This window comes from Nomascus leucogenys, chromosome 3 (genome assembly GCF_006542625.1).
Source record: "Nomascus leucogenys isolate Asia chromosome 3, Asia_NLE_v1, whole genome shotgun sequence".
Lineage (NCBI taxonomy): Eukaryota > Metazoa > Chordata > Mammalia > Primates > Hylobatidae > Nomascus > Nomascus leucogenys.
The window spans coordinates 102,460,986-102,749,343 of NC_044383.1; the positions used below are offsets into that span (position 1 = coordinate 102,460,986).

General features: G+C 37.9%; 5 protein-coding genes and 1 pseudogene across 7 annotated transcripts; 1 reads left to right on the plus strand and 5 right to left on the minus strand.

The window, feature by feature from the left end:
* Positions 1-32,270: 32,270 nt before the first annotated feature.
* On the plus strand, positions 32,271-176,591 carry NT5DC1 (5'-nucleotidase domain containing 1). The gene is made up of 12 exons (XM_030809593.1): positions 32,271-32,647; positions 37,850-37,941; positions 40,010-40,081; positions 42,497-42,603; positions 47,340-47,419; positions 49,517-49,601; positions 147,735-147,909; positions 149,712-149,809; positions 163,795-163,913; positions 165,008-165,169; positions 165,768-165,936; positions 170,991-176,591. The coding sequence occupies exons 1-12, from the start codon at positions 32,555-32,557 to the stop codon at positions 171,104-171,106; spliced, it is 1,368 nt and encodes a 455-aa protein (XP_030665453.1). The 5' UTR covers positions 32,271-32,554; the 3' UTR covers positions 171,107-176,591.
* COL10A1 (collagen type X alpha 1 chain) lies at positions 50,571-57,925 on the minus strand. The gene is made up of 3 exons (XM_003255601.2): positions 57,852-57,925; positions 57,002-57,170; positions 50,571-53,627 (listed from the first exon to the last, which is right to left on the minus strand). The coding sequence occupies exons 2-3, from the start codon at positions 57,153-57,155 to the stop codon at positions 51,739-51,741; spliced, it is 2,043 nt and encodes a 680-aa protein (XP_003255649.1). The 5' UTR covers positions 57,156-57,170; positions 57,852-57,925; the 3' UTR covers positions 50,571-51,738.
* LOC100595777 (60S ribosome subunit biogenesis protein NIP7 homolog) lies at positions 69,030-69,542 on the minus strand. Of its 2 annotated transcripts, XM_012506076.1 has the most exons (2): positions 69,277-69,542; positions 69,030-69,144 (listed from the first exon to the last, which is right to left on the minus strand). In XM_012506076.1, the coding sequence occupies exons 1-2, from the start codon at positions 69,540-69,542 to the stop codon at positions 69,030-69,032; spliced, it is 381 nt and encodes a 126-aa protein (XP_012361530.1). The 2 variants fall into 2 exon arrangements, with proteins under 2 accessions (XP_012361530.1, XP_012361529.1); XM_012506075.1 differs by having other exon boundaries at positions 69,030-69,542.
* Positions 176,592-177,063: 472 nt separating the features above from the next.
* Positions 177,064-181,250, minus strand: TSPYL4 (TSPY like 4). The gene has a single exon (XM_003255602.3). The coding sequence runs from the start codon at positions 181,115-181,117 to the stop codon at positions 179,873-179,875; it is 1,245 nt and encodes a 414-aa protein (XP_003255650.2). The 5' UTR covers positions 181,118-181,250; the 3' UTR covers positions 177,064-179,872.
* Positions 181,251-185,668: 4,418 nt separating this feature from the next.
* Positions 185,669-199,499, minus strand: LOC101178422 (annotated as a pseudogene). Its single transcript, XR_004029337.1, has 3 exons — positions 198,537-199,499; positions 186,495-186,609; positions 185,669-186,344 (listed from the first exon to the last, which is right to left on the minus strand). The product of XR_004029337.1 is annotated as a 40S ribosomal protein S5 pseudogene (transcript).
* A 5,655-nt stretch (positions 199,500-205,154) lies between these two features.
* Positions 205,155-207,452, minus strand: TSPYL1 (TSPY like 1). The gene has a single exon (XM_003255603.4). The coding sequence runs from the start codon at positions 207,173-207,175 to the stop codon at positions 205,859-205,861; it is 1,317 nt and encodes a 438-aa protein (XP_003255651.1). The 5' UTR covers positions 207,176-207,452; the 3' UTR covers positions 205,155-205,858.
* Between the last annotated feature and the right edge of the window lie 80,906 nt (positions 207,453-288,358).

Here is a 288,358-nt window from a genome sequence, read left to right on the forward strand (position 1 = left end):
TCTTGATACATAAGAAGTATACTTGGCATTTTTTATTTTGATATTGGACATTTTTAAGTACCTGGTATTTTAATAACTAAGTTCATAATAATGATGTTTTAACAATGTTTTTATTGAAAATCTGTTAAACTTATAATGCATATTGTCATCTATGGCACACAAGTAATTGGTGTCCTGGGCCTTGGAAGATAAGAGTAGCTCATTTTGGAAAAGTAACTGAGTCTTAGGGGCTTATTATTTCTTGGTGAATCATCAAAGTAAACATGGTCAGTATAGTAAAAGCCTATTACAAGGCAGTTTGCTTTTCCTCAAAGTTAAACCACAAGTCATACCTTGTCGACTATGTACATAATGATATGTATGCATTTGGTTCACTTTAGCACAGCAAGTCTGTAATATGTGCTCTACTCATCTTCACAAAGGAAGGTATTCGCTACTGGTTGACTGTACACATTTTCACACCTTCACAGTCAATAGAAATTTCAGAATATCAACTTAAAAAGAAAATACATGAATTGAGTTACAAATCCACTCAACAAACCTAGCCCTACATTTATAGAATGTGAAAAACCTCATCATTCTCCACTTTTGCCTCCAGCAAATGTACCATCTTCAGCCACTGGAGGTCATCTGCTGAAACTTCATTGCCCAGTTCGTATCAGATGCAATCAGAATTTGTTTGATGACAAAAACACTTATCGGCTAGTCTGTCAGTGCTTTAAAAAAAGATTAAACCACATGTCATTAATAGACCAATTAAAGGAAGCACATTCTGGTGTGCCTGCCTATTAAAAATTATTTATTTCAGTAGTCCTTGAGGCTTACCTCCTTTGCTTCACTGATTCAACAAATATTTATTGAGCTCCTACTATGTGTCAGGCACTAGGCTAGTGCTTGGGGATATAAAATTAAATAAAATAAGCATAGTCTCTCCTACACAAGGAGAGTCTCTCACATTGCAAACAAAAATGTGACCAGATAAATATTGTCAGTGCAAAAGGAGGTACAAATCTAAAGAAGCATACAATTGTTTGGAAATATTGTCTCCCTCTCTGACTACCATAGTAGTTTTCTTCTTTTATAATTTATTCAACACATAATTGTTGAACATCTCCTGCTAGGTATCAGGCAGGGTATTTGCTGTTGAGGATGTAGTCATGAAAAGAGGTACAGCCTGTAACCTAAATAGAATTTGTAAAACTAGTAGAGCATTAGATAGCATTAGACAAACAGTTGTAGAAATAATTATAACCATCCTAAGAGCTATGTAGCAGAAGTATCAGGTACTATAAGAGGACTATTGCACTCTATTATACACAACAGTCTTTAAATCTATACTTGTTTCATCTTTGTATTACCCACAGAGCTTGGAAAAGAACACTGAAAAAATCTATGCTTAAATAAATATATGTTGAGTGATTGAGTCCTGAATCTGAGGATATGGTAAAAAATGTCACTCTTTATAAATAAAAATATTAATCAAAATGACTTGATATGGTATTCATTATTGCTGTTCAAAGATATTTCCAGTTCTCATCTTCTAAAATATGGCAGAATTGTACTTTCCTATCCCTTTGAAGATAAGCAAAGACATATGATTTTCTTTGACTGATGAAATGTTAGAACTGATTACATCACTTCCAGGTTAAACACACACACACACACAAAAGATACCTTTCAGAGGAAATGTGCAGTTATACGTGTTTCCTTCCCCTACCATGATGACAGTGTTCCAGATGAGGGGTGATCTATTAGCCTGCATTGCTGGCTAAGCAAAACATGGAAGAGCTTCCACTGACCTGATAGGTACATATAACCTAATTGAAAAATAACCTTTGTTGTTTTAGGCCTCAGAGAGTTAAGGGTTGTTATCTTGTAGGAATTTAACCTAACTCATTCTAACTGATAACCTAGATAAGGTGAGATATCTGTGGAAAGTATAACGGAAGAAAAACATCCAAAGAAATAGTAAGTAAACTGCTGGTAAGATTAGCAAAAGGCTTGGGGTGCTCCCTGGAAAATAAAATACCCCTCTGAAATGGATGCTAGAAAATGTAATGTGTTTGCCATGAGGAAGTTTGTTATGTAATTTAAAAAATTTTTATGTGTATGTGTGACATTTAAAATATTGAAAGAGAAGACTGGCACCAGAAGAATGTATCAATATGTCTCCACTGTACCCTGATTTAATTATGAGTTAGTATTGCAGAATTTTGATAAGAAGAAGAAAGGGTCACACTGGTATATCAAGGTAAGGAGATCATCTGCTTGGTACACCCAATTTCTTTATTCAGATTCTATATGCTCTAAGTAACTTTATTTTCTCTGTCTTGGACTTCGAAATGTGTCTTATCAGCTCTGCCAAGTATTCTTCCAATTTTATACTTAGAAATTCAAGAATGGAGCACTAATTCATGTAACAGAAATTTGATGTGCAATGACCTTGACTGGAAAAATATTTATTTTCTTAAGTGATGAGTTTCAGCAATTATTAAGTAATGAAACATCTCCCCAGTACACCAGAAAAATTTCAGTGGAGGAAAATCATAGTCAGTGATTTACAAATTCTGACTGGAAACAAAGAAATGTATTGAACTTAACAGCAAACAAAATGCATCAATATGTAACAACAATAATAAAATTAATTTAGCAGAAATTATTGTTGAGAACATTAAATAACAAAAGCACTAAACGTATTAAAAATGAATAGGGAAGCAGTAGATAAGTGATCACCACTTAAAACTCTCCCAAGAAGCCACTACAGCCCATGACTTATTTTTCTTGTACATATTATGTAGGAAACTATTTTTCAGTTCATGCAATAATACTTATACTCCATTTTTCCATTAACATGTGCTCATAAGTATTAATCAATTCCCATAACAGTACGGAGATAGCTAAGAATTATCCAGAGTTGACAGACTGAGAGCTTGAAATGATGTTTGACTATAATGCCAAAGACTGCTGGGGCAATTAATAAGAGCTGACACGACAGTTCCAAATTCTGGCTCCTGGCTACTGCCAGGGTGAAGGAAGCTGTCAGCAAGTTAACTTATCCTGTCCTCTGCCCACCACATTGACACAAAGGAGCCAAGAGCACCTGCTTCTAGATTACTCCTGCATGATCAGCAAAGCTATTGCAGATGCTCTTTCTATCTTAGCTCTTGGGGTCTCAAAGAGTTAGGTATTTCACTTAGAAAAGATTAAGAAAATCTTCAAATCCACAATTCAATGACCTGGGTCAAGAAGTCCTCCACAGGTCTGACTTAGAGCTTAAGAAATAATACTGTTATATCCTAAAGCTAAAACCAGGAGACTGGGGGTGACTCATCTGTCTTCATAATGACTAACACGTTTGTTTACATGCTTTTAATGTTAGGAAGCTTGAGATTTGTACATGGCATACTGGTTACCAGGAACTGAGAGTCTCCAGCTCTGCTGGACTTTCAGTTTCAAAACTGAGGAAGTCCCAGGCAAACCCAAATGGTTGGTCACCCTTCTTCTGGGTAATGAAATATGCCATGCTTCTTCATTTTATGTAACTGATGAAACTAATGTAATCAGTTGTCTTATTTCTTTGAGTAATCAGATATACATGGGGCAAAATTAAATTTGAGCAAACACTTTTAAATTATTTATTTAAAATATATTTTAGTGAGTTATGGCTACATTTTCATAGATAGCAAGATTTCACTAACAATATTGAAACTGCCATGAGGTAGGACCATCCATATATATTAAAGCCTATACCAAAAACTTGTTTTGAGATTATTTCCTTGCATAGAAGTCAGACGGGAGGAGTCTAATTCCCTTTGTACCATTCCAGGTCCACTTCTCATCTGTGGCCCTCAGCCAACCTACATCACAGCCCTATGAAGGGATGTGAAAAACTTCCTAATGCTCTCCAGTGCCATACCAGGGCACAAGAGAATCTGAGGGGCTGCCCTTTGTTTTCTATGTCACGCCTGTCCCTCTGTTGTGCCATGCTGTGTTCCCTTTGACTTTATGCCTTGACATTGTGGCCTCCTAAGGTACAATCTGGGAAGCCAGGCAGCAATATATACTGCTCTGGGACCTACCCGATTCCCCCTACCTTGTGAGTGCTCAGAGAGAAGGAGAAGGGCAGAGATTAGGGTCATTTCGATCATCCAAGGGGGTTTTCAGCTCTCACAAAGGCCCCTCTGATTCTCTTTTTCCCACTTGCTTGTTGAACTCTTCTCTCCTTTTGGAAGAGAAACCAGTTCTTACATGTCACCATCCACTCTTTCTCCATGGTGAATCATGAACAGATTCTATGCTAGGTCCCAGGCTTTGGCTTCTCTATAATTACTTTCTATTTATGTGACTGTGAGTAAGTATTTCTTTTTAATCTTCTTATGCCCAAGTCCTCATCTGCAAAAATAGGGATAATTATAGTATCCACACCATATGGATCATTGTGAAGATTATATGACTTAATAGGTATAAAAGGCTTACAAAAATTTTGACACAAAGTAAGCCCCCAAAAAAGCTAATAGTATTTTTGATTTTGGTGTGATTATTCAAATGTAAGCTTTAGAGCTGGAAAAAAAAAAAAAACCTGGAACTTTTTTCCTCCCAGAAGTTGGTATAAAGACTTTTCTTTTTAAGATGATTGTTTCAGTCAAAGCCTCAAAGGCCCACTTTGAAAATCAGGTGAGAAATTAACGCTCTTCATTGGGGTTCTTTTGTGTCCTCCTTTCCCCAGAGACCTAGACCTCAGTCTTTGGCTCTGTTTTTAACAATAAAAAAGTGCCCCCCCACCACCCACAATTAAGGAGTAAAGGGATGAAATAATACCAGGATGATATTACTGTTCTTTGCTAGCTCTGTGACCTTGGCAAGTGGCATAAATTCTGAGCCCTACACTTTACAGGTGCTCAAAGAAGGCTGTTAAGGCTGGACTGAACAAAGTGAGGAGAGTGACAAGAGGTGACAATGAAAGATAGAGGAATGAGATCTGCAGGGCCTGTAGACTGTAGAATGCAAAAATTTAATGAGATAATAAATGTAAAATTTTGGCACATATCAACTCTTCCTTAACATTGATTCCTTGACATTCCTTGACATTGACTTCTTCCTGGAAGTTCCTTCTGCAACACAGAATTTCTCATTATTGTTTTCTTAGTGCTCTTCTTGTTCTAAGTATTTTAAATTGAGTCACTTCATTTATAAATGTCCATTTTCTAAGTGTCTTGCATATCTGTTTCTGTTACAAAAACTCTCACCAAAAGTTTATATGATGATTGCCAGATGATAAAAGATTTTTCTGAAATTATTTAAAGGAAATTATTCACTTTTTTCTTCAGTATGTTATGATGGATGTCACATATATGCAACGTTGTATGTCAAATTTATTTATGCAAATATAAAATACTAAACAGCAAAGTTCAAAATGATTTATTTTCTTTAAATTATTTGAAAGTATCCTGTTCTATTGGACCACACTTCCTTTTGTATTTCACATATTTTAATTTCAACTATTGTGTCATTTTCTTGATTTTAAAAATGATTTCACCATTAGATTTTTGCTATCTTTTTATAACAAATGAGAAATTATTTTTTTTTCATCCATTTCAGCCCTTGTAAAAGTATAGCAATGATAAGGAAGCAAAGTGTATGAAATAGCTTGTAAACACCATGCTGAATCGTTCCTGATTGGTCAATGACAGACATGTCTAATATCTTTGTTGCACTTATTTTGAGGATGAAAGCTGATGAGCTTAACTGCTCAAAGGTCACACATTTCCAACCAATTCTCCTGTGTTTTTCTTTGACTAAGGTGGTGCAGTGAGCTGGCTGCACAAATGGCCATGCAGACCCAGGTGGTATTTATACTTCTGTTGTTCCATAAGTGCCCTATGCACTGATTCTCTAAGTTAAAATAATAACAGTAACAATGCCTTTCACTTTGCTATCAGTTTGAATCCCAACTTGTCTAAGAAAGGTGTTTACCAGATCAAGGAAAGAAGGGTGATAATGTTACAGATTATTTTTATTGTACTCTATCTGTATTATCTTGAAAAATCCATCTCCCAATTCATAAACATTTTCATTTACCCAGATAATTCCGAAGTATTCATATATCAGATTGACTATCCAAAAGATGAAAGAAATGAAAATCAAAAAGTTGTAAATTCCTACCACATTTAGATTAATGAAGTAATTCATATAGAAATAGAGGTATATTACAAACTCCATTTTACATATTTTTACCTGTAATGTAGTTACTGTCAGTCAGCTTTATGACAAAATAGAAAAACAGAGGCTTTAGGTTATTACTGAAGTCACACATCAAGAAACAAGCAGGAATTAGTTCCCAATGCATCCAATGCCGAAGGCTTCATTCCTTTATGATGTTGTGGAAGGAATATTTCACACAGGGCTTAGCTGTGCCTGTGAAAATGCACCCTAGGACACCAGCCCTTCCCCACCTTGAGGGCCCAGGGTTGTTTTCCTTTCACAAAGATTACAGTTGACTACAGCTCCTCCTCAGGTAAAGTGGACTTTAAATCCTATAGCTCCCCACCCAACTCATTCAAATTTGTAATTTGATCCTTGTAGATACATGCACGGTGCTAATTCAGTATGATCTTTCTCTAAAATATGACCTCTCTCCTCTGATTTATTTAAACTGTAATTACCCTTAATTTCTTTCTTGATCACATATTCATGTGTACATTACCTCACTCATTGAACAGTATTTTGAATATTTCCTAAATTCCAGGGACTATCTAGGTACTGGAGAAAGCTTGTGCTTCTTTCTTTCAGAGAAAATGGAGACTCTCCTTTGCTTTATTATAGATCTCGATGTCATCATGCCTATGACTGGACTCCTTTATTTGTTCCAACCCTGCCAGATCAACTTATACAGCAGTTATGCAACTGGATGTTGACATGTCTTACAAGACAGTCTAAACATCTGAAAATTGGCCGGGTGCAGTGGCTCAGGCCTGTAATCCCTGCACTTTGGGAGGCCAAGGCAGGCAGATCACGTGAGGTCAGAAGTTCAAGACCAGCCTGGCCAACATGGTGAAACCCCGTCTCTACTAAAAACACAAAAATTAGCCGGGCGTGGTAGCAGGTGGCTGTAATCCCAGCTACTCTGGAGGCTGAGGCAGGAGAATTGCTTGAACCTGGGAGGCGGATGTTGCAGTGAGCTGAGATCGCACCATTGCACTCCAGCCTCGGCAACAAGAGCAAAACTCCATTTCATAAATAAATAAATAAACATTTGAAAATGAAAATGAGCAAAATGACTTCTTTACTCAGGAGTAGTGTCCCAACTTCTCGACAGCAGTTATGAACATGGGAGGATTTGTTAGAGGTGTTTAACTTGTTAGATAATATTGTTTTTTATTACTAAGACTAAAGACAATACAATAGTCTCCTGGGAACAGTCCTGTTTTTCTTCTAATGTCCCTTGACCAATCTGGGAAAATAAGTCTAACTAGCCTAGTGTCCAGTTATTAGATATCTGAGGTCCCAAAAGAGCTTGGGATGGACACATAGACTCCTAATAGCTAATGTACGTTAAGGGGTTTGTTTGTTTGTTTCAATGGTGTCAGGGTTAGTGTTAGTTGTTCTAATTCCCAAAACACCCCATGTGAAGTAAATACCTTGTTTTCTTAAATTTTCAAAATTGTGAGATAGAGCCAACATACAGAAGAGTGCATAAACTTAAACGTACAGTTTAACAAGTTGTCAGATGTGTGCTCGTGTATTATAACACAGATAAAGAAACAGAATATTATTGACACACTAAAAGCCCCCTGCAGGACCATCTGGATCATAGCCCTATCTACCCTCTCCCAGTGCCAAACACTTTCCTGACTTTTACAGAATTCAACTTCCTTTCATTTCTTTATTGTTTCACAACAGAATTAACCATCCCTAAAAGCATAGTTTAATTTTGCCTACATTTTTGTTCATACAGTTACTGTTATGTTGTCTCTGGCCCCTTTTGCTTAGCATCATGACATTAAGATTCATCTAGTTTGTAACATATCAAAAGTCCATTCCTTTTCATTGCTGTATATTGTAACTTTGTGTGGATATTCTATAACTGTGTATTCTGTTGGGATGCACTTTTGGGTTACTTGCAGTTTGGGGCCATTTTGAACAATGCTATAAATCTACATGCACACATCTTCTGCTGTGCAATGTGCACATTTCTCTCTCTAGAGGTGCAATTGCTGAGTAGGAGATTATAGACATCTGTACTAGATATTACAAAAGAGATTATTCATAAGAGTTCCTGTTGCTCTACATCTTTGCCTGACTTGAATTATCAGACTTTTAATTTTTGCCAATCTGATGGATTATAGTAATAGTTCCCTGAAGATCTTAATCTTCATTTTTCTGGTTTCCAGTGATATTTGGCATCTTAATTTGTATTCTATTTATATGTCCTCTTCTTTGATTCAGGTCTTTTGCCTATTTCTGCATTGGATTTTTTTTTTTTTTGGAGTTCTTTCTGGATAAGAGCTCTTTATCAGTTATGTATGTTGAAAATACACATTTCTTCTTTGAGGCTTACTTCTTCACTATCTTAGTTGGGTCTTTTAATAAAAAGAAAACTTAATTTCATTGTAGGTACATTTAAAATTTTTTTATGGATAATATTTATTATATTGTTTAATAAATCTCTTCTTTTTTTGAGACAGGATCTTGCTCTGTCACCCAAGCTGGAGTGCAGTGGCACAGTCATGGCTCACTGCAGCCTTGACCTTCTGGGCTAAAATGATCCTCCCACTGCAGTGCCCTGAGCAGCTGGGACTACAGACACATGCCACCACAAGTGGCTAATTTTTTAATTTTTTGTGGAGACAGGGTCTCACCATGTTGCCCAGGCTGGTCTCAAACTCCTGAGTTCAAATAATTCCCCTGCCTCAGCCTTCCAAACTGCTGGGATTACAAGTGTGAGCCACCATCCTTGGCCATAATAACTCTCTTCTTATTCTAAGATTATGAAAATAGTATCCTATGTTACCTTTACCCTACCTCAGCTCAAAATGAATAATTAAAATGTAATCAATGAGAAAAAGAAGACCTATTAAATAAAGGGTATTGACCCAATTGACTATCCGTTAAAAAAAGTAATAAATGTGAATATGTACTTTTTTATAATAAAAGTATTTGAGTTAGATTAAAAGTATAATGCAACGATAGCATAAAACATTAGAAGAAAAAAAGAAAAATGTTTTTAAAATCTAGGTAGAGAAAAAGCCTTTTTTTTTTATTTGTTTGTTTTTGAGATGGTCACCAGGCTGGAGTACAGTGGCATGATCATGGCTCACTGCAACCTCCACCTCCCAGGTTCAAGCAATTATCCTGCCTCAACCTCCTGAGTAGCTGGGACTACAGGCACCTGCCACCACACCTGGCTAATTTTTGTGTTTTTAGTAGAGATGGGGTTTCACCATGTTAGCCAGGATGGTCTCGATCTCCTGACCTCATGATCCACCCACCTCAGACTCCCAAAGTGCTAGGATTACAGGCGTGAACCATTGCACCGGGCCGAAAAAGCCTTTTTAAGTGTGAAACCCAGAAGCCTTGAACTCAACATCTGGCATATTTGCCCATGCAAAAATGTTAAACTTCTATAACATACCGCATTTATATAATACCACAAGGAAAGCTACAACACAAAGTTGAAAATAACTGCAGTCTAGAAAATAGACAATAGATTAATATTTGTACCATATGAAAACTTTCCACACGTTAGAGAAAAAAGAAATAACCTATAAGAAAATGAGCAAGACATATGAACAGACAATTCATAGGCAAAGAAACATAGGACTTCCAAGCATATAGCATATGCTCAAAGTCGTTAATAATGAGAGAAATGCAAATTAACACTATAATGAGCTCTATTGTTTGCCCTTGACAAAAAATATAAATATTGATAATATCCATTTTGATATGGATGTGAACAAATAGATGCTGTATTAGTCTGTTCTCATGCTGCTAATAAAGACATACCCAAGACTTGGTAATTTATAAAGGAAAGAGGTTTAATTGACTCACTGTTCAGCATGGCTGGGGAGGCCTCACAATCAAGGTGGAAGGCAAAGGAGGAGCAAAGGCATGTCCTACATGGTGGCAGACAAGACAGCATTGCAGGGAAACTGCCCTTTTATAAAACCATTAGATCTCAAGAGACTTATTCACTATCTCGAGAACAGCATAGGAAAAACCCACCCCCATGATTCAATTACCTCCCACTGGGTGCCTACCACAACATGCAGGGATTATGGGAGCAACAATTCAAGATGAGATTTCAGTGGAGACACAGCCAAACCATATCAGATATCTTCGAACACTTTTCGTGGAGGTGCAAATCAGTACCATCGTTTTGGAGAGCAATTTGTCACTATTTATGATATATATTCTGTTTGATCCCATAATTCTACTTGTAAAAAACGATTCTATAGGCCAGGTGCAGTGGTTCACGCCTGTAATCCCAGCACTTTGGGAGGCCAAGGTGGGCAGATCACCTGAGGTCAGGAGTTTCAGACCAGCCTGGCCAACATGGTGAAAACCCTGTCTCTAATAAAAATACAAAAATTAGCCAGGTGTGGTGGTGGGTGCCTGTAATCCTAGCTACTCAGGAGGCTGAGGCAGGAGAATTGCTTGAGCCTGGGAGGTGGAAGTTGCCGTGACCCAAGACCATGCCACTGCACTCCAGCCTGGGCAGCAGAGTGCAACTCCATATAAAAAAAAAAATTATTCTATAGACATATAAGATAACAATAATAATAATAATGGTTACACTTACTGAGCACTTGTTATGGGTCAACTGATACTATTAAGAGAAAACAGCAAATATCTACACATTTATCAAGTGTTTTTTTTTTTTTTTTTTTTTTTTTTTTTATTATACTTTAGGGTTTTAGGGTACATGTGCACAATGTGCAGGTTTGTTACATATGTATCCATGTGCCATGTTGATTTCCTGCACCCATTAACTCGTCATTTAGCATTAGGTGTATCTCCTAATGCTGTCCCTCCCCCCTCCCCCCACCCCACAACAGTCCCCGGAGTGTGATGTTCCCCTTCCTGTGTCCATGAGTTCTCATTGTTCAATTCCCACCTATGAGTGAGAACATGCGGTGTTTGGTTTTTTGTCCTTGCGATAGTTTACTGAGAATGATGTTTTCCAGTTTCATCCATGTCCCTACAAAGGACATGAACTCATCATTTTTTATGGCTGCATAGTATTCCATGGTGTATATGTGCCACATTTTCTTAATCCAGTCTATCGTTGTTGGACATTTGGGTTGGTTCCAACTCTTTGCTATTGTGAATAGTGCCGCAATAAACATACGTGTGCATGTGTCTTTATAGCAGCATGATTTATAGTCCTTTGGGTATATACCCAGTAATGGGATGGCTGGGTCAAATGGTATTTCTAGTTCGAGATCCCTGAGGAATCGCCACACTGACTTCCACAATGGTTGAACTAGTTTACAGTCCCACCAACAGTGTAAAAGTGTTCCTATTTCTCCACATCCTCTCCAGCACCTGTTGTTTCCTGATTTTTTAATGATGGCCATTCTAACTGGTGTGAGATGGTATCTCACTGTGGTTTTGATTTGCATTTCTCTGATGGCCAGTGATGATGAGCATTTCTTCATGTGTTTTCTGGCTGCATAAATGTCTTCTAATCAATAAATGTAATCCAACATATAAACAGAACCAAAGACAAAAACCACATGATTATCTCAATAGATGCAGAAAAGGCCTTTGACAAAATTCAACAACCCTTCATGCTAAAAACTCTCAATAAAGTAGGTATTGATGGGACGTATCTCAAAATAATAAGAGCTATCTACGACAAACCCACAGCCAATATCATACTGAATGGGCAAAAACTGGAAGCATTCCCTCTGAAAACTGGCACAAGACAGGGATGCCCTCTCTCACCGCTCCTGTTCAACATAGTGCTGGAAGTTCTGGCCAGAGCAATCAGGCAGGAGAAGGAAATAAAAGGTATTCAATTAGGAAAAGAGGAAGTCAAATTGTCCCTGTTTGCAGATGACATGATTGTATATCTAGAAAACCCCATTGTCTCAGCCCAAAATCTCCTTAAGCTGATTAGCAACTTCAGCGAAGTCTCAGGATACAAAATTAATGTACAAAAATCACAAGCATTCTTGTACACCAATAACAGACAAACAGAGAGCCAAATCATGAGTGAACTCCCATTCACAATTGCTTCAAAGAGAATAAAATACCTAGGAATCCAACTTACAAGGGATGTGAAGGACCTCTTCAAGGAGAACTACAAACCACTGCTCAATGAAATAAAAGAGGATACAAACAAATGGAAGAACATTCCATGCTCATGGGTTGGAAGAATCAATATCGTGAAAATGGCCATACTGCCCAAGGTAATTTATAGATTCAATGCCATCCCCATCAAGCTACCAATGACTTTCTTCACAGAATTGGAAAAAACTACTTTAAAGTTCATATGGAACCAAAAAAGAGCCCGCATCGCCAAGTCAATCCTAAGCCAAAAGAACAAAGCTGGAGGCATCACGCTACCTGACTTTAAACTATACTACAAGGCTACAGTAACCAAAACAGCATGGTACTGGTACCACAACAGAGACATAGATCAATGGAACAGACAGAGCCCCCAGAAATGATGCCGCATAGCTACAACTATCTGATCTTTGACAAACCTGACAAAAACAAGAAATGGGGAAAGGATTCCCTATTTAATAAATGGTGCTGGGAAAACTGGCTAGCCATATGTAGAAAGCTGCAACTGGATCCCTTCCTTACACCTTATACAAAAATTAATTCAAGATGGATTAAAGACTTATATGTTAGACCTAAAACCATTAAAATCCTACAAGAAAACCTAGGCAATACCATTCAGGACATAGGCGTGGGCAAGGACTTCATGGCTAAAACACCAAAAGCAATGGCAACAAAAGCCAAAATCGACAAATGGGATCTCATTAAACTAAAGAGCTTCTGCACAGCAAAAGAAACTATCATCAGAATGAACAGGCAACCTACAGAATGGGAAAAAATTTTTGCAACCTACTCATCTGACAAAGGGCTAATATCCAGAATCTATAATGAACTCAAACAAATTTACAAGAAAAAAACAACCCCATCAAAAAGTGGGCAGAGGACATGAACAGACACTTCTCAAAAGAAGACATTTATCAAGTGTTTTAATTGTATCCCTATTATGCATCATATGCTGTTCTAGATGCTGGAACTTCAGCATAGGCACAAACCAAAAAGAAAAATTTCTGTCCTCATGGGGATTTACATTATAGTGGGAGGGGAGAGAATAATAACAAGCAATAATCATAATAAATCAATAAAATGCTCTATTAAAAGATGGTTAAGTACTAAGGGAGAGCACAGGAAAGATAAATGGTGTGCAGGAAATTTGAAATCTAATCACCCAAGAAGGTATAATTTAAGCAAAAATATAAAGAAGTTACACAGATATCTAGGAAAAGAGCATTCTAGGCAGAGTGATAAACCGATGAAAGATCTCTGAAGGGGGAATTTATACCGCATATTTGAGGAATAGAAAGAAGGCTGGTTTGATTGTAGCAGAGTGAGAGCAAAGATATAGCAAGAGATGAGAAAGGGTAACAGAGACCTGACAGTGTACACCTTGCTGCACCATGACGACCTTAGACTCGATTCTGAGTGAGGCTAAAAGCCATTGGAAGGATATAAACAGAAGGCAAAATCTATTTTATGCTTAAAGAAGCTCTCTGCCTTGGGTTGAAGACAGAATTGGGATGGAGAGGGATGAGGGTAGAAGTAGGAGGACCAATTAGGGGCTATTGCAATATTCCAGGCTGGAAATGGTGATGACTTGGATCCAGGTGGTGGCAGTGAAGGTGGTTAGAAATGGCTAGATTGTGGATATATGTTTAAAGTGGAGGTGCAGCATTTGATCATGAATTAGATGTGAGATGTAAGAGCAAGAAAGGAATAAAGAATGGCTCCAAGCATTTTTGCCTGACAAACTGGAAAACATAGAGTTTCCATTAACTAGTTTGGGAAGGACTATGGATACAGCAGGTTTTGGAGGAAAAATTAGGAGGTCACTTTTAGACAGTTGAGCTTAAGAGGTCTATTAGATCTCCAAATGGAGATGTCAAGTGGACAACTAGATCTATAACCCTAATTTCAGAAGAGAGGTCAAGGCAAGGAATAAAAATGTAGGAGTTTTCAAAGTATAGATATATCTTTTAAGTCATCAGATCAGATTTAAAGGAGAGAAAATAGGAGGCAGAAGGAAGCAGAGGGAAAGGAACAGAGACGTTTAGACACCAAGAAGATGAGGAACCATCAAGACATCAACAAGATGAGGAAGTTCAAGGATCGCAGAAGTTTAGACATCAAGAAGATGAAGAAGAACCAGCAAAGGAGACTGAGAAGGATCAGCCAATGAAGAAGGAGTAGGATTCCTATAAGCCCAAAGGTGTTTACCAAGGAGGGAGAGATCAACTCTGTCAAATGACAGTCATGGATAAAATAAAATAAAATAATACTGAGGATTGACCACTGGATTTAGCAAATAAATAACATCAGTGACTACAGTTTTCGTGGAATATTGAAGGGCAAAGTTCACCTTCATGTGCTTAAGAGAGAATAGGAGCGAAAACAGATTGCAAACAGTGAGACAAACAACTATTTCAATCAGTTTTCATCAAAGGGGAGCAGAGAAGCAAGTTTGCATGGAAAAAAAAAGCTTTGTTTTGTTTTAAGATGAGAAAATTAACAGCATGTTTGTATGATGAAGAGAATGATTTAGTGGAAATAAAAAATATCATTAGAGGAGGGGGGGAAGCAGTATTTTTGAGAGGATGCATACATCTAGTGCCTAAGTGAAGGGTTGGTGTTACCTAAAAATGCAGATAACTTATAGCAGTGATTCTCAAACTCTAACGTACATCTGAATCACCTAGAGGTTTTATTAAAGAACAGATGGCTGGGCCCAACCTCCAGAGTTTCTGGTTCAGTATTTCTCAAGTGGGACCCAAAAATTTGTTTCTAACAAGTTCCCAAGTACTACTGCTAGGAACCACAAGATAAGAACCACTGCCTATAGTAACAATCATAGTTTACTGCAAGCTCAAACTACTGGGCTGGAGTGATCCTCCCACGTAAGCCTCCTGAGTATGTGGGAGCCACCATGCCCAGCTAATTTTTTTTTTTTTTGGATAGATGAGGCCTTATTATGTTGCCCAGGCTGGTCTCAAATTCCTAGACTCAAGTGATTGTCCCACCTTGGCCTCCCAAAGCACTGGGATTACAGGCATGAGCCATAGGGCTTAGCCCTAAGGAAACTTTTTTGACTGCTTATATATTCCCAGAAAAATAAAAGTTCGGTCAATATCTGACAGTGAAGATGATGGTGAAGGTGGTAGCAGTTTGATGAAAGGAAAAACATGAAATAATTGCTAGGATACCAGCAAAGCAAATGCACCAAGGCAATCAAATATGATTACCCAGTAGCATTAAGTACTCATTGAATGGTTATATATATTTTCTTTAGGCAGGATCAGTTGCTCAAGTGTGAATGCAGAGAATAAAAAGAGTCAAACTTACGCATCTGTTAACCAAAAGAAGATAACCAATGTGTATAAGTATTGCTACATAAGTAACCCCAAAACTCGGTGGTTTAAAATAGTATTTATTATTACTCAGGAGTCTATGGTCAGTTGGGTAGTCATGCTAATCTGGACCAGGCTTGGATGATCATGGCTGGACTCATTCATGGTCTGTAGTTGGTTCACAGTTCAGCTGGGGACTGACTGTTTTCAGATGGCTTTGCTCACATGTCTGGCAGATCAGTGATTACACGCTGTGATGACTGGGGTGACTGTAATAATCATCTCCTAGCAGTCTAGTTCAGCCTTATTCAAATAGCTGTAGCAGAATTCCCAAAATACTGTGGAATTCCTCATGGCCTCTTGTGACTCAGACTCAGAACTGGCAAGATGTCACTTTCCACTTGATGTTATTGGCCAAAACAGGTCACAAAGGTAGATCATATTTAAGATGGAAAGAAACAGATTCTTTGCCTTGATGAGAAGGGTTGCAAAGTTGTATTGTAAGGGGCATGGATACAGGGAAAGGAATAATTATGCCTATTTTTGATTGTAGTTTTTTCTAGGAATACAAAGAGGTGAGAGAGGAATATCAAAGTAGGATATATCAATGAAGTGATTATAATGATTCTCTCTGAATATTCATAGCTTTGCAAAAAGAAGTGATAAGATAATGGCAGCAAAGGACAGTGAAAAGGAAGTGGGGATCATTAGATTTTAGATACCAGTGGCCTCTAAGGATTGTTGGAGTAGGATACTTGAGAACATGAGTGGGAAAGATAGAAGGGGGCAATTAAGAGAGTGGTATGCATGCTTTTGAGATTATGAAGGATGTGTGAAAGCGTGGCTGAGGTTGTGTGGGTGACAAGAACATCACAGAAGTTAAAGGAATTGAGAGGCTAGAGTATTAGAATCATTAAAAATTAAGAAATAAGTAGGATGGAAAAAAATACAATGAGGTAGGAGATAAAATTTTAAAGAAATGGGAAGTGTGGGGAGTTGAGGGATGACTAGGATAGGTTGGTACATACCACATATATATCTGCATTTTGTGTGTTGGAATAGATCTTTAAGGACATTCACTCAACTGCTATCAGCAGTTACTTCTGGGAATAATAATGATGATAAATGTGTGAAGTAGTGAAAAGGGATTTTCACTTTAAATCTATTTGCTTCTCTTTTTTGTTGTTTCATAACACATATGTATTATGCATAAATGACTTAGTCTAAAGAAAAGGTTCAAGTAAGAAAGCAAAAGTGTTGAACTTCTTGTCACAAAGATTGGAATTGGAATTATATTTGTAAAATGAGTGTGCATTTACCTATTTCCATGCTGTTGTGATGAGTGAGGTAATTATCTACTGTTCTTAATACAATGTGTGGCATATTAGAAGGAGCTCAAGAATGTTTTCTATTTCTCCACCCACTGACAAATCCCCCAATCACCACCACCACATGCACCACATGCACAGGCTGTGTGTGTGTGTGTGTGTGTGTGTGTGTGTGTGTGTGTGCATGCCACAGAGAGAGAGGGAGAGATGGTATAGAGAAGGTTACATATGAACACGGAGATTCTGTAGCGCTTTTGTATTTTCCTTGGAGTACTCTCAGATTTTGAGATGAAAAGGAAGAAAGAAAATGGACATGTTTTTGTTTATATAACAATCACCTGGCTAATTTCCAGAAGAGAATAGTAGTAACAATAAATTACGCATATATTAACACTTCCATTGTAAGCTGTAAGCAGCATTTATTCAACCATTCTCATTACTGTTTGAATGTCCAAATGACATTTTTTTTTTTTGAGACGGAGTCTCACACTGTAGACCAGGCTGGAGTGCAGTGGCATGATCTCTGCTCACTGCAAGCTCTGCCTCCCGAGTTCACGCCATTCTCCTGCCTCAGCCTCCCGAGTAGCTGGGACTACAGGCACCCACCACCACACCCGGCTAATTTTTTGTATTTCCAAATGACATTTTAAAAATACAGCTTTAAAAACAAGTTGCAGGGGACAAAAAGTACTATTTTCCAACAGTCAAAAGTCACAATGAAGAGAATTTAGTAGGTAGTATTATCTCAATATAGATAAAAATCTATTAATAGGAACTAAGGGAACACTGTGAATCTCATGATAAAATCCATAAACCTAAGTTCCTAAAATAAGTATTTTTCTATGTGATATACTATTTAAAAAGTAAGTGCTGCTGGGTAAGCTCATTCTCAGTTTCCTAAAATGTTAGCTTAGGCTGTCTTTATGCTGTAATTATTTATATAGTCTGCCCATCAGTTCTTGGTGTGGGCAATGGTCTACCAAAGGTCAAATTAAAAGTAGTAGCTCACGCACTGATACTAGTATTTGACAGAACTAAAAATTAATGGTTGTCAGAACACTTCCTGAAATTGGCTCCAAGCAACTGAAATCTTTATTCTAAATCTGTGATTAATTGATTACTAAGGACATGGGATTCAGAGTTTCAGTGAAATATGGGTGCCTCCGGCCTCTGAATAAAAGCTTCTTTGCAGCCATTGATAACTTCACAACTAAGAAGATGAAAATGAATAAATGGGAATTCATTCATTCATTCAATGGACATTATGTGCCAAGTTGTGCGCTAGGCACTGAGACACAAAAATGAAGAAGACTAAGTCCCCATCTGAAATAAGTTAGAGCTGGAGGAGAAGACTGACATGAAAACAGGTTATAATACAACAAAAAAAATGTAAAGATAACTTCAGGTTCCTGCAGCTAGACAAAATTCTTGATGTCATTTCTAAAGGTAATGTGAGAGATATCCTGCATGGGAATGGAAATCAGGAAATCAAGAGGGAAAAAATATTTTGAGCAGAGTGCGCACCATGAATGAAAGAGGCATTGCCAAAATAACCTCTCCTCTTTATTTTATACATAGTGTTTTATTGTAGTTATCAGATTATGTGCCATCTCTTTCTCTAAACCGCAGGCCCCTCTAGGCAAGGTACTTACTTTGTCTATATTTTTATGGTAGCTACCATAGTACCTGGCACGCAGTACATTCTCAATAAACATTTGCTAAACTGAACTGAGAAGTAAGAAGCCAAGAGTTTACTAGCATTTAAAAAGAAAAAAATAGAAGTTTATTCAATAAAATATTTCAACCAATATACCCAACACATACCAGGTTATATTTATGCTACAATATTGATCAGCCCTGCCCTCTGCACCCTAGAGTAAGCCCAAAGCCTAAGCTGCCCCACCTACCTGGAGCAGCTTTTTCTGTGTGTTCCAGCATGCTAAATAAACTTCACTGTTTTCTATGTGAGCCATGACATGAACACGTTTGGAAAGCACTAAACTATTTATGGTAATTTCCACTGAGTTGTATTACTTTGCCGTGGGGCAGAGAATACAGAGTAGCCCACAGATGGAACAGAAAGAGAAGATACAGAAGGAACAGGGGGTTAGAGACAGACTGGCCAACAGATGGAGACACCATTCCCAGCCTAATTCTTATAGATTGGAATAAATTTTGTGGACTATACTGAAGTGAATGAGCTTTTACAAGAATGGCCACTGTAGCAGATGGCACTGGTACCCTGTTTCACATCCCCTTAGCCCACTTTTGATTTCAACCACAGCTCATACATGCTCATTTTCATGTAAGTACAGACTTATGGCACACTAGCAATGACCCACCTCAACAGAGCTCTGCAAGGTCTTTCTCCTTTGTGCCCAAGGGCCTTCTCTGAGGCCATAGGAGCCCAAGCACAAGCACGGCCTGAAAGTTGGTGAGTAGATAACCATCAATCACGACAACAGGAGCCAGCGGGTAAACACTCAGCCTCTCCTCCTTCTAGTGGACAATTCCGGGAAGGATCCTCTGTGTTTCATGGGACATGCCAGCGGAATTGAACCACTGTTGCCTACAACAGCGATCTTGATGTTGCTTTTTGGTATTGTTACTGGCTCACTCTCTTCTCCATTACTTTACTGTTTATTCCTGGGATCATCTCCTAATATACCACCTGCAGCCAAGTCCTTGTCACAGGCTCTGCTTTTAGGGCAACCGACCCATGAGAAAGATGCAGTAAAGTAACTTTTCAGAAGTTATAAATTTTCTGCAAATAGTAATAAAAAAACAGACATGAGAACTCAATACCTCAGTGCACAATGGTGTAGGACAAGAACTATAAAACAAGCTAACCCTGGAAGAAGAGAAAGCCTGACCTAAGAGCATTCTCTTACCACAAAAACATTTCCTCTGATTTCTTAAGGGCAAGGAAGTTGAAAACAAATGTCATAATCTCACCAAATAACATTTCTATTTTGTTGCATATGTACACGCATATAATTGTACACTACAGAATATGTGATATGTACTATGTCATTTTCAGCTAAAATATTTAGTAGCTTCCTAACATCCCTGGTTCAAGGTTTCTTCTTATGTATTGTCATAGTTCAATTTCTCAAGTCTAGCTAATATTGCAGATGCAATTCTGGTGCTCAAAGCAAGCAAAGCCAGGGACAATGTCTGACAAATTCAATAATGATTTATGAATGAATGGTTGATTGGTCTTTTAATATGATTAGTTCTCCTTGGATGCTTTCAGTCAGTTAAGTCATGAAAGTAAACACTTTCTGAGTTAACTGACTGAAAGGTGCCCAAGAGGTCTGAAGACCAAGAAGTTATGCACTTAAGACTGAGCCATGGGCCAGGCGCGGTGGCTCACGCTTGTAATCCCAGCACTTTGGGAGGCCGAGGCGGGCGGATCACAAGGTCAGGAGATCGAGACCACGGTGAAACCCCGTCTCTACCAAAAATACAAAAAATCAGCCGGGCGTGGTGGCGGGCGCCTGTAGTCCCAGCTACTCGGAGAGGCTGAGGCAGGAGAATGGCGTGAACCCGGGAGGCGGAGCTTGCAGTGAGCCGAGATCGCGCCACTGCACTCCAGCCTGGGAGACGAGCGAGACTCCATCTCAAAAAAAAAAAAAAAAAGACTGAGCCATGGGGAGCCCCACATTGACTGGATCACAGTTTATAAGGGGTTCTTGAAATATGTTCATATTTTGAATACCCTTAAAGAATCAAATATTTAACTCACCTAGATATTTGAAAAATTGGAATCAATACATGAGGCAAAAGAGGAAAGGACAGACATGAGTGTAAGAGTGTAAGAACCATTTCAGTCTTCTTACATATTATTTATACTGCTATTACCATCAAAATGCTGACCACACTCCAAAACTATCTCACAAATTTCCCATAATCCCTCAGAGACACCTATCCCCAGATAAAAAGGCTTGGCTTAAATGCTTCCATTATATCTTTGTTTATAGATTTTGCCCATGCTGCATAACATTAAGATATTGACTGAGATATCTTTGCTTCAAATTTCCCCCCACTCAGAAAGCAGCAATAGTTTTCTCAGCCCAGCCCTAAAAGGAAGATCTTCTAGAGCAGAAAAGAGAGACAATTCTTGGTTTTGTTTCCCAAAATGAACTCTAGACTCTAATAGTAAATAAATAGTCTTGAATGCTGTATTAGTTTGCTAGGGCTGCCATAACAATATGCCACAGATTGGGTGGCTTGAATAACGGACATGTATTTCTTACAGTTCTGGAGGCTGGAAGTCCAAGATCAAGGCGTCAGCAGGCTTGGTTTCTCCTGAGGCCTGTTTTGTCTTGTAGATGGCTGCCTTCTCACTGTGGCTTCACATGACTTTTCTTTCTCACTGTGTCCTCACACACTCTGTTTGTGCATCCCTGCTGTATCTTTATGTGTCTAATTTTCTCTTCTTATAAAGACAACAGACAGATTGGATCTGGGCCCACCTTAAAGCCTCATGTTAACTTAATCACCTCTTCAAAGGCCCTATCACCAAGTATAATCACATTCTGAAATACTGAGGGTTAGAGCTTTAAAATATGACTTTTGGACAGACACATTTCCACCTATAACAAACCCCAAGGCACATTTGACTTTCCTTCTGAAGGAATTAAAAAAATACTAATTACAAAAATGTTTCCAAAAAGTTCATTTCAAAAGGATATAGAGTCCCTGTCTCACAATGCCAGATTTAGCAAATAAAAATATAGAATATCAATTTAAATTCAAAATTCAGATAAATCTGAATTTCAGACAAACAAATAATTTTTTAGTATTAAGAAGTTCCACAAAATTTGGGGCATTCAAATTTAATTGGGCATTTTGTGTTTTATCTGTGAATGTTAGTCTCAGATAAACAGGATGAAGAGCATGATAATGAGCCGTGTCATGGGTCCTACACTCTGTCCCACTGCAAGGTTAAATCCCTGGCACAGGAAACAACAGCACCCCCAACATGAGCTTGGGGGTCCCAAAGCAGAGAAAACTAGGTCCTGATTCGCATTTGGAATTCTGAGAGAAAACAGCTTTGCAGGGTGTCCTGTGATGATACGGGACAGTGATTAGAATAGGAACAGTGGGTCACATCTAGAGACAGGGTCTGAGGTAGTGACCTCACCTTCCCCCATCATAGTACATACATCTTCTTTTTCTGTGGCTCCAAAACCAAAGGTTTCCTGTGATTGCAAGATAAGTACAGAGGTTGGCTGAGTGTGGAGAGGCAGGCCTGAAATGTCCTCATGGTTTGAGTCAAAACTAAACATGTTTTGGACAACACTGTAACTGAAGTGTTTTAAAGTTTATGCAGCAGTGGTGGTTACAGACAATGTGTCCAGAGGCAACCCAAAATCACCAGGGATGGTCTAGTCCAGGAAAAGCCATGTATATGGATGCCATTAACCAAGGATCGAAATTCTCTCCCCAGACCTCTCAATAGTATGTTAGCCCTTCTGCAATTTAGAAGCCCCATAGCCCCAAAAGAACAGCCAAAGTCAAAGAGAGGTATTATAAAGTGACAGTCAAAGAGACATTAAGTTTAACCTGGAACTAGCTGAGCTTACCTTGAGTTTATGCATATTGTATTTCCATCTCAGCTGCTGGCAGATCAACATTCCCTATCATATATCATTAAAGTTGATTATTTGAACCTTAAAGCAAAACTTAACATTTAATTAAATTTCAATTCATTGCTCTACCATTTGAGATTTTTTTTAAATTGTAATCCTGCCACTTAATATCTATCCAAGAGGAATTCATTTCATATTTTAAACATTTTTTTAAATCTAGACACAATCTTTATAAGAAGTTTCCTACAAAAGTGAGAGGTAAAGCCAGTTGGACTTCCTGGGTTGTGTGGGGACTTGGAGATTTTTTGTGTCTAGCTAAAGGATTGTAAATGTACCAATCAGCACTCTGTGTCTAGCTAAAAGATTGTAAATGCACCAATCAGCACTCTGTAAAAACACACCAATCAGAGCTCTGTGTCTAGCTAAACGATTGTAAATGCACTAATCAGCACTCTGTAAAATGGACCAATCAGCAGGACATGGATGGGGACAAATAAGGGAATAAATGGTGGCCATCCCAGCCAGCAGCGGCAGCCCGCTTGGGTCCCCTTCCATGCTGTGGAAGCTTTGTTCTTTCGCTCTTCACAATAAATCTTGCTTCTGCTCACTCTTTGGGTCTGTGCCACCTTTAAGAGCTCTAACACTCACCGCAAAGGTCTGAGGCTTCATTCTTGAAGTCAGTGAGACCAAGAACCCACCAGAAGGAACCAACTCCAGACATATTTTGGCAACCATGAAGGGACTATTGCCTATCACCAAGCAGTGAGTACCATCGGACTCCTTTCACTTGCTATTCTGTCCCATTTTTCCTTAGAATTCGGGGGCTAAACACCAGGCAACTGTCGGCCAGTTAAAAGAGACTAGCGTGGCCGTCAGACTGAAGACATGGGTGTCAGGCTTTCTGGGAAAGGGCTCTCTAACAACCCCCGGCTCTTTGGAGTTGGGAGCATTGGTTTGCCTGGAACCAGCTTCCACTTTTCCTGTATTTCTGGGCTGAGCCAAGGGTCAACAGAGAGGAAAGCCATTCAGCTCCAGGGTCCAGACAAAAAGTTGGTTGACCCTGTAGCCACGTGTGGAACTCTCAAAGTCATGTCACCCAAGCGAGACTCGCCCATTCATCCTATCTAGCCTGACCCTCGCCTCTTGGGTCCTAATGCCTGTCAGACAAACTTCCTCTCACCTCTCTTCTCCGAGGCTAGTCCCGCTTCTAAAAACCACTCCCTGTCTCTGGTGCTTTTCTAGTTTCTCCTATAAGAATGATTTCTAGTATAAACTTCAGGACTCTGTTACCTTCTTTAGGCACCTGGGCTTATCAATCAGAGACATAATTTTTGCCCAAAGCCCTGTCGGGGTGGGGGGGACTCTCTGGAATTTTAGGATCCCTCCTCAGACTGGAAGGCCTAACGAAAGCTATTCCTGAAGCTAGGATATGGGGAGTCTCAGAAATGATATCCTTCCTATCTATACGATGAGAAGTAGGACAAAAGGTGTCACTCTTCCAACACTGGAGATCTCTTCCCTCCCTCAGGGTATGGCCCTCCACTTCATTTTGGGGGCATAACATCTTTATAGGACAGTGGTAAGTTCCCAATACTAACAGGAGAATGCTTAGGACTCTAACAGGTTTTTGAGAATGCGTTGGTAAGAGCCACTAAATCCAATTTTTCTCACTCCTCTTTGTGGTCTAGGAGGACAGGCAAAGGTGCAGGTTTTCAAGAATGCGTCAGTAAGGGCCATTAAATCCGACCTTCCACGGTTCTTCCTGTGGTGTAGGAGGAAAACTAGTGTTTCTGCTGCTGCACCAGTGAGTGCAACTATTCCAAACAACAGGGTTCAGGGACTGTTGCGGGTTCTTTAGCAAGAGGGGTTTCTGCTGCGTGTCAGTGAGTGCAACTATTCTGATCAGCAGGATCTGGGGACCGTTGTGGGTTCTTGGGTAGCGGGGGGGAACAAACAAACCAAAATCGCCGGCAGTTTTTTCTTTCAGATGGGAAACACTCAGGCATCAACAGGCTCATCCTTGAAATGCATCCTAAGCCATTGGGACCAATTTGACCCGTAAACCCTGAAAAAGAGGCAGCTCATTTTTTTCTGCACTACTGCCTGCTCCCAATATTCTCTCTCTGATGGGGAAAAATGGCCACCTGAGGGAGGTATAAATAACAATACTATCCTGCAGCTTGACCTTTTCTGTAAGAGGGAAGGCAAATGGAGTGAAATACCTTATGTCCAAGCTTTCTTTTCATTGAAGGTGAATCCACAACTATGCAAAGCTTGCAATTTACATCCCACAGGATGACCTCTCAGCTTACCCCCATATCCTAGCCTCCCTATAGCTCCCCTTCCTATTAATGATAAGCCTCCTCTAATCTCCCCTGCCCAGAAGGAAATAAGCAAAGAAATCTCCAAGAGACCACAAAAACCCCCAGGCTATCGGTTATGTCCCCTTCAAGCTGTAGGGGCAGGGGAATTTGGCCCAACCCAGGTACATGTCCCCTTCTCCCTCTCTGATTTAAAGCAGATCAAGGTAGACCTGGGGAAGTTTTCAGATGATCCTGATAGGTACATAGATGTCCTACAGGGTCTAGGGCAAACCTCTGATCTCACTTGGAGAGATGTCATGCTATTGTTAGATCAAACCCTGGCCTTTAATGAAAAGAATGCTTTAGCTGCAGCCTGAGAGTTTGGAGATACCTGGTATCTTAGTCAAGTAAATGACAGAATGACAGCTGAAGAAAGGGACAAATTCCCTACAGGTCAGCAAGCCGTCCCCAGTATGGATCCCCACTGGGACCTCAACTCAGATCATGGGGACTGGAGTTGCAAACATCTGTTGACCTGTGTTCTAGAAGGACTAAGGAGAATTAGGAAAAATGAATTATTCAATGATGTCCACCATACCTCAGGGAAAGGAAGAAAATCCTGCCTTCCTCAAGCGGCTATGGGAGGCCTTAAGAAAATATACTCCCCTATCACCTGACTCACTTGAGGTTCAATTGATCCTAAAAAATAAGTTTATTGCCCAATCAGCCGCAGATCAGGAGAAAGCTCCAAAAGTGAGCCCTGGGCCCTGAACAAAATCTGGAGGCATTATTAAACCTGGCAACCTCAGTGTTCTATAATAGGGACCAAAAGGAACAGGCCGAAAAGGAAAAGCAAGACAAGAGAAAGGCTGCAGCCCTAGTCATGGCCCTCAGACAAATAAACCTTGGTGGTTCAGAAAGGACAGAAAATGGAGCAGGCCAATCATCCAGTAGGGCTTGTTACCAGTGTGGTTTTCAAGGACACCTTAAAAATATTGTCCAACAAGAAACAAGCTGCCCCCTCGCTCATGTCCACTATGCCGAGGCAATCACTGGAAGGCGCACTGCCCCAGCAGACAAAGGTTCTCTGGGCCAGAATCCCCCAACAAGATGATCCAACAATAGGACTGAGGGTCCTTGGGGCAAGCGCCAGCTCATGTCATCACCCTCACTGAGCCCCGGGTACATTTAACCATTAAGGTCCAGGAAATTGACTTCCTCCTGGACACTGGCATGGCTTTCTCAGTGTTAATCTCCTGTCCTGGACAGCTGTCCTCAAGGTCCATTACCATCCGAGGAATCCTGGGACAGCCTGTAACCAGGTATTTCTCCCACCTCCTCAGTTGTAATTGGGAGACTTTGCTACAGATAGTAAGTATGCTTATCTAATCCTACATGCTCATGCTGCAATATGGAAAAAAAGGGAGTTCCTAACCTTTGGGGGAACTTCCATTAAATATCACAAGGAAACCATGGAGTTATTGCACGCAGTGCAAAAACCCAAAGAGATGGCAGTCTTACACTGCCGAAGCCATCAAAAGGGGAAGGAGAGGGGAGAACAGCAGCATAAGCATCTGGCAGAGGCAGGGAAAGACCAGCAGAAAGGAAAGAGAGAAAGAGACAGAAAGTCAGAGAAAGAGAGGGAGAGAGGGGAAGAGACAGAGACAAAGAAGGAGTCAGAAAGAAAGAGAGAGACAGAAAGTCAAAGAGAGAGGAAGAGACAGACAGGGAGTAAGAAAGACAGAAAGAAAGAGACAAAGAAATCAAAGAGAAAGAAAGAGAGATGGAAGTAGTAAAGAAAAAACAGTGTACCGTATTCCTTTAAAAGCCAGGGTAAATTTAAAACCTATAATTGATAATTGAAGGTCTTCTCTGTAACCCTATAACACTCCAATACCACCTTGTTGTCAGTGTAAACAAGGGCATAGGCCAAAAATACTGAGGCCACTGACAACCCGTAGCCTTCCTATCAAAAATCCTTAACCCAGCAGGTTTCCTAACAGGGGATCTAAATCTTAATTAATTACCATCCAAAGATCCAACCAGACCTAGGAGGAACTCCCTTCAGGACAGGACGATAGATGGTTCCTCCCAGGCGATTAAGGGAAAAAGACCCAATGGGTATTCAGTAAGTGATAAGGGAACTCTTTGTAGAAGCTGAGTTAGGAAAATTGCCTAATAATTGGTCTGCTCAAACGTGGGAGTTGCTTGCACTCAGCCAAACCTTAAAGTACTTACAGAATCAGGAAGGAGCCATCTATATCAATTCTAAGTTAATATGGACTGAAAGAGGTTTTATTAATAGCAAAGAAAAATTAAAATCCCAAATTTACAAGGTTTTCAACAAAAGTAAAGTTTGCTAAAAGTTAACAGTGTAACATGTATTATCCTAACTTCTAATCTTATGGAAATCAGACCGTTAGTGCCCCTCAAAGCTCAAGTCCATCTGCACAGGGTCATGCAACTAATACCCCTACTTATAGGGTTAGAAATGGCCACTGCTACAGGAAGCAGAATAGCAGGTTTATCTACTTCATGATCCTACTACCACAAACTCTCAAAGGATTTCTCAGACAGTTTGCAAGAAATAACAAAATCTATCCAGCAAGGATAGTAACTACAATCCCAAATAGACTCTTTGGCAGCAGTGACTCTCCAAAACCACCAAGGCCTAGACCTCTTCACTGCTGAGAAAGGAGGACTTTGCAGCTTCTTAGGGGAAAAGTGTTGCTTTTACACTAACCAGTCAGGGATAGTACAAGATACCACCCGGCGTATACAGGAAAAGGCTTCTGAAATCAGACAACGCCTTTCAAACTCTTATACCAACCTCTGGAATTGGGTGACATGACTTCCCCCCTTTCTAGGTCCCGTGACAGCCATCTTGCTATTACTCACCTTCGGGCCCTTTATTTTTAACCTTCTTGTCAAATTTGTTTCCTCTAGGATCGAGGCCATCAAGCTACAGATGGTCTTACAAATGGAACCACAAATGAGCTCAACTAACAACTTCTACCGAGGACCAACCCACTGGCCCTTTGACTGGCCTAAAGAGTTCCCCTCTAGAGGACACTACAACTGTAGGGCCCCTTCTTTGCCCCTATCCCACAGGAAGTAGCTAGAACGGTCACTGTCCAATTCCCAACAGCAGTTGGGGTGTCCTGTTTAGAGGGGAGATTGAGAGGTGAAGCCAGCTGGACTTCGTGGGTCGAGTGGGGACTTAGAGATTTTTTGTGTCTAGCTAAAGGATTGTAAATGTACCAATCAGCACTCTGTGTCTAACTAAAGGATTGTAAATGCACCAATCAGCACTCTGTAAAAACACACCAATCAGTGCTCTGTGTCTAGCTAAAGGATTGTAAATGCACCAATCAGCACTCTGTAAAAACGCACCAATCAGCACTGTGTCTAGCTAAAGGATTGTAAATGCACCAATCAGCACTCTGTAAAATGGACCAATCAGCGCTCTGTAAAATGGACCAATCGGCACGACGTGTGCAGGGACAAATAAGGTAATAAAAGCTGTCCACCCCAGCCAGCAGCGGCAACCCACTGGGGTCCCCTTCCATGCTGTGGAAGCTTTGTTCTTTGGCTCTTCACAATAAATCTTGCTTCTGCTCACTCTTTGGGTCCATGCCACCTTTAAGAGCTGTAACACTCACCACGAAGGTCCGCAGCTTCATTCTTAAAGTCAGCGAGACCAAGAACCCACCAGAAGGAACCAACTCCGGACACAAAAGGACTTTGTCCCATTACGTCCTCCCTCTCCTTCATCAAAAATAAATTCACACACAAAAAAAAACACAGTGAAATTTCTAAGTAGGCTTCTTCTTCTTGTGGTAAGAGCACAGTAGAAAATCAAGAGAGTAGAAAATGAAGTATTTTTTATTAAAAAATGTAAAGATTTTAAGATTACTAAAAAAAATAAAAAATATTCCTCATGCAGAACTACTGCCATCTAAAGGCCTCAGCATAATATTACAAATAAGTATTTGGTTCTATGTAGCTAAAGGTCTAATATTTAAGTGCCATAGAGTTTTATTTTTAGAAATTTATATTTTTCCTATTTTTTTCCAATTTAGTAAATGAACTTTTTTCTTACCCCTTAAAGAAATTATATGTGCCACAGAAGATATGTAGATTGGCTTAGGTTATACAAAAAGTTGAACATACAATGTTTAATTAGGAATATTTAGAAAAGCATATTTTAAACGAATGAAAAAAGAAACAGGCCATTTCCCTCCTTCCCCAAAATGTATGGCAAATCATATTTACAATATAGATGTTAAAATACAGTATTATAAATTCAAAAAAGATCAGTTATTGAGATATTATAGAGTCTAAAGCTTAAGCTAGCTAATCACAAGTCACACCTAAGGTTAAAATCGCTAAATTATAGTACCACCTAAATTAAAAGCAGATCAATTGTAATAATGAAATTTAATTCTAGAAAATCAGCTGTAACATAACTTCCTATTTCTGAATATTTCTAAATTATTACATAACTCACAGGTATAAGGAAAACCAGTACATGAAATACTAAAAACAAAAAACTCTAAAACTTCACAGCATGGTATTAATGTTACACATAAGCAAAAGTACCCAACTTCAAGAAGTCAACAAATAACATAAACCCAAGTTCATGTCCTTTACAGATCTTTCAAAAGGCAAATATTTCCTACATTTAACACAACACCGATTCGAGTCAATTATCCTTATTAACTGCCTTAGTCGGCTCAGCCTGCCTTAACAGAATACCACACAATCGGTGGTTTAGACAACAAAAAATTATTTTCTCCCAGTTCTGAAGGCTGAAAGTCTAAGATCAAGGCGCTGTCAGGGTTGATTTCTGGTGAAGCCACTCTCCTTGGCTTACAGACAGCTTTTTTTAAATTTTTTTTTAAGACAGGGTCTCACTCTGTCACCCAGGCTGGAGTGCGATGGCCTGATTCCAGCCCACTGCAACCTCTGTCTCCCAGGTTCAAGCGATCCTCCCACCCCAGCCCCTAGAATAACTAGGACTACAGGTGCCTGCCACCACACCCTGCTAATTTTTGTATTTTTTGTAGAGACGGGTCTTGCTATGTTGCCCAAGCTGGTCTTGAACTCCTTACCTCAAGCGATCTGCCTACCTTGGCCTCCCAAAGTGGTGGGATTATAGGTGTGTGCCACGACGCCAGGCAGACAGCTGTGGTTTTGTGGCTCCTCACATGGCCTTTCTTCTGTGCTTGAAAACTCCGATGTCCCTTCCTCTTCTTATAAGAATGCTAATCCTGTTGCATTAGGGCTCCACCCTTATGGTCTTATTTAACATTAATTATTTCCTTAAAGGCCCTATGTCAAATATAGACACATTGTGGGTTAGGTCTTCAACACATGAATGAGTGGGGGACAAAATTCAGTCCATGATACTCAAAGAAACAGAAATTAATTGGTATCTGAGTAGAAGACTGAACTTGTAGTTGATAATACAAGAGCTGTGGCATTTTATCAGTAAGTGTGATACAAGTTTAATGTGCAGGGAAAATGAAATATCTTTATCTGAAAATAAGCCTTATGAAACAATTAAACTAAGTGTTTGTATTTAAACTCAGGGTTATGTCGGGAATGGGAGAAGAGAAGGGAACCATCCCCTATATTTCTGGAAGAGTCAGACTAAGGTTTGAGGTACAAGGAAAGGTGAGTGGGGCTCAAGAAAGAGTACAAGCCTCTAGGATTGGATCATTTGCAAAATTCTCCCACAAAGTTTAAATGATGTGGACCCTCTAGCACAAGAGCTGTTTGTGTAAACATGCAGAATATATATAATTTGTTAATCAGCAAGTACATAAGATTGTTGATGTGTATGTAATAGCCAGATCCAGTCCCAGGACCACTTGGTTATCGACCCAGGGGTCTTTTTCTGCCTGGTTCCCTCTCTCCCCTCACCCCCAGTCAATTTCCTGTTCACAATTCAGCACACTCAAGAGGTTTTATAAGGAGAAGTTTTTGCTAAGTCAACAAAAAACAATCCTTTTATACTCTTCCCTCTTACAATGAATGTACTAGTACATTTGTATTACTAAGGGAAGTCCCTAAAGTACCTAAAGCACCTACTCCCACATGAAACAAGATATTCCCCGAGGAAACGTGTGCCCTTCAATGTGGCATGTACCTGGAAGTTTGACTTTGGTAACATTCTATTGCAAGGGGCAGAGAAGAATGCCAAGGTCGATGCTCCAGGGCCAACAAGCTTTTTCCAGCCTCTCCAACAATCTAGCCTTTTCTCTCTTGGTTCGCAGACATTGAAGCCATGGTTGTTGGACTCATCAGCGAACAGCTCAATCTTCTTGAAGATTCTTTACTTTTCCTGTTCCAGAGAGATGTGTTTGGGGCTTTTAAGTGTTATAATGGAACAAGTTATCAATTTTATTCAAATGAGTCTACTAGGTATAAGTGTCCTCCTACTCAATCGCACTATCTATTGCACTAAATTAATCCTCTGATTGGTCTATTAGCCTCAGAAGGATTAGTATTTGAAAGGGTTAAATGCAGTTCTCAATCAATTATATTTTCATTATGTCACGACTACTGATTTGTCCCATTAGACACACTGTTCCTTTAAATTGAAAACTGAAGCACTCAAACATAATAGATTTATATTTTCTTTTTAAAATGAGGCACTATGTAATAAAGATCTCAAAGTGCTAATTCTTCACATCCGGAAATCAGGAAGAGAATTAAATGCCCTAAGGCATACATTGTATATAATGGATTAACTTTCTCTGCATCTAAAATGGTAGTAGTTATACAGTTCTTGAGAGAATTAAGCAAATGTCACTCAAAACATTTTGTGCTCTATAAACCTTAAACCTGGTTTGCAAAAGTTTTCTTTTTCTGTAGTATGCTCTATATATTTCTATGAAGTTTCTGATGTCCTTTCATAGAAAATTCTTCATTACAATAACAGAATAGGATTATCAAGTAATAACCAATATTGGTTTCCATAACCAGTATCATCTTGCAAAATGGTTTTTCACGATGTCTGATACATTTATTTTCTAACGCACTCCAGAGTATGAAATGGTGAAAGGTCTCTCTTCCATTTTACCACTTAGGAAACCAAGGAATACAAAGTTTTTGGTTTAAACCACTATCAAAGATCACGTGGGCGAAAAGACCTTCCAAATTGTAGGCTAACTGGGTCAGAGGGATATTAGCGGATGAATTTTTTCCATGATCTTACTATTCCGCACACAGGTGTAAAAGGTCAGGTCTAACCTCATGATCTCCTGGTTTCCGAGGCGCCCTGAGGCGATGGACAGTCCCGGTTAATTTTGTGGTAGCCCTCGGGAAGGGCTACGTGCCTACAGGTCTCAGTTGTGCAGCAGCGGCACCGCTCCTGGACCCCCTACTGCCTTCTGGGCTCCTAGGCTTGCGGGACAGATCAGGAGACGCCGGCACTGGGGTACCAGGAGGACGCGAGCTGACTACCTGACTCTGGGCGGCGCAGAACGCCGGCCGCGCGAGGGGCGGGGGCTAAGCGTATCGAGGGGCGGTGCTCGAGGGCGCGGGAGGCGGGAGAGGTTGCCGCGCCGGGTGCCCTGGCAGCCGCAGCCCCGCCCCGCTGCGTCCGGCCCGGTCCTGTCCCGCAGCGTCCCGCCAGCCAGCTCCTTGCACCCTTCCCGGCCGAGGCGCTCCCCGGTGCTCCCCGCGCAGCCATGGCTCAGCACTTCTCCCTGGCCGCCTGCGACGTGGTCGGATTCGACCTGGACCACACTCTGTGTCGCTACAACCTGCCCGAGAGCGCCCGGGTGAGTGGCGCGGGCTCCCCGGGGCGCACTGAGCGCAACCTCCATGGCGGCTGGGGCTTGAGTTTCCTCCAGGCTTGGGCAGCGGCGAACGCTGCCGGGGGCCTGCGGCGGCCGAGTCTTTCCGCAGAGCGCGGCCTCCAGCGGCGAGAAGGGGCGGAAGTGTGCAGCCTCCGCTCCGCGCCGGTGCGGTGGGGACCGGCACATTTAGCTCAGCTGTTAGCTAATGTTGAGAGGGGGTAGGAAAGAACGAAGGAGGGGCAAACTGCGCAAGATCGGGCTGGGGAATCGGTGGTTTCTAGGGCAGAGGAGGGGCGGGGTCAGGGGCACTGGGGCTGTCCTTGAAGATCCCACGTCGTGGAACTTCTCTGCATGTCTTTCTGGACACCAGCTGATTGTGGACACAGCCACTTGATTTGGGACTTGCATTTTTTTTTGGCTGCATTTTTCTATTTGCACGATCAACCACCCATCAGTGTTTAAACTGCAATCTGGGAGAGATGGGTAGTATATAGTGTAGTGTATTGGAAGGAACACTAGTTGAAAAGTCATTAAGATCTTAGCCCTAATTTTACCTTCTATCAAGAAAAGAAAATAAATATTTATTGCGCATCGACTACGTGCTCCGTGCACTTTGAATACATTCCAGTCCTACCAACAGTCTGCAAAGTTTGGGTCCTCACTGTGCCCTGAGGGAGGGGGACATGGAGTATGCATACTTCCAGACCTGTACGCTCAAATTAATTGCCCTCCCTCCACTATTCCTTTGGTTTCCCAATTCCCAAGGAAACTAATTTTGAAAAGTTACCAGATTTTTTTAGTCCAAGCTCTAAGCATCCAGACAGAAAAAAAGCTGGTTATGAGTACAGTGGTGAAAGCGAGGACTCCTCAGCCAGACTGCCTAGCTTAGGACACCAGCTCCACTGTTACTAGCTCTGTGACTTCGAGCAAGTTACTTAACCTGTGCTGCTTCTCAGTTTCCCCATCTGTAAAATGGAGCTAATAATTGGATTTACCTCACAAGATTGTTGCAAGGATTAAATGAGTAAGAGATGTATAATGCTTAGAATAGTACCTTGGCAAAGACAAGTGTTTGCTTTTATGGTTACCACCCAAACCATTTAGAAACCTCACAGTTTATGGGTAGAACTCTAGATCACTGGTGCAGACATCAGCCAGGGCTGTGCCGCATTATGGTAATGTCCCTGCACCCGCCAGTTCTGGTACACGTTAAACGTCAAAAAAGAGTGGCTGCCTGAATTTCTCGTGTGTTTTCTGTGCCCAGATGCTAAATTTTTTTTAAGTGTCCTTTTTCTGCTGTTATACTTTCCTGCTTTCTTACCTTACAGGTCTGGTTTCCTTAGTCATATTGAGAATTAAGAAGGCTTTTTTACTACTTGATTCTTTGGCCACTGCTTCCCCTAGGTCTTTGATACATGTTTTCCTTCCCTCTGTGTCTTTCGAATCCTTCCTGGTTCACAGTTTTGTGTGTTTCCTCTTTAGTTACCTTCTTTTGGAGGGAATATTGTTAAAGCACTGTCATGTTAGGGCTAGTGTTGTCCATAGGTGATCATAAAATTTCAGAATATAAGATTCTCAAAGACAAGAGGTTTTTTTACTGCAAACCTGAAGAATAAGTGATGTTTAAAGCTTGAAAACAGTAACCTATTGAGTTTTGGATCATGTTTGGTGTGGAAATCTTTTTTTTTTTAAGTCCCACAGTGTGCTGAGCACCATGCTAGAGCTGAGGATACAGAGATCAACACGCAGGCCTCCAGGCAGCCTTACACAGTAGGCAAAAATGCTGAAGAGTTAGTCTTGGTCCCCTGCGGTGGATAGTATGACCTGGGTCTTGCTGCACGCTGCCAACAGTGCCTGGAGGGCCTCTTTGCTCTGCACAGAAGCTCTTCATCCCATCAGCCTCATCTTAAACATCGTTCCCCTTAGGAAGTCTTTTTGGCCCTTAAAGTTTGCCCTTCCACTCTAAGCCCACCTTCAGTTTTCCACAAAACCCTTCATTCCTCATAGCACATGCCGCATGATATTAACACTTCCTGTTTACTTGTTGGACTTCCCCTAGAGCCCAGCGTGATGGCTCCATCAGTATCTGTGACAGTTTCTTGTGTGTTCTGTGTGCCGAGCTTAGTGCTGGGCACATACTGGACTCAATAAATAGACTGAAGTAATAATAGGTATTTTAATAACAGAATATGATACAGCCATGATTCTAATAAGCATGCTGCTTATGTGAATGGATTTAATCCTTACAACGTCCCTGTGAGGTAGATATTATCACCACAGTCACTGTTAAGAGAGCATCAAGCAACGGGGCACAGAAGGAAAGTGTATCCAGGGCAACTGAGCAAGGTAGTCCGGCTGTGGATTTCTGCTTCTTCCCACCTTGCTGTCTGTATGGTGCCCTAAAACACAGAGGAAAGGCCTGGAGCTGGCAGATGAGGAGGTGGAGAAGAGTGCTTCACCCAGAGGAGTTACAGTAAAGGCCAGAACCTCGAGGTGAGCAACAGCACCAGGAACTGCTGGGTGCAAGCAAAAGGTGGCAAGTTGCAGGAGAAGATGGTGGAGAAGTCAGTGGGGACTGCATCATGGAGAGCTGTGAGTGCCTCTCCTTTTAGTTTTGTAGGCATTTAACAACTGCACAGAGTTGTGCAAACACAGAACTGAGTGTGTCCCCCTCACATGAGGCCTCAGGAAAGGCATTCTAGAAGAGAGGATGACACATGGTTTCTCCCAAGGTTGCAGGCTCAGAAGTCTGATACCAGTCAGTTAACGTAGATGTGTGAGTGGGAGAGTGGGGTCCCAAATATTGCATAGGACATGCTTATACTAAAAAAAATTATTTGTTTTTTATTTGAAAGTCACATTTACCTAGGCATTTTTAAATTTTATCTGGTAACCTTAAGTGGGAACCAAACATAATTTGTAGGCTGCTTATGGACCACAGGGTACCAATTGGCAACTGCTATAGAATATGTATTATTATTAGTCCTGAGAGACTGTGAGGTGATGACAGCTAAGGCTGGGAGAGGAATGTCATGGAGAGCCCTGTGCCATGAAGGCTTCTAGAGAGACTCAGCGTACTCTTAAGGACAAACTGCAAGAAGGCTTCTGCCTAGACCAGGGGTTTCAGAGTACAGATGCCCCTGCTTTTCTTCACACTGCTTTTCTCTGCTTCTCTTCCTTGTCCATTGGCCCTCTTCTCTCCTGTTACAGAAAAATCTCCTCCACAAGGTAAGGAACACAGCTGTGGCTGTGCCTGTTGGCATCTCTGATGGAAAGGGCTCCTTTCTTCCAGGAGAATTCGAGTGTTACATGCCTGTATCTTAAGACTAATCACTTGAATAACTGGAGAAACTCAAAAGTGCCTCAACCAGAGGCAAGTCTAAGGTGTACAATAGCTGGCTCTTAGGGGCTTGTGAAAGCCAATTGTTAACTATTCAGGAATTGTGCAAGCAGGTAAACTGCTGTTGGTGGCTTGAAACAGGCCATGTTGGGAATATTTACACCGTGGAGATGGGCAAGCGCTACCCATCAGGGCAGTGTTTTTGTTTTCTGTTTTTTTGTTTTGTTTTGTTTTGTTTTTAGCAGCATACAACATAATAATAGCAAATACTTAAATTGGATTTGCTGGTGTGCCAGGCTCTGCTCTAAGCATTTTACATCTGTTAGCCCTGCAGCACTGGTTTCTTATAAGCAGGATCATGATGTGGACTTTTTGTTGTCCATAGTACTTTGTACCACAGAGTGACTCAGTGTATTTTTTATTGCTTTTTTCCTTTTAATGATTGAATAAAAATCTGTAAAACATGCAGGTCAGTGGTTTTCAGTGTTCTCTGTGCATCAGAGAGGGCCCTCTCTACCCTGTATGCTTGGAAGCTCTGGGTAGTTTTAAGAAGTGTCACCTATGGTTCTGAATCACCACCAGGGTTGAGAACTGTTGATATATAGTGTTAGCATAATGTGGTTCAATTAACAGTTGACCTGGATAAGGTCACATTGCACTGGATGGAAGTACATGTGTAGTGATTTTAATTAGCTTTATGACAGGGAGCAACTTGATTTGACATTTGACAAGGAGCCTTTGCTTTCTCCACGCTCATATCCTGACACTCAGACCCCGCCACCCCTACTCCAGCTGTGTGCAGGCCCCTCAGTTTCTGAACCTGAGTTGCCCCCCCATTCCCTCTGCATTCACCCAGCGAACTGCTGCATCTAAGTATCAGTGTAAACCTCACTACCCAGGAGAGATTTCCCCTGCTCCTCTGCCTCCCTCTTCTCCCTGAAAGTATGACATGTTATCGAAACCTGTTGTGGGTTAATATCTGTAGAAGAAGGGTCAGGTTGTTCAGTGTGTCCTTTTGGACACTGTGCAGTTTGACTCAGACCACTGTTCTGCTCAGGCTCAAGTGTACCCGACACTGGCCAAAGAAGACTTCGAGGTAGAATAAGGTTGGGCCCTCTACCGTGTGTGCACTTTTTGTTTGGTATGTACAGTTCTTTTAAAGTTAGCCAGCACTTAAAAACCAGATATTTTACTCAAAAACCTAGCATTTTTTGTTGTTGAGAAATAAGATCTGTCAGCAATCAACAGAGTATTTATTATTGTAATTATTGTACTTGCTTCCAGAGGCTTTCTTTGTCCTTTGTCTTTAGTTTTTTTTTTTTTTTTTAATGGTTTTTGTGTATGTGTGTGTGGAGAAACAAGAGTGATTACCTGTATCTGATATAGGCATCATGACTCGTTTAGATCACCTTCCTGGTCCCCATATGTATTTTCCTGACATGGGGCCTTTCTGGCCAGAATGGACCAAGGATGGATGGATAGAGTGGTCATCATCTTTATCATCTTAGTGATATATTAAATAAGTTTAAAAAGCTTTGTCAAGTCTTAAATTATGATCTCCAACCCATTAGAATTCAGGAGTAGGGTTAATAATTGTCTTTGGTTGTATAATTGTATGCTGACGGTATAATTTTGAATGAGACAGCTACCTGGGGCATGCAGGGGATGATAAATTGTTTGTGAAGGGGAATTAAACTGCAGAACTTCACAATTACAGATATTTACAGATATTTCCTTCCTCCTACCTGCCCCCATCAGCAATTCCATTAGGGTTTTAGGTCTGTGACATTAGGAATGAATAGTAGGTGTTATATTTAATCTGTTTTTCTTCCCCTTATTTGCAGCTCATTTATAATAGCTTTGCCCAGTTCCTAGTTAAGGAGAAAGGGTACGATAAGGAATTGCTCAATGTGACCCCAGAGGATTGGGATTTCTGGTAAGTTCTTTTTTTTTTTTTTTTAAGTCTGCACATTTCCTATGGGTCTAATTGTTCCTGATAAAACTGTAATGCTTTCTCTTCTAAGAAGATAGAATGTGAAATGTGAGATTGAGTCAAAGGACAAATGCCTTCTATATTAAAAGTTTTGTATTTAATGAATTAAAGTGTTTTCTACTTTAAACAAGTTTAGACTTGCCTAATTAAATGTGAAAATAAGCTAAGAGTTTATGTGACTAATTTGGATATTTTCTTATAGTTTAAGTTTGTCATAATAGTTTTAGAGGTTAGTAAGAACTGTTTCTAAAATTTACATCTTTAAAGAAAAAGGTTTGGTTTACTATCCTTTAAGAACTATAAGAGAAAAGGAGGAATCATCACGTTTTGAGTAAGTCTGAATTAGGACGATTGGTTTTCTGTCATTTAGTTCCTAAATGTCTTAGGAATGAAAAGACATTCTTAAGAGTCTTACTGGGAATTCTCTTTCTGGGTTAGGACTCTCAACTTCCCAAAGCTTCCTTTGTCTTCCTCATTTAGATAACAAAACAAACAAATATCCTAAACCACTTTAAATTGTTCAGTTTAAAATCAGGCCAGGCAGGTGTGGTGGCACATCTGTAATTCCAGCACTTTGGGAGGCTGAGGTGGGTGGATTGCTTGAGTCTAGGAGTTGTAGACCAGCCAGGGCAATATGACAAAACCCCAACTCTGCAAAAAATAAAAAATAATTAGCCAGGTGAGGTGGCACGTGCCTGTATTTCCAGCTACTGGAGAGACTGAGGTGGGAGGATTGCCTGAACGCAGGAGGTCCAGGCTGCCGTGAGCCGTTGATCATGCCACTGCATTCCAGCTTGGGCTACAGAGTGAGATCCTGTCTCCAAAAAAATAAATAAATAAAATCAATAACAATACTAAACCACATGAAAAATACCTACATTATGTTGATCTAGTATGCATTCTTTTGATATTTGGTTAGTCTTTTTTGATGTATCATTTTTGTAAAAGGAAGAAACAGTAACATGTTACTATATGAAATTACTGACTCTGGAAATTTTACCCTGAACAAAAGTAAATAATCCTTCTAAAGTACCCTGTCATTTTTTGTTTAATTCCCTTGGTATTTGGTAGCCATTATACCATTTTGCTTTTATTATTCATAATAATGAATCTGTACTCACCTTTCTCCCCAAATCCTACAAGTCTTTTACAGTAAAGGAGCTAAAACTTAGTATTTGACTTTGTTTTAGTGGTTTTCTTTCTTTCTTTTTTTTTTTTTTTTTTGAGACAGAGTCTGGCTCTGTCGCCCAGGCTGGAGTGCAGTGGCGCAATCTCGGCTCACTGCAAGCTCTGCCTCCCGGGTTCATGCCATTCTCCTGCCTCAGCCTCCTGAGTAGCTGGGACTACAGGCGCCTGCCACTACACCTGACTAATTTTTTCTATTTTTAATAGAGACGGGGTTTCACCATGTTAGCCAGAATGGTCTCGATCTCCTGACCTCGTGATCCACCCGTCTCAGCCTCCCAAAGTGCTGGGATTACAGGCATGAGCCACCGCGCCCGGCCATAGTGGTTTTCAATAATATGCCTTGTCCAGAGGGCAAGTTCTTGTAACCTGACCTAAATTGAGATGAATTCTAGAGTGAAGGAAAGACTGGCTAAGTGCTTGACTTGTAGAATGTAAATGTGTGTGTGTGTGTGTGTGTGTGTGTGTGTGTGTATGTGTGTTTTATTTAATGGAAAACATTTGTACATTTTAACAGTCATGGGATGATGTTCAGGTTCTTTTTTTCTCTTTTGAGTTTTAGATTTATCTTTTGAAAAGCCTAAAGATTTTACAAACTAAATATGCTGTCCTTGTTTACCTATATAACAATTTTCCTTTTATACCTGCTCAGTGATAGATATTTAATTTTACAGTTCTTAGATATTCTTAATTGTGTGATTAACATACCATTCTCCTGGGTGGCAGAATCCCTTTTTAGCATTATGATGTTTGGAAAATATAGGTTGTTATTTCTTAGGTTAGCTAAATATATGAATTGATTGATAATCAAACTTTCCTATTTCAGTTGCAAAGGTTTGGCATTGGATCTAGAAGATGGGAACTTCCTTAAACTTGCAAATAATGGCACTGTTCTTAGGTAATAAAACTTATTTGTGAAGTCAAAACTTTACCTTCTCTGAGACACTTTATTACTGAGTGGCATATGACCCTTACAGTGTGGGTTAAATATGATTGTTTTAATTAATCAGATGACAGATTGTCTGCCTACATGTCTTTGTATGAATTGTTTAAGTCATTTAAATATGAATTTGTGAGCATTAGATTTAAAGGTCTAGTTCCTTTATGTTTACCTCATTAGAAATATTTGTAGGACATACAATAGAAAGTTTATAACCTGCTACATCTCATTGACTACCTGTTCTGGCAAAAGAGCCCAGGAATTATACTGTTTTAGCTGACTGTGTAGCTGCCTAAAATGAAATTGGGATTCTTTTTTGTTAAGGAAGAAAGAATGGGTATTGGGTAGGGGTTGGTGATCTATACCCACCACCCTCTCTTTCTCCATTTATCCAAATTTGGCCCTATCATGCAGGGATCATGTTGTGTCCTAGCTCCTTTTGGAAGTTTTTCTGGACTGTTCCAAGTCTCATCAACCTCTTCCTCCTCCCACACTCCAGGCTGACTTTCTTTACTTCTCTCCTCTCTGAGTGGGCCCAGTCTCTCAACTGTTGCTGAGGGTATGTCAAGCAGTCCAGAAGCAGCTGCTATCACTGCTCTGTCTCTCACAGGGCACCAGGGAGGGAGCATCTGTTTTTCCTCTGGTACTAACAGTACAGGCAAGTCAACATGGCCATGAAGCTATACCATTTATTACATACACAAACAGGATCAGAATCAAAGGAGAGAACTCCCAGACCCCTAATATGTACTCTCTTTTGATGCATCATTCTTTTTGCATGATGTAAACTCCCTTCACACTTTCCCCCAACCTTCCCCTAAGGTGCATCTAACTAGAGCAGGTGTAGCCCCACCTTTGGTATTTTGTAGTTTGTTTCCATGTTTATTTCTCAGGCATTGAGAGAGAGGGTATGTATAAATGCAGCTTTGTCCATGACCTTTAACTCTACTGTCAGATTCTCACAGTGTTCTTGGCTATCTTCAACCACAGTTAAAAGAATGAAAAGCTTTCTACAATTTTGTTTCTTTCTGTCTTTGTTCTATCTGTCTGTCCCTGTCCCAGTACCCCTCCTACAAGGTCTGTCTCTCTCCATCCAAGTCCTGGCTAACCTTTAGTTTCTCCTGAATTTATTAGCATACCTCCTTGATGCTTTCTTTCAACCAATATAGTAGATTCCTTCTCTGATCATATTTCCCATTCGGGATTCTTTGATCTTTACATATAGCTTTCTAAAATGTTAACCCCTTTATAAAAAGGAGCCCATTTGTGATTTTCCCCCATTTGCTTTTCTTATTTTATTTCTTTTTTCCTTCATATTATTTTGTTGGTACATTATAATACCAAGAGAATAATACTCTCAATCATTATAATTTCTCATAATAAACTACATTAACATTTCAACTAGTTCCTATAATGAACTACATTAACATTTCAACTACAGTAGTCCCTCCTTATTCTCGGAGATTGTCTTCCAAAACCCCCAGTGGTTCCTTGAAATCACGGATAGTACGTATCCCTATATGTACTATGTCTTTTCCAGTGATAAAGTTTAATAGATACAGTAAGAAAATATAAAATATAACAATAGAACTCAGAATGATATGCAGTTTAAAACTTAAGAATTGTTTGTTTCTGGAATTAGTCCCTTAGTATTTTTCAACCTAGGTTGACCACAGGTAACTGAAACTGTGGGAGAGCAAAACTGGATAAGGGGGAACTACCATATTTCTCTACAGCATAGGATTCTCTTAACTGGACAAAGGCAGTATTTTGAGCACAGAAAATACCTACTTTCTTGTCATGTTGCTCTGTTTTTCCGCTTCCTCTTCGATTTCCCTATGTGGTTTTAGCCATGCTGTGTCCTTGAGTGGGCAGGTTGCTCCTCATCTTGTCTTCACAGTCCTGCATGCTCACAATCATCCACCTGTGAGTGCCAGGTGCTTCCTGTGCCTCCTGTGGGCCCAGTGGACTTATGCTCTGATTCTGGTACCTACTGCTCTTTCTCTAGTGCTGCCAGAAGCAGCTTCCCACTAATCCACACAGTTGTTTTCTAATTGTTCCAGGTACGTTCATCTTATTTGCGTAGTTAAACGACAACTTCTCTAAAAAAGGGTGGTATCTTATCCAGTGTTGACCTCAGAGTGAGTATCTCCTAATCACCTGCTACTTGATGGATTAAAGCAGGGAAGTGCTACAGCTGCCCATAGAAATGCTTTACAGAATCCTAAACAGGGAGGCACCCAGTTGAAAACAGAAAAAATACATATGTATTTGTTAGCTCCAGTGGCAACAGGGATCAACAGTCACAATGATAGAGGAAGGGGCATTCAAGGGAACCATTAATGAGCAATGTGCATCCTCTCTCAAAATCAGGGCAAGCCATGGCACCAAGATGATGACTCCAGAGGTGCTGGCAGAGGCATATGGCAAGAAAGAGTGGAAGCACTTCTTGTCGGACACTGGAATGGCTTGCCGCTCAGGTATGACTCAAATGAGGCAGCTCCACCATCCGCTCCCTGTTTGTTTTGTTTCCCCCTTTGATGTCAGGACAAAGAAGACCCCCGTTTCCCTTGCTGGACAAGATGCCAAAGGGAGCAGCTTCAGCTTTATAGCAATAGGATATATTTTTTCCAAGGGTATTTGACTTCTATTTGGCAGATGGTTCAAAATACTGTTCACAGAAGATTTTATTGGCAGTCCTTTTACCTGTACTTGTTCTGGTTTAAAGATTAGCACTTAGAAATAATACAATCCTTAGTTGTCCTGTATTTATCAGTTTTGTTTTGTCCTCAATCCTTACTTTTCTTTCTCCATCTCTGATTTCTCCATGCATTCACATTACCTACCACTCCTATTTTCTATGATTATCTTCGTTACTGCCAGTTTAGTATCATCTGCCTTTGTCTCTTATTTTCCTGTTTTCCAGATGATTTTAATTATTTTTATTTTCTACCGCCTTTAAAGAGTTTCACCATGGGTAAACATGAAATGATTTTTCAGAAATGATTTATAGACATAGATGTGCATAATTAATAGGGAATAGTTAAATGTTTTTATAAACAGATCTTATTAAAAATCCTAATTATTAGTTTTTTCATTTGTTCTAATTTTTTTTACCATTTTGCAGTTTTCTCCCACACTACAATATTGAATTGCACCTTTTCTCCTTCAGAGAATAATACAGTAACCTGAAAATAGTTGCAGTTACTCCTTGTTCCTATTGTGTTTGCTTTGTTACATTTGCTATCTTTTGAGAGTTCTGTTTTGTTTGCTTGTTTGTTTTTATAGTGAGCTGAAAATGTCAGGAAATATGAGTGCTCTTGATAAAATTAGTTGATAGGAGAAACTAAGATTTCACGTTGGGGTTAGATATAGAATGCCTTTGTATACCTATCAAGTCAGATGGGAGGAAAGCCTTTTACTCAAATGATGGTTGAGAACTGCTGTTGTCTCTCCAGATGCTGGCAGGTGTAAACAGGCTCTTCCCCTCTCCTGGAAAAGCCAGGCACATAGCTAAGTGTTTCACTCTGAAATTCATTAAGAATCCAGAGTATTTTAAAGAATAAAATACCCAGCTGTTAAAAGAGCATTCACTCAGTGAAACACATCTGTTTACTCACTGTTTCGCCCACTAGAGAGCGCTACCTCTTGGAATCAGTAGCTTCGTCTGGCACTTACTTGGTCAGGAGCCTTCTGAGGATGGTCCCGGGAGTTTATCTGTTCCTACTTGGGTTAGTTAGGGAAGTGTTTCCCATCCAGGTGCCCAGTGGTCAGGTTGTGACACATAATAGAGGCCTATTGTTTTTGCAAAATGAGGGAGAGCTAATGCCTTTAAAAAATAATATGAGTTTTTTTAAATGTAGAGAAGTATGAAAGAAGGAAAAAAATGGCCTGTGATTCCACAGCCCAGTAAAAGTTTGTTTACATTAAATATTAATCTCAGCACATGGTTAGAAAATTTAAATATTATAGAAATGAATAGAAGGAATAGTAATTGTCTTCAACTCCTGTACTATTTTTTAAAGGTATACAAAAGGAATTATGCATTTACCTTGCTCTTTTCAATTTACATCTTGGAGATTCTGGCATCAGCACACACACACTAGGTACACTTAGTTCTTCTAAATGCTGGGATGCTCTGCAATTCAGTGCCTGTATCATGATATATTTAATCAGGCTCCTAGCAATGGACATTTATGTTGTATCTGGTGTTTCACCATTACAAACAAGCCTGTGGTGATGTTTTCATGAATGTATATTTTGCACTTTCATACATATATCTAGGATAAACTCCTAGAAGTATACTTGCTCTAAAGATATACAGGTTTAAAATTTTGGTAAATATTGCCAAATAAGTCCTTTATTTTCAGGAACTCCAGTTGATTCTATATTTGTAGCTTTCTTCTACCTTTAAGTATATTAATCCTCAGAGTTAAGAACAGAGTTGTAAAGTACATTCCCTCTCAGTACATTTAGGAAATTTAAAGCACTGAGGGATGTAGAGATGTTTAATGACAACTTGTTTGATAATCTCTTTTCAGGTTGTTGACCTAACATAAGAACAGTGTTCCTTGCCAGCTAATCTCCAGAGGGCAAATCCCTTTGAACTTATCTTCCCCAAATGGTAGATTATGCAGAAACGGCTTGGTCTAGTGGAAATCACAAGGGGCTTAGTGCCAAGCAGTCCTGGATCATATTGGCTCTGTTATTTACTGGATAAAGTGACTCTGGTACTAAGTCACTCTTAGCATCAGTTTTCTCATCTTTGAGTGGAGATAATACCACCTTTGCAGAAGTGAGAACCTTTGTTAACATAAATTGTTCCCTTCCCCTCAGTCCTTCCTTTGCCATTCTACCATGGCCACTAAAACAAAGGGAGTAGGGTTGGTAGTAGTTTCTTGGGGAGCAGTTTTTCTCTGTGTGAAACTTAATGATTATAGGACTTGATCTTGCTTCAGAGGCTTGTTTTGTTGAACTGGGCTCACTAATCACTTCATTAGCAATGAGCTGTCTCTTCTATACAGAGGTGGATGTTGAAGCTTTCATGTGGTATAGTATCAGAGTTTGGGTGTTGGGTGAGGCATTCCAAGCAGCCTGGCCCAGTTAACAACTCAAGGCTGAACAAGCCCTTGTGTCCACACAGCAGACATTCAGCCCAAGTTCAACAGTCAAATGACCTTAGCCTCTTGCATGGTGGGTGAAAACCAATGAGCTCTTCTCATTAGGTTCCCCCTGAATTATTTAATTAGAACACAACCCTTACTCAAAATCAGTAGTTCAACTCTTAGACTGAATTTCATCTATTAGTACCCACAAAGGAAGAAGAATGGGAAGAGAAAAGCAAGGGTATGTAACTGGCAATGCTGGGATGCTTCCTGCTCCAACAGTGCCTGAGACAGCCGGCCATGAAGTTGGGTCAGTCTGGTGTCAGGCCAAGCGATATGACAAAGTGCAGATTAATGAACCTCGGGAAGCTTTGCCCGCTGTCCTAAGTCTTGGGAGTCCCGGAGTGTCATGCAGTCTTACAGCATAGCAAAGCAGAGGCAGAAAAGCACATGGCATATCGTCTTCCTTTTCTTCCAAATCACTGGTTCTTCACACTGGCAAAGCCATCCTAACCTTTCTTAGGAATTAAAAACAGCCTGGGAGATTCCCCTAACAATTCAAGCTGTGAAACAATGAAAAACAGAAAGACTGTATCAACCAAAATATTTTTAACTGAGGGAATGGACACAAACTGGCACAGCCATTTTGTGAACTAACAGAAAGAAAACTTTGATTTTTTTAATACATTTTAAAATAAATTTACAGGAAGAAGTAAGAGGCAGAAAACAATATTCAGAGGAACAGAACCCTGGCTTCTGCATGTGGTTTTCTTCTAATTTCCTTATAATACTTCTGCATTCCAAAGTAATCTATTTGATTATTGGATTACTCATTCTTTCATTCAGCAAACATCTATTGAGTGCTTAGAATATGCTGAACACTGTGCCCAGTCAACGCTAAAGAACAAGACAAGTGTGTTCCATAACCTCATATACATAGCTTACAAATGAGAGGATGGGGGGAATCAAAATCAGGCGATTATAATGATGTATTCAAGCACCTTATTAATGTAAAATCTGGCTTTACGTATTGGTTCTTTTTGATTCTTCTTTGTATCAAGCGTTCTCTAGGGAACTGTATGAGGTTGGGTTCCCTCAAAAGCAGAGTGGTTACTCCTGATCCCAGTAGTCAGGAGTGAGGGAATGAGAGGATAAGACATGGAAGGAACAATGATTGCTGGACTCCACTGGGACTTCCAAGGAGAAGCTCAGACAATACCTCCCAGAGTTGTCTGTCCATGGAACAGGAAGCAGGGCATTCTTTTACTGGTTCCTGAACCTGTTCTAAGTGTGAAGTTTGCCACACGGGCTCCAGAGCCTTTGGGAGAAAGAGAATCGACACAGTTATGCCAAGGTGGGATGGTGCTATTAGCATAGCAGTGGCTGGAATCAGACACAGGCCAAGGGGATGTGACATGGGTCATCAAAAGTGTCTGTTCAGGGACAGCAGATCCAAAAGTCACATGTGCCAAAGAAGGGCTCAAATGTAATTCTACCTTAAGGTCATAGAGAATAAACCAAATCCCTCTCTTCCACGAAATTTTGGAATGTACCTGTCCTATACTCTACAGTTTTTAAGCACACTGTGTCTTCACATGGCGTGATTATATTCTACTTATCACTCCAGTTTTTTTCACATTATACTGAAATTTGTCTTAAATGGCATAAAAATAGAATGCAGTACTCTAGGAGGGGTCAGCCAACTAATCTGAAAAAGCACTATTGTGTGGAGCACTTCATGGTACTCCAGGGTTAGGTAAATTGATTGTTTTGAAATTCAGTGACACAGATAACATCATATGGCTTTTTCATATTCTATTTTATTTTTTGCATATACTCTTTTTAGTTTTTACATTCTTTAAGATGACTAAAATGTCTTCGAATACAATGCTTAACTTCTAGATACCATATTTTAACTTTCTTGTGGTGCCCTCAGAGCTTAAATCTTTCTTAAAAGACAATGACAGCCAATAATGGTGCCACTTTGAATTGAAATGGAGGCTTCTTCAGATAATTAAACAAAATCTAGTGTCTCTTCAGCCATATTCCTGTGTATTTCACATACATGCAGCATTATGTTGTTCCCAGTTTAAAATTTTGTTCTTTTTTAGGAAAGTATTACTTTTATGACAACTACTTTGACCTGCCAGGAGCTCTTCTGTGTGCCAGGGTGGTGGACTATTTAACAAAAGTAAGTGGGGACTCATTTTTTAAAACTATGATATGTAGTCAGTCATAAATTGGAGGACCTAATTATATATTGCTTCTGAGTTGTGATTTTGCTTAGTTTCTTCTTTGTGGTTTCAGAGCTGACTGGGAAAGAAAAACATGGTGAATTTGGTTCAAATATTTTTGGAAAATTAAGTAGCAGTGACCTTTTTTTTTCTCTCAGGAAAAATAAACCTATTCTCCAGCAGAGGGGGCAAAAGTTTAGAAAAAGAAAAGAAATACAGAACTTGCATCTGGAAAAAACATTTTCTTTAGCAGAATAAATAGTTTCATTAGCAAAATAAAAAAGTTAAAGGTGATTAAGAAAATTCAGTGTGTCTTTAAGCATTCTAAATAATATAAAAGCAAAAAAATTGGATGAAATTTAAAAATTCACCATTTTGAGCATCATTTAATGAATATAAATTTTTTCTTTTATACTGTATATCAAGATTAAATAGATCTCTGGTTATACTAGTTTATTCTTAGGACTTAAGACCTATGAACATAAAACAGATTTATATGTCAGAATCACTTTCCTTTATGCATATGTCTTTTGAAAATAACTACTTTCCAGGCCAGGTGCAGTGGCTTACGCCTGTAATCCCAGCACTTTGGGAGGCCAAGACAGGCAGATCACAAGGTCAGGAGTTCGAGACCAGCCTGGCCAATATGGTGAAACCTCATCTCTAATAAAAATACAAAAATTAGCTGGATGTGGTGGCGTGCACCTATAGTCCCAGCTACTAGGGAGGCTGAGGCAGGAGAATTGCTTAAACCCAGGAGGCGGAGGTTGCAGTGAGCCAAGATCACGCCAGTGCACTCTAGCCTGGGCGACACAGCGAGACTGCATCTCAAAATAATAATAATAATAATAATAATTACTATCATTTTGACAATAGAGCACAGGTAATGCTTTATTTGTGAATCAGAATTACATTTATGTGTTGTGAAAGTTTCCATTGAGCAATAGTTTGGGTATGTTTGTAGAAATCTTACTAATACAAGATGGAGTTAGTTTCTCATTTGGTAGTTACTACAAGCAAAGTGTATCAGTCTTTAAATATTTTGGAGTTTGTATAATTAGATATAAATATCTGATAGTCTGTCTTTGTTTAGATAGGTTACTGGTTAACGTTTCCAAGGAAGCGAAAGATCATAGGGTTGTGTATTTTAATGTAATGTTTATTTGCTTTCTGATTAAAAAAAATCTTAATGAAAAAAATTTACATTTTGGATTTGGAACCTCATTCATCTCTTCTGTTGAGACTTGCAGCTCTTTCATATTGAAATTCAGGTTAAGTGTGCACTGAATTCTAAAGTAACTAGCTTTTGGGGTTTTAGGGCATCAGTGTTCTTAGTCCCATTGATGCCATAGTATGTTATGTAACACATTCTGATATCCCAGAAATTATATAACACTGTGAATTTGCTGTGTTTAAAAATATTCTATAATTTTTAGACTTTATAATGAGTGGAAATTTTTATTTGGGCTATATGAGCTATATTAATATTTAGTAATATGTATGTGTATATGTAGCAGTGATTTTCATGGAAGATTTCTTTTTAAAATCACATTTAGAAGAATGATAATGTTATTATGTTTTGTAAAATATAAACTTCTATCAGAATATAGTAATACAGATGCTCCCTAACTTATGATGGAGTTTTTTCCTGATATACCCATCGTTAAGTCAAAAATACTATAAATCCATTTAATACACCTAGCTTACTGAACATCATAGCTTAACCTAGCTTATCTTAAACATACTCAGAACACTTCCCTTAGCCTACTGTTGGGCAAAGTCATCAAAAGAAAGCCTATTTTGTAATAAAGTATTGAATAGCTCATGTAATTTATTGAATGCTGTACTGAAAGTGAAAAACAATAGTTGTATGGGTACTTGAAGTTAAGTTTCTAGTGAATCTTCATCACTTTTGCACCATTATAAAATAAAAAAATTATAAGTCTAACCATCTTAAGTCAAGGACTATCTGCATTGTAATTGTTTGCCAGCATTTTTCACTATGCTTAAAAACTGAATTCTTGCATTTGTTACATTTGGAATTACTTTTTCAGCAGAACAATGGTCAAAAAACATTTGATTTTTGGAAGGATATAGTTGCTGCTATACAACACAATTATAAAATGTCAGCTTTTAAGGGTGAGTATCTTGAAGAGGGGCCTTCTAATACATGTTTGTTAAGCTATGTTTGTCTAGTGAATTAGTTGGAAAGTAGGTACTTTGCTATGTATCTTACTTAGGATTTAATTTGAGCTTAAATATTATTATAAAGTTGGTTCTGCCTACATTTTCAGAGGTCCTTTTATTTGTGCTTCTTTCATGGCTATAATTGCCCATATTCCAAGCTGTGCTGTTACACTCGCCTTTACCATGCCTGCCACGAGGGTCATTCTGTGAGTTCCCTAGAATTGAAGTCCAGTTTTGCTTTTTCATGGCTTGGGCATGAGGGTTGGTGACTTGTAACCATTAGTGTAGTAGTTATAGACAGGTGGGCAAAATGTCTGCCGGCAGAAATTTTGTTCTTGTTGCTTAAGGAACAAAACTGGCTGACCCAGAGTGAGGGCAGAGATATTACCAATCTTGAGCCCAGAGTTTTACCTTTCCAATCACAGCTTTGCTTGGATTAGACAAGATTGCTTCTAAGGAGTAAATAGATACCTTTATAGTATGTTACCTCAGTGACTTGAGCCACATTGTCCTGATTCAACTAATAGGATGATGGATGCTCAAGAGTAGTATTTTTCAGCTTGGAAAAAATGTTGCCTTTTGATTGACATAAAAAAAAATTGCTTGCCTTTTTAAAATGTAATTCAAGCCATCAAAACAATTTTAAATGTTATAACTAAAAACATGTCAAGACAATAAATAGTAACTGCAGAATATTTGTTCAAACTGCATATTTCTCTGTCACCTGCTTCTTTCCCTTCCAGGAGAAAATTACAATTTTGGGGTGATTTTGTCATTTTTTTATCCCTAGTCATCAGCCCTTGACCGTGACTCAGATTGCATGTGGTTTTGTGGGTACCTCTTCACAGTCAACACTGAGTGGTTGAGTCTGTGGTTGAATAAAGATGTATCCTCAATATAGGGACATATCCATGACAATTGTAAAAGCCACCCATCACTTTATTGTCCTGCTTTTTTATTAACTTTGAACAATGAAAAGCCTTGAAAGAATGGTTGAGAACAGCAAATTGCTGCTTTCAAATTAATTCAGCGTAAAAATCTATTGATGTTATTTTATTGCATCGTAAATAAGTAGTAGGTAAAACATTTTGTGCTTTAATAAGTGAGGCACAGCTTAAATGTTTTAAACAGCAATATAAAAATACAGTACAGAGCATAAATAAATAATATATCTCCACTTCTAGTCAAATTTTGAAACCCTCAGTGTTAATTATAACTTCACTTGAATGGGAGACACAAGGTACATGTGCTAATGTTCTGTAAATCCAGAAAATCATATCACATAAGATTCGATAAGGAATTAAAGAAATCAAATTAATCACACTTGTGTTAAATAAATAAGAATAGGTCAGATACCTGCTTCCAAGTTATGCTGGGTATATAAAAAGCTTCTCTGCAATCATAGAAAAGTTTGAAAAGGTTCATTGACAAAAGCACCTTGCATTTCAGATGAACTTCAATATTTTGGGGCTTTTTTATATAAGAGCTTTAAAAAGTATATATGCACCTGTATATTTGAATAGATATTGATGAAAGGGGCCATACAGGCCTCAGAGTAATGCACCATCAGAAATATTTTAGGGGATACAGTGTCTTTTAAATTTGAATATTCAAGTATTTAAGTTCTACAAAGTTATATGATACCTCCTGGATGTTTCCTAGAAGTTCTCGTATTCATAGTTAGAAACAGGCTTTTTTAGAAAGGAAATGCCGAGTTTCTCAAATCAAATTTCACATAACTTAGAGCTCTGTGTCTGTTTTTTTTTAATGATGGTTTTTTGTTTGTTTGCTTTTTGGTTTTTGTTTTTAACGTAGCAGGACTTCTTTGGTGATATTTTTTAATATTGGAGAAAACCTTAAAGAGCCTTAAGATTGCTAACTAGAAATTCAAGAGAGGCTTCACATACGTTTTTACATTGCTGCTCACTTTTCAGGGGGAAGGTTTGTTGGTCTGACAGCTCAAATCTGTATTTCAGAAAATAAAAATTACATTCTTTTCAGCCTACCTCCATGTGCATTTTGTAGGGTGGGGTGGAGTTAGAGAATGCTTTTTCTAGCACAAGATTTAGATTAGCTCTGTGGGTTGTACTCACATTGGAGCCACTAGGAATCCTGAGAAAGAGGAGTGGACATACTCAGAGGAGTACAGGCCATTTGACTCGGCATTGGGCAGCTGGAGCCACACCTGGTCATTTTCTGTGAGATCGATGATGGCACTCCCTGAAGCCTGATCCAGGTAGCCTTTGGTGTATTCATCATAGGTGTACATTACAGGGGTGCCATTCTTATACAGGCCTACCCAAACATGAGTCCCTTTCACATGCACGTGGTATGAAAAATAGTATATTCCTGGTATCCTACAAGTAAAGATTCCAGTCCTTGGGTCATAATGCTGTTGCCTGTTATACAAAATCTTATCAAATGGTATAGGAGTTCCTATTGCTGGGTAAGCTTTGGAGAGAATAACAGTAAAAGCAGACACAGGCATTCCTGTTACCCCCTGGTTGGCACTAACAAGAGGCGTCCCAGAAAGACTGGGCCTTTGGCCTGCCTTTATAAAACCCTCAGGCATGACTGCTTGACCTGGTGGGCCTGGAGGCCCAGGGGGCCCCGGAAGGCCAGGCTCTCCAGAGTGGCCTCTTGGACCTGGAGGCCCTGGTGGCCCAGTGGGTCCATTGAGGCCCTTAGTCGCTATGCCAGCTGGGCCAGGAGGACCGGGATTTCCTGGATCCCCTTTAGACCCAGGGAATCCTGGAATGCCTGGTGGCCCAATAGGGCCTCTAGTACCTGGTATTCCAGGGGCACCTCTTGGGCCAGCCTCTCCATTGTGTCCGGGCATTCCCTTTGCTCCTGCTGGGCCCACAGGGCCTGGGAGACCAGGAGGTCCTCCAACTCCAGGATCACCTTTTGGGCCTGGTAACCCTGGGTTACCCTTAGGACCATCGAGACCTGGTTCTCCTGGGTACCCTGGTTTTCCATCTGACCCAGGGGAACCCCTTTCACCCTTAGCCCCAGGGTATCCTGCAGGCCCAGCTGGCCCTGTCTCACCTTTAGGGCCTGGGAGACCATGGTTGCCTGGGATGCCTTTTGGTCCTTCGGGTCCCATATTCCCAGGGGGTCCAGTCAGACCTGGCTTCCCAGGAAGACCTGCTGGCCCTTGTTCCCCTTTGGCACCTGGACCCCCAGGAAGGCCAGCAGGTCCTCTTTCTCCCTTCAGACCTGGCAAGCCTGGTTTCCCAAAGCCAGGAGGCCCTGGGGGCCCAGCTATTCCTGGAGCCCCAGGGAGACCTTTTGTTCCTGGAATCCCTGGCTGGCCTGGGGCTCCAGCAGCTCCTGGCTTTCCAATGCCTTCTGGCCCTCGTTCCCCAGGAGGGCCTTGGGGACCTGGTGGGCCAATTGGTCCCATTTCTCCTGGAAAACCTCTATCACCTTTGACGCCTGGCTGTCCTGGAACCCCATTTTCACCTCTTTTTCCCACTCCAGGAGGGCCAGGTGGTCCCGTGGGACCCTGAGGGCCTGGAAGACCCCTCTCACCTGGACGACCAGGAGCACCATATCCCATTTCCCCTTTCTGTCCATTCATACCAGGGACTCCTGGTGCACCCTTTTCTCCAGGAAAGCCCCTGGGTCCCGGGGCTCCTGTGGGTCCCTGTTGTCCAGGTTTTCCTGACACAGAAATTCCAGCCGGTCCAGGGATTCCAGGTGGTCCCGGTGGGCCCCGGGGTCCTGGTAGGCCAGCTGGTCCAATATCTCCTTTTGGTCCATATGGTCCTCTCTCTCCGGGTTTTCCTGGGAGTCCTGGCACACCTGGCTTCCCTACAGCTGATGGTCCTGGTGGTCCTGGCAACCCTGGCTCTCCTTGGAGTCCAGGACTTCCGTAGCCTGGTTTTCCTGGTGGTCCGGAAGGACCTGGGTGCCCTCGAGGTCCAGCAGGGCCTGGTGGACCAGGAATACCTTGCTCTCCTCTTACTGCTATACCTAAAAGACACACCCAACACACCCACCCATAGAAGGGGATGGTTAGTGACATTAAAGAGAATCATTGCCTTTCAAAATATGAATTGGGACACAATATTTCAGCGTCATTTATTCCATGTAGACAGAACAGTCTGAAATGGTTTTAGATTATATGTTTTGTATTGTTTTAAAAACCTCTGTTGGAAAAGATGGTTTCACAAAACCATGGCTACCATAATACTTTTATCCCATGACAGTGATTCATGAAAATGAGCTAGGATTGAAGAATTCCTCTAGAATAAGTGCAGTGGAGGTAAATTTAGTACATTTATTTTGGGAAAATCATGTACAGAAAAGGCAGAAAAAGACTAGTGCAGAATAAGTGAGAAAATGTTTTAAGAACTATAAAAATTTTCCCTCCCAAAGCTACCCTGTCAGACATAAAAGAGAAACAGAATTAATGCTGATTTACATCTGCCATGCCTCTGCTGAACACAGGTTAGATTTTGGTTGATTTACTTTTACCTCAGAATATACTCTGAGCTCTTATACTTTCCATTATTGACTTAAAATTGAAACAAAGAACTAGAGAATTAGACGTAATAGGTGAGGTACATAAAATAGTATTAAAGTACTTACCTAAATACAAATATATATTGTTTGATTTCATAGAGCTGTGAGTTCACTTGACCTGATAAACTAAACTTAAACTAAAAATCATAGTGCCTGTGATGTGAAAAATGCTGCTGGGCCACAAGTATGGGGAAAGCACAGGGTAGAGATATTTCTGAGATTTGGAAAACGTTTGGTATATATAAATGCAGAGCAAATCATTAAAATAGATATGCCGAAATAGGGAAATAGTTGTTTTAGATTTAGGTATTTTTTGTACTAGAGTTATATTTCAATTTGAAAACATTTATTAATAAATACATAGAGGTTTCCCCGTGGATTTTCAGAAAATAACATCAGGAAAAAGACTGTGAGGAAAATTAATTTATGTAAAAGATTTCCTTATATTAAATATTTCATTGATTGTAGTGTACATACATGATTATATTATGTACAAGTGGATATTGATATATTGCAAATAAAGGAATAAATAAGGAATTTTTTAATGGGTTGGAGGAATAAAATAGTGTATTTTTTAAAATGCCAACTATGTTAGATTGAGGTTTGCTTCAGAATCTGATTATAAGGGTCATGTTCACACTAAAAATAATTGTCTTAGTCTGATTGGAAATCTGTTTTACTGTTAAAGAATAGAAACAAGTCAATGGAAATGAATGCATTGGGCATCATCCGAGGCTGGAACTCCAGTGACAGGGCGAACTTTGTCACTTGGAATGTTGTCCTAATGGGTCCTCAACTTCTCAGTGCAAGAAAGAATTTGACTTCGATTGAATGCTTGGGGGACAGCCCCTGTTTGTAGGTTGTCATCTGAAAAAATTTTCTTCATTCAAGATTAGGGTGGCACAATCCTCAAGGTAAAACGACTACTTACTATTATTAAGTTTTTTAAATGCCACAAACTGAAATTGTGATTGGTTGTGTCAGAATGTGGCACGTGCATCTGCCCACCAGCTGTGGAATCCTCTGCAGCATAATTTAGTATGTTTTGACAGAACTCTTTTTTAACCTGTGTTGGATAGATGTGCCTAGGAATTATATAATAACTGTTTGAATTTCTGTTATCAACTTAATGTTTTACTTGTATAGACTGTGGGCTTTTATGTTTGTTATGGTGCATTAATGCCTGCCAATGGATGATAGTGTAGTTGAGTGTCTATCAAAAAAGAGACTAAGGTGGATTTAGTAGTTTAAATACAGCTTCTGAACTTTTCATTTGTTAAGATATTTTCATTTGTTCTGCAATAGTAGCCAAGATAATGGTGTATATTAAGAGAAGATCAAAGTATTTTTAACCTTCTAAAATAGTGCATTTTCTTTTTAATTCAAGACTTTGTTATGCTCTTATTAAGGTATTAAAAAGCCTGATTTTGTGATCATGGAAACTATTGAATCCAGTGCTGTTTGTCATAGCATTTCAAATTGTGTTTGTTGCTTCAAGTAAAGCAGAAGGTCCCTTTGTCTTTTATTTTTTTCTTTACTAGCTTTTAACTTTTAAATTTTTTATTTATATTTTGAGACATTCAAAAGTATCGGTTGTATACCTGTGCATTTATTTTCAAATATTAAGTTTCCTTTTGTGAAATATTTTAAATTCCATCTTTCTTCTTAAAAAGACAATTCTATAAGTTTCATTGCTCAAAATGGTTGTTCTCAAAAGCATAATATTTAAAGTTTATAACAAATATCCTTAGCTTTATTTACAGTATAAAATATATAATTAAAAAAATTATGGAAAGGGAGTTTGAAGCCTACAGTCAGTTTATATTATTCTGTAGATATTTTATAGGCAGTCGTGTCAGTTGCTATTAAATAAAATTAGTGAATATGAGGCCTAGAAGTTGCCCTTCTTTGAGAACCTTAGTGGTTTACATATATTATCTCAGTAATCTTCAAAGAGTAACCAAGAAAACTGGACAGATAAGCAACAGATTCAAGAAGAAAATTAACTTATTGAAGGCTGTATTAGTAGCTAAAAGTAGTAGAAGTAAAACTAGGAGTAACAGAAGTAGTAGTAGAAGTAATACCAACACTTAAAGCACTTTACAGGTATTAATTCATTTAAACTTCGCAGCAGCCCTTGAGATAGCTGCTCCTTATTTTACAAATGAGGAAACTAAGGCATGGGAGGACAAGTAACTTACCTCAGGTCACACAGCTTATGCATTATAGTTAAGTCTCTGCATTTTACCGCTAAACTATATTCAAAATGTATAAGTAACTATGAGAATTGCAGTTTCATTTGCCTGCTTGACAATTCTCATAATTATATTTGTTCATTTTGGGGGGGGGGCATCAGATTTTTTTGATAAGACTCGGTTTTATATCTCTTTGTGGGCTAGTTGAATTAGTTTTAAAAGTAAATGTTTAAGTATTCAGCTAAATAAACCAGCTACCTTCTTTGTACAATTGGCAGTTATTTTTAGCTTAAAATTTTTAAACTTGATTAGTTTTGATTAGATCAAGATTTCTGGATTACATGCAGTTATTTGTGCAAAAACGGCATCTGAGAAAAAAATTTCTACACACAAAAGTTCTAATTTTCTGCAGGTATATCTTTCTACTATATTTTCAAGTATATCTTTTCTACTAATTGGATATTCTTATTCTACTTTTTTCACGGATCACTTTGTTGTAATAATTTGGGCTAATTCAGAAGTTTGACAATAACACCGAAGTTAAATGCATTTTGTTAAAGAGATTATTAAGATTATAGAAAGCAACAACCAACTTGTTAATAGAGCAAAATATACAGTTCAGGTTACCTTTACTCTTTATGGTGTAGGGAATGAAGAACTGTGTCTTGGTGTTGGGTAGTGGGCCTTTTATGCCTGTGGGCGTTTGGTATCGTTCAGCGTAAAACACTCCATGGACCAAGTTCAAGGATACTAGCAGCAAAATGGGTGTTTGTGGCAGCATATTCTCAGATGGATTCTGAAAAACAGGAAAGAATAACTTTATACAGCATTGTTATTAACTTATTTTTCTCATGTTTCACAGATGAGTTCTTTATACAGTTATCTACTTTTTTAACCTATCCTGTATATTTTTAATATGTGCCATAAATGAGAGATCATTTTTTAGTTATGTGAATATATATATTCCAAAAATAACTAAGACTTAGTCCTAATAAAACCATATTGTAAAAATTTGCCCTAATCCGAATTTCAGTGTATTTTGAAACTATTAGATATTTCAGGCTATGTCAAAGATCCTGGATTATTTAATACAGACATCCAATCCTAATTTGTTTCTTTTTCTTTAGGTAAATCATTTTATTTTCACTTGATTACCTGATTTACCTAAAGAAAAAGAAACAAATTAGGATTGGATGTCTGTATTAAATAATCCAGGATCTTTGACATAGCCTGAAATATCTAATAGTTTCAAAATACACTGAAATTCGGATTAGGGCAAATTTTTACAATATGGTTTTATTAGGACTATCATCTATAGACTGATGCAAAAAGAACTTTCTGAGTGCATTTTAGTAGAAACCCATTTTTTTAAATCACTTTAATACTTCTAATACTTGAGAAAACTCAAGTATTTAAATTATTAAAGTTTCTTTCCAAGCAAGTTAACATGGAAGTCCACCAGTGAGCGTACGCTTACCTGCGTGCTGGGAGTTCCTGGAGATGGTGCCTTGGCAGCTTTCTGAAGCCTCCTCTGCCCAGGTGAGCAGTGCAGAAGGTGCCTCTCCAGAGCTGCTCAGTGGTATTTATACTGTTTTTCCCTTACTACATGAGGTTACCCTGAGCTTAAGCTCCTCCCCTCAAAGGTGGTAAGCACTAATTATGGTGGAAAGTTCTATTGGGCAGGCACACAAGATCAGGCTGGGCTCTCCTTTTCCTTGTTTTCTTACTGAAAAATAAACCCTTTGTCTTAAATATGTATTAATAGTTTTAACCAGGGACTATCTTTTTCTGTGATTTTATTTTATTAGTTAATACTCTAGTGTTTAGGCTGGTTCATGATGGAATGATGATACCCCCTTTTTATTTTTGAAAAGTACATTCTTATGTTAATTGGTTGATGTTATATAATATGTGGTAGTACATAAAAGCAGATAAAGAATTCCTTGAAGGGGGTACTGGATTTAAACCATCATCTAAATTATTGAGTTATTACATAAAGTTACCAATGTGTCTATTAATGTTCATAAATTTTTGTGAAAATAGCTGACCCCAATTCTTAATTACTTTTAGGCTTAAGCAAAAGAAACAAAATGGTGAAATCGTAGGTATGCTGTTTTGCATATCAGAATTTTAGTGTAAGCCTTCAGAAGTTATGAGAAATTTAAAATATGATAGCATATTAAATATTTTAATTTTTTCAGACAGGGAAAATTTGAATAGTAGAGTGAATTTGATAGTAGAGTTAGCAATATAATTATCCTGAAGGATTTAGACCCCTTATTCACAACACTATGCTGTATTCAGTAAATGACTTCAGATTGTCTTGATTAAATTTGGGTTTACTTTAGAGTTGCAGTAGAATTTGCAAAAACCCCTTAATTTGACAATCTCATATTATGTTGATTTACGTAAGATTGCTGTGTTTATTTCAGGAGAAAAAAATTTTCAAACTTTGCTTTCAGCTTAAAAAAAATATTATTGGCTTAACTTGCAGTTAGGAATCATCCCAATTAGGAATACTTTTCCTCAAAGGTGGAAGTAAACACTATTGTCAATTTCGGTAGTTACAGTCTTTAACAATATTAGGAAACCTTTAAAATCAGTTTTTAGGATCCTAAAAAATCTAATAAAGATGGGAAGTTGAGAGTCCAAATTTTTTATCTTATTTAATTTCATCATTTTGAATCAAAATCGAATTGACTATGCAGGTGAACTGGTTGAGGAGGACAATTCCATGCACAGGCATAGACACATCATTTTTCTACCTCCACAGAATTAAAGTAGTATGGATTCAGGACTAATCAATAATTGAAATAGTTGAAAGTTTGACCAGTGAATGAACTAAAGCTTTGTCCTTTTTCTTGTCCCTTTCCCTCCCCTGCAAGCAATTTTCTGTATTTTAAACAAAGCCTTGTATAGCCCTTTATGGAAATATAAATGGATAAGGCATCTCATTGTCTCTCTCTTCTTGCTTTTAAGCATTTTGTTGATTGCCATATTAAAAAAATTTACATTGTTATACATGTCTCTGTATAATACTCACAGATACATATAAAATATGTTTCTTATAGCAGTTCAGAATAACAAAATAGGAAAGTTTATATTATAATTATTATTTCATCATTTAGAAATTATATATGGAATAGCTTTTGTAATTATAATATGTACTCTGCTACATCTGTAGGAGACTACAAAAGATAAGTGTGAGAAAACACCTGCCTTCTGCCTTATGGCTCATTTGGACACAATTTTGAAAAAGTAGGTGAGGTAACTTTATGGATGCTTTTGAATGCTGAGTTGAATTTGTTTTGAAAGGAATTATTAAAAATATATATTTTAATATTTTGTGTGTATATATGGTGATGCACATGCACACACATACTGCTATTTGCTTATAATTGAGACTGATACCCTGTTAGCTGTCATTCATGTGAACGTTCAGAAGACTAATTCTCAGCTCTTAATACATAGTGCTATGCCCCTGTGTATACCATTTGTTCATCCGTGGCTATTGCAACAATTTTCAGAGCCTTTCGCTTTAACCCCTCTGGGTGTCTGTTTTTTTATCAACACAATGAAAAGTTTGGACTAGGTGGTTTCTAAGCTCCTCCCAGTTTTAAAATTAGATTATTCCTGTGCTTGAGGTATTCTGCTGTTCTCCATGGTCAGATGGTAGACTTGGCTCCAGTTAGTACTTATTAGAGACACAAAAAAATCCATACCAGGAGGTTGTGTGTCTTCTTTTAGGGATATGTAAATATATGTGGGTATTTGTCATTCTATACTCCCCTTTAGTTTTGGAAAATGTGGTGTCCTTATTGAATAAGCCTTGGACATTCAACCCTTTTTGCAAATAGTGTACTTATTTCAGCACAAGGAATCTGACTGCTGTTTGCTTTGTTAGTCACATAAGAAGCACTGTCTTGTCCAAAACAGATTGTAGAATCAGAATATTTTCTAGCCACACCCTGCCCAATTGTGTATTTAAAACTATTTTTACTCTGCGTGTTTACTTGCAGCTGTTTGAAGTGACTAGTCTGTGGCTTTATGAAGGAAACCCATTCCACTCAAAACAGAGAGCCATACTCTTTAAACTCTATAACCTGAGTAATTTTTTTCAATATCAAATATGAATAATGATTTTTTTCACATCTAGCAATTAGCTACTATTAAGCTTGCCTATTCATTTGCACATCTGTGGATCGTTAATTAATTCACGTTATGTTTCTTAAGTGCTTCTTAAGTGTTAGACATTAAGATAAATACTGGGTGAATAATATATATTCTATACCCTTAAAGTGTTTACACAGTGGTTCTCAGCCTCTTTTCTCCACTCCTGCTGTCCTGAGGGAAATGGCACAATTCCTTCAGCCTTTGAGGTTCATTAAGATAGTGGTGGTTCAAAGACTATATTTTCATAAAGCTCCTCAGGTGATCATGATGGCCTCCTAAGTTAGAATGTATAGTCTGATATCAGTGTTCTATTACCAGCTTGTTAATATTAGCTACATTGTTTTTTGTTATTTGTGTTCATATGCTTTTTAAACTTTTTTACAGAAAACTTGTCTTTTATAGAAGTAGTGAGAATAGTTACAATAAATGCCTATATGCCTGTCATTCAAACTGATCTCAACTCACTGTCACTCAATTCTCCTTTCATTCACCACTCCTCCAAATTTTGGAGTAAATCCCATATATTGTACCAATTTACCTGTGAATATTTTGGTATATTTTTCCAGAAGATAAGGAGTCTTTTTTCTTTAAAACAATGTCATCATCATATTAAAAAATCAGCCATTTCTTAATATCATCAAATCCTGTAGTTCACATACATATATAGACATGTATACACACAAGCATATATATATACATGTCTATATTATATAGAAACACATACATATATATCCACATGTATTTTTTATTGATTGATAAATTGTTTGTTGAAATTAGGTTGATTCATATATCCCTGCTGTCATGGTTTGAATGTATCCCCCAAAGTTCATGTGTTGGAAACTTAATTCTTAATGTAACAGTTTTGGCAAGTGGGATCTTTAAGAAGTGATGAGGTTGTGAGGACTATGCCCTCATGAATGGATTAATGTTACTATTGTGGGAATGGGTTAGTTGTTGTGAGAGTGGGCTTTATATAGAAGCAAGCTTGGCCCCCTTTTGCTCTCTTGCACACTTTTGCCCTCTTTTGCCCCACTGCCTTCTGCCATGCGATACTACAGCATGAAGGCTCTCTGCAGATACTGGTGCCATCCTCTTGGACTTCCTAGCCTTCAGAACTGTGTGCCAAATAAAGCTCTGTTCATCATAAATTACCCTGTCTGTGGCATTCTGTTATAGTAGTGTAAAATGGACTAAAGTACCTGTTACTCTAGGTGTCTTGTGTCACTTTTTACTCCCTTGCGGTTTATTTGTTGAAAAACCATGTCATCTGTCTCTCACAATTTCCTATGATCTAGAATTTGTTGTCACTTAACTTGCTGCTGTAGAGATTGATAGTTAAATCTAGAGTTTTCATCTGATTTCAGGTTTGAGATACATTCATTCGCACACAGATACAACACACACAAATACATTTTTTGGCAAGAACACTTTACAGAGAGTGGTATGATGTACTTCTGTCAGGAAGCCCTTAATTGCTGGTGTCTCTTTGGTGTTACTGGACATTGGTAATTGCCTACAGTCAATATTTTATTATAGGTTATAAAATGATATTCTGATCTTATCAGTTTTATTTTATTTATTAGCTAGGATATTTTCTATAAAGAAAAACACCCCTTCATCAACTATTTGGTTACCCTGAAGTACAGTGTGTATAGAAAAACCAGGAGAAATGCCTTTACCAGCATTTAGAACAATAAGCTGCTCCTAGCATCCTCCACAGGTATAGTGAGGGAAGTGTGTGTGTTTGAGTATCATTATAAACATTGAGTTTATAATGTATGTGTTTCAGTCCATGGCACTTATTAATCTTACTGTTGTTCAGAATTTTTTCCCCATTTTTGGCCAATGAGATCCTCTCCTCCTCCAGTTGGCTCCTGAGTTCTTTTGACCATGATCCCTGTAGTTTTTTTTATAGCTTCTTTCCTTCTAATATTTTATACCTTTCGTGGCCCAGATCTACAATAAGACATTTCTCCACAGACTCTTGGTTTCTTTTGTGGGAAATAGAAACCACAGTCTGAGTGCCTGGATGTCTGGGTCCTAGGCACATTGTCCTGGGCACATTGCTTCTGGGTTGGTCATTCTCTCTAGTGAACAGAGCTAAGAAATGTGTGCACAGGATGTTCATTAAATATAAGATGTATGATAACTTTTTACTGATGTAGCCAATGCACATTCAGGGCCACAGGTGTTTACTTAATGACCTCAATCTTGTATCTGTAGCTCCTTGGTCCCATGCAAAAAACCCCAGTACTCATGCCAGTAATATAGTTATTCATTTGTTTATTCTATGATACTCACAATTTCTCAAAATAAAAATACCAATATTCATACCAGAATATTGAAAAAAAACAATAAGCCGTTTGATTATGTTTGCAATTCTTTTGGTATTTTCACTAGAGCCACATTACTGTGCTGTAAAGTCACGTGACACAGTTGATTCAATGTGGTAATACTACCCACTCAATACACTGTTAGGTTTGTTTCATTTTGCTGTCAATTTTTAGGAATGTTCTTTTTAAATTTAATTTGTTTTATACTTTCCTAAAGTACATATGTTTTCTCTGGTGTTCGGATATATGTTTAACAACCAACTTGAGGGTGAAGGAGATGTGTTTGCTGATCTCCATGGTATGGTCAGTTTCCAGACAACCCAATCACAAAATACCTGAACATTCACCAAAAGCCAATATAAGCCAGCTCCAGCAAACATCGTATATTTCTGAAGTCAAATTTATAAAACAAGGAATATTCAGAGAAGGGTAGCCTCTGTTACTGACCTATCCACTCTGTGTTTCACCTTCCTTCTATATATGTCACCATTTTTAAAACATTGTTTTGATTTATCCTTTTTATTAAAAAATGTGTTATTCATTTATATCCCTCCCAACTTCTTAAGTAAATGGCATCACAGTGTACATACTTTATTTTTTAAATGACTCAGTTTTTCTTGACCTGACCTGAAGCTTTATTATAGGTAACAGTTTATATTGGAGATCATTGCATAACATTGTGTAAAGATGGTCTGCATTCCTTTTTACAGCTTCATAGTACTCCATTGTATAGATGCACCACAGTTTTTTCAACCATTGCCCTATAGATGGACATCTTTGTTATTTCCTGTCTTTTGCCAATACAAATACTTTTTTTTAACATTTAAATTCAGGGGTACAAGTGCAGATTTGTTACATAGGTAAACTTGTGTCATGGGGCTTTATTGTACAGTTTATTTCATCACCCAAGTATTAACCTAGTACCCATTAGTTATTTTTCCTGATCTTCTTCCTCCTTCTACCCTCCAACCTCTGAAAGACCCCAGTGTATGTTGTTCCCCTCTATGTGTCCATGGTTTCTTATCGTTTAGCTCCTACTTATAAGTGAGAACATGCAGTATTTGGTTTTCTGTTCCTGTATTAGTTTGCTAGGGATAATGGCCTGCAGCACCATCTGTGTCCCTGCAAAGGACATTATCTTACTGTTTTTTATGGCTGCATAGTATTCCATGGGTACCACATTTTCTTTATCTAGTCTATCGTTGATGTGTATTTAGGTTGATTCCATGTCTTTAACACAAATACTTTATAGTGAGTAACTTTGTGTGTGGGTGTGTGGGTGTATATGTAGCCTGAATATCTTTGGGAGAGAGTCATAGAATGGGGATTCATGGCCCTGTTTCCCCTCAGCATCACCAACAGGGTATGTTGTTTAGATTTTGTTGGACTTTTTAATTTTTGTCCACCTTAGAGGTGAAAATTGGAATCTCAGTCTAGTTGTAATTTTCATTCTTCTTACTAAAAGCATGGTTGAGTATCTTTTCATATAGCTTAGACCATTTCTCTAGCCTACTTTTCCTGTACATGTTCTATAACTTAAACCTCTGTTCTGTGATATAGTTTTCACATATTTTTCCCAGTTTATTTCTCTTTTTAATTTGCTTATGAGTTTTTTTCATGCAAAACTTTCTTTTAAGGTACATATGTCTTTATTCAGAATATTATTGTTCTTTCATAGACTCAGCTGTAAGGGGCAGGAAAGTTCATCCACATCAATCATTTTATTCTTCAGACAAGGAAACTAGTTTATTATGCACATCCCCTGGCCTGATGTTTAACTGAGTTACATTTCTGATGTGACAAGCTGTTGGCGAGAGTCCACTGAGGGAAAACACCAGTGACTGAGCTAATGTGTTCACCCCCTGGTCTGGCAGGATACTGACTTTCCTGTTCTCCTAATCCTTCAACCTTTTAGGACAGAAATGGGAAAAGTGCCGAGAAGTTTAGTCAGGGCACCTTCCACCACCACCTTGCTGTACCTCATTCCTCTTGAAAAAATTTTAAAAGAACATTCTTAGGTGCCATTATAGAACCCAGAAGCTAAAAATGAACTATTTGTATGAATAGTCTAATGTGGTTTAGTGGTTAGATACCTGCTGAGGGTTTGAAAAGAGAAATTCATGCATAAAAACAGGTGTTTATGAAAAACCCCTGAAACGTCAGGTCAGGTCAAGAAAAACTGAGAGTCATTTACAAAGCTTTAACAAGGGCTTTATATTCTGTTTTCCGTTATACACAAATTGCTGCATCACTTGAAGAGCTCATAGTTTTCTGCGCCAAGCACTTAATGACATCACCTGCTTTCCATAGTAACCCAGCTGAGTTACAAATATAGAATGTCTTGGCCCCTTGACCTAAGATCTTCAAGGATCTTGGCCACCCAATGGGTTCTCAACCATTCACACATGTTCCTACGCTATTTGCAACTTCACCTTTCACATGCAGTTTCTGCTAAGTTGGAAGGAGCAATTACAGAGAATTAAAGTGTTAGAGAAGTCACAGGGTAACACTTTTTATTTAGATCTCTTTGTTCCTCTGTTTACTATCATACTTGAGAACAACTCCACAGTCACCATCTATAGTGTACAAAGTAAAGTACTTGTAGGGTACATGAGTACCTGTAGAATATTAAGTACCTATAGGGCACCTGAGTACCTGTAGGGTCTGTGTGGCAACATAGACCACGAAGAAACCCATCGTCAAAACAGATACTTACGCAACTATTTAACTTATTCATATTAACAATGAAAATACATCCCAGTAATGCTGGGCCCTTGTATGTTTAGCCATTGATCAAATAATTGTGTTACCTCACCCACAGACCTTTTCCCTAACAGTGCAAAGATGCCAAGTGGGTCTTCCTGCCGTCCCTGGTTCCTGCCTCTTGCCCACCAGTAATACTGACCAGATCACCTGGCCTTTTTGCACCCTGGTTTCCTCTTTGCCTACTTTCTTTCATATTTTAAAGGTAATTGCTATTTAGGAAAAACATAACAAATAGAAAATAAAATGTATATACTATAGAGATATAATAACCGTTAATAGTGTTTTTTCCCGCAGTGATCTTATTAGTGCTGAAATTCTTACTATTTTTAAGAACTTATAAGTCAAAAATAACTCTTGCCACTTATGATGCTAATCGGGCAGAAGTTTAGACATGCTGTCATCTTCCCCTACTTTCTCTTAATTTTATATGTTAGGAACTTTGGAAAGTGAAATGACACATAAGTGGCAAAACAGTGCTTGGGAATGCTCCACAATTGTGATTGGTGATTATGACCATACTGGTGTCAAAGAGGTAAATATCTCTGATATTAGACAGTCTTCTCAAATGATTGTCAGACTTTTTCTGACCCTCTGTGTGTACCAGTTGCCAGGTTGGATTCTAGGAATCTGGAGCAGGAGCTACTTCCTGCTGTAGACTCATGGAGATAAACACCAGACACCAAAGCCTCTTATGGCCTCTGGCTTCTTTAGTGTCTGTGTGAATCTATCTTCCAAATCATGAAATGGTGTTTTCTCATACTTTATACTCTTTCCTGAATGTAACTCAAGGACTGTGGGTTATTTATTATTGAAATTCCACTCTATACAAGTAGTGCCTGTTATAAGGCATAGACCTTATAAATGTTCCTGAATGAAGGAACTAAGAGTGTCAGGACACCAGATTTCCATGTTTATTGAGGTGGATGGTTTGCCTCATGCTTGTGGATGCCCAGGGATAGGGCCATTTGCATGGTGCTGGTTTGGGTCTGAGTCTTTCCAAACCTTTCCTTACCTTAAAATAATAACTTGGAATTCTTGTAGAGGTCCTAGTATTAACAACTTCTTCCCAAAGTAGTTTTCACAAAAGAAAATAACCATGGTTGCTGTTCTAGTAAGTTTGTACCTTAAATTGTTCTACTGGCTAATAAGTTAGAATTTCAGAGATTTTTCAAAGACAGTTTTTGTGAAAGTAGGCATGGTAGGAGGATATAGATGTAAGAGGGTAGGTTCAGGTTAGGCCTGAGATGGAAAGAAAAAGGAGAAGAGCCTAGAATCTTGGGAATTTAGAGAGATTTCTTTAAATATCTCAGAAACCTGAACTGTGCAGTTTCAGAGCAACAAATAACTTATTAGACATAGCCATGCTTCACTTTCCCATTATCTTTTACTCATCTATACCCCATTTACTTATTGATACATTGATTTATTCAACTCCTCAATGTATTAAAAATATACTATATGCCAGGAAATAAAAATGGGCTCACAGACTACTGATATCATTTATTAATTCTTTCCCTGTTCAACCTACCCATTAGCATCTTCTCTCTTGAACGGAAATACATATATGACCCTTAAAGGGGGAAGATGTTATTATTCAGGTTGTGAGTATCAGATAAATATTTTAGAATATTCAAGTTTATAAAATGAAAATTTTAGAATTGCATCAGTATCATTAAAATACAAATATTAGAGCTGAAAGAGATACTAATCCAAGTAAGTACTAGAAAATGATATTTCAGTTTTTTTCTGTAGCATCCATAACCCCCCCCTTTTTTATTTAACAGCTCCATGTGAGTTCTCTAGATGATATTGGTAGAGCCCTCAGTTCTGCTTGTTATTCAGCAAAGTTATGCTTGGACAAAATTAACTTTTTTCTCATTAAAATCTTAGGTAGTATTCCATTTCATTACTTGATGAACAATATAACTTCCATTACCAAAAGCATTTTGCAAGAGCTATATTTAATATTTACTTGACTCATTGGACTTTAATTCAATTAAAAAACATTGTTTTTCCTGATATATATGCTACTGGCGGTACTCTAAACTGTGGATCAACATACCCATCCCTGGTCATAGTTTCACAAATATTCACGTTAAAAAAATTTTTTTTCCAGCTTTATTGAGTTATAAATGATAAAATAAAAGTATATATATTTATGCTATACAATATATTTTCAGATATATATATATATACACACACACATACATTGCTAAATGGTTATCACAATCAAGCTAATTAACATATCCATCACATTGGCGAGAACACTTAAGACCTACTCTTTTAACATGTTTTAAGTATATGATACAGTATCTCTAACTATAGTCACCATGCTGTACATTAGATTTCATGAACTTATTTATCCTACGTAACTGAAACTTTGTGCCCCTTGACCAACATCTCTCTGTGACCCTCCACTCTGCAGCCCTTGGCAGCCATCATTCTACTCCCTGCTTCTATGAATTTTGACTTTTTTAGATTGCACATATGAGTGAGATCATGCAGTATTTGTCCTTCTGTGTCTGGTTTATTTCACTTAGCATATTATCTTCTAGGTTCATCCATGTTGTCAAAAATAGCAGGATTTTCTTCTTTTTTAAGGCTGAATAATATTATGTGTTTGTGTGTATGTATGTAATATGCACACATTTTTTTTTTAAAGGACAAGGGGGCTGACACCTGTCATTTCCCAGGCACTGTGTTACATGCTTTATAATCGTGATTCTTCTAATTCTAAAAACCATTCTTAGGTAGATGGTTATAGCTAATTTTTAAGTTTTGTGGGGTTTTTTTTAAAAGAAGAAAATGAACCTTATTAAAGTTGAATGACTCATCCAAGGTCATTTAGCTGGTAGGCGGCAGAACTGGGGTTTGAACCCAAGTTTTTCTTCCACACCACATAACACTTACTATAAATTGCTGTTATTATTTCAGTCAGATTTCATCTGTGAAATCTCAGATGTGACTTACTGTTCTGATTTGACAGTATCTATCTTTCATATTAATAAACAACAGAGAAAATCCATGTGCTGTTATCATGAGTTTGGAAAACAAAGTGTTATCACAGATAACAATAAGCTGTTCTTGTCCTTAGTTCCAACTGTTTGGAATCTGTTACTCAAAACAAGAAGCCCTCAGATTCAGATACGAAACAGAATATTTAGTCACAGACACAAAGATCTGAAACCCCAATTTTGAGCCATTTCTGTACAAGATGAATCCAGCCTGTGTTTGTCAGTGATGGATAATATATAAACTAAGAAGACCTGAAGAGGTCATAGTTTTGACAAAATTCAACCCAATGGTGGAATACATGCAAACACAGGAAACAAAGCTGGGCCTTTCCACACCACTGTAAGTCCCTGCAGTGACTTCATTTTAAGTCACCATCTCTTCGTGCCGCACATATTCACCAGCGTTTGCTTGATGAAATACCACAAATCGGTGGGGTCTCCTTTTCTGCAGTCTTGCATAGATGTGGCTGCCACCCCAAAACCCAAAGGGATGTCTGCCACCACGACTTCCTGGCCAGGAGAAGTATTTTTCGTGATTTGACTCAGACCAGATTTCGACATATCGTCCCCATATAGGAAGGACTGCTCTGCTCCAGGTTTTATCCACACTTTATACTTGGCATAGGGTGCAGGGTAATCCAGAGCTGTGATGTGCACCTGAAACACATAGGTCTTGGTGAATTTTCTGAAGCAGGTCCCAGGGAAATCAGATATCGGTGCCAGCTTCAGAATCTTCTCACTCATGTAGTACACCTGGTCTTTGTGCAGCCGAGAACAGTAGGTGCCATTGAGCCTCTCAGCTGGCAGCTGGAGATTCTCCCTAATGTATTTCACAGTCTTCTCAAACATTACGTGGGTCTCCTCTTCAGTCAAAGGCTGCATTTTCCCACTGGGTTGGAACACTGGATCCTCGTGCCTCAGTAGTGGGAAACAAAAGTCCCACATTTTCTTTATCCCTTCAGCCATCAACAGACACTTAGACAAATGCTATTATTTACTGAACCAAGACATCTTTTATAAAATGCACGTGTGCAGTACGTACCTGTTTATATGGAAAACCAGTTATCTTTTAGAGTTGTGAGAATCTATTAGAAAATGCCCAGCTTGGCCGGACGCACTGGCTCATCCAGCATTTTGGGAGGCTGAGGCAGGCGAATCACAAGGTCAAGAGTTCAAGACCAGCCTGACCAACATGGTGAAACCCCATCTCTACCAAAAATACAAAATTAGACGGGCGTGGTGGTGTGTGCTTGTAATCCAAGCTACTCAGGAGGTTTGGCAGGAGAATCGCTTGAACCTGGGAGGCAGAGGTTGCAGTGAGCCGAGATCACACCACTGCCCTCCAGCCTGGGTGACAGAGTGAGACTCTGCTCAAAAAAAAGAAAAGAAAGAAAATATCCAGCTCAATAGCTGACATTTTAAGATCTTATGTGCTAGATCTAATTCTAACAACTTTGCATATATTATTTCATTTACTTCTCATAGCAGCCCCATGAAGTAGGTACTGTTATTATTCTCATCTTTAGAGATAAAGAATTTGAGGCCTAGAGGTTAAGCATCCTAGCCAAGATCACCATGGTAAAGTGACTGTCTTCTATGGATATATTTCTATAGGATTTATGAGAAACAGTATAATTCCGAGAATAGCACTACTTAACTAGGAACTACTGTGTTGGCTATTCCTTGTTAAGATTTGTGTGAAAGTGTAATCCCACTAGGTCTGCTTTCCAAATCATCTCAAATTGGTAAACACTGTTTTTAGTTCTTTACAATTGAAAGAGCTATGTTGTTTCAGTTCTAAAATGGGCTAATTCAGAATTTGCTAATTAAAAATGAAGCTAATTGAAAAGCAAATAGTGCGAATGTCAATATATTTGTTTTTATTTTGAAGAAGTTTCAAACATGCTTATTTTTTAGGACATCATGGCCTGTTATAATGATTAAAAGGCAGAATGGTGTGACTAAAAACTTCTCAATGTTTTGGGAGACTTTTGAATTATTACTAATATATGAATCCTTACTAATGGGGTACATGTAGAACTTCATTTTGTAGTATTTATATTTGTATAGAATTGTATATTTAGCATGAGTTAAATATGGCAGGGGAATGCTCTTGATTACAACTATGATATTGAGAGAGTAAGAATAGATAGTGAATATTTTTTCAGTCTTGCTTTTGGTTTGATCTTCCCATAAATCTTGATTTCTCACATTGGTAAGTGTTAGTTTATAATTGCATTATTAGTTTTGTGACCAGTAGGATTTGTATAATTGCAGCAGAGTAAAACTTTTTAAGATTAATTTAGTAAATGATATTTTGATCATACATGACTTAGAAAATGACTGATAAAATAGTGCAACAAAAAAGGTGTATTCTTATGATTTATAGCACAACTATTAAAAATACAGAAAAAAGGATAAAGAGTTATTTGGCAAAAATTCTAGTAGAAGAATATTGGGGGAAAATGTTAAGAGTTTTGGAGCCCATGGGAAGTAACTGACCTTATCAAAGTGTGGATTTTTTTGGGGGAAAGAAGTCTCTCAGTCTACTAGTAACAATTTGTGGGTAATTAACTTTAAGAATAAATTCTTTGTTATTTGGTACAAATGATAATTAAACTCTTGTGTAGAATTTGGATGATACAATTATTGTATTTTGAATAATACAGTCTAAAGCTGACTCCAAAGCAATATTGAGAACAATTGTATTTGAAATCCACTTATTTGTATACTTTTTTTAACTTTCAGTGTTGATACCACAAAATCCTTGTACATTTTAATACACAGTGTATACTACTGTGTAATGATATTGAACTGCATTTAAAATGTATTTTACTTGCAGTGTTAATAAGTTTATTGGAATTTTAAAAAACATTTTATAAGACAATAAAGAGCCCTTCCAGTTTTTAAAATTTGTTTCTTTTACTTTATGGCACTTTACGATCTAGTTTTTTGATTTGCAAATTACACATGTGGGTCATGTTATGAGCTATGGTTCTTTAGATCTTTCTTGTCATGGGAGTAAGGAGAGAAATAGGAATTTGACAGTTTTTTGCTTAAAAGGCATTATAAATATTAATATTAAGACATCTTCTTCAAGGTGAGGGCCATTTGTATAAAAGTTGTGTCTTTGAGACCTAGTACAGCACCTGAGTCTTCTATCCCTCATTTTAAAAATAACATTCCATGATTCTCATGATGGTTAGGTCTGATTCAACTTTGTCTTCAGATTGGACTTGTGTTTATTGAGAGTCTTCCCTGTGTCAGGTGTTTTGTTTTTCTTATTTGATCCAGAAGAGACTTACGTGATAGATATTACCACTGTTATTTTGTAAGGAAACTGAAGCCCAAGAGGTTAAGGAATTCCACAGTTTCATAAAGCCGGTAGGTGGCAGAGCGGAGAGTTGAATGCCGCCCTCCTAGGGACACCAATTTCAAAGGCTACTTTGGCATTTTTCCACCAGTGCATGCTCTCAGGTATTTACAAGTATTCCTCTTTTGTTTAATTTCCTTTCATTGTTACCTAAAGCCATCAACTTATGCTTATGTTCCATCCCTTATAAACTAGCTGAAATGCTGTGGTAGCAATTACACATCACTTAGCTAATATACTTTCTCAGAGTGGGAGCACCTCCTTTGCTCTTCTGGGCACATCACACCTCTCTTTTCTGCCTTACATTGCTGGTTTCCACAATTTTCAAGAACAGGTACCCATTTTTTTCAATATTTAAAATTGGGAAAACTTTGATATGTGTATAGTATATATCATTCTTTTATGCTAAAGGTGAGGGATATTAATTCAATGAACACATGTACGTGTATCTGCTACCCAGCAAAAGAAACTTAACATTAGCATTCTTTTGAAACCCCTATGCCATCTCCCTGATGGCATTCCCTGTGTTTCCTCATGTAGTTAATTATGCTGAGTCTCTTATTCCCTCTGTCCTTCTAGAAAGTATACCACTCCACATCCCATCCACAATAATGTTTCTCTTGCATGTTTTTAAATTATATATTTAAAAGGAATTATACTGTATGTATCTGCTTCTGCAGCTTACTTTTTTGATGTAACATTGTGTTTTTGAGATTTGTCCATACTGATGTGTGGGGCTGTTTATTCATTTTTCACTGCTCTGTAGTTTACAATGGTATGAGTTTATCAGAATTTTTTTATCTGTGATGGATATTTAGCCATCCAAAATAATACTGCTCTGAACCTTCTTGTACATGTTTCCTGGCTACATGCAAAGGAATCTTTCTAGGAAGTTTACCTAGGAGTGGTATATTAACTGTGTATATTTTTTCTGCTTCACTGGCTAATTGCAAATTATTTTCTAAATTGTTTCATGTTTTTACCAGCAGGGTATAAGGGTACACCCACTTGGTGTCATTTAAACTTCAAGGTTTGCCAACCAGTAGTTGTAAAATGCTGTCTCATTTTATTGTATTTGTATGATACTGATTTCAATGATGGTGATCATTATTTTTATATGTTGATTGGCCATTTCTATTTACTCCTCTCTCAAATACCTGTTTGTACCTTTGCCTACTTTTTGTCAGATTTTTTTTTTTTTTTTTGGTGGTGGTGGTTTTTTTAGTATGCTTACATATTTTGGATATTTATTTTCATTAGTTATATGTGTTGCAGATATTTTCTTTCAGTTTGTGACATGTTCACTCTCTCTAGGGCATCTTATGTGTTATCTGCAGCTATCATCTATCTAAGATAGACTCCATTGTTTAAAATAACTCATTGAGATTCAATAAATTACTTACATTGTTCTTTTCCCAACTTTCCAGTGGGACTCCCAAGTCATTGTATATTCAAGAAAAAACTTGGCACCCTTGTGAATGATGGTAGAGAATGTTTCATTAATTTTTTTTTGATGACCTTCCTTTCTCTAGTGGAATTAGGTGACCATTCTTTTTATAGAATTTCTGATTCTAGGTTTACTTGCAAAGGTTCTGTGTAAATCATTAACAGAAGTTTATATTCGACATTTGAATTCAAGAAAAAGTTACTTTGCTTCTTATGTGATAATAACTAGTACCACATTTTCTTTTTTTTTTTTTTTTTTTTTTTTTTTGGTTTCCAACAGGAGAATGTTTCCAGTTGAGGATTATGATAAGCATTTAATTACTGAAAATCCTTACATAGAGTCTTATTTCAGTAAAAGATTTTCTGCCAAAAAAAAAACACAAACACACTGTAAATGTGAGATGTTCCTAGTCTAGAAAATACATAGGAATTCCTGTTTTAGGAAAATTTTGACAAGGTTACTTAGATGAAAACTCAAAAAAGAGATTTGTTACTTCTCAGTTTCATTTAATAGCTGATTTGTACGTGATAACAAATGGAATTGATATTAGGATCTTATTCCTTTGATATTTACAAAACTACTTTTTTGTAGGAACTAAATGGATACTCTTTCTAAAATATGAAACTAATATTAGTATAGTTCACAGTTGTTCCATTTTATTTTTCAGAATTTGTGGGACCAAATTTAGTAATTTAATTGTAAAAGACAAAACACCATAAACTATTTGATTAAATTCTATTTTTGTGTTTTTTTTTTAACTTAAAAAAGTTATTTGGCATATACTTAGGAAAAGGTAGTAGAGATTTCAAGTTGGAAAAAAAATTAATAACATAAAAACCACATATACTCAAACTTGAAAGCACCTCTTTCAGGTGTCATTTTTTACATTTAATTATTTTATATATCATCAATGCTAGTTCTACTCTTAAACCTATGTTTCACTCCTAAAACAGGTTAAATGAATTTATAAACTTACTTCTGATTATTTGGTTGAAATTTGTTAGCATCTGAAAATAAACATTTACAGGAAAATAAGATACTTAATTTATAGTGTGTGGTAAAAACTGTTTTTTCCTTAGAGTCAGGAATGTCTTCAGCGAGCTGGGCATCTTGACAGAATGATAGCTTAAAGCGGTCAATGGCAGTGGCTGAGATAAGCAGGAAGCAGTGAAATACATTAATAATGTTCTTCCAACCTTGAAAAATAGAATTTGGCACTGCTTTTCTTGTTTCTTTTTGTTTCTTGCGAACTGTCTGGCTCAGACTGAAGATGTAAGGTTCTGTATTTATCAGTTCTAAAAGTTATTTTTGTGTTCTAATGCCTTCGTTACATCTGTCCCAGTTTCTTCACATATATGTCAGTCTGAATACATGGAAATCAAGCAGATTCCAAAGCAAAATCCAAAAATCTGGATTAACTATTCTCTGTGTTTCATGGTGGGAAAATTTGATGGATAAAGTTATAGACATTATGGTTTGTGTCTTATTTGGAAGAAGACTATGGTTCTGTCCTTTTGCTCTTACTAGGAAATTCCTGGAGACAGGATTTTGTTATTTTTAATAATATTTAGAAATAATATTAAAATGCCTGATAAATTTGCCTCTGGCATAAACACTAAAGGAATTTTAAGAAACATAGGTAATATTAAAAGAGATAGTACTACATTTTCCCACCTCTTTTGTTTTTGTTTTTATTTTTGAGACCGAGTCTTGCTCTGTCGCCAGACTGGAGTGCAGTGGCACGATTTCGGCTCACTGCAACCTCCGACTCCCAGGTTCAAGCAATTCTCCTGCCTCAACCTCTCAAGTAGCTGGGATTATAGGCACGCACCACCACACCCAGCTGATTTTTTTTGTATCTTTAGTAGAGACGGCATTTCACCATGTTGGCCAGGATGGTCTTGATCTCTTAACCTTGTGATCCACCCTCCTGGGCCTCCCAAATTGCTGGGATTACAGTCTTGAGCCACTGTGTCCGGCCTTTCCCACCTCTTTAATTGTTTTTGTTCAGGTTGAATTCATTCTACTACTTAACATTTTTTTTAATCCTATGAAAATTTCCAAGTCACACTGTCCTTGTTAGCTATAGTTAAGGAATGAGAGTGTGCCATTTTTTATTGCTGTTAATTTAATATTTTGTTGCATTACTTTTTTTTTGCATTTTGGGTGTTTGATATATAATTTTAAAGATAAGTGATTGTTTTATGGCTGAGCCTAGGAAGTAAGTTATTCAGTCAACAAAATTAGCTATAGTAATTCATTTTATTATAATGCAATCAAGAAAAATTAGGACTGTCATTTATTGCAACATTGTCAAGTTTGTAGTAGCATTTGGTTGTATTGTGTTTTCTCTGTTAGATTTTAATCTGTAACAATTAGCAAAATATTTGTAATGCTTTATAATAAAAAATTGATGTGAGTAGAATGTCTTAAACCTTTTTATAACTTGAGAAAAAACTTAGAAAAATTAGGAGCTTTATCGTTATGATTTTTCACACACATTGCCAAATAAATACAATCATTTATATTTTTATAATGAGGATATTAAGAGTTCATGTATTGGTGGTGTCGGGTATTCTGCAGTCAGATATTTGGATATCCTGGGGATCTATGTAATTGGAATCCTTTTTATAACAGACAGTATGGAAACAAACATATTCTTCTTACAACATTAAAGTGTAAAAGGAGGCCGGGTGCGGTGGCTCACGCCTGTATCCCAGAACTTTGGGAGGCCAAGGCGGGCGGATCATGAGGTCAGGAGATCAAGACCATCCTGGCCAACATGGTGAAACCCTGTCTCTACTAAAATACAAAAAATTAGCTGGGCGTGGTAGTGTGCGCCTGTAGTCCCAGCTACTTGGGAGACTGAGGCAGGGGAATCTCTTGAACCCAGGAGGCAGAGGTTGCAGTGAGCTGATATTGTGCCACTGCACTCCAACCTGATGACAGAGCGAGACTCCGTCTCAAAAAATTAAAGTGTAAAAGGAGAACACCAACTTTCATTCACATATACTGAGTTGCTAACTCTATTAAATTTGTTTCTCCTGGTTTTCTATATTACTTTAAATATATGACTCTAAGTTTAGAATTCAAATATTTGGGTGTATTTAAATTAACCTTGATTTTTAATGAGTTAGTAAACGGACTCTTAGAGTTTATTTGTAATCCACACCAGACTTTGGGACAACTGTTTGTTAGACTTCACACCAGTAACATGTTCCCTAAAGGGACTGGGTGTGATAGCAGGAAGTAACCCAGGAGTGGTGAGCCAATGGTATTTGTCCCTGACAACTTTGAGCTAGTTCACCACATCCCAGCCACAAATATGCATGATAGGAGAATGAGAGCTCTGTTTGGCACATAGTTCAAAAACAGACATTTTCAAACAAGGGATCTTAGGCTGATGGCGTTGAAAGTTACTGGATTTGTTCTAAAATATGCTAGTTGCCAGCAGTGAAGAAGTGATCTGAGGGAAAAGAGCTCAATTAGAGAATGTATTATGTACCAATTATAGATTTGATTCGTACATCAGATTGATACATGAGAAATGGAATGCCTCTTAAATCTAATATATGAGCAAAGTTATAGAACATAAGAACTTCTAGTTTCTGTCTTGAAGCATTATAATAGATTGAAAGCTTCTTGAAACTCTCCTCCTCACTCTGCAGTGAGAAGTTGGACAGTTGTCTTCAACAGAGGACAACTGATAACTGCTTACTATTAAATGTCCCCAAAAGAATTTGTTCAGAAAGGTGAGATATGATAAAAAGAATGAGCAACAAAGTGTTTCCCTTATCATACGTTTCGTCAGATCATAAAATCTGAACTATGAAATGCTAAAAAAAAATTAACATTAAATTGATGGTAAGAAGAAATGCTGATTTTCAAAATGCAAAACTTTTTCTCTTCTTCATTATCTCTTAGTAAGAAGATTGGCCACATCCTTGCTTCAGGATATATCTACAAGTTTCATACTTATTTAAGAGATTAAAATGGGTCCTATGTTATTTCATTAGAAGTCCTGTCCTGTTATTGTCATCTTATTGATTATTCTTGAGATTGTTTTCTCTCCACCTCTTACCTAATATTTGTTTATTTACCAATGTTAAATAATCTACTCTTAACATTTTAGAGTTTTCTTTAAAGTATCCCCAGTGATCTGAAAATCAAATTTGTATCTTCCATCCTATAAAATAAGAAATTGTTTCATTTTTTGAATTTATTGTTCATTTCCAGATACTTACCAATTCTTTTTTTATTTAGTTTTTACTTACTATTTTATTTTTAGCAGTAATTTAGTTCAAAATTGTAAACTAATAAAACCAAATTTTTGATACTTTCTGAACTTGTTTTAGCATTTATGTGATGGTATTTGAGAGCAGCAAACACCCGTTTTGTCTTTGGTAACTATTTCAATTTGGTATGCAGTCTAGTGTTTGTACAGAGCACTGTGCCAGGCAGAAATCTTCCCTTATTTCTGGAGAGCACCACAGAAGTAAAAGGATGTCCTTGTTTTCCTATCACAGTTAACATATGTACAGTTACCAGCCATATGTCCCACAGCCTGACTTGTTGATTATGGTTACAATTAATACTGATGAAAAAAAACTTTCATGCTTTGTGTTGTGGGTGTGGTGGGCAGTTTGAGGCAGGGAGAGTCCCTGGGGATATGATAAAGGAATATAGATAACCTGAGATTTAAGTCCAGTGTGTGGTTAAAAGGGAATCAAGCAAATAAAAAGTTATCTAGGCTTCAGAACAAAGGTGGCTATGTACTTTTTGAGTAGGTGGCATCAACCTGTGATTTTTAGACAGCTTGCTAAATAGACTTTATCATACTTTGACCTCCCAACTTCAGATAAAAGGGGTAAGAAGGAATTTCTCAAGCTCCATGACAGTAAGTAAATAACTGGAGTTGCTTTACTCAAAATGGGGGAAAGAAATCCCTTTGGATTAAAGCCAGAGAAATTCTTAGCTGGCCACCTGGAACTTTCTCCTTAACAAAAGAAAGTATGTGCCAGGGGGAAGAGAAGGTTAAATAAATTATTGTTAAATGAATTAAATAGGAATAAATCTAGGGGAAATACTTTATCTGTATCTTACAGTTTCCTATAGTTATGATATAACTTATGTTTCTTAAACTTAAGTATGCTATAAATCTTTGTGATCTACATTGTTTAAGTGTCATGGTATTCAAACTGAATAGAAAGTTCAGAAATAGACACAAAAAGACTGGGAAATTTAATGTATGAAAAGGATAGCATTTCAGATCAGTGGAAGACAGATTATTCAATAAGTGGTGTTTGGCCTATGGATAGCCATTTGAAAAAATGCAGTTGTGCCCTACCTCACACCTAATACCTAAGTAAATTCCACAGAGATCAAAGGTCTATGGATTAAAAAATAAATTATAAAACTACCAGTAGAAAATGTAGGGGAATATTTTTTATATATATAAAGTAATATAAAAAATATATATATTTTTTAATCATGTAGTCAGAAAGCCTTTGAAGTATGACCTCAAACCCAGAACTATAAAAGAAAAGATGTATGAATCTGACAACATTAAAAAAAACTGCATATAAAGAAAAATACAAGTAAAGTTAAAGATAAATGACAAACTGGGACCAGGCATGGTGGTTCACACCTGTAATCCTAGCACTTTGGGAGGCCAAGGAGGGCAGATCACCTTGAGGTCAGGTGTTTGAGATCAGCCTGGCCAACATGGTGAAATCCCGACTCTACTAAAAATACAAAAATTAGCTGGGCATGGTGGCATGAGCCTGTAATCCCAGCTACTTGGGAGTCTGAGGCAGGGAAATTACTTGAACCCGGGAGGCAGAGGTTGCAGTGAACTGAGATCCTGCCACTGCGTTCCAACCTGGGCAACAGAGTGAGACTACATCTCAAAAAAGGAAAAAAAAAAAGATAAATGACAAACTGGGAGAAAAATTTCCAACTCATGTAATGGAGCTAATAGTCTTAATATATAAAAAGTTATAAAAGTTATAAAAAGTTTATTTTAAAAAGTATTTAAAGCAAGACAATAACCCAGTTGAATAATGGATAAAGAATTATAAATGGCCTTAAACTTATGCAAACATGTAGTTTTATTTGTAATGAGAAATTACAAATAGAAACTGTTACAAGACTTTATATAAACTTTAAAAATGTTAAATGCACATTCACCCAAGAATTATATCTCTTAAGAATTTATATTACAGATACAGTTGCATGTGTGCAAATGATGTATATATAGGGTTATTGACTATACCATTGTTTGTAATAGCAGAAGAGGGAACTGCTCAAATATTCATTCGTAAGGACTAGCTACATTAACAGTCGTTAAAAAGGTGGAGGCAGGCAGGGGAATCGCTTGAACCTGGGAGGCGGAGGTTGCAGGGAGCCGAGATCGCGCCACTGCACTCCAGCCTGGCAACAGAGCGAGACTCTGTCTCAAAAAAAAAAAAAAAAAAAAAAGGTGGAGGCACCTTAACTATGAAAAGACATCCAGAATATATTTAGTAGAAAAAAAAAAGTGTATAGAATAGAGTAGATGGTATACAGCATTTGCATAAAATACATAATTGATATGTGTGTAACACAGAATATCTCATATTCCTTGTATAAGGATAAACAAACTAGTAAGAGTGCTTGCATCTTAAGAGGCAAATGGAGTAAGGTGGGGACAGGGGTGGGAGGGAGACTTATTTTTCACTGTATGCCAGCCTTTACATTTTGAATGCTATACCAAGCATTATCTATTCCAAAACACATCATATTTTTTAAAATCTTTACAAAAAGACAAAAAGCAAAATAGAAAATATTGTAGCATTTGTTTTCATTGCAATTTACCATACATGCCGTCCAAAGATTGTCTACTTTTTGGAGCGTTTGAATACAGTGATAGACAACTGTGATCCTAAAATTATAATTAATTTATATTCCTTTGCTGGTACTACCCAATCTTGCAATGCCTTAGAATCATGATTGTGGATATTGATTTTCACTGTACTCAGAATGTGAATGTGTTAATTAATAGAAGTATTACTATGAAAACAGTTTATTATATGTATTTTTTCAGAACATCAGTTTTTTTTGGTTAAGAAATGAGTAAAAGTTGGATGGTTTATATAACAAAGTCATTAATAACTAAAATGGTTTTTTGAGAAATTTTTTGTCTTTCCCTATGAGAGCTAAGTAATTGAGCAAAATACTGTTTATTATTCAGATATATGTGAGTGTACTCACTTTTTAAACCCATATTTTGAGTGGGTTACGGGTAGTCATTTCTATAAGTCAAAAGTAAAGCATAACAGGGAAAATAAGGATCCAGCCAAAGAAATGTTTTTAAAATATATGTGTTACATGATACCAATTTATAAATTACAGCTTATTCTAAGAAGCCAGTCTTTTGTTTTTAATCTCTAGAAATATACTAAACATTTAAGTGATGAGAATTGACCATTCTTTGTAGACTTTCCTAGATGTTTGCATTTTTAGCCCATTCCATGTTTTTTTCAAATTTTCTTTCTTTACTATAAGACAGGTGCATAATCCATGGATAAATTCAAGTGGACAGTAAGTCAACAAAGTTCTCAAAATATATTTTGCCTGGCAGGACATTTTGGAGTAATTATACATTTGGTTCAGAATTTGAAGGTGTGGATGATATTATTAACTGTTTGACACAATTTAAGTTACTAGATGACTTCCAAAATTTTAAATTAAGACTTTTTAAAATAATTAATAGCTTAAGTATATGTTTTCATCACTGCAAAATTTCAGAATATTATAAGCCATTTCTATATACTAACTTATTCTTCCAGTACGTATGACAGGAAATCAGATAGACAGTGTGTCTTTACCAGACTGACTCTGCATTTTTAGGATTATGATCTTCTAAATTATTTCCCTGCCAGTACTAAGAGAACACTAACCTATTCAAAGGCTACTTTAGTAGGATAAATAACTTGAGTCTCAGACAGAGTTTTCAAAACAGAATGGTATTTGAATAGTGAACTACATAACGCTTTTAACAAAGGTGAGCCAAAGGATGACTGTCGAAAGGGTATCTAGACTTTATTGAAGAAATTGTTTTTCCAAAAGAGCCCAAATGCCTGGTGGAGACACTGAATTAAAAAGACAATATTTGAACTTAGTGTTGATGCACCAAATCAGTTTAGAGATTGGGGTAGAATTTTTGAATCTGGAATCTCCACATAAAATAAGTGGTGAAAGAGTTATGAAATCAGACAGCTTGAAGATTCAAATAGAAATGTTTTTAACGAGTCTCCCTTCTTTAGAGGTGAGGAAATTGAGATAGGGAATTTGATTTGCACAAAGAACCAGCATTAGGACTTATGGCTTTTTATTTAAAACATAGTGTTCCCCCACTCTCAGGTAGGTAAGGTTGAAAGTGTTGCTACATTGGTGTACCTTTATTCCCTATGATGTCTCCCTTTGACATCTGCCCCCTCAAAGTACTGTTGAGGAGCTGAGAGAAGGCTTGTGGGCCATAAGTGTTGAAGCTTAGAGAATAGGAGCTAGATCATGTTGTTTTGTAGGCCCTGATAAAAAGCCGAGTCTTTGACAAGGGCAATGAGAGGCCAAGTCTTGAAGGAATTTACAGAAGAGTGGCCTAATTAGATGTATGTTTTTAAAATATTACTATGGCTCTAATATGGAGAGCATGCTGAGGGAACCCATGGCCACTGAGAGATCAGTTAAGAAAATGTTTTTTTTTAATTTTTAATTATTATTTTTTCAGACGAAGTCTTGCTCTGTCACCCAGGAAGGAATGCAGTGGCACTGTCTTGGCTCACTGCAACCTCCACCTCCCAGGTTCAAGCAATTCTCCTGCCTCAACCTCCCAAGTAGCTGGGACTACAGGTGCCTGCCACCACACCCAACTAATTTTTCTATTTTTAATAGAGACAGGGTTTCATCATGTTGGCCAGGCTGGTCTTGAATGTGTGGCCTCAAGTGATCCACCTGTCTCGGCCTCCCAAAGCGCTGGGATTACAGGAGTGAGCCACTGCACCTGGCCTTGAAAATGGTGTTTTAGATTAGATATATCTAGTGAATATCAAATGTGAATTTGAGAATGTCACATCAAATTTTGTGTAATAAATACATTGTTTGTATTTAGCCATTACACAGGTTGATTTTAGGTACTATGACATTTAAATTTTATAATAAAAATGTCAGATTGTATATTTTATGATTTTTTGACAGGTACGCGAATACGATGACATTAACAACTCTTTGTGGCGTTTAAAATGTTATCTCATTGATAGAAATCTTGACGTCTCTAAGTTTTTATATTTTTGTGAATTTGCTCAGGGATTAGAATTTGCAGCTCCTAATTGCAATTTGTATCACCTGCTCAGCCCTCTTTTTGCTTCTGGGCAGCTATCCAGCCCATATTCCTGCCAACTTCAGTGCCTGTACCATCACTCATAAAATCCCATCTTCCAAACCCCCACATTTTAAGGACTCTGAGATCAGAATATGTGGGCCTGTGATGAGCATATCAGCCATCTTTGATAACATTCATACATGCAAGTGCATTTTTACTCTACATATTTTTCTTGACTAATTTTTTCTCAAAATTGCACAGGAAGAAAGATTCTTTAGGTTTTCAACTCATATTGTTTTTGGTTTCTACCCTCTAAGTGATTGTATAGTTAAAAGGCATTTATAGAGTAAAATTTTATCTATCCATTTATTTATTTACTTGAAATACATTGAGCACTTGCTACTCCTTGTTTAAATTTGTTAATATGAGACTATTAAGTAATGTATATATGTAGTCTATTGGTATGCTTTTAAAATTCACAGTGTTATCTAGAGAATGCAGTACATGCAAATAATGACAAATGTGATACTGGATTTAGGGTTATATTTATAGATAATATGTTAGAAACCATTATTTTATATTTCTCTTTCCCACTTATAATGGGAATTAAGTATGTTCATTTTAGCTTTTCTATAATAAATACCAGCTTAGTCTACTACAGCAAATAAACTTTTTTTAAGAAAGCAGCAACAACAAAATACTTCACTATACTCTTTTCTTGGTTTATTGAGATATTAATAAACTGATAGTTTTGTCTCATCAAATATTCTTTTGTTCTGGAACACTGATGCATTTATTTTGGCTTCTGAAGTTTTATAAGAACACGTTATTTGGGGAGTATTGATGCCAACTTTATTGAAAACACACTTATTTTACTAAACTAATTCTGTTTACTAAGATGCAGGATTATAGTAACCTGGTTGATTCCACTACACTCTTCCTTACAAAGGAGAAGATGAAATGGAAATTTTGGAGGAGGTGGAGTGAGATTTGTATGCCACAATCTATTTTAACAGGATGCAGTGCCTTCATTTTCATTATACTTTCAGTATAGTTGACTTCTTAAACTAGTTTGCAGATTTGGAATTTGAAATGAGAATATATGATTAGAAAATACAGGAGTAGTGTATTTAATTTTTTTCATTTAATAATGATTAAGGTTTTAACACCTTAAAGGTGCACAGGACAGTTGATTCTTCAACTTATCGTACCATTTAACTCCTATTCCTTTCTTTCTGACCTCTGCTTTTCACCATGAGGTAGATTCCCTTGCCTCTTGTTTCAAAAATAAGAAAAAAAAGAGAACAACTTTTGAACTCCTGTGTCCTCTAGCTTTAAACTCATCTATTATGGTGATTATCTACCCCACCGTGCCAGAGAATGAGGCACCATGCTGTCTCCAAGGCAGTCTGACTCCTGTGTACTGGATTTATTCCCCTCTATCTCATATGGGACTTTCATCCTCTGTCCTTCCTTTACTAGGTCTTTATTTAACCCCTTAATATAATGAAGACTTTGAATGCTATAAAACAAAAAGAGAACCTTTCTTCAGCCCTACTGTATCTTCTCGTCTCTTTTCCTCCATCTTTTTACAGCCATACTTCTTGGTTAGAATGTTCCATACTTAGGTTTTCTTTTACAACTCTAATACAGTTCTTGGCACCATTCCATTTTTCTTGATAAGGTCAACCAGAAACTCCAAATTGCTAAATCCAGTTATCTATTTTCTGTAGTTATATTGCCTCTGAGTTCTTGATTGTGCTCTATGATATCACCAGAGAAAAGGAAAAGTAAATTTAAATAACCTATAATCCTTCTCCATGCTGCTGTCTTATTTTTATAGTATAATAAAATACAGAGGAATGATTGCTTTATACTTTACCACTAGATGGCTGAACTACATTGTTTTTTTGAAAAGAAGTAAAATCTTAATCACTTGAGGTAGGCTAATGTATAACATTTAATAAAATCCCTGATATATTAATATAAAAATATATACACACAAATATACGTATATACATACATATTCACACATACTAAAATATACAACATAATTTTTGAGTAGGGTTAATTAGAATTAAGAATTTTTTAAATCATAAAACTTATAACCTTGTCTGATTTTAGCTCTATTTATAAGATATGTTATGTAAGACACATAAAAGATCAGAGTATTTTCACATCATGTTCTTATGCAGACTGCCCATAAACATCAGCTCTAAAAGTTTCACAGACATCTTGAGGGCAAATTTAGCTCTACTTTAGATCTAATATCTGTTGTCAGATGATACATTCAGTTATCTTTAAGCATAATGTTTTATAGAGTCTCTATTCCACTGGAGTTCAAAATAATAGAAGATAATATGCCATTTATTCATTTAAATTTTTAGTTGTAAACATTTTATTCTAATTTTTAAGTCTCCTTGAGTCAAGGATTGTTCATAAGTACCTCTATTAGGTACTTAGGCTTCAGGAATATAGTTACATCTATTAGGTACCTAGTTAGGCTTCAGAAATAGAAAAGTTACATATAAAATTGCCATTGTTGTCAAAAACAGTCAAATAACTGGCAACAGACAGTTGGAGTTCAGTCATAACTTTCTTACTGGTTTAGTCATATTCATTTTTATGTTTTATGATATGAATAGTCTTGTGGGACTAAGTTTTGATAAACTGAAGTATCGTTTCCTTACCTTCCTGTGGATTTTATTGAAGATACATGCACAGAAATGCAGTTTGGCAAAATAAGCATCAAAAGGAAAAGTAAGTCTTACTACGTGCCAAAAGATTTTTCAAGTACCATTGCAGTGTAAAGCCGTATGGATTGCATTTGGAAAATGCACGGTTCGTCTTTGATAATAGAATGTACAATACATGCCTAAAGGGAATTTTTTTTTTTTTTTGAGACAGAGTCTGGTGATGGGCTAACTGAAGTGATTGACCAAAGAGATGTTAAAACATGGCTCTCAAATCAGCATTGACTTGTAGTGTACTTTTTCCCCCTCAGAATAGCAATAAGAGTCTATTGATTTTACTTTTGGCTATTTAGTTGTAGTGTTAACACTTAATTAAAATGTGTGAAATTTAAAAATAGTTGGTAAATATGTTCAATATTTTCACAAAACAGCAACATATCTGGAGTAGTGTTTTGTCTAGATTAAAAGATGCTGTCACTGAGGCCGAGATTTCTTTCTGTTCAGTATCCTAACACTGTCCATGGTCACCCAGTTTCCCCTCAGAAGGAGACATGGTTATTACTTGTTTTCTTACCTGGCCTTTGACAACAGATTCGCCCAAACACATTGTACTCCTTGCTACATGTGATAATGTTCCTGCTCTGTGATTTTTATGTTAACCTTATTTTAAGTCTTCCAACAAATGCTGATGAAAAAAAATACACAAAACTTTGTATCTGCTTTTTTAAAAAATGCTAGAACAGTGAGGTGGTGTTTAAAACAGTTTGAAAGTACACTGTTCATGGTGTTTATTTGGTAAATTTACAGGTTAATTTAATTATGAAAGGGAGAGGTTCTCCCTGAGAAATATTTGGATGGTTTTGATGATGGAATTAAATAATTTCTCATTCATTCTATTTTATTTCACTCATCAAACTAAAAAAGCACCGTTTGATTTGTTTATGCCTCAGGATTAATAACTCTTAGCAGAGGCATCTTGTTACTTTCTTTGACTTGCCTATGATGCCTTGTAGGTGAGTAAAAATAATGAATTGTTTTAATATCATTTTTCTTCGTAAGATAAAACTAAAAAACATCATTTAGGAGTTTAAAAAAAAAACCCATAAACAACCATATACAACCACATTGTTCTTTCTGCTTAACTTTTACTCCCTGTGCTGATTTGAAATGAGGCTGGTATAACAGAATAGAACTTTGGTTTGACAGGGAGTATACAGACTTCATATTAGGCTGGTGCAAAAGTAATTGCGGTTTTTGCCATTCCAATGGCAAAGTATGTGGCTGAGTATGATATAGCCTTGAAGTACTTCTACATTTGGATTAGTTAAGGTTACAAGTAGTTTGCATGGGTTTAGTGCTTATAAGCATTGTTAGACAACTGTCATGATGGTTACATGTTATATAGTTTCCTAATGTCTCCAGACTGCTCCAGATATCTGGGATAATCTGAGAAAAATAATAATCTTTCTTATTATTAATGACCAGTTCATTTAGCACTTTATAGTAGTGGTTTTTATTTTTTGGTTTTTGTCACTTGCCAACACAAACATCTCTTTTGGAATTCAGTGGCCATTTTCGGGGTGCTCTAGAGGACCATTGTGAATTAACATGGCCTAAAATCATATTTTAAGAATATCATGTAATACGTACTGAATCCAGTTTAAGAAGTTTGACTAAAGCAAACAATCTAAACAATTTCAAATGTCTTTGAATCGATCCAAAATCACATGTATATTTACCTATCAGTATTCTGCACATCAATGAAATTACATATGAGTGAGGTTACTCCATTACAATATAGGTTGTAAAAGCAAAAGATTAGAAGCAAGGCTGATATCCATCTAAAGGGCACTGGGTGAATAAACAACACTGCATCTACACAAAGAAATAATGTATTTCTCCTTAAAAAAAAAAAAAGAGGGAGGAAGTTCTGTGTGTTCCAGGGTATATGTTTTTTAAAGAGCAGATACAGAGCTTATACATTTTATGCTATCTTTTATATAAATGAAAGTGGAGGTGGATAGGTAAGTGTTTATACAAAGAAACAGTGGGAGAATTTACAAGAGACAAATGTATTCGGTTACCTAAAGGCATTTAGGGTTGGGAATGGGCTAGAAAAAAATTATGTTGACTTGAATCAAGTTCAAGAGTAGCTTTTATCTCCTGTAATAAAATATTATGATAGTGACAAATATACTTTCCTAATCATGCCATCACTTAAAAATCTTGAAGTTATGTAAAGGTCAATAATATATATTTTCTTTGAAAGCATATCTTCAGTCTCCTGTTCCCCATCATTTATTTTGGGGAGGAATAAGTAAAATATTTGCCATTTGTCTCCTGTTTTCTTGTGTTTGCCCTTCACTTTCTGTAGTTTTTTTTCTCCTCTGCACTCATTTCTCTAATTTTCTGGCAAAACTAATGAACTTTGTTTTTAGAGTTAAAAAAATTTTTTTTAGGTTGTAGATCTCATTCAACTAGTTGTGTTTTGTTTATTAGTTAGTTTGTTGGTTTAATACTATGTAGGCACTTTGGGGTTGAAAAAAATGTGTTCCATTATCTTTGCTTTCACTTAGCTTATTATAGTCCACCTCATAAGGGATTACCATGCTGTGTATAGTGCAAAGTAAAAAGGAATGCGTCTTAAAGAAGACATGGGCAAAGTAAGGGAAGAGGAGACTGATTACATGTGCTAATTGCAGATATTTGAAAGACAGCATAAGAAAGTCTTCATGGAGGCAATGGTAATTTAGAGTTGCCTTGAAAGATGACTTTGGTCATGTAGAGATAGGGGAGAGAAGTCAGATGGAATGACACTGCAGATATTCTTATTGTACTTTCATAATATTTGCTTTTAAATTTCAGCATATCTTGAATAAGAAGTACATTTAAGAGTAATATCCAAGATATCTATGGATATGAAAAAAAGTAGAGATCAGATAGCAATAACTTTGTGCTTCACGTCCTCTCCCCAGGCCACCCTACGACCCCATTACATCACAACTCTTGCCACAACCCCTTTTGTTCTCATCAGGAGCCCAGCTTGTGTAAGCAGCCCCTGGTGCATTGACCAGCCACTCACTCCCTGGCAAGAAGGCCTGCTGCATTTTCCTCATCATAGCTTGTTTATTTGGATATTTTTTTCTCTTTGCCTAAGTGTGTTCACTTCATAGCACTGCATCCCTTCCACCAAATAGACATGGAGGGGAGGAGACCAGGTCTTGGGCTGCAATTTCATGGATTATTTGGGTATGAGAATATGGAAAACAGCAAAACTAACCTTTGGTAATATGTGTATCACAGATATTTGCCCCTTTTCCCTCTACCTCATGTTGTCATTATTAATTTGGTTTAAAAATGAGGATTCCCCCCATATCTCTTGAGATAATTACAGTGCTCTGAGTTTCTGTAGAAATGTCAGATTGTGTGGCACCAGTCAGTTGTCAACGTAACTTGGTTAGTGGAACCCTAGACAAGTAACTATATGGACTTCCACCTTATTACAGTCCTTTGGCCACTGCTATCTTGGAAGCTCAGGCAGTGGGAAAAGAGCTATGGGGACAGGTTCAAAGAGTTGAAGCTATGTTGAAAAAGCTGCCTGCCAAAAATCAGTGAAGTCTTAAAACTAAATAGTTTTTTAAATTCAAAAAATATTAACATGAATTGCTGAAGAGATTTGAGTCCAATGTGGGATCAAGTGTATGTGAAATTGCATTTTTTAAAGTTATTCTTTTCCAGTAGACCATAACAAAAAATTACATGAAACCACAAGAGAGGGTGTCTCCCTGCCTTCCCCGAATTTGGGCTCATTTTTTTAACAAAACAGAATAAAAAGAGTTGAACTAAATTAGAATGTTGAAATGGTGAGAGTGGGTGGAAAGATGAAAGGCACTTCACTTCAAACAGACTCTAATGGGGAAATCAAAAACTGATAATAAGACCACCCAGCTGACCTGACTCACCTATTCAGGATCCTTCTGAAAGCCTCTCATCCCTTGTATTGTACGTCTTTTAGGCTAGTAATAATATCATTAAAGTACAGAAACAAAATGTCTCACACGTGTTACAGGAACATCCAGAAAAATGAACAGCACATTTTCCAATTAAATCTTTTAGTACTTCTCTTTCCAGTTTTTTCCTCTCATCATTTGACATTTCCCCTTTTTAAAAAGAAAAGCATCACATATTGGCAGCTTGAGCTCTCAAAAAGTCAATTTCTCTGAACTGCAAGAACTTTCTAGTTTCAATAGCTATTAATATAATGAGTTCAAAATACTACAGTTTTTATTACAAATCTACAATTGACAATACTGGTTATCTGTCATTGTTGGGAGATGTTTAGTATTACAAGTAAGTGTAGATCTGGGAGTAGTTTAGTGTGCTACCTCGGTGAAGATACATGGCATTTCAAACAATAGCTTTCTTGTTAGTCCTGTGCATCTACGTGGATGCTTTCCTCCTTCTGTTTAAATCTCCTACTCAAGCTTCTCTTCAAATCCAGAAAAAAAAAGTATTGAGTTTATCAATGATTTACTTTTTATTTAACCTTTGCTTAGTGAAGACAAGAAGATAAAAACTTAGCAATCTTATGAGACACAGAAGGAAGTATCATTTTCTTTAAATACATTTTTTCTCTTCAGAGAAATTAAATAGTCACAGCCAGTATTTTTACCCTGTTTTTCATCTAGTCACATTATTGGTTACATAAACCTGTTGTCACACGTTTGAATTTCTCCTACCTGTATTTGCTGAGAGATTCCCTATATGCTTGTTGTTGGCTGCTCTTTAAAAGTCACTACTTTGTCATCCTGGTGTGTTCTTCTGTCAGAACTTCATGGATGCTGTTAGTGGTGATCCCAGGAGGGGTAAAAACAGTCCACTACTTCCCGAGCTTTTTTGGGGTTGCTTTTGAACTTTATACTTTTATACAAAGCTCTGCTGAATCATATTCTGGCTACCGAATGATAGTTTGCCTTCTGATTCATTTCCAGGAGAGAGTATCTGTTGTTTTCCAGCAGTCAGTGACTTTTTTGAGACGCAGATGGGGATTGGGGAATTTCATTTATTTGATCCCATGTGTAAATGCAAGAATGGAATGACACCTTGGCATGAATGCTTGCATTAAAATAGCTCAAATACAAGTTATTCAGTAGTTTTAATTAATAAATCTAAATGATATGTACATTTTATTAGGGAAATTACTTCCTGTCTACTTACTAACTGGCAACGTTATGGAATTCGACAGAAGGATGTCTTCTTATGCCATTGCTCTGGGATCAGTGTTTTGTTTTTGTTTTTTTTTTTACGTATACAATTATGTGACTTTTTTTGGTAGTTTTATGGATTTTTATTCTGCGTTACTCCTTTTAAAAATTGACTTCACTGTTTGTTTATTCTTATCAAAAACCAGAGAAGCATAACTTTCTTTTTCCATAAAGAGAAAAAAAGACACTTTCAAGTCATTATTTCTATTTTTTAATTCACATGCTTTATCCTAATTATTTGACAATTTACACGTGTGATTATTCATTTTCTACCCATTCCTTTGTTCTTTATTGCCTTTGAGTTCAAATGTACCATGCATTATAGAATGTCTTAAATGTTGCAGACATTTTTCACCATTATAACTATCTGTCAGGTATTCTGGATGTCATGTGAATAATTTACCAACTTGCCAAATCTATATGTTGTAGCTATAGCCTGTAATTTTCTTTATGCTCCCTGCAGCACACACAACACTGCTGTCATCTTTTTCCCCTTTTCTGTTAAATTCAAGGGATATATGTGCAGGTTTGTTAACTTGGGTATATTGCATAATTGTGAGTTTTGGGTTTCTAGTGAACCCATTACCCAAATAGTGAACACTGTACCAAATAGGTAACTTTTCAACATGTGCTTTCCCCCAGCCCCCACCTTTTGGAGTCCTCAGTATCTATTATTTCCATTTTTATGTCCATGTGCACTTCACTTATATGTGAGAACATGCGATATTTGTTTTTTTTTTGTTTCTGAGTTATTTCACTTAAGATCATGGCCTCCAGCTCTATCCATGTTGTTGCAAAGGACACTTTTTATGTCCTTTACTTTTTATGGCCATGTAGTATTCCACAGTGTATATATACCACATTTTTTTTATTCCAATCAACTTTTGATGGACACTTAGATCAATTCCATGACTTTGCTATTGTGAATAGTGCTCAATAAACATGTAAGTGCAGGTATCTTTTTGATAAAATGATTTATTTTCCTTTATATATATATACATAGTGGTGGGGTTCCTGGATCAAAGGGTAGTTCTACTTTTAGTTATTTGAGAAATGCCCATACTGTTTTCCAAAAGTGTTGAACTAATTTACATTTCCACCAACAGTATATATGCATTTCCTTTTCTCCACATCCTCTCCAACATCTGTTATCTATTGGCTTTTTTCATAATAGCTATTCTGACTAGTATGAGATAGCATCTCATTGTGGTTTTAATTTGCATTTCTCTGATGGTTAGTGATGTTGAGCATTTTCCATATGTTTGTTGGTCACTTGTATGTCTTATTTTGAGAAGTGTCTGTTCATAGCCCTTTGTCTACTTTTTAATGGAATTTTTGTGTTTTTTTTTCTTTTTGATTTGTTTAACTTCTTTACAGATTCTGGATATTAGTCCTTTCTCAGATGCATAGTTTGCAAATATTTTCTCCCATTCTGTATATTGTCTATTTGCTCTGTTATTTCTTTTCCTGTGCAGAAAAACTCTTTAGTTTAATTAAGTTCCATTTGTCTACTTTTGGTTTTGTTGCATTTGTTGTTGAGGTCTTAGTCATAAATTCTTTGCCTAGGCCAATGTCCAGAAGAGTTTCCCCTAGATTTTCTTCTAGTATAATATTTATAGTTTGAGGTCTTACATCGAAGCCTTTAATCTATCTTCAGTTAATTTTTATATATGGTAAGAAATAGGGGTCCAGTTTTATTCTTCAGTATATAGATGGCTATATACTATTTCCCAGCACTATTGATTGAGTAGGGTGTCCTTTCCCCATTGTTTATTTTTCTTGACTTAGTTGAAGATCAGGTGTGTGCCTTTATTTCTGCATTCTCTACTCTGCTCCATTGATCTATGTGTCTGTTTTTGTACCAGTAGCATGCTGTTTTGGTTACATTAGACTTGCAGTGTAGTTTGAAATCAAGTTATGTAATGCTTGCAGCTTTATTCTTTTTGCTTAGGATTGCTTTGGCTATTTAGGCTCTTTTTGGTTCCATATGAATTTTATAATTGTTTTTTCTAATTCTGTGAAATATAACATTGGTAATTTGACAGGAAATTGCATTGACTTTCTAGATTGCTTTCAGCAGTATAGTCATTTTAATGACATTGATTTTTCCTTCCCATGAGCATGGGATGTTTTTCCATTTGTTTGTGTCATCTACAGTTTCATTGTTTTATAATTCTCCTTTGTAGAGGTCTGTCACCATCTTAAATGTATTCCTAGATAGTTTATGTTTTTGTATGGCTATTGTAAATGGGATTGAGTTTTTTATTTGGTTTTCTGCTTGACCATTGTTGGTGTATAGAAATGCAACTGATTATGGTGTGTTAATTTTGTATCCTGAAACTTTAACAAAGTTATTGATCAGGTCCAGGAGTCTTTTGGAGGAATCATTTGGGTTTTCTAAGTGTAAGATTATGTCCTCAGTGAACAGAGATAATTTGACTTCCACTTTTCCAATTTGGATGCCTTTAATTTCTTTCTCCTGCCTAATTGCTCTGGCTAGAACTTCCATTACTATGTTGAATAGGAATGGTGAAAGTGGGCATCCTTGTCTTCGTCCAGTTCTTAAAGGAAATGCTTTCAGTTTTTCCCTGTAAGTATGATGTTGGCTGTGGGTTTGTCAAATATGGTTCTTAGTATTTTCAGTTATGTTCCTTTAATGCCTAGTTTATTTAGAATTTTTATCATGAAGAGATGTTGGATTTTATTGCATGTTTTTTCTGCGTATTGAGATGATCATGTGATTTTTGCTTTCACTTCTGTTTATGTGGTGAATCACATTTATTGATTTGCATATGTTGAACCATCCTTGTGTTCCCAGAATAAAACCCACTTGATCGTGATGAATTATCTTTTTGATGTGCTGTTGGATTCAGTTTGCTATTATTTTGTTGAGGGTTTTTGCATCTACATTCATCAGGGATATTGGCCCATAGTTTTCTGTTTTTGTGTTATCCTTGCCAGATCTTGTTATTAGGATGATACTAGTTTCATAGAATGGGTTTAGGAGGAACTCCTCCTCCTCAATTTAAAAAATATATATTTTTAGGTTGGGCGCAGTGGCTCAGAGTGCCTGTAATCCCAGCACTTTGGGAGGCCGAGGCGGGCAGATCACAAGGTCAGGAGATCAAGACCATCCTAGCTAACATGGTGAAACCCTGTCTCTACTAAATATACAAAAAATTAGCCAGGCGTGGTGGCGGGCGCCTGTAGTCCCAGCTACTCGGGAGGCTGAGGCAAGAGAATGGCGTGTACCCAGGAGGCGGAGCTTGCAGTGAGCCGAGATCGTGCCACTGCACTCCAGCATGGGAGACAGAGCGAGACTCCGTCTCAAAAAATATATATATATATAAAAATATATATATTAGTAATATTGATACCAGCTCTTCTTTGTACATATAGTACAATTTGGCTGTGAATTCCTCTGATCCTGGGTTTTTTTGTTGTTGTTGTTTGTTTGTTTTGGTTGGTAGATCTTTTATTAGTGATTCAATTTTGTAATTTGTTGTTATTGGTCTGTTCAGGATTTTAATTTCCTCCTGGTTCAATCTGGGAGGTTGTCTGTTGCTGGAAATGTATTTGTTTCCTCTAAGTTTTCTAGTTTGTGTGCATAGAGATGTTCATAGTAGTTTCTGATGAATTTTTGTATTTTTGTGGTATCAATTTTAATGTTCTTTGTCATTTCTGATTGTGCTTATTTGAATCCTCTCTCTTTTTCTTATTTAATCTAGTTAGTAGTCTATCAATTTTTGTTTATCTTCTTTAACAACCAACTTTTGGCTTTGTTGATCCCTTGTGTGATATTTTAGTCTCAGTTGCATTTAGTTCTGCTCTGATCTTTATTTCTTTCCTTGTGCTAGTTTTGGGTTTGGTTCATTCTTGTTTTTCTAGTTTGTTAGGTACATCATTTGGTTGCGAATTTGAGATCTGTCTTTTTGATTTATGAATTTAGTACTATGAACTTTCCTCTTAACACTGCTTTTGCTGTATCCTAGATTTGATATTACATGTCTATATTCATTTGTTTCCAATTTTTTTTATTTCTGCCTCAATTTTGTTAAAGTCATTCAAGAGCAAGCTGTTTGGTTTCCATGTATGTATGTGGTTTTGAGAGTTCCTTTTAGCATTCATTTCTAATTTTATTCTGCTATTGTCTGAGAAGATACCTGATATTATTTTGATCTTTAAAAATCTATTGAAATGTACTTCATGACCAAGCATATTGTCAATTTTAAAGAAAGTTCTATGCACAGATGAGAAAAATGTATATTCTTTGGTTGCTGGGTGGAATGTTCTTTAGATGTCTATCCATTTGGCAGAGCCCATTTTAAGTCAAGTTTCTTTGATAGTTTTCTCCCTCAGTGATCTGTTTGGTGTTTTCTCTGGAATGTTGAAGTTTCCCACTATTATTTTATGGCTTTTTATTTTCTTTTCTTAGGTGTAGTAGCACTTCTTTTATAAATCTGGGTGCTCTGGTATTGGGTATGTATATATTTAGGATAGTTAAATCTTGTTGAATTGAAGTCTTTATCATGTATCATACCCTTCTTTGTCTTTTTTTACTCTTGTTGGTTTAAAGTCTACTTTATCTGACAATAGCAACCCCTGGTCTTTTTTGTTCCCCATTTGCATGATATATCTTTCTCCACCCCTTTACTTTGAGCTTGTGTATGTCTTTATACATTATGTGGGTCTCTTTTAGGCAGCAGATGGTTGAATCTTTTTCTTCTTACCCAATTTGCTAATCTATCTCTTTTAAGTATTTATGTTCAAGGTTAATATGCATATGTGAGGTTTTGTTCCTTTCCTAATATTGTTAGCTACTTGCTTTGTAGCCTCAATTATGTAATTATTTTATAGGATGTGTGAACTTTGTACTTACGTGTGCTTTTGTGGTAGCAAGTATCATCTTTTTGTTTCCTTTTAGCATTTTTGGTGTACTGGTCTAGTGGTGACAACTTTCCTTAGCATTTGTTTGTTTGGGAAATACTTTATTTCTGCTTCATTTATAAAACTTAGTTTAAAAAGATACACGCTTTGGGAGGCCAATGCAGGCAGATCACCAGGTCAGGAGATCAAGACGATCCTGGCTAACACGGTGAAACCCCGTCTCTACTAAAAAAATAAATAAATAAATAAAATACAAAAAAATTAGCCAGACATGGTGGTGGGCACCTGTGGTCCCAGCTACTCAGGAGGCTGGGGCAGGGAAATGGCGTGAACCTGGGAGGCGGAGCTTACAGTGAGCTGAGATCGCGCCACTGCGCTCCAGTCTAGGTGACAGAGTGAGACTCCGTCTCAAAAAAAAAAGAACAAAAAACAAAACAAAAAAAATTCTTGGCTGGCATTATTTTTCCTTAAGAAGTCTAAAACTAGATCCCTGTCTCTTCTGGCTTGTCAGTTTCTGCTAAGAAATCTGCTGTTAGTCTGATAGGATTTCCTTTATAGGTGATTTGATCCTTTTTTCTAGCTGCGTTTAAGGTTTTTTCTTTAGCATTGGCCTTGGATAGTCTGATGACTATATACCTTGGTGATGTTCACCTTATATCATATCTCACTGGTGTTCTGGATTTCTTCTACATGGATTTCTATATCTCTAACAAGATCAGGGAAATTTTCTTGAATTCTTTCCTCCAATATGTTTTCCAAATTGCTTACTTTTTCTTCTTCTTTCTCAGGAATACCTATAAATTATAGATTTGGTGACTTTACATGGTCCTGTATTTTACAAAGGATTTGTTCATTTGTTAAAATTCTCTTTTCTTTTTTTGTCTGACTGGGTTAATTCGAAAAATGCGCCTCTTACATCCACAACGGTGGACTGAGGGAGCAGGAGATGACCCCCCTCTATATCTGTTGCCAACCACCAGTACCACCCCATTCAGTGATCAGTTTGTACCTGCATTTCCCTTGTCCCGGGGGGTTCTTAGTGGGCCTCACTTGCCCCACTTCTAGCGGCAGCCTGTGCTTAGGGCTAAATCTCTAGAAATCCCACAGCTCCCCAGGGACCTGCTGGTCCCCTGTGGTTGTCAAGTCAGAGCAGGTAGTGGGCTATGTTTGCAGGGTACCGGTGATTGCAGCAACTCGGGCTGAGATGCCCCATGCAGGGTAGTAGCCCACAATGAATGCACAACCAGTATGGTGTCTGCCCTCTCAGCTCAGGCTTGAGGGGAGTGAGGGGATACCTACACAAGCTAGCCACTCTATGCTGTGTCCCCAGGAAGATGCTAAATCCACACTGACAGCATTGCCTGGGGTCATGAAGGCAGAAAGGCTCCCTGACAATTTGGCAGTCAGCAGCTTATTGCAGGGGTGAAGGGAGAAGAGAAGCACCCCAACCTACCCTTTATGCAGGATTCAGAGGTTCTCGGGAGCCAATCTCTGCCAGACTCTTGCTGCTTTCCTTTTCTGCAACCCCACATCAACCAGTGGGGTCTCCAACAGATCCTGGCTATCTTCCCTAAGCTTTCCATTCAGATCATGACCATTCACCTATGTCTTTGATCTTCTCTCTGAGGATAACTGACCTCCAAAATCTCTAGTCAGCCATCCAGATTCCTCCTAACCAAAAATTTTGATACATGGTGGTTGGATATTCAGTTCTAATTAAAAACATAAAGGAATGGATCAACCATTCTTCAACAAAGGTGCTAAGAAATCAGTGGAAGAAGGATTTTGTCTTCTGTAAATGGTATTGGGAATAGTGGATATTTGACTGGTAACTGTGATGAATTGCTACAGGCTGAGTGTTGGACCATCAGAGAGTGAGAAACTTCTGGGATTGATCTCCATTTACCCAGTTTCCCAGATATTTCCCTCAGGGTTTTCACTGCTGACATCCTTTTCTACATGCTGATATAAAACACTCTTAAAACCAAGTCAATAGTATATTTCAAAAGTGAATTCAGTTATTTATCTAAATCCATGAGAAATTTCTACTAAAGTTTCAGAGAACTTTCATCTTTTATCTAGTAGTTACTTAAATTATGTAAGAGATGAAAATGGTTCCCTGATGTAAACTTCATCACAGTGATTTCTATTTAAAGACGAAAGGACTGATATTCTGAAATGTCTGGAATCTGACCTTGAAATGAGAATAATTTTTTGTTATTCAGAATTGAACCAAGGAATTGAGCCAAGGAAGTATTTTGCCTTTCTTGTCTTTATTAATTGTTTTGGGGAGGCTACTCTGTACAGAGTTGCATATTAGACCTACTATAAGACTTATAAAGATGGTTGATAAATTTTTGCCCCCAAGAAAATTAAATCACACTTAAAACTATTCAGAGCATGTGATATCCTTAGAATTATCTTTTATCACTGATGATTTGTATATGTGCAACCAAATGCATCAGATATAAAAGTGACGTACTTTGTACTTAAAAGGTGTTTGTAAGATTAGTTCAAATGGAAGAACTTTTTTTTTTTTTTTTTGAGACGGAGTCTTGTTCTATCGCCAGGCTGGAGTGCAGTGGCACCATCTTGGCTCTCTGTGGCTTCCACCTCCCAGGTTCCAGCGATTCTCCTGCCTCAGCCTCCCAAGTAATTGGGACTATAGGCACGCACCACCACACCTGACTAATTTTTTGTATTTTTAGTAGAGACAGTGTTTCAACATGTTAGCCAGGATCGTCTCAATCTCCTGACCTTGCGATCCACCTGCCTTGGCCTCCCAAAGTGCTGGGATTACAGGTGTGAGCCACTGTGCCCAGCCCAAATAGAATTTTCTAAGGCAAAAAATATACATCATTTTGACATCAATTAATTGTACTGATTTCATTTGATAAAATTGCAATATTTTATAAATTGACAGGTATTCTTTACTTCCTTCTTTTCTTACCCATCTACCCTCCATTAGTTTTTAATTTATTTGAATTGTTTATAGGCAATGTTTCGGCTCAGTGACTTGGGAAGTAGAGCTTTCCTAGAAAAGTCAATGCCCATGGCCATTGTTGGATAATTACCTTGCATAGCCCTCAAATTGTTTTGAATAGATATGATTGTTTAGCTCAAATTAAGTGTAACATTAGAGCTAAACAATCATATCTGTGTATTGGATGTTTATTTTCTGAAAATTTTTTTATTTCACCTTCATTCTTAAAGAATATTTTTAATGGAGGTCTAGGTTAATGATTATTTTCTGCACTATGGTTTCTATTATGTTGAAAATTCAGTTATCAGTATAATTGTTCTTTAAAGGATAATCTGTTTTGCTGAGATTACTAATTACTAATTTCTCTTTATCTTTGGTTTTTCATCTTTGATTTATGATGTACTTTAGTGTCTTTTTTTTTTTTCTCCTTGGAGGGCTTCTCAGATGTTCACCTAACACCGTTGGTTTGTTTTGGAAAATTCTGAGCCATTATCTCTAAAAATATTGTTCTGCTCCTTTTCTCTTTTCTCTCTTTCTGGGATTTCAGGTATTCATATTTTAGAAGATATTTTTACTGATCATTTATGATCTTTCACCTTCTCTTCTCTATTCTCTTTTCTTGTCTGCCTTTTGTTCTGTTTTCTTTTAATCTCATTTCTAACTGTTTTTCTAATTCTCTCTTCAACTGTGTCTAATCTGCTTATAAGCCTATCCATTGAGCTTTTAATTTAAACTGAACTATATTTTTCAGTTCTAGAATTCCATTTAGTTCTTTTTCTATTTTTCAGTTCTCTGACAAAATCTTGATTTTATCTTAGAGCTTCCTGAATTTATTATTGATAGTTTTCAAGTCTGTCTTTATACCATAGGAGCTTCTGTGGATCTGGTTCAGTCTGTCTTCATGCCATAGGAGCTGCTGTGGATCTGGTTCTGTCGTGTATTTTCCCCCTTTGTTTGTTTGTTTGTTTGTTTTGTTTTTATATTATATTGTCTCCTTGAGTATCTGATAATTTTTTTATTGATACCAGCTATTATATTTTTTTTAATTTTATAGAAAAATGTTGAGGTCTGGATTACTTTCTACAGAGAGTACTTTTCTACTGAGAAAAATGTTGAGGTCTAGGATAACTTTCTACAGGGAGAACTTATGTTTGCTTCTAGCAGGCAGCTAGGGCTCTAGCACTCCTGGATCACCTGTCATCAATTTTCAGAGATTGAGGTGATGTGAAGTTGTGCTTCAGGCCATTGAGAGCTGTATTATATCTGGTTCACACTTATTTCTATAGTATAGCCTTTTGGGTCAACCTGGAGAGCTCATTAACTTCTAATAAACCATGGAGAGTTTATTAGCCTCTACCCAACCTTGGTAGGCACTGGCCTCCATTTTTTGTCCTCCAAGCCTCTTGAAGATTGAGGCTTCTTGGGCTCTCCTTTACTTTTCTTGAAGTTGGTGTCACTGCTAATTCCAGGCAGAAGCCCCAGATTCCAGGCTCAGCTTTCTGGGTTTCTCTTTTCCTCAACTTGACCTCTTAAATCTTCATTGACTTTTTGGTTCTTCAGTGCTATTAAGCAGATAATTTTTTAAAGTTTGTTTAACTTTTCTAGTTATCCTCAGTAAGACAGTTTGTTCAGATGGCATAGTTCTCCACTGTCAGAAGCAGGAGACTAATTTCCACAACATTTAAAAAATGAAAAAATGTTATAGTTTCCAGTTTATGACTGTCATAATATTTTGTGTCTCTGCTTATTATATTGCCACTTCTGTAAGTTCAGTAAGCATAGTGATTAGCTAGAATATCATATGATATAGGTGCCGTAAGTTCTGTATGAAAGACTATGTGGTAGGAAAATATATATCTTAACAAGACTTTTGAGGATTTTAGCTATTCATTTTGCATACTGATCAACTATATGCAGCATTGCATCAGCTCTTTAGCTATGGGGTAGCCTGTGGTACCTGCTATCTGCTAAGCTTTACTTTTTATTGAGAAATTTTAACAAATGGATAAAACATGAGGAATGAAGAGTTCTGTTTTGGACATCTTGGGTTTGAGATACCCATGTGATGTCCTAGAGGAGATGTGTGGACAATTGGACAGACAGCTGGAGTTCAGAGGATTATCAATAAAAGCCTATTGATTAAAAGTGTGTATAGATGGTATTTATGAAAGGAAGAAAAACTCAGATTGAGCAAGTGATAGTCCAGCATTTATAGTTCCTTAGGGCAGAAGAGGAGTTGAGAAGAAGGGTAGATAATAAGAAAGGAAAACAACAGAAATAGGGGAGAGGGGTTTCCTAGAACTAACAAAAAGAATTAGTCACCTGTTGAGCCATTGGGTAATAGAAGGACAGTTAATTGGCCATGGGATTAGCAATATGGAGCCATAAGTGACATTGTCCATAGCTAATTCCTCTTTTCTTCAGTAGGAAGACAAGTTTAGAAGGATAAGGGGAAATTAGGAAGTGGATATGGCCAGTGTCTTTATATAAACATTCTATTGGTTTTGTTGTGAAGTGGAAAGACAAAAGGAGTCCTAGCTAGGGCATGATATGGAATGAAAGGAGATTATCTTGTGTCCCCACCAGTGATTGGGGGGTGTGACCTGATTAAGAAGATAATTGTGGTCTATATATGTATACTTTTTTTTAATTCAAAAGAAAGGGTTCATAGGGTACAGACTTAAGTTAAACTGAATTTGAAGTCTGTTCTGCCACGTAGTTGGTGTGCTTGTAGGCAGATTATCTAGCCACCATTTATTTTTTCCAACAGGGAAAGTACCAGGTTCTTAGCCACCATTTTCTCATAGAAATAGTTCCCATTTTAGGGTTTTTATGGATGTATAACTAAATCAGAAGTGTATGTAAAGTACCTGACTCAAAATAAGTAATCAGTGCACCTTAGCTGTTGGGTTTGTTTGTTTGTTTTAGTCACTTTTAAATTCTAAATAGGGTCTATGTTCAGAAACTATTAAGAACTGTTTGTGGATAGAGCCATGTTTCTTAGCATAGCATACATAGCCTTGGCTGTTGCTGTACCTCCCTACCCCAAAATTCAGCCTTAGCAAACTGCTTGCTTGCTGTTACTTGCTTGCTGGTACTAGGAAGTACCTCTGAAATCAACTGAAAAGACTGCATAGTACAGTTGATCACCTTAGAAGATCTTGCAGTTCTCACTCCCACCTGCCGTGTAGCCTATCCTCATTATGTCAGGGCCAACTTATCTTTCAAACTGCAGCCTAAGGTCACCTCCTCCCTTAAGGCTTTTCCTGACACCTAGCCTGTCAAACCTAATTCTGTAATTGACCTGCTCATTCCTCCTCTGTGGTCTCATTTTATTTAGCCTGTTACCACCCTACCACGCCTCTTCATTGGACTTGATGATTCACACATCTCTCTGTTTTTACTGGTCTGTAATATCCTTGGAAGTCATCTTTTTTTTTTTAAATCCCTGACATAGCACTTGATCCATAGTAGGTGTTCCATAAGTGATTGTTGAATAAATGAATATATGTAAGGTTAAATGACCCACTAATATTATTGTCACCACTACCTTTTACATATTTTAATGTTTTAATCACTTAACTTATTTGTTAATTGCCAAGATTATTATTTTACGAAGAATACACATTATAAAATCAAATAAATATGTGGTTTTTGCTTTGACTAGAAAAGCATTATTTTGTGCAAGGATTTTGAGACCAGGAATTATAAATAGACACTGTTCTAAAAGGCCATTTGTAATCTATTTGTCAGAAATTTGGAATATACTTTATAAAACAAGCCAGGCTGTGCAAGTGTTAGTGGTGGTAAAGATGATTATTATCATCGTAATAATAATCAGATTTCAGACTTGTGCTTACAAAATACTTGTTTAAACCATATGTCATATAACTTAAGAGCTTACGTTTTTGGGGGGACTAAGAATAGGGCAATAATGTGGTTTAGCTAGGAAAAGCAGAAGGCAGTTTATTCTATATTTGTCTTGGCTGAATTTTCCCTTTGGTATCCCCTATATTTTTCTCTGCTGTTTCTATTCTACTTTTGAATTTAAAGATTATTCCAGAATGCTGAGTTTTTAAGGTTTTCTCCTATGGTAAGAACAGTGGAGCTGTGTTGAGCAGTTGGGGTACAGAGAGAAGACTTGGTACAACCATTTGCATGAATGTGCAATTTGTAAGTTTAGTGTTTGACATTAAAGAGGTACTTAAAAGAGTTGTCTTTAAATTTGGTTTCTATATACAGGGAAGTTTAAGTGCAAGAGGGAGAGAGTTTTCTGACCTACTTTGCTTAGTGGTTAGGATTTTATTGATGGATAGTCAGCTGTATGACAGCCGCCACATCTTAAAAGAGAAATTATGTTGTAGAAAGATTAAGAGGAGGGTAGAGAAAACACTATCACTTCCATCCACACATCTTCTGTTTCAGCATTTTTTCCATCTGTAAGTCAAGATGACTGAAGTAGTTGAGCATTTCCTAACCTGTTGTAAATTTGTGAACCCTTTCCTAAGTGATACAATCTCATGATTTCCTCATAGAAAGATTGAAAATTATTTTTTTCATTTTTACATAGTATGTAATAAGTGGTTTTAAGTTTAAGGTTATATTAGATAAGTATATTATTAAAGATTGGATTATCAAGTTCATTTCAGTATAACCTGTTAGTAACATTTTTTTTTTTTTTTGAGATGGAGTCTCTCTCTGTCGCCCAGGCTGGAGTGCAGTGCCACAATCTTGGCTCACTGCAACCTCTACCTCCTGGGTTCAAGCAGTTCTCCTGCCTCAGCCCCCTGAGTAGCTGGGACTATAGGCGCACGCCACCACGCCCAGCTAATTTTTCTATTTTGAGTAGAGACAGGGTTTCACCATGTTGGCCAGGATGGTCTCAGTCTCCTGACCTCGTGATCCACCCACCTCAGCCTCCCAAAGTGCTGGGATTACAGGCGTGAGCCACCGTGCCCAGCCACACCTTAGTAACATATATACTTCGTAAGGAGAATGTTTACATTTTCTCTCTATAGCAGATAACATATATTATTTAATTACATAAGAAAAGATTATTTCCTGAGAAATTTTAAAGTATTTATTATATTTCTTTATGTACTCAGGCATCAAAAATAGTCAAAACTTGTTTTCACATCTGGATGTTTGGAATTCTTGAAATCTGACCTTTAGGAAAAATCTACTCTCCTTGTTCTTATTTAGTTTCCAAATGATGAGATAAGATAGGATGTTTCAGGATTCTTTTTGCAGGCACTTTTCTACAATTTCACATTTCAGGTGTGGATAACCAATTAGGATAAAATTATATTTATATCTTGAGATATCTTAATTTTTTTACACAAGAAATTTGATCAGAGGAATGCAATTCACAGATACTATTTTGGAGCGAACCTGTGGAATTGTCATTTTTATGTTCTTCTATAACTTTTAAAGTTCAAAATTTGTGGTCCTTGTGCTGTCTTTTATCAGTGATCCGTTCTGGAGATAAATTAAACACAATATACTAAAAATGATAGCTGAAAACATTGTATGTGTCTAAACCACAGCCCCTGGCAGTGTTCATCTAAGGTGTAAACTATAACTGTGTCAGTGGCTACTCCTTACCACTCAACTTGAAATACACATGGAGCCGCTCCATGTTTTATTTTTAAGGGCTGCAAAATTTAAAACTTAGAAAAATATGATTAAAAAATAAATTAGAACATTTACTCTTTAACAATCTTAAGTTGAAATACCCTCTTCCATCTGGGGTGGGAAAACACTGAAGGTTCCTTCCAGCTGTGTGATTTTTGAACAACAGAACAGAATCCTCCAATGGTATAATGAGAGAGATAAGCAGCCTGTCAGTCCCTTTAGAGCAGAGAGCTTCATTCACTTGATGGAGAGTGTTCCCGCTGAGCAACAGCAACACTAAAGCTGAGCGAGGGCGAGTGTGCTTCTCAGGGTATGAGGAGCTGTGGACTGTGGTAAAAATCAGACCCAGCTCAGAAAATTTCCTTGGGCTCCTCTTTTCCTGCACATACTATTTTTGTAATTTATTTATTCATTTTTTTGGTTGTCTTGTATACTTTGTTTCGGAATAATCCCTAAATGTATAGAAAAATGATAAAGACAATATGGAGTGATCCTGAATATCACTCTGATGTTCACATCTTACATTATTATGGTACCTTTGTCACATCTAAGAAACCAACATTGGCATATTCCTATTAACTAACCACCAGACTTCATTTAGCTTCTACCAGTTTTTATACTAATGTCCTTTTCCTGTCCCATAATCCCATTCAGGATACCACATTGCATTTAATCATCACATTCAATTAGTCTTTTCTGGTCTGTGACAATTTCTCACTTGGAGTGCTAGCCACGTATTTTATAAAATGTGTCTCCATTTGGCTTTTGTCTGATGGTTTTCCATGACTAGACTGTGGTTGTGGGTTCACTTCACAGAAGTGAAGAACTAGTTTTATCACATCATATCAGGGATACATGCTGTCAGCATGACATCACTGCTAATATTAACCTTGATTACCTGACCAACATAGCATTTGCCGTGTTTCTCTACTGTAAAGTTACTCTTATTCCCCTTTGCATGTTCTGTTTTTTGAAAGCAAGTCACTAAGTCCAGCCCACTCTCAAGAGTGGGGGGTAGGTGTTAAATTCCCCTGACTGAAGTAGAAAAAAATATACTTATTTGGAAATCTTCTGTAAGAAATATCATAGACATACTGTTTTGACCCTACTAATAGGTCTGTTCAGCAGTGGTAATTCATCCCCTCACTCCTGAAGGAAAAGACGATATGCATGTTTAATGATATAACCAACTTAAATTATGCTCATGACTAGATTAAATGTATTTTTCACCACTGAATATAAAATTTAGAGTGCCAATGTTAAGTGAATAAAATATTTCCTATTCTTGTTTTGTTTCATGATAAAAGTAATGAAAAAGAAAAACTTGTATGAAGATTAGGTAGACTAGAGAATTCAGGCATTTTCCCTTTACTATTTTTAATAAGATTTTTTAAAGACATTTTGGATTTTTATACAGGTACTTGTTTTCTCTCCTTTCTAGCTCTCATAACTTTTTTGAATTTGTATTTTGCTTTCATCATACTCCATTTTGAAGGACTCAGTCTGCAATTCTACCACTTGCTTTGCAATCTACTGGTACCATAAAGCATGGCTAATTCAACCTAATGGGATTATTAACAGTTCCCTACAAACACTACATAAGCCATTTTAGGATAGCAAGGGTTTCTTGTAGTATTAAAGATACATCTAAAAAGTCATGTTTTGTAATAAACCATTTTGTCTCCTTTTCTTAAGGATTAGGTTATTGAATGACCATAATAATCATTAGTAAGGGATATAGAATATTTCCATGAACAGGATTATCTACTCGTTGTTTTAAAAATTAAGGAATTAGGCTTATTAACTTCAGAAATTTAATTTTCTTGAAATATAATTTATATACAATAAAATATGTATATTTTGTATAGAGTTTGATGCATTCTGACTCATATATACATTTGTATAATTGCCATTCCAATCAGGATACAGAGCATTTCCAGAAAGTTTCTTTGGAGGCAGTCCTCCCCATCTCTACCTCCCACCCAAGAAAACTAATGATCTGATTTCTGACACTATAGGTTAGTTTTAGAAAAGCAGTTATTGTATATTACTCACATTTTTTCTCTCTAGCTACCTTCATGATATCCCTTTTATATTTGCTTTTTAATAGTTTGACTATGATGTGGTAGATTTTGAAGTAGGGGGAGTATTTATCTCACTGAATTTATTGTATCTGTGTTTGATATCCTTCATTATTTTTTGAAAAATTACTGGTCATTATCTCTTCAAATATTTCTTCTGCTCCATTGTCTCTCCTCTTTCTCTGGGACCCCAATTATGAGTATGTTGGACCATCTGATAATGTCTTACGGTTTGTGGATGCCCTGTTCCTTCTCCCCCGACAAAGTTTTTTTCTCTTTGTGTTTCAGTTTAGTTAAATTCTATTGACTACTGTTCAAGTTCACTGATATTTCCGTAGTTATGTCAGAAGCTGATGAACACACCAAAGTAATCTTCCTCATCTCAGATACTGTCTTTTAAAGCTTTTAATATTTCCATAGTTTTAATTTATCTACTGAAATATCCTGTCTACTCATTAATGTTGTTTATCCTTTTCACTAGATCCTTTAACACTTCAATCTTAGTCATTTTTAAGTCCCTGTCTGATAATTCCAGTGTATGAATCATCTGTGAGTCTGTGTCTATTGATTAACTTGTCTCAGCACTGGGTTGTTTGGGGGCTTCTTGTTTGTTTGTTTTGTATATGAGATTTGTAATTTTTGATTGAATGCTGGACATTGTGTGAACATTAGGCACTGAGGCAAACAGTATTTACACCTCAAAATGGACTTGCCTCTTCTACTAGGCTATAATTGTGTGAGGTTGAATCAGTCTAGTCAGCAGCTTAGCTGGATTTGGGTTTTGCTACCTATGGTAGACCATAGGTTTCAAATTCTTCTAGTGCTAGAGTGTTGTTGCCTAGTGCTTAGGGATGCTGTGCTGGCTAAGTTTTCCTCAGGATTGCTGCTCCAGCTAATCTTTCAGCTGTCCCTGCATGCATGTACCACAGAGAGGGTATAGCACCACACTCTTGCTCTTCCTCTAGTAGAAGACTGCTGTTGCTTAGCATTATGTGGTTTGCTTCTGTTAGGGCTGGAGGCAGGGTATAGTTCTCTGTTCTGGCTCAGTCTCAGCCTTAGAGAAGCCATGTACACCAGGCTCTTGGGGATATTTTCTGCTTTACTGGTTCTCCTCCCTGTGACAGTTGAATACTTACTGCCTTTACTTGCAATTGACATTTGCAGAAGTTTTCTGCCCCTCTTAGAGCAGTAGGAATTCTCAAAAAAATAATGCAAGATATCAAACACAGTACCATCTACTTGGTACTGGTATAGGATCTTAGGCCCAAAGCAGTCTTGTGCCCATAATAGAGTTTTTCTTCCACCTTTTTCCCAACCACATATCGTCCTTTATGGTGCCTATGGGACTTGCTGCCCTTCCTCAGCTGCTTAAGCCTTTTGTTTCATTAGCATGAAGAGTCTGAGGAAGCAGGTAGCACCGAAGCACTGTGGGCTAGGAGGATTTGTTGTTCCCCCTAGAGGGACAGATACATCCCAAGTCTGTGTGTGTGTGTGTGTGTGTGTGTGTGTGTGTGTGTGTGTGTACTAGTGGGACTGGGTCTACATTTATGTGATCTAAGTGAAAGTTAATTAGCTTGAAACTCTTCATGTTTGCTTGAAACCCACAACCTGAGGATCATACCTAGGGGACCTTTCTCCCATCCAAGTACTAACCAGGCCCGACCCTGCTTTGCTTCTGAGATCAGGTGAGATTGGGCGCATTCAGGGTGGTATGGCCATAAGCCCTAGGACATCTTTCTGAACTCTTTAACTTGAAGTCAGCCTTTCTTGATTCATAAAGGCAATAGAAAGAATCTGTAAACATCTCTATGTTTTATGGTCAGGTATAAGAATCCTAAATTGAGTGGTCAAAACCTGGACCAGTTTATTAAAAGAGATTACTGCAATGAAGCAGAAAACTAACCTGCTTCCAGTCATTTGTTGTTAAAGAAGTCATAACTAGTGTCAGCTGGTATGTGAAAGCCAAATTACCAAGTGTTCCCACCTTTTACTCTGAAGATGCTTCATAGTTTAGATGCCACTTATGAGTGAGAACATTGGTTTCCATTCCTGAGTTACTTCACATAGAACCTCCAATTTCATCCAGGTTGCTACAAATGCCATTATTTCATTTCTTTTTATGGCTGAGTAGTATTCCATGGAGAGAGAGAGAGAGAGAGAGAGAGGTGTGTGTGTGTGTGTGTGTGTGTGTGTGTGTATCACATTTTCTTTTTCTTTTTCTTTATCCACTCTTTGATTGATGGACATTTGGGCTGGTTCCACATTTTAGCAATTGCAAATTGTGCTGCTATAAATGTGTGTGTAAGTATCTTTTTTGTGTAATGACATCTTTTCCTCTGGGTAGATACTCAGGAGCAGGATTGCTGGATCAAATGGTAGATCTACTTTTAATTTTTTAAGGAATCTCCACACTGTTTTCCATAGTGGTTGTACTAGTTTACATACCCACCAACAGTGAAAAAGTGTTCCCTTTTCACCACATCCATGCCGACATCTATTATATACCCACCAACAGTGGAAAAGTGTTCCCTTTTTACCACATCCACGCCAACATCTATTTTTTTTTTTATTTTTCCATTATGGCCATTGTCGCAGGAGTAAGGTGGTATCACATTATGGTTTTGGTTTGCATTTCCCTGATCACCAGTGATGTTGAACATTTTGTTATATGTTTGTTGACCATTTGTATATCTTCTTTTTAGAATTGTCTCTTCATGTCCTTAGCCCACTTTTTGATGTGATCGTTTGTTTTTTTTTCTTGCTGATGTGTTTGAGTTCCTTGTAGAGTCTAGATATTACTCCTTTGTTGGATGTATAGATTGTAAAGATTTTTTTCCCCACTCTGTGGGTTGTCTGTTTACTCTGCTGATTATATTTTTTGCTGTATATAAGCATTTTACTTTAATTAAGTCCCATCTATTTATCTTTGTTTTTGTTGCATTTGCTTTTGAGTTCTTGATCATGAAGTCTTTGCCTAAGCCAGTGTCTAGAAGGGCTTTTCCAATGTGCCCTTCTAGAATTTTTATGGTTTTGGGTCTTAGATTTAAGTCTTCCGTCCATCTTAAGTTGATTTTTATATAAGGTGAGAGATGAGGATCCATTTCATTCTTCTACATGTGGCTTGTCAGTTGTCCCAGCACCATTTGTTGAATAGGGTATCCTTTCTCCACTTTATGTTTTTGTTTGCTTTGTCGAAGATCAGTAGGCTGTAAGTATTTGGCTTTATTTCTGAGTTCTCTATTCTGTTCCACTGGTCTGTATGCCCGTTTTTATACCAGTACTGTGCTGTTTTGGTGATTATGGCCTTATAGTGTAGTTCAAAGTCAGGTAATGTGATGCCTCCGGATTTGTTCTTTTTGCTTAGTCTTGCTTTGGCTATGCAGGCTCTTTTTTGGTGCCATATGAATTTTAGGACTTTTTTCTAGTTCTGTGAAGAATGGTGGGTAGTATTTTGATGGTAATGGCACTGAATTTGTAGATTGCTTTTGGCAGTATGGTCATTTTTTTAATATGGATATTTTATTTTGTGGGATTTTTATAATATCCCATGTTATATGGAGCATGGAATGTGTTTCTGTTTGTGTCATTTGTGATTTCTTTCAGCAATGGTTTGTAGTTTTCCTTGTAGAGATCTTTCACTTCCTTGGTTAAATATACTCCTAAGTATTTTATTTTATTATTATGTTTTTGCAGCTTTTGTAAAAGGGGTTGAGTTCTTAATTTGTTCTCAGCTTGGTCACTGTTAGTGTATAGCAGGGCTACTCATTTTTGTACATTAATTTTGTATCCTGAAACTTTGCTGAATTCATTTACCAGTTCTAGGAGCTTTTTTGAGGAGTCTTTAGGGTTTTCTGGGTATATGATCATGTCATCAGCAGAAGCAACAGTTTGACTTCCTCTTTGCCAATTTGGATACCCTTTAGTTCTTTCTCTTGTCTGATTGCTCTGGCTAGGACTTCCAGTATTATGTTGAATAGAAGTGGTGAAAGTGGGCATCTTTGTCTTTTTCCAGTTCTCAGGAGGATTGTTTTCAGCTTTTCCCTGTTCAGTTTAATGTTGACTGTGGGTTTGTCATAGACGTTTTTTATTACCTTAAGGTATGTCCCTTCTATGGCAGTTTTGCTGAGGGTTTTAATCATAAAGAGATGCTAGATCTTCTCAGCTGCCTTTTCTGCATCTATTGAGATGATATGTGATTTTTGTTTCTAATTCTGTTTTTGTGGTGTATCACATTTATTGACTTGCATATGTTAAACTATCCCTGCATCCCTCATATGAAACCCACTTGATCATGATGGATTATCTTTTTGACATGCTGGTTGATTCAGTTAGTTAGTATTTTGTTGAGGATTTTGCATTTATGTTCATCAGGGATACTAGTCTGTAGTTTTCTTTATTTGTTATGTCCTTTCCTGGTTTTGGTATTACGGTGATACTGGCTTCATAGAATGATTTAGAGAGGATTCCGTCCTTTGAAATAGTGTCAGTCAGATTGGTACCAATTCTTTGAATGTCTGATAGCATTCAACTATGAATCCATCTGATCCTGGCCTTTTTTTGTTGGTAACTTTTTAATTACCATTTCAGTCTCACTGCTTGTTATTGGTCTGTTTAGAGTTTCTATTTCTTCCTGGTTTAAACTAGGAGGGTTGTATATTTCCAGGAATTTATCCATCTCCTCTAGGTTTTCTAGTTTATGCACATAGAGGTGTTCATAGTAGCCTTGGATGATCTTTTGTATTTATGTAGTATCAGTTGTAATATCTTCTGTTTCATTTCTAATTGGGTTTATTTGGTTCTTCTCTCGTCTTTTCTTGGTTCTTCTCACTAGTGGTCTATCAATCTAATTTATCTTTTCAAAAAACCAGCTTTTTGTTATATCATGTTTTGTAATTTTTTTGTTTCAATTTTTAGCTTTGCTCTGATCTTGATTATTTCTTTTCTTCTGCTGGGTTTGGGTTTGGTTTGTTCTTATTTCTCTAGCTCCTTGAGTGTGACCTTAGATTGTCTATTTGTGCTCTTTCAGACTTTTTGATGCTGTGAACTTCCCTCTTAGCACTGCCTTTGCTGTATTCTGGAGGTTTTGATAGGTTGTGTCACTATTATCATTAAGTTCAAAGAATTTTGAAATTTCCATCTTGAGTTCATTGTTGACCCAGAGATCATTCAGGAGCAAGTTATTTAATTTCCATGTGTTTGCATGATTTTGAGGGTTCCTTTTGGAGTTGATTTCCAATTGTATTCCACTATGGTCTAAGAGGGTACTTGATATAATTTCAGTCTTCTTAAATTTGTTAAGACTTGTTTTGTGGCCTATCATATGGTCTATCTTGGAGGATGTTCCATGTGCTGATGAAAAGAATGTCTATTCTGCAGTTGTTGGGTAGAATATTCTGAAAATATCTGTTAAGTCCATTTGTTCTAGGGTATAGTTTAAGTCCATTGTTTCTTTGTTGTCTTTCTGTCTTGATGGCCTGTCTAGTGCTGTCAGTGCAGTATTGAAGTCCCCCACTATTATTGTGTTGCTGTTGATCTCATTTTTCTTAAGTCTAGTAGTAACTGTTTTATAAATTTGGGAGCTCTACTGTTGGTGTGCAAATATAGTTAAGATTGTGATGTTTTTCTGTTGGACTAGTCCTTTTATCCTTATATAATGTCCCACTTTGTCTTTCCTAACTGCCCTTGCTTTAAAGTTTGTTTTGTCTGATACAAGAATAGCTACACCTGCTTGCTTTTGGTATGCATTTGCATGGAATATTTTTTTCTACCCCTTTACCTTTAGTTTGTGTGAGTCCTTATGTGTCAGGTGAGTCTCTGGAAGACAGCAGATACTTGGTTGGTGAATTCTTAGCCATTCTGTCGTTCTGTATCTTTTAATTGCAGCATTTAGGCCATTTACATTCAATGTTAGTATTGAGATGTAATGTACTATTCTATTCATCCTGCAAGTTGTTTCCTGAAAACCTTGGATTTTTTTCATTGTATTGTTGTTTTATAGATCCTGTGAGATTTATGCTTTAAGGAGGTTCTATTTTGGTGTATTTCAAGGATTTCTTTCAAGATTTAGAGCTTCTTATAGTAGTTCTTGTAGTTCTGTCTTGGTAATGGCAAATTCTCGCAGCATTTGTTTGTCTAAAAAAGACTGTGTCTTCCCTTCATTTATGAAGCTTAGTTTCACTGGATACAAAATTCTTATATGATAATTACTTTGTTTAAGGAGAACAAAGGCAGGACCCCAATGCTGTCTAGCTTGTAGGGTTTCTGCTGAGAAATCTGCTGTTAATCTGATAGGTTTTCCTTTATAAGTTACCTGATGCTTTCCTCTCATAGCTCTTAAGATTTTTTTTTTCATCTTGACTTTAGATAACCTGATGACTATGTGCCTAGGCGGTGATCTTTTTGCGATGAATTTCCCAGGTGTTCTTCCCAGAGCTTCTTGTATTTGGATGCCTAGATCTCTAGCAAGGCTGGCGAAGTTGTCCTCAATTATTCCCTCAATCATGTTTTCCAGACTTTTAGATTTCTCTTCTTCCTCAGGAACACCAGTTGTTCTTAGGTTTGGTCATTTAACATAATCCCAGACTTATTGGAGGCTTTGTTCATTTTTTAAATTCTTTTTTCTTTGTCTTTGTTGGATTGGGTTAATTTGAAAGCCTTGTCTTCGAGCTCTGACATTTTCTTCTACTTGTTCGATTCTGTTGCTGAGAGTTTCCAGTGCATTTTGCGTTTCTCTAAGTGTGTCCTTGATTTCCAGAAATTGTGATTGCTTTTTTATTTATGCCATGTATTTCACTGGAGATTTTTTCATTCATATCCTGTATCATTTTTTTTATTTCTTTAAGTTGGACTTGTGCCTCCTTGATTGACTTAATAGTCAATCTTCTAAATTCTTTTTCTGGCAATTCAGAGATTTAGTCTTAGTTTGGATCCATTGCTGGTGAGCTAGTGTGCTCTTTTGGGGGTGTTAAAGAACCATGTTTGTCATATTACCAGAATTGTTTTTCTGGTTCTTTCTCATTTGGGTAAACCATGTCAGATGGTAGATCCGGGACTCAAGGGCTACTGTTCAGATTCTTTTGTCCCACAGGGTGCTCCCTTGTTGTGGTGTTCTCCCCTTTCCCCTAGAAATGGCTCCCTGAGAGCCAAACCGCAGTGATGCTATTTCTCTTCTGAATCTAGCCACCCAGCAGAGCTACTGGGCTTTGATCTGGTACTGGGAAGTGTCTGCACAGAGTCCTGTGATGTGATCTGTCTTCAGGTCTCTTAGCTGTGGCTACTAGCACCTGCTCCAGGAAAGGTAGCAGGGGAGCGAAGTGGACTCTGTGAGGATCCTTGGTTGTATTTTTGTTAAGTCCAACCAAAATTTTAACAGGTTTCTTTATAGAAAACTAAAGCTCATGCCACAATTTATATGGAAATGAAAAGGGCCATGAAGAGCCAAGACACTCATGAAGAACAGGGCAAGAGGGTCTGTTCTACAAGACACTAGCAAATAATTCATGGCTTATTTTAAAGTTACAGTAATTTGGTCAGAGTGCTTTTGGTATAAAGACTGACAACTAGAAGATCACTGAACCGGAGATCCCAGAAAAGACCTTTGCAGTTGCAGCACATGCTTGATGACAGAAAGGGTACAGCAGAGCAGTGGGGAAAGGACTGTCATAAAGGGTGCCTGGAGAGTTGGAAATCTATGTGGAAATTCATAAAACTTGATCCCCACTCACATATTAGACAAAAATCAATTTCACATGGATTGTAGAAACAAATATGAAAGGCAAACCAGTAAAGCTATCAGAAGAAAATCTGAGAAAAATAGCTTCATAGCTTAAAGATAATGAAATATTTCTTAAATAGGATATCAACAGTATTGATTGATTGTAAAGGAAAAGTGAATAAATTTGACAAACATTAAATTAAACATCTCTCTTCATAAAAAAATTACTAAGAACAAAAGGGAAAGTTATAGAATAGAAGATATTTGGAATACACATAATCATAAAAAGACTTTTATCTAAAAGTATAAAAAAGACCTATAAATCAGTAACAGGAAGACAGCAACCCAGTAGAAAATGAACAAAAGTCTTGACAGGCAGTTTACAAATAGGGAACTCTAAATGGCCAATAAACATGAAAATGTGCTTATGCTTATTAACAGTCATGAGAGTGCTAATTAAAGTTCAATGAGGTACCACTAGATATCCATCAGAATAGTTGGAATTAAAGAATTTAGTGTTATCAGTGGTTGATGAGGATGTGGAGCAAAGAGAATCCTTAAACTGCTGGTGAGAGTGTAAATTGTTGAGCTGGTTTTGAAAATTATTGAGTATTATCCTATAAAGTTGAAGGTGAGCATTCCCTATGACACAGCCATATTAGGCTGCAATATATACCATCCAGAATGTTCTTAGTGGCATTTACTATTACACCAAATTAGAGACAGCCCAAATATCCCTCAATAGTGCAGTTGCTATGCAGTGTATCATACAGTGACATCCTATTCATCAATGAAAATGAAGCTATATGAACAACATGAATGAATCTTAAAAACAGAAAATGAGAGAGAAAAAGCCAGTAATACAGGATATACATATTCTATGGTTGCATTTATAAAATAGGTATTAAAATGGGTTACACTAGAGCATAATTAGGTAGTAAAACCAGAAAAATAAGGATGTACCGTAGATATGAGGATAGCAATTACCTTTCAAGGGTGGTATCAGAGGACTTCTGGTCTCCTGGAAATTTTCTACTTTTTTTTTTTTTTTTTTACCTGATTAGCAATTACGTGAATGTTTATAACATTTCAACTAAAGTACAGATTTATGTTTTTTGTCTTTTCTGTGTGTGTGTATGTTTTATAATTTTTAAGATTATGTATAACTTTTGATTTAAGGAGAGAAGGCCTATTTCATAGCTGATACTCTGTTTTTTTATTTTGGTCTGTTTATAATTAAGCTTCACTACCATTTTGCAGAATGGAGTCTAATTTATAATTGGAATGGATAAATAAAACATTATCATTGGCCCCACATTAGAACTTCACTGTATTTAAAACAGATTTTATAAATTCTAGAAGTTGTATCCTTGTATATTCACAGTTATAGAAAAGTCATTATCAGTTTTCTCATTACAATTGATTTTTTAATGATTATTTTAATCAAGTTGAAATGAGATGTTTAGTAGTAATACCTTTCCTACTTGAATTTTGTCCTTTTTTTTAATTGACCACTCTTGAGAAATTTATTTTAGGTACAAATTGTAATAAAAGTTTTACTTCTATTTATTAACTGGTACTTTTTTCTCTTGTAAACCTTTAGAATTGTGTAATTGATTGTGCATGTGTATATTTTTTCCCTCATTTTGAGGGCTAGTAAGCTCACAACCCAATTTGAGACTTACATATAGTCCCAGTATTGCAGTATATTTCCATTTATTTTTTGTCTTCCTAGTCTTGACATTTTATTCTGATTTTCTTTGGCTTGGGATACTTATTCTTTATATACCTCTCTCTCATTTCTAACTATATTTTGCAAGCAATTTAGAACCTTTTTGCATTTAGGAGGAGAAGACACAACGAACATACAAACGAATGAGTATTGGATGACATTGAGTTGTGCTTGAGACTATTGGCTCTTTATAGTTCTTGTGTATTAAATAAAGTTCAAAAGTTTAAACCAGTTATGCAGACTGTTTTTCTATTTTAAAAAGGCCCTTGCCTGTCAAATGAGAGTAAATATTTATAGTTGGCCTTGGTGAAATGTTCTGAGGATGAAAAAAAAATGATTTTAATAGAACTGCATCCTTAATAGAAGATGGATACAAAAATCCATTCATATGCAGGAACTGGAAAAGAATGAAGTAATGGTGGACAGCAGTTACTTAGTTACAGCTAAATGCTTCCGTTCAGGGGAAGCACATAATTCTCTTATTGTATACCATGCTATATGTATGTTTTTGCCTTTTAAGATTTTTAACTGATTTCAACAAAGAAGTGAAATGTTTGTTGTTCTTTTACTAGTTTTCAGGTGGTGGCACAATAATGATATAATGGAAAGTATAGTGGCTCAGTTTAATGTGGACAGTGATCTCTCTGAATCACTGTCAATACTTTTTTCATCTTTATGGGAATAGCAATATCTGTCACAGAGCTTGTAGCAGATATTACATAAGATGTGATATCTATATCATACCTGTTACATAGTGGCTGGTCAACATATGTTCATTTTCTCCTCTTCCCGTCACCACACTTCTCAACCTTAGAAAGTCAGCATTCCCTGAGCCAAAACAGTATTTTTTTAATTATCTATATATTTTTTCTTTTATCAATATATGAAATACTCTTTTTCCTTAAAAAATGAGATTATTACCATATGATAAAAGGAAGCAATTTTTTATATTTCTTATTTTGAAAGAGCAAAGTAAGTTGTTTTGTTAGTAGACTTAGAAACAGAGGGGAAATGTGGATAGTTACTTGGATGAGGGATGAGAGGTGAGGAAGACAGTAGATAGGTTACAGAAGTTAGCGGCAGTGGTATCTGGAGAAAACAAAACAAGCATCCCCCCACCTCCCATCACATTAGTTGCCCTTTTTTACACAACTAAAATTAAATTGAGAGGGAAAAGATGACAGTGGTTGTGGGGGTAAACACCCCGTGCAGAAAGCCTCTACTTTTACACAACTCTGCTTTATTGGATCGTCAATAAAATCAAACAGGAAAGACTTCAGACCTGCAAAGCTGCCAAAAATGTAGTGGTCTCTGGATTCTTGACAACTGAACTGTGAGAGTCATGTGGTATGTAAAACGTCTGGAAAGAATCGTTCTGCTGAGGGGCATGTGACAGGTCTGTTGGATTTCAGTAATCCAAGAAGGTGCCAGAGACAAGTTCTCGGTTTCGTTGGGATGGTTTCTGTGTGGTGCTTCTACATGGCTCTCATTAGTAGTTACCCCTATTTATAAAGATGAATACAAGGAAATCCTGGTATTCCAGAACTGGAAAAGACTTGAGAAATTAACTCCAGCTCTTTATTTTAAATGAGGAAACTGAGGCTCAGAGGCCTCAAGTGACTTCCCCAAAGTTGCATAGTGAGTTATTGTTAGAACTACAGCCAACACCCGAGTCTCTGAACTCCTGAGTTAAATGCAAATATCTGTGGAAACCAATTTTTTTAATGTAGGGTGTGATTCTACTCATGTAACCTTATTCAGCTTTGGAAGTCGATATCCTAAATAAAGAAAGAGAAATAAACAACTCCTACCCTTCCTTTGTAGTTTAGCAAGAATTTGTACCTCTGACCCAAACTCCAAGGACAAGTTGCTTCAAGATGCAAAACAAGGAAGAGCATCTGAGGTCTTTAAAAAATGTTAACCATAGTAAACAAACAAACAAAAGAAACCCTACTGTACTTATTGTGTGATGGCCCCCATTTCTCTCTGGAAGGGGAAGGAGAGGAGATTCAAGGGAAAGAAGAGGAGGGAAAAATTTTTACAGTGTAAGAGGTTTCTACTTAGTAAGTGCTTCATAAATATTTACTGATAGATGAAATAGCCTTCAACAATCACTGTCTAACTCAAAAAGGCTTTTTATGTAATAAATTATACCTTAAAATAGCCACATCTTTTCTCCTCAAGGTACGTGATACCACCAATTATATGAAATGTAGTGCAGTAGGAAAATACAGTCTGTCTAAACTAAGTGTAAAGAAAATTCATTGCTAAAAAGAGTCAGTAACATTGTCTAACATTTTTGTGTAATGTAGTTTATATCAGTTTCTAGGATTACTATCTAATGAGGTGTTTCTCCTAATACTTCAATCCTTAAAGTGTGTATATTGATGTGCAGTATTTATATATTTGTATTCCCCAAACCTTAAGGCTGCCTGGTTCTCATTGCTCATTAATGTCCCCACCAACAAGGGAACAGGAGGCACTATCGGTGATTAATCAAATCAGTTTTGCTGCTTCCTATAAGCCACATTGATTGCCATGTTTTTTTGGACAGAACAAAGATGAGGAAATTATGAGCAAACATGAGGATGAGGATGCAGGCTTATGAAACTCATCCAGTTAATCTCCCGTTAGCCCATTACTTAGGTGAAACTTGGTAATCATTAATATCATGGTAAGAATTTGTCATGTGGACTTAATTAGGTGGTTACAGAGAGTGGTAGTCTGTGTGATGTTTAAGAAATGGTGTGAGTTCAGAGTTAACTGTGTGATTTTGCCAGTTAATTAACCTCTATAAGTCTCTGTTTGCTCTTAAAATTGGGGTAAGTTGTATTATGAGTGAGATAATATATGTGTTATGTTAAGCACAGTGCCTAATACATAGTGAGGAGCGCTCAATAAATATCAGCAGATAATATTACTAATGAAAAGGCATTATTTCCGTTTTGGGTATACTCGAATATTCTTTTAAGATGCCATTTCTACTTTAAAGGGTTATACATATTCCCCTCCATTATTTTAAAAAGAGAAAATTAGTACTAGGGTTTAACTATATACAGATGAAAGACTTGAAATGGACATTTTATGTTGCTCAAATTGGATTCTATGTTTCTGTTAAGTAGCTATTGTTTTTAAAAAGCAAAACTTCCTAAACTATTTTCTTTTGATGTAAAGTCAAAAATCAAATCTTAAAGTACATTAAGGAATGTTTACTTTGTATATTATAAAAAGTCAATATGAAGTTCAAAACTTCATAACTGAATTTTGAGGTTTTGCCTTATACCTGTATAGAGAGTGTAAAACTTCAACTAACCAGAATCTATCTGGTCTGAGTACTAATATTTTGTCTTTATTTCTGTGTGCACATTTCCTTTATCAGGAATTCCTCCTGGTATTAAGCTGAAACCTGCTTCTTTGGCCTCCTACTATTGGAAGGTGTGTCTTTTCTAGGCACAACTTCCCCTGCTTCCTCACATTGCATCTTCAACAGACCCCAATTGTCCTGAGTGGTCTCTGGTTGGCCTTGACCTTAAAGTCAAAAGCCAGGATCGTTGCTAAGAAGCTATTTGTGTGAGATATACTTAGTTTGTCAGAGTATTGTTGGGATCACTTTTCCTTTTTATATGAATGCAGCATTACTAAAGCTTTACAGAATAGCTCTGTGCCTTACAGACTCTTGTGTATTACCTGAGAATATGCTTATGAACCTTTGGCCTTTCTTGACTATTCAGTTTGTTATTAGCATCTCTTTGTGTAATGGCCTTTTAGTTTGTGTTTTACTCTTAGTTCTGCCAGTTTTTCACTGTTTATTTTTTAAAATCTTTCCCCATAGTATCAAGTAATAAATAAGAAGTGGAGATACTGTGCTTTCCCTATAGGAGTGCTGTGATAACAAAACCTGTAAGTAAAAAATTAGGATGTTTTACTTTTAAACAAAAGGCAGGAAGAGCCCATGTGTTAGGAAGCTATGGTGGAAGCAAAGAACACTGACCTTTGAAAAATGAAAACTTGATTTCAAATCTGGAACTTGCAACTTGCTTGCTGTGTGATCTTGGCTAAATCTCTGTTTCTCTAACTTCAAGTTACTTTGTGAAATGGAGAAGTCATTTTCTACTTTATGGATTGAGAGAATAAAATAATATATGCAAGCAATGTTTCATAAACTGAAAGTCACTAGTATACACAGAATATGTCTCATCTCTGTGCTAAGGGACAACATGAGCAAATGGTTGTCTTTGTGTAAGCATTTAAAAACAAGAGTATTTTCGAAGTTTGCTTTAATTTTAACTCCGCTTTAATAAACCTTGAATCTTTCATCTTTATTGTTGGACTTAAACATATAATTATACTGTTAAAAAAAAAAAAAAAAAAAAAAAAAGAGGAGTTGGGCCAGGCACAATGGCTCACACCTGTAATCCTAGCACTTTGGGAGGCCGAAACAGGCAGATCACTTGAGCCCAGTTGTTCGAAACCAGCCTGGGCAGCATGGCAAAAAATACAAAAAATACAAAAATTAGTCAGATGTGGTGGCATGTATCTGTGGTCCCAGCTACTAGGTTGGCTGAGGTGGGAGGATCACCTAAGCCCAGGATCCATGATCACCCCAGTGTACTCCAGCCTGGGCAACAGAGTGAAACCCTGTCTCAACAACAACAACAAAAAATATTTGGTCAACAATAAATAAAGTAAAAGCAATTAGGAAATGGTCCAATCAGAATGTACGAAAAATGTGACATGATTTTGAGCTATTATGAAAATTAAGGAAATCTATCTATTTGACCTTTATTCTAGTAACATGTTCTTTCAAATGACGGAGTTTATAAAAATGGAACTCTAAAAATAAAAATGTAATTCTAGCACATTACTTGTTTTCACAACAAGTAATATTTGTATTCATAACAGAGTAAACACAGATTATTTACCTTTAATTTTTAGGAACAACTTAGAGACAAAGCCTAGAAAGGGTAGTTGACAATTTCGGGGAAAAAATGGCAGTCAGAGGCTAAGATATGGAAGGGGACTGGGAATTGGTGGGAAGGGGAGAATCACTAATAGCCTATTTTATGTTGTGGGGTGTTAAAAATTGATCAAACAGATAGAACCTGAAGTATATTGTTTAAAGTTAGCAGTGGCCAATAAAAGAATAAAACTATAACAACTGTGAGGGAGGGGTAAGAATAATAAAGGATAATGTGAATTAAGTCCTTATTTCTTAATGTGAAGTCAGTAGATGTTGTTTATGGCTTATGAACTAAGAACTACAAGTATAATTATATTATTTAGAGTTTTGAATGTAAATTATCAGAAGAGTTAGAAACAAATGACTAAAGGTAGTGGCTTTTGGGAGCAATGCTGAAGTGGGGCAGGTATGGGGCTAGAACCTATTCTTTTCCATTATAAGACACTCTATACTGTTGTAATATTTTTATGGTTTACATTATTAGTTTGATACAAGCATATTTTTCTAAGTACTGATAACCAAAAGTCATAGTTGGATACTGTGGCATATTTGCTCCCATCCCCAAATCTGGAAGATATACAGCGATTATTCAAACCTAAAGTTACCTCACCTTCCTGCCATCCATACTCTACCGCTCTCTCTATATTCTGCTTTGACTTCTAGGTAGCATGAATTGTTTTTGCCTTCCAGCCTAGGATCAGCCTATGTCACATTATATTTTATGTCATCTCATTCTTAGTTCTCTTGTTCACTGAAATGTCAATCTGGTTAATTTCTATAAAATAAAATGTACTGAAGTTATAATATAGGCATATGATAGTAAGAGAAACAATGTATCTACTGCTTAGAAAATAACTTGCATTATACTGATATTTTATATCACGATTTCACTATTAAAATTATGCAGAGGAGAATATTAATTGACTCAAACATTGGAAATTTTTTGGAAACACCATTTTCTGTATTTTTCTATTAAGTTTACCTTAACTTTTTTATTAAATTAACTTTTTCTTATTCAAGAGGTCATAGTAGTTTACCCAGTTAGGTTGGTCATGGCCAAATTGCGACCAAATCATTACTAAAATACTCATTTTTAAGAATAGTTCAATATAGGGATTCCAATGATAATCCAAATATTCTGCTTTATATATGATCGCATTTGAAATGATTACTTTCATATCATTTATCTGCTCCCTCCCTCAAATGTACATAATCAGGGGTTAGAAAGATGGCTGGCTATCAGAATCTTTTCTTTTGGTTGAAAAAGGCACATCTTTAGAATATGGTAGACTCTCTTGTTAGCTAAATATATTCATTAAGATTGAAGTGTAGGCAGATTTAGATCAACAATAGCAACTAGTAGCAATTAAGCAAATTTAGTATGCACAGAACAGATGGTGAGATTGTGGGTGGGGACTGAAGACCAAAGAGATGCTATTTTCTAACAGTAACTTTGGAAGAGACCAAAAAGCTATTTTAAACCACAAGTTGGAAAGGGGGAAGGTGGAGATGGAGAGAGATTCCTGCCTCTAACCATATTTGATAATGAGCATTTTGGTCAGTTATTCATTCATTCTTCCATACATCTGTCTACTATTTGTTTGAGTACCTACTGTAACACTCATTGGTTGGTGTTGTCAGGATGTTAAGGGGCTAAACTTGACATTCTGTTATCCCTGACATTCTGTTATTTCCTGACATCATGCTATCTACAAGAGTGAGATTGTATCTCAAAAGGACAGTCGTCCTTTCCTTATTAATCATACTCCATAAGCATCTAACTTCCTTGATGACTTAAACCTCAAATCACCCAGCAATGACCTTCAGGAATTCCATTTTTTAACTAATAGATTAGTTATATTTTCCATATCACATTTTTTATTTCCTAAAAGTACATTTAAATCCTTAAATGTTTTTGAATTTTTGCATTGCTCTAACTACAGCAACAAAATATATGCAATGGGAAAGAGTTCAGTTAATCAAAATTTAAGCCAGTTTTACCTAATAGCATTTAAATCTTTTCTAAATTTTTCCCCAAACTATAAATCAACCATTATTAGTGATTAGTTTGATCTAGGGAAAAAAAGTTTTCTCTTTGCCATTTGGTTTTTAATAGCAGAAAGAAATTATATCAATTAGAAAAATAAACTATTTTGATGTTATTTTATCAAATTATATATAGTACATAGAAAGTTGAGGTCAGGGGAACAGGAGGAGTAGCTTCATTAAACTAAACAAGATAGTGTTTCTTTCTGTCTCCTATGACATTTTATGAGCATTTCACCAGCATTGCTGACTTTTTCTGGGTTGTGTTTGCTGCTTCTTAACTCTGCAGTGTTAGGAGTGCTGGCTCACTCTCTCCACCTTTTCCTCTTCTACTTGTGCAGCCTTGTGTATGCTGTTTTTAACACTCACATAGTGCTTACCATGAGCCAGGAGCTGATCTTCATTAGACAGGGAAAGCAGATACTTCCTTTTCCACCCCTCTTCTACTCTGATGTTGGAGATATCCTCAAATGGAGTAGCCATGTTTTCTCCAGAGTTCTATCTATTTGCATCTGGCCAGCTCTTTTTCCTTTCATTTCTGGCAGACCTGGTGTCTGAGGGCTCCTCACTCTTCTACAGCTGTGTGTGTCCATCAGAGCCATAGCCTCAGAGCCAGAGGGTCACGGAAAGCAGGATATCCTGTCCACCCCCACCTCCTTTCTCCATTTGTAGTGGGCCAGCTGCCCTCCTCACGTTTACTATCTTCTGCTCTCTACCTAGGGTCTGAAGAGGCATGAGTCTTCATGGGCATCTGACCACGGATCTGCTTTGTCCAGTTAATGATGTCAATGTCAGCTTTGTCCTGAACCACATACCACCCATAGTTTGTAGATACCATTCCCTTTACTGGTGGCCAACTGAGACTTATAACTGAACTTTTTACAAAATCCACAATAAGTCCTTGATTCTCTGCTAGGTCTCTGATTATCATCTTGTCTGATTTAAAATGCTAAGCAGAATTGAATCATTGGAAGATACTGGGAAGAATAACTCAACATTCTTGACCTTCACCACCTTCTACCTCTGCCACCCAAGTTTTAAGAACAAACAGCCAGGTACAGCGGTTAATAATAATAATTTTAGTTGCTGCAGTGCAGATAGAAGACAGTATAATACAGTAATGAAGGCACCCAAGTGTCAGAGTTAGACTGTTAGAGATTCAAATACCATCTCTACTTTTTGATTGTTTAGCACTGGCCAATTGACACAATTACTTTTAAGTTCCACATATGAAAATAAACTTGATAATGGTATTTATCTCATAGGATGTTATGCAGATTCAGTGAGATAATGTATAAAGAACTTAGCACAAGGACTGATGGATTGAAAGCACTAGGTAAACATTTCTTTTCTTTTTTTTTTTTGAGATGGAGTCTCGCTCTGTCACCCAGGCTGGAGTGCAGTGGCGCGATCTCGGCTCACTGCAAGCTCCGCCTCCCGGGTTCACGCCATTCTCCTGCCTCAGCCTCTCCGAGTAGCTGGGACTACAGGCGCCCACCACCACGCCCGGCTAATTTTTTTTGTATTTTTAGTAGAGACGGGGTTTCACCATGGTCTCGATCTCCTGAACTCGTGATCCGCCCGCCTCGGCCTCCCAAAGTGCTGGGATTACAAGCGTGAGCCACCGCGCCCGGCCAACATTTCTTCTTTATGTTTGCTACCATTGAGAAGCGTTTACATGTACCAGACATGCCAGTGCATTGACTACTTTATATACACATGTCTACTTCATTAGGAGCTCCACAAATAGCTTCACCCCAGATAGTGCTGCCACCAAAGCTCTCTGAATTTTGTCATAGAGGGCAGTGGCAATTTATGGCCCCAGGGCACCTAGCTTTGCTCAGAAAATGTCCTTCATCAGCTTGTTAGTGCCAAGAGTGAGCAAGCTTTTTCTAAATCTTCCAAGAGAGATCCTGGTACATAAAAGGGTTCTTTCTCCTGTCAAAGTGCTGGGTGGTCACCACGTCAACAAATAGGGATTCAGTCACTCACTTCCTCTCCAAATTGAGGTCACTGAGTAGTGAACAACAGTTTCTGGGTAATAACCATCTACTTGGTAAGGTTCACCCATTCATTCAAAGCCACCTAACTATTCCACACAACTTGATCCTGAAACAGAGAACAGTCAATGTGGCCAGTAAATGATGGCTTATATGGAGAGGCCTTTCCTTTTCAGGACCATTATATGTAACTGTGCTCATGCCCTGCCTGACTCAAGCAGCTTGTTTAAAGAGCATGCCTTCTTCTGTTTGTCCCATACATAAGAACTACAGGTGGCTGGGTATAGTGACTCATGCTTATAATCCCAGCAGTTTGAGAGACTGAGGCAGAAGGATCACTTGAGGCCAGGAGTTCAAGACTAGCCTGGACAACATAATGAGACCTCATCCCTAGAAAAAAAATTTAAAAATAGCCAGATCTGGTGGTGTGCACCTGCAGTGCTACCTGCTTGGGAGGCTGAGGCAGGATTGCTTGAGCCCAGGAGTTCAAAGTTACCTATGAGCTACGATCACACCACTGCACTCCGGCCTGGGCAACAGGGGAAGATCCTGTCTCTAAACAATATTTTTTTTTTTTAAAAAAAAGGACCACAGGAGTCTCTTATCTTATTTGAGAGCCATGTTTCTTAACCAAAGTGGGGACTTTTTCTTCTGATAGGCTAACTCATGAGGTCACAGAATGAGACAGAGTGTTCCATGGTGATCCCTCAATAGCCACCAATAGAAAAGTAATTCAGTTAGAATATACAGTGTAAATTAGATGAAGAATCTTCTAGTATTTATTCCTTTAGCTACCTTAGCACTATTGTCATCTTGAACTGGGTAATTCTTTGTTGGAGGAGCTGTTCTGTGCATTATATAATGTTTAGCAAGATCCCTGGCCTCTATCCACTAGATGCTAGTAGCAACACCCTCCACCCACCAGAAATCTTTCCAGACATTGCCAAATGTCCCTGGGGATGAGGGGAGCTAAATCACCCTCAGTCAAAAGCCATAATGTATAAAAATATCTTTCCGTGAAAGACAAAATCTCCAGTTGTTTCTTCTAGATAGACAAGAGAGTTTGTCAGTTACGCCTATTAAATTTTCCCTCCTGAAAGGACTATCTTCTGGAAGTGCCTTTTTCCTTTTCTTATAGGTTATTAATCTGGTCTTTCATGCTGTGTTCTCATCCGGAAGACATTAGATAGTCAAAGGACAGGGAACTACCATTGGAAGACTGAGTTTTATTCCAACACTGCTATTATTAGCCTTGGCACTAAGCAAATCCTTTAACTAGTCTAAGCCTTAGTTTACCTATCTGTCATCAAGGTTGTGGAAAGAGAAATATGTATGTACAAAAGCATCTTTAAAAAACAAAGAAGTCACCTAGCACTCAGATCTTGGTTTCTAACACCATTCTCCAGTATTAGAAGCCAGGGCTCCTTGGAGAAATCTCTGACTTCAGGCCTGGGGCAGGAAATATACAAGATGACCTAGAGCATCTTGTAGTGCCAGAAAGTAAATAAATGCTTTTAAAAAAATTATAATGATGGAGGTATGTAAAAGGGACACAGGAATTAAAGGATAGAGCTCCCAATGGCTAATGCTGGAACAATTTGAGAACAAAATAAATAAAGTAGTATGGAATTATAACCCAGAGTATAAAATAACCATCAATGAGTCTGATATAAATAAGTGATTAACAAGTAAATAAATGGGGAGAGGAGACTAATCTACCACGCAAAAGATTCCAAAATAGTTTATGCACACATTTTACCTTCAAGAAGGTAGAGCATGAATTTTTGCTCCTTAAGGGTAGCCTGTGCATTGTACTTCCTTACAAAGAGTACAGTATGGAAAGAAGGGAGAAAGAGTAACTTTGCAGTGGGGCAACCTGACAAATACTGTCCCGGCCAAATCATCCAGGTCAGCATCAACAGTGACCCTTAATAGTATATACCCTTAATATAACATGAGAATGGCACTTTATCTCCATGGTCTTCTACCCAACAACACATAACCTAGTCTAATGAAAAAAATGTCAGACAAATCCCAATTGAAGGGCATTCTACAAAATAACTAGTACTCCATAAAACTGTCAAAGTTACCAAAAATAGGGGAGGTCTGAAACTATGTCACAGTCAAGAGTAACCTAAGGAGACATAACCAGTAAATGTAATATGGTATCCTGGATGGGATCCTGGCACAGAAAAGAGACATTAGGTAAAAATTAAGGAAATCTAAATGAAGTGAGGACTTTAGTTAATAATAATGTATCGGTATTGCTTCAGTAATTGTGACAAATGTACCATAATATTGAAAGATATTGATAGGGAAATTGAGTGTGAGGTGTATGGGAACTCTGGACTATCTTTGTAATTTTTCTGTCCATCTAAAACCATACTAAAATTTTAAATTTATTTTAAAAAGCATGGCTAAATAAAGATAAGACACTATTATAAGTAATGATTATTTTATCCAGAAGGATATTATCGAGCTCTGGTGTATAATTCCCTTAGTTTTAAAAGTCTATTCATGAAGTCATTCCTCAACTTCTCTCTGGGTGATGTTTAATGTCCTTATGGATCGTACTTCATCTCTTCTCCCACTAGCTTGGAGCAGTTTCAGGTTCCCAACTAAAGAAGCTGAAGGATATCACATAACAGTTCTTCACCTTCTTGGCATAAATCCTGTGGCAGACCATGTATTACTTTTTCTTATGAGGAAATCCACATATGCTCCCTTCTTCTTCCCCCACCCACTCAGAAATATAGCTGCCTTACAGCTTACCAGTGCTTTTTTCTAACCGAGGTCTGAAAGGTTCTCTGTTGAGTTTCTTTGTTCTCAAGGGGAATGGAAAAAAGCAGGAAGGTACTATGGTAGCACCCCACAGCACCAACTTGCCCAGTAGGAGTGAAGTACTAACTTGCCCAATAGGAGTGAAGTACCAACTTGCCCAAGAGGTACTGCAACTAGATGTCTACAGAATAAGAAGGTGAGATGAGGGGATCCTTCAGAATGAGTCACCACATGTAAAATCTTGGAGGGACAATACACAAGCAGATTAAAAAGTTTAATATAGGTAGCTACAATTAGTTACCTCTATGATACTCTTGCCTTTTTGGCTGTAGCCATTATAACTAACTGTATAATTGGAAGTCATTCCCACCACCTTTATTTCAGTGAACAGTATTGTTTATTCATTCTGGGCATATTGCACTATATAAAGGTATGTATTTGAACATAGTTTGTTATAGAAATTGAATTTAGAATCACTCCAGCATATAGAGTAGTGTTCTGTAATCCGTTGGTGAAGAAGAATTGACCAATCAAATTTCCCTAATGAGACCAGTGACTTATGGGACTGCCTCGGTAATGCTTTTCAGTTCTGAGAACTTCAGTGAGGTGAGCATTTGTCAGAGTCAGGTTTACTGATGATATTAAAAGTATTGGTTAATATAAAGATAATAGTGCAGACAACATGTGCTTACTATTATTTAGGCTTGTTTGACATCCCATCCCACCCATGAAGTCAGGAGGGTAATATATGGCCACTTCTGACATGTAAGGTCATGGGCAAGGACATGCAGCTGAAAGAAACACTGGTGTACAGCCTAAGCCACTTGATTCTGGGCAGAGTATTTCCCCTTCTAGCCTGCACGGAAGCCTTGGCATGGTTTTGTGATTATAATTATTGCCTCTACTTTTTTAAATGCTCTATTTCTGGACCAAATCATGTTTGCTTATTATTTGGATCCAAATGCCACACTGGTAGATTTATGCACCTACAGCTGATAATTTTAGGAACCCTGAACTAAAGTTAGTTTACACCTGGAGGAGTGCTGACCAATAGAACTTCCTGGAGTAAAGAAATAGTCTATATCCAGGCTGTCCAATGTGGTAGCCACTAACCACATGTGGCTACTGAGCACTTGAAATGTGGCAGGGAGTTGCAGGAACTGACTTAAATTTTACTTAATTTAACTTGAAGTAGCCACCTGTGGCCCATACCTGCTAGAGCACCAGTCTAGACAGTGTAGGAATCCTCCATGTGATACAGGCTCCTCTGCTACCTTAGCTCTGGGCCTTGCTTGCACACACTTAGCTATTCTTTTCGAGAAAACATTTCTGTAGTACCTTTTTTTCTTATGCTTAGCATGGTTGGAATACATAGATCAGTAGCAGAACAAAGTTCCTTCTCAATTTTGGCCCACTTAAATCTAAAGCTGTAAGTTCTTAAACTCATCACTAAAAAATAAAATTCACTGAGTTTTGTTCACCGTACTCTTTTTTAGGGGAAATGAGGAAACAATGATCCCATATGTTCTTGATTCCACCTTTAAGAGTTTGAATCTTTAGAAAATTATTATTGGCAATAAGTTTATTTCTTTAATTCTAAAAACAAAGGCTATTTTCTTTTACAGATGCAAATCTGTTAATTTGATGCCCGCAAAGTTCAGTGACACTTTAAGTTTAGATTTAGTGATATTTACAGAGTCATATGAAAATCCAGTCACATGATGTTCGTTAGGTTAAGAATGGCATTCTGAGATTATAGTCTAGGAAAGGGGGAACTGCAGTGTGTAATTTCATAAATGTATTGCAAATAAACATTAAAATAAAGACAATGACAGCTATTTTTATTATTGTTGTTAACTTGAGCAAGTAAATTCAGAAGCTCTATGGAAGGAATCAGAAAAAGTAACAGTTCTTAATTACCTCACATTTCCTTAACTAGAAAATCTTAAGGAGTGAGGAAAGTACAAAGGCAACAAATATTACTAGGGGTAATGTAGTAATGCAAAAAGGGAGGGAGGGGCTGTCTCATAATAAACTTTTTCTTTTCCAAACATGGTTTTTCACTTCTTAATACAAGTGCTTTTTTAAATTTAATTTAATACACAAATTTTTTCCCACAGATTATATTAAAAAAACATTTTTATGGTAAGATACAGGAAATAGTGAAGTTAATGTAAAATGTCACTTAATGCAAATTTGAACAAACCAAATTACCGAGTGGTTGCTTTTCTATACTAAACAGTTTTACAGTGTTCTATTAGATTCTCATTTAATGTGAGTCTTTCATTTCTGATTTAACACTTGTTTTTATTCTATTTCTTGGATTCATTTTCATGGTCATGAAACTATTATGTCAGTTCTTTATTACTACTTTACTATACATTGTTATTAAATGTGAACATATTTTTAGCTAATAGAGCCCTGCAGTCCCCCAGAAACTCTTTTCATGCTCCCTTCTAGCCAACATCCCTTTCCTGGAGAGACACCTAACACCACAGATTAATTTTGTCTCATTTTTTACTTTATATATGTAATTATGCAGTATGTATTTTCCTGCGTCTAGTGGCTCTTCCTCAACATTATGCTCCTATAATGTCTCCCTGTTACTGAATCTCACAGTAATTCATTAGTTTTCGTTGCTGTACAATATGCCATTATATTACTATAACTACACCACATTTTATTTATTCATCCTACCTTTGGTAGACGTGGGTTAATTTAATTGGGGACTGTTACAAATAATGCCTCATGAACATCATTTACATGTGATTTTCGTGCCTATTTACATGTTACCCTTAGATCTACACCTAGAATTAGAATTGCCACATTATAGGGTGTATTTGTGAGTTCAGTTTTAGTAGGAACTGCCAAATAATTTTTCAAAGTACTTGCACAGTGTGAGTTCCAGATACTTTATATTCTCAGTATGCTCACCAGTACTTGATGTTGTCAGAAAGATTTTTTGCCACTTGATATCTATAATTATTATCATAATTTACCTTTTAGAGAACATCAGTAGTTTTAGACCACAGATGCCCTGACACACACACGGTGATCATCAAATATACCTATTCCCAGCTCTCCATAGACCCGCTGAAAAAAAGCCCTCGAAGGCTGTGGCCTCTGACCCAGCTCACTTTGGGCAGTATAATTTGGAATTTGGTCCTGCAGTGAAACACTTGGGTAAGGGAGAGGGTGATGCACTGCCGTGAGCCTGAAGGCTTTTGGTGGGGTAAGAAACACTTCAGGAGTTAATACCACCGAGTTTGTCAAGTGCTCTCAGAGTGTGTTTGTTGAATTTTTATAATAAAGTAACTTCATAAATAGCCTTCAATTTACTCAGTTGAATACAACAAATTGCTTTTTGGTAATTACTTCATTCTCAGCCTTGAATGTAGAAATGTAAAAGGGATGAGAGGTAGTGACTAAGAAAGATTCAAAAAGATGCACTACCTAATTAGTAATCAGGGAAATGCAAGGTAAAACAATGATGAGATGTCCACTTTCACTTAGTATATTAGCAAAAATTAAGAATCTGACAGTATGACCTGATTAGAGTGTGGGGTAAGTGTACACACATATATGCTGCTAACAATGTTAAAAACTATTGTCCCCAACAATTCTGAAAGCAAACTCAGTGTAAATATTAAGATTAGAAATGCAGATATGCAATGAGCCAGCCATTTAACATTTATAAGCTCTAAAGAAGTACTCACATGTGTTCATGGACTCAGATACAATGTTGTTTACTCCAGAATTTATAATGAAAAAAATCACCAAAGGATTGTTGTATTCATATGCTGGATTGCAATATTGTGGTTAAAAAGAATGAAGGGTTTCTAGAATGTAAGCTCTATGAGAGAAAAAACTTTGTCCATGTTTTCAACAAGTAGAACAATGAATAGTGTGTAGTAGGTGCTCAATAATTATTTGTTACAATTACCTGGCTAGATTTAAGTACATGGCTAGATTTTGAAGTCATTCTGTTGGATGAAGAAAGCAAATTGCACAAAATGTGTACTAGAAAATACATGTATATGTGTGTGTAAGTCCATAACACCTTATTGGAAAGATTCACACCAAAATGTGAACTACATATGTGTGTATGCAAGTCTGTAGAAATTTATCTGAAAAGTAGACAGTGCAGAAGTGTCCAAGGAAATAATACATTCATGGGTTCTTAGTTTCTGTTTCTGGTTAGGCCAGTAAAACCCCTTGCTCATCCCTGTTTTCTGCTTATCATTACAGACAGAAACTAAAAACCAAGTCTTCAGGCTGCTAAAAGCCTAAAACAAAACAAAATAGAACAACAACAAAATAAGCTGGGTTGGACAAGCTTGGTGTGACACTAAAATGACAACAATGATACTAGGGACCAGAAATTGAGAGCACTATTTAGAGAAGACTTCCGACTTTTTTTTTTATGTTTCAAAATTTAGAACATATTTGGAAATTTGGAAGTGTTCACATATCTTACTTGAGTAATTATGAGATAATTTTAAAATGACATTTAACCTTAGAAAGGTAATTTCTGTGTTATCTGGTAGGTTGGAACTTACTGAGTCAGGAGCTTCTCCCTCTGGAGCCCCACAGTCTCTGCACAGATATACAGAGCATCTGATCTTGCTAGACCTAGTCTTCCCAAAGGAAATTCCTTAAATGTGTGGAATAAATTGGGGGAGAAAAAAGGCTGTTCAGATATTTTACACATTTCTTTAAGAATAAACCAGCTGTTTGTGTAGTTTCCATCTTTATTCTGATTTTGTATTAAAAGGCACTAATTCTATTTACATCTTTACAACAAGGCTGTAAAATGTCTTAATAAAGGGGATAAAACAATAAGATTAGTAGATACGATAGTAAGGAATGTGTAATGAAAAAATCAAAGAGACCAAGATTTTCATTCCATCCTGCCATTTTCCTCATTACATCATGATGATAGGCAAGTCAGCCTCTCTAGGCCTCATTTTCATATCTGCACAATGAGGAGATTAGGTTTTGTGGTCCCCAAGGTTCTAGTAGCCACCCCAAGTCTCTCTGCTCAGTCCTTTGAGAATGATCTAATAGACCACTGGACCATCTAACCCAGTGTTTTTTCCTGGAAGTAACAAAAAGTAGAACCACCCTGCCTCCCGCTCAGTAGGACTTTTAGGGTTTTTTCATAGCATATGTTTCTAAATATGTTTTGAAGGTAAGTAGCATTTTGATAAGGGAAATCTTGCATTTTGGGCCCATGCAGGGCAATTCCATGATGCAGTGTGGCCCATAGCATTTCGTGGTTAATCAACTGCCTGTACTTAAGCCAGAGGAACTTGGTAAAGTAAAAATAGCTCTAACACAAAATTTTTACTATGTATAAAGCATTGTGCTAAATGTTTCACATATATCATTGCATATAATTCACACAATTACCTAATGAGGTGAGTGTTACGACTGTGATCATTTTATAGATAAGCCAACAGTCTCTGAATGACTAAAGCACTTACCCAAGGAGATTGCACAACTAAGACTTGACTCGAGACTGTCTGATTTGGGTCCATACCACCCAGGAACACTGGACACCATATCCTGTAATATACTTTTATCTGTGTGTCTACTCTGGTACAGAACTTTGTCCTCTGAAGCTTTTCAGTAGAAATGGAATAGCAACTCTCCTTACATCAACAGCAACAGCTGTTTCTTAATGAAGTCACCTGCAAATTATGAATTTCTTTCTGCCATCCCTCCTACCCTGCTCCATAATGATTTAATTTGCTGGCAAGAGACATTTAGATAAAGTTCCTTTTGATGTTTTAAATGGATTTTTTATCTGGAGGACAAAACATTTTCTTTGTGGTAGTTTTTAGATAAACTGTTAATTGGTTGAAGTCTAGTGCAGTTTCCTCTTTACTCACATTTTTCTTCATTGAATACACATAGGGCATTTAGTGTTTATTGCTAACATTTGCCAAATAATTGTGTGCAAAATATTTGTCTCATTTAAATTGGATTTTGAATGTTTTCTTCTTGTTTACTGAGTAATTCTAGAGTTTAGAGTTCTCTGGATTTATATTGACATCTTTCTTTTTAAAAATAAATAGTCTGATCACTTATGTCATATGCTTTCTTAAACTTTTTCCTAGATCAAAAGAATATAATTTTTTATTAGAAAATAGTTTCATTATTACCATATTGTTTTATTCAGATCCTCTGGGAGCTGATATCTCTGCATTAATAACTATACCTATTCCCTGCCTACAGCAGATTTCTTCCACTTTACTCTGAAAAATTGAAGGTATGCACTCAATAAATGGATCATATGTCTTAAGAAATCATGGGAAAAAATTTTTCTGTACCTGCATTTCCTTTTAAGATCAATAGAGTCTATAGCTGTAGAAGTAAATGTTTTCTTTTTCATTGTGGACTTAATGTATTCTAAAGAGAGAAAGCAAAAAAAATCCTTTAAAATCTTTAGATAGATGATAGATACATATGTACATATTATATAGGTAAAGACTAAGTTTACAACCTTATTTTTCAGATTTTTTTTCACGCTAACCAGGTAAAGAGTTACTTAATTTTTGGTTTAAAAAGTCTTTCATCTTTATGTTTGAAAAGTATATATGATTGTTATTTTATTATGATTATATGTTTGTTAGTTCTAAAAAATACCCAAAATATATAAACTTGTTGCATTAGATGGGAAGCAGGCAGTGTGAAGGAGGCAAAAATAAGACCAAAGAAGAAAAAAGAGGAATTTAGATGGTTAGAAGCCCTGCTTAGAGTAGAATATTCTGGGAACCCAGAACCCCTCGTGCCCAGGTTCCCACTGTATTTCTACCTGAGTCTCTGCCCACTCCTTGCAGAGACTATAAAGAGCTGCCCCCAGGCTTTCTTTACTCTGTGCCTCATTACTGATCATTATGGAATGAGGACTGGGTTCCCATCACAGATTATTTTTGTTATTTATATTTATTTGGGAGCTGAGTTTAGCATAGTGTATACATACTGAAATATTGTCTTGGCATTCTGTTAGGCTACCTACTATAGAAGAAAAACCAGGTTAGAAGAAACACAGTGAAAGTTCTATTCCAGGTCTTTTGTTTGTTAAATAATTGAGCACTTCAGTCCTCAGTGTGGAGCAGATTTCCTTAAGACATTGATAGTTAATGACCCCAATGTCTAGCTTACGATTTTGTTCCTGTTATTTTTTCTGATCTCTTTGTGCCCCAAAGCTAGAGAAGTCAACTGTAACTTTTTTCAAAGGAATAAGCATTGCCACATTTCTGAGTCTGCTTTGCCCCGAGGCATCCCATTTTAGTTCTCCTAACTTTTTCCAGCTTCTCTCTTCTGAAGGAGGTGGAAGATTTCAAGTAAGGATAATGTCAGTGGGCTGACTTCTGTTGAAAACAAAACCCTCCCAAAATGGTTTTGTGCTTCACAAATACATTTTAAAACTGTTTGAAATAAAACCTACAGTGTATCTCTTTGAAGCTAACCCCTAAAACCTGTCCCAGGTTTTACCTGGAGGCATCTTTATTTTGCTGTACCAAGGAAAACATTCCTATTTCTTGCACAGTTAATTTGTAAGACTGTACTTAGGCAATAGTGCCTTTATTCATTCATCTCAAGCTACAGGCTCTTTAGTTCTTTCTGATCATGTCATCATGTCATCATGTGCATTTTTGGGATCTTTCAACTTCCTTTGACATTCATAAGGAAAAATATTACCAGTGGTGGCTTTCAGCCCTAGGCTTGTAGTGTCTTTCTGTGGCCCCTGCGATTGCTTTTTTAACAAGCAGACCAAGTGAGCCTGAAAACATCTTATTCAGAGACTAAAAATAAAGTGTGCTATTATTATTTTTTTTTATTATTTAAAAAAAAAATAAAGTGTGCTAAAATCATAAAAGCAATAGCAAAGGCACATATAGATAGGTTTTAAAGAGATGGCAGAGTAAAGAGACCCATCATCTGGCTCATAGAATATACTAATAGAGAACCCAGGCCAGAGAATAATTGAAGGGCAGTTACATCATGGCTCGGGATCCACTGTGATTAAAAGATACATAAAGGTATTTATGTTGTCTTTCATTAGTTTGATCACAAATGATTTTGTAATATTCACTCTGCTCAGACACTGCATAGCCTTTAAACAAAGTCTCTTAAATTGATGATTTTATTATTCTTTTGGTACTTTCTAATAATAGTGTGTTATATATAACTAATTGTATTTTTCTTATGTTACTGTCCTGTAGTTATTAAATACTACATATCAGGACTCAGCAAATCTTTTCTTAAAGGGCCGGATAGTAAATATTATAGGCTTTGGGCACCAAGAGACAAAATTAAGGCTATTATATTGATACTTATATTACCATTTTAAGATGTAAGCACCTTTCTTAGCTTGTGGGCTGTGGTTTGCCAACCTCTGGTCTTTATGGTCACCTGGTAAGTCTTGCCTGGTAGCTTTTTCCCACACACACTTACTTCTGTAGTTAGGAATCCTCTGGTACTTGCCTGATATTAGGAGTATAAACATGAATGTTAAGATGGTTCTTTTCTTAAAAGATCTCAGAGTCTCAGAAGAAAGAAAAATACATAAATATGCTTATTACAAGTGTTGATTATAGTGTAACATGATGAATGCCATCACTGATGTGCAGAGTGGGTATTGGGGAGGGCTCCTCATGGAAGGTAACCTTGTGACAAGCCTCCAAGGTTCACCAGGTGGCAGAGGGAAGGCAGAGTATTCCAGGAAGGGAGATAATATTTATGCCTTAATTTTAGACGTTTATTTGGGTTTTTTTTCCCATCTCAGTGGAAGGTCTGAGTTTCCAGATAATAGCAGAGACAATATCAGTTCAGTGACTACAAAGAACTTCTACAGAAATCCTGAGGAAAAGCAGAATTGAATTTTATAATTATTATCCAATAATTATATAGCTAAACAGGCATACCATTTAAAGCATTTGATTTCTGCTTCTTAACGCAAGTTATTTTTCTTTAACAGATAATGGTCATCAAATAAGTTAGATCTCAAACATATAAATTTAGACACATAAATGATGAGGTTTAGTGGACTAGGATTCTTGAGGACTCTATTCCATACCTAGGTTTGTTACTAACTGTAATTTTGAGCAAAATATGTGGTGGCTACTTAATCATCTTTAATATGACAAGGTTGAAGGGTGTGATTTCTAAGGCTCCTTTCAATTCTAGATATAATTAGAATGCATATTGGTGGATACTTTTTTCCTCTGCAGAAATCTAATTTGGTGTTTCAATTTTCTTTTATGGCTTTCGAGTTCAGTGCCATGCTTAAAAGACTTTCCACATTGCAAGATTTTAAATAAATTTATGTGTAAAAAAAGAAGCTAATTTGATTTGTCAAAATTTATCCAAATTCTGAACTCTCACTTATTAAAATTCTGACCAACCTCAAACCCCTGAACTGTAATACTACATAATAATGTACCATGTGGAAAAAAAAAAAAAAGTAAGGATTTGTGGTGACTCTGTAGTTACCATAGAGTCCCCAAATGCCTTGTAACTGGAGGGGCAGTATTGCACAAGCTCTGAAAGCAGACTGCCTGCATTCAAATTCTGATTCTGCCACATGGTAGCTGTGTGACTTTGGGCAAGTTCCTTAGCCTCTCTGTGTCTCGGATCAGTTGCAAAATGGGAATCATATAGGACCTGTTCATGGGGTCTTTATGAGAATTAAATCCATTAATAGTTATAAAGGTCTTGGAACTGTGTTTGGCAAAAATAAGCACTCAGATTATGTCAGTTATTATGAGGATAATTATTATAAATAATCTATTTTAAAATGTGATATTAAGTTAAAACCATGGAAATGTTTTAAAATAAATGTTAATGCCATAGGAAATTCCTCAGATACAATGCTGAACAGAAACACAGGTAAAAAAACCATGTATGGTATGCTTAAAATTCCCACAGAGTTAGATATGAACAGAAAATACACTGGCAGGAATCACATAGAAGTATTAGTATGTTTGGCAGCTAGTCTACAAAGATAGCTCCCTAATGAATCATGCCTCCCAGAAGTCACACCTTTCTGTTTTCTTCTCCTTGAAAATGAGCTGGACCTCTATCATCAGTAAAATTCAGCGGAAGTGCTACTGTAAAATTCCTAAAACTAGGTCATAAGGAGCCTTGCAGCTTTTGCTTGTCTTAAAACACTTGCTCTGGGGGAAACCCATCGCTACTTAAGAAATCCAACTACCCTGAGATCCAAATGCAGTGAGAAAGCTCAAGCTAGCTAAGTGGAGAGATGTTTGTTTCACCAGCTCTCACCGTTCCAACCAGCCCAGCCCAGGTGCCAGACAGTGAGTGAAGAAACCCTTAGATGATTCCATACCCCCGGGCACGACTCCAAGTGAGAAATGCCTGGCTGAGTTCGGTCAACCCTCAGAATCAGGAGATGATAATACATTGTTATTTTAAGCCATCATGTTTGAGGTGGTTTGTTGTGCAGCAGTAAAAAACCCAATACAATGAATTTTCTGTAGCAAAAGTGTATCATATATTAAAAAAGCAATAATTTAATCTCTTTAAATAGTTCTTTTTTCCATATAGGTTCAACAGTAAGAGTTGATTATATTTTATGTATGCTTTTATATTGTATATTTGGTTATTCTTAATTAACCTACAAATTAATTTAACTAGAACACCCATTCATTAGCTATGCTAAATAAGTATAAATGTATTGGGCTTAGAATATTTACATGTAAAAAATATAGAATCCAGAAAGTATATTTATTCCTGGACAAATTGTGTACAAATTCTAGACTATTACAGAGAATTTCCTTTTTCTAAGACATTTTTATAAGATTTTTCTCGACTATAACACAGAGAGGGATATTGGAATGTTTGCTTTGTTGTACTGTGCAAGTCTAAGAGAATCTGTGGTTCTTCATGTCCCTAGCCTCAGGAATCTAATTAAAGCTAGAGAGCCTACACCTGCTCTGATCCCCCAACACACACAACACACCAATGAACAAAATGTTGCAAAGAGTATTGGGGTTTCATTCACGCACTGATGCCCATGTGTAGATTTTAGGATAAGAACCCAGGCTTAGGGCATTATTACTCCTCAAGCAATGCAGAGTATTACACATAGACTATCCTATATATTTATGTTTGTTATATCAAAGAAATTATTTCGTTATTCTAATACTATTTTATCAGTTCTATTTCAAATTTTATAGTAAAAAGTTAATAACTCTGTCAAAACAATTATCAGAGTTAAAATCTCACTGATTTGAAACTTTAGTATGTTCTTTTTTTCCTTTTTCTTTTGTTACCATGGAGTAACTAACCAGGTGATATTTTGTGAAAACATATAGAAGATATAACTGATGTGATACAAATACAGGTGGAAAAGTATAGTGAAAAACAGAGTAGTGCCTCATTAAAATAGCTGCTTAACTACTGTGTCTATGCAAGGTATAGATGTGGCACAGACCTAGGAGGCTAGAGAGGGCTTTCCTATTTATATAATACACTGTCTGGACATTGAACAAGTAATCCTTTGTGATTATAATCTTTATGTGTGTTCTGAAATGGATTGCTTCTAAGTGAAATATAACTCTGCATACTTTTGGCTTTATTAGTAAGAAAAGATATTTCTGAAGAAACTGAGGATATTTGAACTAAATTAACTAAGGAAATAGTGCACTCTTGTGATAAAATTTGATCTTCAAAATGCATATTCCTTTGAATACCAATCTAGTTTTTTAAGAAAAATCCAAAGTTTTTGAGTTGAGATTTAGTGGGTGGCAGGGAGGCAGGGGAACAAACATCCCAGGATATTCATTTTTTACTGCTATAATCACTGTGTATTTCAGCAGTTTATTGTTATTTTCAGTTTCTAAGCATTTCATATTTGAACTAGATGAGAAGTGATAAGTATGTAGAATTTGCTTTAAATACTTGTTAATTTTGGTTTTCTTTACACTGTTTAAAACATTTACGCTGACAAAAGCTTTTCATGTATTTACATTTTGTAAATTTATATGCAGTAGAAACCTTTGAGTTATTTTTTGGAGGTGAAGGAAAACAATTTAGAGCCTGTTTACTTTTATTTCATCTGTTTCTAAAAGGATTTCTGAATATTTTATCTTGAATTGCATAGAGATAATAATTAAAATTGGGACTTTATTCCAAAGCGTCTTGTTTAGATTATCTATTGCTCCATAGGATACCAATACACAAAACTCAGTATTATGTCACTTACGGATTCTGAGCTTAGTTGGGTGCTTCTCAACATGGGGTCTCTCCTGTGGTTGCAGTCAGATGTCAGTGGGGACAGTAGTCTTCTGAAGGCATGACTGGGCTGGATGTCCAAGGGGCTCACTATATGTCTTGCAGTTGAAGCTTTTAGCTCAGCACTCAGCTGGGGCTGGCAGTTGGAGCACCTACAACACAAATTCTTCATCTAACCTATTCCTCACAGCATCTCAGGTAGCCTCAGATTGGTTGCACATCTCACATGGCACACGGCTTCCAACAGGTAAGGAGTCAAAGCTGCCAGGCCATTTAAGGGCTACACCTGGAACTAACACAGGGTCATTCGCACCACATTCTATTGGTCAAAGCAGTAAAATAACCTGCCCAGGTATAAAAGAATGGAACAATTAACTCGAACTCTAGACATGTGAGGTGGGAGATATTGTTGTGTCCATCTTGGAAACTCAGTCCACTTCACATCTTCTATAATGTTTTATATTCAATAAATGTAACATCTGTTCTATGTGTAGATCACATGTAGGAGAACATGAAAATGCCCCTTCAATTATAATGAGCTACTAAAAACTAATGCTACTTTGAGAAGTGCAGTAACAGGCACAGGATCCTGGCTATTTCACCTCTAGTGATAGGCTCCCTGCAAAAGGATCAGAAAGAGTTGCGTCTAGGTAAGTAGAAGGGGTGAAAGGGAATTCTTATTGGGGATTTTGTGCCAAGCACTATGAGATGGATACTTTACCCACACTACTTTTTTTTTGTTTTTTAAGAGATGGGATATCTCTGTGTTGCCTAGGCTAGGCTCAAGTGATCCTCCTGCCTCAGCTTCCCAAGTAGCGGGGACTATAGTAGCACACATCACTGTGCCTGGCTTTCTTCTCCGTAATTTAATGAGATTTTATAGGTGAAGAAATTAAGAATTAAAATTTTTAAGTAAATTTCTCAAAAATCCTGATATTGTAAGTGGCAAACCTGGGATTCAAACTTAGGCCATTTGACTCCAAAGTGTGTGCTTTTTCTACTTTACATACAAAAGTATTGCTCTCAAGGCTGAGAAATGAAAGTGAATGTGAAATAGTACACTGAAAAACGTAAAACAGTTCATCAGGTCTTTATTCTCACATATATCCTTCTTATAAAGGAAATAAAAATAAATTTTATTTTACTTAAAAAGATTTTTACTTAAAATGTTTTTAAACACAGACACAGATTTGAGCATTTTTATCAGATAACGTTAAATATGCATAATCTGGCTTTGCACTTCTAGCCAAAATAGTGAGGACCATGTTCTGCTAGGAGAAAAAAGACTTTCAGAAATCTGTCTGGTTTTATAGGGGTATTCTACTGAAGTAATTCTCAAAGTGTGGTTCTTGGACTGTCAGTTGACCTGAGAAATTGTTAGAAATGCACATCTTCAGGCCCCACCCCAGACCTACTGAATCAGAAACTGGGAGTATTTTTGAGAGCATTCTGGATAATTCTAATTTACCTTCATTTTGAGACCCACTACTCTACCGAAAGTCTGTTTTTGAAATATCATATTCAAAATACAAAGACATTTTAGAGGAGGAGAAACACTGTGGAAATGGGTGTTCAATGTGGCTAAAGAGTTAACTGCGTTGTGCACATGTACCCTAAAACTTAAAGTATAGTAAAAAAAAAAAAAAAGAGTTATCTGGCTGGACATCACCATGGAGGCATAGACTCAAGCAACTCTAAGATTAATATGGTCCTTTGAAGCTGCCTATTTCACAGGTTTGCAAATGTCTGCTTGGCCAGGTGTATATCTCTGGGGCTCCACCAGAGGTCTCCAGGGTGGGGCATAGGAATTGTTAACATCATCATTCTCTGGACACACTTTCTTGTGAAAAGTATCATCCAGAATAGAACCCAGTTGTCAAGGTTTAGCCTGAGAATGATTAAAAGAGTGGAAATTATTGCTTTCCTGGTTCTGAACATTGTACTGATATTAATGTAGCTCTACAATCTAATCACCTAATTGGATAATATGGAGCACATGAAGATAAGATTATGCCTAGGGTTATAAAGGAGGACAAATGCTTCTTACCCAGCTTTCTGAAGCACAAATATTTTTCCAGAAACATGATATCAAAAGTACATAGTAGTAACTAAATAAATTGCAAAACATGGTCTCCAAACTTTTTATTTTGCTTTGTCTATACTGTGGAGCCTAAGCTGACTGTAAGCTGTATATTTTGAAGTTGCTGACCAACAACAGCTCCTCCATCGTTAGGCCTGTATGGCTGAGCTTTCAACCTGGTAAGATTACATCTCTCCCTGTGAAATTTTACCTCACTGAGTCACCTTGTCGACTTTACAGCCTGTCCAGATGTTATTGTATGTGATTCTGTCATCAGATCCATCTGCTGACCCTCCCAGCTGTCAGCGTCCTCATTAAAGGATTCGTTACATTTTGAATAAAACCAGGCAGACCTTCAAAAACCTCTCTCCACATTTACGTTGTCTGTCCAGTAACCATGTCAGAAAGAGGAAACTAGGTTCTTTTAGAATGATTCATTCCGATATCATAGGAGAAAAAATAGGTTGTAAACTCTGATGCCAACAGGGGAGTGGACTAGGCCAAGTGTAGACAATATGGTGTGGTGGGATTGTGGGTAAACCATTAGAATACATATGTAATGCTGTCCAAGGACATTAATATCCAAAAATTTTAAAATACTGCCGACCAAAATCATATTTATCGACTGTATTCAGCCCAGAGTCAGGCAGTTTGATGGCTTTAGAGAGGTAAAGGAGTCTGTTTGGCTTGTCTATACTCATTTAAACTGTTCGAATAATTTTTCTTTCGAATAATTCCATAATATACACTTTTTCCAGGAATCCTCCTCTCAAAGGAGGAATGAAATCCATCATTCTGTATTCACAATACTTAACTAAATCTAGAATACCATGCTTAATTGGTATAGTGTAAGAGTAAACATTTTAAAGATCATCAACCACAATGACATTTAAGATAATTGGCAACAGTTATTATTTGTTAATTACCTAATATGTACAAGGCTATATGTTAGGTAATAAAGATACTATAAAATTCAAAAGTCCCTGCCCTCTGACAGCCTGTGATTTCCAATGAAGCAGGCAAAAATACACAGAAAATAATAGTAAGAATTCTAGTTTTTATATTTTAGGGCAACAATTCTTAATCCTGGTAGCACATTAGGACTACCAGGGAAGCTTTAAAAAAAACAAATACCAATGTTGTGGCCCTACCCCAAACCAATTAAATCAGAATTTTTGGAGTAGGGCCGGGATATGCAAATTAAATTACAGATCTGGAAATCAGATACTGTTAAAATGTAAATTTTATATATTATGTTTTTCTCATATATTCTGTACTTCATTTCCCAGCTTTTATTTGAGAGACTTTCCAAGCATTATATTTAGCATATAGATTTTCACTTTACACAATCTAGATATTCTAGATTTCTTTATTTAATTATAAAATATTAGATATAAACCATATATTTTGTTATATAAACAGCAAATCTGTTTTAATAAATTTTAATTTTATTTTTTGCCACCTATAAATAAACAAAATAAATTTATCTCTTTTATCCTCCAACAAATATTTCAGTGTCTCTTAGCAAAGAAAAAAGTTTCTTGTTTAAAGAAAATTAATTATATCATCTCTACAGCAAGTACATTTAAACAGTTCATCGCTAGGCATTTTAGCTGTTCACTAGCGTGCTCTTATATAACTTGTAAAGGTTGTAAATATTTAAATCTCTTCTAAATTATATTCTGCAATGGAAACAACAGACCTTATTTGGAGGCTGACCATGGAAGTGTTAGCATCCTGGCATCTCTAGTCCCCTCGGACAGCAGCTTTGAAGATTCTGGCCAAAAATCATGCAAACAGTAGTGATACAGTTAACAAGAAAGAGCTTATTCAGTGATGATAGAAATAGTGATGTGGCACAATTGTCTGTTAAACTGAAAAAAACTATTTTTAATATTCAGGTTGTACTATATTTTTTTACCACGAGAGGTCCCTAAATCCTGTTCAGTGTATTCAGGCCACTTGATGTGCATATCAGACTGTTGCAACACTTTGGTGTTATTTCCGTCACTCTACATTAACCAATTTTTTTAACATAGGAGAGGTAAACTTTTATTCCTTAGAATCAGCTTGTTAAAAGAATTTCCTTTAAATCTCATCTGGACCTAGAAAATAACGAGCATCGAAAGATATAAGAGTGGTGGAAAAACCAGGAAAATAAGTTACATAAAGTGGCAGTGAAATAGAATTCTTTTAGAGGTTAAGTGAAAACACAGGCTTCTTTGTGAGTTAAGAACAAACAATACCACCCCTTTCCATCTCAGGTCTAAATTCCATTTTGTTCAATCAGTGTTAATTAGTATCATAATTAAACATGACTTTTTTCATAGGCTGCCTTAATCGTACATGAATAATATTATTTTTATCACTTCAGTTTGGCTGTATGGTACTAATGATACTCTTGCCTTGAATGTAAGGAAACATAGATGTTCCTGTGTCTGCCCCTGCACTAACTTAGGTATTCATACATTGAATACTTGCTCCATGCCAAGCAGAAAGATATATTTCTTGCCTTTAGAAGTTTATAGTTTCTTTGGGGATATAATTTAATAGACAATTATAATCCATTGTAGTATGTTTAACATAACTCTTCATTTGATTTAATACCTTGATTTATTTCAATAAAAAGATGTTTCTATTTGTATAATTATGTCTCCTATTCCTTTAATAATTGGAGGTCACAAGGGGGCAAAAATATTTTCTCCATGACAGCCATTGATCTTTTGTAGTAAAAGCAACTCATAATCTACCATTGGGTATATGTTTGTACAGGGCTTGTCTTTTTTAGTTTGTTCATTTCAGTCTGGCTTATGAACAAAACAAGGACATCTCTGTTATGACTTCAGAAAATAATTCTATCTGATTAAATTATTATATTGGTACTCTTTCGAATCAGACATTATTAAGAGATACTAATGAAATTAACCTAGGTAAGAAATTTAAAATATTGTATTTAAATGCATATGCCTTGTATTTTTATTCCTTTGGAAATGTTAACAGTAGCTTTTTAATGGTAATTTATATTTTGATCACTAGATGGCACTAAGCACATATAGCCAACAAAAAAATAACTTTTTCTCAAGTTTTCTGAAAGCAAGTCTATGTTTTCAGCATTACACACCATAAATTTTTTTATGTAGCCCATAAAATTCTTCTTGCTACAAAAGCGTTATTTTTCTAAGTGAAATAATCTCACATCTGACTCCCTTAGGTATAGTAAGTTACGAGAGAGACACAGCCTCTGAAATTAGCAGTCATCCACTCATCAAACTTCTCTATTCTTGGCCATTTAGATTTATTATTATCATCTGTTTCTTAAACTGACCTTTTCTTACTAGTACTTCCTCTTCTCTGGGAAACAGAGAATATATTTTAATTTTTTTAAAGGGCTATTATTATATAGCCTCTGGCATGTTAAAAATAGATCCTAGAGATTCACACACAGAAGTTCCTGTAGGGCAAAATATAAAAAGAGCAAAAACTTTGTTTTCGTTTTTTGGTCTTCTAAATATTATTCGCATATTGCAAAATATTCTTTCTTTTGTTATTTTTGGTCTGGTTATGATATTCACGCAATATGTTTTCTGAATCATGATGCTTTACGTTGCAAATAATAAATATCCTTAATGTTTAAATTATTATTAAATTGAGTTATTTTACACAACCAGAAATTGTCCAGAAGTTAAATGGTACTTCCAGTGGTGGTTAGAGTTAGTCAGTGACTTAATCAGAAATCCAGTGGTGGCCAGGCACAGTGGCTCACACCTGTAATCACAGCACTTTCAGAGGCCCGAGGTGGGAGGATCACTTGAGCCTAGGAGTTTAAGGCTGCAGTAAGTCATGACTGTGCCACACTGCACTCCAGTCTGGGCAACAGAGCGAGACCCTGTCTCAAAAACAGAAACAAAAGCAGAAACCCAGTGATGTCATCAGGGACCCAGGTTTGTTTCCTTTCATATGTCCACTCTGCTATCTCTGGTATATCAGACTTCTGCTTTGTGTTGATGATAACCACTGCAGTTCTACATAGAATTTATAATCATGGTAAAGTCCAGTAGTAGAAGAGGGGATATTCACCCCTTTATAGGTTTATTTTTATCAGTGGTTTACATTACTTCAGGATCCTGCAGCAAAGTTCTCCTCAGGTCTCATTTGCCATGCCTGGGTCCCCAGTACTTCCTAAACAATTCAATGACAGGAGGAGGGAATAACTGTGATAGGTATATACTGATAGAGACCCTTGCCCTTCCTAGCATCACAGACCCCCTCAGAGGAAGATGAAACCTGATACAATATCAGAGCACTACCCAGCGAAGAGGGAGATGGATGTGGGGAGGCAGACCACAATATTTGCTACCATTTTTGTTTTTATTTGTTCGTTTTTGTTTCACTTAAAGACTCTTCTGGCTGGGCGTGGTGGCTCACGCCTGTAATCCCAGCACTTTGGGAGGCCGAGGTGGGTGGATCACGAGGTCAGGAGATAGAGACAATCCTGGCTAACACGGTGGAACCCCGTCTCTACTAAAAATACAAAAAATTAGCCGGGCGTGGTGGCAGGCACCTGTAGTCCCAGCTACTTGGGAGGCTGAGGCAGGAGAATGGCACGAACCCGGGAGGTGGAGCTTGCAGTGAGCCGAGATAGCGCCACTGCAGTCCAGCTTGGGTGAAAGAGCAAAACTCCGTCTCAAAAAAAAAAAAAGACTCTTCTTCCTGATGTCCTGATATTCTTGAAATATAACTTTCAAGTATTTCAAGTGTGTCACACTGGACAGAGTCACAGATGTATCCCATATCTAGCTATTGCAGACTCTATCATTCAGTACAAGCTGTTTAACCTTTTTTTTTTTTTTTTTTTGTCTATATATGTGTCCTTTTCCTAACCATTAGAGAAAGTAAAATCTTGGATTCTTTTTATCTGCGTATTAGTTCTGTCATGCTCTGAGAATAGTATTTCTAAAACGTGTTATGAATCTAGTAGCATTTCAACTAAATCTACAATTGTCTGCTAAGTCCCCACAACTTTAAAGGCACTGGGGCAAGCACTATGGGTAAGTCTGGCCAGGACATCTGAAAACACTGCCACCATCTGCCTTGGAGCTCAGCCAGACCCCGTGGACACTCCAAAGGGGCAGAGCAAGCAACACCACCTCGGTGATGCGAGTCATTCATTGTTCCCTGTCAAATACAGTGCCTTTTGGCCTGTTCTGGCCTATTTTGCACCGATTTTTCCATTTGATATCTCAGCACTTCTCAGAGGCTATAGAATGGCTCCCCTAGTATAGATTCTATCTGAAATAGCAAACTGTGACTCTGAGGAACTCATCGCCCTTCTTGGCTATTTATGCCAAAGATGTGATCCTGGTACAATATCTGAGTGTTGATTTGTTTCTTATCTGTATTCAGCAGATATTCATTGAATAATTAAAAGAATATCTGTAACAATTGATATTTCAAATGTAAGGTTTTCTCTTACAGCATTTGAAAATGCAGATCACGTTGTGTTTCTTGTGTTACCTGTTTTAACAGTTTATCAGTTCTTGTCAAATAGCCAGTGAATATTATCAACTAACATTTTCAAACAATATTGTATTTTCAAGTAAAGAACTATTCTTAAAAAGCAAGTAGTATTGGCATAATTGCTAGGTTGGTCAAACCTTGTTCTTATCCTTTTAGTTTTATCTATAGATTTGAAAGAGATTAACTCGTTAGAGAATACATTTAGTCAAAAAATGTTTAAAAAGAGAAACCTCATTGATATTTTTATTTTTCAGAAAACTGTGGAATATATTTTCCAGAAATAAAAAGAGATCCAGGCAGATATTTACACAGTTGTCCTGAATCTGTGAAAAAATGGCTTCGACAGCTAAAGAATGCTGGGAAAATTCTTCTGTTAATTACCAGTTCTCACAGTGATTACTGTAGACTTCTCTGCGAATATATCCTTGGGTGAGTGATGAGTCATTCGGTTTTCACTGTCTTGTGAAATACAGATAGCAAATTAGACCAGGGCTTTTTTAAAAGTGTCAGCCATGAGCATATCATTATTTTAAACAATGCTGAGTGACAAGTTGATTTTTTTTTGCTCATGACATACCTCAATCTCTGCTGACAGCAGCCCAACCAAGTACATTTTAGCAAAGCAATGTTATTGGGGACCAGTATGCTCATAGCTCACCAAATGTCCAGGTTTTAGGTTTTTTAGAAGGTGGTAAACTGTGTATCCTTCAGTTTTCCATGAATTTGGTTTCTCGTCTTTGGATGATGATTGAGAGACTCTGAGTTGTAGGTTATACTCCTCCACAGATACCTGGAGTACAGCCACTCTTTAGTCATTTCCGTGTGGAGCCATGTACTTTACTGTTTAACACAGCCAGGATGGGATTGAATTCATGAAAATGAAGGCAGAATAACTGCATAGACTTTAAAGTAAGACAGACTTGACTTCAAGCCCCACTCTGCAGTTTACTGTATTACCTGGGGCAGGTTTTATAACCTCTTTAAGCTTCAATTTTGTCATCATAAAAATGGTACAGTAATGCCTTGTGGGTATGAGGGGATAGTTAAATAGCATAATACAGGTAGAGAATTAGACAGGAATAGTTGATAGACTTCAGTGGGTAAATACTTATTCTTGTGGGCAATACCAGGAAATGTCTATGGTCAAAGCAAGATTCTATAATGAGCTATTAGGTCTCCCCTAATGTTTCCTCAAATTCCATCAAATACCGAATTCCCATGAGCAAGTTTGAGCCTTAAAACCTACCTTCACCAGCTTTTTTAGCGTCATGATTTCCATGTTCCTTAGCATGTGTGGCTTTAGTTTGTTCTGTGATATGCTTACAATCTGTGAGTAGAATTTCTGCTTTCTGAATAATGTATAGGCTGATACATAATAATGCATCCTTTGGGTGAATTACGGCTAAAATCCTGGATGTCTTCGAAGGTGCCGCTCATAGAGACATTTGCTATCCTAGTAGTGGGCCCATGCTGTAGAATGAACAATCTGGATTTTAATTCCTTTTTTATTAGCATAGATAACCGTAGTCTTTCTTCATCTTAATTTCTATGTATTGCAGTTTGGATTTGTAAATGTATTCTAGAATGTTGGGTAAATATTGTTTCCCCCATTGTAATAGGGAGTCCTTCAGGAGAAAGGCTACCCTTCCTTTGCCATCAAAAGTAATCCTTAATATAATGCTAAGTACAGATTGAAAATCATTAATTATTGTCATACAAAAGTTACCACATTATAAGACTACACTGATTGTCAAATAAAGTATCTTCTTCACATTTGAAGCACTCTCTGAAAGATGACCATGACTTGCTATAATGCTGCTTTCTGTGGGACCCATGTAACACACAAAATTGTTAACTCTTTGAGCTAACAAAGCCAGCCAATTTCAAGGCCCCCAAATTTGAAGATAGATTTTCCAAATATTTCCAGCTGTTAGAAACTATTGAGTTCACTACCAAAGCCAGCTTGGTACCTACAGTCTATGTGCTGCTCTCTTTTTTTTCCTGATTATGTTTATACTTCAAAGAGCTGTCAGGAAGACTAGTACTCAACCACCTTCTATTTCCAGTGAAATGTTCACCTTAAAGTGTGTGAGAAAAATATAAAGCATGTAAAAGTTAATCAAAAGATAAATGATGCTGTGGTAAAATAGATAAGCAAAGATCAAGTTCTGTTTTATATGGACCTTTTCTAATTCTTAAAATAAATTTATGAAAAATTGTGTTGCTTTTAGGAATGATTTTACAGACCTTTTTGACATTGTGATTACAAATGCATTGAAGCCTGGTTTCTTCTCCCACTTACCAAGTCAGAGACCTTTCCGAACACTCGGTAAGTTACATTTGGTTTATTTCTTCTCCCGTATACAGTTGGCTAACAACCTTGTGCAGAACACTGTGTTACATGCAACGCCATGTCTTCTTTCCTCTCATGGGGAAGAAAAAAGATAATAAACCTATGTTTGTATTAAGTGTTACGCTACCACTTTATATCACAATTATTTCTTTGCATGTCAGTCTCTCCCTGACTTTAAAAATGAAGGGCATGAACTTCACCTTAGTTTTTAGGGCCTAAATAAATGCCTCGATAAATATTTGAAGGATGGATTACTTGTGATAAATCAGTCAAGTTATCTTCTAGAACAAAAGCGCCTGCAGAACACATGAAGATCTTAAAAAATGAAACATTCCTCTCTGGGGAATAGACAAGGCCTTCCTGAAAGGGTATTTAGAATTGTCATTCATGTAGAAGAGACTGATAGGGAGAGAGGTGGAATGAAAGGGATTTGCAGATGAAAAAGAATGATAATAGAGTGAGGTACTCATAGTAGGTGCTCTTGAAAGCTTCTTGAATGAATGCATAAATGAATAAAAAGAAGAGCCTGATCTGGAATAGAGAAGTTATAGTTTTTGGGGAGTGAAAGACAGTGAGTTTAGTTTTGATATCTGTTGTGTCTTTTATTTCTATTTAAGTAGTTTCAAATAAACTCAATGATATATTAACATTTGAGGACCATTCAGAAGTTCTCTTAGGAGATGAACATCTAAAATAAATCCAGGATGGTTGGAAATTGAAACACAGTTAATGGTTGTAAATGCACATAAATGTATAAAAGATTATTAACAAATAAAATTTATAGATCTACCTAGAAATGTAGCTGTATTTTAAAGAGAATGATAAAATTAACATACATGCATATTATATGCATAATATATATGAGCATATATATTGTGCATATATATATAACCATAATATATGATTTATAATTTTACTTTTGATCATATGCTTGGCATTATATAACAACCTGGGCCAGGTTGGACTGATACTTAATATACATTTCTCTTTACTTTCCCGTGGCCACACACTACCCTGCTTTGAAATAAAATTTAAAATTTCTCAAAAAAGTGTTCATGTGAGTCAGACGCATTTAATACATTTATTTGATATGGTAATACAGTATTATTTACTTTGAACTTTGCTATTCAAAAGCCTGATTCAGTTCTAGGCATTTGATAGTAGCTCAGTACTCAGTGATGGGCTTATGAATAGTGAAATCTAAGTGAGGTTCATTGTAGCACGTGTCAAGCACCAAGGCATTTTCTGTGCACCAGACAGATGTGTGAACATGTGACCACATCAGCAAGTGCAAGGGATGCTTATGGATTGTAGTACATGTCATGAAGCTAGTAGCCACCTTACGTGGTACTACAGTATATGGGGCAGGCCTCCTTAGAGCGGCTGGCCAGGGAAGCTCTGTCCAAAAAGGTTAGGTAAGGTGACTTGCAAGGCGAGCCCTGGGGGACAAGTGATGAGAAGAACAGAAGAAGAGTGTTCCTGGCAGTGGATCAAATGAACGCCAAGGCCCAGTAAGAGAGTAGTTTTGTCACATTCTAGTAACAGAGAAGAGACCTGCCATTCTGGCACATGGTCATGGGGTGGGAGGGGGGTGAAGTTAGGGAGGCAGGCACCCGCATAAGCAGTGGAAAGGGGTTTGAATTTTATTCCACAAGTAACCCGAAGCTGTTCCATTGTTTGCGGCAGAAGAGTGATATAAGAGACTGCTTTGGCTGCTGGGTGGGGAATGGTTTGAGTGTGGGGAAGGATGGAAAGAGGAAGACCTGGCAACTGCAGTGTCCCTAGTAAGATACTGTCATGGTTTGGTCCAGAGCGACAGTATTGGAAATGGAGAGCGGTAGATATATTTAAATATATTATGGAGTTGGAAAACACAGAGGGCTCGGTGATACTTAAAGAAACAGCAGACGAAAAGAAAGGAGTAATAAAAAAATAACTTCCAGATGGTTGATTTTTCTTTTTCCTGAAATGAGCAAGTGAGTAGATGGTGGTACCATTTACAGACTTGGGGAAAAATACAGAGGATAAAGTTGTATGGAGTAGGGGTTACATCTGTTAAGAACTCGTTTTTCAACATGTTAATTTTGAGATGCCTATGAGTTATGTAACTGTCACTATCAATTAGGAAATTGTATAAATATGCCTGGAGTCCAAGGGAACAAGTCTAGGCTCAAGATATATATTGGGAGTAATCAGCTCATAGATAGGTATTTGAAGCCCAGGGATTATATGAAACCAAATATAGAGAGAATGTAGATAGGCAAAAGGCCTGGACCAAGCCCTGACATTCTCTAATATTAAGGATAGAGAAGAAAGAGTGCAGTGTGGCAGCAGATAGATTATAGTAGGGAAAACAGTAGAATACGTGTTCAGAAGCCAGAGGAAAGAGGAAAGGGTAGCCAGCTAGTCCAAATTCTACAGAAAATGTCCACTGAAATGAGGAAAGAGAAATCTTCTTTGGGATGGGCAAGATGGAGATCACTAGTGCCTCAGTGAACAGTTGCCATAGAGTGGTGGGATAGAAACTAAATTCCAGTATCTTGAGTAGCTCATTAGAGGTATGGAACCAGGGTATATGTACAGCTCTTTCTAGAATTTTAGCTCTAAAGGCAGTCAAAGAATTGAGGTTTTAGCTGGAAGACAATGTAGGATTAAGGGCATATTTTATTTTTTTAAGATCGAAGATACTAGAATATGCATATATGCTGATGAGAATGATCTAGTGCAGTGGTTTTCAACGGTGGCAGTTTTGCCCTTCAGTGCAAATTTGGCAATGTCTGGAGACATTTTTGGTTGTCGCAACTTGGGAGGGGGTTGGAGACTAGGTGTGCTGCTAAGCAGCTTACAACACACAGGACAGCACCCTCCAACGACAAAGAATTATCTAGCCCCAAATCTCAGTGGTGCCAAGGCTAAGAAACCCTAGTCTAGCAGAAAGAAATAGGTTGATGTTGTTTTTGTATGTTGGTTTAAAGTCTTATATAATAAAATCCTTGATATTAAGAAATAATCTGTTATCAAGGATTCTAATAATATTCTTATAATTAAACCAGAAAAAAATTTAAATGTTTTTCCCCACTTTACAAACTTACATTTAAATATATAAGTAAGTACCCAATAAATATTTGTTTTTATTTTTATTTTTGTGGGGTTTGCATATTTTGTTCCAAGAAAATCTATACCCCTTTTATACCCATAGTAGTATTTATGCCATTCCATAAGATTTTTATTAAAATTTCACACAAAAATACAAATAATGGAAAACTACACGTTAAAAATATACCAAGTTTTTTTTAACATATTGGAAATTATAAATGCATTAACTATGCTGACAATTTACATCATTTTATGTAGTTTTTCTCTATTTAATTGAGAGTATACCGAGATAAAAGGGTGGAGTGTTCAAAAAACGATTACTTTAGAAGTACCTATCTTAAGACTTCTGTGCAGTATTTTCTGTTAGTTGTACAGTACAATTGGATTAGAAGGCTGACATAATAATGATGTTTATCCAAACTACGTTTTTAGATATTATACTCATCAAAAGACTTGAAAGTCTTTTTGACTGAATTTATGGTATGGAAATATTAGGAATCTAAACTTTAAAAATAAGTACATCCTGATAATGAATATACCATTTTAAAAAATTGTTTTATATTTTGGGTTGTATAAAAACTTAGTTTTTTAATTTCTACCTTCTCAAATTTGTATTTCATTTATTTTTTAATTGACAAGTAAAAATTATATATTTATGTTGTACAACATGGTATTTTGATATATATATACATTGTAGAATGGCTAAATGATACTATTTAAATAGGAATTACCTCACATTATCATTTTTTGTGTGTGTGGTAAGAACACTTAAAATCTATTCTCTTAGTAAATTTCAAATATACAATATATTATTTTTAACTCTACATTATGTACAATATATTTCTTGGATTTATGGATTTATTCCTCCTAACTGAAATTTTGTATCCTTTGACCGACATCTCCTAATACCCCTACCCCTAGCCTCACATTACCACCATTTTACTTTCTGATTCTGTGAGTTTGGCTTTTTTACATTCCAAATGTAAGTGAGATCATATGGTATTTGTCTTTCTGTGCCTGTCTTATTTTGCTTAACATTGTGTCCTTCAGGTTCATCCATGTTGTCACAAATGACAGGATTTCTTTCTTGTTAAGGTCAAATAGTATTCCATTATGTATATATACCATATTTTCTTTATCCTTTAATCTGCTAATGGACATTTAGGTTGATTTCATATCTTGACTATTGTGAATAATGCTGTAATGAACATGGGAGTGCAGATAGCTCAACATACCAGTTTTATATATTTTGCATATATACTTAGTATTGGAGTTGCTGGATCATATAGTAGTTCTATTTTTAATTATTTTGAAGAACCTCCACACTTTTTTCCATAATGACTAAACTAATTTATAATCCCACCAAGAATGTACAAGGATTCCCTTTTCTCCACATGCTCTTTAACACTTATCTTTTGTCTTTTTGATAATAGCCATTCTAATAGGTATAATAGGTATGAGGTGATATCTCATTGTGGTTTTCATTTGTATTTCCCCGATGATTAGTGATGTTGAGCACTTTTTCATATAGCTGCTAGACATTTGTATATCTTTTTGAGAAATGTCTATTCAGGTCCTGTGCTCATTTTTTTAATTGGATTATTTGTTTCCTTACTATTGAGTTGAGTTCCTTTTATATTTTGGATATTAACCCCTTAACAGATGTATGGTTTGCAACTATTGTCTACCATTCTACAGATTGTTTTCACTTTGTTGACTGTTTTCTTTGCGGTTGCATAGCTTTGTAGTATTATGTAATCTCATTTGTCTATTTTTGCTTTTGTTGTCTGTGCATTTGGGGATATAGCCAGAAAGTCTGATAAAAATTTCATTTTAACTAGCAGTCTACTCTGTTTCATTCTCTTCTGTGGTTTTAGAGATGAAAAATCTGGATTGATGAAGCAGGACCCAAAGTCCTACAGTCTCTGTAATGAAGACTGTAAAATGCCTAGCAATCTCAGCATATATAGGATTTCATGCTTTTTGTACAGATATTTAGAAAAATTTACCTCATTTTGGCCGGGAGTGGTGGCTCACGCCTGTAATCCCAGCACTTTGGGAGGCTGAGGCGGACGGATCACCTGAGGTCGGGAGTTCAAAACCAGCCTGACCAACATGGAGAAACCCCGTCTCTACTAAAAATACAAAATTAGCTGGGCATGGTGGCACATGCCTGTAATCTCAGCTACTAGAGGCTGAGGCAGGAGAATCGCTTGAACCTGGGAGGCAGAGGTTGCGGTGAGCCAAGATCGCGCCATTGCACTCCAGCCTGGGCAACAAGAGCGAAACTCCGACTCAAAAAAAAAAAAAAAAGAAGAAGAAAAGTTTACCTCATTTTTATCATATACAGGAGGGCTAGATGTCTAAGGTTCTTTCCAGCCTTTGTTTTCTGGGCCTCTGATTTAAAATATTTCAGTGGAAGAAATATTTTTTAGAATTAAACCAAAATACTTTATTCTATTTAGAATGCAAAAAAGATTGCCAGAACTATTACTAATTACAGGATTGTACTGCACATATTTTAAAATCCCTACTTCATTACATTCTCTATTATGTGTCTATTCTGCTGCTGATTCTGATTCAGATTCTTCAGCTACCTCTAACTGCTTTACCTCCATTTCTACTACCCTTCTCTTTTAATGTTGATATTCCCTAACATTCTGTATTTGGCTCTCCTTTCTTCTCCTGTTGTCCTTCAGCTCTCTACCACTGGGAAGGTTTTAACTATCATCTATATAGTGATGGTTGACATTTCCTTATCTCTGGGTTTCACATTTCTCTGACCTTCAGAAGCCTATTTCTATCTGTCTTCTAAAATCTTCACATCCCACAGCCCCAGGGTCGCAGGAAACTTGATGTGCTTGCAACAGCTCATTAAATCCCCATCCCATTTTAGAATGCCCCTCTTCCCATATTCCATAATTACATTTTAGTTACTTTTCCAAGCACAGACTTTAACCAAGCTAGTAAGCAAAAACCACAGTTACTTTTGCACTAACCTAAAAAATCAGTCATCCTTATTTCTTCCCTCCCTTTTAAGTTGTCCTTCTGTTTTCTCAGGTTTGTCCTCAGTACATTCCCACCACTGCCCCATCATCCCTTGTGTGAAATGGCACAATATTTAAGTCATTGCTCCAAATGGTTAAAGTAAAGTTAATGCAACTGAGCTTGCTGGGATGGAAGGCACAGCGAGCCAATCACAAAACACAGCATGGCCTTAGCAAGTCGCACAGGTTTGACGTCAGCGGTTGTCATGGTAACAGGGGCGAAGATGCTGATGCCAGTGTCAGTCAGGACTGAGCTCCTCCCTCCAGTCTGATTGCTGCCAGTGCTTAAGGATGTATGGAGGGGAGAAGCGTCTTCCAAGCAAAATCTTCATCCTCTCCTCTATCACGTGCACTGCGTCACCAGATCCTCGCCAGTGCTGAGGGTGGGGATACGGGGGAATCTCTGTCTTGCAAGATTAAATTGTCATTGGAGAGGGAACGTGTCTGCCTTGTTCACTGCAGTGTCGCAATGCTGCTAGCTCAGTTCCTCCCCTGCCCGCCAATGGGAGAATAATAATCCAACTCTCTCTTTCTCTCTCTCTCTCTCTCTGTCCCTCCCTCTCCCCCTCTCCTCTCCCTCTCTCTCTCTCTACTCTCTCTCCTCTCTCTCTCCCTCTCCCCCTCTCCTCTCTCTCTTTCTCTCTCTCTCTCTCTCTCGTCCCTTGGCCTTAGCTGTCACCAATACATTGACTCTGACTCCCAAATCTTTCCCTGAGACCTGTTTTCCTGAGTCTCATACGCAGTTCCTCCTCCACACTAGGCAGCTCCACTCAGTGTTCTCAAATCAAGCTTGAGATTCTCCCTCCGCCTAGAAACCAAAAACAACCAAACATGCTGGTCACCTCGTGTGTATTCCTTACTTAACCATCTATTACAATTCTCCAGCTAATAACCTCCGTTGTCTTCACCCTTTTACCTCCAGTATGCTATGCATTAAATCCTGCTTAATATACCTGGGAAATCTCTCATCTCTGTCCTCCTCTCCCTTTCCACTAGGCCATCTAACCCCTCCCCAACCTCTCTTCAGACACTTTTCATTAGCACAGACTTCTATTTTTCAGTTCTTTAAAATTTCCCACATCTTTTTTATTATTTACTTAGGCACAAATTTATTTAATCACATGCACACAGTGTCTCATTGGCTTCCATTCCATATAGCATCCTAAGGCTAATTGTACAATCTGGTTCCTAAATAACCTTTCCATCCTCAACTCTGTCTCCATAAAACTACCCTTTACTCTACTGAAATGATTGCCTTTTATTCTTATATCAAGTTTTTGTTCTCGCTATTCTGTCAACATCAGTGTTTCTCAGACTTTAATGTACACATGAATCACCTAGAGATCTTGTTAAAATGGAGATTCTGATTCAGAGGCCCTGGTGAAATCTTAGATTCTGCATTTCTAAATAACTTGTCTGGTGAAGCAGATGCTACTGGTTGGAAGATCACACTTTGAGTGGCATAAATACATGTAGAATGCCTTCTCCCTTTCCTCTCTGGTGACTTCCTACCTCTTATTTAAGGTCAAACATACAAATCACATCTCCTTTGCAATACCTTCCTTCTGCAGCTCCAGTCAGAGCTGTTTCTTTCTCTGTATTGTTTAGTGCTTTCACTTGACTACAGTTGGGGAATTGTCTGATGAACTTTGTCACCGGTTGTTAGTGCTGAGGGGTGCAGCTGTGTGCAGGAATCTTTCTGTCTTTAGCACAATTCCAACAACATTAAAAGCTCCCTGAATGAAGGAGGCTGAATCCATCAGCGAACTAGTCAACCCCATCTCTACTAAAAATACAAAAATTAGCTGGGCGTGGTGGCAGGCGCCTGTAATTCCAGCTACTCGGAGGCTGAGGCAGGAAAATCGCTTGAACCCAGGAGGCAGAGGTTGCAGTGAGCCGAGATCGTGCCATTGCACTCCAGCCTGGGCAATAAGAGCGAAACTCCATCTCAAAAAAAAAAAAAAAAAAAGAAAAAAGAATGATGAATGAATGGTAACCCCCCCAAACCAAAGTAGATAAGGGTAAGAATCACACTTTTTCTTTAATAGTATAATTTTCCTGTTATAGTCCCCAACACAAGCATTTTACTAGACATTTTATTTGAAAAATGTCTTACCTGTCCATGCCAAGAAACAGAGAAAGTATGTATGAAAATGAACAACTGGAGGAAAAAAAGTCTAGCCCAGAATTGAGGAAGGGATTTATAAAAGTAAATGTGAACTGTTCGGTCAAATTTACATATATACAGAAAGGAATCCTAGAAATAAAAATTATAAATATATTTTTAATCATAATTCATTATTTAGTAACCTCTAACAAGTCAGAGATTGCCACCAGAATATAAGCATCCTTAGGGAAGAGATGCTTAGGGCAGAGACTTGAGCCATCTCATTCACTGCTATATCCCTACTGACTAAAACAGTCTGTGAAATATAGTAAAAATGAAGAATGAGATGTGAAAGAAAATGAATTGTATTTCTAGCTCAAATTCTGTTTGACTCCACCAGGCTGTGCAGATCCTCTCATGTTTGTAACTTTTTACTTGTAACAGAAAAACATTGGCAACAACCCACATGTCTATCTATAGAGGACTATTATTAATAAATAAATAATAGAACATGTGTAAAATAGAATGAAATGCACATATTTTAAAAGGTAGATTACACTGTGCTAGCTATAAAGTAGTTTAAAAATAGCAAGTTGCAGAGCCTCATGCAGATTATTCTAATATTAGCATTTAAAAGCATTTTAAAATTATTAGTATTATATTAGTTTGCTAGAGCTGCCGTAACAAAATACCACAAACTAGATAGCTTGAACGATGTATTTTATTTCTTTGCAGTTCTGGAGGCTGTGAAGTCTGAAACCAGGTTGTAGCAGGATTGGTTTCTTCTAAGGCCTCTCTCTTCTTGGTTTGTAGATGGTTGTTTTCCGCCTGTGTCTTTACATAGTCTTTCCTCTGTGTCTATCTGTGTCCTAATCTCATCTTCTTATAAGGAGACTATGTTGGATTAGGTCCACTGTGAGAGTCTCATTTTAATTTAATCCAGCCTTTAAAGGCTCCATCTCTAAATAGTCACATTCTGATACACTAGGGGTTATTATTTTAACTTATGATTTGGGGAGAAATATAATTCAGGCCATAACAGGTATATACATATACTGAAACTCATCAAATTGTATGCTTTAAATATATTCCATTTATTGTATGTTGATTATATCTCAACAAATGTGTAAAACCATGGAGAAAAAGAATATACTCATATTCGTATTTGCTTTTATATGCATAAAAGAGCAGAAGAGGTGAGTGCATACCAGATAGAGTTCAAAAATAAGACTTAAAAAACATGTAAATATATTACTGATTCAGAAAAAATCTCATAAATGCATATTTTTAAACATTAATAAAGTAGTGACACCAAGTGCTTGGGGAGTTTAGGGGAGGCAGCAGTCACTGTGAGTTGAGGTTAGTGCTTCTGGCCTACAAAACTTCTCACAGGTTCTGCTCTCTGTGGTAAGTTTCGCTTAGCTTTATTAAAGGCTGTCAGTCTAGCCTTGACTGTATCATTGTCCCATATCTACTTTGTAACTATTATACTGTCAAAAACTTTACTGTTTTTTAAACTCGTCTTGTCCATATGTTCTTACAATAAGAAAATAAAAAGATTTACTTCATTGTAGTAAGACATAGCTATATTTAGGAATAAATTACAGTTTCCAAGACAGCTTTAGTTTTATTTATTTGCCTAAATTGATGGCTCCTCCATCTCTTTATCCAACCTTCATTTGTTTCTTAACTTCATTAGGTTAGTTTTTTGGTAGTTTGTAGTCTAAAAGAAAAGGTTGGAGCTTTGTTCACCTATGAGTTTTCTCCTTTCTAGTTATTTTATAACCCAAACATCTATTAGTGTTAAATTAAAGGGTTTGAGGAATAATTTGTATATCTTGTAGAACTTTGGTATAGAAAATTGTCCTAATAATGTATTTTTATAGAAAAATGTTTTCAATTAATACATTTTACCTAACTGTTAAGATTGCTTTAAATTAAAGCTGGGACAGTGGAATTTTAGGAAAGTAATACAGGTTTGCTTTTTTACGAGATAAAGCTTTTTATCAGTGAATTTGAAGGACATTGTGAAAATAATAAACTATAAAATTCAGTTCAAAGGGCATTCTAAAGCCTTCCTTCTTTTCTTCATTCATTGCTGACCTGTTTTCAATATATATGGAAGATTGTAACAGCACTAAATTTGAGCCTTATATAAAGATGTCATAGGAGGTTGGCTGAGGCTCATCCTAAGTGAGAATTGTTAGTTTGCGGGTATCCTCAGGGATGCCAGATAAAGGTTTATTCTGTGCTTTAGTTGTTCCCCGTTTGTGGCAATACCATGAGACACATTCAGGTCCAGGAATCCAAATTCGGAAATGCTGTCTGGGAGTATCATCTTACTTTGTCTTCTAGCCCCAATTTGAAATCCTTTGGAATAAGGAGGCAAAGTGCATTCTTGTCCTGGCTCTTATTATAACATTTCAGTGACTTTGGTCAGATTCCTTAACTTTTTCAGATATCAGTTTATTCACCTGTAAATTGAAGGGGTTATAGCTAAGACTTCTTAAACACTTACTTTGTGGCAGACACTTTTCCATGTGCTCTATTTTTATCTGTATTAATTTATTTACATAACCACTCTGAGGTAAGCATTGTTATTATCCCCATTTTAAAACTGTGGAAGCAAATTATCATCACTATCTATCCGCTTTGTCTTCTTTATTTTTTTCTATATCTTCTAACATTTTCTTTATCTTTCTATATCTTATAACTGGTTTTTTTTTTGTTTTTTTTTGTTTTTTTTTTTTTTGAGATGGAATCTCGTTCTGTCACCCAGGCTGAAGTCCAGTGGCGCTATCTCGGCTCACTGCAATCTCCGCCTACCAGGTTCAAGCAATACTCCTGCTTCAGCCTCCCGAGTAGCTGGGACTACAGGCATGGGCCACCATGCCCGGCTAATTTTTTGTATTTTTGGTAGGGACAGGGTTTCACCATTCTGGCCAGGCTGGTCTCGAACTCCTGACCTCGTGATCCACTTGCCTCAGCCTCCCAAAGTGCTGGGATTACAGGCGTGAGCCACCGCGCCTGGCCCTTCTAACATATTTTTAATTAAACCTTTTAAAATCAATATCCTCATTGTACTCTTTGCAGGACACTGTTTTTTGGGTTGGGGTGGGGGTTGTTTGTTTTTAGACAGGGTCTACTTCTGTCACCCAGTGGGGAGTGTGGTGACATGATCTCAGCTCACTGAAACCTCTTTCTCCAGGCTAAAGCTATCCTCCCACCTCAGCCTCTCAAGTAGCTGGGACTACAAGTGTGCAACCCCATACCCAGTGAATTTGTGTATTTTTTGAAGAGACTGTGGTTTCACCATGCTGACCAGGCTGGTCTTGAACTCCCGGACTCAAGCAGTCTGCCTGCCTCAGACTCCCAAAGTGTTGGGATTACAGGTGTGAGCCACCACACCCAGCCTACATTTTTAAATATTATGTAAAAAATAGAGATTTATGTAACTATTTTTGATTGACCTTATAAAGAAGTACAGTGCACTATCTAAATAATGTAAAAAGTGTTTATTTGGGTTTATAAACACTGTGCTTGAAACTTCCCAGAGTTTGTTCCTCTGTACTGTACAGCTTCCACCTCAGTTCTGTGGCTTTCACAGTCCGAACAGGCTCTCTACTGCAGGAATTAATAATTCTCTGAGTCTTGCAGCTTCCTAACTGTGGAGGCTCTGCCAAAACCCGCAGCCTCAGCTGCCCTTGTAGATTAATTATTCGTTAAGGCAGCCTCCAGTATAGGGGCTGGAAACAGGGAGGGGAGGTAATGTTTGTATAAAGTGAATTTTTTGTCTTGACTTGATTTGGGTTTTTTTTTTTTTTGCTTCCTATTAGATTACTGAGTCTCAACATTTAAGAAATTATAATACTATGGATTTTTTTAAATTTTTCATAAGTAGTAGAAAGATTCTCCTCCCATTATCCTTGCAAAGTGGGCATCTACATATCAACTGTGAATCTTTTCAGAAGTATTTCTGTAAATTATTCATTTCCAATTGCCATCAAATCCACATTATTTGCATAGTAAGACATTTCAGTAAATAAACAGACATGAGAAGTGATCATTTTTTACTGTGTTTCTCCAGGAATATGCTGAATCTTCTTAGACCCTTTTAATGTTAGGCTAGTACATGATTTTGGCTTCCTATCTATTCTTTCTTTAAAGAATAGTGGGATTTTCATTTGATTTTGCAGAAGAATTTTTAAATGGCTGCTGAAATGGCAGCAAGATAGGCATAAAGATTTATTGAACATAAGCTGCTAGCTGCTATTATTTGGCTTTAATTATCTATAAATGTAGTTTTAGAATTTTGTTTAAAATATCTGAGTTTATGCAGAAATGCACCTTATTATTGTGACATTATTTGACTCATTTTTGTAGTAGAATTAATAAATTATATTTCATTTCAGTCATAATGACCAAGCTTTAATTTGTAAATCTTAAATTCTCTAGTACCAGATTCAAGATGTTTTTTGTTATACTCTAAGCAGAGATTTAATGTTGTTGTCTGTGACTTTTACATATAGTTTCTTTAGGGAAAATTAGATTTTAGTTAAAGGTACTAACATTGCCAGAGATGTATTTTTAATGACTGACTTAACCATCTTTGCCTCCTTTCTAAACCCTTTGTTTTCTCCCTGTCCTACTCCAGGGTTGATTTACAATAAAGCCAATGAAGCTTAAGCTTTAAGACTCCCCCATTTATCTCTTCCAAATCCTAGCAGGGACCATGGTAACTTTGTATTAATTCTGTATTTGTTCTCTTAAAGAGGACCCTTCTAATTATATAAGCTTCTGTATACACAACCTCTGTATCCAGCATAGGATTGTATCTCATAAGATTCTTCTTAGTGGCACAGCAGAGAGGACCAAAAAAATGGGGGGAATAAACCTTTTTAAAATCAGAAATCATACAATTGATGTGAGGAAAAGGTTATTTTTCTCCATACAGTTTGCAAAGCTGTATCAACAGCTACCAAAGTGTCTGCTGATATATCATATATTTCATAAAACCTTACTCAATCTTCCTTAATCATCATACTGATAGGCAGATTCTCTTCAGCTTTTCAGCTCATGTACAAGTAATAGAATAGCAGGCAAAATTCAGAGAGGCAAAGACATTTACCTCTTTCACCAGCCCTGCTTTAACAGGAGTAGGAAGGTAATGTGCTGGGAGGGGACAACTTGGAATGGTCCACAAACTTGTGCTTTGGCATCAGATAGTCCTTTCATTCCCCACTCACCCCAAGCTGGTACTAGGGTAAAGCATTTGAGGCACCAAGAGTGCAAAATTTACATCTGAATCTAATAGACTACTAATTAAAAACTTACCTCCCTCACCCTCAATTCTAAAAAATTAACACCTAATGACTTTCATTGTGTTGTTTATTTGGTAAACCATTTTGTAGCAGTAGGGGCATGATGTCAAGCAGATCTCTGTCTAATCACTGAATAAATCACTTACCAGCGTTGAGATCCTGGGCAAAATAACTTCCCTGAACCTTATTTTCCCCAATTAAGAAGGCCACAGGATTAAAAAGTATATACCTATAAGGGCCTTATAATACGTAGGTACCACTGAATGTCAGCTCCTTTCCCCACAAGGTTCTTGTTTGTACATGTCCTGCAGCCATGCCGTAAGTATGGTCTGCCCAACTGGCTACTCTCACTTGATTAAAAAGTATATGATTGTCAAACTGTATTTTCAGAGAATGATGAGGAGCAAGAGGTGCTGCCATCTCTGGATAAACCTGGCTGGTACTCACAAGGGAACGCTGTCCACCTCTATGAGCTTCTGAAGAAAATGACTGGCAAACCTGAACCCAAGGTATTTCCCAGTTGAGGAGAAGTCCTCAGCGCCCACTTGCAGACATAAGCAGTTGTGAACTGCCAAATCTCTCCTCTTAATTCTTCTGCTTAAATAAGCCTTTCCTTTGTCAATGTAGAGAGGCTGTCTATCTGTGATAGAGAAGAGCAAGGATTCCAAGCAGGGCACCAGAGATTTAGGGGGTGTATGAGTGTGTATGATGCCTGTGGAATGTTATCCTGATAACAATCTATCCAAAAAGTTTTCATATATAAAAGAAACAACTGAAATTATGCTACAGACTAGCTTAAAGATACACTTGCTTTTGACAGAATGATCACATTGTTGATGTTGGACATTGGTGCATTTCTAACAGCAGAACCATTTCTTCTAAGAAAATATTTACCAGAATTTCTGTGAGCTGAGAGATCATGGGGTAACAGAGCCCTGCTCCATTGGCTGTCACCATGCCACAGTCTCCTGGGGACTCCTGAGGGTTAATGGATAGAGCAGTCTGACTTGCAGATGCTGATTCTCATATCCCTTAACTCTGTTTTCACATCTGAAAATTGAGAGGTATGGACTCAATCAATGGAGTTTTGCCTCAGACTACCTAGGGAACTTGCCAGATTCAACATGCCCAGCCCCACTCTCACAGATTCTGTTTCAACCAGTCTGGGGTTGGGCCCAGAAACTCTCTTGAAAAGTGGTTGTGATTCGCACTTTTAATAATCTCTAACCCACTATAACAAGTTGTCTCTGATACCTCACCAGTTCTACAACTGCAGGGGTCATTTTATTAATAATTGTAAACATCTATGTAAACATAGGTTCACTTCTTTAGGAAAATGGAATAAAATCACTTATTTCACCTTATGCTCTCTTCTACCTGTGAATGTGTTGTATGACTTCTTAAGACAAATCTGGCACCCTGTGAATCAAATGAGACAAGTTGATGGTCACCTGTGAGGTTATTCAAATAAGTTTAAGATGTTTATGCAGTTTTTGATTGTCATACTCTGATGCCTGTTGAGAAATTTTCTTCTTCCTTATATGAAATAAATGCCACTTTCACAATTCTGTGCCTCAAACAGCATCTGCTATCTGTCTTACAGGTTGTTTATTTTGGTGACAGCATGCATTCAGATATTTTCCCAGCTCGTCACTATAGTAATTGGGAGACAGTCCTCATCCTGGAAGAACTCAGAGGGGATGAAGGCGCGAGGAGTCAGAGGCCTGAAGGGTCAGAGCCTCTAGAGAAGAAAGGAAAATATGAGGTAAGCATTCCCTGCAGCTCTTTCCTTGAAAGAAAAATATTTATGTTTGAAAGCTAAAGTATCTTTATACTACTTGACCCCAAAATTTTCCTGGTCAGGCCGAATACCATCAAAAAAAAAAAAAAAAAAAAAAAAGACTAATAATTTGAAACTTTGTATTAATTTTATTGACTTCATGTTCCATTTGTATTGAAAGCAATAAATAATAATTCCATCCTCATTCCTTTCTAAAAAATAAATACTAAATAAGAAAATTAGACCAAGTTGTTTTTTAACTACCCTTTAGACATCATCATCATAATAGAATAGAGAGTTATTTTTATTATAGGGAAAAAATTATGTTTCTAGGTTGCTTTGTTTGGGCTAGTTTTCAGATAATAACCAATTGACCATATAAAAAGCTAGTTCTGTTTAAAATAAAGGATACTTCATAATAAGGAGGAAATATTATTCCTGTTCCAAAAATTTAATGTGTGCCCAAAGCCTATTTGTAGATTCCTACAGGGTTTCGAAGTTTTTATTTACTTAATAGACAAAAAAATTATGAGATTGAACATCAGTTAATCAACATTTTAATTATTCTGTTCTCTTGTTTCAGGGACCAAAGGCAAAGCCTTTAAATACTTCATCTAAAAAATGGGGCTCTTTTTTTATTGATTCAGTTTTGGGACTGGAAAATACAGAAGACTCCTTGGTTTATACATGGTCTTGTAAGAGAATCAGTACTTACAGCACTATTGCAATTCCAAGTATTGAAGCAATCGCAGGTAAGGGGGAAAATAACTATAAAGCTTCACCTGTTACTAGACAATAATGACCAGTACTAGAATTCTTATCGTTAAGAAAAAGAAATCTTCCCACAACATTGATTTATCTTTGGGGAAAACATCTTCTAGATATGGAACCTAGGTAATTAGGACCAGCACTTCTGTGGGAGGCAACTACAAAAGCTCAACAATTTTTTTTTAAGTCAGCTTGGAGGCATGTTATAAAATTAGGGAAGAGTTACCAAGACAAGCTGCTGAGGAGGCCCAGTAAGGTGAACCTGGCATTTGAGGCTGCTTTTCCCCCTGGGTATTTGCTGATTCTGGAGGGGGCACCACAGAGGGTGAGTGGGCCTTTCAGTAACTTCATGAATCTGCAGGAATAGGAACTGGAGGAGAGGGCCTGCCTAAGGAGGGGTGGGTCTGGTGAACTCCCTCAATCTATGTTGAGGCCCTGAAGGGCTTTACTTTAGAATAAGGATGAATTGAGAAGAAATCTCCATTTTCACAGGGACTAAAATTCAGCTTGAAATCAGTTGAATACCTAAAATTGGATTGAGGAGATTTCAGATTATTAGTGCCGCTGCACACCCGGTAGAAACAAATATAGATTATCTCTTGAGGAAGATAACATCATTCTAGGACTCAAATTATTTCTAAAAACAATTCATATAAAATTCAGTGCATAATGAAAAATATCTGGGCACATAAAGATATGAGACCACACTAACAGAAATAACCATGTTTATTATAGTCAAATACAGAAAAGGAAGGAATGAGAAATTTGGTAGATACAAAAACTATTGTATAAACTGTGGTATAAAAAGAATGGAGATTGTAGAATTTAAATATTTAAAAAATGAAATTAAGAACTTAACAGATGGATTTAACAGCGTATTAGACACAGATGAAAAGTCACTTAGTGCACTGGAAATTAGGTCAAAAGAACATATTTGGAATGAAGCAATAAGAGAAAAACCATAAAAGATACAGAAGAGAGGCTGAGACATAAAAGATATAGTGAGAAGGAGTAAGATTTCAGGTAAGATATGCACTGAATTTTATGTGAATTGTTTTTAGAAATAATTTGAGTCCTAGAATGATGTTATCTTCCTTCTGTATTCTCGGGTTTCACATTTTCAGATTCAACCAATTGTGGATAAAAATTATTCAGAGGAAAAAACAATAAAACATAGTACAACAATTTAAAATGTTACAAATTTTTAAAAATACAGTATAATAACTATTTACATAGCATTTACATTGTATTCGATATTAAGTAATCTAGTGATGAATTAAAGTATACAGGAAGATGTATGTAGGTTTAATACAAATATTATGCCATTTTTTGACTTGAGCATGCACAGGCTTTGGTATCCACAGGGGTCCCCTGCAGTTACTGAGGGGCATCTGTGATTGGAGTCCCAGGAGATGAGAGAATAAGTGAGATGAGAGAAAATGATGGGGAAAAAAATAAGCCAAAGGTTTAAGAAGCCCAAAGAAATGAAACAAAATGAATAAAAAATAAATTCAGAGTTAACTGCTAAATGCCAAAGATAATTAAATATTAAAAGCAATCAAGAGCATAAATGTAGATTAAATAACAGATTGACATCTGACTTATCAGAAACAGAGGAGAGTCAAAGACAATAGAATGATAGCTTTAAATTGCTGAAAGAAAATGATGTGAATCTTGGAATTCTATACCCAGTTAAACATTGTAAAGAATAAAAGTAAAATATTGGCCGGACGTGGTGGCTCATGCCTGTAATCCCAGCACTTTGGGAGGCCGAGGTGGGCGGATCACCTGAAGTCAGGAGTGTGAGACCAGTCTGGCCAACGTGGTGAAACCCCATCTCTATTAAAAATACAAAAATTAGCCGGGTGTGGTGGCAGGTGCCTGTAATCCCAGCTAATCGGGAGGTTGAGGCAGGAGAATTGATTGAACCCAGGAGGCAGAGGATGCAGTGAGCTGAGATCACACCACTGCACTCCAGCCTGGGCAACAGAGCAAGACTCTGTCTCAAAAAAAAAAAAAAAAAAAGTAAAATATTTTTAGACAGAGAATAATAGAGAAAATGTATGTCCAGAAACCCTAAAGGAAATAAAGATTATTATTCTCCAGGTACAATTAAAAATAATTCATGTTGGAAGACTTGAGATGCAAGAAGAATGTATATGATATAAGTATATGGTATAAGTATATGAATAAAAAATGAATGCTTACTGTTTGAAACAATAAAAATTAAAGTCCCATGGGATTTACATAGAGACTTAAAAAGCCTGACAGTAATGGCATATATATGCCAGAGTGAGGCAGCAAAAATTAACATGTTCTAACATGCTAGAATTAAACAATTAAGGATAAGACTATGTTCAGTATTGATGTCAGAAATGCATGTTGTAATCTCAAAAATAACTGTCGAGAATTGTGATGATATACTATACGAAGCTAATATGTAAAATAATTTAAGAATCTAAAAGAAAACAAAGGAGATGAGAGAATATTAAGAATCAGCAAGACGGCCAGGTGTGGTGGCTCATGCCTGTAATCCCAGCACTTTGGGAGGCCAAGGTGGGAGGATCACGAGGTCAGGAGATCAAGACCATCCTGGCTAACACTGTGAAACCCAGTCTCTACCAAAAATACAAAAAATTAGCCGGGCATGGTGGTGGACGCCTGTAGTCCCAGCTACTCAGGAGACTGAGGCAGGAGAATGGCATGAACCCGGGAGGCAGAGCTTGCAGTGAGCCGAGATCATGCCACTGCACTCCAGCCTGGGTGACAGAGCGAGACTCTGTCTCAAAAAAAAAAAAAAAAGAATCAGCAAGACAAATGGAAAGCATTTAGTAAAATGTTTAATTTAAACCTGAAGTAATTACATTAAATGTATGTGACCAAATACTCCAATTAATAGCCAATTTAAAAAAAAAATAACAATACCCAGCGGAGCACAGTGGCTCACGCCTGTAATCCTTGCACTTTGGGAGGCCGAGGCGGGCAGATCACGAGGTCAGGAGATCGAGACCATCTTGGCTAACACGGTGAAACACCCATCTCTACCAAAAAATACAAAAAATTAGCCGGGTATGGTGGCGGGCGCCTGTGGGAGGCTGAGGTAGGAGAATGGCGTGAACCCAGGAGGCGGAGCTTGCAGTGAGCCGAGATTGCACCACTGCACTCCAGCCTGGGCGACAGAGCAAGACTCTGTCTCAAAATAAAAATAAAAAAATAAAAATAACAATACCCAATTATAGGTTGTTTATAAGAGATATATCTGAGACATAAGGATTCAGAAAGTTTAAATATCAAAAGATGGACGAAATAATACCATGCTAACAGGAACCAAAAAAAAAAAAGAGAGAGTGGCTGCATTAATATGAAACAAAGTAGATATTAAGGGGAAAAATGATTAGCATGAGAGAGATCACTTTATAATTATAAACTCTTAGTTCTCAGAAATATATAACTGCCAGTCGAAGATACTCACAAAGTCCCCTCTCCTCTCTCAGGTCAGAACTTAATCGCTCCATTTTCACAATACCAAGAAAATGCCTAAAAAATAATCCACTCTTCTTTATAGAGGCATATGCTTTCCGCTTGGATTCTTAGTTTCCAAATTTCCTTCAGCATTTGGCAAAGGGTTTGAGGAGACAACCAGCAGAGTCCAGTTCTCTGACCCTTCCTTTACAGTGGTCCTAGCCCCTCAATTTTTGTCTCTGCAGCCCTGCAAGACTGTCAAAATCTCAACTGGTTTTTCTGCTGCTTGTAGTAGCCCCTACCACCAGCCAGAATTCCAGCACCAGAGGAGAAAAGCTGAGGCTTAGTGTTAGCTCCTCTCTCTGCTGGTTCCTCCTTCCCAGGAATTGTGCCTCAAGTCTTGGTTGCCTCTTTAGCTCTCTGGTGACTTCAGTCTCATGTTTATATTTTATCCAGATTTTCTAGTTGAAGTTAGAAGTCTAGTTAATTTTTTTGAACTTCCGATTCTTCTTCCTTAAATTGAAGAAAGTTGCCATGTTGTATGTATTAAAATTCTTATTTTTTTTTTTTTGAGGCGGAGTCTTGCTCTGTCGCCCAGGCTGGAGTGCAGTGGCACGATCTCGGCTCACTGCAAGCTCTGCCTCCCGGGTTTACGCCATTCTCCTGCCTCAGCTTCCTGAGTAGCTGGGACTACAGGTGCCCGCCAAATTTTTTGTTTTTTAGTACAGACAGGGTTTCACCGTGTTAGCCAGGATGGTCTCGATCTCCTGACCTTGTGATCCACCCGCCTCGGCCTCCCAAAGTGTTGGGATTACAGGCGTGAGCCACCACGCCCAGCCTAAAATTCTTATTTAGCTAAGCATTTGAAGATTATTCTTAGTAACCCTCTTCCTGTGACTATGAAGAAGATTATTAGGTCTCATTCACCAGTTACATGATCCTCTGAAGAGGGCCTGGGAGATTTTTTTTAAATTTTTATTCAGATAAGCTTTCATATTTTTGTATTAACTTCTGTGCAGAGCATTAAAATTAAACTCACTAGAGCTCTGGGGATGATTTGAGATATCTCTAAATGTGATTTGACTTAAACATTATTATAAATTGCATAGGGAAATATATCTAACTCTTCATCCTAAGTGACCTTTGATAGACCTTTTCTGTAATATGGGAGAAAGAATAAAATTAAATTGTTTTAAATGAGATAGGAAGTGAAAAATAGCCTGGTACATCCCTTTGCCTCTTAAAACCTTTTTATATTCAAGTAATGTTTCTATGTTAGTGGATATTCTGCTAGACATGGTTATCTCATTCACATTTAAATGCCTAGAAGCCTTTTTTATAGCTGTTGTAAAAGTTTGTTTATTAGCCATATATATTACAATGGTGGTTGGTTTATACACATTTTTAACCTTATAATAATAGCTACACACAGACCTACTGAAGGAGCAAAAGAAATATTAAAATTTTACAAGTCTAAAAAATAAGTTTTATTATCAGTGAATATCAAGTTTTGATTTGTTTATGAAAGGCATTCAGAGGCCTGTGCAGTAATTAAATTTTTTTTTTTCCTCCCCAGAATTACCTCTGGACTACAAATTTACAAGATTCTCTTCAAGCAATTCAAAAACAGCTGGCTACTATCCAAATCCTCCACTGGTCTTATCAAGTGATGAGACACTGATATCCAAATAAGTTGTCTTTACTGAAAAATGAAGTGAAGACCCATATATGCAGTTAAAAAAAAAAAAAGTTAATTTTCAAAAAATACTGTAAAAGACTTTAAGGAATGAGTTTTATTGACCAGTAAGTTGATATTTGCCCATAGGTCTCCTTTCTATAAATCATCTTGATGTTTAACAACTCTTATTATATTAAAATCTCAGTATCCTAAAACTTAGAACCTTATTGATATTTTCTATACAGTAGTTTTGTGATTAGAATTCACCTGGGGACACACACTCACACACACAGTCACTTTTACACATATGCCTAGTCCAGTGGTTCTGAAAGTGTGATCCATAGACTAATAGCATAGCATTACCTGAGAACTTGATAATGCATATTTGCAGGCCCCACCCAAAACCTGCTGAATCAGAAGCTCTGAGAGTAAGGCCTACCAATCTGTGGTGTAACAAGCCCATCAGGTGATTCTGATTTACAGTACAGTCTGAGACCCACTGGCTAGAACATATCCTCCAGAGACTTGGCTTAACTGGTCTGGGTAAATATGGCTGAGCGTTGTTATCTTTTGTTATCTTTTATATGCCCTAGGAAATTGCAGCCAGAATTGAAAACCAACTGATCTATACCAGTTCTTTCAATTAATAGTCAAGAACACTGAGTCCAGTGAGATTAAGTGATTTTTGCAGGCTATGAGGTTTTATGCTATTCCTGTGTTCTCCAAAACAAGAAAATAAAAAGACATGATTTATTCTCTGTTCATACAGCAAGTATGGAACAGAGATGATCTAGAAGTCAACTATCTCAACCTCCATTGTTACCCACTAGGTTTTTTTCTAATAATGTTAAAGGCTATTTAATTTATTTAATCAACTTTCAGCATTACATTCTCAGTTGGGGACAAAAATTGGTTCTTGGGGTGAAAAAATATTAGATATGGATTGTGGACTTCCAAAATCATCCTATCCAACAAAATCTTATTCCTTAGTATTAATTTATCTCATTGGGAAGAAATTTGTAGTTAAAACCATTTAATTTAATTTGAATTTAATTTCTGTAATTGGGAAGGAGGGTAATAATGAACAAAAAGTTTGAGAAAAAAATGCTTTAATGGGTTTTACAGGCATGCTATAATCCAGGACTGTGGTGTTCTGTGTGCTATGTATGGTCATATTAGTAGCTATTTGTTGCAAGATACTTGAAGCCAAATGTTTGCAGTATAGGTTCCTGGCTACTGTTTATGCTTTGATTTCACTCTGTCTATCATGGGCAGTATTAGCAAACACACTGGTTTTCACTATCTGGTTTACCAACAGTATCATTATTTTACCTGGATTGAAGTGCAGAATTTGGCATATCGATGCATGCAATGGAAAGAAAAAATAATTGTTAAAATTTGTAAATGTTCAGCTAAATCTCAGATATCCTGTGGGATGAGTATCTCAGGGTAAGTAAAAACAAACAAACAAAAAAAATCACTGAAATTTTTCCCTCACAGTCAGTAGCTTTGTTTGATATTTAACAATAAGTATATGGTGATATACTTGAAATTTATGTCCAGAATGTCACTGGAATATTACAATGAGCATAAATAATCAAGCTTAGGACTAAATGAAAGATACTATCTCATGTATGCTTTAAATAGAGAATTTATTTCTTTTAAAAATAAAGCTATTTTTCCTTATCCATGTTTATTCTGTAAATGGCAAATAATACATCTTTAAATGCTTATGAACTACTGTTAATATGAAAAATGAGAACTCCAAAATAAGAAATAATTGCACTTTTTGGGCCACTGAGTAGTGGCGGGGGTTCAGGAGGCAGAATTCAGTTGTCAGAAGTACTAGTCTTCCCTTTATCATTCTACCTAAAGACCCTGAACAAGTTACCACCAAATTTGGCTTCATTTTTTTCCATCTTATGAAAGGAAAAGCTTAGTTTATTTCTAAATTTCCTTCCTTTCTGTCAGTATTTCTTCTAATGAATGTGTTTTTCTGTAATTAGAAAGACTATAATTAGGCTTTTTAAATTTGTATTTCATTGTTTCTAAACAGTGCCAATGTTTCTGATTGGATATGAAGATTAAAAATAATCCAAATCCATAAAAATTAAAAAGAAAATATTAAAGAAGTTATATGAAGCAAAACAATTGTATAAATGGACAGAAGACGTGTAATATTTGCATATAGGCAAACATTCATAATCTAAAGGACACCTAAAAATAGATGTAAGCGAGCAGAGGTTTTCTTTGCTGGCCACTGTTTATCACATCAGCAGAGGAAAGATCTGAATGGCTCAGTGACCAAATCTTTCGTCAGAATCTGGTATTTGGAATACTGAGGTAGTAAAAACTTTATCTGAACCATGAATTGCAATCTAAAATCAACTTCTGAGTTTGTGTAAACTCTAAACTGAAATCGAGTATTATTTCCCCACCAATATTCATATCCAAAAATAATTTTAAATACACACACACACACTTTTAGTGAACTGGTTTGAATGAAAATAAATTTGTATAATTATTTTATATAACAAATCAGCATAAAATGGAAGATCAAACTGCCTCTCTAGATATAATAACCTTGACTGAATGTTAGAAATACATGGACAGCTTTTTAAAATCTTCAGTGTTGGAGTAACAGTCCCTTACATCTTTTCAGCCTCTTGAGTACAAGAAGACTATCATAAGAGTTAGTTCCAGATTGGTGCAAGACTGGAATACACCTGACTGCTTTTATTAAAGCCATGAGGGCATACCAAGTAATTCACGCAGTATGGTCTTATTGCCACCCTTGAAAATCCCTGGGCATGGTCCAGTCCACATACAATGAATTCAGAAAGGTGTCTCTTGTTGGTCTCTAGAACTATCCTCAGAAATAATCGTAAAACAGTGGTCATGAGTGCTGACTCCTCACTAGGCTACTTCATGTACATTATCTTGTTTACTCTCTCTAGCAACCATATGAGATGTATATAATTATTAAATTGTACAGATGGGAAAATTGAAATTCAGAGAGATTAAATACAATGCTTGCTCTATGTTACACTGTTACTAAGAGAGCAATACATGAACCCAAGTTTGATCCTCAAAATCACACTTTTAATTACTTGATACATAATGTCTTCCAATATTGAATCTAGACTAGGGCAAATTCTCAGCCCAAAACCATACTTCAATTTAGCAATAATGTCATGCTAGGACATGAGAGGGATTAAAAGTGAAGACACAGCCTCTATCTTTAAGTAATTCATAATTTAGCCAAATATATTAAATATCTGTAATATAAAACTTACCTAGGAAAGTAAAATAGAGATCCAAGAATCAGGAGTCCTAAAGCATATAATGAGTCTGTTACTCTTGGAAGCCACACATGTCAAGATCATCAGTAAGCAGGCCTACTCTTTCTTCATATTCTGGGTTAATGTTCACCTTGACTGGTTGGTAAATTTCCCTCACTGGTGCTGAAGTAACCAAAATGGAGAAGGAGTGATGAAAACTCATCTTTGAGTAAACTTTGTGGGAAATAGTATACCTGGGCCTATAGAGAAGTTGGGTCATTCCTTAGAACGACAACTAGAAAAGTATATAGACTGCTTGCCAATCAGTTTGTTGTACCATGTACCTGTTCACAGACTCTTTTCAAAAAACAAGTTTATTTTACTTTTTTTGGTACTTTGGTCATGTTGTTTCCTTGGTAAAGATCAAAGTTTAATAAAGCTTAACAAAGTTTAATAAAGAAAAGAAATAAATCACTATCTAAATGTGTTAAAAGCAATCACCAAGTTTAATCAATTAAAAAATAAATATTCTCTTAACAGAAATGTCAGCGGTTCCTTACAATGCTTAGCAGCTAAATTCCATGAGTATAATGTTTAATGTCTTTTTGGTACATTAAATATTCAGTGCCTTTGATGAAGGGAACAAACTGATAATTTCATTCATGTGCAGCAAACATCAAGGTTACATAAGTAAATTCAAATGTGTTAATCTGTAACTGTATGGAATCCTGTATTAAACCAAGTGATAAAATGTACCCTTCTCAAAGGCTATTCATGAATGATTAAGCATAACCTTCAACTGAGGCGTGAATACTCATGTGTCAATAGGGTTTTTGTTAACATTTGTATGCCAAATTTATTACGATAGCTGTGATAGAGTAGAAGTTATGCTAGCTTGAAATCAGAAAACTCAACAGTGAGACTTGCATCTTAGGCAGTTTACTTCCACTTTCTGGACCTCTGTTTTCTCAACTATTTAAATGGAAATAATAAAACTTGTGTTGCAAGGATTATCAAAGTAATATGTGCACTTCGAAGTGCCTGACATATCTCAGATCTTTTGAGGAGATTGTGAAGCCAGGGAATACGTCACTGAAACAAGATCAAATATCCAGGTCTTAAATTGTGATTCTCTAGGACAGGAACTCAATAATTAAAAATATAGGTAAGGGTTTGTTTTGGTTTTTGTTTGTTTGTTAATGATGAAAACATTTAAGGACGCTTGAGTTAACTGGAGATAAAGCAGCAGCACCAGGAGTAATGGAGAGAAGGGCCTGATAAGAAGGTCAGAGAAGCCTTTTATAAGCGTCTGGCTTGTGCTGAATGCCCAGAAATGGAAGCGCAAGGAAATTGTTGTGTGAGGACCAGGGAAATTATGCAGTGTCACCACTACTCACAAGGATTATGGCCTGAGAAGACTAAAATGATACTTCTTAGGTGACCAGAAGATGGTGGAACTTCTTAACTGGTTTGGAGGTCCACATAAAGAATAATTGAGGTCTAGAATTAAGGAAGAAAAAGCAATACAAAGAAATGGAGCAGGGCTATAGCAGTGAACCAATTGGTTGGTAAGTGAAACCTGTAAGATGCCTAATTGAGTAATTTAATGACTAATTTTATTAGGCTAAACAGAACAGAAACCATGCTAATCTGTAACAAATAAGTGGTGCCAGCCTATTAGAGTGAATGCTATTGGTTAGACTAAAGCAGATAATAAACCAAGTGTAGGAAAAATGACATTTTCTGATTACGTCCAGAACAGGCATAGAAAAGGTATAATAAAGTTTGAAACAGGTGGCTGACAGTGCAGAAATCAATCACTAAACTGAAAAGGTAAAATGAACATTGTTAGAGGAATTTAGGATTAAGACGGATGTAGAGCTTGCAGAAGAAAACCTAGCTCTCTAATACTTAAAGTTCTCCAGCCCTAGAAAAAAATACCTCAGCAAGAAATTGCAAGTAATAATTGCACCAAGAGTCAGCACCTATTTAACTGTATGTTTAAGTTTCTAACTCAAATGAGAAATTTTGGGCCATTTTTGTCAAATTTTTGCTCAGATGGCTACAAATACTTGGCAATTCATTTTCACAGATTTTGCAGCATCCACAAAGCCCTCCTTACTGCAGAGAATGCAGAGGTATTTATCCAATAAACCTTCATGTAATTGCTGCTATACAGCACAACTATCATTACTGGTAATTAAAGTTGTGATACCTGGTATCATTTGTCTCTAGACATTTTATTTCATATTTTCTTGGTATTCTTTTTAAAACGACACACTGGTGTAAGAAAAGAATGTAAGTAGCACTCACAGAATACACAATAATTAATTCTTCCAAAAGTCTATCTTAAGCTTATTAGATCTCGGAAGGCACAGTTAATAATAAATGTAATGAACAAGGATGCTGCATAGACAAGTTTTCCACTGAAAACAATATTTTAAGTGATACTATATGGTGCTTCAATTACCATCAAAAACTGCACTGGTTATATAGAAAAAATAATGCTCATGAGTATGCAGTTGCAGTTGGGCTCCTATTTACCATTTTTCAGGTGAAAAATCTTGGAAGGTTTGGTGGCTGTTGCCTTTTTTTTTTTTTTTTAAACTTTCAGGATGATAGTTACTGGTATCATTTGATAACTTTAATGATTTCCCAACCTTAAATTAACCTAGACAACACAGAATTTTTTTATTTTTATTTTTTGATGAAAACAAGAAATACGTTAGTGACACTTTATTTTTCCTTCAAGCACATAGGAGAAGACAAAAGTACTAATGATCATTGAGTTTGACAGAGAAATTCCACTAGTACTTATACTGCTTAGGAACATAAATGTCAAGTACATTACTAGGGCAAGAAATACCAGGTAAGACAACAGAGTCATATTTTTCTTTTTGAGGTTATTTTCACAAGACATAGCAATAATTTGTAAAATATTCAGGCTACTGAAAGATCACATTCAAATTATATTTCTAAGAATAGAGCCATATATGAACAGAGAGCAAAACAAGCTAATACATTAATGTATATTCACTGAAGTCTTCATACTGCACAGGACACAAATTTGGTATTTTTGCACATGTTGTCAATTATAAGCAAAAAGCAGGCCTGTAAACATCAATTTTGTCATAGGCTGAAATGGAGGAAGGAAATGGATTTTACTCAAAAACAGTGACATAAGGAGCATATACCATTAATCTTCCACACATATAAAGGTCACTCCTAGGATAATCGAGAGAAAACATCCAGACTTACATTGTGTTTACCAAAATCTACTGGTGAATTCAAGGACTTAGGAAAAATTGAAGGAAAATCTTCCTCCAAGCATGCTATTTAAACCCCAGCCCCTCTTCCCTGGAGAGCACCTCAGGGGCCTCCCCTGCCACCCCTGATCCTGCAGGGTCTTTCCTGTGGGCCTTTCCAAACCCACTCCACAGCAGGCTCATTTCTGCTCTGGACTTTACTCAGTTTCCCAACCTCGACTAACCTCTCCACTGCATGTGTTCAGACCTCCTAAACCCTCAGGGAGCTTAGGGCAAGGCCTTCAAAACCAAAGGGGAAAAGGGTGATGGTGGATGGTCTTTATCACCACACATGATCATAACTAAGACAGCCTTGACAGCATCACTGTCCCACCTACTGGAACTTGTCCCTGAAAATCCACATAGATGCTACACGTCCCCTTATTCCCTACAAGGAGGCTGGAGATCTTCCACAATGCAGGCTGCAGCCTGCTTCTTCATTTGTTAGGAGCAGGGAAGGAAATGCAGAAACTGAGAAATGAGAGCCAAGAAAGCCAGGCAGTAGGATGGAGACCCAAGGGACATCAGGGCAAGAACAAAATAGTACAAAGGAGAAGAGTGACCTACAAAATGCTACCCTAGGGTCATTTCCAAGCGGTCCAAGGGCCAAAAAAGAATTTCCATCTTTAGAAAAGTGGAGTGAAGCTAAGTTTTGGTTGCCTTTGCTCACATCCTGTTCAGGACCCGTCCTGAACCCATCACTGTGAGGCCCTTCTCTCTCCAGCTTCTCAAACTAAAAGCTCAAGAAATACACAGGTTTTGGTAGAATGGATGGGGTAAAAAGATAAAGATGTCAAAATCTGCCTAATTTAACTCTGCCTATAACTAAACAATTAACCTATAGGTCTCCCTTTGAAACTTTCAGACCTTGCTAAAACAAGTGGGGTGGAGGAATAAGGGCAATAAGAGATCTGGAGCCCATTTAATCATAAACTTTCTGAACACAATAAGGGAAAGAACAAATTAAACAAAAAGCATGCTTTGCCAGTTTTGTTTTCTGTTAATAAGCTAAAACTGCTTCAGAGTGAAAGGGAAGAAGGGATGGAAGGGAGAGGGGGAGGGAGGGGGCAGCGAGGGGGAGGGGGAGGGAGAGAAAGAAAGAGACAGAGAGAGAGGCATAACAAGTCTCATATTCCAGAAATATCTCTTCCTCAATGCCCCAACTCTGGCAACTTTTGTCATGTTCAGAGTGGGTGCAGGCGGGGAAAAGAGGAAATGCCTAAAGAAGTTGCTCAGATTAAGGATGGTTTGTTGGCTAAGAGTCAGAAAGACTAAGCTGGATGGGACTGCATTCCAGCCTTGCTTTGGGCACTGTCACATATGACTGCCTATCCTGGTGGTAGGGGGTGTTCCTGTGAGCTCCCTGGGAGCTACGTCTACAGATAGTTCCTGATGAGGCAGACAACAGTGGCCTAAGCAAAGTTCAACCAGAAGGTGAGAGCAAGTAGGGGTGGGCTATAGCACAGGCTTCATACTCACCAGTAGCTGGTCATGATGTAGAGTAACCAAAGGTACAGGAAAACCAATGTGATAACATAGAACACTTTTCATCTATTACCTCATTCACGCCTAGCAGTCACCCATCAGCCACCAGCTTGTTCTATCAGATAATCAGTAGGGTGGATGGCACAAGCCCAGGAAGGCAGCTGGGATCCAGTTGGTGGTAGTCTGGAATGTCCAATTTGGGTTGATGGCCAGGTTAAGATAACAGTTTTGTCTTGCAGTGGTAATACCCAAAGAGCTTACCATAAGTACATGGGTATCAGGACACAGCCAGCATAAAGTATGAAGCCCAATCAGTTATTTGTGAAGATGTATCAAGATTCTTTGTGGTACAGAACCACTTAAACTGGGAGAAGACCATGGTCACAGACAGGGTCCAAGCCATGCAAAGAAAGGCAGTATGGTACACTATATCTGTAGTATCATACACTTGGCATAGAAGCCGTAGAAGGCCATGCACTTGAAACATGTTAACACAATGCAGAAAAGCATGAAGGCTCAGAGGAAGAATGGCATAGGCAGGTAAGCCAACAATCTTGCAACCGATTACTGAAGATTTAGAAGAACCAAAGGAAAAGATAATCCACAGTATGAAGAGAAAGCAGACGGAAGACTGCATGCTGTTGGCCAAGCATAGGTCCAAGAGGAGGTGGTAAGGAAACTTGTGCAGAAGCTTCTCACAGGACAGAGATTAGCCAGACTGGAACCTGAAGGATCTGGCGCTCTCCACTGGCTGCCTTGGTGGGCCTCGAATTCCTCTACGGGGCCCTTCACCCATCAGGTAGTATTGTAGGGGATTGGGCCACAGTTCTCCTTTGATAATCTCTGCAATTCTGTCGAATTCTAGAAGGCTGTGGTCTGAGAACCAGTTGAAGAAACTAGGGATAGTGTTTCCTTCCCGGTTTCTGTGGATATGAGCCTGGGGGTCTTGGCCTCGGTGCCAGCGGATTGGAGTGGAAAGAGACACCACCCGGCCAGAGGATCTGCGTTCATATTCCTTGACAAGCCCCTCATTTCGGAAGTAGGGGTTGCCCTGAAAGATGAACTTGAATTTGCAGCCTGCTCTGGGGTGTTTAAGCTCCTCCACCTCCAAATTGATCATGTACCTCAGCATGTCTTCATCTTGGCCACTGATCATAGGTGACAGCTGGGGGTGGTTTCGAAAGGCAGTAACCCAGAAACCTGGGATATTCTGGATAATGAAACTTCTGCGCTGCATGTGGAGCCTTCGCATGCGGCCAAACTTGCGCTCAAGCTGAAGGAAGGCCCTGTCAGCCTGGGCATTTACGTTTGACAACTCTTGATCGATGGCCTCCAGCGAGTCCATGCAGTTATTGATCTTCGGGGCCCTGGGCCGTATCTCCTCTTTCACCCCTCCTGCCACCTTTTTTTCCTTCTGCACTACCTTCTTTTCCTCCATCACCGCCCCTGCTTCTCCCTCCTTTTCCACTGCTGCTGAGATGGCGCACTTTTTAGTCGTCACTTCCTTGGCCTTCTTCCCGGCTATCATCTGAGACCCCAACCCCCCTGCGCCACAGGCTTCTAGAGCCTTCTGCCCAGCAGGGCCACGGGGCTCTGCAAGCTGACAGCCATTTTTCTGCCTGCTGTCAGCAGCCTCGGTGGCAGAGGCTGCTTCCAGACCTTTCGTGGAAGGCGGAGCATCCTCCTGCCCGGCTTTGGTCGCTGCACCGCCGCGACTCCCGGCAACCGGGACGCGGAGCGCGGGGCCACGGTCAACAGGATCCTGGGATGCACCTCCCTCCGCAACGGTCTCCAGGCTGCCCCCACCTGTGTTCGCCATCACCTGTGTCGCCTCGGTTTCTTCATGGAGCCCTTGGCACTGGTCTAGGTCCGTATCTCCTGAGGCATGGTCGGGAGCAGCCAGGCCGCCGGTTTGGGCGAAAGGGAGCTTGTTGCCGCCATCCAGGCCGCTCATTTTGGAAGAAGTTAGACTAGCGGGAGAAGGGAGAAGGAGAGTTCCTGGTCCTCCGCAGCGGCCGAGCTCTGCCCGAAACGTCTAGCACTACCCCTCTTTTACTCTCGGTGGTGCTACCATGGCAACTGGTGATGTCAGGGCGGTAGCGTCCTAACGTCGCGCGAGAACTCTCTGCGCCGGTGACTACGCTTATCAATCCATCGTATTCCTTTGTCTTCTTGTTACAAAAAGAATTTCATCAGTCTGGAAGGGGAGTTTTACTTACGTAAATGAATGTAGACCAGACTCAAGCATGTTAGAACTGTGTTAATGTGGATTTCTAAGCCTCTGAATGAATTTCTAAGGCACCTTACCTATTGTTTCTGACAATACTTACTTTAAAATAAGGGGAGTTACTGTCTATTCAAGTCAGTTCATAGGGCTTCTCATGAGTAGGAAAGTGGATTCACGAACTCACAGGCCTTACTTCTTTAAGGTGTGGATTCATGGCTATTACCAAAGAATTTAAATGAGCAGAGTTAGATTTTTAAAGAGAAGTGTTGCTGTGTTTAGTGTTGTTTTTAAAATTAAGGAGCAGCTGAAAGGCAAACTTCTCTCATCCTAACAAGACATAATAAAGGAATATTTCAATTTGTCTTACAGATTTTAAAGTTTATATAATTTGGCCAACATCTACAAAACAAGTGGACAATATTTCCTCTTCACTTTTAACAAAGAGTAGCAAAATGTTTTTCCTTACGTAGAGGTGACTGGCACACGAGCACAAATTTAGGCTTTTAAGCATTACTGAAAGAAATATCTCAGGGGATTTTAATTTCTAAACTGATGCATATGTTCTTTTCCTCAGGTTACAATCTTAATCTAAAAGTAGTTCCTGCTTCATAATGCCTGTGGACATGAAGCTAACAAATCTTCTCAAAATATGTTCATGTGGTAATTCATTGCAGCACAGGGGCAAAACAATAATCAGCTCCGTGCAGGCATCTATGCTATTGTCTCTTAAAATACTTTAAAAGTAAGGTTAGTTATTGTCTATTCGAGTCAGTTAGCTCTTACAATTCATTTGATAGTGATTATCAGTACAATATATTAGTTTGTTGGAGTGTGAGAATAATGGTGTTAATCCTTAGAAAAATGCAAGACCAAAGGGAAATTTAAATTTTGCACATTTATGTTTAATGTCTTAAATTTATATTGAAATAAACAGTTATGATTACAACTCTTTGTAAAAGAAACTCCATTTTAAGCACCCCAGATTATGATCACTTTCAAATACAGGCTCAGAGGTACAGATTTAGAGAAAAAGGATTCCTCTTAGAGGAATGCATCATATATACTGAGACTTCTAGAGAGGGAAGGAGGGTAGTTCTGGTTCAACTAAGATAAAGTACTGATGAAAGGTCACTGGCAGACAATACAGAGAAACAGCCTGCCTTGCAGGATTTTTTTGTATGCCTAGTCAGCCTACCCAAGGACAGTGTGTCCAGAATGACCTCTTTACTGCCTGCCAGCTAATCAGTTATCCCATAAGAAATATGCAAACAAGATTCACACAGCAGAGAGCAATTATTTTTCTCTCCCTCTTTCCTCTTTGTCTTAATAAACGCTCTTTTTTTATTTGTGGGGTGACATCAATCTATTGAGGTATCATCTTTGTAAACAAATAAACAGTGTGCTATAATTTACTTTGTGACTTTGAATTATTGACACTGCTCTGTTGCTTTTCCAAAGAACCTTTGCACTGTTGAAAGAGTAACTTTTCCATTATAACCTGAGCCAAGATGAAGAGAAGCAGGGAATACTGAATGAAAGTTACTTTTCCATGCAGCAGGAAAAAAGAAGTTTGCTATTATATAAATTTATAGAAAAGTATAAAATTACATGTGAACTTCTTTTTCTTTTTGTGTGTGCCAAAATTTTTTAAAGATTTATATCTCTACTACTCAAAGTATTCCCATCTCTAGCTTTTATTAGTTCTGTTACCTGAATCATTTTTCACTCATAACCACTTGGCCATTCTTTAACATTCAGTTCATGTAGATTGTACTAGGCAGTTTAAATACATTAGATTTTATAAACAAAGACCCAGTGAGCACAGAGAAGTTAACATGCCCATGGTCACGTATGTATTAATTGGCAAATTGCCTCCTCCCACCTTAATTACTTTACCTCCTTCCTTAATTACTTGCCATTTTGACAGTCTTCTGATTTCTATATAGCCCTTATGACTTTTACCATCCAACTTAGTACAGTTACGTTTCACTTAATGACAGGGATTTTGTCATTATGGAAACATCATATAGTACATCTATCAAACCTAGCTTTAATAGCCTACTACACACCTAAGCTAAATAGTATATCATATTGCTCCTAGGCTACAAACCTGAACAGCATGTTGCTGTACTGAATACTGCAGGCACTTGTAACATAATGGTAAGCATTTTTGTATCTAAACATAAAAATGATACAGTAAAAATAAGAGTATTATAATTGTATGGTCCCACACTTGTATATGCAGTTCATCTTTGACCAAAATGTTATGCAGCAAATGACCATAGTTATTTATCCTCTACTTTTTAACTTTACTGGTTGTTTCATTAAGGTCAGTTTTATCCCAGCTAATGATAACTGCATAGCAGCTTCTGTAGCATCTACGACAGTATAGCCCAGTTACTATCTCATAGAATGTTTTAATGAATCTTGATTATTTAACTGAAAATTTAAATTTAAATAAAAATTTTAAAAGATTTTACCAAAATGAATAGTATGACTATCCTTGTGTTTCATTTTGAGGTGGGTGGATACATAATAGTAGCTATGAGTTATATTTTACATTTTTTGCACATTAGAATAATATATATTTTGTACACAGTAAAGTCTATTCTACTGGAAACTGGCAATAAACCTAACTATGCAGAAAAAACTACATCAGTGACTTATGATTCTATGGAAAAATATCGATAGAAAATGCCATGAAAATCTATGAGGTAATTTTTATTTGCAAGGAGAAAAGATATTTAATGGAAGTTCAAACATAAATTAATACAGTCAAACAGGAATGACTTTACTAAAGTATACAGTAAAGATTGGAAAATTTGTGAAATATCCCCTATTGTTACATCTTTGACCAGCAGTTTCTTTTTCAGAATGATACAGTTTCTGGTTCATTATTTAGTGTTTTCTATATACCATATACTTTTATGCACTTAAATGTGTATCTCATTTAATTTTTACAAGGACCCTGTGAGGTGATATTATGACCTCCCCTTCCCTATGCCTCAGAAGAAATTGAGGCAACGAGAAATAAAGTGGTTTATCCAAGATCACACAGCAAGTGGTGGAGCCACAATTTGAATGAGGTAATCTGACTGGAGAGCCTGTGCACTCATTCACCGTACTATTCTGCAACCTTACACAACCCATAAAATGAAAAGCCACCTTCCTAGAAATAAGACTACATTACCATCCCAATTTGATGTTGAACTTTATCTTCTTTTCCTTTACCTGTCTTAGTCCATTCTGGCTGCTGTAACAAAATACCATAGAGTGGGTGGCTTGTAAACAGTAACTCACTTCTCACAGTTCTGAAGGCTGAGAATTCCAAGATCAAGGCACCAGCAGATTTGGTGTCTGGTGAGGGCCTGCATCCTGATTCTTAGACTGTAGTTTGTTGTTTTTTGTGTTTTGTTTTGTTTTGTTTTGTTTTGTTTTGCTGTGTCCTCACATGGAAAAAGGAGTGAGGGATCTCTCTGGGGTTTCTTTTATAATGGCACTAATCTCATTAGGGCTCTAACCAGAGGTCTCTTTTATAGGGCACTGATTGCCCCGCAGAGGACCCCAGCTCCAAATACTCTCACACTGGGGATTAGGTTTCAATATATTAATTTAGAGAGGACAAAAACACTCAGTCTATAGCCTGCCCCCATCCATAAAATTAGTGACAATTGTTGAGGAAGTGCCCAATTACTAAAGAGAAACAAGAATTCATGATTCTGTTTCAATGCCTTAACAGTTCTCAACTCATCAGATATAACATTTATTTTTTACTTTTATTTTATTTATTTTATTTTACTTTACTTTATATTTTTAGATGGAGTCTCGCTCTGTCGCAGCCAGGCTGGAGTGCAGTGGCAAGATCTTGGCTCACTGCAACCTCCACCTCCTGGGTTCAAGCAATTCTCCTACCTCAGTCTCCCAAGTAGCTGGGATTACAGGCGCCTGCCACCATGCCCAGCTAATTTTTTTTTTTTTTTTTTTTTTTTTTTTTTTAGTAGAGATGGGATTTCACCATAGAGGCTGGCCTCGAACTCCCAACCTCAGGTGATCTGCCCGCCTTGGCCTCTCAAAGAGCTGGGATTACAGGTGTGAGCCACCGGGCCTGGCCAGATATAACATTTCTTTTTATAACATGTTTATAACTCCCTTTTCCTTTCTTGAAATTCATATTGCGTATCAACATGCACATTTTTTAAAGTCATAATAACTTAGTTGTAATTTTTGGTAGGGCTGCCCCGAAGGGCAGACAGGTTTACTGGGCAACAGCCGGGAAAATCAGCGGTTGGACTTGGCCACACGCTCCAAGAAGGCCACACGTCCTTCTTCTTAATGGCATAGGAGTTGGAGGAGCCCTTGGCAGCACTGATGAGCTCCTCTGCCAGGCACTCAGCAATGGTCTTAATGTTCCAGAAGGCAGCCTCACGAGCACCTGTGCACAGCAGCCAGATGGCTTGATTCACACGGCGCAGTGGGGACACGTCCACAGCCTGTCGTCTCACAGTCCCGGTGCACCCAATGCATGTGGAGTCCTCCTGAGGACCACTGTTGATGATGGCATTCACCAGGACCTGCAGAGGGTTCTTGCCTGTGAGCAGGTGTATGATCTTGAAGGCATGCTTGACGATGCACACAGTCATGAGCTTCTTGCCGTTGTTGCAGCTGTGCATCATCATGGAGTTAGTAAGGCGCTCCACAATGGGACACTGAGCTTTGCGGAAGATTCTGGTGGCATACCACCCTGCACTGTGAGGTAGGTACTTGGCATATTTCTCCTTCACTGCAATGTAATCCTGCAGGGAAATGTCATTGATGTGCACATCATCGGTGCTCCACTTCCCAAAGAGCTTGATGTCCGGGGTCTCTGCCACTGCTGGTGCTGCTGTCTCCCACTTGGTCATCCTGAGAACACAACCTGAGTGTCTCTGTCGCTCAGCATAGACCATGCGCCACCCTGGCACAGACAGGAAGAGCAAACTTAGTTGTAATGTAAAGGAAAAATAAAAGGAATTTTTAAAATATCTATTTTAAAATATAAATGCTTTGACATGCCAACACTTCACGGCATGATAAATTAGTTAAATGGTTATACCTGTAGACTTACCAGTGTATGAAACTACTGATGCAACTCGATAAAGGTGTGCGGTACTAGAGACATAAGCAGCAATGCTTTTCTGAGATAGATTTTCTGAAATTTTGAGCAGCTTTATGATAAAGTTCTGGAGGAAAAGGACAAAATTTCTTCAATTCACATTTTATCTCTTTGATTATAAGACACACCTTTTCCCCCCACATTTCTTTTTATTTAAGTTCAGGGGTATATGTGCAGGATATATAGGTAAACGTGTCACTGGGGTTTGTTGTATAGATTATTTCATCACCCAGATATTAAACCTAGTACCTATGAGTTATTTTTCATTATCTTCTCCCTCTCCCAACCCTCCATCCTTAGATAAACCCCAGTGTGTGTTGTTCGTCCATGTGTTCTCATCATTTAGCTCCCACCTATAAGAGAATACGTGATATTTGGTTTCCTGTTCCTGCTTTAGTTTGCTAAGGATAATGGCCTACAGCTCCATCCATGTTCCTGCAAAAGACATGATCTCATTATTTTTTATGGCTGCATAGTATTCTATGGTGTATATGTACCACATTTTCTTTATCTAGCCTATCATTGATGGGCATTTAGGTTGATTCCATGGTTTTGCTATGTGAATAACACTGCAGTGAATATAGACATGCATATGTCTTTATGATAGAATGACTTATATTCCTTTGGGTAAATACCTATTAATGGGATTGCTTGGCCAAACAATCTGTCTGTTTTGAGGTCTCTGAAGAATCACCACACTATCTTCCACAATGGATGAACTAATTTATACACCCACCAACAGTGTATAAGCATTCCTTTTTCTCCACAACCTCACCAGCATCTGTTTTTTACTTTTTAATAATAGCCATTCTGACTGGTATGAGATAGTATCTCATTGTGGTTTTGGTTTGCATTTCTCTAATAATCAGTGATGCTGAGATTTTTTTTTTCACATGAATATTGGCTGCATGTATGTCTTTTTAGAAAAGTGTCTGTCCATGTCCTTTGCCCACTTTTTAATAGAGTTGTTTTTTCTTGTGAATTTAAGTTCCTTATAGATGCTGGATATTAGACTTTTGTCACATGCATAGTTTGAAAAAATTTTCTCCCATTCTGTAGATTGTCTTTTCACTCTGTTGATGGTTTTCTTTGCTGTGCAGAAGCTCTTTAGTTTAATTAGATACCATTTGTCAATTTTTGCTTTTGTTGCAATTGTTTTTGGTGTCTCTGTCATGAAATCTTTGTCCATTTCTATGTCCAGAATGGTATTGCTTAGGTTGTCTTCCAGGGTTTTTATAGTTTTGGGTTTTACATTTAAGTCGTTAATTCATCTTGATTTAATTTTTGTGTATGGTATAAGGAAGGGGTCAAGTTTCAGTCTTTTGCATATGATTAGCCAATTATCCCAGTACCGTCTATTGAATAGGGAATCCTTTCCTCATTGTTTGTTTTTGTCAGGTTTGTTGAAGATCAGATACCTGTAGGTGTGCAGTCTTATTTCTGGGTTCTGTATTCTGTTCCATTGGTCTACGTGTCTGCATTTGTATCAGTACGATGCTGTTTTGGTTACTGTAGCCCTGTATTATTGTTTGAAGTTGGGTAGTGTGATGCCTCAAGATTTGTTCTTTTTGTTTAGGATTGCCTTGGGTATTTGGGCTCTTTTTGGCTTCCATTTGAGTTTTAAAATAGTTTTTCTAGTTCTGTGAAGAATGTCAATGGTAGTTTAATAGGAATAACACTGAATCTATAAATTGCTTTGGGCAGTAGGGCCATTATAACAATATTGATTCTTCCTATTCATGAGTGTGTAATGTTTTTCCTTTGTTTCATCTCTGATTTCTTTGAGCAGTGTTTTGTCATTCTCCTTGTAGAGAACTTTAATCTCTGTGGTTAGGTGTATACCTAGGTTCGTTTCTTTCTTTCTTTCTTTCTTTCTTTCTTTCTTTCTTTCTTTCTTTCTTTCTTTCTTTCTTTCTTTCTTTCTTCTTTCTTTCTTCTTTCTTTCTTTCTTTCTTTCTTTATTGAGACAGAGTCTCACTCTGTCGCCTAGGCTGGAGTGCAGTGGTGCGATATCGGTTCACTGCAAGCTCTGCCTCCCGGGTTCATGCCATTCTCCTGCCTCAGCCTCCCGAGGTACTTTATTTTTTTGTGTGGCTATTTTGAATGGGATCGTCTTTCCGATTTAGCCCTCAGCTTGACTGTTTTTGATGTGTAGGAATGCTAGTGATATCTGCACATTGATTTTGTATCCTGAGACTTTGCTGATGTTATCAGCTTAAGGAGCTTTTGGGCTGAGACTATGAGGTTTTCTAGATACAAGATCATGTAGTCTGCAAAGCAGGATAGTTTGACTTCCTCTCTTTGGATGCACTTTATTTCTTTCTCTTGCCTGATTGCCCTGGCCAGGACTTCCCATACTGTGTTGAATAGGCGTGGAAAGAGCAGGCATCCTTGTGTTGTGCTGCTTTTCCAGAAGAATGTATCCAGCTTTTGCCTATTCATTATGATGTTGGCTGTGGGTTTGTCATAGATGGCTCTTGTTATTTTGAGGTATGTTCTTTCAATACCTACTTTACTGAGAGTTTTTAACATGAAGGAGTGTTGAATTTTATTGAAGGCCTTTTCTGCATCTATTGATATAATCATACGGTTGTTGTCTTTAGTTCTGTTTATGTGATGAATCACATCATTAATTTGTGCTTGTTGAACCAACCTTACAACCCAAGGATAAAGCCTGCTTGATCATGGTGGATAAGCTTTTTGATGTGCAGCTGGATTTGGTTTGCTAGTAGTTTGTGGAGGACTTTTGCATTGATGTTCAGCAAAGATATTGGCCTGAAATTTTCTCTTTCTGTTGTATCTCTGCCAGGTTTTGGCATCAGGATGATGTTGGCCTCATAGAATAAGTTAGGGAGGATTCCCTCCTTTTCATTTTTTTTGCAATAATTTCAGTAGGAATGATACTAGTTCTTCTTTGTACATCTGGTAGAATTCAGCTGTAAATCTATCTGGTCCTGGGGTTTCTGTTGTTGTTGTTGTTGTTTTGGTTGGTAGGCTTTTTATTACTGATTACATTTCAGAACTCAATATTGGTCTGTTCCTGGATTCAGTTTCTTCCTAGTTAAGTCTTAGGAGGTTGTATGTATCCAGGAATTTATCCATTTCTTCCAGATTTTCTACTTTATGAGCATAGAGGTGTTCATAATATTCTCTGATGGTTGTTTGTATTTCTGTAGGATCAGTGGTAATATCCTCCTTGTCACTTCTGATTGTGTTTATTTGAATCTTCTCTCTTTTTATCTTTATTAGTCTAGCTAATGGTCTGTTTTATTAATGTTTTCAGAAAACCAGCTCCTGGATTTGTTGGTCTTTGAAATTTTTTTTGTGTCTAAATCTCCTTCAGTTCAGCCCTGATTTTGGTTATTTCTTGTCTTTTGCATGCTTTAGGACTTGTTTGCTCCTGGTTCTCTATTTCTTTTAGTTGTGATATTAGGTTTTTAACTTAAGATCTTTCTAACTTTTTGATGTGGGAATTTAGTGCTATAAATTTCCTTCTTAGCACTGCCTTAGCTGTGTCCCAGAGATTCTGGTATGTTGTCTCTTTATTCTGATTAGTTTCAAAGAACTTCTTGATTTTTGCCTTAATTTCATTATTTACTCAAAAGTCATTCAGGAGCAAGTTATTCAATTTCCATGTAATTGTATGGTTTTGAGTGAATTTCTTTGTCTTGATTTCTAATTTGATTTTTCTGTGGTTCAAGAGATTTTTTGTTATGATTTCAGTTCTTTTGCATTTGCTGATAAGTGTTTTACTTCCAATTATGTGATCAATTTTAGAGTATATGCCATGTGGGAATGAGAAGAATGTATATTCTGCTGTTTTGGGGTGGAGAGTTCTGTAGACGTCTATCAGGTTCATTTGATTCAGTGCTGAGTTCAGGTCCTAAATATCTTTGTTAATTTTCTGCCTCAACAATCTGTCTAATATTGTCAGTGGTGTGTTAAAAGTCTCCCACTATTAATATGTAGGAGTCTATGTCTCTTTGAAGGTATCTAAGAATTTGCTTTATGAATCTGGGTGCTCCTGTGTTGGGTGCATAGTTAGATCTTCTTATTGAATTGAATACTGTTTTACCATTATGTAATGCCCTTCTTTGTCTTTTTTTTTTTAACCTTTGTTGGTTTAAAGCCTATTTTGTCAGAAGCTAGGATTGCAACCCCTGCTTTTTATCTGTTTTTCATTTGCTTGGTGAATTTTCTCCATCCCTTTATTTTGAGCCTATATATGTTATTGCATGTGAGATGGGTCTCTTGAAGACAACATACCAATAGGTCTTCATTCTTTATCCAGTTTGCCATTCTGTGTCTTTTAATTGGGGCATTTAGGCCATTTACATTCAAGGTTAGTATTGATGTGTGTGGATTTGATCCTGTCATCATGAAGCTGGCTGGTCATTTTGCAGACTTGTTTATGTGGATGCTTTATAATGTCCCTAATCTGTGTACTTCAGTGTGTTTTTGTAGTGGTCAGTAATGATCTTTCCTTCCCACATTTAGTGCTTCCTTCAGGGGCTCTTGTAAAGCAGGTCAGGTGGTAACAAATTTGGCATTTGCTTGTCTGAAAAGGATCTTATTTATCCTTTGCTTATGATACTTAGTTTGGCTGGATATGAAATTCTGGGTGGGAAATTCTTTTAAGAATGTTGAACATTGGCCCTCAATCTCTTCCGGCTTGTAGGATTTCCACTAAGAAGTCCACCATAAGTCTGAGGGGCTTCCCTTTGTAGGCAATCTGCCCTTTCTCTCTATCCACCTTTGACATTTTTTCTTTCATTTCAGCCTTGGAGAATCTGATGATTATGTATCTTGGGGATGATCCTGTGAAGTATCTTACTGGGGTTCCCTTTATTTCCTGTATTTGAATGTTGGCCTCTCTCACTGGGTTGGGGAAGTTCTCATGGATAATATCCTGAAATATGTTTCCCAAGTTGGTTCCATTCTCATCTCTTTAAGGGACACCAATGAGTTGTATATTTGGTCTCTTTACATAATCCCATATTTCTCAGAGGTTTTGCTCATTCCTTTTCATTCTTTTTTCTCTATTCTTGTCTGACTGGCCAGTCTTCAATCTCTGAGAGTGTTTCCTCTGCTTGGTCTATTCTGCTATTAATACCCATGATTGCATTATGAAATTCTTGTAGTGTGTTTTTCAGCTCTGTCAGGTTGGCTACATTCTTTTCTATACTGGCTATTTTGTCTGTCAGCTCTTGCATTGTTTTATCATTATTTTAAGCTTCCTTGGATTGGGTTTCAATGTACTCTGGTAGCTGAATGGTCTTCATTCCTATCCATATTCTGAATGTCATTTAAGCCATCTTAGCCCAGTTCAGAATCCTTACTGGAGATGTGATCCCATCCTTTGGAGGAAATAAAGCACTTTGGTTTTTTGATTTGTCAGGGTTCTTGTGCTGATTTTTTTCTCATCTTTGTGGGCTTGTGTTCCTTCAATCTTTGAGGTTGCTGACCTTTGGATGGTTTTTCTTTTATCCTATTATATTTGATGACCTTGAGCATTTGTGGTGTAAGGTGGACTCAGCCAACTGGCTTTGTTTTTGGAAGATTTTTATGGGGCCAGCACTCAGCTCCCAAGTCCTACACTTCAAGCTCTAGTTCTAGGGGAACTTACATTAGGCCCTGACTTTGTTTTCTGGCTCCTCAAAGTTAGGCATTCACTGTGTTGGGGGAACTGAGGTGCTCGGACCATTGGTCACTACACTTTGATGGGTGGTATCAGCCAAAGTGTTTCATATTGCAGCAACAGGGGGATCTGTCTTCATTCACATGTGCCAGCAGCAGTGGTAATAGCAGCTGCAGCAGTGGTAATAGCAGCTGCAGCAGAGTGCTAGCAGGTGCCATGCTAGCAGGCATTCGCCACAGTGGCAGAGGAAATGCAGCTGCAGGGGTGGGGAGTGGAAGGAGTGGCCCCAGATGGTGACTGTGTGCACAGTCATGCTGGAGGTGGTGTTGACTTGGGGATGGGTAACTGATGGGCACAGGTCTGGGTGCCTTTTCTGTGCCCTGCAAGCAGGAGTGATTGCTCAGGGCAGGGAAGGATCCGCTGTTCTCTGTGTGGTGTTAGTGCAAGGGTGGGGTGCTGGCAGGGACTGGGCTGGCTGGCTCTGTGCCCACCAAGGCTCTGTCTACAATGGCAGTCAGCAAGGGGAGTGGAGTAGACAGCACTCCCACATGCTGGTGGGGCAATGAAAGCAAAATCTGCCCATACGTGCTAGCAAAGTGATGTGGGGAGTTGGTGTGAGCCCAGGGGAAGCTGCATTATGAGGAGAGAGCATGCAGGCTGGCACATGGCTGTAGTGGCCACCCCACTGGCGCTCCCTGCTGGTTAAGCATGGTCCAACAGCACAGAAGGTATGGTGTGGGCCCCCAGGGAACACGAGACCACCCTGCAAGCAGGAATGGCCAGGCTGGGGCCCCAGGAGAGGCCGGCCAATCAAGGGGTGCTCAAGTCAGACCTGCCCTGTCTGATGGGCAAGACCACTTTGCAGAGTTCAGATCCGACAGTTCCCCTAGGGTTAACATCTCCTATGTGAGCAAGTCAAGCCTAGAGGGGACAGCCATCCCTGGTTGTGCTCTGCTACAGATGCTCCCACATCAAACCCTCTGGGTTCTGCATCAGCCGGCTTGCTGCCCCTACCCCTTCTCTAAATAGCTCTCTCTGCCAACTTGAGTGTCCATGGTGGTCAAGGGGTTCCCTTCTGCCAGAGTTCCAGAGGCTGCGTGAGAGTAGGTTGCACCTTGCCAGTTCAACTCACCCATTCCCTTGGAGCCAGTGGAAGCCAGGAATGAGTCCTGGTGTGCAGTAGCCCCATGCAGGGTTCCCAGCTTTCTCCCCTTTTAACCCAGTTTTTTCCACATTTTAACATCTCTGAAATGACTATCCATGATATAATCAATGGCATCTTACAACTGCTACCAGCAGAACAGCAGTCATGGTATACTAGTCATCCAGGAGGTGTGAACTTGGCTGTTAGTCTTGCCGACATAATTGGACAACTGCAACCTCTTGACGTTTCAATCAGTAAACTCTTTAAGAGCCATTTGAGGAAGGAAAATAAGTCTTATTTGTTCCCTGAAAATATTCTGTTGATATCTTCTGGTAAGATCAAGAAAGTGCCAGCACCAAAACTTGCAGAATGAGTACTGGAGGCTTAGGGGAAAAAATCCCAGACGCATACTGTTATTAGTAGTAGAACATTCTACTAAGATATGTTATCATCATCAAAATTATTCAAGAATTTTGAATAGTAATTAAGATTATTGTTATAAATGGGAAAATAATTAGAATAGTGAAACTAGTTTATTTCACTCATAATTTACTTTGTATATATACCTGTGAGTGATATATGATAAAACTACATTTTTAAAATCAAAAGGTCTTTCAATATGTATACAATAAAGATCCTAAGAATTAGAAAGCTTTGTGTCAGAGTTTAATTGAAAGTTATTTTCTTTCTTTTGCTTACTTTCTTAGTGTTAACTAATGGCTTATTTTACAATCAATACTTTTAGAGCAGATGAAATAAATCACTTGTAAAAATATAGCACATATCTAAAAAGTGCAAATTTTTTGTTTTCATATGTGAAATACTCATGTGCCACATAATGGTGTTTCAGCAAATGATGGACCACATATCCAACAGTAAAATTATGATAGAGCTGAAAATTTCCTGTGGCTTAGTGTCATCACAGCCTGAGTAATGTTGTAGCCCTCATAAGGTCATAGTATAACTCATTACTCATGTATTGGTGGTAATGCTGGTATAAACAAACCTATTACACTGCTAATCATATAAAAGTATAGCACATACAATTAGGTACAGTACATAATACTTGATAAAACATAAATGACTATGTTACTGGCTTATGTATTTACTATATGTTATTTTAGAGTACACTTTTTCTACTTATTAAAAAGAAAACTTAACTGTAAAATGGCCTCAGGCAGATCCTTCAGGTGGTATTCCAGAAGAAGGCATTTTTATCACAGAAGATGACAACTCAGTGTGTGTTACTGCCTCTGAAGACCTTCTACAGGGACAAGATGTTGAGGTAGAAGACAGTGATATTGATAATCCTGAGCATGGGTATGCCTAGGCTAATGTGTGTGTGTGTGTCTTCATTTTTAACAAAAAAGTTTAAAAAGTTAAAAAAAAGAAAAAATATTAGAAAAAAGCTCATAAATTAAAGATATAAATATTTTTGTACAGCTGTACAATATTTGTGTTCTAAGCTAAGTGGCATTACAAACGAGTCAAAAAGTTTTAAAAAGTTAAAACATAAAGTAAAAAAGTTACAGTAAGCTAAGGTTAATTTATTATTGGAGAAACAAAATTTTTTTTATAAACAGTGTCCCAAAGTGTACAATGTTTATAAAATGTACAATAGCGTATTAGTCCATTTTCACACTGCTATAAAGAACTACCTGAGACTGGGTAATTTATAAAGAAAAGAGGTTTAATTGACTGACAGTTCCGTATGCCTGAGGAGCCCTCAGGAAACTTACAATCATGACAGAAGGTGAAGGGGAAGCAAGGCACATCTTACCATGGCAAAGCTTGAGAGAGAGAGAGAACAAGCCACATACTTTTAAACCCCCAGATCTCATGAGAACTCACTAGCAAAAGAACAGTAAGGAGGAAGTCTGCACCCATGATTCAGTTACCTCCCACCAGGACCCTCTGACACGTAAGGACTACAATTTGAGATGAGATTTGGGTGGGGACACAGAGCCAAACCGTATCAAGTAGTGTACAGTAATGTCCTAGACCTTCACATGCGCTTACCACTCACTCACTGACTCACCCAGATCTACTTCCAGTCCTGCAGGCTCCATTCATGGTAAGTGTCCTATACAGGTATAACATTTTAAAATATTTTATGCCATCTTTTTACAGTAGTTTTTCTATGTTTAGATATGTTTAGTTACACAAATACTTGCCATTGTGTTCCTATTGCTTATAGAATTCAGTACAGTAATATGCTGCACAGGCTTGCAGCCTAGGAGCAATAGGCTATACCATAGAGCCTACATGTGTAGTAGGCTATAGCATTTAGGTTTGTGTAAGTATACTGTATGATGTTTGCACAATGATGAAATTGCCTAACAACACATTTCTCAGAATGTCTCCTCATTGTTAAGTGAAACGTGACTGAACTGCTATGTTCTAGACTTAAAAAATGTTCTAGACTTAAAAAATAATGAATTTTTCATCTACATGAATGTTTTGAGCTGGAAAATTATTTTATATAGAGCACTATCCCTCACATTCACAATGTCTAGCATCCCTAATGCCCTTAATGAATACCAGCTGCAGCTCTATTCATTGTAATAACCAAAATTACTACTGAAAATTTCTGAAATATCCCCTAGAGGGAGATATGCATATACATTGAGAATCAAGTTTTCTAAATGCCTGTAGCTGTGATATTCCCATTCCTGGTCACTAGAGGAAGTAGTCTTTAGGATGATAGTACGATTCTGTTTTGTCTGCCTTCAAAGTTCAAGTTTAAGCTGATATAGATCAGCTTGGCAAAAATAGATCATATTTCAGTAAAATAACTGTGGCATAGTTTCTCACATATGTTTGGTACTCTGTTTATTATTACAATGGAATCACATTGCTATTTTATTTAGGCTATCACTGTTACAAAAGTAATATTTTCTCAGGCTAATTATCGAGTTATGATCACTGCCTGGGATAATACTTTAAAAAAAAAAAAGGAAAAAAAACAACAAAAACCTCATATGCTCCTGCTTTCACCAGTCTTGAGAAACCAGAGACAAAGGCCCTGACCTGAATGACCCCACACCTTTGTATGCTGGTTAAAGATGCACCCTTTGAAATCAAACAGATCTGAAGTCAAGTCCCAGTTCTGTTACTTACTAGCTGTTTAATTTGGGCAAGTCACTTCACCTCTCTAAGCCACAATTTACTCATATACAAAATGAATATAATAAAACAACTTACAGAATTATCACGAAGGTGAAATGAGATACCTATGAAGTGTTTTTCACAATATGCTTTCAATAAATAGAAGCTGACTTGCTCATTTTTATTATTCTTATGCTAAGAATTACATTAAATAAACAATATTGTAGGCAGTATAAAATCAATGTCAAATTCTATTATGAAACTGTAATTGTATAAAAGTTCAGAAACAAAAGTCATCCATGTAAAATAAGTGAAAGGTTTGTGGAAGAAAAGAAGAGTTGAATTGGACCAAGTAGATTGGATACCATTTGAATAATCTGAGGAAGTCATGAAACACTGGCACATAGTAATAATGCTTGTCCACTATGTTACAGTTAATTCCTAATGATTCTAGACATATGGTATTTTGGGCTGATAGGGAAAACAACCCTTTTTGCTCTAACTAAAGTGCTTTACCACATTCTTCCACATATCACTTTAAAGACTTTATAAAATATATTAAGAAAAAACTAGATGCATGAAATACATACTTTTAATAGCTGACTTTAAGCAGACTTGGTTGCTCAAAGTCACATTCTCTGTGAGGAACATACAGTCCATATTTCACACCAAGTTTGACCTGAAAATCTTTGTTTATAATAGATTAACACATTCAGTTCATCAATATTGGATCAAGACTGGAACACAGCCACTCTCTGAAATCACATTCCAATTAAACATCTACCATGCTAAGAAATGTAAGATACAAAGATGAAGAAGACACAATCTTCTGCTCTGATAGAGCTATACTTTAGTAAAGAAGAGCTAAATACAAATAAATAGAGAGTAAAAAATTTCTGGGAAAAGAAAACAATTCTGGAAAAACAAGGTACTGAAATATAAGATGATTACGCCTTGTAAACATTCTATTTCTGGGAGCTGCAAGGCCAAAAATAAGCAAGCCCCACTCTTGCCTAATATACTCAGTGCTCAATGCTCACCTTGAAATTACATTTCCCTCATTGTTGATGAAATTGAAGAGGAGTTATCAAAACTGACCCAAGAGAAGTTTGGCCATTAAGCAAAATGGTTAACAACAAGAGCATGTTGTACCATGCACTTGTTTTTAAAGCCATCTGAACACAACTCTTAATTGTATTGTCCAAGGTTAAGTTGGAGTTTGGTGAAGAGGATGATAATTAAGTACCACATGCCTCTTATAAGTAATCACTCTATTGACTAAACCTCAATAAATATACATTATTTATTTATTAGTGATATCAATAGTTCTTTACATCTCAGCAGCCAAACTCCAGAGGAATATTAAAATATTTGAACTGCTTTGGTCCATTCTATTTCTCTGGAAAGTACAACTAAGCAATTTAATTCAGGCAGTAGATATAAAAAATTATATTTTTAAAGACAGGATACAGTTATCTGATAGAATTTGGAGACCTTCTATTGTTTAACATAAACATATCCCTTTTAAAAGCTACTTGTGAATGAATTAGAATAACTTTCAACTAAGACCAAGCTATTCAAACTGAATTAGGATTTTAGATATATTTTTATGGCAAATTTAGTTACAAGCTGCTTCAATATGATGCAAGGTGTCTTAGCTGGAAATGAGAAACCCTAATTGAATGCAGCCCATGTTACTTTCGTCTTGGATAATACACTTCTCTTTCCTGAGCCCCTATTTCCCTATCCATTAAATGGAGATAGTGACACTGCAACTACAAAATGAGAGCATATATGGAAGTTACTGATATATCTAATAATTTGTTAAGATTATGAAGACAGAGATATGTACTTGATGCAGAATTAGATATCCAAAGCCCACATTGTGACCCTGCAGGGTAGGGAACTTATTTGTGATTAATAATATAGGTAAATGTATTGTTTTGCTTTATTTTGTTTTTATAATGGTAATAATTAAGGAAACTGAATCAACTGGAGATGAAGCAGAAGCAGCAACTGAGTTTAGGACAATGGTTCCCAAATGATTGATAGCAGGCATTAGAATCACTTGGCACATTGGTTAAAACCGGTTTCTAGGCCTCACCTTCAGAGTTCTGTTTCAGTAGCTCATGGGTGGGGTTCGAAAATCTGCATTTCTAACAAGATCCAGGTGGTGCAGATACTGCTGGTCTGGAGAACACTCTTTGTGATCCACAGCTTTAGGGTAATGGAAAGGAGCAGCTGGAACTGAAGAAGTCAGAGAAAAGCATCTCGTAAGCATCTCAATGGTCAGAAATGGAAAGGGAAGCTCAGAGAGATTGAGAGGGCCCCAGGGAATGTCAATCCTATTTACAGGACAATATGTCCTAAGCAGACTTCACTTCAGTGACCAGAGGATGACAGACCTCAGTTTGTAAACTAAGAGAATCTTGAGAAAGGTCAATTTTGGCCTGGAATTGAAAGAGAAATAAGTTTTTAAAAAGTAATTTCATTATTAGAATTATAAATAAAATCATGCAACAGTAAGAACTCACAAATAAGATCTTGTAAGTAGAGTCAGCAATTTTTACCACAGAGGAAGAGAAGCCGAAAGACTGGAGATGGGCAAATGAAGTTCTATTTTTTGAATTATCAACAATATTTTAAAATCTATTTATTGAGGTATAATTTACTTACACTAAAATGCATAAATCTTAAATATATACTTGGACAAGTTTTGAAAAGTGGATACACCTGTGTTATCACCCAACTCAAGATATGGAGCACTATTACCCCTGCAAATGTGCTCAAGCTTTACCGTTACTCCCTTCAACCTTGAGGCTACCATTCCTGGGATTTCTATCACCATAAAAAAGTTTTCTATGCTAGTCAATTTCATATACATGGAATCATATAATATATACTCCTTTGACATCTTTCACTTAACACGTCTCTGGGATTCATCCATGTTGATGATCAATAGGTTGTTCCTCTTTATTGTTGAGTGGTGCTCCATTGTATGAATGTACCATAATTTGTTCATTCACTCACTTGTTGGTGAACATTTGGGCTGTTTCTAGTTTGGGGCTGTTATAAATAAAACTGCTATGACCATTCTTGTGCTACATGTAAATTATACTTTAATAAAGAAAACAACAAATACCAATTATCTATTAAAACATCTTTGGACACTTTAAAAGAGCAAATAGTGATCAACAGAAGTAAAGCATATCACTAAGAAATCATTTCCTTTTTTGACGACACCTGCTGTTATGAATTTTAAAGAGCTATTTTGTTGAATTCAGGTTAATTTCATTCTGCAGGACCACAAGGGGGAAACTATGAACTAGATATACTGAAACTCTGTGATATACCAGGCTCTTTGCAATAGCTGGATGTTTATAAGGTGGCAAATTTGAATCAATTTGACAAAACTGGGAAGAGAGTATGTATTCCCTAACTTAAGGAGTTCAGGAAAAGGTAAGCCATGATTCTCAAACTCAGCTGCACCTTAGGCTGTAATTTAATTGGTTCGGAGTAGAGTCTGGGTATCAATATTTTTTAAAAGCTCAAAGCTATATATAATGATCAGCCAGGTTTGAGAACCATGAAGCTAGATGACTATTTGTCTGAATGTAAATTAAATGAGAAATTAAAATTGAGAGGAAGACAAATGGAGATTTTAATTGATTGCATATTATATGCTAGACATGATCCTTGCTGTTTGTCTAACCTCTTTATTATAACTATATTAATACTTGAAATCTCTTAGCAGTGTCAGGCACAAAGTAAGCTCTCAAATGTTTCTGTTGTTATCTTCTCTGTAACCTTATAATGCAGTCTCCAAATGCATCCTAAAACATTAGCTTATACTGCAAGTTTTATCATCCCTACATTATGGATAAGGAAATCAAGATTCAGAGTAGTTTATTTTGGCAAACGCAATACATGGTAATTGTAAAACCGGGATTTAATCCTAATTTAAAGCTAGTATGCCTTCTCTGCCCATCAGGTCATATCTAAGACATATAGGTGTTCACAAAAATTAGTAACTTACTTAAATGACCCTTTCCTTTTTAATTGAACCATTTCCTTTTACCTGTTCTCAAAGAAATTACCTTAAATACAAATCCTAAAAAAAGTGAAGCCAAAAAGTAGACATCCACATTTTTCCTAATGTGGCTTGATAGAAACTCTTCTACAGGTCTTGACAACCTCTGAGGTCAGAGAGAATGGATTAAGATGGCCCTCCAGAGCTCAAAGCACTTAACATGGAGAAAGTACTGCTTCCAACGAAAACACCTCCCATAATAACAAATGCATAGAGAGCATACCTGTCACTTCTATATAGTCTAGGACTTTAATTATATAATAATGTTGAAGGAAAGGAAGTCAGTCCCGAGGGGAATGGTCAACTCCTCTCAGCCAGGCTGGTCCTCTCTGAAGTTTGCTTGTGTGCAGTAGATGTTTTGAATGTGTGTATTTGCTGCAGAAAAAAAGGAAACATTCAAGGAATGGTACCCGACTCAATGAGCCTGAGTTCTTCAAGGGCAAAGACAACCTTTACTATCCCATTCAATCCTTACTTATGCTAGTATTCAATAAACAACTACTGCAAGATTACAATTACAGACCACTAATTTTCAAAAAGTATGTTTTGTGTGTTTGTGTGTGTCTGTGTGTGTGTGTGCGCGCACGAGACGAAGTCTCTTGTCCCCAGGCTGGAGTGCAATGGCTCAATCTCAGCTCACTGCAGTCTCCACCTCTCGGGTTCAAGTGATTCTCCTGCCTCAGCCTCCTGAGTAGCTGGGATTACAGGCACCTGCCACCACACCCAGCTAATTTTTGTAATTTTAGTAGAGACAGGGTTTCACCATGTTGGCCAGGCTGGTCTCAAACTCCTGACCTCAGGTGATCCACCCGCCTTGGCCTCCCAAAGTGCTGGAATTACGGGCATGAGCCACCCCACCCGGCTGCTTTTTCAAGTAGTACGCGTTCATTGAGCTGACTTAATGCAGAGCTAGACTCAGATATTTTCCTTTTCTGTTGCTAGCCAACTGTTAAAATACGACTGAAAATATTTTCTGAACATCATGTACATTTATAAACTAAAAATAGAGCATTTGGCCAGGCACAGTGGCTCATGCTTATAATCCCAGCACTTTGGGAGGCCGAGGCAGGCACATCACCTGAGGTCGGGAGTTCGAGACCAGCATGACCAACATGGAGAAACCCCATCTCTCTATCAAAAACACAAAATTAGCCGGGCGTGGTGGCACATGCCTATAATCCCAGCTACTGGGGAGGCTGAGGCAGGAGAATCGCTTGAACCCAGGAGGCGGAGGTTGCGGTGAGCAGAAGGTTGCCGTGAGCCGAGATGGTGCCATTGCACTCCAGCCTGGGCAACAAGAGCAAAACTCCATCTCAAAAAAAAAAAAAAGAGCATTTTACTTTAGAAAATATGCAGATATTGGTCTTAAAAGTTACTAAAAATTAAACCAATATAACTGTCAGTGTCAATTCGGCATCCAAATCTACCCTACCTATATCAAGAAAGTGTTGCACAGTACATTTTGCAAAATATTCAGTGTATCTTAAGTACTCAAGAACAGTTCATTAAAGAAATTTTACTCACCTTCTTTTTACCCATTGGCCTTGAATTTTAGCAAGATAACCCTTATCTTAGTCACAAGAAGCTTCAGGAGGAGAAAGTATTAACATGTTTAATTTTTACAGATATTTTATATGCTTTCAGATATTCCTCAGGAAGTCAAGAGACATGCTGTCCTATGTAATTTTAGATTTACTAGTAGCCACATTAAACAATGGCAAAATGAGGATAATTAATTTTTCAATATATTTTAACACAATGTCAAAAATATTTCAACATGCAATCAATATGAAAAAAATTGAGATATTTTAACATTTTTATTTCCATACTAAGTCTTCAAAATCCAGTGTGAATTTTATATTTATAGATCTCAATTCAGACTAGCCACATTTCAAGTGCTCAATAGCCACTGGGGGCTAAAAGTTACTGTATTGGACAACACACATCTAGAGTCTAACCCCCTTCTATCTCCAGTATAATCACCTTAAAATGTACAAAGTATATAAAAGGTGACCCAAAATTAAGTAGTGCTCTGTTAAAATGCAAGTGAAAGATTGAATGTTAAAAGTGTTTGGACGTTTTCTAATGACTAAAAGGGGAAATATTGTTATTTAGGAATGGCTTTGCAAATCTTTTTGACATTTTTCCATTTGCTCATTAAATCTTTCTGAGAACTAGGTTATTTTGGTCTTTTTCCCCCATCTGAGTTATTTTGTCATTCAATATTTATCTGCTGACAACTATGTGCAAAACATTATGCTAGATGGGCTGGGCGCAGTGGCTCACGCCTGTAATCCCAGCACTTTGGGAGGCTGAGGTGGGCTGATCACCAGGTCAGGAGATGGAGACCATCCTGGCTAACATGGTGAAACCCCATCTCTACTAAAAATACAAAAAATTAGCCAGGCGTGGTAGCACGTGCCTGTAGTCCCAGCTACTTGGGAGGCTGAGGCTAGAGAATTGCTTGAAACCGGGAGACAGAAGTCGCAGTGAGCCTAGATCGCGCCACTGCACTCCAGCCTGGGCAAGAGTGAGACTCCACCTCAATAAAAAAAAAAAAAAAATTATGCTAGATGCAATGAACCATGTAAAATGCACTGCATCTCCACTTTCACAAAGTTTCCAAACTACTGAGAGGAAAAGAGTGAACATGTGAAAAACATGAAAATATAATCCTGTGTTTTATTTTACTGTATCACTGTCAATTCTTTGTTTGCTTATCAGTCCTTCCCCAGTTCCCCAAAGAAGGGAATGGACTTTATCTTCTTACTCTTTTTCTCTATTTGTAGAATTCACTGTAATGAATAATTATGTTATTTTCTAGAACAGAGGTCCCTCCAAAGTACACTAAGTGCATAAAGAAACACTTATCTCCTCTATGGGAAACAGAAAGACTTTGGCAGAGGAATTACCAAGGGCAGGCCTTGAAGGATTTGACAGAAGAGAGTGGTGAGGAAGTCTGAAGAAAAAAAGGAAATTTTTACAGATGAGAAAGTATGAAAATAGAGGAGTACATCACATATGATAGGTACTCCCTGCATACAAGTTAATAAAAAGAAGAGCCTGAATAACCTGAGAATATAATTTATGGAGATAGAAATGGAGGATCTGAGCAACTGAAGGGGAGGTGGTGCTGCATAAACTACATGGAAAAAAGTGATTGAGTAAGCAGTTGCAACTGCTAACGTTTTAAGGCAAACTACCTTGGAAGGTACCAAACATACCGTGCCCTATTTTCTTCTCTTTGGGATAATGTCTATTGTGTCCACTTAAGGACTTTAATGATTCTGCAATTTTTGTTAACATGAATTTAAGGACTTTAATGATTTTAATCCATTAAGGACTTTAATGATTTTAATCCATTAAGGACTTTAATGATTTTAATCCATTAAGAACTTTAATGGATTAAAGGATTTTAATGATTCCATAATTTTTAATTAATATGAACAATTTCATTCAAGCATTACATTTATGGGTAAGGTGAAAAATAAGAAATCTAGCAGAACAACATGCTTTTATTTTACCATCATGCATAAAAAGGAAGACAAATATGCCAATGGTACACTTCCAATTTGTCAGAGCAATTTCACAGTATTTATGCAATTTAGGAAAAAAGATACATCACTTACTAAGTTGTTACCAGGGAAAATTATCATGTAAGACAATCAATTAAACCACACTTTTGTAGATTATTTTTCCACGAAGGCAATTTGACAAGCCTAACAAAGATCAAGTTGTTCAAACTACGTTTCTAGGAATATAGTTTAACAGAAACAAGAACAAGTTGAAAACTGTTATGAATATTCACGTCTCTATATTGTATAGGAAAGTAAGACTGTTGTTCTTCCAAATGTTCCCAATTGAAATTAAAAGAATATCTGTACAGCTCAATTTTCACAATAGGTTTAGAAACAGAAAAAAAAAAAAGATTTTACTAAATCCTAATGAAATAACAATCTTTCACATAAATTAGGTCACAAAACAAGAAAGCATTCAAAGTTGCGCTGTTTTTCTTTAAAGAACCCTTGTCTAAGCAACATATTTAACGCTTTAACCCCTTCAATTCTCCTTTAGCAATCCTGAAAAGTATTTCTCCATTCATCATCATTGGGGAGTAAGTACTCCTTTCTCGAAGGCTCTTAACATCAGCCCAGTCTTCACTCTAGGCCCAATTTTTACCTGGCCCATGCCTCTAGCCTTTTGTGTTCAGTTTCCCCAACTTAGGGCACCCATCACAATCTCTTTACTTCTTCCATCCGTTATAAACTAGATCTCACCTTTCATCCCATCTAGATGTGTCTCTCTTTAAATATTCTAGGAGTTGATAAAATGGCTAGGAAGTAGGAAGTTGGGAAGAAAGGGAGGGGCATAAGAGCTCTAGCACTCTATTTTACAGGACAACTTCTCTGCCTCGGAAAATGACAGAGCCAAAATGAAAAAAAAACCTTGCTTTTACAAATGTTTCTGAGCTATCACTTTTTTAAGAGAGAGGATTGGGAGGCTAAGGTGGGCGGATCACGAGGTCGGGGTTGGAGACCAGCCTGGCCAGCATGGTGAAACCCCGTCTCTACTAAAAATACAAAAATTAGCAGGGCATGGCGGCGCGCGCCTCTAGTCCCAGCCACTCGGGAGGCTGAGGCAGGAGAATCGCTTGAACCCGGGAGGTGGAGGTTGCAGTGAGCCAAGATTGCGCCACTGCACTCCAACCTGGGCGACAGAGCAAGACTCCGTCTCAAAAAAAAAAAAAAAAAAAAAAGGGAAAAGAGGGAGAGAGGGACCTTGACAGGAGCCAATGTAGGGCAGGTAGCAATAGAAAGTGACTAGAGGTGAAGGAAGAGCAATGAAGTAGCATAAATCACACATAACAAATGGCTCACTGCTTTTCTCCTCTGAGTTCATTAACGTCCAGTAACTGTCCACAGGGCATGTGCCCATTCTGCTCGATGCAGAGCTGAGTAGGTGGAACAGGCTCCCAAAGCTAGAAATCCAGGTGACAGCAACCAGTTCAGAGGCCCTGGGAATAAACAGGGTCCAAGCAGTGCAGATAAAGGCAGTACAATCTACAGTATCATTTGCTTGGCTTACAAGTAGTGTGAAGGATGGCCTCGTAGCATGTGATATTCCAGAACAGCATGAAGGTCATATGGAGTGGAGAAGCATACCCACCACCGTCTCAATCTTGAGGTTGAGAGAACTGAATATCCGAAGGAAAGAGGGTGCAAAAAAGTCAGCAAAAACAAAGCACAATAGAAGGCATACCCATTGCTGATGCCCAAGCACAGGTCCAGCAGAAGGTGGAAGGAGACCTTGTGCAGGAGTATTCCCAAGGGCAAATGTTAACCAGACTGGAACCCAAAGGGCCTGGGGATCTCTACAGGCTCCCTTAGCGGGCGACGTCTGGCTCTACGGACTCCTTCACGCAACAGGTAGTATTGCAGTGGATTTGGCCACAGATCCTCTTTAATAATCTCAGCAATTTTGTCGGACTCTGGAAGGCTGTGGTCTGAAAACCAGGTGAAGAAGCTGCAGATGAGGTCTTGGTTTCTGCGAATGAAGGACTGGGGTTCATGCCCCCTGCGCCATATAATTGGAGTAGAAAGAGACACCACTCGGCCGGAGGATCTCACCTCATATTCCTTGACAATCAGCTTGTTTCTGAAGTAGGGGTTTCTCCTAAAGAAGAACTTGAACTTGCAGCCGGTTCTAGGGTGTCTGAGTTCCTTCACCTCTAAATTGGTTATGTACCTTAACATCTCTGCATCTTGGCCCCTAATCATGGCGGACAACTGGGGGTGGTTTCGAAAAGCAGTCATCCAGAAGCCCGGGATATTCTGAATGATGTAGTTCCTCCGCTCCAGGTAGTGCCGACGCATCCGCCCAAACTTGTGCTCCAGCTGTTGGAAGGCCCTGTCGGCCTGAGCATTCACAGTGTCCAGTTCCAGCTGGATGGCCTCCAGAGGGTCCATGCGGAGAGCCTCATGCAGAGGCCAAGGCCCTTCCTCCTCCCTCGCCTCCTCCTCCAATCTGTCTTCCTCCGCCACTTCTATTTCTTCACCTTCTGGCGGCTGCTCCTCTACCTCCATCTGCTCCTCCACTACCTCCTTCTCCGCCAGGCCTTCCTTCACCACCACCTCAGCGCTCTCCCCCTCAGCCACGGCTGCTGAGACGGTGGCGCACTTTCCTGTCTTCACCCCCTCGGCCTCGGTCTCCGCCCCCGCCGTCAGCTCAGATGCGGAACTCTCGGCGCCACAGATTTCTAGGGCCTTCTCTCCACCCTGAACGCCCTTTCTCAGGCTGCGGTCGGCTGCCATCACCACAGAGGCGGCTACCAGGCCCTCGGCGGGAGGCTGGCCCTCTTCCTGCCCGGCTTTGATCGCTACATGACCGCGACCCCCAACAACTCGGATCTGGGGAGTACCGCCACGGCCCGCGGGATCCTGGTGTACGCCCCCCTCCTCTGAAGGCGGTGGAGGCGGGAGCGCGACGGTCTCCGAGCCTCCCTCACCCGGCTCCGCCATCACCTGTGTCGCCTCGCTTTGTTCGCGGAGCCTCAGGTACTGGTGTGCGTCCTGGTCGCTCGGGACTTGGTCGGAAATAATGATGCTGTGGGTTTGGAAGGGAGGGGTCCTCTTGACCCCATCCAGGCCGCTCATGTTCCTAACAGTCGGAACAACCGCCGGCGAACGCCCGTTTTCCTCAGAGAAGCCGAGCTCTGAGGTAACCGCCGCTGGCACCGCCCACCCTACAGTCTCACTAACATCTCCGCGGCGGTGTCGTCAGGACTGCAGATCTCACGGTATCGCGAGAACTTGCTGAGTCCGGGATTGGTTCCGCCGCTCCCTGCCAGCCAACCGGATTCTCCGGGCTTTATTTCTGTGAATTTACCCATAGCAACAGTAATTTTACCTACGTAAATAAATGTAGATTGTGCTGAGTCTGGAAGCACTGACGACCCACCTTGAGACGCATCTAGAGACTGCCCCCAGCATGTAGGAGCAGTTGTAAAATCACAGCCGTAACAGTGCCTGCTCTCCAGTGTCTGAAAACAAATGTTTTTCTGGTCTTCACTTTTTTGAGGCAGGAAGGTAAATCTATTCCCTGTTACTCCACGTAACTAGGAGCAAAAGACTTCTCTTTAAGATTAATAGCAAAATGTTTCCCCCCTTCTTAGTAAAAGTGTCATAAAAATATAAAGTCTTGCCTCTACGATTACTGGGAAAAAAAAGCTACTCAGCAGCCTCTTACCACTAAAGCGATGCATAGTATTCATTGCTAATTTTCAATTTATAATCTGCATCAAATAAGAGTTTGTGCTGCATAGTATCGGTAGGAATTAAGCCAGGATCAGTTTGCTAAATGTTCCATGCCTCCTCACTGCAAGAAAGAGGAAATGATAACTATTTCCAGCCCCAAGAACTTAATTTATTATCATATTTAGTTATGTAAGATAGGAATGTTTGGCTCTAACGAAGCATCTGTCTTTGGCAATCAGCTGAGTTCATTAGAGGGAGATGTCAATGTCTCTGGTTGAAGTGTTCCAGTTTGTTGACTTGTGAGTTAAACTGGTGCTATCTTAGAGAGTTACAAGGCCTCAGAGAAATATCAGTGGGGGGAACCACATACCACCATTTTGTGAGGAAAGGCTAGTTAAAATGGACAACTAAGATGGCCTTGAAGTAGAAAACAAACTTGCAAAGGGCAACATGCAGCTGGTGAACTCAAGGTATAAAAGAGGCAAACGTTATTTTCTACTTAATTTGCTTTGTGTGGTAGTAGGCTGATGGCCCTCAGAGATGTACCTGTCTTAGTTATGTGGCCAAAGGGACTTCGCAGATATGATTAGGTTAAAGATTTGGAGATGAGAAGATGATTCTGGATTATACAGGTGGGCCCTATGGAATTACAACATTTCTGATAAGAAGGAGGCAGGAGGGTCAGTCAGAAAAGATAAAAGGACGAAAGCACAGAGAGAGGGAAGGAATGGTGGAGAATAGGCGTGGGAGGGAGGAAAGGGAAATCACCATGTTGCTGGCTTTGAAGATGGAGGAAGGAGCCAGGATCGTAGGAATAAAGGAAGCCTCTAGAAGCTTGGAAGGTAAGGAAATAGATTCAATCCTAGAGCCTCCAAAGGAATGACAACACCTTGAGGTTATTACCTCTAAACTCCAGCACTATAAGATAATAAATTTGTGCATTTTAAGCTATTAAATTTGTGGTAATTTGTTACAGAAGCAATATGAAATGAATACACCTTGGATTAAGGTTTGGTTGCATCTATGGGTGGCTCGAGTTGTTTCTAATAGCAGCCCCTTCTACCTTGCTCATTGCTTCCCATAACTTCCTGCCCAACAGCTGTGATGTATTACAGCTTGAATCTGTCTTTCAATATCAAGACCAGAAATATACTTAGGCAATACACAGAAAGACAAAATTAAAGCCAAAACATACCACAAACGTTATCTGAGGAGACTGTAAACTGCAAGAGGACATGTGGTTTTGTTTCCCTCTGTTTATCGAGTGCCTAGCACATTACCTTACACACTATCCCATAGATTATTAAAATGTTAAACAAAGGAGCAAATGAGCAGAAAACAGTTTCTCTTGCTTGCAACTTGCTGCTTGCAAAAGAGAAGTAAGGGGCATATGGGTTGTCCCCCTGCTCTCCTTCCTATCTGCCACTGGCAAACCAGAGGGCTGCTCTATTCTATATAGTAACAGATTCCTACTCAGGAGAATGAATTTCTATATATGCTTCAAAGGCTCTAAAAGGACAGGAAAAACACAGAGAAAACAATTTTATTTTACAAATAAGTTTGTGTGGTTACACTGTATGACAAATGAACTCTGAAAAGACCAGCATATTTAGGTGAGTTTACATATCAAAGCCTCGGACTACCAGCACTGTATTTCCAATTCTTCTCTCCTTTCTGAAAACGTCAAGGTAATCATTTCAGGCCTTACTTCCTTTCTGTCTACAGAAATATATAATGCATTCCTCTCTACAAGTGATGGAGCCTGTGATGCATGGCTGGAATTACTTTTGGTATAAACAAAAAGGAATAATGGAACTTTCCACAAAGCCTGTTTCTAATTGCCGTGAAATCATCTTCTATCTTGAACTGGCATAATGTCATTAGGCCTCAAGTGGAAACTTTTATTATTCCAATATGTCTTCTATTTTTTTAAGCAGAAAAGAGTGTCAGGCTTGGACCAATCTTAGAATATATGGCTTTATTTGTCAAAGAAGCCATTATGTAATTAATGTAATTAACACTCTTACCAGTAATGCTAGAAAACTAATTAGGATCATGTAAGTATAATCAGGACTCTGCTGAATGTAATTTCCCCCAAATAACGTTGAGACTCTTTAAAGGAACTCTTCCTTCTCTTCTTGTCGAACGTGTAAAGCTGTGATAAGGAAGATTTGAATATATAGAGAACGTGATTTAAAATTAGAAGTAATGTATCTCATGTTTTCTATATATTAGAAGAAAATTACATTAGAGAAGTGATTGTGATTATAACTATTCCTTGTAGGTGATGGAAAGCTCAGGTTATGATTGCTTTTGGACAAGTGCTCAGGAGAGGGGTCAGTAAAGGGCAAGGATTTTAGAGGGAAAAGCAAATATGCATACTTTATGTCCTATATTTTTTTAAAGAAAGAATCTTTGCTTGGAAGAAGGAACTCTCTAGGAATGTCAACATGCACCAAGGCTCACGTGCTCAGGGAGTTATTTTGCCATACAGGCAAAGCTGTGGTTGCTATTCAACACAGAATATTGTACTTACTATAGTAGGACTGTTACTTGTGGATTTTTTGTTCACCTTTTTGTATCTAAAAGGCTTAAAAAGGATACCTGTTTCTTTTACATGACACAGGTTATCCTGCTATCTGAGAATTCTCTTTCTAGGTAGATATTACACATTCTCTAAGACTTACCAAAAACCTGTCTTGCTTTAGAATGTGCTAGGCATTTTACGTGCACTGAAGTGTCAAATTTCATAAAAGAGGAAACAGTAACACTGAGAGGCTAACTAACTTTACCAAAGTCATACATAAAGTAACTGGTAAATTCTTTCTCCCTTCTCCTGGGTGCATCTCTCCTAAGTACCCTATGGCTCCTTAATCTTCCTCACCTGAATTCCTGCAACTCTTTTATGAGCTGCGCCATGCAATTTAGCACTTAATTATGCTTTTCCTCTTAGTGACTAGTTGATTTACATGTGTCAGTCTCATCATCCCAGCATTCCAGCATCATCTCATGGGATGGGAGCATAGTTGCAGCTTCTTTTGCATTTATTCATCATAGCATGGGGCTCAGATTGGGGTAGATTCTTTTTTTTTTTTTTTTTTTTTTTGCTGTTGTTGTTGAGATGGAGTCTCACTCTGTTGCCCAGGCTGGAGTGCAGTGGCGCAGTCTTGGCTCACTGCAACCTCCGCCTCCCAGGTTCAAGCAATTCTCCTGCCTCAGCCTCCCATGTAGCTGGGACTACACGCACTGGCCACCACGCATGGCTGATTTTTGTATTTTTAGTAGAGAAGGGGTTTCCCCACGTTGGTCAGGCTGGTCTCGAACTCCTGACCTCAGGTGATCCGCCTGACTCAGCCTCCCAAAGTGCTGGGATTACAGGCATGAGCCACTGTGCCCGGCTAGATTTGGGTAGATTCTTAACAATATTTGTTGATTTGAATAAAATAAACCAAATTATCTTACAAAAACAACAGTATATCTGTACTGGCATATTTTATTTGCAGAGGAAATACATTTTGGCTATGCTTCATATATCACCTTTTTGCACTTTAAAATATAGGATAAATTGGTCCATGACAGAGCATTTCTGTGGCAAATGACAATAAACTTCACTACCCCCAAAGATAGTTGAATCTTTTCTAATACGGTTCTATGGGAAAACATCTGCAAAAAACCCTGAGGTTTTTCTCCATAATATCAAGGAATCGTAGATTCTTTGGGAATGATTTCTCAGGTAGCAAGGAGTTTAGCAGAAGTTCAGACATTTTTGTTTTGCAGAAAGGTAGGTTTTATCATTATAATTAATGATAGCTTTCACTTATTTACTGCTCCTGATGTACCAGCCACTTTTATAAACAACATCCAGTGTGTCACATCTTTTAGTTGTCATAAGAACCCCATGAGGTAATGCATTTATGACCTTCATTTTACTCAATAGGAAACTGAGGTTAAGAGAGACTGTCACTTGGCCAAAATGATACAGAAAGTAATAGACCCATGATTCGAACCCAGAAAGTTTGTCTCAAAAGCCTGTACTCTCTGAACAAGTGTGAACTCACTTTCTTTTTTTTTTTAATTATTATTATACTTTAAGTTCTAGGGTACATGTGCACAATGTGCAGGTTTGTTACATATGTATACATGTGCCATGTTGGTGTGCTGCACCCGTTGCCTCGTCATTTACATTAGGTATATCTTCTAATGCTATACCTCCCCCCTCCCCCCACCTCACGACAGGCCCCGGTGTGTGATGTTCCCCTTCCTGTGTCCAAGTGTTCTCATTGTTCAGTTCCCACCTATGAGTGATAATATGCGGTGTTTGGTTTTCTGTCCTTCCAATAGTTTGCTCAGAATGATGATTTCCAGCTTCATCCATGTCACTACAAAGGACATGAACTCATCCTTTTTTATGGCTGCATAGTATTCCATGTTGTATATGTGCCACATTTTCTTAATCCAGTCTATCATTGATGGACATTCGGGTTGGTTCCAGGTCTTTGCTATTGTGAATAATGCCGCAATAAACATACGTGTGCATGTGTCTTTATAGCAGCATGATTTATAATCCTTTGGGTATATACCTAGTAATGGGATGGCTGGGTGAAATGGTATTTCTAGTTCTAGATCCTTGAAGAATCGCCACACTGTCTTCCACAATGGTTGAGCTACTTTACAGTCCCACCAACAGTGTAAAAGTGTTCCTATTTCTCCACATCCTCTCCAGCACCTGTTGTTTCCTGACTTTTTAGTGATCACCATTCTAACTGGTATGAGATGGTATCTCATTATGGTTTTGATTTGCATTTCTCTGATGGCCAGTGATGATGAGCATTTTTTCATGTGTTTTTTGGCTGCACAAATGTCTTCTTTTGAGAAGTGTCTGTTCGTATCCCTTGCCCACTTTTTGATGGGGTTGTTTGATTTTTTCTTGTAAATTTGTTTAAGTTCTTTGTAGATTCTGGATACTAGCCCTTTGTCAGATGGGTAGATTGTAAAAATTTTCTCCCATTCTGTAGGTTGCCTGTTCACTCTGAGGCTAGTTTCTTCTGCTGTGCAGAAGCTCTTTAGTTTAATTAGATCCCATTTGTCAATTTTTGCTTTTGTTGCCATTGCTTTTGGTGTTTTAGTCATGAAGTCCTTGCCCATGCCTGTGTCCTGAATGGTATTGCCTAGGTTTTCTTCTAGGGTTTTTATGGTGTCAGGTCTAACATTTAAGTCTTTAATCCATCTTGAATTCAGGTGTAGGGAAGGGATCCAGTTTCAGCTTTCTACATATGGCTAGCCAGTTTTCCCAACACCAGTTATTCAATAGGGAATCCTTTCCCCATTTCTTGTTTTTGTCAGGTATGTCAAAGATCAGATGGTTGTAGATGTGTAGATTATTTCTGAGGGCTCTGTTCTGTTCCATTGGTCTATATCTCTGTTTTGGTACCAGTACCATGCTGTTTTGGTTACTGTAGCCTTGTAGTATAGTTTGAAGTCAGGTAATGTGATGCCTCCAGCTTTGTTCTTTTTGCTTAGGATTGTCCTGGCAATGCGGGCTCTTTTTTGGTTCCATATGAACTTTAGTTTTTTCCAATTCTGTGAAGAAAGTCATTGGTAGCTTGATGGGGATGGCATTGAATCTATAAATTACCTTGGGCAGTATGGCCATTTTCACGATATTGATTCTTCCTATCCATGAGCATGGAATGTTCTTCCATTTGTTTGTGTCCTCTTTTATTTCATTCAGCAGTGGTTTGTAGTTCTCCTTGAAGAGGTCCTTCACGTCCCTTGTAAGTTGGATTCCTAGGTATTTTATTCTCTTTGAAGCAATTGTGAATGGGAGGTGAACGCACTTTCTTAAAATGAGTAACCATCATTGATGTTAACTTGATACACAATTTTCTTCTGTCTTCCCTCTTTCTCCTATCCACAAGCATATTAATATAATATTTGTAAGGAAAGTACTCGATTATTTTCTTTCTTTTCAGAGGAGAAGCAGTTATTGATGATCCCCAAATTCAGTATTTTCTCAACTCTATCAGACTGAATGCCATCTTTTATAACAGATATCTTCTAAAAGAGTCTTTACTTTCCTTAAAGGAAATTTATAGATAATATAACCTGCCTATACATGTAAATAGAAAAACATCAATATAATGACATCATAAAAGAGAAATAAAAGTAATTTATAATAGTGTCTATTTTGATATGTAAGGACGTTAACATTGTTTACACTGTAAGAAATAGCAAAGTTATTAGAAAGTTATACTCGTTGATATAATCACCATGGATGGAGACTGATATGGATGTGTTTTACTTGTGATTCAAATACCTTGGTGATGAGGTTTTCTGAAATGGTGACCCAATCTTTGTTTAGTTCTATAAAAGAAAAAGGAAAAGCTCCCCTTGGTACATATTACTATATTTCTTCCATTATAGGAAATACATTTCACATTTCTTAACCAGGATGTGTCTTACAAGCACTGTCAGCCATGTGTCAGTCATTACATCATTGCCATCATCACTGCCTGAGCATGTGTGTACCAGGTTATTGTTACCAATTTCATTTCTGGACAAACTAAAGATCATCTGAAGAAAGAATATGTGCTGTTTGTTGTCTTAAAACTTTCCATTAATCTCTTTGGAAGATTCAAAAAAGTACCAACATCAAAACTTACATAATTTGTGTCTGGCTTGAATTAAAACTCTTCTAGACAGAAGAGTTGAGCACTGTTTTAGGAAATGTTGCATCATCAAAACACTTGATAGCAGAGAGGATAGTATTGTTTGAAAAAAATATGGATATTGACAACTCTGAGCCAAACTTTCAGTAAATTTTGTGAATATGAAGTTTTATGAATACCTTAACAATTTATTTTGCTTTTCCCTTTCCTTTCATATATTTCCAAGTATGATATTTTATTTCTGTCTAAAGCCTAAAAGAGTTCTTTTTAAAAACATAAAATAATTATGTATAAGAATGCATCATGTCATAGTTTAATTGGCAGTGTTTTTTCTCCTTGTCTTCCTTTCTTGATGATACTTAAATAATACTATGTTTTACAATTGATGCCTCAAATTAGATGAAATGCCATAATTTCCTTCCTGGAAAGTTTATTGCACATTAAATCAGTGTAAACATGTTTAGTGTTTATCTGTAAAATGTTAAATTCTAGGCTCAGATAAATATAAATAGGTTTTCCCTCTGGGAAGGAGAGCATTTTTTGTTGAGGGAGACTTCCCTTGGATAGTATGATATCTAGCATCCATGACACCACCTAATAAAAGTAGCAACTCTCATTTTTTGCAATTACTAAAATTCGCATCTACGAACTTCCAAGAGATCCTTAAGGAAGGTGCAGCTCCTGCTGAGATTGTCGCTTTTAAATACTTGCTAGGCATGTCATTCCTAGTGATGCTCACTAGAGGGAGCAACTGGTCTTTAAGAAAGTGATGTATCTAGTCTATGATGGAAGAACTATGGGATGGTCTTTCAATATAAATTAAATACTTTTTTATTTAAATTGAATCACAAACTTTTATTCCCACTAAGCTGTAATTGTTACAATGTATTTTTCTCAGACAGGTTTAGGTTTATTATGATGGCTCCAATACTCAAATTGTGTTTAAGTATCTCATAGGTGCGTGCCTACAAGGTCCCTACCCAGTCATGAATCTGATTTCAAGTTCCAGCTTTCCTACTCACTAGCTATTTGACTGGAGCTAGTCATCTTTCTGATCCACAATTTCCTCATAGGTAAAATGGAGATTATAATACATATTTCACAAGCCTATTATGAAAATGAAATAAGATATATATGAAGTGTACTATAAGCTTTCAGTGAATAGAAGATGGTAATGTTATTTGTATTATGCTAAAACTTAGGCATATTAAAGTTAGACTATTGTGCAAGGTATAATCTGGCACTAAATTTTCAATTTCCTGTACACAGCTAACTATATGGAATTTCAGAGAAGAATATAATCCCTATGGATTAGAGTGGTCAGTGGAAGAAATCAGCCTTGACTTATATTCTGCTATGGGTGAGCATTGAATAGCTTGAGAAAGAAGTGGGGCGTGAGGACATAGTAACCATACTTGTCCACTGCTCCAGCTATTTCAACATGCATTCAAGACCTGCACTGTACAATACTATAGCCACTAGCCATATGTGTCTATTTTGATTTAAATTAATTAAAATTAAGTAAAGTAAAAAATTCAGTTCATCAGTCACACTAATTACATTTCAAGTACTTATTAGCAACATCTGACTAGTGGCTGCTGTATTGGATCTCATACAACATTTCGTCATGGCAAAAAGTTTGTCGGACAACATTATTCTATACATATAGCATCTTCAAGTGGTGGAAAAAGGTGTAGTTGCTGGAACTAAAATGCCATACCACAGAGGTAGCAGGCACACACTTTATAAGAGTCTTAAGGGAAAAAAATACCTTTTGAAATTCATACTAGCAGCATTTTTTGAGCAAAAATTTTATGTGTTTATAATTGGGAGTATATAAGTAGAAGTACTTATCCACTGGCTCACAGAACATAAAAACGATAATCCACATATTATGTTCCTTCACTATAAAACTTACATATTTAAAATAAGTTACAAAAGTATCTGAGCCATTACCCTTCAGAGAGAGGAATGAAGCTAAATGGGTCAAATTCAGGAAGTGTTAGTTGAAAAATATGTGTAATTAAATTAGTTATTTAAATAACCAATAAAATGTGTGCTTGGTGGGACAAACCCTTACTGTATTTTTAGTAAGGCAAAATGGTAAGGTATAATAATTTAAAAGAAAATTTAAAAATAGTGTACATGAAACAATGAAAATACTTGCATAGATTTTTAAAAGTCACTATGAATCATAGTGATTTGTTTGTTACTGTACCAAAAATTGACAGTCAAGTCGTGTAATAAACATGACTGTTATATGTGAAAGCATCTCAATATCCTAAGATTAAGCAATTTCATACAAAGGAAATATTTCTGTGTATTTTTTAGGTAGTATTTAGATCTGCAGCTAAAACCCTTTAAACATTTTGTTAGTTGCCATTCATTTAAAACTCCAGAGCTCATGTATCATACAAAAATACCAGAAATTTCTTTTTTAAATGGAAATATAGTCCTAGGGTCAAAGAACCTTTTTAGAACAACTAGACCTTCATGACAAAAAAAATAAAAATAATAAAAAATAAAACCAGCCCTCTTGTTTTAAAACAAAATTCATCAAGGTCATTTACTACTTTCCACATACAAATTGATTCAATATGAAAAGTTCATATTATGGTATCCAGCTTAATATTTTGGTTTTCATGACACTTCATCCGTTAGCTGAGAACTCTGCCTTGTGAATTCTTTGGCTCTAAGACTATATTATAACTTTACTGGGTTTGTAAGCAAGCCATTCTATGCACATCTGTTTTAAAAATGTGACAGGCTGATTTGAAAAATACCATATTTCATTCATCATCATAAATAGAAATATTTATATTTATTGAATATTTACTACATAATAGATACTGTGTTAAATGCTTTTCATATATTATTTAATTGCCTCACCCCTCCATTACATAAGTAGTATTCACCCTATTGTGAAGATTAAGAAATCCCAGAGATATCAGGTGACTTGCCTAAAGTTACATGACTAATAAGTAATGGAGTATGGATATAAACCCAGTTTATTGGCTTCAAAGCTCTTTCTACTATGCCATGTTGCTTTTCTGATTTCTTGAAATCTTTGACAGTAACTGGGGAACTCAAGGGTTACTGCCACCTGTTTTCTAACAACTTCATTTTCTTGGATCTGTGTCATTAGTGCCTAGCACCTAGAAGATTCTTAGGCAGTGTTGGCTGCACTGATTGAATGATTCCACACTGATGGCTAGCTTAAACAGCCATGGAAACTTCTAATTATAATATATTAATCTAAACAGGACATATCGTTTTTAGGAGATAAGTGCCTTCAGGGGAAGCGTTTACTAAATGTGGGGCAGATTTTAAAAGTAGTATCTCCTGCTACCACTGATATTTCTAAATTAACAGTATTTCTAGATTCTCAGACTTGGGGTTCAGAGATTTCACTTGCTGATTAATTTATTCAAGGATATAAGAGCTCTAGCAAATAAATATTTTATTAATTTGTACTGTTCTACACTCTGGAGCAATTATTGAAAATTAAGGTTTGTTATCAGGAAATACATGAAGTCTTATTTGGAAATAATTCCTTAAAACTCATCCTGAGAAGAGACAATCTGCATCCTTCCCACTTAGTATATCATCTACCCATTTGTGGTCTCTCATAATTAGAAATATTTCCCTAATTCCAAAAGCAGAAAGGAATCCTCTTAACTGCTAATTTCTCTCCCAAAGGGAGAAAATTTTTCCAGCCAACCTCAGTGAAATTGTTGATTGAATGCTGATCCTAGAACTTCATTATGCAAAAAAGTAAACAAAGCATTCATTCTAAGTTTGCTCAATTTTCTGGCCACTACTGTGCTCTGCAACATCATCTGTAGCACAGAAGATTGGAGGCATAGACTTGAGACCAGACCACTTCGTCTGTTCTTTCCAAACTCTCTAAATTCAAAACATTTGTTGAGGTTTATGCAGGACACAAGAGTTGTGTGATGACATACAAAAATCTGAAAGTCATGGACTTTGTTCATTAGGGACCACAGTGTTGTGGAGAAGATAGACACAGAAACACATAATTATAATACCAGATGAAACAAACAATTATAATATCAGATGATACCAATAATTATAATACTAGGAGAGTGTTGTTCCAGCAAGAGAGATGTGGACAAAGGGCTTTGGATGCACAGAATAGGAAATTTGTGTTCCTATAATTGATAAGAGAGCTGGGTAAGAATTAAAGGGTGATAATTTTGAGATGAGTCCTAATAAGAAAAATAAAATTATAATAAGAGAGAGTGGGTGAAAATTCCAGGTTGACGAAAATACCCTGAACAAAGACTCAAATACAAGTAGAAGTTCAGCCAGCTTGGGGAAATGACTGAAAGATAGGGAGATTAGTTGGGGGTGATGGTTAGGTAAAATGGAATCTGATAGTTAAAGGCTTTTTATTATACATTATTATATGTTTATGATATATTAAATATAATTATATATATACATATTTGTTAATCCTATGGGTATTAGAGGATATTGGAGGCTTTTAAACAGGGGATTGACATGGACGGTGTCAGAAAATAATATTAATTGCGGTATGGAAAATGATGTGAAGGTTACATGATTAAAGGCTGGGATATCAGTTGTGAAGTATTATAAAAATGCAGGCAAGGGTAGATGAGGATATCTTTAGGAATGTAGTAAGTGACAACAGAATATTTCAGATAAATTGTAGAACTAATTGAAAAACTAGATATGAAAGTAGACAAGAAGTTAAGGAAGACTGATTTGTTTAGTTGGGTAACAAGGATGGGTGGAAATGTGATTGAGTTATGGAATACAGGAAGAAGATCGGGTTATAGTGGGAGGGGAGAGGTCAACAGTTCAGCTACAGACAAGGAGAGTTTCATGTGACTCTAGGGAGATGTTGGGTATTTGTAGATCAGATAGATTTGGGTATTTGTAGAGCAGGAGAAGAGTGGGGTTTACAGTTAGACTTGGAAATCTTGAGTGTTTAGGTGATAGTTGACATAATCAGAGTGGACGAGAACACCAGGAAGACATGTAGAGGAAGAAGAAAGGAAGGCCAAAAGTAGAGCTCTGAGGAACACTGACATGAAAGAAACAGGTGAGGTGGCACAAGTAGAGGAAACTGAGAAATAGCCATTAGAGGTAGGGAAATAACCAGAAGAGTGTTGTTTCATTTTGCAAGGGAAGAATGGACTTCAGGAAGCTAAGGTTCAAGGGATGCAGCCATATTGAGTGAGATGAAGACTGGGAAGAAAAGTTTCTGAATTGGGCGGCAGCTATACAGCATGGGTGTCTTTAGTGAGAGCAATTCCAGAAGAGTAGCAAGACAGAAAAATTGCAGAGTTGAAAAAATGAATGATAAATGAACATACAGTATGTGAGGCCAGTTCTTTCATAATTGTCAGTATAGAAAAGGGGAAAGACTAGATGACAAGTTCAGGGAGATGCAGGGTTGAGGGAAGAATGTTTGTAGGGAGCAGCATTGCTGGGAGCAGAGTAAGGATCTGATTATTACACTGGGAGTGCTGAGGAAGCAAACAAACAAAAAAAGAAAACAAACTGAATGTCAGTAAGTAGAAGAAAGGTTGGATAGATTATGGCATGTTTATACAACTGAATATTACATAACCTTTAAAAGGAATAAATTGGATCCAAAGTAGTGACCTGGAAAAGCATCCATGTTAATTAGAAAAATGTAAAAGAACATTGCAGACCAATAAGTATATGCTAATTATATTTTAATAAATATTAGCTGACACCCATATATCTATATAAATGGAAGAAATATTAAGAAAGGATGTGTACCCAGTTGCCAACAGTGATGATCTCCGGGGGATGAGGATGGGAAGGGGACTTAGCTTATTGCTTCTTACAATTTTAAAGAGAGGTGGTGACATTAGGAATGACTTTTACACAACGGATTTAAAATATTTTTCAGACAAACATTAAAGAAAACCCTCTCGTACAATGATGAGATAATTTAACTTTATATAATTAACTACAGAGTTCAAAGAAGAAAATAACATAAACGAACACATTTGCTTTAATAACTTATTGGGCTTGTATTTAAAGGCTGAAGCAAAAACATTTGCTCAGATGTGATATTGAGTTCAAGGTGAATTAAAGGTTTTTCCTTTTCTTTCTTTTTTTTGAGACGGAGCCTCGCTCTGTCACCAGACTGGAGTGCAGTGGCGTGATCTCAGCTCACTACAACCTCTGCCTCCCGGGTTCAAGCTATTCTCCTGCCTCAGACTCCCAAGTAATTGGGACTACAGGTGTGTGCCACCACGCCCAGCTAATTTTTGTACTTTTGGGAGAGACAGGGTTTCACCATGAAGGTTTGTTTTTCTTAATTCTGGAAGATGGGGCCAATATTTGTTTGAAGAGTGATTTAAAATAGCTGAAATTCAGTCAAAAACTTAATTTACTGGGTTGTACTGTGTCTGGAATTGGTGGGTTCTTGGTCTCACTGACTTCAAGAATGAAGCTGCGGACCCTCACGGTGAGTGTTACAGTTCTAAAGACGGCATGTCCGGAGTTTGTTCCTTCTGATGTTTGGATGTGTTCGGAGTTTCTTCCTTCTGGTGGGTTCGTGGTCTCGCTGGCTCAGGAGTGAAGCTGCAGACCTTTGCAGTGAGTGTTACAGCTCTTAAGGCGGCCTGTCTGGAGTTGTTCGTTCCTCTCGGTGGGCTCGTGGTCTCTCTGGCTTCAGGAGTGAAGCTGCAGACCTTCGCGGTGAGTGTTACAGCTCATAAAAGCAGCATGGACCCAAAGAGTGAACAGTAGCAAGATTTATTGCAAAGAGCGAAAGAACAAAGCTTCCACAGTGTGGAAGGGGACCTGAGTGGGTTGCCACTGCTGGCTTGGGCAGCCTGCTTTTATTCTCTTATCTGGCCACACCCACGTCCTGCTGATTGGTAGAACCAAGTGGTCTGTTCTGACAGGGCGCTGTTTGGTGCATTTAGCATCCCTGAGCTGGACATAAAAGTTCTCCACGTCCCCATCAGATCAGTTAGATACAGAGTATCGACACAAAGATTCTCCAAGGCCCAACCAGAGCAGCTAGATACAGAGTGTCGATTGGTGCATTCACAGACCCTGAGCTAGACACAGGGTGCTGATTGGTGTGTCTGCAAACCTTGAGCTAGATACAGAGTGCAGATTGGTGTATTTACAATCCTTGAGCTAGACATAAAGGTTCTCCAAGGCCCCACCAGGGCAGCTAGATACAGAGTGTCGATTGGTGCATTCACAGACCCTGAGCTAGACACAGGGTGCTGATTGGTGTATTTACAATCCCTGAGCTAGACATAAAGGTTCTCCACATCTCCACCAGACTCAGGAGCCCAGCTGGCTTCACCCAGTGGATCCTGCACCGGGGCTGCAGGTGGAGCTGCCCGCCAGTCCCGCGCCGTGCACTCGCACTCCTCAGCCGTTGGGTGGTCGTTGGGACTGGGCACCCTGGAGCAGGGGGTGGTGCTCGTCGGGGAGGCTCAGGCGGCACAGGAGCCCATGGAGGGGGTGGGAGGCTCAGGCATGGCGGGCTGCAGGTCCCAAGCCCTGCCCCATGGGAAGGCAGCTAAGGCCCGGTGAGAAATCGAGCGCAGTGCCGGTGGGCTGGCACTGCTGGGGGACCCAGTACACCCTCCGCAGCCGCTGGCCTGGGTGCTAAGCCCCTCATTGCCCGGGGCCGGCAGGGCTGGCCGGCTGCTCCGATTGGGGGGGGCCCGCCAAGCCCACGCCCACACGGAACTCCAGCCGGCCTGCAAGCACCACGCGCAGCCCCAGTTCCCGCTTGCGCCTCTCCCTCCACACCTCCCTGCAAGCTGAGGGAGCCGGCTCCCGCCTTGGCCAGCCCAGAAGGGGGCTCTCACAGTGCAGCGGTGGGCTGAAGGGCTCCTCAAGTGCCACCAAAGTGGGAGCCCAGGCAGAGGAGGCGCCGAGAGCAAGCGAGGGCTGCGAGGACTGCCAGCACACTGTCACCTCTCAGTTCCTCTTTATTACGAAGTATGGGTTGCTTTTAAAATGAGCTAGAGGCCAGACATGGTAGCTCACATCTGTAATCTTAACACTTTCGGAGACCAAGGCAACAAGATTGCTTGAGCTCAGGAGTTCAAGATCAGCCTAGGAAACATAGCAAGACTTTGGCTGTACTAACAATAGAAAAATCAGTCAGGCATGGTGGTGTCTGGAGGCTGAGCTGGGAAGATCACCTGAGCCAGGGAGATAAGGCTGCAGTGAGCTATGATCATGCCACTTCACTCCAGCCTGGGTAACAGAATGAGACCTTGCCTCAAAAAGAAATAAAAAGAGCTAGAAGTGACCTTGGTGATCTATTTGTTAATATTTCTTTTGTCTAAAGTATGTTTTTAAAAAATATATACAAGTTAGTAACTAGCTAATAGTTAATAAATATGTCTATTTTTAGAAAAATTTATTATTTTATTGTCTGTTTTTGAGACAAGGTCTCACTCTGTCACCCAGGCTGGAGTGCAGTGGCATGATCACAGTTCACTGCAGCCTCGACCTCCTGGGCTCAAGCAGTCCTTCCACCTCAGCTTCCCAAGTAGCTAGGACTACAGGCATGTGCCACCATGCCGGTTAATTTTTTAATTTTTTGTAGAGATGAGGTTTTGCTATGCTGCCCAGGCTGGTCTTGAACTCCTGGGCTCAAGGGATCCTTTTGGCTCAGCCTCCCAAAGTGTTGGGATTACAGGAGTGAGCCACTGTGCCTGGCCAAAAATGATTTTGTATGGAACACTTAGAAGCAGGGTGCTGGAATTAGCAAAAAACAGTTTTCAAGTTAAACGTAGTTTAGTAATCAGAATTGTGTTGACGGTAGCAGATTCATTGTAAAATAGAAATGCTCCTATATTCTTACATTAGTTTAAGTAAGTTAAATAATCTGTAAACCAACTTTCTTAGATTGAATTCTGAGGTCAAGCCAGGTTAACAGAAGGGTCAGGGAAGATAGGAAAGCCATAAATAGGGTTCTTAAAGCTTGTGGGCACAAGAACTCTTGGCATGAAGGGTAGATAGGGGAAGTATTTGTAAAGGGAAGTGAGAAGATGTCAGGAAAGTCCTGCAAGTGAGTACCTGAATCATGGCATTACCAGTGGTTTAGCATATCAGAACCTCAGCCTAGCGTTTCACCATCTAGTCTCTGGTCACATCCCAAAGCCAGAAAGAACATAAGGAAAAAGAGATGTGAATAACAAGTCTCTCCTCCAGTTTCCTCTCACCCCATCTTTATTACCAATCACCAGTGGAAAGCAAAATGATATATGCAGAATACCCCATCTCAAAGCCCTAAAGGTGGTTAAATGAGTAGACTACTCACCAACTCCTTACTGAGTACTTCCTATAGTAAGTATGATAAGTGATGAGGATCTAATGATAAAAGACACTGTTCATGCCCTTGAGAGACTGCCCATGGTGGGGTGGAAGGTGATTTGGAAATAAATCATACTGCAGTGTGAAAACAGGAATATTAGGTATATTCTACCAAGTACAAGCTGAACACAGAAAAAAAGACCTACTGATTGCTGTGGTGGTTGGAGGAGCTTCCTAGAAGAAGGGACACTTGAGCTAGGACTTGAAGGCAGAAGAAAGGTGGGAGAGGAGAGGATGGGAGGAGATAGGTTCAGGGTACAGCCTAGGCAAAGGTGTGGAGGGTTGTGGGGAGAGAGGGGGGAGAGTGGATGAGGAAAGAAGGCTTGAATGTGGCTTGGCTTATATTTGAAGGACTTTGAGACTCACTGTGGAGTATTATGTTCCGCTGTGATCATCCTATTAAACCCTGACTATATCCATTGATTTTTTTTCTATTTAAAATTTCCTATTTAAAATATTTCCTTCCAAACATTTTTCAATTTCAAGGTCTTTATGTAAGATGAGATGTGATCCAACAACTATACTAGCCCACATGTGAAATGACAAGGCAGAAACCACAATACAGAAAATAAAATAAAACAGCCTTAATTTAAATATTTAAAGTAGAGTTGTCTAGATTTTCAGAAAGCAATAATGTATCTCCTGGAAATTGACTGACATGTTTTTTGACACTGTTAGTTTCAGTTATTTTTCAAGGCATCACTAAACCCTGGAAGAGAACAGTCTTAATTTGTAGTTTAAGTAGGTTTATTTAAGGGAAAAAAGAAAACTGCAAGATGTCATTTTATTTCCATTCCAAAAATAGGCATAACATTATCATAGAAGCCTCTTTGAAAGTAGAACTTCATTAATTGGGACTCCACTGAGGAAAATTTTCCCATAATCTCATCAGTTTTGCCTTTGCTTAGCAAAATATCATTTTATGATTATCATAAACCAGTAATAAACTAGGCATATTGGAATTATATTTACAGTATGAAAGGCAGCACTTTTCATTCAACCTCATCAATCTTGGAAACCTATTTTTTCATTAAATAAATATTTCTGAAATTCCTAAAATGTGCTTGGCAACATTCTACATACTGGGGATACATAGCCGTCCCTTGGTATCCAGGGGAATTGGTTCCAGTACCCCCTTAGATACCAAAATCCATGGATGCTGAAGTGCTTGATAGAAAATAATGTAGTATTTGTGTATAACCTACACACATCCTCCCCTATACTTCAAATCATCTCTATATTATTTATCATATCTAATACAATGTAAATGATATGTAAACAATGTTATACTGTATTATTTTTTAATTTGTATTGTTGTTTACTGTTACATATTTTCTTGAAATATTTTTAATTCATGGTTGGTTAAATCTGCAGATGTAGAACCCTTGGATATGAAGGGTGGACTGTAGGGTTGAACAAGACATGCTAAATCCCTGCCTATTAGGAGTTTATATTTTGATGTGAGGAGAAAGATAATAAATATGAAAACATATAAAAAGATAATTTGAAGGACCCAAGAAATGCTCTAAATAAAGTAATTTAAAAGTGTGACTGGGGCTAAGGTTTTGTGTGGAGGTGATATTTAAGTTAGACCTGAGTGGTGAGAAGGTGTCAGATGTAAAGATCCACTAGGAATTGCATTATAAATAGAATGAACAAAGGAGCAAAGACTCTGAGACAGGTTTAGTTAACAAAAAAGAAGAGTAGTGTGGCTGAGTAGTGAACATCCTTATTTTGGAAATGAGGTCAGAAAGATGAAGGTGGTCAGATCATGTGAGGCTTTAAAGGCTATAAGGAAGCTGGATTTTATTCTAGTTACAATGAGAATCTGTTTGGATTTTTGGTAGGGTGAGGGTAGGGTGAATAGTTGGTAGAGTGAGAATCTGTTTGAGTTTTTGGTAGGGTGGATTCGACGTAATTGAATTCATGCTTTGGAAAAATCATTCGTGCTATTTTGTGAGGATTGGGTGGGGAGGAAGAGTTGAGGCAGGAAAGCTGCTGAAGTAGTTGCTGCAGTGGTCCAGGGAAAGTGGCTTAAACTAGGGTTGTAGCTGTAGACACTATGAGAAGTGGTAAGACTCAGTATGATTTGGGTAGGCAAAGTATAGCGGAGCTGTTGGTGCTCTGTCCATATCCCTTTGCATGCACTGTTTCAGTGTGTGCTGAAGGCTTCCTACTGCCAGGCCAGAATGCTAGAGAATTGACACCCTAGGAGCCGTCCTTAGCCAAAATCAACCCTAGGAGCCGTCCTTAGCTAAAGTCAGATGGGAGTTGGAGGAGGAACATTCCAGCTTCCTCTCCTCTTGGGTGGAGAACAACTCCAATTCATGTTCTACACCGTCTCTCAAAGGTCCCAGCGGGCCCCCATCAGTAACCTGCTCATCCTGACACTTTGTATTTGGTTTCATTCCTTCCTTTCTCCTTTTCCTACCTCCACACGAGTGCCTCCTAGGATCACCTCCTAAAGAAGAAACTTACACTCCAATTCCTGACCCAACATCAGCTTCTAGGGAAATGCAATCTGAGGCACTAATTTTAGTGAATTCCAAGTAATTAATTAGCAGGGGCTAAAATGAGGACCTATAATAGGTAGTGGTTTGGGATTATTTGATTTGTTAGACATACTACAAGAAGACAAAACTGCATTTCCACTTCAAATTCATTTGTTTATCTACTTCCAAGGTTCTGCTTATGAATCTTCTTGGGATAAATTATCTTGACCATTTTCAGCAAATTCACTTTTGTCAAACGAGGAAAAAGTGATTTCTAGAAAGAGGTGGCATTTCTCTAGCATCTCTTTGCCATGCTAGGCAATATCTGCCACGGCAGTAGAGCTCTCTGGAATTTAGTTGTGATCTATGATCACTAGGCTCTTAATAATATCTTGTTAAACTATTGTTACCAGGATTTGGGTTAAAGGTTCAGACATAATGACTAACCATCATGGTTTCCCTGGGACTAGTGTTTTCCTGGCTTGGAAATTCAGTGTTAAAACTGGCTGGTCTCAAGCAAACCAGGATTGTTGGTCACCCTGTCGGAGTTTAGGCCCTGGGGTAAGAAATATTTGAGTTCTAATTCCTGAATGGTCATTTATTGACTTGGTGATTATAGTCAAATTGATTAACATTTCTATGTCCTCATTGCTTATCTGCAGAGTTAATGCTAGTACCAAATCTATAAATCTGTTGTGAAGATTAAATGAGGCTATCCATATGTGGTAGGCAGAATAATGCCCTCCCCCCAGGAGAGATGTCCATGTTCTAGTCTTCATAACCTGTGAATATGCTGTTACATAGCAAGGGGGAATTAAGGTTGCAGGTGGAATTAAGGTTTCTCATCAGCTGACCTTGAGATAGGGATATTGTCCTAGATTAGTCAAGTGAGCCCAATGTAATCACAAGTGTTCTTTAAAGTAAAAAAGGGAGGCAGAAGAGATCAGAGTGACACAATGTGTGAAGAACTCAACCAGCCATTGTTAGTTTTGAAGACAGAGGACGGGGCCACTAGCCAAGGAATGTGGGCAGCATCTAGAAGCTGGAAAGGTCAAGGACATGGATTATCCCCTAGGGATTCCAGAAAGGAATGTAGCCCTTCTGATACCTTCAGTTTAACCCCATGAAACACATTTTAGACTTCTCATTTCCAGAACTGTAAGATAATAAATTTGTGCCCTTTAAAGTCACTAAGTGTGTGATAATGTTTTACAGCAGCTATAGAAAACTCAACATATAAAGCATTAAACACATTATCTGACATATAATGTTCATGTAATACTGTTAGCTAACTCAGCTCCAGTGTTGAAACTCACACGAAGCCTTTGACTTTTCTGCGTTCTGATAGGTGGGACATGGAAAAAGGAGCCATCCTCTCCTACACTAGCCATTCATTAACACAATTCTTAATAATTAGCTCCTAAATAAAAAATTGTTTCGGATACCTCAGGCTAGATATATTATCTTGTTCTTTTGAACCCGTAGGTATTGTGTGCATATCTATTATGATACTTGTTTTAGCTCGTCTCTAGCTATTTGTGATTTTACCTAACTCTTTTAGTTTAGAAACAAGGTGAACATGAAAACAATTTTTACTAACTTTTCTATTCTCAGGATGTTATCAATTTGCATAAAGTAGCCAATGTACATTATTTATTATTAAGTAATAAGTATGGGAAAAGAGGAGGTGAAAGCAAGCAGTTTTCTGATGTGACCTAGAAATTGCACAGTTGTGTCCACTCTCATACCACTGGCAAAACTTGGTTTGCAAGAAAAACAGAGGGAAATTTGTCTCTAGTTAATGTAGTTTTTTTTTTTATTGTTATACTTTAAGTTTTAGGGTACATGTGCACAATGTGCAGGTTTATTACATATGTATACATGTGCCATGCTGGTGTGCTGCACCCATCAACTCGTCATTTAGCATTAGGTATATCTCCCAATGCTATCCCTCCCCCATCCCCCCACCCCACAACAGTCCCCAGAGTGTGATGTTCCCCTTTCTGTGTCCATGTGTTCTCATTGTTCAATTCCCACCTATGAGTGAGAACATGCGGTTTTTGGTTTTTTGTCCTTGTGATAGTTTGCTGAGAATGATGATTTCCAGTTTCATCCATGTCCCTACAAAGGACATGAACTCATCATTTTTTATGGCTGCATAGTATTCCATGGTGTATATGTGCCATATTTTCTTAATCCAGTCCATCGTCGTTGGACATTTGGGTTGGTTCCAAGTCTTTGCTATTGTGAATAGTGCCGCAATAAACATACGTGTGCATGTGTCTTTATAGCAGCATGATTTATAATCCTTTGGGTATATACCCAGTAATGGGATGGCTGGGTCAAATGGTATTTCTAGTTCTAGATCCCTGAGGAATCACCACACTGACTTCCACAATGGTTGAACTAGTTTACAGTCCCACCAACAGTGTAAAAGTGTTCCTATTTCTCCACATCCTCTCCAGCACCTGTTGTTTCCTGACTTTTTAATGATCACCATTCTAACTGGTGTGAGATGGTATCTCATTGTGGTTTTGATTTGCATTTCTCTGATGGCCAGTGATGATGAGCATTTTTTCATGTGTTTTTTGGCTGCATAAATGTCTTCGTTTGAGAAGTGTCTGTTCATGTCCTTCACCCACTTTTTGATGGGGTGGTTTGTTTTTTTCTTGTAAATTTGTTTGAGTTCATTGTAGATTCTGGATATTATGCCTTTGTCAGATGAGTAGGTTGTGAAAATTTTCTTCCGTTTTGTAGGTTGCCTGTTCACTCTGATGGTAGTTTCTTTTGCTGTGCAGAAGCTCTTTAGTTTAATTAGATCCCATTTGTCAATTTTGGCTTTTGTTGCCATTGCTTTTGGTGTTTTAGACATGAAGTCCTTGCCCATGCCTATGTCCTGAATGGTAATGCCTAGGTTTTCTTCTAGGGTTTTTATGGTGTCAGGTCTAACATTTAAGTCTTTAATCCATCTTGAATTAATTTTTCTTTAAGGTGTAAGGAAGGGATCCAGTTTCAGCATTCTACATATGGCTAGCCAGTTTTCCCAGCACCATTTATTAAATAGGGAATCCTTTCCCCATTGCTTGTTTTTGTCAGGTTTGTCAAAGATCAGATAGTTGTAGATATGCGGCATTATTTCTGAGGGCTCTGTTCTGTTCCATTGATCTATATCTCTGTTTTGGTAACAGTACCATGCTGTTTTGGTTACTGTAGCCTTGTAGTATAGTTTGAAGTCAGGTAGCGTGATGCCTCCAGCTTTGTTCTTTTGGGATAGGATTGACTTGGCGATGTGGGCTCTTTTTTGGTTCCATATGAACTTTAAAGTAGTTTTTTCCAATTCTGTGAAGAAAGTCATTGGTAGCTTGATGGGGATGGCATTGAATCTATAAATTACCTTGGGCACTATGGCTGTTTTCATGGTATTGATTCTTCCATCCCATGAGCATGGAATGTTCTTCCATTTGTTTGTATCCTCTTTTATTTCATTGAGAACTGGTTTGTAGTTCTCCTTGAAGAGGTCCTTCACGTCCCTGGTAAATTGGATTCCTAGGTATTTTATTCTCTTTGAAGCAATTGTGAATGGGAGTTCACTCATGACTTGGCTCTCTGTTTGTCTGTTAATTGGTGTATAAGAATGCTTGTGATTTTTGTACATTGATTTTGTATCCTGAGACTTTGCTGAAGTTGCTTATCAGCTTAAGGAGATTTTGGGCTGAGACAATGGGGATTTCTAGATATACAATCATGTCATCTGCAAACAGGGACAATTTGACTTCCTCTTTTCCTAATTGAATACCCTTTATTTCCTTCTCCTGCCTGATTGCCCTGGCCAGAACTTCCAACACTATGTTGAATAGGAGTGGTGAGAGAGGGCATCCCTGTCTTGTGCCAGTTTTCAAAGGGAATGCTTCCAGTTTTTGCCCATTCAGTATGATATTGTCTGTGGGTTTGTCATAAATAGCTCTTATGATTTTGAGATACGTCCCATCAATACCTAATTTATTGAGAGTTTTTAGCATGAAGTGTTGTTGAATTTTGTCAAAGGCCTTTTCTGCATCTATTGAGATAGTCATGTGGTTTTTGTCTTTGGTTCTGTTTATATGCTGGATTACATTTATTGATTTGCGTATGTTGAGCCAGCCTTGCATCCCAGGGATGAAGCCCACTTGATCATGGTGGGTAAGCTTTTTGATGTGCTGCTGGATTCGGTTTGCCAGTATTTTATTGAGGATTTTTGCATCAATGTTCATCAAGGATATTGGTCTAAAATTCTCTTTTTTGGTTGTGTCTCTGTCAGGCTTTGGTATCAGGATGATGCTGGCCTCATAAAATGTGTTAGGGAGGATTCCCTCTTTTTCTATTGATTGGAATAGTTTCAGAAGGAATGGTACCAGTTCCTCCTTATAGCTCTGGTAGAATTCGGCTGTGAATCCTTCTGGTCCTGGACTCTTTTTGATTGGTAAGCCATTGATTGTTGCCACAATTTCAGAGCCTGTTATTGGTCTATTCAGAGATTCAACTTCTTCCTGGTTTAGTCTTGGGAGGGTGTATGTGTCGAGGAATTTATCCATTTCTTCTAGATTTTCTAGTTTATTTGTGTGGAGGTGTTTGTAGTATTCTCTGATGGTAGTTTGTATTTCTGTGGGATCGGTGGTGATATCCCCTTTATCATTTTTTATTGAGTCTATTTGATTCTTCTTTCTTTTCTTCTTTATTAGTCTTGCTAGTGGTTTATCAATTTTGTCGATCTTTTCAAAAAACTAGCTCCTGAATTCATTAATTTTTTTAAGGGTTTTTTGTGTCTCTATTTCCTTCAGTTCTGCTCTGATTTTAGTTATTTCTTGCCTTCTGCTAGCTTTTGAATGTGTTTGCTCTTGCTTTTCTAATTCTTTTAATTGTGATGTTAGGGTGCCAATTTTGGACCTTTCCTGCTTTCTCTTGTGGGCATTTAGTGCTATAAATTATCCTCTACACACTGCTTTGAATGTGTCCCAGAGATTCTGATATATTGTGTCTTTGTTCTCGCTGGTTTCAAAGAACATCTTTATTTCTGCCTTCATTTCATTATGTACCCAGTAGTCATTCAGGAGCAGGTTGTTCATTTTCCATGTAGTTGAGCGGTTTTGAGTGAGTTTCTGAATCCTGAGTTCTAGTTCGATTGCACTGTGGTCTCAGAGATAGTTTGTTATAATTTCTGTTCTTTTACATTTGCTGAGAACAGCTTTACTTCCAACTATGTGGTCAATTTTGGAATAGGCGTGGTGTGGTGCTGAAAAAAATGTATATTCTGTTGATTTGGGGTGGAGAGTTCTGTAGATGTCTATTAGGTCCGCTTGGTGCAGAGCTGAGTTCAATTCCTGGGTATCCTTGTTAACTTTCTGTCTCGTTGATCTGTCTAATGTTGACAGTGGTGTGTTAAAGTCTCCCATTATTATTGTGTGGGAGTCTAAGTCTCTTTGTAGGTCACTCAGTACTTGCTTTATGAATCTGGGTGCTCCTGTATTGGGTGCATATATATTTAGGATAGTTAACTCTTCTTGTTGAATTGATCCCTTTACCATTATGTAATGGCCTTCTTTGTCTCTTTTGATCTTTGTCAGTTTAAAGTCTGTTTTATCAGAGACTAGGATTGCAACTCCTGCCTTTTTTTGTTTTCCATTTGCTTGGTACATCTTCCTCCATCCTTTTATTTTGAGCCTATGTGTGTCTCTGCACGTGAGATGGGTTTCCTGAATACAGCACACTGATGGGTCTTGACTCTTTATCCAATTTGCCAGTCTGTGTCTTTTAATTGGAGCACTTAGTCCATTTACATTTAAAGTTAATATTGTTATGTGTGAATTTGATCCTGTCGTTATGATGTTAGCTGGTTATTTTGCTCATTAGTTGATGCAGTTTCTTCCTAGCCTTGATGATCTTTACAATTTGGCATATTTTTGCAGTGGCTGGTACCAGTTGTTCCTTTCCATGTTTAGTGCTTCCTTCAGGAGCTCTTTTAGGGCAGGCCTGGTGGTGACAAAATCTCTCAGCATTTGCTTGTCTGTAAAGTATTTTATTTCTCCTTCACTTATGAAGCTTAGTTTGGCTGGATATGAAATTCTGGGTTGAAAATTCTTTTCTTTAAGAATGTTGAATATTGGCCCCCACTCTCTTCTGGCTTGTAGAGTTTCTGCTGAGAGATCCGCTGTTAGTCTGATGGGCTTCCCTTTGTGGGTAACCCGACCTTTCTCTCTGGCTGCCCTTAACATTTTTTCCTTCATTTCAACTTTGGTGAATCTGACAATTATGTGTCTTGGAGTTGCTCTTCTTGAGGAGTATCTTTGTGGCATTCTCTGTATTTCCTGAATCTGAATGTTGGCCTGCCTTGCTAGATTGGGGAAGTTCTCCTGGATAATATCCTGCAGAGTGTTTTCCAACTTGATTACATTCTTCCCATCACTTTCAGGTACACCAATCAGACGTAGATTTGGTCTTTTCACATGGTCTCATATTTCTTGGAGGCTTTGTTCCTTTCTTTTTATTCTTTTTTCTCTAAATTTCCCTTCTCGCTTCATTTCATTCATTTAATCTTCCATCACTGATACCCTTTCTTCCAGTTGATCACATCAGCTCCTGAGGCTTCTGCATTCTTCACATAGTTCTCGAGCCTTGGCTTTCAGCTCCATCAGCTCCTTTAAGCACTTCTGTGTATTGGTTATTCTAGTTATACATTCGTCTAAATTTTTTTCAAAGTTTTTAACTTCTTTGCCTTTGGTTTGAATTTCCTCCTGTAGCTCGGAGTAGTTTGATCCTCTGAAGCCTTCTTCTCTCAACTCGTCAAAGTCATTCTCTGTCCAGCTTTGTTCCATTGCTGGTGAGGAACTGCATTCCTTTGGAGGAGGAGGGGCGCTCTGCTTTTTAGAATTTCCAGTTTTTCTGCTCTGTTTTTTTCCCATCTTTGTGGTTTTATCTACTTTTGGTCTTTGATGATGGTGATGTACAGATGGGTTTTTGGTGTGGATGTCCTTTCTGTTTGTTAGTTTTCCTTCTAACAGAGAGGACCCTCAGCTGCAGGTCTGTTAGAGTTTGCTAGAGGTCCACTCCAGACCCTGTTTGCCTGGGTCTCAGCAGCAGAGGCTGCAGAACAGCAGATTTTCATGAACCGTGAGTGCTGCTGCCTGATCATTCCTCTGGAAGTTTTGTCTCAGAGGAGTACCCGGCCGTGTGAGGTGTCAGTCTGCCCCTACTTGGGGGTGCCTCCCAGTTAGGCTGCTTGGGGGTCAGGGGTCAGGGACCCACTTGAGGACGCAGTCTGCCCGTTCTCAGATCTCCAGCTGCGTGCTGGGAGAACCACTACTCTCTTCAAAGCTGTCAGACAGGGACTTTTAAGTCTGCAGAGGTCACTGCTGTCTTTTTGTTTCTCTGTGCCCTGCCCCCAGAGGTGGAGCCTACAGAGGCAGGCAGGCCTCTTTGAGCTGTGGTGGGCTCCACCCAGTTCGAGCTTCCTGGCTGCTTTGTTTACCTAAGCAAGCCTGGGCAATGGCAGGCGCCCCTCCCCCAGACTTGCTGCCGCCTTGCAGTTTGATCTCAGACTGCTATGCTAGCAATCAGCGAGACTCCATGGGCGTAGGACCCTCCAAGCCAGGTGCAGGATATAATCTCCTGGTGTGCCATTTTTTTAGCCCGTCGGAAAAGCGCAGTATTAGGATGGGAGTGAACTGATTTTCCAGGTGCTGTCTGTCACCCCTTTCTTTGACTAGGAAAGGGAACTCCCTGACCCCTTGCGCTTCCCGAGTGAAGCAATGCCTCGCCCTGCTTCGGCTCGCGCACAGTGCGCTGCACCCACTGTCCTGCGCCCACTGTCTGGCACTCCCTAGTGAGATGAACCCAGTACCTCAGATGGAAATGCAAAAATCACCCCTCTTCTGCGTCGCTCATGCTGGGAGCTGTAGACCGGAGCTGTTCCTATTCGGCCATCTTGGCTCCCTCTAGTTAATGTAGTTTTGTGGTTACCTAAAATTCTGGGAAAAAAGGGAGGACTGAATGTTGAAGAACAATGAGCACTTTCTGTGTCTGATGGTTTTAAGAATAATTTGAGCCAATTAGAAGTTATCTATAATTAAGAGTTTAGAAAGCTATAAGGGAAGAAAGTGCCCCAAAGGTATGGTGAACTAGAAATGTAAGTAAATTCTCATCCTGAAAGACTTCTTGAAACATATATGCACACACACACACATATATATGTATGTATATGTGTGTGTATATGTATGTATGTAGGTAGGTATAGGTATAGGTGTAGATAAAGAGATAGAGATAGATGATGGACATTCCTCTGCACTCAACTTGTACCACATAGAATCTCTAAAGTTTGAACAATACTATTCACAACTTTTTATTTTGTCACCTAAGAGGCCAAGAAAACTTTTTAGGGCACATCTTTAACAGTTATTAATGTTGAAGTGGTTAATTCTACAGTGTACTGTGAATTGAAACTGAGAAAGTAAAATCAGTATGGTCCAAAAGAATGTTACCTAACACATTTTACTGTTTTCTGAGATTGCTGGTGTTTTGGCAGTGACTGGCTGTGGGCAAGGATAACATGCAACATTAGATGGAAATATAGTTGTGTAATTTTAATAAACTGTTGATCTGCCAATAATTTGCTTTTATTCAAACCATTTTTAAATTTGGCAGTTATTCATAAATCTCAGTCCAGAAAAAAGTGTCAACTTTTCTTAGGAAGATGTATATAGTAGTAAGAGAATAAAGAAAAGACAGACCTTCACATCTTCCAGAAAGAAATTTTATTTTTGCCCCAACCTACTGAATTTATACTTCCAGAGTTTGCCATAGTACTTTAGGACACAAAGTTATACTTAGAGGAATAATAGGAACTAACAGAGTCATGTCCAAATAGTAAGTTTCAAATAGAACATTTTAGGTGATTGTTACTATTTCTTGGAATACTAAATAGTTCTGATGAGTACATACTCATTTCCTTCCATATTTGAGTATTATTTTCATACAAATGCAAAAATGAAAGAAGAAAAGCCTCGCTTCAAATGTACAAGTTCCTTAAATTTTTGAATATATCATTTTATCCTGCTTGTTGATAAAATTCCACAGTATTGAAGAGCTGGGAATTTTTAGAATTCACAGGGACCATGCATAATATTTGGTAATGGCTTGATGTGCTTCATGACATATATTATCTTTCTCCTTCTGCTCAAGATCTACTGGGCATAATTATTTTCCTGATTTCTGCCTCAGGCAATCAAGTCTAATGGGGACATTTTTGGCCTTTTGTTAAGTTACCAGTGCTAGTATCAAAGAACTATTGTCCTTCCCCCCTTTCTTTCACCCTTTGAATCTGAGTCCAAAATTAATGAATGGTAACAAGTTCTCTTCACTGCTTTTTAGTGTAAAGTTTCAGTTCAGGGAAAGTTCTGTTCAAGAATGAATTCCAGCAGTGTTCCTAATGCCAGCAGGCAGCATAAAGGTCTCAGAGTGTGGAAGTAAGCCAGAATAAATTCTTCTCAATTTGAGTGAAGTAATTTATATATGATAACATATGATTATGATTCTTAATGCAAACTTCATGGCCATCTTAAGAGCTTAAATGATCAGTATTTATAGACAGCAAACTTAGGGGTGAAATCATCTTACTGTGTTTTTTATCCCAATAAGATATTATTCATATACAAAACATGGAAGAAGGTCCTAAGAGATAGAGAGTTCTTTGGTTGTAGTACAGTGGTTGGACTTCTGAGGTGGTCAGGCTGAAAGATTTTAGAGTGGTTATATGGGCACAGCAGTGAGGGAGAGAGAGAGAGAGCCAGAGAGCACACAAACATAGGCATTCATGCACATGCAAGAGTACAACCTCCCTTGGGGCTTCTCCCTGAGGTGAAGGGCAGTGCTGAGGACCCATCTGGAGAGACAGTTTTGTTTCTCTTCCTCCTTGGAGATGATGGGGACTTCCTGGAAGCCTTGGCCTTACCCATGTGCAACTAGGCTGTATGATCCTCCCTAGAGCAGGGAGATTCTGTCTGCTCAGAGTCATGCTCCTTGGGTATGTTTCTGTATTATCTCTTCTATTAGATGTGTATGTGTCTTAAGAAGGGAAGAACCATTTTATCTTTTATTGATTCTTCCTACACTCACTCTTCATCTTCCAATGCCTTCTCCACACTACAGCCAGAGTGATCTGCTGAATAGTGTCTGATTATGTCACATCCTTACTTAAACTGCCTCAATGGCTGAGCAGTACACTTGGGATAAAAATCAGCATTTTTTTAATACTTTAAGTTCTGGGGTACATGTGCAGAACGTGCAGGTTTGTTACATAGGTATACACATGCCATGGTGATTTGCTACACCCATCAACCCGTCATCTACTTTAGGTATTTCTCCTATTGCTCTCCCTCCGCTAGCTCCCCACCCTCTGGCAGGCCCCAGTTTGTGATGTTCCCCTCCCTGTGTCCATGTGTTATCACTGTTCAACTCCCACTTATGAGTGAGAACATGCGGTACTTGGTTTTCTATTCCTGTGTTAGTTTGCAGAGAATGGTGGTTTCCAGCTTCATCCATGTCCCTGCAAAGGACATGAAGCCATCCTTTTTTATGGCTGCATAGTATTCCATGATGTATATGTGCCACATTTTCTTAATCCAGTCTATCATTGATGGGCATTTGAGTTGGTTCCAAGTCTTTGCTATTGAGAATAGTGCTGCAATAAACATACGTGTCCATGTGTCTTTATAGTAGAATGATTTATAATCCTTTGGGTATATACCCAATAATGGGATTGCTGGGTCAAAGGGTATTTCTGGTTCTCGATCCTTGAGGAATCACCACATTGTCTTCCACAATGGTAGAACTAATTTACACTCCCACCGACAGTATAAAAGTATTCCTATTTCTCCACATCCTCTCCAGCATCTGTTGTTTCCTGACTTTTTAATGATCGCCATTCTAGCTGGCATGAGATAGTATCTCATTGTGGTTTTGATTTGCATTTCTGTAATGATCAGTGATGATGAGCTTTTTTTCATATGCTTGTTGGCTGCATAAATGTCTTCTTTTGAGAAGTGTCTGTTCATATCCTTTGCACACTTTTTGATGGGGTTGTTTGTTTTTTTCTTGTAAATTTGTTTAAGTTCCTTGTAGATTCTGGATATAAGCCTTTTGTCAGATGGACAGATTGCAAACATTTTCTCTCATTCTGTAGGTTGCCTGTTCACTCTGATGATAGCTTCTTTGGCTGTGCATAGCTCTTTAGTTTAATTAGATCCTGTTTGTCTATTTTAGCTTTTGTTGCAATTGCTTTTGGTGTTTTAGTCATGAAGTCTTTGCCCATGCCTATGTCCTGAATGGTATTGCCTAGGTTTTCTTCTAGGGTTTTTATGGTTTTAGGTCTTAAGTTTAAGTCTTTAATCCATCTTGAATTAATTTTTGTATAAGGTGTAAGGAAGGGGTCCAGTTGCAGTTTTCTGCATATGGCTAGCCAGTTTTCCCAACACTGTTTATTAAATAGGGAATCCTTTCCCCATTTCTTGTTTTTGTCAGGTTTGTCAAAGATCAGATGATTGTAGATGTGTGGCATTACTTCTGAGGCCTCTGTTCTGTTCCACTGGTCTATATATCTGTTTTGGTTCCTGTACCATGCAAAATCAGCATTCTTTTATCTTTATATTCTTTTATCCAGTTCATCCAGTGTGCTCTCTCTTTCTCTTCTCTAGCCACAGAGACATCTTTCTTTTCTGCCTTTAGTACAAATTCCCTCCTGCCTTGGCTTCTTTTTATGCTATTTGCTTTGCTTGAATTTCTCTTTACCTCCACCCATCCCCTCAACTTTATCCTCTTTATCTGGCTACCTCTTTCTCGTCATTCTCTTTTCAACTCAGAAGTCACTTCCTTCAGGAAGACTTCTTGAATCTTTACACAAAGTTAGGCCCCTTCTGCCCCCTTACACACTTTTGTTGCACTCTGCAATCCCCATTTGCAGCACTTAATACAATTGTAGATATTTAATACCCTTCCCCCTGGTTAGATTGTAAGCTCAATGATGACACTAAATATGTCTGTTAATTACTGTATCTCAAGTACCTAGTGTTGTTGAGGAAAAGGCATCTACAACATCTGGCATGTTGTAGATTATTGATATATATATTTCTTCAATGAATAAATGAAGCAAACAGATGACCAACTGGATGGCTGAATGGCCGATAACATGATTTCTTTTTCCACTTCCCCTTCCCCCAACAACTCAGGGCAGGAAAGCAAGAGACAGGTGACGATAGGGGTAGGGGAGGGCTGGTTGGGGAAGGGGACTGGTAGGCCCTATTCTTAAAAGCAGCTACAATTCAGAAGGGCCATAGATAAAATAGCAAAAACCATATCCTGAAGAATGAAGACTTTGGATCAGAATGGTGAGCCAGTCCTATAATGATTGCCTAGGGACAGAAACAAAGAGCCAAATATCCTGCAATAAGAAACAGTGGGGGCCCGGTGCGGTGTCTCACACCTGTAATCCCAGCACTTTGGGAGGCTGAGGCAGGCGGATCACGAGGTCAGGAGATCGAGACCATCCTGGCTAATATGGTGAAACCCCATCTCTACTAAAAATACAAAAAATTAGCCAGGCATGGTGGCAGGCGCCTGTAGTCCCAGCTACTCAGGAGGCTAAGGCAGGAGAATGAGGTGGAGCTTGCAGTGAACCGAGGTTGCACCACTGCACTCCAGCCTGGGCGACAGAGCAAGACTCCGTCTCAAAAAAAAGAAAAAAAAAGAAACAGTGGGTCAGAGGAGGGGAAACAAAGGTCTCCTTAGTAGTTCCAGATACGAAGTGTCAAAGACTGGGGAAGCTTCTTTGAGCGCCACTCACATTTTCATGAGCAAAATATTCATTTCAAGGGACCGGTCTAGGTTGCAAAGTATTTAGCCCACTTTTCAAATAACTTTCCATATCTGAAATTTTTAGTCACATTAGTTTGAAATTCACATTTTTTTGGATTTTAGATAGGATATAGAGTGCCATCCCAGAATGTATTTACTGTGAATAAACTACCATCTGCAGTGGGTTCTGAGGCAGCATTTATTATCAAACATATTAGTAGCCATGCAGTGAAACATGTGAATATTTACAGTGTGTGGGATACGTAAACTATCAATAGCCTCACATCACACATCATTTCAGGTCAGGTTTTGCTGCCAAATGAGATACCAAAATGCTTTTTGCTTAGAAAAGCTTTTGGGGTTTAGAAATTCTGGTTGGGGGATTGTGGCACTGGTACAAAGCATTGTGTGCTTCTGGTGCCCTGTAAATTCTTGCTTGACTGATTCCCAGCACAGGGGAGGAGCTGCCCTGGTTGACTGACTCAGGGGTTCCTCAATTCTTCAGGGAAATCCCCAGAGTCCCCCCAGCCCTCATCTGCCTAGAATGAAACTCTGCCACCCCTTGCCTTTTCCTTAGGCTACTGTGAGATGGTTGTCATTCTACTATCTTTATTAAATATTTGCTGTGTTCAGTTGGGAAATAGAAAGATAAGTAGAAGCTGAGCTGTTTAGGTTTATCCTCCTTTAGGTAATCCATCTCTATCCTAGATATCTCACTTGAGCTCCATGTCTTATTTCCAGCTGCCTAATACACAGATCCACTTAGCATTCAAAATCAAAACTGGTCATCTCCTTCAACCTAGAATCAAACAAAAACAAAATCTGCTGCTTATCCTATAATCCTTGTCACTATCCACTAAATGGTCCAAATTAGAATCAAACTTTCCTTTTTTTTTTTTTCTTTTTGCACATAACCTGCACTAAATCCTGTTGGGTCTCCCACATAAGTGTCCTTCCTCCTCTCCCATCCTCTCCCATCCCAATAGCATCTTAGCTGGTTTGATCTCCCGAGGCTCCTCCCTGCCCCTTATTTAATACTCTCTCTTATCTATCCATTTCTTTCTTGAAGACCTTAGTTATTTTTCAGTAATAAATATTTTAAAACATATTGTTGCTTTGAAAGTTCTCACTATTAAAAAACAAAAGGTTAGTTTCCTGAAAAAAAAAAAAAAAAGGCTGAGGAACTGTTCCAGATTGAAGGAGACAAAAGAAGCAAGAAAGTGAAATGCGATACATGGTCCTGGATTAGGTCCTATACAAGAAAAACAATTGACATTGTATACAGATCACTATTAAGGCAATTGACAAAATTGGAATAAATAAAATTATTATATCAGTGTTAAATGTCCTGAGTTTGATAATTATACCATAGCTATAGAGTATCCTTTTTTTTTGTTTTTGTTTTTTTGAGATGGAGTTTCTCTCGTTGCCCAGGCTGGAGTGCAATGGCGCAATCTCAGCTCACTGCAATCTCTGCCTCCCAGGTTCAAGCAATTCTCCTGCCTTAGCCCCCTGAGTAGCTGGGATTACAGTGTAGCATGTGCCACCACACCCAGCTAATTTTTGTATTTTTAGTAGAGACAGCATTTCACTATGTTGATCAGGCTGGTCTTGAACTCCTGACCTCAGGTGATCCACCCACTTCAGCCTCCCAAAGTGCTGGGATTACAAGTATGAGCCACCATGCCTGGCATAGAGTATCTTTATTTCTGTAACATATACACTGAATTATTAAGAGATAAAGGGATTAATGTGTGAACCCATTCTCAACTAGTTCAGAAAAAAATGTATGTATGTACATGCAAGTATGTGTATGTGTGTATAGATACACATACACATCCATATCTGTATATAAATGATATATGCATATATATGTAAAAAGAGAACAATAAATATGGCAAGAGAGTAATAATTGGTAAATCTGGATAAAAACTACACAGAAGTTCTTTGTACTATTCTTGCAACCTTTCTATAAGTTCAAAATTATTTCAACATAGAAACTTTTAAAAACTCAATTTTTAGATATTGAACTTACATAACCGTTATCCAAACAACAGACTTTATTATAACATACATACACACACAGGTACATACACATACAATTTCATAAACTTCCCACTGCCCATATAAAGAAATTTTAAGCTCATAAACATTATGCTCAGGGAGTTTCTACAATCAGGTCTCATCCTAATTTTCCTGCCTCACTTTTTGCTTTCTCTAAGGCACTCCTTACTCTATATATGCTGAAATGATTATGTTTGTTTCTCCTTCTGTGTTTTTGTTCCTGCTGTTTGCTCTACAAGGTAAGCCCTCCCAGCTCTTCCACTGGTGACCTCCTATGCCTACTTTGAGACCAAGTTCAAATGTTGCTTCTATAATACCCTTCTCTACAGCACTAGGCAGATACAACTCTTCCCTCTTTTTGTGAACTGAATGTTGTGTTCCCCCAAAATTTACATGTTGAAGCCATAACCCTCAATGTGATACTCTTTAGAGTTGGGGCTTTGTTAGGAATTAGGGTTAGATGAAGTTGTGGGGGCAGGACCCTAATGATAGAATTTGTGCCCTAAGAGCTCTCTTTGCCTTGGGAAGATACAGCAAGAAGGCTGCCATCTACAAGCCAGAAAGGGAGCCCTCCCCAGAAGCCAAGTTGACTAGCACCTTGATCTTGGACTTCCCAGGATCCAGAACTATGAGAAAATACAAAAAACATTTCTGTTTTTTAATCTATTCAGTCTATGTTATTTTGTTAGGGCAGCACAAGCAGACTAATGTACCTCCTCTGTGTATTCATACAACTTTACACAGAGGTAAAATACAGCAGTTAGAACTCTATCTTATATTGGGTTGTTGATGAATCTTTCTCTCACACAGGCATGTGAGTCCTGAGGACAGCAGCTATGTGTTTCATCTTTCTGTCCCTAACATACTGCCTGACCCATGGAGACTTTAAGTCCAGGCTTGCTAAATGAATATGGCATAATCTGAACCTGACCACTCCAATCATTCATTAACCTTACTGTTTGGGTGTGGATTGATCATTACTTTGCTTGAATTTGTGACAAGATAATTTCAGCAGTTGACAGACAGCTAGTTTCTAGTCAAGCAGAAGCATTGTATATGCTCCTACTTGCCTGTTCCTATGTCTTCAGTGATGGATTCAGTGACCTCAAGAGAATATCTTAATAAAGAATTTTGAATGCATTTGGTTGAAAACATTCTGAAAAGAAACTTTTTCATACATTTTATATGGATATGAACTAGACAATAATGTATGCTTATAATAATTGAGAAGTTTTTAAAAATGAGATGCTGTTACTAATAAATTATGATTAATTATTTCTCTAGAGGTAGTACAAAGTTAAACAATGGTAGGAATCTTGGTCTCTGTTATCCTTACTCCAGCTCATCTTTCATTACAAATAATTTTTTTATACAGTCCCCTCTCTACCCTCTTACACAAAGGCATTTCAGCAGATATTTTATTGAAAACAAAACAAAACACTGTGCGGCCCATGCTGCACAATGAAAGAAGTGTGTACAAGATAATTCCAAAGGGTAATACATGTTTCTAGTTAAAAAATGGAGGGTTATGTAAATATGAACTGTTTAGTCAAGTTCAGGTAAAATTAGGACTTACTGGAAAAGCGTCAACAGTGAATATATTCCTTAGTTCTAATTCTTTCAATAGCAATCTCTATCAACTCAGAGATTGCTTTTGCTTGTTTTCTTTGTTTTTTATTTCATTCTGTACAGGGCCTTGAACATTCAGTGACAATTTATGGTAACTGCAGAGTATACCATCACCGTCCTGTGTTCTTTGGATAACCAGCTGGCCTAATTTTGAATGTCCTGAACCACATATTACGATAGCTCTGTGTTAACTATGTCACGGAGTGGATTTATTTCTCCTGTTGACTATTAAACAACCTGGCTGCTTCCACTTACTATTTATTCAACTAACACTTCTTGTTATATTGTATGTTGTAAGAGTTGGAGGCAAGTTGTTTCCTGGTAAGAATTAGACTCAGAAATTCTGGGAGTGTTTTTGTTTTGTTTTTAAGCTTGGCTTCAATTTTGTAAGAGATTCGTAAATTTCATAAATGCATAAGGTAACATAGAACTTGATGTGACCTTGTTTACTCTTACATATTTTGATATGAGCTGTTTAGACAGAAAATATTTGTTGATAAATATGAATGAAAACATAAGGAATATTGAACATGGAGGCTAAATGTCAAAGTATTATGACGATGGCCTGGCATAGTAGGTGGAATGAGGGCTTTTTGATGAGAAAGATCAGGGCCCACATTCTTGTTTTGTGACTTACTAGCTATATTTTTAAAGCAATTTACATAAACTCTTGAGCCTCAAGCATACCTTCTATAAAATGGTGATAATAACACCCATCTTTTGTTGCATTTTTTTTTGAGATGGAGTCTCACTCTATCACCCAGTCTGGAGTGCAGTGGCATGATCTCGGCTCACTGCAAGCTCCGCCTCCCAGGTTCATGCCATTCTCCTGCCTCAGCCTCCCAAGTAGCTGGGACTACAGGCGCCCACCACCATGCCCAGCTAATTTTTTGTATTTTTACTGGAGACGGGGTTTCACCGATTTAGCCAGGATGGTCTCGATCTCCTGACCTCATGGTTCACCCGCCTCGGCCTCCAAAAGTGCTGGGATTACAGGCATGAGCCACAGCGCCTAGCCTTGTTGCATTCTTTTGAAAATGAATAAAAAAGGTATATAAATTATAAGTTACACTGCCTTGAGCATAATAGATACTCATAATAGATATTCTAATAAATAGTGGCTCTTATGGTTAATGTTTTTTAAATCAAGAGGACAAATAAGATCAATTAAAATTTCTAATTATTACTTTTACTAAAAGTTTTTATTTTGTTTAGAACAGCCATTAGTAAATTGAACTTATTAATATTATCTCATGATGTTTTTATGAAGAGTAAATTAAATAAAATTAGAATCATCTGTTGTACTAGATGACACATAGTAAGCACTCAGTGTGCTCATTTTATTCCCCCCTCATCCTGTATGAACACAACTCTACTTTTTAGGTGGATTTCTTCCAAGATGGTCTAGAAAATAATTTTTTAAAACTTATTATATATTTGGAATACACATACATACATACATACACACACACCACTCTAAAATGAAGAAGGTCAATTGCCTATTATCTATTGTCTAGCATGGGTTCTATTATTGCTCCTTTATATGTTTAACTATGATGGTATTAACTTTTGTTCATATATGGATGAGGATAGTATTTATATATTAGTAGATATATCTGTTTTTAGATATACATGAATTATTCATCTTTGCTTATATTAACCCAAATATAAAAATAACACAATAGTTATTGTCTGTGCGCTATAACAAAATATCTGAGACTAGGTAAATTATAAAGAGAAGATACTTATTTCCTCACAGTTCTGAAGGCTGGGAAGTCCAAGATCAAGGCACTAGCAGGTTGATTGTCCAGTGAAGATGTGGCCTTGAACCGCAAGATGGTTCAAGATGGTGCCTTGAACACCATGTTCTCCTGAAGGGAGGAATGCTGTGTCTTCATATGGCAGAAGGCAGAAGGACAAAAAGGGAGCAAACTCCCTCTATCAAGCCCTTTTATAAGGGCACCTAATCCAATTCATGAGGGCAAAGTTCTCATGACTCAATCACTTCTCAAAGCCCTCATCTTCCAGTACTGTTGTATTGAGAATTAAGTTTCCATATAAATTTTGGAAAGAAAAAAAAAAGAAGCATTTAAACCATAGCAGTCATGCACATAAGGAACATTCCAAATTTTGCCAACTATTAGAGTTTATTGAATATTTATCGTGGCCAGGTTTTCTGCTAGGCACCTTACATATATAATCTTATTTAATCCCTACAAATTCTTACAGGAAAGTACTATTTTACAGTTGAGGAAGCCAGAGCTCAAAGTCTGGATCCTATGACTTGTAGATAACTTTGGAACCCTACATTCTTTATTTGTTCCCCCTATTTCTCATCTCTTTTACTTAGTCCTTTTTTTCTCAGTCTCTACACGTGGAAGGGTGTGGCCGTGGTCCTCTCCTTTTCTCTGTGTATGCTCCCTCCTTAGGTTGTTAAACCTAATCAATTGGTTTTTAAATATACTGATAAATCATGGGTAGGCAAAATAATTCTTTTTTTTTTTCAATTGCTGGTGATATCTTCTGCTTATCCAGCCATTCACGATGATCTCCATCCAGATGCCTAACAGGTTTTCAACTCTTACTATGTGCTTCTTGACATCTTCCCCTGTAACCACTCACTGTACTCCTACTCCAGTTTTCCTCATCTTGGTCCATGGCTTCACCATTCATTCAGTTCAGGAAAAAAACCTAGGAGTCATCCTTCATTTCCCTCTTTTTCCTTTTTTTTTTCTATGTTCAGTCTACCAACAACTCCTTTTGGCTCTGTCTTCAAAATATATCCCGAATCTGCACACTTTTCAGCATATTTATCATGTCCACCCTAGTATATGCCACCATCAAATCTCACCTGGACTACAGCAAGACTCATATCCCTGGTTCCACTGATCCTCCTCATAGTCTCCTCTCTGCATACAGACAGAGCAAGCTTTCTAAACATAAAATCAGAACATGTAATTTTCTTTCTCAAAGGCCCTTCCTAATGGTTTCCCATTACACTTAAAATGATTCAGAATGTCCTGTGTGGCCACAAGGTCTCTGGGCCCTGCCTTGCCTGTGTGTCCAGCCTCAACTCGTTTCCTAATATCTGGCTAGGTGTGCTATGACCATTCTGACTTCTTGCTGCGCTTCCAGTGTGCCATGCTGCTCCTCATCTCAGCTCTTCACACATGCTGCACTTCTGTCTGAAATGCACTTCCTCAGACTTTTGTATGGCTTGCTCTCACATCATTCATATTTTGCTCAAATACCACCTCTTCAAAGGCTGTCTTTGACCAACATATCTAAAACAGCACCCACAGCTTTGCCCAAGGTCCTAGGAAGACCTTGTCCTTCTTTAGTCTTTTTTACAGCATTTGTCACAATCCAAAACTATATCCTCTTTATATACATGTGTGTTTTCATATCGCCTGTCTCTCCCACCAGAATATAAGCATCCGGAGGACAGGAAAATGAACCACCTAGTTCACTTCTGTATCTCTAATGCCCAAAACAATCAGTGAAATATAGTAGAAATAAAGAATAACACAAGGAAAGAAAGAAAATGAGTTGTTTCCAGTTCTGATTCTGTTTGATTCCACCAGGCTGTGCTGACTCTTCATTGTGTGTAACGTTTTGCTTGTAACAACAAAAAATTGGCAGCAACCTATGTGTCTTCAACAGAGGACTATTAATAAATCATGAAGCCTACATATAATAGAATAAAATGCACCAATAAAAAAGAATGAAGAGGATCAAGATGTACCAGCTCTGAAATAAAGTGAAAAGGCCTGTTGCAGAACATTGTGCTCCAACCATCTGCTTTCCTGCTCTGGGCCTTTGCACTTGCTATTCCTTGTGTATGGAATGCTCTTCTCCAGATCTTTCAGGTCTCTCTCAAATAGCACCTCCCAGAGAATGTTCCAAATGTTTAAAGTATCTTTTACCCTTTTCATTCACTAATCTCTTGGCTTGCTCTGTTCTTCTGCATGATTGTTATCACCATCCAAAATTACATTTACTCATATGTAAATGTAAGGCAGGGACTTGACAGTCTTATTTGCCGCTGCATTCCCAGGGCCTCCAGCAGTGCCTGGAGTAAGATTGAAAAAAAACAATGAGAAATAAAGAGAGAGATATATCTGGTTTTCCAATTAGGTTCTTTTGTATAAGAGAGTGAAAGTACCACCATATGCTACCCCTCATCTTTAAAAACTCAGTGTTAGGGCCTTTGTGTTTTTAGGCAGATAGGGACCTTAGAGGTAATCTAGTCCAAGCTATGATTATGCAAAAGAGTGGATTGAGAAGGGTGTTAAGGTGATGTGTGGAGGTCCAGTGAATATGGAAGTCAGTGGTGACAGGATGACTTTTTACGCTTTTTGAGCTTTGAGTTATGGAATGTGCTACTTAATTTAAAAATAACCTCCATAAATATATTTTGAAAAATATCAGTGAGATGGTAGCCAGTTAAATAATTCAGGCACAAGCACTCAAGGGTTTAGAGGAAGATAAGTTACTTTTAAGTCACTGTGGACACAGTCATTGATCAGAGCAGGCTTCCTGAAGGAGGACATCAGCTGGCCCTTGAAGAATAGAAGGGATTTAGTGGTGAGGAAGCATAAGGAGCATTTCAGGAAAGCATTGCAGCAGTGAGCAGTTGGTGGAAGAGTTCTAGGCATAGGAGGGAGACCTTGAAGGAGAAACCTATAAGGGCTTAACAGGAAATTAATTGTTACCCATAATATAGTTAGCTCTGGAAATAGGAACTGGAACATCAGTCTATAAATCCTTAGGGCCTGTAATGGAAAGACTTATTTTCTTAAAAAGTATTGTTTTAAAGATATTATTATTTTCTCTATAGACAGATAATATAAGTGAAACAGTAGTTACGCATTGTTATGGATTGAGTTGCATAAAATATATTTATATATTTATATTTTTATTTCTATATATAAATATGTAGACCCTGGGAATGCAGTAGGAGATAAGACTGCCAAGTCCCTGCCTTACATTTACATATGAGTAAATGTAATTTGGGATGGTGATAACTACCATGCAGAAAAATAGAGCAAGGCAAGAGATTAATGAGTGAGGGATATAAATATATCTATATATAGAAGTCTTCTCTAGTACCTCAGAATGTGATCTTAGTTAGTGGTACAGTCATTGCAGATATAATTACTTAAGATGAAGTCACACTGGAGAGATAGGCCCCTAATCCAATATGACTGGTATCCTTATAAGAAGATCCCATGTAAAGACAGAACTAAACAGGAAGAACGCCATGTGAAGATTCAGGCTGCTATTGGAGTTATGCTCCTTAAGCCAAGGAATGCCTAGGTCTGTCAGAAGCTGAAAGAGGCAAGGAAGGAACCTCCCCTGTAGGCTTCAGAGGGAGCGTGGCCCTGCCAATACCTTGAATTCTAACTTTTAGCTTCCAGAACTGTGAGACAATAAATTCCTGTTATTTTAAGCCATGCAGTTTATGGTATTTTATTACGGCAGCCTTGGGAAACTAATACAGAAACTCTGCTTTTACAACACAATTTTGAAATGAAGCCAAACAGAAGAAAACCAGCACTTGCTTTGTAACTGGGTTTATGGAACATTTGGTAAATTTGATTAGAACTTTGTATATGTTTTTGTTGATTTAGTAATAATGATTGGTTACATAATACCTATAAATGCAAGCCTCATTAAATTCTTTGTATATAAGTATTTTATAAATTAATTGCAAGCATAGCTGGAGTAACTCCAGCCACAAACTAAGTGAATCACCAGTAGAGTCACACATAGATCTTTTGTTTTCATTTTTGTATCTTAAAAGCTCAGTCTTCAACAGGCATTATTTTTCTCTTATTTTAGTTAAAGCATTAATTCCTATGTATATTTAATCACATGATTAACAATCATTGGGTGAATCTGTTCATATAAGAATAAAGAACAGATTTTAACTTTTTTGGTTTTAAGTTCATGAACATGCCTATCATGTTGTTATTTATTATGCCTATTTCAGTGTAACAAGAGATTTAGGACTCACTGTGCCAATAATCTTGCTAACTTATATCCTGAATCAGAAAGAAAATTCATAGAGAAATGAATTATATGTAAACTTAAACCACCTAGGCAGATAGCTGTTTTCTGTTGTTTACAGAGAGAAAATCAGCTTACATCAGGTTTACATTTTACTTGTCTTTGTTTTCAAAGCTCTCAGCCACTGCCTTGATGGCTTCCTTTCCCCCATTTTTTTTTTCTGTCAGTGCTTTCTCTTATATTAAACCAATATCTAATGTTTTATCTTTCTCTTTTCTGGTCCATGTGCTTTCACAATAAGGATAAGAGATTTTGCTTTGTTATCATATGGCAGGACTATAAATAGAGAAAATCATATTTTTAAAAATCATTTCTAGTATGGTTTGCAACATGTTTAAATTGATTGCTCCCCCTTCCTTTACTCAACCTCAAACTTAATTCTTAATTAACTCAGTTTTTCTTTTTTCTTCTACTTGAGGGTCATGGGAACAAGTTTGAGGTTAGTCACATCATATGGGTTTTAACCTTTATAGTTATCTTGTAACCCAAACAAACATTAGTCATTCTGATAAAGGGTTAGAAGAATAGTTTGGACATCTCATAGGACTTTGGCTCAGATAAATTATTCCATTAATATATTTTCTCAAGAAAATGTATTCATTTTTGCTTTCCTGACTTCTGGTCTCCTGTAAGTTTTCTAAGTTTCATCTGACTCTAAAATGCTTTAAAATAATGCTCTGGACTAAATATATTTGGGGAAATGGTCAGATTTGCTTTATTCATCAGATAGTGTTATTTTGAGGGAAATTATTACATATTAAATTATGTCAAACATTTATTTTATAGTTTCTTTTACATTTTTCCTTAGCCATTGCTTACTTATTCATGATATAAGTGGAGACCAGTGGATAACCCATTATGTGAACATTCTAGAAAGTGTTTAAGGAGTTGGCTGGAGCTACAAGCAAAGTGAGTTTCTTTAGCCTTTTAACTTACCCATGCTCTCAGGGATGCTAAATAAAAGCTCCATTTAGCAATATTTGCTTCTGATGTGTGGCACCAGCAAGAGCTACATTCAGATACAGGAATCTGTCCAGACGTAGGCTCTGGACCCATTGTTTTACCATCTGTCTTCCAGCCCCAGAGTGAAATTCTTGTAGGAGGAAGTTGAGTGGGGAGAGATGGGGGAAGTCCTGGGCCTGATTCACCTCCTAACTCTTAGGATTGCCTGGGCAGCTTCCTCCATCTCTCTAGAAATCAGTTTCTTCATCAGTACAATGAAGGAATAGCCACTAACACTTACTGAACATTATGTGCCAGGCACTGCTCCAGGTACTTTGCATGTAAAATTTGTTAAATCTTCAGAACTCTGTGAGGGTGAAAAATCAACACACACATACTCTCTCGATTCTCTCTGTCCTGCTTTTCCCTCCTATTGTCTCATCACCTTCTGAGATATATATATATTCTTTTGTATGCATTATATTTTTGTTATTTTGTCAGTCTCCTTGCTCTAGAATGTAAATGTCATAAGGGCAGGAATTTCCGTTTGTTTCGTTTACTAGGGTATACCTCTAAAACAGAGCCTGGCAAGCAATAATTACAAAATCGATGTTGAATGAATGAAGTACATAGATGAAGTAATTTATTAATGTTCAACAAGACAGTAATGGGGCAGAGTTGGGAATTGGCCCCAGGTTGTTTATCTCCAGATCCCATACTCTAAAGCACCGTGTTATACTGACTAAAATTAGGCAACCAATGGCTTCCAAGCCATGGTTCATCATGCTGGTTTCACATCAGAATTGTATGTGGTATTTTAAAAGCTACAAATGCAGGCTGGGCACGGTGGCTCACACCTGTAATCCCAGCACTTTGGGAGGATGAGGCAGGCAGATGATGAGGTCAGGAGTTCGAGACCAGCCTGACCAACATGGTGAAACCCCATCTGTACTAAAAATACAAAAATTAGCCGGGCATGGTGGTGCATGCCTGTAATCCCAGCTACTCAGGAAACTGAGGCAGTAGACTTGCTTGCACCTTGGAGGCAGAGGTTGCAGTCAGCAAAGATCGCACCACTGCACTCCAGCCTGGGTGACAGAACGAGATTCCGTCTAAAAAAAAAACTACAAATGCCTGCTGCTCCCTACTCTTCCCCATTACATACTCTGAAGGAATTTAGTGAGTTTGGAGTCACAATATTTTGTCCTAAAATTCCCAAGTGAACTTAGTTTGCATCTAAACTGAGATAAACTTCAAAAACATAGCTTAAGTTTATCTCAATAACACCCTTAATTTTATAAATCTTTAAAATGTATTCTAAAAGGAGTTCAGATTGAACCTTTTGTTTAAAGGGACAGATGGAAGATAGTAGGAGCAGAGCTTCCTTCTGACATTGATTCATGGTTGGGTTTATGGTTGAGTTCATGGATCTTTCTATAGTGATTTTCCAGCTGATTCTAAATGTTAAGTAGGATTGGCCTGTGACTGATACCTAGAGACCTTACTGTAGACTGGTGGTAAACTCATAATAATCTATATGATTTAAAATCAGTTGTTTAACCACAGTATAATTTCAAGACTATACTTACCTTTCAGACATTTGGTGTTTAACAAGCGGATAGTCTAAACCTACCCTAGGACTGGACCTTGGGAACTAGTTCCAGTTTTCAATTAATGAACCACATTATACTAGATGAATAAGATTTAAATAATTTTGTCAAAGCATTATCCCCTCAAGTCATGAAATAATCTTTACTAGGGCAATAATGGGACTTGGTGCCTTGGTGCAGATGACCTGAAATGACAGCTAGTCCAGAAAGATTGGTATTTGGTTGTGCTGTAGATGACTTCCTTATCCTGAAACTAATTGCAGAAAGGAAGATACTTAACAAATGCCTTGGAAATTGATTAAGCTTCTTCTTTTTCCTTATTTCTACTACTACTACTACTACTACTACTACTACTACTACTACTTTTAATGTGCTGTGCAGGTACCTTAACTCATTTACTACTAGAAATTCTGTGAGCTTATGTTAGCCTGGATTATCCAAGAAGCAGATGCTGATTCAGCATTAAATGTGCAAGAAATTTATTAGGGTAAATTCCTGTGAGAAAAAAATGTGAAGGGATCCCAGAGGGGCTGAAAGAGCCCTTAATGCAAGTCTGACCCTGAGGAAAAGATAGAAAGAGAAAGGGAAGAATGGTGTAAGCATTTCAGACTGCTGTTCAGTTCCATGAAAACTTAGCAAGGCTGTTGGGGAATCCTCAAGCCAAAGCCAACTATTAGAGGAGTCCCTCATCTCATGAGATTGGGCCTGCCTTTGTATTTCTGTTGTACACAGTCATTGGCCGGGAACAGCCTGTGGGAAAATGTGGACCTCATTGGATTTCAGAGCAGAGCAGCTGGGGCTTTCAGCCAATTCTGCCCCCTGCAGTCAAAATCTAGGAGGCATATTGTTATGGCCAATATTCTCATATTTAGACATGATGTTCTAGAGATTCCAGGAAGTTACTCTTGGATATGTGTCCAAGATGTGTCCTTTCCAGAATAATTTCTCTTTACACATTCTTTAACCTGATTATTATCAGTCTTGTGCAGAACTCTGTAACCCATGTGGATAATTTTTAGTAGGGATGCTTAGTAATTTAAAAACATACAATCCACGCTGCTAGTCTCTAAATCTTCTATGAAAAGTTTAATGCTAAACAAAAGGGGTGTGTATGTGTGTTTGTATCATGTATATGTACATACACATACACACACACACATAGTATTGAGAAGCATAAATTGATTCAACTGGTTGTTATAGACCATGAAAGGAATTGTATTGCCATATCTAAACAAAGTGTGCAATTGTTTGGGTTTATGTACTCTGTGCTTATGAGTGTTGTGAATTTGTCACTTGGGCTTTCACCTCAGAACAGTCCCTTTTTTATTTCTACCTCTTGAAATAATAGTTGTTCACTCAAAGCTCAGAGGTGGTAGAAACTGGTAGCAGATATCAGGAAAACAAGAATAATTGTCATTTACTATTATTGGTCAGTTTGATTCTTTATTATTTCCTTGGAAATTATACACAATCAGAACAACTACTTGAGGGTTTTTTAAACCTCAAATAGTATAAAAATAGCATTTTATCCTAATCAAAGCAAGTTTTATTCACTGTTTTTCTATGATCAAACAAGGAATGGACAAATATTTATTGAGCACTTGCTGTATGACATGCTGAGGCATTTGACATTCATGATTTCATTTTTTGTAGCATTATAATTATTATGCTTCACAACAAGCCAGTGGGCTAGGTGTCATTATGCACATTTGAAAGGTTGGGGCCGGTCGTGGTGGCTCACCCCTGTAATCCCAACACTTTGGGAAGCCGAGGCGGGCAGATCATGAGGTCAGGAGATCGAGACCATCCTGGCTAACACAGTGAAACCCTGTCTCTACTAAAAATACAAAAAATTAACTGGGCATGGTGGTGGGTGCCTGTAGTCCCAGTTACTCGGGAGGCTGAGGCAGGAGAATGGCATGAACCTGGGCCAAGCTTGCAGTGAGCCAAGATTGCGCCACTGCACTCCAGGCTGGGCAACAGAGTGAGATTCCATCTCAAAAGAATAAAAAAAAAGAAAGGTGGAGAAGGAGACTGAAAAAGCAAAACTAAAACTAACTTGCCCCATGGCTCTCAACTAGTAAGTGGCAAAACTAGCAACTTTACAACTATCTGACTGATATCAAAGCTCCAGTTTGTGTTTCTCAGCTATACGTGTCTTTTTGAAAATGAAGGAAATTAAATTTCAGCATCAAATTACCTGGCTAATTTAGAAATGGAGCGTTAAAAGTAAATAGAAAATGAGAAATTTAAAAATATTTTTTGGAGGGAAATACCCAAAGAGTAAAATGAATTAAATCAGCTTCTCTACTTGCTTATTAATAACAATAATAATGCTAACATATCCTACAAAGCACATGCAGAAATGTCTAAGAAAACTGTGTACCTAGTAAATATGTATTAACATATTTACATATGATTTAAAGATGACTAAACTAGAGGACAGAATGCCAAAATGCTCTTTTTCTGTTTAGGATGAAACCATTGAAAAAAATGCTTTAGTAGTCTCTTCTAGAAATTAAGGGGAATAGGCTAGGTCATCTCTAAACTCTCTTCAGTTCTAAGATTCTTTATTCTTTACTTTTTCTAAGCACTTTGACATAGTACTATCCATTTATTCTCAAGATGTTCATTGAAAAATACATATTATAGGGAATAGATGAATAAACATGGCTAATTACTTAGAGGATTTCTCACAGATTAGTTAACATATACCCTTGTATTAGTCAGAGTAGATAGGTCATGCTGTAGTAACAAACCAACCCTTAATGCTCAATGATATAAGACAACCAAAGCTTATTTTTAGCTAATTATATATCTTTATTGTAAGCAGGGGAACTCTGGTTTTGTAGTTATTCAGGGACACATGCTAACAAGCAGCCAAGCTATTCAAGTTTACCAATTATTGTGCTATAGGGAATGAGGAAATATGGTGAATCTAACACTGGCTCTTAAAGCCTCTGCTTACATTCCATTGACCAAAGCAAATCACATGGTCACATCTGACATGGAAAGAAGAGGCAGGGAAGTACAACTTAGAAGAAGTCTGAAGTGAACGTATGTGTTGAAAAACCCTAATGGATGTCATAAAACTAATACAATGTGAAATGAGAATCTGGTCATATCCTGGTCTTACTTAAAATCCTATACTATAGTGCCTGTGGCCTTTGGGGTAAATATGTATCTTTGACATGGCCCTTGAGGATCTGTTGATCCTGACACTCACCTTCAAAACTTCATCTTTTGATTCTTCCCTTTTCGCTTTCTTCACTGCAGTCATGTTGGTCAACTCATCCAACATGTTGTTTTCATAAATATGTTCTTCTCCCTCCTGTTTACACATCTTTGCACTTCTGTTCAGTCTACCCACTATTCTATAAGCTGAATCCTACCCCACCTTCACAACTCAGTTTAAACAGGACTAACTCTTGGTAACTGTCCCTGACTTTCTAGAAAAAGATCCCCTGTTATGTGTTCTCATAGCACCTGATGCATTTTCTCAGGATATAAGCTGTGTCTGTTTAACTCACCAACCACAGCACAATACCCGGCACATAATCAAACACTGAAATGTTTGTTGGCCAAATATGGGTTTTAGATTAGTGCCCAAAGATTGCATTACCAGATTTCACAGAAGGAATAGACAGCTTTACCAGCAGAGCTGTTAGGAAAGGGACCAATACCAGGATTGCTTATATAAGAGGATGCATAGCCAGATGCCTCTTAGGTATATATTTTATTGCAAAGGTTACTGTCAACATCAGAATGTGTTCCTGCTTTGTTCTACTTGTGGGACTTTCTGAATCTTGTTTTCTCCTTTGGTAAAAATGAGATTTTCTAGCAAGAATATGTCAATTTTTTTTTATCCTCCTTCAAGAGTCTAGGATGTATTTCTAGATAAAGAACTTATTAGATACTAGATACATCAGAAAATATAAACTATGCTTTGGGGAGAACAAAACAAACAAAGGAGAGAACAGTGCAGGTTGGGGCAGGTGAAGGAGTCCTTCTTCGGGGAAGGATGTGTATTAGTTTGCTTGCACTGCCATAACAAAATACCATAGACTGAGTGAATTAAACAACAAAAATTTATTTTCTCACATCTGGAGGCTGGAATTCAAGATCAAGGTACCAGCAGCATTGGTTTCCTCTCCTTTGCTTGAGATGGCCACTCTATTGCTGCCTCTTCACATGGACTTTTCTCTGTGCATGCGCATCCCTGGTGTCTCTTTCCTGTGTTCCAATTTTCTGTTCTTATAAGGACACCAGTGATACTAGATTAGGGTCTACCATAATGACCTAATTTTGACTTAATTACCTCTTTAAAGGCCCTATATCCAACTACACTTAAACATTCTAAGGTACTAGGGCTTAGCATTTCAATATATGTATTTTAAGGAATACACAACTGAGCTTATAACAGAAGGCAAAGAAGGAGTGTACTAAGGCAATGGAGAGGTGGAGATAGAGCTGACATGCTGCACATGTCAGCAGGCTGGCTTGTGCTATGTGAGATTGTTGAATGGGTCACTGAAACATGACTTCCTTAGAAAAGCAGTTCTGCAGCTCTCCTGTCTCTGCTCCATCTTCCTGGTATTGCTTCCCAGGTCACACTTTCAAATACTCATTTAAAAAAAATCTACTTATTTATTTACTTATTTGTTTATTTATTTATTTTAGAGACAAGGTCTCACCCTGTTGCCCAGGCTGGAGTGCAGTCGTGCAAGCATAGCTCACTGCAGTCTTGAATGCCTGTGCTCAAGTGATCCTCCTCTTGAGTAGCTGGGACTAAAGGTGTGTGCTACCTGGGTGTGATCCTCCTTGTGAGTAGCTGGGACTAAAGGTGTGTGCCACCATGTGTAGCTAATGTTTCGTTTTTTTTTTTTTTGTAGGGATGGGGGTCTTGCTATCTTGGCCAGGCTGTTCTAAAACTCCTGGCCTCATGCAAACCTCTTGCCTCAGCCTCCCAAAGCACTGAGATTTGACAAGCATGAGCTACTGCACCCAGCCCACAAAAACTCTTCTTATATTTACAGTTCCTGGCCAGGCGCAGTGGCTCATGCCTATAATCCCAGCACTTTGGGAGGCCGAGGCAGGTGGATCACGAGTTCAGGCATTGGAGACCAGCCCGCGCAAACATAGTGAAACCCCGTCTCTACTAAAAATACGAAAAATTAGCTGGCGCCTGTAATCCCAGCTACTCGGGAGGCTGAGGCAGGAGAATCGATTGAACCTGGGAGGTGGAGGTTGCAGTGAGCCGAGAGCGCGCCACTGCACTCCAGCCCGGGTGACGGTGTGAGACTCCATCTCAAAATAAATAAACAAACAAATATTTACAGTTCTTTAAGTAGTGTCTGCCTTCTCCCCTATACTGTGTCATAAGGGCAGGAACTTTGTCTTTTTTGTTCACTACTGTACGTCTAGTACCTGACAATCAGTGTGCCACAATTTTTTCACATGATAGCACAGCAGGACGAGCCACAGACAAAACTCCTCAGACACCGAGTTAAAGAAGGAAGGGGTTTATTCAGCCGGGGGCATCGGCAAGACTCCTGTCTCAAGAGCCGAGCTCCCCAAGTGAGCAATTCCTGTCCCTTTTAAAGGCTCACAACTCTAAGGGGGTACGTGCGAGAGGGTCGTGATTGATTGAGCAAGCAGGGGGTACGTGACTGGGGGCTACATGCACCAATAATTAGATCAGAACAAAACAGGATAGGGATTTTCACAGTGCATTTCTATACAATGTCTGTAATCTATAGATAACATAACCGATTAGGTCGGGGGTCGATCTTTAACTACCAGGCCCAGGGTGTGGCACTGGGCTGTCTGCTTGTGGATTTCATTTCTGCCTTTTAGTTTTTACTTTTTCTTTCTTTGGAGGCAGAAATTGGGCATAAGATAATATGAGGGGTGGTCTCCTCCCTTAATAGAATAGGTGGAGTATGATGTTAAATAAAAGAGATGAAGTCCTGGATGTTCCCAAAGGTCTATAGGCCTCAGCCAGCCTCCCAGAGGGAGCAGAGCCTCTGCCACAGAGTCTTTAGACAAACCTTTCCTTCCCCACCATCCCCAAAATTACTTCTGCCCCCCACCACCCCAATTAAATAAGATTTACCTTTGGGACCTGTTGAATAAACCTGGAGTGATTTTTTAGGTTTCTGATTGCCTTCTTCCTAAAATACATCATTTCGTTGATGCTTGAAGTAAATACAAGAAAAAGTATTTCATTCCTCAACCAGTGATAAGATTTAAATGCAAACCTGTGATTGAAGCTGAGATTTCAATTTGTTGAAATGTAATCAGCCCATGTGCACGTGTAAATGACTCTCAACCAAGATTTCCTGTTTAAATATGGAGAGAAGAGAGAGAAGTGGCAGGGGAGAAGAGACTGCAGAAAGATGTTTCAGAAGGGTAACTTCCCAGATTTGACACTGCACTCCATGTAGAACAAGTTGGAGTGTTAGTGTAGAGGGCATTTTTTTGCTTCCTGGCTGTGGGAAGTCCTCCCTTAACCACCTGCAGAAAATAATTTATCTATGCAGGGAGCAGAAGGGTCTTCCAGAAAAGAGAGCTGATAGTGGTTCACCGTATTTTGCACTTTACTGGTCTGTGATTATAGAATCCCAGATTCGCAACAATCGAAGTCTGGTTTTGTTAATGTTGTTCTTCAAGATGTCAGTGGAAACATTTCCCTCCCAGTTCCCTTGGGAAAATTACACATCAGTTGTAAGCCAGCTTTTAAACAGATTTCTTTAAAATATATATTTTTTTCAGTTGTAGCAATGTCATGTCATTTACCTTGTAAGAAATCCTATACTGAGAAATATAAGAGCTGAACATCTTTCACTGTGTTTCTTCAGGACTGTACTCAATCTTATTAGATTCTTCTACTGTTAAGCTAATAATTAATTTAGATTTCTATTTTTTTATTGAGTAGTGAGATTCACATTTGACTTGCCAGAAAAATAAAAAACTTTTCAATGGCATCAATGCAGATAATAATTATTTCTTGGACATTCATTTAGCAGCCAGGTGCTATAGTGTGCTTTGTCTACAAATGTGCTTTTAAATGTTCTTATCCAAAAGTGTGTCCAGGAAAAACCTTTATATTATTATGATCTATTTTACTCATTTTAGTTCTAAGGGTAATGGAATTTCATGTCATTTGATTTGTAATGAACACCACAAAGATTTTTAAATATTCTGAAGAAAGTTTTGAAAATTTAAATCTAACAGAAAAGTAAGAAACATGTTTAATAGCACAGCATTTCAGGTATAAAATATATACCAAGAGAAAAAATTAAGTTGGCAATAAGTTATAGTTAATTTTGTATATGGTTTCTATAAGGGGAAAACAGGTCCTTAGCCTGATCACATGCATCTTTCCTGATACCTTTCTTCTCATTCCCTCTTCCTTTATCTTCTCTCCACCTCTACCATCCTTCTTCAGCCAGGATATGTTTTTAATGGCTGATTTATCCAGCTCTTCTCTTTTTTTCTGGGTGCCCTAGTCAAACCTGCCCCACATAGTCTAACCACAACTCATTAACAACCCCCAGAGGCAAGGCAAGATGACAAAGGAGAAAAGGAAGTGCCCACCTGTGGGATCTGAATTCAGCAGTTAATAGGTCCCCCTCTTACCCCTCACCCCAGGCTCCAAAGGGGTTTTCTTCATATTAACATGGGAAACACAAGTCCCAAAGCAATGTCTGCTAAGTAGGCTTTCCTGCCAATTTCACCATCATTTTATTAGACTTCACTTATATCTTACTTCCTCAGCTTGCCATTGGCAGGTGGGCAGATTTTCCTCAATTTTTGGCCTAACTCCAAGATATATACAACAGCAGGCAAGATCCAGGGAAGCAAAGGTATTTTGACTATTTTTCCCAGTTTGCTTTAATAGCTTAGGACAAGTAACCTGCTGGGAGGCAGCAGTTTAGATTATTGACAAGAATGTGAGTTTGGAAGTCAAATAGTCACAGGTAAAATCCTGGCTCCACCCCCCCCCCCCCCCCTGAGCTGTTTGAATTGACTCCATGAGTTTTAGATCTTCATCAACACAAAGGACAGGGAAAGCACAATTGCTTTAGAATACGGTAGTTGCAGCATACGTAGCTTTGGAACCTACATGAGATTCTGAGGGTTGTGTGCAGGGGTATATGTAAAATACAAAGAGAGCTGGCTTTGTTAAACAGCAACGGTAGAACAACTCAGGTGACCCGGAAGTTCATTATCCCCTCTCATTGGTAGCTCGACGAGCCTGAGTTAGCTTAAGGAAAGAACAGGCTTCCATTTCAACTACTTCTTTCCATTGCATTGATGTTCATTGCACTTCTCTGTTCCTTATAATGAGTAGGATATTATAGGGGGAGAGTTTCACCCTTTTGGGGATGCATGCAGTCCATTTCTGCCTGTGTGCACTCTCCTACGTCTGTGCTTTTAAGTTTTCTCTCAATTTATCCCATTTTATATTTGTACTATAAGGCACTAATAAGGAGTGCTAATGACTCCTTTGCATAACAGTTGGAGATTAGCTAGGGACACATACCACCCACTCTGGGGTTATGTGTGTTTTGGGAAGCAGCAGAGTTTAACTGGTTCACCCAGTGTGGAAACAATCCTCCTTGGAAAGGCTGGAACCAGGTGGCTGCTAACCCTGAATCATGTCTGGTGGCATCATAGGAGTCTTTCAGACACCAAAGTCTCCAAACCCACAAGTCATTGGGAAAAGGTGGATTTTCTGCAAAAGAAAAACCCCGGCGAGTGAGACTCATGGTTGCCTAAACTTTGTAAGTCCCAAGACCTCACTTTCAGATGTTTCTTCCCCATGTCTGGGGTGAAACCATGCATGATTTTTGAAAAATGTCCACCACAAGTGGTGATGTGCACTCCAGCATGAGTACTGCATAATACATAATCTCCAAAGTCCCATCAGCTCTTTAGTTCTTGAGGTAGGTATCATCATAAACATATGTGCTCCTTCCCTTTTGGATTAGAGAAATTGTACAAAATGATTTGTTTTTATCTTCTAACTTGCCTTCATCCCCAGATTTCTTGTAACTTTCATCATTTTTTAAATAAAACCTAATGTCCTGTGTTGCAACTGGAGTAGTAGGTAGGTGTTCTCCTGCCAAGTTAAGATGTTTATACAACGTCTGTTTGCCACACTAATGCATGCTGTGGAATTGTCTTCTGCCTTCCACGTAAGGACCAATTCTGCCTTCTCAAATACATAACCCATGTATAGTTTGCTATCTGACTTATAGCAAGCATTCAGATATTTTCCTGGCCTATCACTATGTAGCAGGACGAGCCGCAGACAAAACTCCTCAGACACCAAGTTAAAGAAGGAAGGGGTTTGTTCGGCCAGGGGCATCGGCAAGACTCCTGTCTCGAGCTGAGCTCCCTGAGTGAGCAATTCCCCTCCCTTTTAAGGGCTCACAACTCTAAGTGGGTGCACATGAGAGGATCGTGATCAAGTGAGCAAGCAGGGGGTACATGACTGGGGGCTGCATGCACTAGTAATTAGATCGGAACAAAACAGGATAGGGATTTTCACGGTGCTTTTCTATACAATGTCTGTAATCTATAGATAACATAACCGATTAGGTCGGGGGTCGATCTTTAACTACCAGGCCCAGGGTGTGGCACCGGGCTGTCTGCTTGTGGATTTCATTTCTTCCTTTTAGTTTTATCTTTTTCTTTCTTTGGAGGCAGAAATTGGGCATAAGACAATATGAGGGGTGGTCTCCCCCCTGAACTATAGTAACCAGAAGACAGGCCTAATCCTAGAGGAGCTCAGAGGGGAGGAGGGCGGGAGTCCTAAGGAGTCATGGCCTCTAGAGACGAAAGGAAAATCTGAGGCAAGGGTTCTTTTCAGCTTTTTCTTTAACTCCCCCACCCCCCACAAAAAAACTTTGAAATATCTTAGGAGCTGCTTATGCCAAGAGTGATGAAATTTTTTGGCAGTTACTGTGATCTTTGTACCAGTTCACCTCCTTAGGGTATCTTGCTGATAAGATTTAAATGATGCCAACATAACGCTGTTGGACCATCTGTCCCTTTTCACTGTTTTGTGCATTTATCCCATGCTGCGGCACCACCGGCGTCTTCCGAATGGATACTGAGGCAGCCAAATCCTGACTCACTGCAGTCCTACACCATGTCTCTTTTCTTGGCCAAGAAAACTGTTAGGTTCTCTCTTCATCTGTCAAATGTAAGGATATTAGGCACTCCCTGAAACTTAACTGCTGAGGTACAAAGCATGAATTTAGGTGAAGACTTAATGGAAAGAACAGCAAAATGTATCAAAATCTCTAAATGGGTGAAATAGTGTGTAAGGGCTAAATGAAGCAGAAAAATTACTAGAGATGAGGATGTAAAATATTTTTCTTAATTCATTCTAGTAGAACAATCTATAAAGAGGGAATGCCTAAGTTAAAAATATAACTGTAAGTAGACTCTTCAAAATGATTAGGCAGGCAGTTAGATTTTCATGGTACTTCACATTTATTAACCTTCACTCATTAGGCTGTTGTTGGGGTCATTTGTATGATCTTCAAATATTCAAGCCTTCTGTAGAAGCCTTCTAACTCAAGGGGAAATGGATGGCTTTCTCCTAGAGGGAAATTAAGGGGTCTAAAGCTACTTACAGTGCATACAGTAAAGAGAGAAAAAACAGGAAAAAGTCGAGGATTGGAATCTCCAGCTTATAGAGCTCCATTCTGCTCCAGAACAAACTCTGTTTTATTCAGTTACTTAGTTACACAGCACATCAGAGAGACTAAGCTATTGACCCTTGAGTTACAGAAAAGAAGTGAGCCAAAGACTTTACGAGATTATTTCCTAGCAGAAATTTAAAATAAAATCTCATTGATTTCTCCATCTCTTCCATCATAAGGTGAACAGTAAGTAAAGGAAGCAGAGAGTTTAAGGGACAGGGTTAGGAAAAACTTCTGAGCTCCTACATGTGACCTGGATAATCATAACTTTAACCCTCAACTGCCTTTCCACCACCTATGATGTTGGGATTTCAGAAAAGGTGGAATTGGAGGAGGATGGATTTTCTTGTCAAGATCTTGGGCAAATGATACACTGAAAGAACCACAGCTGGAGTCCAGGGGTTAGATAGAAGTCACTGGTATTACAGGACATTTGGAGGTCAAAACTTTAAAGTATTATCCATAATTCTTGAATCCAAACTGCTCTTGGTAAATATTTCTGTTTATTATCGGTGGGCCCATTATTTGTTTATGCTTTCTACCTCATTGGCCATTCTACATATTTTCTAGAAAATGTTCTATGATGTATTTTACCTGCCTAATTTTGAGGGCAGTTGAAACTATTATGTGTATTACTACAGAAACTGTGTTCTTACACAAGTAAATTTAGAGACACAACAGCTAAAAGTGTTTCTTTTAGCTGTTGTGGTATTTTCACTACTTTTAGTGTAAATTCAGGTCTGTTACTTAACATGGAGCTTCCGCCACAGAGGCCAGAGGAGCACATCAAAGCCAAAAGCACAGCAAGTCATCGGAGTTCAGATTCTTTCCTGCTTCCCTGCAGAGGGGTCAAGAATATAAACATCCTCAATTGCTACAGCAGGAGGGAACATTAGTCCATCAACAGAAGCAAACAGGAAGCACCAAATGGGCATTTCTTCTGTTGATTTTGTGATTATTAAGAAAGACGTAGTTTAGTTCCTTCAACCAAATTTGTCAATGAAACATAGAAAACATACAAGGTACAGTCATTTTGGTTAGGGGAAAGTCTGATTGTGAAAGGATTCAGTGCTGTTTTTTCCAGTTATTTCACTTACTACAATTTATACAATAAGTTCTTAGGGTGTTGGAATTTAAAACTAATTAGCATTTGCTACACTCTTTTGAGATTCACATTATGAATCACTTAGATTTTAATCAAATTTCTCATACATTTCCTTTCTGGACCGAGGAGACTGTGCACATATTGAGCAGAACAATTTTGCCTCCCTTCAGTTTGTGATAGGGTGCGAAGAGTTTCAGATACAGCCAGGAAATATCTCAAATGGCACTGCAGAGGTCTGTAAGACGGACCAAAATTTAAAATCTTGGTATATCCATTCCATTACATCAAAGTAAGTTCTAGTACTCCACTGCCAGTATCAGCAGATAATAAAAAATGACGCACATTGTAATGATTCAAGCAAGCCCAGTAAAGGAGCAAGAAGGAATGTAATATCTATTTTTGTGACAGTTTCCAGAAATAAATCAACAAACCATTTTATTCTTCGTATAATTACTTGGAATCTCTTAATTCCAGAAGACTATTTGGCCGGCTGTTTAAAAGGAAGTGAGTGTTCCCTTTCAGCTCGGTTCACTATTTTTCTCATCCAGTCAGTGGTATGGGATACCAAGGATGGGATAGGGAGAGTAGTTCATCCCTAGTACAAGCAATAAGGGCTGCTTTGTGTGTAGAAAATTGAAAAGAAATAAAATAAAATAATAATAAAAGCCAGTTCTGCTTACTATGCCTGGCAGTTCCAAGCAATATCAACAATACTACTCCTCTTTGAAAAATAAAAAACCTTTTGTTGGTCTAAGTTCTAAACAACTGCTGCAGTTGCTGAAATTTAACAAAACCAATGTAAGCTGAATATTACGTTTTTATTATTATTATTTAATAAACATTGCATTCTATGTGGAAGTAATTCTAACTCTCAGATGCACATGGACTCAGCTATACTTGTTTATTTCAAGAATAAGCAGTCAAGTTCTGTTTCATTTTTATAATCACTCTGCTATAATTGTTTATTTTTAGTCTATGTTTAAATACAGGCTCACATAGTACCACAGGGACTAGAGATGTGACCTGAGCCTGAAGCAAGCTCAAATAATTCACAATCATTACAAGCTTTGGAGAATTTTACCAAATATGATAGAAATTTATGATGAATTTTCTGGTGAAGTTATTTTAGTGGAAATTTTTCAACAGCAGAAATATTTGAAAACTGCTGGAACTGATCCCAAAGAAAAAAGGATATGAGTAGTACTATAATTTCTGGAATTGATTGTGAAATGGGATTTGTATGAATCTGATAAATGTATTCTTATTTTAAAGATTTCATCACTATTCCCATATCTGTTATTTCACCTGAAAGAAACTTTTTGAAATTAAAATAAAAAATGTTCTTCAATCAACTATGAGTGATGTCAACACATCTGACCATACTGATTTTACTGACCATGACTATATAAAGATTAATTTGACAAAGCATTGACAAATTTGCAAAAGTTAATGCTCAAAGTCAGAAAACATAAAGTGATTGTTCTTCACTGAGGCAAACCAGTATATAGGTATAAATATTTTTATTTTCTTTTCTTTGAGATGGAGTCTTGCTCTGTCCCCCAGGCTGGAGTGCAATGACGCGATCTCAGCTCACTGCAACTTCCGCCTTCCAGATTCAAGCAATTGTCCTGCCTCAGCCTCCCAAGTAGCTGGGATTACAGGTGCCCACCACCACGCCCAGCTAATTTTTTATATTTTTAGTAGAGATGGGGTTTCATCATATTGGCCAGGCTGTCCTCGAACTCCCTACCTCAGGTGACCCACCCACCTCGGCCTCCCAAAGTGCTGGGATTACAGGCGTGAGCCACTGCGCCCGGCCCATACTAATGTACTTAAAAAGTATTAAACCTTAACTTTTTGCATTTTCAACTAAAATATATACTTTATTAATTTATTATTAGCATGATTACATATTCAAAATTGAATAAATGAAAACTTTCACCGCCTGCATTTCTTTTCTGGACATAATTATTATTTGTTTCATTTCAAAATTATTACTGAAAATACTTTTATCATACAGAGGAATGGGTATGAAAAATGGTCCCTTTCAGGCATCAAGTACACTAGCTATGCCACTGCATGCATCTATTCATTTTAACTCAAAACAAAATGCATTTTTAATCTTTTTGGTATTACATATGTTTTTGACAATTATGCCAAAAAGCAATTTATTTTAATAAGGGAAACTCTTAATAATCAAGAAATAGAAAGAGCTACCCTTAAATACAACTCTCAACTACCACTGATTTTGGTAATAACTATTTCTAGTCAATATATTTGATGTTTAGATTATTTTATTATAAGCTTAGTAGGATAAGAAAAATACAACAAATACAACTGCATAAATCTCAACGTGATGAAATAGAAATTATGAATATCTCCTTATGACTCAAAAAAGCTGAATCACTCATTTTAAACCTTCCAGTTTAGCAAATACCCTGATTTTATGCCTTTTCAGAAAACAGGAAAACAAAGATGTCCTCCAACCTAGCTTATAAAGTCAACACAACTTTGATATAAGAACATGAACATTAAATGATGAGGAAAAAATTGCAAGCAACCTCAATCATGAACAGATATGCTTAAATTCTTAATATTAGGTAACCATACAACATGTATATATGAAATGTCACAAGTTGAGTTTGTTGCAATTATGCAATGTTAGTTTAATATTAGAAAACTGAGAATTTATGACATTAACAGAATAAAGGAAAAAATTATATGATAATTGTACTAGATGCAGAAAAGCAGTTAGTTAAAGTAAGCGTCTATTTATGATTAAAATACATATTTGGGCAAACGAAGAATAGAAGAGAGCTTCTTTAATCAAATACAGGGTATCTACAAAACACCAATAATAAACACCATAGAAATACTGAAAGCTTTCTTTCTGTGATCAGGAATAAGATAATAGTTGTAGTAGTTCATTCTCTTGCTGCTATGATGAAATACCCAAGACTGGGTAATTTATAAAGGAAAGAGATTTAATTGACTCACAGTTCTGCAGGGCTGGGGAGGCCTCATGAAACTTACAATCATGGTGGAAGAGAAAGCAAACACATCCTTCTTCACATGATGACAGCAAGGAGAAGTGCACCGCGAAGTGGGGAAAAGCCCCTTATAAAACTATCAGATCTCATGAGAAGTCACTCACTATCATGAGAACAGCATGGGGGAAATGCCCCTATGATCTAATCATCTCCCACGAGGTAACCCCCCAATATATGGGGATTACAATTCGGATTACAATTCAAGATGAGGTTCTGGGTGGGGCACAGCCAAACCATATCAATAGTTATCAACATTTCTAGGCTACCTGCCACTGAAAGTCCTAATTAGTGTGGTAAGGAAGAAGAATTGAAAAGAACAAGTAGGCCGGGCATGGTGGCTCATGCCTGTAGTCCCAGCACTTTGGGAGGCAGAGGCAGGTGGATCACGAAGTCAGGGAATCCAGACCATCCTGGCCAACATGGTGAAACCCCGTCTCTACTAAAAATACAAAAATTAGCTGGGCGTGGTGGCACGTTCCTGTAGTCCCAGCTACTTGGGAGGCTGAGGCAGTAGAATTGCTTGGACCTGGGAGGCGGAGGTTGCAGTGAGACAAGATGGTATCACTGCACTTCAGCCTGGCGACAGAGTGAGACTCCATCTAAAAGAAAAAGAACAAGTAAAACTGCCATTATTTGCTAAGACTGTATATATAAAAAAACTCAAAGACTCTACAGGTAGTTCTTAGAATTGAGTTTAATAAGATTGTATCCCAGCAACCTTGTTAAACTCAATTCTAACCTCAACTTGTAGATTTTAAAAATTTCATTTCTATGATCAGCAACAACAGAAAATAAAACTGAAAATAATCATAATAGGATCAAAAATATTTAAAACCTAAAAATAAATATTTTAGCAGTTGTAAAAGAAACATAAAACATTCCCAAGAGACATTAAAAAACACAAATCAATGAATACTTATACTACATTTATATATTGGAAGACTCAGCATTTTAAAAATGTTAATTTTCTGAAACTGAGCTTTAGATCCAAAGAAATTCAAATCAAAATCCCAGTTGGTGTGTGTGTATTTGTGTGTGTGTGTGTGTATGTATATATGTAAGAGAGAGACACAGGGAGAAAAGGAGTTTGAAACTCAATTCTTTAAAATATGAAAAAAAAGAGAAACAGGTGTAGACAAGACACTCTTGAATAGGAGGGAAAAGGTAAGAGGAGTTGCTCTACTGGATATTAATACTTATGTCTGTGATAATTAGGATAGTATAGTATTGGGGTAAGAATAGACAAAAATCAGTGGAACAAATTGGAGTTTAGAAAAAGACACATATTTGAAATAAATTAAGTGTTTATATATTAAGCAGGACACACACAAAGTACTTACAGTAAAGGAAAAGACTGATACTTAGAGTTAAAATTAAGAGCCTCAGTTTATGAAAAGACACCTTTAATTGGTAAAACATCAAGCTACATGGTAGAATATATTACATATGCAAGTCTTGTGCCCGGTATAAAGTACATCTACAAATTAAATCAATATATAAGAAAATCCAATGAACAATGGACAAAAAGACTTCAGACATTTCACAAAAAAAGATACCCCAATTGCCAATAAGGATAAGAAAAGATCTTTGATTTCTTTAGTAATCAGGGAAATGCAAATTAAAACCACAGTTATATACCACCAGACTTCCTTTAGAATAGCTAAAATTAAGAATCCTGATAATCTCAACTGTGGGAGAAAATATAGAGCACTAGGAATTCTCATTCACTGCTAACGTGAAAATTGGTAAATGCCCTTCCTCAGGATAAAATTTTCAATGAAAAGGGAATAGAATTTACATATATTCACATAAATTCATGCATCCCAGTGGAAAGCACTGACCTATTCTGTGTCTTGTCTTAGTCCATTTTCTGCTGCATAACAGAGTACCATAGACTTGGTGATTTGTAAAGAAAAGAGATTTATTTGGCTTATGGTTCTGGAGGCTGGGAAGTCCAAGCTTGAGGGACCATATTTGCTGAGGGCATTCTTGTTGTATCATAACATGATGGAAGGCATCACATAGTGAGACAGTGTGAGAGAGAGTGAGAGCATGAGACAGAGAAAAAGAGGGCCTAACTCCTGAGATAACTCACTTCTGTGATAATGACAATCCATGAAGAAAGTGCCCCCATGACTTAATCACTTTGTAAAGTCCCCATCTCCCAATACTGTTACGTTGGCAATTAATTTCAACATGAGTTTTAGAGGGGATTTTCAAGCCATAGCATGTCCCAACTGATCTTTATGGTATGTATATATCTAGTTTACAGATGAGAAAAGTGAGGCTTCAGAAAAAGAAAGATTTTTAATAAGTCCATGAATCTACTAGGTGGAAGAGCCACCATCTAAACAAGCTCTTTCTCATTCTCAACCACATATTCTTTCACCATGTTTATAAAAGCGTCCTTTAAAAATATATCCTGTTTTTCCTTATACGTTTTTAAATTTCTCTTTAAATTTAAAAATATTACTTTAATTACCTTACTTGATGCCTTTTGCTCCCTACTCAGAGGTAAGACAATGCAGTTTACAAAATATTGCAATTCTTGAGTCCAGGAGATCAAGGCTGCAGTGAGCCATGATTGCACCATTCCACTCCAGCCTGGGTGACAGAGCAAGAACCCCTCTCAAAAACAACCCTCCAAAATATTGCAATATGTGAAAGAAGTTTGACTCTTTGCTATACTGATCTCTCTCCAAGCTGCTTTATTTTAATGTATTGTACTTAGTGAACATTGTTGTACTAATCTATTTACACATTTGTTTCCCACCATTAGATTATAATATTCTTGAGGACAAGTTCTTATCTTTGTGTCTCTGTATCTGCAGCATATCACACAATTGTCTGTTGAATGACTAGATGAGATTTTATTCTCAAGGCTTTGACTCAGAGTAGGCAAGTCCCCATTTCAACCCTTTTAAAGAAAGCTTGAAATCACTCTGCTACCTTCTAGCATAGTTAAGGTCAAATCATATTCTGAAAGATAAAGGATTCTACCTTATTTTTCCATTTGAAGTGATTCACAAATAATTCTACTCCCTGTTGGTCTCTTAATTCACGCAAAGCCCACATTTCACAAACTATATCCAGAGAATTAGGCTCTCTTTGCCAAAAATACTGTATTCGAAAATTTTCTCCCATTCTGTAGGTTGTCTGCTCACTCTTAATAGTTTCCTTGCTAGATCCCATTTGTTATTTTTTTTTTGTGCCTTTGTTGCAATTGCTTTTGGCATCTTCGTCATGAAATCTTTGCCCATTCCTATGTCCAGAATGGTATTGCCTAGGTTATCTTCCAGAGTTTTTATAGCTTTGAGTTTTCCATTTAAGTCTTTACTCCATCTTAAGGAACTTAAACAAATTTACAAGAAAAAAGAAACCATTAAAAAGTTGGCAAAGGATATGAACAGACTTTTCAAAAGACATGAGTGCAGCCAACAATGATGAAAAAAAGCTCAACATCAATGATCATTACAGAAATGCAAATCAAAACCACAGGAAATACCATCTCACACCAGTCAGAATGGCTATCAAAAATTCAAAATATAACAGATGCTGACAAAGTTGCAGAGAAGGACCCTCCCACTGTTGGTGGAAGTGTAAATTAGTTCAACCATTATGGAAGACAGTATGGCAATTCCTCAAAGACTAAAGACAGAAATACCATTTGACCCAACAATCTCATTACTATATATATACTCAAAGGAATATAAATCACTGTGTTATAAAGACACATGCACATGTATGTTCATTGTAGCACTATTCACTATAGCAAAGACATGGAATCAACCTAAATGCCCATCAGTGATAGACTTGATAAAGAAAATGTACATACACAACATGGAATACTATGCAGCCATAAAAAGGGACAAGATCATGTCCTTTGCAGGGACATGGATGGAGCTAGAGGCCATTATCCTTATCAAACTAACACAGAAAGAGAAAACTAAATACCACATGTTCTCACTTGTAAGTGGGAGCTAAATGATGAAACCACATAGACACAAAGAGGGGAAAAACACACACTAGAGTCTATGCAAGGGTGGAGGGTGGGAAGAGAGAGAGCGTTAGGAAAAATAACTCATGAGTACTAGGCTTAATACCTAGGTGACAAATCTGTACAACAAACCCCCATGACACGTTTACCTATGTAACAAAACTGTACATGTACCCCTAAACTTAAAAGTTAAATTTTAAAAAAAGATATCTTCTCCTTTGTTTGATTGTACTGTTAAAGACAAAATACAACAAATTTTGTTTGTAAGGTGGGAATAAGACAACAGAACAATAAATAAAAGTGCATTGTTAGCATAAGTTACTACAAGTCACTTTTCTTGTAAGAGTTAAAACAGAGAAGACCTCTTTATTATGCTGACTTAGGAAGATTGAGCTCTTTGACTAGTTGCTGTGAATCTCCTGTTTTCAGGAAAAACTGCTCTGTTTGGGGCTCTACCAGCTTCCTTAAAGTTCAGTTTGATTATGAGGCACTTTGCATAAGTGACACTATTTTGGTCTGGTCTGGTCTGTGGGAGTCTGGTGCAGAAGGCTGGTCCAAAACAATGGATTCCCATAAACTGTAACAGCACTTAGTCATAAACATCTCTTTCAGAATTATGTTCAGCATGTGAATGTCCCTGATGTCCATTTGTAATCAGATATCAACCCCTTTGGAATCCAGGAAGAATTTTATTTTGACTATATTTAATGTAAATAATGTTTTAAAGAAGAATTTAAAAATATATATCTTGCAGTATATGAACGGAAAATACACTCCTATTGAAAAAGTTCTTGATGACCTAGACAGAATCTAAATGGTTATCTAGCATTTAGTCTGCAAGCCTACAGAATGCTAGATAATGTGATATAGTTAATTTTAGCCAAAGTCTTGCTCATCTGAATGTAACAGTTATAATTTCTAAGAGTCATGTTAAAAATAAGGCAGTATTATTTAAAAATTGGTACTATAATGCCACCTACCTGAGTGATACATGGTCTAATGTATTTGCTTGCATGTTTTAAAGAAAAAAGTAGGCCAGGCACAGTGGCTCATGCCTGTAATCCCAGCGCTTTGGGAGGCCGAGGCAGGCGGATCAGCCAAGGTTGGGAGTTCAAGACTAGCCTGACCAACATGCAGAAAACCCATCTCTACTAAAAATACAAAATTAGCTGGGCGTGGTAGCACATGCTTGTAGTCCCAGCTACTCGAGAGGCCGAGGCAGGAGAATTGCTTGAACCTGGGAGGCAGAGGTTGCAATGGGCTGAAATCACGCCATTGCACTCCAGCCTGGGCAACAAGAGCAAAACTCCATCTCAAAAAAAAAAAAAAGTAACATCAAATTCTGTTAGTACAATTATATTGTGCTCAAAATATCTGACTATGTATTTTAGGCTAGGTTCATAGTCTTTGTAGCAAAAAATATTAATCTTACTAAATTCAGCTTTCAAGAATCATTAAATAATAATTTTATCGTCAACACTGTATAAGGCTACATTTCATGACTATAGATTCAAAGCAACAAAACAGCATGACTGTAATGAGAATAGCTAATCATAGTGATTTATTAATAATGCCAGTGTTTACATTTTATCTCTTTTAATGCAATAATCCCATGAGCTGTAAGTACATTGTACTGTCATTATCCCTGTTTTACACATAAGAAACCTGAAGCAGAGAGTATTGAATATTAGCTGAATATCACATAGCTGATAAGTGGTAGAGCTCGTATATAGAGCTGACTCCAGAACCCTGGCTCCTCACTGCCATACTACAGTGCCTCATATATATGAGGAAAATATATATAAGAAAAGTTGCTTTGTGTGAGATTTGCTTTAGCTAACTTTTACTACAGTATCATTATTTGTCATTTAAAATTAGAAATAGCTGGGCATGGTGGCTCACGCCTATAATCCCAGCACTTTGGGAGGCCGAGGCGGGTGGATCAGGATTTCGAGACCAGCCTGACCAACATGGTGAAACACCATCTTTACTAAAACTACAAAAATTAGCCGGGCATGGTGGTGGATGCCTGTAATCCCAACTACTCAGGAGGCTGTGGCAGGAGAGTTGCTTTAATCCAGGAGGCAGAGTTTGCAGTGAACCGAGATCGCACCATTGCACTCCAGCCTGGGTGACAGAGCAAGACTCCATCTCAAAAAACAAATAAATGAATAAATAAAATAAAACTAGAAACACTCTAATTGCAGAATTAATCCAGATAAATTGAAAAGCATTGATATTACTGATTACAAAGAGTCTTGAGGTCAAATAAAAGATTTAGAAAAATTATGTTTTGATGAAGACAGAGTTCAGATATGTTACAGTAAAATGGTTTTACATACTTCTTATGACCATTATTAGTAAGCAAAAATGTATAATTTTGTTTTTAAAAAATGGCACTGATGACATTGACTGTAAGTTCAGTCTATTCTAATTTATTTAGACTTTTTATTCCTGCATTCAGTAACACCCTTAGCAATTTTGAGGGACATTATGAAATTTGGTATGATTATGAAGACTATAACTTCAGAAACTAGAAGAAATTTGCAGTTACCTTGATTTTGTCAGGTAAGAGAAAGAACAACAACCGCACAGAATAAACTTCATCAGTTCTTTGCTCTAACAGGAGCTTTGTTATTCTTCATGTCTCTGTTTGATGTTCTGAATAACCTTAATTTTGCTTTCTTGCTTGCTTGCTTTCTTTCTTTCTTTCTTTCTCTTTCTTTCTTCTTTCCTTTTTTTTTTTTTTTTTGACAGAGTTTTGCTCTTGTTGCCTAGGCTGGAGTGCAGTGGAGCAATCTCGGTTCATTGCAACCTCTGCCTCCCGGGTTCAAGCAATTATCCTGCCTCAGCCTCCCTAGTAGCTGGGAATACAGGTGCCTGCCACCAAGCCCAGCTAATTTTTTGTATTTTTAGTAGAGACGGGGTTTCACTATGTTGGGTAGGCTGGTCTCAAACTCCTGACATCAGGCGATCCACCTGCCTCAGCCTCCCAAAGTGCTGGTATTACAGGTGTGAGCCACCGTGCCCAGCCTACTATGCATCCTTTCACAGTGAAATTTTTTAAATGTGGATCTCATGAATTTAGAATTCATTGTAATTCACAGACAGAACCAAAGATTACCTTTGGCTTAGGTGCAGAGAGAGTGGCAGGCTCAGCTAAGCAATTTGACTCACACCCAACCAGCAACTGCAGTTTTTCTTACCTAATGTGCAAAATCCAAACAGCTTATTCTATTTACAAAGTTGTAAAGTGATAGAAAGCTTTTTCCATTTTCCAGCCAAGTGTTGTACAGGGTGTCAGCAGCATATTTATTAAAACAAAGCAACTTCATGACAGTTAATCAAAATTCTCCAGCTTTCCATTGTCAAGAGTCTCTGGACCTCTGAGGGCTTGCCCAGACATTTTTGCCCAGGTCCATGTGGAACTACAAGTTCCTCTATGCCTCCAAATAGCCAAACAGTGTCCCAGAAATGTTTGCTCCAATCTTTCTCTTATTTGTCTCATGCACCCTGTGCTAGAATCTCTGTTCATCTGTATCCATTTACTGGTAACATGCTCCTGTTCAGCAGATAAATGAGTTTGTCTTCTTGTCTGTAACTGGCTGAAAAAGTGCAGGGTGAGATCTCCTCCACCCCAGTCCTGTCCATCTGTTCATCATATTCCATGACCATGTGTCCTGATCTTTTCATCTCCCATAGCTGATGTGGCTACTCCATGCTTCCAAAAATTTACATAATGTTAAATCTTAGAACATTTACAAGTTGTCAGGGAACATGCACCCGCCCAAAAGTAATAACATTCCCCCCACTTTTCTTCCTTTCTTTTTCTTTTTTTTTTTTAAAAATCTTATGGTTTATTTCAATGGAATTGAAAAAAGTAGCCAATTTTTTTCACAACTGGAATTTGGGTTTGGTGAAGGGAACTGGTAAATACAGTTTGGAAAGGAATGTTCTGCTAAGAAATTCAGATTTTATGAGCCAAGGAAAACGATCATATCTTTTTGTTGTTGTTTTAATGTGAAATGATCAGAGCTGTGCTTTAGGAATATTAATCTGACTACTATGTTTTGAATGAATTAAAAAGAGAAAACAGAGTCATGAAATCCAGTTACTGCTGTAGGATCAATCTGGGTGAGCAAGTAATGAAATCCTGAACTAGTGAAGGAGCAGTGGGAATGAAGAGGAGGGAGACAATGGTCAGTGGAATTCATATGACTTGGCAATTGAGTATACAGTTGAGGAAGAAGGAAATGTCAAAGGTAACAGGTTTTGAGACATCTGTTGCCCATTCCTGGTGCTAATAAAATTATAGAAATATGGAACAGAAGAAGAATCTCCATTCTTCATTTAGGCTGCTAGTGAAACATCCACAAAGAGGTTATTAACCAGGCAATAGAAATATAGAAACCCTATTATAAGTTTTGAATGTCTCTTTACTGATGGACTATAAAAATAGATGGAATTTCTGTATGTGAGTGTCTAGTATACAAAGATATGAATTGCATGGGATTTTAAAAGTCACTGAGAGAAAAAGGATCGAGGAAGGAACAAAATAAAGAAACAGTCAAGTAGTGTGAAGGGACTCATGAGAGTACAGAATCACAGAAAGCCAGGGAGAAGAGTTTCAGGCAGAAGGTTTATCTGCTTGTGGTTTGTTGAGCTTCTTGAACCTGCAGATTAATGTTTTTAGTCAAATTTAGTATGTTTTCAGTCATTCTTTTTAAAAATATTTTTCTGTCCCCTTCTCTCTCTTGTTTCCTGCTGGAGCTCTCATTATATGTATATTGGTATACTTGATGTCCCACAGGTCTCTTTTCTTCAGCTGGGATAATTTCTGCTTATCTGTCAAGTTCATTGATTCTTTCTTCTGCCATTTTGAATATGCTATTGAGTGCTTCTAGTGAATTCTTCACTTCACTTTTCAAATCCGGAATATGCATTTGGTTCCTTTTTCTAATTTCTATCACCTGAGAGTTTCCATTTGTTGATTCATTGCTGTCATTTTTTTTAAATTATTATTATTATACTTTAAGTTCTAGGGTATATGAGCACAACGTGCAGGTTTGATACATAGGTATAAATGTGTCATGTTGGTTTGCTGCACCCATCAACTCATCATTTACATTAGGCATTTCTCCTAATGCTATCGCTCCCCCAGCCCCCCACCCCCCGACAGGCCCTGGTGTGTGATGTTCCCCGCCCTGTGTCCAGGGGTTCTCATTGTTCAATTCCCACCTTTGAGTGAGGACATGTGGTGTTTGGTTTTCTGTCCTTGCGATAGTTTGCTCAGAATGATGGTTTCCAGCTTCATCCATGTCCTTCAAAGGACATGAACTCATCCTTTTTATGGCTGCATAGTATTCCATGGTGTATATGTGCCATATTTTCTTCATCCAGTCTACCAGTGATGGATATTTGGGTTGGTTCCAAGGCTTTGCTACTGTGAATAGTGCTGCAATAAACATATGTGTGCACATGTCTTTATAGTAGCATGATTTATAATCCTTTGCATATATACCCAGTAATGGGATTGCTGGGTCAAATGGTATTTCTAGTTCTAGATCCTTGAGGAATCACCACACTGTCTTCCACAATGGTTGAACTAATTTACACCCCCAACAGTGTAAAAGTGTTCCTATTTCTCCACATCCTCTCCAGCATCTGTTGTTTCCTGACTTTTTAATGATTGCCATTCTAACTGACATGAGATGGTATCTCATGGTGGATTTGATTTGCATTTCTCTGATGGCCAGTGATGATGAGCATTTTTTAATGTGTCTGTTGGCTGCAAAAATGTCTTCTTTTGAGAAGTGTCTGTTCACATCCTTCACCCACTTTTTGATGGGGTTGTTTTGATTTATTTCTTGTAAATTTGTTGAAGTTCTTTGTACATTCTGGATATTAGCCCTTTGTCAGATGGGTAGATTGTAAAAATTTCCTCCCATTCTGTAGGTTGCCTGTTCATTCTGATGGTAGTTTCTTTTGCTGTGCAGAAGCTCTTTAGTGTAATTAGATCCCATTTGTCAATTTTGGCTTTTGTTGCCATTGCTTTTGGTGTTTTAGTCATAAAGTCCTTGCCCATGCCTATGTCCTGAATGGTATTGCCTAGGTTTTCTTCTAGGGTTTTTATGGTTTCAGGTCTAACATTTAAGTCTTTAATCCATCTTGAATTAATTTTTGTATAAGGTGTAAGGAAGGGATCCAGTTTCAGCATTCTACATTTGGCTAGCCAGTTTTCCCAGAACCATTTATTAAACAGGGAATCTTTTCCCCATTTCTTTTTGTCATGTTTGTCAAAGATCAGATGGTTGTAGATGTGTAGTATTATTTCTGAGGCTTCTGCCTGTACCATTGGTCTATATCTCTGTTTTGGTACCAGTACCATGCTGTTTTGGTTACTGTAGCCTAGTAGTATAGTTTGAAGTCAGGTAGCGTGATGCCTCCAGCTTTGTTCTTTTTGCTTAGTATTGTCTTGGCAATGCAGGCTCTTTTTTGGTTCTAATATGTTAATTTTTTAAAACATGGTTTATTTGTGAAACCCCGTCTCTACTAAAAATACAGAAAAATTAGCTGGGCGTAGTGGCGGGTGCCTGTAGTCCCAGCTACTTGGGAGGCTGAGGCAGGAGAATGGCGTGAACCCAGGAGGCGGAGCTTGCAGTGAGCCAAGATTGCGCCACTGCACTCCAACCTGGGCGACAGAGCGAGACTCTGTCTCAAAAAAAAAAAAAAAAATGGTTTATTTTAGTTATTTGAATGAAATAGCTGCTTTTAAAAATAGCTGCTTAATATTTTTTTGTCTGCAAGTTCAGCATTTGGGGACAACCAGAGACTATTTCTGTTCAATTTTTTTTTTCCTGAATATGGGTCACATAATCTTGGTTTTTGCACATATTATAATTATTTTGTTGGAAAGTGGATGTATTAGATAATATATTGTAGTAAGTTTAGATTCTAATTTTTTTTAACTTTATGAAGGCCATTATTGTTGCTATTTTTTTTTTTTTCGAGATGGAGTCTTGCTCTGTTGCCCAGAGCTGGAGTGCAATGGCATGGTCTCAGCTCACTGCAACCTCTGCCTCCCAGGTTCAGGCAATTCTCCTGCCTCAGTCTCCTGAGTAGCTGGGATTACAGGCACATGCCACCATGCCTGGCTAATTTTTGTATTTTTAGTAGAGATGGAGTTTCACCATGTTGGCCAGGCTGGTCTTAAACTCCTGACCTCGTAATCTACCCGCCTCAGTCTCCCAAAGTGCTGGGATTACAGGCATGAGCCACCACACCTGGCTTATTTTTTGTTTCTTTAAGTAACTTGCCTGGGCAAAATTTGTAAAAAGTTTTTCCTCTGCCATTTGCACATGCCGATATTTCTGCTCAGTTAAAATTTACACATACAGGAGAGGTTCCAAGATGGCCAAATAGGAACAGCTCCAGTCTACAGCTCCCAGCATGAGTGATGCAGAAGACGGGTGATTTCTGCATTTCCAGCTGAGGTGCCGGGTTCATCTCACTGGGGCTTGTTGGACAGTGGATGCAGCCCACGGAGCAGGGCAGGGCATCGCCTTACCTGGGAAGCACAAGGGGTCAGGGAATTCCCTTTCCTAGCCAAGGAAAGCCATGACAGACAGTACCTGGAAAATCGGGACACTCCCACCCTAATACTGTGCTTTTCCAATGGTCTTAGCAAATGGCACACCAGGAGATTATATTCTGCACCTGGCTCTGAGGGTCCAGCACTCACGGAGCCTCGCTCACTGCTAGCACAGCAGTCTGAGATTGAACTGCAAGGTGGCAGCGAGGCTGGGGGAGAGGCGTCTGCCATTGCTGAGTCTTGAGTAGGTAAACAAAGCCACCAGGAAGCTCAATATATATGTATATGTATGTGTGTATATATATATATTTTGTTACACTTTATGTTCTAGGGTACATGAGCACAACGTGCAGGTTTGTTACATATGTATACATGTGCCATGTTGGTGTGCTGCACCTGCTAACTCATCATTTACATTAGGTATATCTCCTAATGCTGTCCCTCCCCGCTTCCCCCACCCCATGACAGGCCCTGGTGTGTGATGTTCCCCACCCTGTGTCCAAGTGTCCTCATTGTTCAATTCTCACCTATGAGTGAGAACATGCGGTGTTTGGTTTTCTGTCCTTGCCATAGTTTGCTCAGAATGATGGTTTCCAGCTTCATCCATGTCCCTACAAAGGACATGAACTCATCCTTTTTTATGGCTGCATAGTATTCCATGGTGTATATGTGCCACATTTTCTTAATCCAGTCTATCATTGATGGACATTTGGGTTGGTTCCAAGTCTTTGCTATTGTGAATAATGCCGCAATAAACATACGTGTGCATGTGTCTTTATAGCAGCATGATTTATAATCCTTTGGGTATATACCCAGTAATGGGATGGCTGGGTCAAATGGTATTTCTAGTTCTAGATGCTTGAGGAATCGCCACACTGTCTTCCACAATGGTTGAACTACTTTACAGTCCCACTAACAGTGTAAAAGTGTTCCTATTTCTCCACATCCTCTCCAGCACCTGTTGTTTCCTGACTTTTTTTTTTTTTTGAGACGGAGTCTTGCTCTGTCACCCAGGCTGGAGTGCAGTGGCGCAATCTCGGCTCACTTCAAGCTCTGCCTCCCGGGTTCATGCCATTCTCTTTCCTCAGCCTCCCGAGTAGCTGGGACTACAGGCGCTGGCCACCATGCCAAGCTAATTTTTTGTATTTTTAATAGAGACCGTGTTTCACCGTGTTAGCCAGGATGGTCTCAATCTCCTGACCTCATGATCCACCTGCTTTGGCCTCCCAAAGTGCTGGGATTACAGGCATGAGCCACCATGCCTGGTCTGCTTCCTGACTTTTTAATGATTGCCATTCTAACTGACATGAGATGGTATCTCATTGTGGTTTTGATTTGCATTTCTTTGATGGCCAGTGATGATGAGCATTTTTTAATGTGTCTGTTGGCTGCAAAAATGTCTTCTTTTGAGAAGTGTCTGTTCACATCCTTTGCCCACTTTTTGATGGCGTTGTTTATTTCTTGTAAATTTGTTTAAGTGCTTTGTACATTCTGGATATTAGCTCTTCATCACATGGGTAGATTGTGAAAATTTTCTTCCATTCTGTAGCTTGCCTGTTCATTCTGATGGTAGTTTCTTTTGCTGTGCAGAAGCTCTTTAGTTTAATTAGATCCCATTTGTCAATTTTGGCTTTTGTTGCCATTGCTTTTGGTGTTTTAGTCATGAAGTCCTTGCCCATGCCTATGTCCTGAATGGTATTGCCTAGGTTTTCTTCTAGGGTTTTTATGGTTTCAGGTCTAACATGTAAGTCTTTAATCCATCTTGAATTAATTTTTTTATAGGGTGTGGGGAAGGGATCCAGTTTCAGCTTTTTACATATGGCTAGCCAGTTTTCCCAGAACCATTTATTAAACAGTGAATCTTTTCTCCATTTCTTGTTTTTGTCAGGTTTGTCAAAAATCAGATGGTTGTAGATGTGTGGTATTATTTCTGAGGGCTCTGTTCTGTTCCATTGGTATATATCTCTGTTTTGGTACCAGTACCATGCTGTTTTGGTTACTATAGCCTTGTAGTATAGTTTGAAGTCAGGTAGCATGATGCCTTCAGCTTTGTTCTTTTTGCTTAAGATTTTCTTGGCAATGTGGGCTCTTTTTTTGGTTTCACATGAACTTTAGAGGAGTTTTCTCCAATTCTGTGAAGAAAGTCGTTGGTAGCTTGGTGGGGATGGCACTGAATCTATAAATTACCTTGGACGGGATGGCCATTTTCACAATATTGATTCTTCCTATCCATGAACATGGAATGTTCTTCCATTTGTTTGGGTCCTCTTTTATTTCATTCAGCAGTGGTTTGTAGTTCTCCTTGAAGAGGTCCTTCATGTCCCTTCTAACTTGGATTCCTAGGTATTTTATTCTCTTTGAAGCAATTGTGAATGGGAGTTCACTCATGATTTTGCTCTCTGTTTGTCTGTTATTGGTGTATAGGAATGCTTGTGATTTTTGCATATTGACTTTGTATCCTGAGACTTTGCTGAAGTTGCTTATCAGCTTAAGGAGATTTTGGGCTGAGATGATGGGGTTTTCTAGATATACAATCATGTCATCTGCAAAAAGGGACAATTTGACGTCCTCTTTTCCTAATTGAATACCCTTTATTTCTTTCTCCTGCCTGATTGCCCTGGCCAGAACTTCCAACACTATTTTGAATAGGAGTGATGAGAGAGGGCATCCCTGCCTTGTGCCAGTTTTCAAATGGAATGCTTCCAGTTTTTGCCCATTCAGTATGATATTGGCTGTAGGTTTGTCATAAATAGCTCTTATTATTTTGAGATATGTACCATCAATACCTAGTTTATTGAGAGTTTTTAGCATGAAGGGCTGTGAATTTTGTCAAAGGCCTTTTCTGCATCTATTGAGATAATCATGTGGTTTTTGTCTTTGGTTCTGTTTATATGCTGGATTACGTTTATTGATTTGTGTATGTTGAACCAGCCTTGCATCCCAGGGATGAAGCCAACTTGATTGTGGTGGATAAGCCTTTTGATGTGCTGCTGGATTCAGTTTGCCAGTATTTTATTGAGGATTTTTGCATCGATGTTCATCAGGGATATTGGTCTAAAATTCTCTTTTTTTGTTGTGTCTATAACGGGCCTTGGTATCAGGATGATGCTGGCCTCGTAAAATGAGTTAGGGAGGACTCCCACTTTTTCTATTGATTGGAATAGTTTCAGAAGGAATGGTACCAGCTCCTCCTTGTACCTCTGGTAGAATTTGGCTGTGAATCTGTCTGGTCCTGGACTTTTTTTGGTTGGTAGGCTATTAATTATTGCCTCAATTTCAGAGCCTATTATTGATCTATTCAGGGATTCAACTTCTTCCTGGTTTAGTCTTGGGAGGGTGTATGTGTCGAGGAATTTATCCATTTCTTCTAGATTTTCTAGTTTATTTGTGTAGAGGTGTTTATAGTATTCTCTGATGGTAGTTTGTATTTCTGTGGGATCAGTGGTGATATCCCCTTTATCATTTTTTATTGAGTCTATTTGATTCTTCTCTCTTTTCTTCTTTATTAGTCTTGTTAGTGGTCTATCAATTTTGTTGATCTTTTTGAAAAACCAGCTCCTGGATTCATTGATTTTTTGAAGGGTTTTTTGTGTCTCTATCTCCTTCAGTTGTGCTCTGATCTTAGTTATTTCCTGCCTTCTGCTAGCTTTTGAATGTGTTTGCTCTTGCTTCTCTAGTTCTTTTAATTGTGATGTTCGGGTGTCAATTTTAGATCTTTCCTGCTTTCTCTTGTGGGCATTTAGTGCTATAAATTTCCCTCTACACACTGCTTTAAATGTGTCCCAGAGATTCTGGTATGTTGTGTCTTTGTTCTCATTGGTTTCAAAGAACATCTTTATTTCTGCCTTCATTTCGTTATGTACCCAGTAGTCATTCAGGAGCAGGTTATTCATCCCAGAGATTCTGGTATGTTGTGTCTTTGTTCTCATTGGTTTCAAAGAACATCTTTATTTCTGCCTTCATTTCATTATGTACCCAGTAGTCATTCAGGAGCAGGTTATTCAGTTTCCATGTAGTTGAGCAGTTTTTTTTTTTGTTTTTTTTTTTTGAGACGGAGTCTCGCTCTGTCGCCCGGGCTGGAGTGCAGTGGTGCGATCTTGGCTCACTGCAAGCTCCGCCTCCCGGGTTCATGCCATTCTCCTGCCTCAGCCTCTCCGAGTAGCTGGGACTACAGGCGCCCCCCACCACGCCCGGCTAATTTTTTGTATTTTTAGTAGAGACAGGGTTTCACCATGATCTCGATCTCCTGACCTCGTGATCCGCCCGCCTCGGCCTCCCAAAGTGCTGGGATTACAAGCGTGAGCCACCACGCCCAGCGTAGTTGAGCAGTTTTAAGTGAGTTTCTTAATCCTGAGTTATAGTTTGATTGCACTGTGGTCTGAGAGACAGCTTGTTATAATTTCTGTTCCTTTACATTTGCTGAGGAGTGCTTTACTTCCAACTATGTGGTCAATTTTGGAATAAGTGCGATATGGTGCTGAGAAGAATGTATATTCTGTTGATTTGGGGTGGAGGGCTCTGTAGATGTCTATTAGGTCCACTTGGTGCAGAGCTGAGTTCAATTCCTGGATATCCTTGTTAACTTTCTGTCTCGTTGATCTGTCTAATGTTGACAGTGGGGTGTTAAAGTCTCCCATTATTATTGTGTCAGAGTCTAAGTCTCTTTGTGGGTCTCTAAGGGCTTGCTTTATGGATCTGGGTGCTCCTGTATTGGGTGCATATATATTTAGGATAGTTAGCTCTTCTTGTTGAATTGAATCATTTGCCATTATGTAATGGCTTTCTTTGTCTCTTTTGATCTTTGTTGGTTTAAAGTCTGTTTTATCAGAGACTAGGATTGCAAACCTTGCTTTTTTTGTTTTCCATTTGCTTGGTAGATCTTCCTCCATCCCTTTATTTTGAACCTATGTGTATCTCTGCATGTGAGATGGGTTTCCTGAATATAGCACACTGATGCATCTTGACTCTTTATCCAATTTGCCAGTCTGTGTCTTTTAATTGGAGCATTTAGCCCATTTACATTTAAGGTCAATGTTGTTATGTGTGAATTTGATCCTGTCATTATGATGTTAGCCGGTTATTTTGCTCATTAGTTGATGCAGTTTCTTCCTAGCATCAATGGTCTTTACAATTTGGCATGTGGCTGGTATCGGTTGTTCCTTTCCATGTTTAGTGCTTCCTTCAGGAGCTCTTTTAGGGCAGGCCTGGTGGTGACAAAATCTCTCAGCATTTGCTTGTCTGAAAAGGATTTTATTTCTCCTTCACTTATGAAGCTTAGTTTGGCTGGATATGAAATTCTGGGTTGAAAATTCTTTTCTTTAAGAATGTTGAATATTGTCCCTCACTGTCTTCTGGCTTGTAGAGTTTCTGCTCAGAGATCCGCTGTTAGTCTGATGGGCTTCTCTTTGTAGGTAACCCGACCTTTCTCTCTGGCTGCCCTTAACATTTTTTCCTTCATTTCAACTTTGGTGAATCTGATAATTATGTGTCTTGGAGTTGCTCTTCACAAGGAGTATCTTTGTGGCATTCTCTGTATTTCCTGAATTTGAATGTTGGCCTGCCTTGCTAGGTTGGGGAAGTTCTCCTGGATAATATCCTGAAGAGTGTTTTCTAACTTGGTTCCATTCTCCCTGTCAGTTTCAGGTACCCCATTCAGATGTAGATTTGGTCTTTCCACATAGTCCCATATTTCTTGGAGGCTTTGTTCGTTTCTTTTTACTCTTTTTTCTCTAAACTTTTCTTGCTTCATTTAATTCATTTGATCTTCAATCACTGATACTCTTTCTTTCACTTGATCAAATCGGCTACTGAAGCTTGTGCATGCGTCACATAGTTCTCATGCCATGGCTTTCAGCTCCATCAGGTCATTTAAGGTCTTCTCTACACTGTTTATTCTAGTTAGCCATTCATCTAATCTTTTTTCAAGGTTTTTAGCTTCTTTGCGATGGGTTTGAACATCCTCCTTTAGCTCGGAGAAGTTTGTTATTATCGATCATCTGAAGCCTTCTTTTCTCAACTTGTCAAAGTCATTCTCCATCCAGCTTTGTTCTCTTGCTGGTGAGGAGCTAGCTGCGTTCCTTTGGACGAGAAGAGGCACTCTGATTTTTAGAATTTTCAGCTTTTCTGCTCTGGTTTCTCCCCATCTTTGTGGTTTTATCTACCCTTGGTCTTTGATGATGGTGATGGTGTGGATGTCCTTTCTGTTTGTTAGTTTTCCTTTGAACAGTCAGGACCCTCAGCTGCAGGTCTGTTGGAGTTTGCTAGAGGTCTACTCCAGATCTGTTGGCCTGGGTATCACCAGTGGATGCTGCAGAACAGCAAATATTGCAGAATGGCAAATGTTGCTGCCTGATGCTTCCTCCGGAAGCTTTGTCACAGAGGGGCACCTGGCTGTATGAGGTGTCAGTCGGCCCCTACTGTGAGGTGTCACCCATTTAGGCTACTCAGGGGTCAGGGACCCACTTGAGGAGGCAGTCTGTCCGTTCTCAGATCACAAACTCCATGCTGGGAGAACCACTACTCTCTTCAAAGCTTTTGGACAGGGACGTTTAAGTCTGCAGAAGTTTCTGCTGCCTTTTGATCAGCTATGCCCTTCCCCCAGAGGTGGAGTCTACAGAGGCAGGCAGGCCTCCTTGACCTACACTAATATATAATGGATATGTATACATATATATCTACACACACACACCCATATACATACATACATACATACCTCTAAACCTGGATTCCTAAAGGTTTTCCCATGCCAGTATGGCTTAGTGATTGGATAGAGGTTGTGCTGAAACACTTGAGCCAATGAAGTTTCTGTCTTTTGCCAAAGGATCTCTGTGTGGTAGGGGAGCTCACTCAGAGTTCAGGTGCTTTCAAGCTGACTCAAGCTCCAGCTTTTACTTACCACTGGACCTTTTCTTATCTCTTTTATGCAAACAAATTCAGGGGTAGCCAGGATTGAGTGACTAGCTCGGGCCTTCTCCAGGAAATATACACAGCCAGAGAAATATTCTCCAACTGTGACTACAGCCTCAGACTGGTACAGCCATTGGCTTTCCCTGTTTACCCACCTCAGAGATCAGCACTTTTACCAAATATGCTGCTGGGAGTGGTTGTTTCTCATCAGTCCAGATTGAGTGAGCTCTCATTGATCATGACAGAGAAGCTGCCTGTCCTCATGGCCTGGCCTTCTTCTACAAAACCTCTGTCCTTACTGAAGTGAGGAGGAAGGGAGGGAGGATATGTGAGTAGCTTCGGGCTAGAATGCCACAGATTCTCGTTATTCTTATATTCAGCAGTTTTTCAAGCCTAAACGCTTCTCAGGTTGTATGCCTTTGGTTGATTTTCAGAGTGCTAAAGTGATCGTTTTTGTCAATTTTATCCAGCTTTATAGTTGCTTTTTACAGAGAGAATTTGTCTCCTCACTTGGCCATAACCAGAAGCTCACCACTTATTACCTTTAAAAGAATCACTTATATATTAATTATTTCACGTTTACATGCATAGTCTTTTTTAAAAAATACCTAAATATACTACTCCCTTTTACAGTGTTTAGGAATCTGACCTTATAATTTTAAGAGGCTAATTAGCTCAAATCTAGTTTCATTTTTAAATTTTATATCTTGCTTTTTTTCTATGTCAAAATGATTTATCTCATAAGAGAAAAGGACAGTAAGAAAACTGAAAAGTGATCAGGCCATTTCGTATGCCTTAATAAAAACTGCCCAAGATGATATGGTTGAGGAAGAGTATGAAGATCAATGGGTATGGGCCTACATTATTCTAGGACTGACTTATTTCCCCATAGAGTGGAAATCTTCTACTTCTAACTTCTGTGGCAATAAATTCTTTTTTTCAAAACCATGATTACATGAGAACTCTGCAGAGAAAAGAACTCGTATCTCTTCTTTTCATATCACAAAAGCTTACTCTAGTGAATTCTGGGTAACCCAAACTGAAAATTAAATTTAGAATTTGCAGGGTCATGAGCTTCTACCCAGATTATCTCAGGAAAAGGTATTAAACAGGACCATCATTACCCCATTAATCATAAAAAAGGCCAACTGACCCAATTGTCTATTCTTTGAGGGAGCAAAAAACCCAGTCAGGCAGGCATTGTTTTGTACTCATTTGGTAATTTTGATATTCAAGACTGTTCCTTAGACAGAAAAGTATATGGCTCTCTAAAGGTCAGGCAAGTCCGTACTGCTATGATGATATTCTCAAAGATGAGTTATGTTCCATGCAAGTATATTCACTAAACGTGTACAGTACCAAATACTCTGACTCCAAGTAATAAAAAAAAATAGCTTTTGGGTCTTTTCCATGCCTTTAGACATGACGAACATAGACTATTTAATTGTATAAAGATTTTCCTGGCAATCCTCCTTTTGGAAAAAAAAAAAAAGTCCTGAAAGTCCTTCTGTTTTATGAAATATTCTAGTCTCTGTTCTGCATTATATTATTTTACATAGAACTTACATTCTTAAAAAAGAATGTTCATTTGTTAAAAAGCTCCCAAATTGACTAATATTATTGCTATTATAGTTTGTTTTTACATAGTATTTAATAGAACATTTGTTGTGATTAAGCAAGATTGCTTCTTTGTCTCCTTTTCTCTTTTCTTCCAAATAGTTCAACGCCATTATAACTTTCCTGTAACAGAGATGGGAATGTTTTCCTTCACTAAATCCCCATCTCATGAATCTACAGTCTTGAAACCCTTATTTTAACAGAACAGTCACCTGACTTGGTTTGGCTGTCTCATACCGAGATCTCTTGGCAGCAACAGAGTAACCCTTGCTGGTACCTGTGAGAGAAAACAAAGGGTCTGTTTTGAGTACAGTAGAAGGTAAAAAATGAACCTGATACTTCTTCACATCTTAAAACTTTTTTTTAATTTAAGAAATATGCTAATAAGTTGTAACATTAACATTTAAATCCCTGGAAACCATCTTTATAGTTGATTATAATATATTTTTATTGGCTAAATATATCACAACTACATTCTATTCCACTCTATTATAGTGATGTTTATTATTTATTAATAACTTTATTATTTTTACCTCATTATGAAATAGCTACATAATAACGAAATGTTTAATAATGTTCTGCAAAGAGGAAAAAAAAGAATAAGGGATATTGACCATCTTGGATAGTTTTTCATGAATTCAAAGTCCTCAGTAAGTGATTTTAGAAACTCAACTTTATCAACTTAGTTCACATAAGCAGTCTTTGCCGATTAAAATAGTCTTTTCTGTCATCAGAGTATTCCAATTCTAAACTCAGAGAATTTAGGAATTTCAGTTTATAATCAGAAAGCTCCCTGGTGAACTATGAATAGTGACAAAGGCCTTAAGGAGTATTTATCCCAACTTTGGTAGAAACTGGAGAGTTGCCTTTTACATTTTATCATGCACCTTTCTAGTAACTGCAGTTCTATCCCACAGTGGTACTCTTTAGTTTATGGGAAATTTAAATCCTGATATTAAATCTTTATTAATTTGTGTAACCTCCTTGGTTACACTGGCCTGTAAACAAAGCTCATTTCAGTCTCTGCTCAAACCCTTGGAAAAGTTAGTTAATATCTCTGAACCTCAATTCTGCCTGTAAATATGTAAAATGAAAGGAACCAATTAGATGTCTAGATATAACATTTCTTGATTTTAAGTGTTTATACTTTTTTAGAATCACTACTCTCCATATATTTGTGTGAGCTAGTCAACTATTATCTCTCTATTCATGGCCTCCTTGGTACAAACAATCCTTTCAGACCTTAACTTATCCTGTTCCTGTGTCCAAGAATCAGTTCAACTGAAATGGCTGGTCAGAACCATTTTTTCTCTTGATCACAAACACAAAGCTCCCTCACGTGATAAAATACCTGCTCCAGAAGAATCTCTCAATATGGTGCTGAATTTGCATAGGTTATTGATCCTAATTTCTAGACTCTGAATGGAGGTTAATTGTTCTTGGAATAGTGGTTCTGAAATGCATAAGGACTTAAAATCCACAGGGTTAGTGCTGGGTGAGGCAGAGGTCGGTAGCTCTTGAACTGGATAGTAAACATCAAGAAATTGAGAAATAAGAAACAGGAACTTTGGGATGCTTTGAGGAGCATATTTAAAACCACCACAGCCTCAGATGTTTGTGTTGAAGGAGTAAGATGGCCAAGAAAAAAAAAATGTTAGGTCTGAGAGTTTACTCATTCCAATAACAGACCTGGCAGAGAAATCATTACCCATTTTGCAACACAGCCTTAGGGCAAGTCTGGGCAAGCTCTGGGTGGGCAAAAAGTAGGCTTTCTAAAACCCACCTAGCTTTCCAGCCCACCCCACATACATGCCCCACACATGAAGTCTTCCTTTCTTTCCTCCTTTCTTTCTCCTTCA

Excerpts from the sequence above, each read along its gene's own strand:
- NT5DC1 (XM_030809593.1), top strand. The coding sequence starts at position 32,555 with ATGGCTCAGCACTTCTCCCTGGCCGCCTGCGACGTGGTCGGATTCGAC. Across the intron at positions 40,082-42,496 it reads AATAATGGCACTGTTCTTAG|GGCAAGCCATGGCACCAAGA; the intron begins GTAATAAAACTT and ends TCTCAAAATCAG. Across the intron at positions 47,420-49,516 it reads TGGTGGACTATTTAACAAAA|CAGAACAATGGTCAAAAAAC; the intron begins GTAAGTGGGGAC and ends TTACTTTTTCAG.
- COL10A1 (XM_003255601.2), bottom strand. The coding sequence starts at position 57,155 with ATGCTGCCACAAACACCCATTTTGCTGCTAGTATCCTTGAACTTGGTC. Across the intron at positions 53,628-57,001 it reads CTACACCATAAAGAGTAAAG|GTATAGCAGTAAGAGGAGAG; the intron begins GTAACCTGAACT and ends TGTGTCTTTTAG.
- LOC100595777 (XM_012506075.1), bottom strand. The coding sequence starts at position 69,542 with ATGCAGCCTTTGACTGAAGAGGAGACCCACGTAATGTTTGAGAAGACT.
- TSPYL4 (XM_003255602.3), bottom strand. The coding sequence starts at position 181,117 with ATGAGCGGCCTGGATGGCGGCAACAAGCTCCCTTTCGCCCAAACCGGC.
- TSPYL1 (XM_003255603.4), bottom strand. The coding sequence starts at position 207,175 with ATGAGCGGCCTGGATGGGGTCAAGAGGACCCCTCCCTTCCAAACCCAC.